Source organism: Eutrigla gurnardus, assembly GCF_963514095.1.
Source record: "Eutrigla gurnardus genome assembly, chromosome: 12".
Taxonomy (NCBI): domain Eukaryota; kingdom Metazoa; phylum Chordata; class Actinopteri; order Perciformes; family Triglidae; genus Eutrigla; species Eutrigla gurnardus.
This window is the reverse complement of record NC_139926.1, coordinates 12,679,714-12,950,298: the sequence shown is the minus strand read 5'-3', so window position 1 is coordinate 12,950,298 and position 270,585 is coordinate 12,679,714. Positions and strand designations below refer to the sequence as shown.

At 40.5% G+C, this 270,585-nt stretch overlaps 14 protein-coding genes and 1 pseudogene across 24 annotated transcripts; 8 read left to right on the top strand and 7 right to left on the bottom strand.

Annotated features, from left to right (window-relative positions):
• Positions 1-41,690: 41,690 nt before the first annotated feature.
• On the bottom strand, positions 41,691-56,914 carry sucla2 (succinate-CoA ligase ADP-forming subunit beta). The gene is made up of 11 exons (XM_084023755.1): positions 56,792-56,914; positions 53,927-54,110; positions 52,819-52,918; positions 52,121-52,283; positions 49,889-50,017; positions 48,046-48,184; positions 47,299-47,460; positions 46,458-46,600; positions 46,197-46,317; positions 44,757-44,845; positions 41,691-44,088 (listed from the first exon to the last, which is right to left on the bottom strand). Exons 1-11 carry the CDS (start codon positions 56,873-56,875, stop codon positions 44,014-44,016), a joined length of 1,389 nt encoding a protein of 462 aa, XP_083879881.1. The 5' UTR covers positions 56,876-56,914; the 3' UTR covers positions 41,691-44,013.
• A 1,156-nt stretch (positions 56,915-58,070) lies between these two features.
• med4 (mediator complex subunit 4) lies at positions 58,071-62,215 on the bottom strand. The gene is made up of 7 exons (XM_084023160.1): positions 62,075-62,215; positions 61,830-61,896; positions 60,943-61,113; positions 60,338-60,395; positions 60,159-60,245; positions 59,949-60,080; positions 58,071-59,166 (listed from the first exon to the last, which is right to left on the bottom strand). Exons 1-7 carry the CDS (start codon positions 62,149-62,151, stop codon positions 58,994-58,996), a joined length of 765 nt encoding a protein of 254 aa, XP_083879286.1. The 5' UTR covers positions 62,152-62,215; the 3' UTR covers positions 58,071-58,993.
• A 3,140-nt stretch (positions 62,216-65,355) lies between these two features.
• Positions 65,356-84,394, top strand: itm2bb (integral membrane protein 2Bb). 4 transcript variants are annotated; one of them, XM_084022636.1, is made up of 7 exons: positions 65,356-65,565; positions 79,367-79,534; positions 81,002-81,070; positions 81,256-81,405; positions 81,986-82,096; positions 82,707-82,857; positions 83,536-84,394. In XM_084022636.1, the coding sequence occupies exons 1-7, from the start codon at positions 65,482-65,484 to the stop codon at positions 83,622-83,624; spliced, it is 822 nt and encodes a 273-aa protein (XP_083878762.1). In that variant the 5' UTR covers positions 65,356-65,481; the 3' UTR covers positions 83,625-84,394. The 4 variants fall into 4 exon arrangements, with proteins under 4 accessions (XP_083878762.1, XP_083878765.1, XP_083878764.1 ...); XM_084022639.1 differs by having other exon boundaries at positions 65,357-65,565; positions 79,367-79,498; positions 81,005-81,070; XM_084022638.1 differs by having other exon boundaries at positions 65,357-65,565; positions 79,367-79,498.
• A 3,094-nt stretch (positions 84,395-87,488) lies between these two features.
• On the top strand, positions 87,489-102,947 carry LOC311021634 (serine/threonine-protein kinase Nek5). 2 transcript variants are annotated; one of them, XM_084022300.1, is made up of 24 exons: positions 87,489-87,597; positions 87,893-88,029; positions 88,273-88,369; positions 88,454-88,551; positions 88,667-88,750; positions 89,957-90,027; positions 91,033-91,119; positions 92,642-92,696; positions 93,156-93,269; positions 94,025-94,111; positions 94,226-94,313; positions 95,461-95,570; positions 95,741-95,793; positions 95,923-96,084; positions 96,974-97,052; positions 97,285-97,398; positions 97,724-97,804; positions 98,283-98,369; positions 98,712-98,792; positions 99,852-99,989; positions 100,076-100,250; positions 100,696-100,806; positions 100,918-101,023; positions 101,875-102,947. In XM_084022300.1, the coding sequence occupies exons 2-24, from the start codon at positions 87,907-87,909 to the stop codon at positions 102,173-102,175; spliced, it is 2,502 nt and encodes an 833-aa protein (XP_083878426.1). In that variant the 5' UTR covers positions 87,489-87,597; positions 87,893-87,906; the 3' UTR covers positions 102,176-102,947. The 2 variants fall into 2 exon arrangements, with proteins under 2 accessions (XP_083878426.1, XP_083878425.1); XM_084022299.1 differs by having other exon boundaries at positions 100,912-101,023.
• A 193-nt stretch (positions 102,948-103,140) lies between these two features.
• LOC311021640 (GDP-Man:Man(3)GlcNAc(2)-PP-Dol alpha-1,2-mannosyltransferase-like) lies at positions 103,141-108,085 on the bottom strand. Its single transcript, XM_084022320.1, has 6 exons — positions 107,959-108,085; positions 107,490-107,711; positions 106,587-106,789; positions 106,153-106,321; positions 105,430-106,064; positions 103,141-104,861 (listed from the first exon to the last, which is right to left on the bottom strand). Exons 1-6 carry the CDS (start codon positions 108,015-108,017, stop codon positions 104,578-104,580), a joined length of 1,572 nt encoding a protein of 523 aa, XP_083878446.1. The 5' UTR covers positions 108,018-108,085; the 3' UTR covers positions 103,141-104,577.
• Positions 108,086-111,073: 2,988 nt separating this feature from the next.
• Positions 111,074-123,820, top strand: lcp1 (lymphocyte cytosolic protein 1 (L-plastin)). Its single transcript, XM_084022315.1, has 16 exons — positions 111,074-111,224; positions 115,695-115,776; positions 116,443-116,591; positions 116,810-116,933; positions 117,100-117,232; positions 117,664-117,745; positions 117,843-118,008; positions 118,162-118,304; positions 118,609-118,704; positions 119,497-119,692; positions 120,522-120,600; positions 120,747-120,861; positions 121,387-121,520; positions 121,871-121,991; positions 123,010-123,134; positions 123,257-123,820. The coding sequence occupies exons 2-16, from the start codon at positions 115,710-115,712 to the stop codon at positions 123,387-123,389; spliced, it is 1,863 nt and encodes a 620-aa protein (XP_083878441.1). The 5' UTR covers positions 111,074-111,224; positions 115,695-115,709; the 3' UTR covers positions 123,390-123,820.
• Positions 123,821-124,617: 797 nt separating this feature from the next.
• cnot11 (CCR4-NOT transcription complex, subunit 11) lies at positions 124,618-129,757 on the bottom strand. Its single transcript, XM_084022321.1, has 7 exons — positions 128,914-129,757; positions 127,839-128,003; positions 127,338-127,490; positions 126,178-126,380; positions 125,822-126,024; positions 125,254-125,350; positions 124,618-125,154 (listed from the first exon to the last, which is right to left on the bottom strand). Exons 1-7 carry the CDS (start codon positions 129,230-129,232, stop codon positions 124,957-124,959), a joined length of 1,338 nt encoding a protein of 445 aa, XP_083878447.1. The 5' UTR covers positions 129,233-129,757; the 3' UTR covers positions 124,618-124,956.
• A 5,736-nt stretch (positions 129,758-135,493) lies between these two features.
• On the bottom strand, positions 135,494-156,689 carry LOC311021639 (abl interactor 2-like). Of its 4 annotated transcripts, XM_084022316.1 has the most exons (12): positions 156,523-156,689; positions 148,433-148,600; positions 145,728-145,904; positions 144,649-144,666; positions 143,752-143,855; positions 140,821-140,973; positions 138,863-138,987; positions 138,063-138,404; positions 136,762-136,926; positions 136,560-136,640; positions 136,072-136,254; positions 135,494-135,892 (listed from the first exon to the last, which is right to left on the bottom strand). In XM_084022316.1, the coding sequence occupies exons 1-12, from the start codon at positions 156,637-156,639 to the stop codon at positions 135,717-135,719; spliced, it is 1,809 nt and encodes a 602-aa protein (XP_083878442.1). In that variant the 5' UTR covers positions 156,640-156,689; the 3' UTR covers positions 135,494-135,716. The 4 variants fall into 4 exon arrangements, with proteins under 4 accessions (XP_083878442.1, XP_083878444.1, XP_083878443.1 ...); XM_084022318.1 differs by lacking the exon at positions 138,063-138,404; XM_084022317.1 differs by lacking the exon at positions 144,649-144,666.
• Positions 156,690-157,492: 803 nt separating this feature from the next.
• On the bottom strand, positions 157,493-165,063 carry LOC311022074 (transmembrane protein 237A-like). Of its 2 annotated transcripts, XM_084023097.1 has the most exons (11): positions 164,813-165,063; positions 161,906-161,982; positions 161,697-161,825; positions 161,109-161,214; positions 160,744-160,898; positions 159,802-159,922; positions 159,521-159,712; positions 158,814-158,887; positions 158,649-158,736; positions 158,444-158,565; positions 157,493-157,717 (listed from the first exon to the last, which is right to left on the bottom strand). In XM_084023097.1, exons 2-11 carry the CDS (start codon positions 161,973-161,975, stop codon positions 157,650-157,652), a joined length of 1,125 nt encoding a protein of 374 aa, XP_083879223.1. In that variant the 5' UTR covers positions 161,976-161,982; positions 164,813-165,063; the 3' UTR covers positions 157,493-157,649. The 2 variants fall into 2 exon arrangements, with proteins under 2 accessions (XP_083879223.1, XP_083879224.1); XM_084023098.1 differs by lacking the exons at positions 161,697-161,825; positions 161,906-161,982; positions 164,813-165,063 and adding an exon at positions 161,598-161,616 and having other exon boundaries at positions 161,109-161,205.
• Positions 165,064-166,789: 1,726 nt separating this feature from the next.
• LOC311021844 (MAGUK p55 subfamily member 4-like) lies at positions 166,790-183,092 on the bottom strand. 2 transcript variants are annotated; one of them, XM_084022685.1, is made up of 21 exons: positions 182,832-183,078; positions 180,260-180,325; positions 179,610-179,731; positions 179,443-179,520; positions 178,678-178,761; positions 178,468-178,599; positions 174,323-174,404; positions 174,125-174,210; positions 173,861-173,932; positions 172,555-172,751; positions 171,525-171,583; positions 170,805-170,822; positions 170,167-170,208; positions 170,061-170,081; positions 169,878-169,916; positions 169,358-169,525; positions 169,149-169,229; positions 168,695-168,788; positions 168,428-168,536; positions 167,279-167,413; positions 166,790-167,173 (listed from the first exon to the last, which is right to left on the bottom strand). In XM_084022685.1, exons 2-21 carry the CDS (start codon positions 180,288-180,290, stop codon positions 166,988-166,990), a joined length of 1,836 nt encoding a protein of 611 aa, XP_083878811.1. In that variant the 5' UTR covers positions 180,291-180,325; positions 182,832-183,078; the 3' UTR covers positions 166,790-166,987. The 2 variants fall into 2 exon arrangements, 1 of the variants encoding a protein (XP_083878811.1); XR_014598045.1 differs by lacking the exons at positions 166,790-167,173; positions 167,279-167,413; positions 168,428-168,536; ... (8 more) ...; positions 172,555-172,751; positions 173,861-173,932 and adding exons at positions 176,139-177,208; positions 177,654-177,957 and having other exon boundaries at positions 174,184-174,210; positions 182,832-183,092.
• Positions 183,093-195,522: 12,430 nt separating this feature from the next.
• Positions 195,523-196,444, top strand: LOC311021829 (olfactory receptor 6N2-like; the record flags this gene model as incomplete). Its single annotated transcript, XM_084022668.1, has 1 exon — positions 195,523-196,444. One exon carries the CDS (start codon positions 195,523-195,525, stop codon positions 196,438-196,440), a length of 918 nt encoding a protein of 305 aa, XP_083878794.1. The 3' UTR covers positions 196,441-196,444.
• Positions 196,445-208,743: 12,299 nt separating this feature from the next.
• LOC311021743 (olfactory receptor 6N2-like) lies at positions 208,744-209,662 on the top strand (the record flags this gene model as incomplete). Its single annotated transcript, XM_084022511.1, has 1 exon — positions 208,744-209,662. One exon carries the CDS (start codon positions 208,744-208,746, stop codon positions 209,656-209,658), a length of 915 nt encoding a protein of 304 aa, XP_083878637.1. The 3' UTR covers positions 209,659-209,662.
• A 17,167-nt stretch (positions 209,663-226,829) lies between these two features.
• On the top strand, positions 226,830-250,309 carry LOC311021729 (olfactory receptor 6N2-like; the record flags this gene model as incomplete). Its single annotated transcript, XM_084022489.1, has 2 exons — positions 226,830-227,754; positions 250,297-250,309. The coding sequence occupies one exon, from the start codon at positions 226,830-226,832 to the stop codon at positions 227,742-227,744; it is 915 nt and encodes a 304-aa protein (XP_083878615.1). The 3' UTR covers positions 227,745-227,754; positions 250,297-250,309.
• LOC311022090 (olfactory receptor 13F1-like) lies at positions 246,788-256,624 on the top strand (annotated as a pseudogene). The gene is made up of 2 exons: positions 246,788-246,969; positions 256,076-256,624. The product of its transcript is annotated as an olfactory receptor 13F1-like (transcript).
• A 5,837-nt stretch (positions 256,625-262,461) lies between these two features.
• LOC311022089 (olfactory receptor 6N2-like) lies at positions 262,462-263,397 on the top strand (the record flags this gene model as incomplete). Its single annotated transcript, XM_084023119.1, has 1 exon — positions 262,462-263,397. One exon carries the CDS (start codon positions 262,462-262,464, stop codon positions 263,395-263,397), a length of 936 nt encoding a protein of 311 aa, XP_083879245.1.
• Between the last annotated feature and the right edge of the window lie 7,188 nt (positions 263,398-270,585).

Here is a 270,585-nt window from a genome sequence, read left to right as displayed (position 1 = left end):
CCAAGCTACTGTAACTGTCATATTTGTCAACACTGCATCAAGGGTTTTGTCATACGGAGGCGGCATGGTTTCGTCTCTCAGCCCTTGCCCACTTTTTGCAGTGAATGGACTTATGCCTTCATTTTTTAAAAGAAGATGAGTCAATCAATATCTTCAAGTCTCGCAGTCAAATGAGATGAGAAGGTGGGACAGTCCATGTCCATGAAATGATGTAAGACATGTGGGGATATGGTCAATAGGAGAAGGGACATCATTTACCCATTTTGTGACAAACTCTTTGGAGAAAAGGGTAAAACAAGATTTTGTAGATTCTTCACATAAAATCATTTTTCACGGATGCTCTGCAGCACTGACCTCAGCTCCCCTCTGATTTCGCGGCTCCCTGGCACTAGTCGGGTGGCCTCTACCTCCCATCATACCTTATGGTGGATCAGCCGGGATTAGATGGGATTTCCTGCGACCTTATAACAAATTAGAGTCGGGAGAGGGAGACCCACGATGAGCCACCAGGACTCCAGACTCTTCACACGGGTGCGAGCGGTCACATAAAGATGCCAAACAGAGGAAGGAAAGGCAGTCCTGTATTTTCTGTTGAAAATATAATGGAGAAGGAATATTATTTCTGAAAACAGATGCTCATAAAATGACGTAACAGAGAGCCAACACAAATAAATCTATATTTGTATTTTGTGCAGATATATGTGAATACATGTCTGTGATTGTTGAGGTCAAACAGTTTTGTTATTTACTAGAGAGAGGATGATTATTGTCACTGACTTGATGCAGAATGAAGGTTGTAAAACCAGATTACGTTGGCAGGAAATGAACAGGAAATCAAACTGATGTTTCAACTGTAAAAGTCACACTTTTCATTTTGTTCTTCTCAGTCTACCAGTGCACAAATTTACATTTTCTTTTTCCAGGAAAAACATTTTTTACTTCATTTTTTACATTGTTGTAAGAAGTTGTTGGATTGCTGGTTTCCACATGTTTGAATATAATTTTACATGTGCTAATCCAGTTCTGCTGTATGCGACCAGAAAGAGAATCGCCTCGAGCAAGGGCAGATGCTGGATTAATGCATGAAGGTAGTCCTGAACCATGGATGTATTAACAAGGTGCACTCAGACTTGTCTCAGGGTGAAGGTCACATGATTTCTAGATGCTGTACAACCGCAAATAAAGTCAAAGCGGGTGCCACACAAGTTTGCTCATATACACAGACTGGGAAAACAGGTGACTCATTAAATTCACACAAATTAAAGGTGTCCTCTGGAGTTTTCTAATGAGCAAACTTAAGTTATGGTTACACTTAGTTTTTCTCACATAGTTTTTCTCACATATTCCTGCCTCATTTATTCTTTTCCATTTTAAGTTTTGCTTTTTTTATGCTTATGTTGTAGGCTCGTTGCTACGTTTGTTGGAGCATCACTCTTACCAGCTTGTCTTCTTTTTAAGTAAAAGTAGCAATACTACAGTGAAAAAAATACTCCTGCTTTTAAAATCTTACGAAGTAAATTGATTAAGTAAAAGTATTAAAATCAAAATATACTACCATGGTACAATGACCCATTTCAGAATCTCATATTAGTACCTTATTATAATCAGTGATAGATCAAAATGTATAATTTTAATGTTGCAGCTGGTAAAGGTGAAACTCATTTTAATCAAACTGCTATACATACTTATAGCAGTACAATTGCAATCTACAAGGAAATTGCTTTTTGGGGCACCGGATGAAGTTTACCGACTGTTAATACATCCATGGATCATATGGCTACCAGAGGTCTTACAAACCAAAGGCAACAAGAAGTAGGATAGAGATGGAAATGAATGTGGAGGAATAGTAGAATGTAATGAACAAATATAACGTTGTTTTTTTTGTCAAAATTCACTACAAATTTGTTCTCTGATGTTTCCTCTAAGTGTTTGTGGCTTTGATAAGTAGGATGTAATGAGGCGTTCCAACAACTTGTGAAAGGTTAGCAAATTGACCTAGGATTTTAAAAATCATGATGTTTGGTAAAATGTTATACTAGCAATCATATCAGTATCACAGTATCTCATTTGGAGCAGAACTTTTCACATGTACTGAGAAGGCTGCAGCTTGCTCAGGGTATTTTAAAAGATATATGATGATTGTTGCACAAAATGTCATATAGGGGGACTATTCAATTATTTGAAGAAAAAAGCCAAAGCGAGCAGCACGGAGGTTATTTATCATCACCACAGCTGTTATTTACAGCAGCAGGTAACGTGGCTCAGAGAAGGACTCGTGCAACACTGAGGCTGCTCATAAACAACTGTAATGAAGAAAGAGATATATGAACTCAGCAGGTAGCATTTTTGTAGTTGCACAGCAACATTAAGCAGCGAAGCATTTCTTCTACCTACTGAGTCAAAACCTGCATTAATATAGCAACAGAAACAACTGACCAATTTTAAATTGGACAATGTTTGTGGATTTGATAGGGAAAAAACAAGTTTTGTTATGATCTGGGTCTTACTTTCATAGTTTTATTATTATTCCTATCATTATAAAGTTGAAAGAGATCTGAATATACAATTTCTCTTCCCTTGAGTTTGGTTAAACTGGGGGTTTGTTTACAAGAGGTCAGCTGGCAAGCGTAACATTTACTATGTTAATTTTGTTCATTGAACATTGCAGGCTAGTTCCAGCACTCTGCATCTCTGATTTGTTTTCAGCTATTCAAACCTTTAAAGGTCACTAATTCACACATTGTGTCTCTGAATGAAACCCCTTTAAAAAACCCAACATTTCCTTTTTTCCACCACAGATGTATTACAAGTTTAACAGTCAAGATATAATCAGTGAGCTGGAGACGGGGTGGTGGTTGTGTTTTGTTACAAGCTTCATATTTACCAGACAGATATGAGGGTGGTATTGATCACCACATCAAACTCTCAAAAAAAAAAACACGTAAATAACTATCCCTCTTAGCAATCACTCCCACAGCAAAGTAAAACATCTATAGCTACTGATTTGTCAGGAGACAATAGACACTCTCACAGAAAACAGGGAAAAAGTAGTTTGATTGTCCAGATAGGAACATTGAATAACTGTATTTAGGGTTCTAACTTTGTGTTTTTTCTTCAATAGATCAACGTATAATAAGGATTTTGGACCAGTTTTTCCACTTTTCTAACTTCAGACTTTGCTGTCATTTGATGGCTTGTGTTCCTGCTCTTTTGGGCTCTAATGAAACTGGCTGGCCCCGAGCCCCCATGAGTCATTATCATTATTATTATTAACAAAACCATGGAAATAAAACCCAGGATTTAAAAGATAAAACCCAGAATTTCCCTTTTAATGCTAAAGATTTCAGAATCAGCCTTCTTTGCATATGTGTGAGTGCAGCTTTGGCAGGTGAAGTCCCATCTTGTTTGGCTTTGATGTGTTGCTCATCTGGTGGCTTGTGGTCCCAGTCTGGGTCTTTTAAATGGATCCGGACCCACTCAGACACGTGTAGTTCTGTTGCTGTTGCAATGACGCGAAGATCATCGACACATTTCTGCTGCCGTAACTTTGGATCCACAAACCTAACTCTGCTTTGGTTGGGTTTAGAGGTGTTTTTTTAATCTAGTGTCTATTTTGGAATTTGATGTTTGATGGTTACAGTCATGTTTCTTTTGTATGTCAACTGTATGGAACAGTTTTTTGTCTCGTTTTCAAATTAAAGTAAAAAAAAATAATGAAGATGAGATGAAGTGTTTTCGATTTGTGTAAGAGTTTTATCTATTGAAGTGGATGCACGAATACAAACAAAAGCACAAGGTTTCTTTTCTCATATTCTGTACACCAGGAGTTCCAACAACAAGTGCCCACAATGACTTGGTTAGGGTTTGGGAATCATCATGGTTTCGGATAAAATAACTACTTTGTTGAAACATGTACCTTTGTTGTCTCGTTTACAATTATATGTACGTGGTTAAGGTTAGTGAACAACGGTGGCCATTGTTAAAAGAAAGTTGTCTGTTAGGAAACAAACAGTGGCCTCCACATGTTTTGTTGCCCCATCCATCCACCCCAAACCCATTCACCCCAAACCCATTCACCCCAAACCCATCCACCCCAAACCCATCCACCCCAAACCCATTCACCCCAAACCCATTCACCCCAAACCCATCCACCCCAAACCCATCCACCCCAAACCCATTCACCCCAAACCCATCCACCCCAAACCCATTCACCCCAAACCCATTCACCCCAAACCCATCCACCCCAAACCCATCCACCCCAAACCCATTCACCCCAAACCCATTCACCCCAAACCCATTCACCCCAAACCCATTCACCCCAAACCCATCCTCCGTAGACTTTGTGTCTCCGTATGACTGACATCTGGGTCGATACGTGCCATATGGTATAGGCCAAATAAAGTCCACAAATAAGTTTGAGATCAACTGGAAGAGAAGGGACTAGTGCACACAGAAGATCGGCCAATCACATTTTTACAGAAGCAAGTTGGGAGAAGTGGACTGTTGAAAGTTATATGTTGTTGTTTAGACTTTTTCTTTCTGCTGAATCATTCGTAGCAGCCAGATGTCTGGAGGCCCGGTTCTGGTCTGCGGGCCGGGATTTGGAATCTTTGCTGTACACAACACAGTTCTCCTGTTGAGCCCCGAGATCTTTGAAGTTCCCGAACCCAAATAACTTCCAACACAGATCTCCTGAGACAACAGCTTGCTGTGTTTTGATTCACAAAATAAAGTGGGTTACTGGGAGATACCAGGCTAAGGCAGGGACTCCGCGGCTGTGTACTGCAGGAACATGGTTATTGTAAAACCTGCGTTTACATTTATTCAACATTTCCTGCATTATTTTTGAACCACTGGCATACTTTTAGTGCATTAATTATACATGACACGTACGCCTTAAGGGTTTTTTGTTTTTTTTCTCTTTTCTTTTTTTATTTCTTGGTCAGAGACAGTTTTTCCTTTACTGAAATATATAAAACAAACTTTGCTGTGGAGACTGACTTATGTGAATTGGGTTGACACATCAGGATACACTGTCATGCTATGTCAACACACATCATTGCTCCAGAATTGTATTGCTTTGGCTCCCCACACCAAGGTCCGGCTGCTCTCAAGAGATAGTTTTTTAACAACACACTTTTTTGCAGCAGCAGAGGACCAGATATCCAGATTCACATCTCATGTGTTACAGACTGCATAGCTATATGATATATGATATCCAAAAAGTGTCAAAGTATCCAAAAGGAGACGGATTGAAATCCAACAGCCAGATGTTGAAGAGGTGAAAATGCATCTCTCTCGCAGACACTGGTCATCATGAAGACTAATATAAGTTTAAATCTTGAAATATTATAGCCCACTTCAGACTCTGAAGGCTAAGTAACAGAACATCAACTACAACTACACACTTTCCTAACACCCTCGCTCCCCCTGCTCCACTGCTTTTTATAATAATAACCTACTTCTTTTTTTGCTTCATTACTTATGAATCATCTTCAGACAAAAATTAATTCAGAGCACAAGCTGGAATTTCGGGGGGAGAGAGAGAGTCTGATATCGGACTAATCTGATTCGCCTGCAGCGAGTGCCGTCCAACCATCCAGTTCGTCTTTGTGAAGAATTAGCCCCATCTGTCTTCTGCTGTTTAAAATAGCACAGAGCAAGAGCACACACACACACACACACACACACACACACACACACACACACACACACACAGCAAGTATCAGTAATTACCAGGTCAGCGTTCATCTGAGTCTGATTGAATAATACAATAAGTTGATCCATTCATGTCAGCACTCAACAAGCAACACAGACCTGTGTGTGCTCCTTTACTTCTATCATTGTGAGGAACAAATTGTGTTGAATATGATGAAAACGAAGATATTTAGCAAATCAAGGATACAAAGTGAGGACATAGAAAGTGGGGACTTTTTTGGGGACTGTGGATATTTGAAAAGTGATGATATCTGTGTGACATTTTAGGGTCTTTTTTACTAACTAAGACTATTCGGAAAGCAGATTTGTAGAAAGTGGGGATACAGAAAATTGGTTAGATTTGCGGACATTTTGAGGAAGTGAAGACATTTTGTAAAGTACAGACTTTTTGGAAAGGTGGGACATTTTTGGGAAGTGAGTGCATTTGTGTGAAGTGGGGACATTTTCAAAAGCCGGCTATTAGAAGGTGAAGAAACCATGGGGACCATGAATGTCTGTACAAAATCACACTGTCATTCCTACATGCTGCGAACAAGGATACAAAAAAACAAAATTAACTAAATAAACCTACAGAAATCAACTGAGAATGTTGTCTTGTTGCACTCTTATTAAGTTGACATGTTTCTGACAGGGGCCTCCTGTCCGCCCTCCTCTTCAGTGCTGCCTGTGCATCCTCCCTGGTGTCTAAACTAATGGCAGTGTGTGTTTGTGCTGAGAAGATTGTGAAGGCTGTGAATGTATAATCTTCTGGGTGGGTCATAATCCATCAGCCCTCTTTCTTTGTGTGAAAATCGTGGTTGAAATGTCAGTCAGCATGACTGCCCTGATTGGTGCACCTGCTGCACCACACACACACACACACACACACACACACACACACACACACACACACACACACACACACACACACACACACACTATTACCCTTTAAATACATGCTTATTTGATCTTTTTTAAGCTTCTTTCATTCAAGCTATAAATTATTCAAACAGGCGATCACTTAAATATTCTCCAATCCACTCACTCACCAAAAGAAAACAGAGATGAGGGAAATCAGCCACAGAGAAGAATCTTTAAGGGGCAAATACTCTACGTTCTCAGAAAATGTTAAGCCTTTAAAAATTAGCTAACTATTACTAACAGAGTAGACAGTAAAACTTTTGTACAACTTTTTAAGTGCTTTTAGTAAGGGTAATTAAAGGATTCCTCACAAATCCCTCTGGAGATAGGCGTAGGCAGAAGAGGGGATTAATTACAAATCAGAGGAGGGGAAGAAGGGAGAACATAAGAAGAGAGGAGAGAGAGATGAAATGAGAGTGGTTCCGAAAAAAAGACAAACTGTACCATGAAGACAAATGATGCAAAAAGTGCCAGAAAAGTAAGAGGTGGAGGGAAAAGAGGAGAGGGGGAGAGATAGTGGCTTGAAAGGGGAATAGAAGGGGTGACAGGAGGAGAGAGGAAAGAAGAAGGGAAAACAAGGGGGGAATGTAATGAAGGGAGGAGATAGATGAGATGATAGAAAAGGAAACAGGAGAAGAAGAAGAAGGCCAAGAAGGAGAGATGCGTATATGTTCCTGTATGGCATTTGTGAATGTGCATCCATGCATTCAAATGACATGTCTTATATACACACGTCTGCAATCCATACATAGGGGAGCACACTAAGCACATACTGTGTGATGGCTGTACGCGGGATGTTTTACTGAGCATTGGATGTTTTGTTTAGAGAAGCTTTTGGAAAATGTATCTTGCTATGATATCCGCGAGACCAACATTTGAGGATTTGGGTTCAGAACTGCCATGGGATTCAGCCTCTATCTGCATGGTCTATTTAACGCTTTAACACATTGCTTGTCCACTGTGTGTTGGCATTTTTATTGTTTCTCAGCAGACAAGGTTTTTGAAAAGGTGCTTCTGTAGGTGGACACATTAATTCTTGTATAGCGCCCTGGGAGAAGACCTCCTGAATTTTACATCATTCTTAACAATTTCACACCACTCAGAAAAAAAATGCAACAACATGTCTGTGAAATGATATATTCACAGTATTATTAATGAATTGTGGTTTATTTGGTAGCTTTTGTAGTGGGACTGATTTAACTAACTGCATGTACAAAGATAGAGGTGCGTTGTTTTAGATTCCCCGCTCCGCCTACGTCGGGCTTCCTGTGGGGAGGCCAAAGGTCTCCTTTCTCCTCGCCACCGGAGAATGTGACAACTGTCAGTAGTCTACTACAGGGATTTACAAGATGAATGTCTCTTCTCACCGTCTGTACAGAAATTCAGAACAAAAAACACCCTCTCTTTTTCAACGTTTTCAAGACTGTATTGTGTAACAGAAACTTTACTACTCACTGTCTCAATATTTCTCTTAAGTCAAACCAGAAAGCGGCACAGTGAACTGCTCTGACTTCTACTTACTACTTTTGTTTTCTCTTAACTGGGACATAATAATAATAATAATAATAATAATAATAATAATAATAATAATAATAATGTAAAAATTAATGAAAGAAAGGCACACTGCACACAGCTGGAACTTTTCACAAATGTAAATTCCTGTAATTTACAGTCAGGTGCTTCAAAATGTGCCTCCGAATAAAAAAAACATGCATCTTTTGTGGTGCAGTTTACAGACAGAGGAGGCTCAATTCACCTGGATGGTGACATAGTAAGCTTCCTCCTTTTTGGTTCTTCAAAGTTCATCTCAACGTGAACAATGTGCACACATTTTCTGAGCAAATTACCAATGAATCATATTGTTGCAAACTAATTAGCACAATGTGAACCTGGGGCTTTGGGGGGCCACTGAGGGTCTGGTGGCCCTGGGGTAGTTCATTAAGCCTGGTTATTAATCCCACCTTGTAAAGAGAGACATTAAAAATGCAACAAAAGCATCAATCTGCTGATTGTTTTCTGGTTAGTATTCTGTGGAAGTTTAGCAGCATGCCGATGTCAGCATTTAGCACAAAGCACTGATGTATAGCCTCACAGAGCTGCTGGCATGCCTTGATTTAGCTGACAACATCATGCATCATATTTCAGGGCTAGAAGCTTATAATAATGCAAAAGTGTTGAATGTTAAATCGTGTGGGAAGACACATGACACAGAAATGGTTCCCTTGTTTATACCTTGAAAGAGAACATTAAAATCAATTGTTTTTCAGCCGGCCTTTCCAGCTTTGTTTTAAACTAAGTATGTGTTATGGTGTTTAATTTACAGATGTCACATGCAGTGGCGGCTCCAGAGATTTTCTGTTGCAGGTGCTATGGGGATGCTCAACACTTAAGAGAAGGTGCTTTGAATTTCGGGGCATTTCATTATGGCGGTCGCATCGGACCACCCTTGGTATATATAGCTACACACACGTACACGCCCGCATGAACTATACTCATTCTGCGACTATAAGCATATATGTAAAAGTATTCAACACAAGGGCTAGATACTATTCAAACAAATAAAAAAATTACAGACATTTCTTGGGGGTGCTGGGCGGGTGCTATGGCTATTATAGGGGGAGCTACAGCACCACCTAGCTCCTCCCTGGCGCCGCCACTGGTCACATGGGAGATGTGCATACAGACTCCTGGGGGAAAGTCTTTGAAATGTCCATATGCATGTCTAAAGTCGTTACCCACCTGTCTTAAGTCACTATCCTAATGTTTGACTATTGTTAGTCTTTGGTTCTTGATTGGTTTCATCTTCTAACTTTTAGTGTGTTACGTTTACTTCCAACAGCTTGTGATTATGCTCATATGTCAAAACAAACAACTCTTCCACATCATTGACAGAAGATTAATTTAAACATCACATAAAGTTTCCACTTCAATTCTCCTTCAGGGGACAAACAAATCTGATTCACTTAACTTCAGTGAACACAGAGATGTGTTGTTACCATATCTGGAATCGTGAGTTTCGCAAAAGCATTTTAAGTTTAAATATTGACTTTGAGAAACTTGGCGTACCTTCAATGAGTCCTCAGAGGAAAAGTTTCTAAACAATATAACAAGAGCCAATATCAAACTAAACCAGAGGGCGTGTTGGCAGGAGACAATAGCACGAAATTGATCCCAACATTTGACTAATTTACTGTCTCCTGATCCTTTCCCCACCATCTTCTCCCCAAGGACAGGGATTCAGGGACGCTGCAGGTTTATCGATCAGCATCTGCCCCTGATTCTGCTCAATTTTTCACATTGTTTACACTCAACAGGAAGACAATTTTCTGGCTGGATTGAAACTGCCAGCTGTTCATCATTGTGTCGTATCGGCAGGAGTTTCTTCATCATTCATAGGGGATTGATCTGTGAAGGAATGAATTCCACTGCAAAGTTATTTTGAATGCAGCTCATCTCGATGGTATTTGCATTAATGACACCAATCCAGCACTGAAATTTGTCTGTAAATTCATCTTTTGCATGTGTGCAAAAAATAAGCAGCAGCTGACATGAACTTAGCGATGTAACTTAGACTCTCCCACCACCACCAAGTTAAAATAGGGGTTCCCCGAAGGGCAGGATTCAAACACAAACTGTGTTTTATTTTAACAGTTTTCTTTCCCCCTGATCTTTTATATTAGATTATCGCCGGTTACTTTGTGCAAATCTGTGCATGACAGTGAACTTTTAAAATGTTTATTAGTTGCTTGCATGATAAGTCAATATTATTATTTTCTAGTGTTTGAGATGCCTGTGTGCTCAAATGTTCAAATCAAAAACTGGGAAAGGCTCCTCGGTGAAATTGGCTTTTCGGGATGAAGCTCAGGGACATATTTTAAGTGTTGATTATCACATTTTCATATCAGAACATCTCTTCATGTGAGCATGCTTCCCCAGAGAGAACTCCTCTTCACACAGCTCGACTTTTATTAACCGAGCAGAGAGAACAGTGAGGCAGGACGAAGTGGGAGGAAGAGGAGGAGGAAGACAGACTGACACGCTTTAATAAAACAACTCGTCAACATGAGGAGAAAAAAGAAAGAGCTTGCTTCACTAAACTGAATCTCTCACACCCACGCTCACACACCCACTAGGAGGAAAGTTTCACTGTGTGCATGAGAACATGTTCACTTTCCTTGGGTTTATTTTAACTTCAGCTCCACCCCGCAACACAAGAACAAAGACGTTTCTCTATTCCTGTGTGCTCTACATGGAACCACAACTCTTTCTAATTGATTAGTTCTACTCCCTGCATCCTCATTCGGACCAGTGGCAAAACGTCACCCTCAATGCGTCAAATACCGCAGCTTGGGCAGTGCTTCTCTTCGTCTGAGGCAAATAATTCCAATGGAAACATATCTCCATCCTCATTACACATTCAGAGCAACGAACACAGTATTAGCGAGAGTCCACATTGTTCAACAAACATTCCCCTCTAGATGAACTGTACTCTCCTTGGTGATCCCCTGACTTTCCATCTAGTGCTATTTTCTCCGATGTCATCTCATTGTCCAACAACAGCACTGAGCCTCTTCCTCCTCCTGCTGTCTGCAGAGCCCCTGCTGTGATTTACCACCAGATTACATGAATCCAACCGTCTCTACTCCCTGTTTACCAACAATTCATAGCATTACCACACACCTGTGCCGTTTCAAGCACTCCAGATGAATAATGCCCCGTGAAATCCAGCATGCAAGCATAGTGTACTAAATATGAAAAAGTGTGAAAGATGAAGAAAGAAGGAAAGCCTAAAGGAGAAAGATGCAAATCAGAAAATCAACATGGATAAATTAACAAAAACAGAATAGACTAGAGACTTGGTTAGATGGAAAGTAACCAAGAGAGAATACAAATTAAGGAGGGAGAAAGAAAAGCAGGAAAACAAATGATAAAAAAAAACATCTGAATTTTGTTAATAGACAAGAAAAGGGACAAAACCATTCAGAGACTTCTCAAAGGAATAATCCTTTCCATCATCCACAGAGAATACATAACAGGATGAAACTGAAGAAGCCAAGAGACATATGCATGTCTTAAAGGTTCACCAGGAGTTTGAATCAGAACAAAAAGTGCATTGCTGCTGAGGAAATCCACTTAATTCTACATTTAAATGCTGGGAAATGCAACATAATGAATTAAGAGCACAAAGACCCCACATTGGTGTAGTTTAGGGAATGTTAATCACAGATGCATTTAGCACAAATCTTACCTATGTGTGACTTTGTCCAAGCTGTTTTCAGCTCATCCTGGTGCACCAAGAGAAACAACAGCAACGACTAGTTAATAACTAGGCGGAAACTTATTTTCTAAATCAATTTTGTAATCAGTTAGTGGAATATACCTATTTTTTGTATTACCCTTTGCATGAGCTTTATATAAAAAAAAACATAAGACCAGCACAGAAGGACCTGTGTGCGTGTGTGCGTGTGTGTGTGTGTGTGTGTGTGTGTGTGTGTGTGTGTGTGTGTGTGTGTGCGTGTGTGTGTGTGTGTGTGTGTGTGTGTGTGTGTGTGTGTGTGTGTGTGTGTGTGCGTGTGTGTGTGTGTGTGTGCGTACGTGTGATCTGTACCATCTATTCTGTTTGGAACCTGGAGGCTGTTTGTGTTTTCTGTAATTACTGTTAGACAGGTGACAGCACACAGGCTCAGCTGTTAAGGTAATTTCATTTTGTCAAGTATATGATGTGCTAATGAGACAGCGACACGAGAGCCTTCAGCTTTTTCACATTTCATTTGTTACACAGAGAGAGAGAGAGAGAGAGAGAGAGAGAGACAGAGAGATGGGGGGAGAGACAACAGGACTCCAATTCTCCTGGCACAACTCCACAATCTCTCCCAAGAGTCGCTGTACTTCTGAAATGGTTCCGATTCCTCAGCCGCTGTCGGTTTCCCTCCTGAATCAGCTACCTGTTTATCAGTAATCAGTCTCAAAGCTACTGTTTGTCAGGTCGTCTGTGTTGGTAAAGCTGTTGCAGCTTTGGAGCCGTTACTGTCTGCTAACTTGTTTACCTGGAGCTGACCAGTTCATGTCAGAACATAATTCTTCTACTTTTCTTCAGCCTGCAAAATCTAAATAATTGCAATGGAGACACGACAAAAGTGACATTTTTCTATGACACAATCAATCTTGCAGCAGTCACATCCCCCAACTTTCTACAGTTTTTGCACAATCAACAACATAATATAAGACAGGCTTGGCTTTCTTCTTTTCTGGGTACATCGCTATAAAAGTTAGAATTAACAATCTGAGGCCAGAGAGATAAGATATGATGCCTGTGGGGAAAACGTGGCATTTCTGGAGCCGAAGATTGCGACACAGATAAAACTTCAGCAGAACAACGACAACATGAGGAATGTTTTAAAGTAGAGATAAAATAAAAAAAGAAAGCCAGTGAAGGCGAGGACACCAGGAGATAAAACAGGATGAAGATACAGTGCCTTCATCACATTTTAGTCTTCTCTTTGCATCCAAGTTACTGCTGCGTGAAATGCATCATCATCGAAGGTTAAAGGAAATAGGCAGATCTGTGTATAGGCAAAGGTCACATGTTGTCAGTGGTGGAAGAAGGATTCAGATTTTTACTTTACTTCAGTAAAAACACGGTGAAAGTAGTAGGGCTGCGTGTGAAAGGTGGTGGGTTGAATCATCCTGCAGTGACCCCTCAGTCCTCTTGAAATTCTTCGAGGTCTGGTCGAGGGGCACTGTAAGGCTCAAGGCCGAGCCACAAGCACCCTTCATCCTAGGCTTTTCCAAGACGATCAGGATTTGGCCATGGAAAAAACGACAAGTTAACGTCCTGCACTCAAACCCTTTAAGCTAGGGGTTTTAAAAATGATCCAACTGAAAAACTCAGCCCGGTGTTGCCAACTCTTTTCCAATGAAAGAAGCTAGCAGCACAAGCTCCAAAAAGAAAGCTAAATCTAGCGGCAACGCACAGCCAGTCTCTTCAGGCCTCCCTCCAAAGCCACTGCCGCCAAATGATCATCATTACCATATGACCAACTGAAAAAACCAACATGGCTATTGTATGTGCCTACTCAGCTGTAAAGCTTTACTTTGTGTCAGAGATACTGGGTCTGGTGAAAGGGACAGGTGTATGAAGATAAAAACAATAAGAATTTAAATTATTATTGTAACGGTGAGTCGTCCACCTTTTCTTGAACAGAGTCTTTTTCACACCTCCAAGATATAAAAAGAGAAGGGTGCAACCTTCCAGGTTAATAGTACAGTACTATCACGCTCCATTTCCCTCCTGTGTTTTCTTTTTTCACCACTTCCTCACTCCAGTGTCTGTATGTTATTAAAGTCAGACCCTCTGGCGTCCAGATTTCTCTTTCAGTCGTCAGAGTGAAGCAGCTCTATGCTTAGAAAGAAAAATTAGCATCAAGGAAAATATGCGGCAAGATGAAATAAACAGCGGTGCGTTTAATGGCCTGTGCCGTTATTGTTTTAGACTCAAATGGTTTTTGACAAGCAGTGGAAATGATGAATGGAAAATAATCATAAGCAAATTAGCTTGGTGCAATGATGTCTTCACCTTGTTAAGGCCATGAGAAGTCTCCGTATGGAGAACACAATTACACTGTCAATTAACCTTTATGACCAACATCTCACCTCCAGTGACACAGGTCAGAAGTGTTTCAGCCGGCGGCCCTAAAATGACACTTTGTCACTTGCCCTTGAACACAGGTTATTGGAGAATGATTTAATTATTATTAAATGGATGCTGGCAGGTGGACACAGAGAGAAAGAGAATGTTGTACAGAGAATGTACCTCTTTAGGAATTAAAATGCCTGAGGAGTTAGAAGGCATTCGTAAAAAATTATGTTTAAGAACCTGGTTGAAATTATAACTGGACATATATTTAACATGAAAAATACAAAACCTCACTACTACGACTTCGCTTTACAGTTCTTTTCACTACTTATATTTACATTGTTCTACCATGGCATTGCTATGTTATCTTATCTCATGTCTGTGCCCTGTTGTTACACCTTATGCGTCTGTTTCATTCCCACTGAATGTGTATCATTCATTCTTTTTCCGGGTTTACACCATTTTTGATACCTTTAACTATCCATCCATCCATCCATTGTCTACCGCTTATCCTGTGTTCAGGGTCGCAGGGGGGGATTGAGCCAATCCCAGCTGTCACTGGGCGAAGGCGGGGTACACCCTGGACAGGTCGCCAGTCTATCGCAAGGCTGACATATAGAGACAAACAACCATTCACGCTCACATTCACACCTTCGGGCAAATGTAGAGTCATCAATGAACCTATCCCCATCCTGCATGTCTTTGGACTGTGGGAGGAAGCCGGAGAACCCGGAGAGAACCCACGCTTACACGGGGAGAACATGCAAACTCCACACAGAAGGAACCTGGGGCTGACCTGGGAATCGAACCTGGGACCCTCTCACTGTGCAGCCTACCTTTAACTAATATAGCCTTTAACTAATATAACTAATACTAAACCAACACCACAGGGCTAACCTTACAGCAACACAAACTATTTATCTACCCAAATCCTTCGAATCTGCTGTCTTAGATTATTAAAATCACCAACAATTATGACTTCAACAGTTTAAAGACATGCTGCTGTGGAGTTTTACTGTAATTAGCATTTGTCTCAAAGCACAATGGCAATGCCAGTATGTTTATAGGCAGCTGTAATGTTCATACCCGTTTCACATCAAAGTTAACTTGTGGTAACAAACTGCACAAGTACAGCAGGGAGTCTGTTGAAATGTCATTCACGTCATTGGAGGAGGAGTCAGCGGACTACCCACGTAAACAGGATTCATCCTCTGGGGAACATGAGTGTAGACCTAATGATGTGGCAATCCATCAAGTAGATATTGATATATTTAACTGGATGAATGAAAACATTGCCTTGCTGGCAGCACTAGAACTCAGATTCATACAGTGAGGGTTTGTGTGGCAGACTTAAACCCCTGAGCATCAGTCAGAGACGAGTGGATGCATTGTGATGTTCTGCTCTGATGACGGGGTCAGGACCGCGCAGTTTGATGGATGTGTTTACCAACTCAGCAGCGTAGTGACCTCATCAGAGTGGGTCCTCTTCAGCCAATAAGAAATCAGCTTACACACTGTTGCACAAAATGCGAGGAAATAATCTCTCCAAAGCCCAAAAGGTGTGCATTCACTCGTTCACAACTGGAAGCTTAGAGATACAAACAACCAGAGAGGAATGTTCCTCAGTGGGGGGGTTTGTTTACTCCTCAATTTAACATTGAATGGACACGGGATCCGGCTCTGTTCAGGCTCAGTCACGGTTCCATCGAGGTTTCAATTCCCACTGGAAACTTTTCAGAAGTGAAACGCCCACACTTATGATAAACTCCACATTAAAATTTAACAATGTTAATTTGACATTTAAAGGTGACAGCCGTTCTCAAAACACAGCTGCTGTCGTTAACCTCTATTTGTTTAATTTGTCTGACAATGTAGTGATCAACAGAAATAATGTAATAATGTAATAATTGTAGTAGGTTTTAAGGGGAATAAAGCAGGAGGTTTAAATGTTAAAGATTGGTCCCCACATACTGAACACCTCTGAACTCACCAGAGAACTTATTGAACCTTGTGGTGATTTCTGAAATTGTAATTAGCATTGCTTTCGATTGTTGTTCATTATTTGTCCACCTCAATTTACATACAAAACCTCTTTAAATGTAAGTTAAGGACCAAACGGCCAGTCTGTCTGTCTGTATTAGCAGTCAGCTCAGAGTCAGACAGTCAGAGAGGGTGTGACATTCAACAAAGGTCAGGAGACACAGTATGAGGACTGGTGCATCGTGTACAGTGTCGCTCACTGATGCTGAATACCACTCTTCACTCTGTATGTCAGGCATGTTTTCACTCTAGTAAAGCTGCTCCATATTCTACTCTATCATGTTCACATGTTTTCCTTGTGTATGTCACAATCAGTGCTTCAGATGCACCACCTGTTGTTGTGCATCTGTGTTTCTGATTAGCTGCAGTTTTATGATTGGGTTGATTGCTTTCCTCATATCAGCCTGGATATAATGTTGTGTCACCAGTTGCTGTTGGCTGTGCTCTTTCCAACAAAACAATCTGCTCTGAGATACCATCCGACCAATGCTGGATTCCTGAAATGAGATCCACATTTGGGAGGTAAAAAAAAAAATCCAATAATGCTAGTAGGATAGTGGTTGGTGGTAATTTTAAACGATCATGATACACATTTATAGACTCCAGGAATGAGGGGACACAACAAAGTGGCCAAAACATTTCATTTTTATTTTCAGTTTATATGCATTCTGTATATCAGATTGTGATGAAATTGGTTATTGCACTTGCACAAAAAAAAAAAACAACAACAAATAAATACAACTACTATTTAAACCTCCACTGTATTGATAATGCACAAACTGAACTACGGATAATTGATATCGCCATCCATCCATCCATCGTCTACCGCTTATCCTGTTTTCAGGGTCGCTGGGGGACTGGAGCCGATCCCAGCTGTCATTGGGCGAAGGCAGGGTACACCCTGGACAGGTCGCCAGTCTATCACAGGGCATTGCTATCACCATAAAACTGAAATGTTATGGTAATACAGTGGCAAGAAAGAATATGTGAACCTTTTGGAATTTCATTGTTTTCTGAATAAATTTGTCATAAAAGGTGATCTGATCTTCATCCAACTCAAGGGTTCACATACTTTTCCCACAAGCATTATGATGTATTTTTGGTTGTTCTCAATACATAGACATGAAAATGTCATGTTATTATTTCAGACACATTATATTTGTCATTTAGCATTTATTCAGAAAAAACATGAAATTCAAAAAGGTTCACATACTTTTTCTTGCCACTGTATATGAAAAATGAGGCATTATCTACAGACACAAATAGACAAGGTGTAGTAAAAATGAAACTGAATGAAATGAAAGTTTTTGTCCCACTAGTCTGAAGTAGACATGTTGCCCAAAAAGTAGCCCAAAATGCTGACCTGATAATGAAAGCAGTGTTTCTTACTGTGCTGCCTTTCTGTAGAGAAGCAACAAAAGCTCGGAAATAAAATGTCAGACAACCTTTAACAGTCACATTGATTAGATGGCTTAGTGACGGGTTAGATAAAAGCTAACAAGCGTTCACAGCTTGTCTTTTGCCAGATGAGTCACTTAAAATTGCTGCTGGATCCATGAACAGGTTTTTCCCTGCTGTGTGCGCCGGTATACCATTAACTTCTGAAGAAGCTCTCAAAAAAGTGAATCTTTTAACATCAAATGTCCGAGTTTGAGCTGAAAATAACACTGCGTTTGATCAGCAACTGCCATAATTACTAATTTTATCAATTTGTTAAGTTTCTCATAGTGCTCAGTGGTTCTTTATTTTAGAGATTTTTTGTGACAGTGTAGAAATATGTAAGAGACATGAAGCGTAAGAGAGATATGACATGCAACAAGCAAATTCAATGGATCTTGAAAGCTGCATATCTCAATGATCCCAGTAAGTTTTTAGTACTGTGCGTAAACCACAGGATACATTAAATGTTGATCTTTTCTCAATTTTAAAGAAAACAAAGTTTCAGAAATACGCTTCATATGAGCCTCATATCACACTTGCAGAAAACTCACACAATGGCACCTGGTTAATATTGTGAAACAATAAGTGAGGTTAAGTTATCAAAAGTTCTTGGTTACGGTTAAGGAAAAAAGATCATGGTTTGTTTAAAATAAAATAATGCAACGAATTAAAATGACAACCTTAACTACACTAATAGCGTAAATAACGATTTGTGTAACAGTAAACCGCTACATAAAGTGTAAACTCCTGTGTTAAAGCCCCACCCTATAAAATATCACGATAACTTTCATACCCATCAAAAACAGTTGCTCAGTATACTACGTCACTTGCTCCGTGTGTTGCACGCTGTACTAACAAAGGAATGCAAAAATGCCCACATTCAATGTATCCTTGGTTTGCAGGAACTTATCTTGGCAACATGTTTTCTAGCAGACTGGGCTAACAAAGTCACATGACAGCCCTCTGGCTCTGCCACAGCTTGCAGGTTTGTGTCGCGCCCTCGCTGCTGGTTGTGCTTTGTGCCTCCCATCAGGTCCTGGTAGTCGGAGATTTATCAGTGCAGTGGGTGCAGCCGTTGACTCCATCTCAACCCATTTCTCCTCTCTGCCATGCACCACATTTCCTTTTGTTTAGTTCTAGTTGCACCAAAGTTGCTCTGCAGCAAACATGAAGCATTACAAGCAAACATTTCCTGCTTCCTAAGTGGTCATTCCGTGTTCGCCTCCCCTATGTTACGTTGTTAATGTTTAACAGCTGAAAATGATTACACTCTTGGCATCTTCATTTTCGATCAGTCACTGGCAAATGTGAACATTCATGTTTACATTCACAGAGCCTGAAGGTGTGATGGTTGATGCGATTTTTCTGAGGTGTTCGTTACTTCCCACAACATCCGAAAGGGGGAAAAAAAACTTGACTAATCGGCTACGAGAACATCTCTATAGTCTCAATGAAATGACTAGTTTAATATGGAGCTCTTAAAAGGTGAACCACAGCCCACGTTTAATGCCCCTGCGTGTTTGACCTCGTGCTGCTGCAGCCGTTCTATTAATGTGATGACATTCAGTTCAGACTTGTGCCGCGTTGGAAGTTTTAAGGTCAACTTCGACAGGTTGCCTTTAGTGACTTTTACAGAAAAGTGACTGTGTCTGTGCTCTGCTGGTTTCCCGTTAAGGGCTGTCTTTTCATATAAAGTGTGAAAGAGTGAACCTCTGACATGTACTGGTATAAATGAAATCACTTGTAATTCTTGAAGTAATTTAGCGGGTTTTGCTGATGTAGCAATGATGAAATTTTTCAACAGCAGACTTGTCTGGTTACGATGGAGCCATGATGAAGGAGTTTGTCACAGTTTTAAACAACACAACAGCAGACAACTATTCACTGTTTAGAGCAATTTAGAGTAATCAATTAAACTGAACCAGGGATCAAACCCCGGTAATTCAATTGTACACACATTATAAGCAAATGTCATAATATCTATAATAATATCAAAAGTAAAAAATAGTCACTATGAAGACTGGCTCATTTCAAGCATCATCGTATTTTTTATATGATTGTTTTTTACAACTAAGAGCATTTTAATAATGTATTTCATTTTGGAGCCAGTTTTAGATACTTCACTGTACTGTAATTGTACAAAACTGCATCATATAATTTTAAGTAAATAACACAGAAATATATTAGTAAAAAGCACAATTACATCAAATATGTATTTAAGTAGTACAGTACATTCCCCTTTTTATGAAACCAACTGTATTTAGAACATTATCTTCTCTCCTTCATGCTCTGCCTCTTCTGTCGTCATCTGATTTTTTTTTCTTTTCTTCAAAAACAGATTACCTTCCTGATGACGTCACCGACGCCGAGATCTCCACGGTAACAGGCTGAAGGAGCTCCTGTGTCCTGGGGGCTTCCGTGAATACCTTGGAAACAATTACAGCTGTAACAGATCCTAATGTCATTACAGGGAAGGAAGCAACGCTCCCACACAAACACTTTGAGACAGCAAAAAGTCCGTACCGAGGACTGAACAAGGGGTTAACACTTCGCTGTCCACGGGGGACTCCTCATCTGTTGCCATGTTAACTGGACCATTTTATAATAAAATGAATGTGTTTTTAAGAACCGTCAACAGTTTGAATGTGACTCCCATATGTGCTTCCTCTGATGACTCACATGCGTCTCACCTTTATGACTCATGCTGTGTGAGTGACTCAAAGAAGGTTATATTCCTGGGGCTCTTGAATGAGAAGAGAAATTCCATTAAAATGCTTTGCTTTCCTTTAAAATTCAAATGAGAATCTTGATGACACTCTTGTGTCTGGGAGTCCAGTAAGGAGCCCATACATAGCTTAGCATAAAGACTGGAAGCAGGATGAAACCGTCCAATGTTTAAACATTCACCTCTAAGGTTGAGTTATAATGTATATTTTGATTAAAGCAACACTAAAGAGTATTTAGTGCCTTAAAATAATGTTTCCAAAATAGTTTCAGTGGTTCATCACCTCAAAACCGGGTGAACGGCACTTCAGCAATCGGTCTGCGGCCCTCTATTGGCTGTAACCGCACTATGTAACTTTGCCTCGTCGGGTAGCGGTTTTGTAGTTCTAATGAGACTACGAATTTGACCTGCTTCACGGCCGGTAGGTGGAGGCTCTGCGTGGAGATCAGTGGGAGAACACCCAGCAGGTGCGTGGAAGATACCTTGCAGCAGGTAGTTTTTAAATTGGCGTCATGGCAGAGCCTGCAAAGAAAAGGAGGAGTATAATGTCCAATGAGGCGAAGAAAAGAAAACGGGAGCATGACAAAGAAAGAGCCCGTACGAGAGTGAATATCGGACCGGCTCAAACTCGTTGGCGAGAGCTGAAGGAGGCTACAAAATGCAAGAGGGATGGTGACTCGGCTTTGTTGCTGCTGGACTTGTAAATAATACCGGTAATAACAATACAATAACAGTGTGCATCTGTGTACAATACATGGTTGATTATTTTATTGGCTCATGTTAGCTAAGGCGTTAGCTATTGTGCTAATATATATGTAATTATCGCTATGGCTCATGTTAGCTAATCCTAGCTAGCTAAAGCTACTCTACCTTGTCACTGGACATCGTTCAAATCGTTCACCGTTTCCAGAGCAGGTTATGCATACAAACAAATAACGTGCGTGCGACGGTAGGCTGCGGTAGGATAAATTATTTACCACGGCAGTAATGGACAATTCCCTTCCAACCTGTAGGGGGACTGAAGAGGAAAACTTCTTAAGTGTTGCTTTAATACTTTTGTACTTTTACTCAGTAAGTTTTACTCAGTATTTTACTGACTACTTCTCCCACCACTGATTTAATCATTGAGCAAATCATCTATTTGAGTTTATTTGAAACTGAAGTCTTCTCAGAATAAAGTTATTTTTACATTACGAAGACACGTTACAGGTAGACCATTAGGAGGCCAGTACGGACGGCGGGGTTCGTCCTTTAGTCCTGTATGAACCTGAAGAGTGTGTCATGAATGCGGCACTCTCCTGCAGTTCTGATGGCTGCTTGCTGAGACCCCTGAACACCACAGCAAACCAGCGAAACCATAACACTCTCACTGAAAAGCCCCTGCAGCCTCTTGCTACTGCGTCGGATGTGTCACGCTCACACCTCTCATTCTAATTTTACTCAGGTACGTACAAAATGAATGCAGACAGTCACACACATCACTTCGTGGTTCAGTGGATACATAAAGGATGGTGTATAAGTGTCACTGTGTTTGAGGTCAGGCTAATAGCTCTGCAAAGGGGAGGCTGTAAGTAAACAAGTGGACTGCACTCCACCACGAGCAGGAAGCATCCTTCACTGTGGACACTGACTGATGCCTTCATCACTTAGCTGTTGTTTTATATTATGATTTATGGACATTGCACCAAACAAGGTTATGCCCTTTGTTGTATTCAGTGTGACTGTCGAGTGACTGCTACCACTTTACCCCAACTGAAATATCTCCACAACTCCTGAATGGATTGACATGACATTTTGTGCAGACATTCATGTTCCCATCGGGGTGACTTGTATGAACCCAATGTATCCTAATAAAATAGTTTGCATGATATCTTATGAAAAGTTATTTGGTTATTTTTTCCTTCCACCTATGTCCAGAAACTGGAGCGATTAATGCGTCTGTACAACAATTAGGTAACAAAACTACTTAGGTTTAGGTAAGGGTCATGGCTTGAGTTAAAACTTTGTTCAAGTTAAAAAAGAGAGCAGGCAGCTGTGTTTGGGATCCAACATGAATGACATATATGTAGTATGTATGTTTGTATGTTGTAACATCCAATAGCGTGTCTGGAAAAGTGTTGTGGCTGCCAGATCCAGTTAAATGCCTCAATCCCAGTTACTGGTACAGTATTCTTAAATCAATGACTGAACTCGTGACAGATACAGATACAGACACGAGACTTCTAGTTTATATTGTTTAACATTTTGAAATGTACAACCACATTTTACTGCATAAAATACTAAAAACCACAGTCAAAATGCAATATGTCATATTCAACATCTGTCTTTTTGCAGATTAGGTTTATGTTACAGTTCCTTGTTGTGATATCTTTAGATTTTCTTTCCCTTTATTCAATGCTCAGTAAAGGTTAAAAAGAAGATGAGGAGTACAATATGACAAAAAAAACTATGAGGAAGAGGGGCACTTATATTTTAACTTAAGGCATTGTAAATTACCGTATCCTTATGGCTTTCTGATTTGTCAGTAATTTTAATGTTTCAAAGGACAGTTTAATTTTATGCTTGAGCAGGTGAATAGTGTGTTTCCTCTCAGACCATTTGCATTTATGGATATTAAACTTACCATATATATCAATTTAAGATACACTCAATATATAATATTATAAAATTATAAAATATAAGTTCTATATTGTTCAGAAAGAAGTTTGTGGGTATTCAAATTGTACAAACTTGAGAGTATGATTGAAAGATGTGCAACAAATAGAATTTAAAGAATATAAATAATCTTACAACCATTTCTTACAACAGAAAAAGGATTGTTTATGGAAACTAAAGCAGATACAGACCCTGTACTGGAGAGCTCTATTAAAGTGTTGATCCACTGTGATATAAACCAAGAAATGTAGCGAAACCATCCATGAAAGATGAGACCATAAGATGCACGATGCCTATAAATGAACACTTCAAGGTTTGAATAATGGGACAACCAAATACGAATACAAGTACATGTATGTGAGTGTCCTATTCAACATCTTCTATAGTTCTTCTCTCACTACATCTACTTACTGCTGGAAAATGGGTTTGATGTATCGGAGGAATTCAATCATGGTTTAGTGATGTATAATGTAATGTCCTGATTTACATCCACGCCGCCTTCTGAAAAATTAATCATACCAGGACACTGCTTTAAACCAACACGTTATTTTAATTAGAAATATCTCTGTAGGCTCACAGAAATAACACATTAATTCAACTTGAGATATCCATAAAATGATATGCAGGCAGAGTTCCTAATTATCTGTGTGAGTTAATGTGCTGAGATAATCCATGCTGAGACAACATGATTATTGTACAGGTGTGCCTTAGGCTGGTCACAATAAAACGCCACTCTAAAATGTGTTGTTTCAATCACTGTTCTTCTCTTTTTATTTTGGAGACAGATCAATTATTGATTATTTTTGGTGTATTTTAGGATTCTTGACAAGATCCTTATGTCTTATATTTTTTTATAGGGTGACCATTTTGCACTAAGATCACTTGGCAACAAACCTGCTTCAGATCTGAAACAGACTGAGGAGGCTATAACCTCCCTCACATTAATGCGCCATGCAAACAGAAAGTATCATCCATCGTTTCACGAGAGCTCTTTGGATGACCTCATCTCGTTATCTCCTCTTCTTCCGTCGTGGTTTAATGGCACCGGCTGGAGAACATCCGCTAAATGTGTGAGAAAATGTGAGACACTTTTGTTTTTTTGTCCGAAGCCATACAGTGTATGATGTATATCTGTAGAATTATTTAATCACATTAGGTTTGTGGAGCTTTTTGCAAGTAGAAAAATCTTTGTAGACTTAATATCACTGAAATAACACATTAATCAAACTTATATCCATAAGATGATATGCAGGCAGTGTTCCTCATTATATCATATATCCACACAGAGGAGTGAGCCAGCAGGGAAAACAAGTAAAGGTCAACACAGGGGAGGATGACCGTGGAAAGTGAGCTTAATGTCACCTAACAAGCGCTCCAGGGGATTCTGGGAGTGTGAGTTTTTTTTTTTAAACTTGCTGGTATCTGCAGCCACAGAGAGACGAATATTGTTTATGTTGCTGAAAGTGATATTATCTGAGTTCCATAGTTTTATATGGAATATTATATATATGAATATATGTTGAGCACTGACCTTTTATAACATATAGAATCTTGTAGATGTCTGACTATAAAAGAATAAAGAGGCTAAATATGTTAGTTTGAAAAGGAAGGCATCATGCAAACTGTACAGAAAGCTGTGGTGGTCGATTCTGTCATTAAGAGTCGTGGTTAAAAAAAATCCTTCTTGCCTAAATCACAACAGGGACCACCATTCATGGATGTTTATCCACATGGTGGCACCTGGACGCCCTCTTCAACTAACCTACCTCAGGAGTTGCAAGCTCCACATGTCTTGTCCCACCTTCTCAACCAGAGCCAAAACCTTCCTCCCATAAAACATCAAGCACTGACTTCCACTGGGCAGAGCCTCACGCTCCATCCGCAACCAAGTCCGTGTACTTCACCTTCTTCTTTTCATGGGCTGCCTCCAACCCTCCTTCCCACGGCACAGCAAGCTCCACCAGCAGCACTGATTTTTTGGCCGCAGCCCAAATCGCTATGTCTGGCTGTCCGCAATGTGGTGCTACAGACTTCTCATGGAAGATGGAGCTGTCTGCTCGGGGCCCCTGTGCCCCTCTCCTCCCCATGTAACAGGAGCGTGGGTGCTGGTCTCCTGCCGGTGGTATCTGCGGATTCCCCTTCCCTGTAAGCTCCCCGTCTGACTCTTGTAGAAAACAGGTAAAGGTCAGCACAGAGGAGGATAACCACAGAAAGTGAGCTGAATGTCACCTAATAAGCACCGCAGGAGTTTCTGGGAGTGTAATGTTTTGGTTAAAAGGCTTGCTGGTGCGAAACACAGAGAGAGAATTATTTTTAATATTACTGTCAGCCTGATGTGATCTCTGTTCCATAACAGGGAGAGGAGAGTGTGTTGTATGTGAATATTTATGTTCACCTGTTATAACGTAGAGGATAGTCTGATTTATATACTAATTTTAAAGTATTTCATGAAACACGTAGAGATAATAAAAGGCTCAAGGTATCAGAAATAGCTTGTCTCTGCTTCAGCTGTGCAACAAAGAGACACAGTAAGTTGACTGTTCCAAAAAAGTGTTCATGTTTTGATTCCCTTACAGGATGTCTGAACTCGACATCTGAAACACCAGCTGCCCCCCTTCAATCTGCACAGGAAGCTGGAACCTGGAATAAAATAGCAGATAGACAGAGCGCTCTTGGTTATTATCTATATTATTCTTCAATATCTCATGTCGGAGAAGAGACACGGTGCCATTACACTTGTGGTGTGACTCATTCAGTGGAGACGGAGGACAGGGAGCAAGATAAAAGCCTCGGAGCTGAGGGAGAGGCCAGACACAGAAAGTAGGAAAAACACATCATCAGGAAGATAAATGACATGAACACATATAAAGTCCATATAGTAGTTAAAATTAGGTCAACCTTTGCTCCATGACACGGATCTTCGCTTAGCTGTTAGCGTTGTCTGAAGGTTCACCTCCTGGAGATGTCTATAACTCCCGTCACAGCTGCTTTGCTTGACAAAATGGTAAATGGACCTGCATTTATATAGCGCTTTTCTAGCTAACTAGCTACTCAAGATGCTTCACTCTACATTGAGTCACTTTTACCTGTTCACACACATTCATACACTGATGGCTGAGGAGCCGCCTGCACATCAGGAGCTAACTCATACAGATTCACACACCGATGGTGCAGCATCAGGGGCCATTGGGGGTACACTTCAGCATGCAGACTAGAGGAGCCGTGATTCAAACCGCCAATCTTCTGATTGGAGGACGACTTGCTCTACCTCCGAGTCGCCCCCAAAACACACACGTCCAATTCTCCCACTTGATATGTGAGCTGCCACATATTAAATGGTTTATGAATCAGGTTTTTATGGCGTTTTATTCCAAATTTGACACATCCGTAATGCTGCAATCACGTCCCTGGGGTGCCGTGACTGTACGGAGATGACTTCCTGACGACCCGGTTATCCGAGCTGCTTCAGGGTGTAATAACTTCAGTGGAGAGCATCTGGGTGCCGTGGAGCTAATTACCTCCCCCCCAAAATGGCAAGAATATAAAATGGTCTAAGATAAATGTCTGCTGAGGAGGTGTGACAGAGAGAGACTCAGCATGGAGGAGGGAAGTAATTGCGACCACTAAGTCACCGCAGCCATGTGAGTGATGGATACTGATATAGAAAGACTATTTCTGGAAACCACCGGCTGAGTCATACTTTGAATAGATTATTTTTTTCCTTTGTCTTCTTTTTTTCTTTCTTCAAAGTAACCTGTTGGAATAAAAGAGGAGGTACATGAACAGCCTTAGACTCTGTGCAGCAGCAGTCAAAGCTGTGTGAGGCTCAAAGGGAGATTTTAATGAAACAGCATGAAGTAAACTTTTCTTCTGCGGTTCAAACGCATCACGTTTAGAGAGATACACCGACGTGGAACTTGATTTGCCTTCACCTGCAAACGTTGAATGGATGCAAAATCCAGTTGTGCTCCAGCTCCAAAAATCATGGAAACAGACAGACATTCAAATGGAAAATTAATACATGAATAAGCATAATGATAACAAAAATATTCAAAAGACAAAACACAATAAAGAACACACACACAAGGGCACACAATGGCTCTCCCACAATCCCAAACTACATACATTACATCGAGGGCCAGACAAAATAACATGATTTGTTTGTATAGTTAACACATTTTTCACACATCTGTAGCTCATTTATGACAGTAACAAATGCTTTGAGTCTACTTGAATATTAAAATCGTTTGTTTCTTCTAACTCCATAGCTCCTCTCAACCTCTGCGTGTGTTTCTTCACCCCAGGCTGCCGGTTGTTCACAGGTCACATACAGTTGGCAACATCCATCCATCCAGCTGTTTCCAGGTGTCCTGTGTGTAATTTGTTACTGCTACTTTAAAGGAATATTTGAACATGTATTTGCTTTCTTGCTGAGAAGTTAAATGTTCAGATTCTGAATATGCAGCTACATTCAGCAGCCAGTTAGCATAGCTTAGCATAAAGACTGGGGACAGGCGGGAATGCTAGCCTGGCTCCGTCCTTACTGATTAAAATGCTCCATCTCATGCTACATGTCCACTAGGATGCCTCTATGAAAGATAAAACTTGATGAAGTATCCATCGGGGTGCCCTTGGTCTTACAAAGCAGAACAAAAGGCACTTTCAATCACTCTCCCTCTTCCTGCTTAATTTATCTGACAGTTTTATGGAAGGGTTACAGGACTGACCTTGCCAGATCGCAGGTTGTGACTTTTTTTTTTTTTTTTCAGTTGTATTCAAAGACCAACATGTAAACTGGAGCTGCATGCGTGAAAGAAAACTTCAGTAAAATGTTTGAGACCACACAGATGGTTGATGGTTGGCTTTTTTTAAAACTTGGCAGCTCATATTTGTAATAAATCCAACATGACTTGAACGGGGCATTAATTGTGGTTTGAAAGTCAACGTGGTCGCTGTAGGAGGACATGTTGGTGTGAGTGACGGCTCCATCAGCAGGCGGCCTCATGTATCTATATCTAAAAAGACAGCTGCCTCTGTCAGGATGAATAACAACAACTTTGGTGATCTTCCGACCTTTCCTCTACTGCCTTCATCAGGACAAAGTTTTCAGTTTCCCAGTAAAATATCTCATATAATAGCTGACTTGGCATAAAATTTTGTGCAGACATGAGATGCTGAATCGTTGACCTGAATTGTGCTAGCTTTGGAGATCCTCTGATTTTAAATATGAACCACAACCAGGACACATTTGTAATGTGTCCAAATACCTGCAGAAGTGATTCCCATCAGACTTTATTTTTGCAAGTGTTAGTGTGCTAACACGCTACACTAATGAATGTATGTATGAATGACACTGCAAGTGTAGTCTATTGTGTAAAAAAAACATGTTCACAGATTTCTCTCTCAGGGATTCGTGAATAAGCCCAATAGCTGATTTTAGCATAATTGTGATTGTTTTAGATCTCTTTCTCTGAAAACTGCTGCCTGCTGCAGCCAAAACCATCATTTTTAGAGCAGAGAGACTGAACCAAACCAGTAAAGTTGTTGAATTTAAAAGCCAAAACCATGAGCTGTAAGTTGTTAAAACCCTCTGTAGAGCTGAGGGGAACTGCAAAGTCAGGTGATCATTTTATTATCATGACAAGCCCCTTTCACATACAGGTAGTCTTGTGATGAAGCCAATCAGGATTTAACTTGTATCAAAACAACACTTCAGGCTAAATTTAAATGTCGGAGAATTCAACATATGCTGTTAATTAAGAAACAGCTGTATATGAAATTATTGACACAAAAAATCCAGCTGCTCTATAGTGAGTTTTGACCTCTAACCTTGATTAATCTAGTCTGTCTCTACATGGCTGTTTATTTCTTATATCTGAATTTATCATATATCACTTTGGACCTTCTTTCATTCCATTATGTGTTCTTTTTAGATGATTTATTCATTTCTATGTTGCTTTAATTAATTTTTCATAAGGCTGTATAGCAGTGTCCTGACTTGTACAGATTGGCCTTATTATTATTTATATTTATTCATAGATTTCCATGAAATGTGGTTCACATTCTAATTTTAAGACAAATACGAGGCAAAAATAAGAAAAAAGATCAACAGACTGTTACTGATAATGAGCTCGCAGCAAGTTTCTAATTTAATAGAGTAACGTTCAGATCCCACACAGATCTCTGACACTCATTGTCAAATCGCCATGACGAAAGCAGAACAAGCACATCTGAGACACAAACTCACCACTCAGGTGTTTGTCGATCTACTCTCAGCCTGGACCAATCAGAGCAGAGCTGGACGCCCAATCATGCAGATCACAACCACCCAAGTGATGACTGTGCTTGATGAAGATTAATATTTCGTCCAAATGTTCTCTATTTTACTGAAATAGCTGGAAGCAGTGTGTGTGTGGTTTTTGCCTGCAGACTCTTGACAGTTACACACTGGCAGCCTCATGTATCACTGTAACGCCCACAAACGACACCACACACACTGAAGAGTACGCTACTGTTGAAACGTTTGGAATCAGCTGTTATATTGACGTTTTTCCTCTTTACTTCAATAACGACTATTGTGACAGATGGTGGAAAAAATGTAAAAAGTGTAATTCCAAATGTATTATTTACGTAATCGTTTTGACTCTGAACAAAGAGGACTTAAATGATTCAAACTTCCATTTAGTCGAGGTCCCCACAGTGTTGCATTACAGGATTAAGAATTTATTTTCCAGTCCAGAAAAGTGTGAGTGATCCTCAATCATTATTGCCTCAGCGGTGCAATTTGGCTGTAAATATTAAGTTTGTCCCTTTTTTAATTGGACCTACTGAGAGAAGAGGGTGAAGAGGTTTGAACTGGTTTGTCAGTTCATAATACGTCCAGCAGTTCCGATAGTTCTAACACTAGAATACCCTTTTATTTCTATTGTGAAGTTTGAAGAATGGCTTTGCTAAAAAAAAAGGATAGAAATGGAAAGAAATGTCAACAGAGTTACTGAATTCTACCAAATTCAAAAAGCAATGAATTATTGCTGAAGATTATTAAATCAACATAATTTTCATTTTCAGCTCAATGTTGGTGACACACATAACATAATTAGAAATCAGAACTTTCTTTTTTGCTATGCACCATCAGTTTCTATGTCCACAGGCTTCTTGTATCTTCCATTTTATGAAAGTATCAGGTATTTTCTAGCAAAATGTAATGAATTATGATGTATTTTAGATTACAAAGTCCTACAGTATGATACATAATTAACTCCACCTTTAAGCTGCAACACTGAAGTGATGAACACATGAACACATTAATCAATCAATAATTATAATCCAGTAATTTATTGAAATTAAGCATTCTGCATAATGAGTATACTTTTATGCTTTAAGTACATTTTTGCTGCTAACAGTTGTATTAGTATTAGTATTAATACATATGGCTACTTTTACTTAAATTAAACATCTGAGTACTCTTCCACCACTGTCATAGATAGGACACAAGACACCATAGTGCATGTAATATACTGTAAATTAATAAATATTTGAATATATATGAATATATACGAGTATATTATCCAACATCTCATAATATCTTTTGTTTACTGTACATTACTGTAATTTTACTCTGCACCACATAGGATTGAAAGAGATGTGACAGAGGTGGAAGAGGGCCCCTTTTCACCCTGCAGCAAGAGGAAGCCATTTGTGCAATGGTGATTGCAAACAATGCAATAAGGTTGAAAGAAATTCAAAGCGCTGTCATAGAGGATAACGATGTGTTTGGCAATATTGAATCTGTGTCAATTGCAACAATTGACAGAGTGCTTAAGCGAAATGAAATGCGCATCAAACAATTGTACAAACTGTCATTTGAACGGAATGATGAAAGAGTGAAGGAGATCCGTCACCAGTATGTACAGGTAAAACATGTCTTCTACTCTAATGTTCAGCACTGTAAACTGGTTTACTTTGTGTAGTTTCATGCAGTACACTAGCAATTCTGTATATGTATTCACAGAACATACTGTACAATATGTTTTCCATAATGCATTGTTACACAGGAAAAGTTGTTACATTTCTCTTTCTCTCTCGCTCTCTCTCAAGCGTGTACTGGAGCTGGAAGCCAGGGAACCACTGCACACTTTCATATACGTTGATGAGGCGGGTTTCAATCTGGCCAAAGGTAGAAGGCGTGGAAGAAATCGCATTGGACAGAGAGCAACCACTGATGTCCCAGGCCAACGCGGAGAGAATGTTACAATGTGTGCAGCCATCTCAGACATGGCGTCCCATATCCCCCTTCTTGGTCCATATAATACACAACATCTGCTGATTTTTTAGACACTCTTTACAGGGACATAGTCCCTGAGAATGAGAGGGGTGGAGGCCAACTCAGCTCCAATAGAGGAGTTTTTCTCGGCCTGGAGGTGGAAGGTTAATGCAATGCAAGGTGGAAAGTATCCCCTGGAGTGGCGAATCCACCCTCTGCATGACTCTGCTGTGATGTCGTCACATGCTTCATCTATGGCTGCTAGCAGGGCCATTTGCACATGTGGATGTCGGTCATAAACCTTCTACCTCCAGGCAGAGAAAAACTCCTCTATTGGATTAAGGAATGGGGGGTAGGCAGGGAGATATTCGACCAGCATCCTGTCATGTGCTGCAAACCACTGTCTGACCAGATGTGAGTGGTGAAAACAGACATTATCCCACACAACAACATACCTGCTGAGTTGGCCTCCACCCCTCTCATTCTCAGGGACTATGTCCCTGTAAAGAGTGTCTAAAAAAGTCAGCAGATGTTGTGCATTTTATGGACTGGTGAGGACGCCATTGTCTGAGATGGCTGCACACATTGTTACATTCCCTCCGCGTTGGCCTGGGACATCAGTGGTTGCTCTCTGTCCAATGTGATTTCTTCCACGCCTTCTACCTTTGGCCAGATTGAAACCCGCCGATAGCCTCTTACCTTAAGTTAAAATAGACCTAACATGCCTGGGCCAGAAGAATATTGCAGGGGATTTTGGCACATTTTTGTTGGTACTCCGTTGCAAGCCCGGCCACCAGCCACTCGCTGATGGGCCCTCCCTCTGGGCCTGGCTCCAGATGGGGGCCCTGGGCTTCCTCTGGGCTGGGTCACTCCTCTTTTTCCTCGATTATTCATGGGGTTTTTGAACCATTCTTAGTCTGGCCCCTCACCTGAGACTATTTGCTATGGGAAACCCTCCCAGGAGCACAAAGCTCCAGACAACACAGCTCTCAGGGTCATAGGGACACACAAACCTCTCCACCACGGTAAGGTGATGGTTCCCGGAGAGGAGAAAGCAGATTAGCAGAGCAGCAGAGAAGCAGAGAACAGGAGCAGGTTAGCAGAGCAGAGGAGCAGAGCAAGGCAAGGCAAGGCAAGGCAAGCTAAGGCAAGGCAAGGCAAGGCAAATGTATCTATATAGCACCATTCGTACAAGCAGCAAATCATAGTGCTTTACAGAAAAAATAAAATAAAAGAATAACATCATAGAAAAGACAACAGAATAGTCATACAATACAGGAAATAAGATTTTAAAAAAGCACATAAAGGTTTAAGATTAGGAAGTTAAGATTACCTGCATGTTGGGTTATGGGAAAGCTGCAGTAAACAAAAGTGTGTTTAGGCCTGATTTAAAAGAGCTGACAGTCTGTGCACACCTCAGGTGTTCAGGGAGCTTGATCCACAGGTGTGGAGCATAAAAACCGAACGCTGCAGAGTAAACCTAAGACCTGAGGAGTCTGGGTGCTTCAGATCGAACAAGCAGCTCAGAAATGTATTTTGGACATGCAGCAGTGGAATAGAGGAGGAGAGCAGAAGAGCAGGTGTTTTTTATGCATTTTTGGATGTGTTTTTGTATTTAGGTTTTTTGTTTGAGGGACTGATTTTGTTGGAGCATCGAATCGTTTTCTTGCTTCATGACGTGATTGTTGTGTTCAGAGCCTTGGGGTTCTTGCTGAACATGTTGGAGGTCCTGGTGTTGTGTTTCAAGATCCTTCTGATTGTGTTTAATTGCCTCTTCTGCATCACACGACAATTCCTTGACCTGAAGTTCTTGTTCCAGGTTCTGAGATGTTCTAAGTTCCTCCTGAACTTCATTGGCCTTCTGATTTTCGTGTTGCAAGTCATCACATTTTTGTCTCATGGCCTCTTTTCTATCACACAACTGTCTGTTGGCCTCCTTAAGTTGTAAAGTCAGGCCCAGATTTTGTTTGAACAGCAAATCTTTTTCTTGCTTGGTCACAAGATTCTTGTGTTCGGAGACTTTTAGTTGTCGCTGAACATTTCGGACCTCCTGGGTTTGTTTTTTCAAATCCGTCAGAGTTTTTTCCATGTCATTTGCTCCATTACGCAACTTTTCCTTTTGGTGATGGTTCCCAGAGAGGAGAAAGCAGATTAGCAGAGAACAGGAGCAGGTTAGCAGAGCAAGGCAAGGCAAGGCAAGGCAAGCTAAGGCAAGCTAAGGCAAGGCAAGCTAAGGCAAGGCAAGGCAAGGCAAACTAAGGCAAGGCAAGGCAAGGCAAATGTATTTATATAGCACCATTCGTACAAGCAGCAAATCATAGTGCTTTACAGAAAAAATAAAATAAAAGAATAACATCATAAAAAAGACAACAGAATAGTCATACAATACAGGAAATACGATTTTAAAAAAGCACATAAAGGTTTAAGATTAGGAAGTTAAGATTACCTGCATGTTGGGTTATGGGGAAAGCTGCAGTAAACAAAAGTGTTTTTAGGCCTGATTTAAAAGAGCTGACAGTCTGTGCACACCTCAGGTGTTCAGGGAACTTGATCCACAGGTGTGGAGCATAAAAACTGAACGCTGCTTCAGCCTTTTTAGTTCTGACCCTGGGTATACAGAGTAAACCTAAGACCTGAGGAGTCTGGGTGCTTCAGATCGAACAAGCAGCTCAGAAATGTATTTTGGACATGCTGCAGTGGAATAGAGGAGGAGAGCAGAGCAGAAGAGCAGGTGTTTTTTATGCATTTTTGGATGTGTTTTTGTATTTAGGTTTTTTATATATATGTTTGAGGGACTGATTTTGTTGGAGCATCGAATCGTTTTCTTGCTTCATGACGTGATTGTTGTGTTCAGAGCCTTGGGGTTCTTGCTGAACATGTTGGAGGTCCTGGTGTTGTGTTTCAAGATCCTTCTGATTGTGTTTAATTGACTCTTCTGCATCACACGACAGTTCCTTGGCCTGAAGTTCTTGTTCCAGGTTCTGAGATGTTCTAAGTTCCTCCTGAACTTCATTGACCTTCTGATTTTCGTGTTGCAAGTCATCACATTTTTGTCTCATGGCCTCTTTTCTATCACACAACTGTCTGTTGGCCTCCTTAAGTTCTAAAGTCAGGTCCAGATTTTGTTTGAACAGCAAATCTTTTTCTTGCTTGGTCACGAGATTCTTGTGTTCGGAGACTTTTAGTTGTCGCTGAACATTTCGGACCTCCTGGGTTTGTTTTTTCAAATCTGTCAGAGTTTTTTCCATGTCATTTGCTCCATTACGCAACTTTTCCTTTTCTTCCTCAAGTTCTTCATCCAGGTCCTGAATATTTTTGCACATCAACTCACACTTTTGTTCCAACTTGTGATTTTTCTTTTCAGAGTCTTTGAGCTCTTGTTGAACATTTCTGTGATTTTGCTGTTCTGTTTTGAGATCCAGCTGACTTTGTTTCAAGGTATTTTCTCTATCACACAACCTTTTGTTGACCTCGTCAAGTCTTTTTTCCAGTGCCTGATATCTTTGGACCATCAAATCGTTATTTTTCTCCCTCACGTCACAGTTGTTTTTGGATTCTTTGAGTTTTTGCTCAACATGTTCGAGCTGCTCGTGTTGCTCTGTGAGATCCTTCTTATTTTGTATAATTGTGTCTTTTGCTTCACGCAACTTTGTGTTGGCCTCCTCAAGTTTTTCTTCAAGGGACAGATGTTTTATGAACGTCAATTTGTTCTCTAGTTTCATCTTGTCATTGTTGTCTTCGGAGACTTTTAGTTTTTCCTGAACATTTTTGAGCTCCTGATGTAGCTTTTTGAAATCCTTCTCATTTTGTATCACAGTGACTTGCGTGTCAAACAACTCTTTGTCGACTTTCTCATTTTCCTCTATCAGGGCCTGTTTTTCTTTGAACATGGAGTCATTGTTTTGCTTCAGCTCTTGATTCTGGCGTTCAGCGACTTTGAGTTCTTGCTGAAGATTTTGCAAATACTGGTCTTTATTTTTGAGAGCCTTCTGATTTATTTTGATCGTCTCTTCTACATCAGCCGATTTTTTTTTGTCTTTCTCAAATCTTTCTTCCAGGGCCTGAATTTGTTGGGACGCAGATTTCTCTTTTTCCTCAAGTGCATTGTGGATCTGTATGAGGTTCTGCATTGCTTCTGCAAATGTTGTAGCACCTTTCTTGTCTGCCTGTTCCATCAGTCTTCTCTTTAGCTCCTGAACCTCGGCTTGCAAACTGTCATTTTTCTTTGTCACGTCGTTTTTCCCTGCTGTGTTGTTTTGTCTCAGCTTTTCTATCTTTTGCTGAAACATTTTTTTCTCGGTTTGTAGGTCCTTGTTCTGTTTGTGGAATTCCTCCCTTTCTTGGTAGACAGTGTTCTTTTCACTGAGCAGCAAGTGATGTGATCTCTTGAGTTTATCGACTTGTTCCCGAAACATCTCATTCTCTATTTGAAGGGACCTCTTATGCTTGCTCTTTGAATACTTGTACTTATTGTTGAGATCTTCAATCTCGTGCTCTTGGTCCACATTTTGTCTTTTGAGTTCCCTGATTTTCTCTCTGAGGCCCTCAATCTCATTACTGAGACAGCTGCTTGTGTGCGGCTCCTCTGAAGTCATGTCTATCTATCTATCTATCTATCTATCTATCTATCTATCTATCTATCTATCTATCTATCTATCTATCTATCTATCTATCTGTCTCTCTCTCTCTCTCTCTCTCTCTGTGGTTACAAGTGATTTTCGGTTGCCACTGAGTGATGGTGGATCTCTTTTATAGACTCAGGGACGTGTGATGTCACGTGTGACGCAGAATGCCTTTGAACATCAACGCTTTGATGTCATGACGTCACCAAAACTTTGATATTCCGAGAAGGGGTCACGTGACTGGCTGGACAAAAAGGTTGGTTTAGGATTCTGGAATCCGCCATCTTGTCCCAACTCTCCTGTTTGAATAGTTGATCCCACTATTTATTTTTAATTTTTATATATATATATAATATTAATATATTAATTAATATATATATTATATATATATATATATATATATATATATATATATATATATATATATATATATATATATATATATATATATATATAGAAATTAAATTAAATATAAATTAAATTAAATATTAATAAAATTAATATATTAATTCATATATATATTATATATATATATATATATATATATCTTTTAAACATTTATTCACAAATATGTTCTATTTTCTGCCAAGCGGAGCCAGCCAGTCCTGTGTACGTATGCAAATTAGCCATGTGCGCCAAACAGAAGACGTAACGTTGAGAATTCACACTAAGCAAGCGAAAGCTAAACCAGAGTGTTTCACTCACACACTTTGGGTTTACGTCCCAAAAGGTGGCCGAATTACAGGGCACTGCACAGGGAAAAACATTGGAAAGAATGCGCATAGAAAGTCGCATGTATCTCCCCATGTCAGCTGAGTGCGAACCAGGCTTTTCCGTACTAACGGACAACCAGACGTGCAACAGGTTAAGACAGCCTGTCTTCACTTCTGTTTGTGGACCTCAACGGACCTCCTCTGGAGAAATGGGACCCAGTTCCATTCGTCAGAAGCTGGATTAAAGCAGGACATCGCCTCTCGTCTTCCTGGAAACCATTTGTAATTGAAAATCAAATTTGTGTCATGTGAAATGTGATATTCTTAATATCAGTTGTCATTTCATTTCAATACACTCTTACTCTACTTCTCAACAGTTTTACTATTTGAATTAATTGTAACTGACAAGTGTATTTTTTTCTATAGAACATTCACTTACCTGTAGCCTACTGACACTCATCTGTTAGTGTTTTAACCTTAGTTTTATAAATGATTCTGGTAAATTTAAACTTAGAGTGTCATTTAGCAGTTTTAGTGTTTTTTGATGGCTTGTGAAATGTTTTCATTTAAAATGTGAGCAGCCCCGTCACTTGTTACAGGAATCTCTTTGTCCCCTTTTCTGCACTCAAATAAATCTGATACAGTTGACTCTAATTCAATAAGACACAAGCTGATGCTGGGATGTGAGACAGATGGTTTGCGATCCTATCAGCGCGGAAACATCTGCTGCTGCGTCGGGGTTCTCTCCCCACCGATCGCTGCCTGACCCTCTCACACAGAGACGGTGAGAAGATGAAACGGGTACCTAGCTCTCACATGAGATGGAGTCGTCATGGCAGCTGGTCACAGGCAGAGAGAAATACTGCAGATGTTGGAAGGACCAAACAGCTGGCCAAAGTTTTGGACATACCAGGAATCATTTTGCATAGATCCCTAAAAAACAGGGTTATTTTTGAATCGGTACATTCATTTATTCAGAATATAATTGGTGGTGGTGGATGAAGTGTTCAGGTACAATACTCCATTAAAAGTCAGGACTTGCATTGAAATAAAAAAATTAATGTAATACCAGGAAAATCTTCTTAAAGTATTAAACATTAAAGTAATCAATGCAGAAACATGTCTCCTGTTAATCGTTCTGATCTCCACCAAAAGCAGCACATTGTGCTCCATGTTGGAGCATTTATCCAGTATGTCTGCTCTCAATTAAATTCCTAAAAAGCTGAAAGTTCAGACTGCAGGGCTCAGGCTCTAATATTGGCAGAGAGTAAAGAAGTTATCTGTGTTTTTTCCACTGATGACGGCGACAGCTCTGAATAGTTTATCACTCAATTATCCCCACAAGTATGTCCATATTATTCAGCATAAACCAGCCTACCCACCTCTGTGTGGGTTTTTAATGATTAAAACGTTGCATTCTGTCCGTTGAAGATCATCATCAGTGCCTGCTTTGAGAATAACACACGAGTGAAATGGAATGTATAAAACGAAGGTAGGACACAGGATCAATTATTAGGTGAGTAGTTGTAGGAGACTTTTCTTATAAGGGATGACATCCCCATCAGTCTGGGAATACTGGGGAGTTGATTTACCTCAAAAACATATTCTAAATTAAATGAAAAAGAATTCATTGTAAATAAGTACATTCACTCAGGAAGAAAAGTTGCACTTTTCCATGTTTTGCAACTTTATACTTGTAATTCATTACATCTCAGAAGGATGTATTGTTGTTATCTTATTTGAAAACTTCTGAAAAGCTACTCTAATGACTTAATGATGATACAAATATATACTTAACAAATGATATATATTGATATAATAAGATTAGACTGAAAGTATATCCCCCTTTACCAGCATTAAAGTGAACACATTAATGCATCAATAATTGTAATCCAGTATACAATTACGGGAAATGGGCTATTCTTCATACTACTTTTACTTCTGGTAATGTATTATTTACGGTGATACATTTTTACTGTCACTTAAATAAAAGTAGGGATTGTATTACACCTGAATACAGTTTTACAAGTAAAATATCAGAATATTTGTTCCACAACTGTGTCTAGGTATTGTTTAATATTTGACATGAATGTTGGTTGTCTGAACAAAGGAAAGTGAAAATAACATAACATAACATAATACATTTACTACATAAATAATGTTTATGTACACTACATATCAACAGCCAAACCTTTCTCAGATGGAGATCTGAGGAACAACAGATGGGAGGACAGATGTGTCTTAGTGAGTAAAGCCTCTGAACACTGAATGCACAGGAGTTGTTTAAAGTGATACGACATGTGCTTGCTTTTCCCTTCAGTCAGACATGCTGTTAATCGGCTCACTGTTCTTCCCAAATCGGGTGCCCACCAGCCAGCGGATTAACATGAGAGCGAGTCGCCATCGGCTGCTGCTGAGGGAGGATGTGGGAGTCAAGATGTAATGCCTGTTGACACTTCAAAAGACAGATCAAACATCAGCGGTGGAGGGAGCATTTATACTCTTTATTTTAGTATAAGAAGTAATAATAAAGTAGTAATAAAATGTAAAACGACCATCATCCCGGGCCCTTACATGCTTACTTCAGGAAATCTGTATTTGCAGTAAAATGTATTCAAATATTCGTAGAACTGACCCAGACAAAGTGTCCTAGGCAGTATTTCAATACTGAAGCCCGACTCATACTGGATTTTGATATTTGAGAGTAAAACAGTTTTAACTATTGAGAACAAAAGTGTTTTATGTGGATACCTTGTGGTTGACAGGTCGCTACCGGCGTTGTCCGGTCTGGGTGTTGTCTGTGTTTCACATTAGAACTTTATCCCTTTCACAGTGTTTTTAGTTCATGAAAGTTGATTGTAACATTTTCGGTCAGTTAAAAATGTCTAATTCAGTGTTCTGTTGGACTAAGTTCCACCCTCACAAGGTTACAACACAGTGCCACTGTAGTCTTCAAAAGCGTTGTTCACAGACCCAAGGGTTTACGGTTGACCCTCTACCTTACTGCTGCAGTGGCTTTAGCTGCAACCTTTTTAAGATGTTAAAAAAAGGTTCATTTCTAAAAATGATTTCTGCCTCAGTAGCCTTTTCATCTCCAGAAGAACATGGCAGCAAGTATGTAGGGAAGAGAATGAGAAGTTGAGCCTTTGCGACGCAGCAGAATTAATCGTGGAATAAAAAAGGCTCAAGCACAGACTTCAAAGGAGACAGTGTGTGTGTGTGTGTGTGTGTGTGTGTTGCGTCCAACTCACACGACCACAATCAACTCCGAAGAAATCAAACCTCACCTGAAAAAATGAGAAATAAGACACCTGGAGAAGACAACGTAGACCTCCTTCAACCTGCTCTCCGGCCTCTTCACCACCTGTCTCACTACCTGTCTCACCACCGAGCGTCAAAGAAAGCAGCCTTTTCATCAAATCATTACATCAACGCTTGCTATAAGCAAAGGCTTGTAGTTAAATTCCAATTATAATCACCTGTATTTAAGCATTAGGCTTCATTCATAGTCTTAGATTATTCAAACCGAACGCTGTCCAAGGTAGAGTGTGATGTCAAAGAACACAATGATGTCACAGAACACAATGATTCCATAGATTCTAAATTTAATTTCTGTGATGAAAATGTTGAATTGGGACTAATAGTGTCCACATTCGTCCTCTCAGCTTTGAGCTCCAGGCAGCAGGTGACACTACTTGTGATGGCGTCAGAAAAAGTGGCATCCGCTCGTCCTCCCCAGATAGACCCGGTAGTCATCGGACGCTGGATCTGTTCCAGGTCCTCCAACTAGCAGGTGGGGTCTTCGCTGGGGCAGGGCTCCTTTGGGATTGTTGTAAAGTGCACCAGGATGGTGGACCAGAAGACGGTCTCCATCAAAATGATCAGGACTCTTTAGTCCTGCAGGCAAAAGCAGAGGTATGAACCAGTGCCTCTTTAGCTGCTAAATACTACACAACACCAGCTGGTCTCTAAATGTGTCTGTCTGCTGTTTGTTGGCAAGCAGCAAGTGTACAGTGGGGTTTTTACTATTGAGAGCGAGTTATGAGAGCGGTGAAAGAGAACCACAACAGTATAGTTGCATGTCAGAAACAATAGGTGAACAATAAGTTTTGTAAAACCGTGGGGCGCTGCAGATTAATCACCACACCCAACACATTGGCATTTGATGAATTGTTGAGCATTGTTTGGACTATTTTATGTGTATTTCCAGTAAACAGCATTTCAACCTGCCGGCTTCGGCTGTGCCACTCAACAACCACTCAAGTAATCAACCATACATTACATCAGGCCTCCGTGACTCAGTTCCACAGCGAGAACCTGTAATCAGAGAACGCTCCATGGTCACTGCAGGACAACAGACGGTTGGAAACATTATAATAAACAGAACAAAATAGGGTCCGTGCCCACGCTGTAGGCCATCTTATAAAACATCATTTGATTGCCAATAAAAACATTTTTAAAAAAGAGATACTGCTTTGAACAGTTGCCAGGCAACCAGCACGTTACTGGTCAAAATAGTCTGAAGCATAACTTTCGTAAAACAACAAATGTGTGGTACGTTTTCAAAACAATGCCTATGCTGTCCAAGGTTTTTGGAAATAAATAGCTCATCTAATCTTGGCAACCTTTGGCAATTAATTGGTGGCTCTGATGTCTCCACAATGTTAACTTCCTTTTGGAAGATGCATTTTGGTCTCAGAGCTTAATTTTAAAGTTGTACAACAGAGCTGCCGAGTGTATATTTGTTTATGATTCCTAATTTTCTACAATAACCCAAAGGCATTAGCCTTTTGCCGAGGACACCACCGATGCCAACTTCAGGGTTGGTCTAAAAAATGTCATCCCTCTATTGTGGTGAACCGTATTTATGATGTATTGTACGAGTCAGTGGATGGATGGATGGATGGATGGATGGATGGATGGATGCCTTCGTCAATACAAAACCTACACAGGAAATTAAAAGAAGACGGACCTCAGAAATGTTGGTGTTCTCTGTATTTATTTTTTCCTTTCTTTGTTCTACTCCTTGCCAGGAGCATAAATATCTTACAGAGAGAGAACATCAGTTTGGTTATTTACAAGATATAATAAACGACGTACAACTCATAATGTTGGAGCGCTGGAGGAGGGGGGGAAAGAAACCACTACAATCATTTTACCGTTTGTGTCAGAGGTCACAGCCTGCCCAAATGTCTGACATTAGATACAGAAAGAACTAGAATGGCTACCTCTGTGTGGCATGATGGCAGACTGAACGTACAGCGGAAGCCATTGCAGATGTCCCTGTTCAACCCTGAAGCAAGTCTTCAATAAAGGGGATACATTAGGAAAACATAAATACACAGTCAGCAGTTATTGTAACATTCCATTCCAAACATTTGTGCTGCAGTAGTTTTTTTCTACGAGACTTCAACAATGGCTGCCCCTTATATGCTGATAAAACTGCAGTCAAGACTGTTAGAAGATTTCATCTGGTTGAGGCTTCCAATGTAGAACGACTCATGAATATGGAAAGTGACTCATGAACATCAGCCTGCACTCTCAGAAATCCAGACCGCCCTGATTCACTAAAATAATAAAGCATGCTCGCTTTAGCAAGACAAGGTCAACTGACCTTTCCCAATTTTATGAGTCGCGCTCAACGTTTACAAATGATCATCGGGGAAGAAAGAGAGATGATGGTCCTTTTCCTTATTTAACAGAGCGAGACTCATAATGAACGCGGGAAATGATTTAACGTCTGCTTGACTCAACTTTTGGTTCCTCCCTCTGGGCCTTTCTCAGGGAAAGTTGAGATCCATCACAAGAACACTGAATAATTCATTTAACTAATTAAAAAAATCTGAGATGCATCACCTCGGTTCAACATGACTGCACAAGAAGCTTCACCACGGCATGAGACGGGAGCGGAAACTTCAGGACCATTTATCCGCGCTCGCCACAGGTCTCTGCATCGATCAACGCACCGAGTCCACAGGTGTCACAACTAATATTCTAGACAAATGTGACCCGTTCAAAGCCGAGGGTAAGTAGTGTGAGTCATGCTTACGTTGCAGTCTTTAAGCATCAGTGACGTCGCGCTGGGAGCTTGTTTGTACTGGTTTGTCTTTACTAAGCAAAGAATAGCACATGCAGTAAAGCAACCGTTTTAACACTTCCAAATTTAATTCCTATCTTTGCTTACCTCCAAGCAGATAGTTTTGGATTTGTTTTCAGCATAAAAACATTGAAAGTGAAGTCTACGAATCAAATTTTTCAATTAATAAACTAAAATCCATTCTCATATCTCAAAACCTTGACAAATTAATCCTAAATTATCTGCATGTGTAGATAACACTAAATGAGATACGGTTTTTGGTGAGCTACCATCAAATTGCTCCAGATGTTTGAAAAGGAGCCTGAATTAAGTAATAGATTTAAATATGAACACAATGCCTTTTGCAAGAAATGTATGCCCAGTAAAGACGGGCTGACGAACACTATGAGGTAAACAAATAACGCTGCGGATCCTGAAGAAAGTTCTGTTTCTGAAAACTTATCAAATCAATGCTGCAGTGTTGTTCTTTGTATTTGACTTGAGGCTCAGCTCAGTCATTTTAGTGCTTTCAGAATCGAAATGTGTGATGAAATATTTCAATGTTCTGCACAGAGGGAACAAATGTGTTCTTTATTCTGTTACATTCCTACGTGGGAACAACACAATGAAAAGGCACTCATGCAAAACTATGTGCGTTCATGAAAGTAATGGGGTTAAATGTTTCTCCTGATGCCTTTCCAGTCATCCTTTTGCACCCATTTGATGTAACAGCCGCTTTCTTACAACTATTCATTTTAACCGTACTGAAAACATTAAATAATATCAGTGAAAGCAGCTTCCTCACACAGGAAAAGCTTCAGCGCAAAGCAACATTTCCCAGCAAGCACTGAAGTAAACAAATGTTTTTCATCGTGTGTGAAGGAGTTTAAAGTGGAACTTTTTGTGCAACTTTGATTTTTAGTTTTGCTGAAACATGGAGGAAGACGAAGGGTTGAGAAAGGGAAGGGAGATCCCACTGCGACTAAAAAAGGGGCTGTTCTCTCTGAAAGTGAAACCTGTAGTGGTCTACCTGTCGCACACCTGTACAGAGTCATGCCATCATGCCACAGAGTGAGAAAGAGAAAACTACGTGTCTCCTCTCAGGTGCTGAGAGGCTCGTCTTGCTGTCTGTTTGCAGGGGTGGAGTGGTGAGCGGCTGTGGGTGTGACAGAGGAAGTGTTTGGGATGAGGAGGTCATGGAGGTCAAAGGTCACGGTTTCTTTTCTTAGATGGGCAGCTGGAAGGTGATGTCCACTTGAGCTTCCTTAGCCAGTGAGACGATTTCAGAAAGCTTTACAACCTGTGAGCAGAGACAGTGAGAGTCAAGTCAAGTAGAACAAATCATATTCTCCTATTAGATCAGTTCATGTTGTTCAGAAGGTCCTTGTGTGGAAGGGAACACACCTGCATGGTTTGGCGCTTATACTACAAATCATATCCACTTCAAATGACAGACACACAAAACATGGGATTTTATCAACTGTTAAGCTAGTTTGGACCAGCAGAAAACAAACAAAGGCTCAATGAGACGCCTAAAACAAACAGATGTAGTTCTTAATGCTTGTGAACAAAGACACCTGTACCAACACATGTCACCAGTTAGACGTACTGGCTCATGGTCGTATACCTCCACCAACCAGTCAAAACCGTTTACATCCATGTCTGTCCACATTGTCATCACCTCATCATTTTATCTAATAAAGACATTTTTATGAAATTGCCATAATCAGCATGTCAATTCTTGAGTTATGGTCAAAAAAGTTTTGTGAGGTCACAGAGACTTATCACCACCAAATTATAATGAATTCATCCTTGAGCAAAAGTGGAGAAATGGATGGACAACCCGAAAACATAACATCACTAGCACCAGCAGTGCGTGTGTGTGTGTGTGTGTGTGTGTGTGAATGTGTGTGTGTGTGTGTGTGTGAATGTGTGCGTGAATGTGTGTGTGTGTGTTTTTTTTTTTACCATTTTGGCGGCCTCGTCCAAGTCGTCACAGGCCAGGATTTTCAGTGGACTAGCAGCAATCAGAGCTTTGGCATCATCCACTCTGGTACCTTTATAAAAAAAAAATCAAGATTTTATCAACTGTGATTTTTGAAAACTGTATAATATCCTCGCAGAGTAAAAATAAGCAACCACATAATTTCCTAACACTTCAGTTTGACTGTGGATAGTCATGGAGGGTGATTTCCTTGTGGGCAACTTAAACGAGCCCTCTTGAAAAAAAAATTAATGTATGAAAACTGCCAGGAAAGACCAATAAAGTGTATCTGAGTATCTGTTGATGCACTCACTGTCCGAGTTTCATTCCAAACTGAGACATCAGGCAGGATGATCTAAAGACACGTTTTAAAATGGGTGGCCAACATTATAGCTCAGAAATTCAGCGGCACCAGTTAGCAGTGACACTGTGTTTGATCCCAAAATAGAAAAACAGGAATAGAAAAGCGTCACCCTGAGGAAAACCGAGAAATGTCAGCTCTGTTTAGGTTTCCAATACAAGAGTACAACCATATCTGTGTGCTGGAGAATTTCAACTTCTTGCACTGTTGATTGACTAAAGATGTGAGCCAAGGATTCACTTCTGTCTTTATAAAGTCGTATGAAGATCATGTAAAGACAAAAAGGACTAATAACCGTTCTGATCAACAGTTGCCCTCGACGATATTGAGTAAAAATGCAGGTCATGGTCATTTTTGAAAGCTTTTTGATTGGCAACATATATAAATACATAATAATAATCAGTCTTGTTGGTCGTTCGCTGCATGTTTCCAGGAGCCAGACTCTGAAGCAGGAGGCATCAAACAGACGTTCTCCCTCTGAGCTGCCAGCTGCTGCCTGTTAAACCCATCCGACTGGAGGTGGGGAGGTCTCTCAGTGGGTGTGTTTAGTTTACTGGAGTGTAAAGAGGCTAATGGCTGAGGTCGGTTGAGAACATAACAAAGTTGCAGTTTAATTGTGATTAAATCCATTTTCAGGAAATTGTCATCTCGTGGAAGCCTAACACAGACATTTGGGTTAAAAGACGCTAATTTAGAGATTGAGAGAATTTCTAGTGCTTTCACACAGCTCTAAACATGGTGACGGCTGAGTCAGCGACTTGCTGCTAATGGGGTTATCAGTGTTTAATCATCATTTGAATGTCATACGATTTCACCTTCCACTTGTATGAGGAATGACCCAATCAAGGATTTTTTCTTTTTTTGAGTTAGCCGAGACAGAAATGTAAAACTATCTTAATCAGGGCAACACTTTCTTGTTTGTTTTAGTCTTTTAAAATCAGGAGATTGTGATACTCTTTTACACAATGTTTCCATGATAGTGTGGACAAATCGTTATAGACTTACTATTCATTGAATGTGACAGATATATAAGAGCGTGTGTGTGCGTGTTTGTGGGTTCTACCTTGTAACCGCACTACAATGGGGATCTTGAGGTTCAGGTCTAATACAGCCATGATGATGCCCTGGGCAATGACGTCACACCTCATGATGCCTCCGAAGATGTTGACCAGAATGGCCTGAACCTGAGCGACACCACCACAACATTAGTAATAGCATTCACAAACGAGAAGCTATGCTATAATAAATAATGGCTCGGCGACAGACATAATGGTAACATTAGAGAAAGCATTTAACATAGGATCAGCAGCAGGGATGTTCTTACCTTCCTGTCAGAGGTGATGAGTTTGAAGGCCTCTGTCACCTGATGCGCTGTGGCTCCTCCTCCTACATCCAGGAAGTTGGCTGGCGTACCACCGTGGAGCTTGATGATGTCCATGGTAGCCATAGCCAGACCCGCTCCGTTGACTGGAAAAACAGTAAATAACAGGAACAGTAAAATATGAAACTTGAAATCCCCTGTCTGCACTACAAGCTAGTAGCAGCTGATTCTATATGTATTTGAAAGATCAAAATAACAGATGTAGAAACAGGAGAATGTGACTGAAATTTAACTCATCTTATTATTATTTTGATTGTACATTTTGGAAACGTATGCAGTTCAGTGCTTCAGAGGCTTCACACTTGTCTCTTTCCATGATCATCTTCTGTTATAAAACCCTGCAGTGTAACACCAGCTATAACTTTTGCTCATTTAACACAGCGGGACTTTAAAGATAACCAAGTGGATTTGAGTTATTTACACAAAGTTAGAGGTTGTAAAAATGTAAATGGTTCAATATGCAGGTTTAACACATTATTTTCCCAATAGTGCCAAGTCTTCGAAAAATGTTGGATATGCAGATTGAATTTTTTCCAATTATTGCAAAAATAAATTACCAAATAATATCAATTTGTGTTTTTTTTTTTTCCTTTCTATTATTTATGGGATTTCAGCTGTGTTACCGAGTGAGTAAAATGTGAGAAAAAGCCCACAAAACTGCTTTGTGTTCAGAGGGTGAAGAGAGTTTGAGGACATGACACTCACTTGAAAAAACGTATACATATTCAGCTTAAGAAAATGTTTTTGAATGAAAAAAAGCGTTGAAGAAACAAGGTGCACTGACCCAGACAGCCGATGGTTCCATCCAAGCCGATGTAGTTGAGGTCGGCCTTGGCGGCCTGCCGGTCCCGGGGGTCTTCCTGGGTCCAGTCCTGCATGTCAAACACCATTTTCTGGCGGTACTCTGCGTTGGAGTCAAAGTTGATCTTGGCGTCCATGCACATCACTGGTGACAAACGGACACGAGAGATTTTGGCATTAGCAGACAATCGACTTTTAATGATGTCAAAGACATCTGCGCGTGATGCTTTGTGCGGATCCGATTGATTTCAATTGCATAGAGAGAGATCAATAGAGGTGGAACGCATTGGCAGAAATTAAGTCTCAAAATATGCTGAATCTTCATAAGAGCAATAGCCGATGGGTTCTTAGATTGGTACATTAACACAAATTTCAGGCTAATTTCAGGTCACTGCGACGACCCTGGTTCAATTGCAGCCGGCGGCCTCACAGATATTCAGTTAATTATCATAGATGTAAAAAGTGACAAGGTGGAACCAGAACATTTAGGGCATTTCTCTTTTAAAAAAAGAATAAACTGAATATCCAGCTTGTTGCTGATTAATCCCGTCGATAATCTAATCAATTAAACATTAATTGTTCCAGCTCTCGAGTAAAAATAGTCAATTTGTTTTGGACTGTTTTCAGGTTTATTTTGTGTGTGTGTGTGTGTCTGTGTGTGTGTGTGTGTGTGTGTGTGTGTGTGTGTGTGTGTGTGTGTGTGTGTGTGTGTACGTGCGTGTGTGCGTACCGATGCCAGAGGCGTCCTCCACCATGGGGTTGATTTCAAGCATGGAGGCGTCGTACTTGATGAACAGATTGTATAATTTCATCATGTTCTCTGCCGCCTCGTCCACCAGCAGCGGTGGGAAGCCCATCTTCTGAGCTACCTGCAGTAACACAAAACATTTTATTATTAACACCAGTGTCATGTTCGCACTTTCCCAGCCAGTGAGCTTAGCATGAAGACTTGAAACAGTGGGGAAACATCTAGCCTAGCTCTGCCCACAAGGTAACAAAAAGCACCTCTAAAGCTCAGTGATTAACATGATGTATCTGATTTGTTTAATCCGTACACAAACTGGATAGTAAACACCATTCCATTAAAATGCCATCACATCAAATAAATACAGTACGGCAGACGGCTCCTGTGTGCATCATTTCTCAGTGCATTTTCATGTAATTCAGGGTGACACACAGTATCAATATTTTATATCCAAGCTTTCCAGACTAAACAAAATAATAAACTCAATGCTTCTGAAAGTGAAATGTTAACATTTGTAAAAGGATGTATGTTGTTGTTTTTTAATCCAGCTGAGCGAATAAAACTTCTGTTGAGTGCTGCCATTCATTAATGTAAATGCTACGAAGAAATGTCTGCATATGTGATGTGCCACACAATCTTAGTTGAGATTAAATACATATTAAGGTGTAACATTTCTGTGTCCTTTTGAGTTCAGAAAATTCAGGGGGGGAAAGATAAGATTAGTCATTTGTGAGCAGGTTATGTGAACTGCAATCCAGAAAAATGATTATAAACAACATTGAGGTGATATCTTTGCCCACAATAATAATTTCATACCAGCCTGGAGTTGATTTATGCATATTATCATTGAAACGTAGCATAATCATGCTGGAAATACAGTACATTTAAATAGATACCACTATGATAAAAAGGAGTTTCTGATTTAAAAGATGTCCACCTCCAATATTTAAAAAAATATTTATCAACGTCAGCTTCGTTTGCATATGTGTAAACATAGAAAACCTGCAGATTTGTTATGATTGTGGTGCAGTTTAACAAACGTGGTCTCAGTGGGCAAAAATGAAGAAAAAGGATTGAAGGAACATCAATGGACCTCCATCTACTTGGAGAGCTCCGCAATCAGCACCTCTCTTCTCTGTCAAATATATCGAGTCTCTGCTCTCACTATGACGACCAACAATATCCAGAGCCCAAAGCACAGAATTCAGAGATATGACACAAAATAAAACTCAAAGAGCAGACGGAGAGAGATGAGAAGGAAATGGACTAAGGAAAGGAGGATCAAGAGAGAGTAGAGAAACAAGTACATTTACAATCAAATTCAGAGGGAAAAAAACAAAAATGTGTAACAATAAACCCTAAAATCAGCTTCTGAAAGTCACTTGAAAAGACACCAGAAAAGACAAATGTGTATTACTTTTATTATTATTAAGTGTATATTATTTAATAGTTTTTGACTCCATTTCTACAACGGTTATATGTGCCATAAAACCAAAACTATGAGCTAATCGAGGCTAAAGGACAGTCTCACGTCACGTTTTCTGCATCTCACATGTACGTCACAACTTGTTGATTCAGACAGACTTAGTATCAAACTGAAAGTTGTCCAAATACCATGATTGATTCTGTGAAGAAAGGCTCAAGTGTTCAGACAAACCTGTCATCTTTATAAATATATAAAACACATATGAGCAAACTGCCTCTTGTGAGTTGGACATCGTCTCCCACGGACACAAACACCATTGCTTCTTTCTCTTTCGATTTTCAACCACACAGTTGGAATGTCTCCAGTGTGTTTGGAACTTGTTCCATTTAATATTAATTGTACCTTGACAGCCTGCTCCTTCTTTATGCCCTCCACAATGTCAATGGGCTCCTTCACAATGGCATCTGGATTTTCAGCAGCGACATCTTCAATGTTCACGCCGCCCTGCGAGCTGCCAATCAACACGGGGCCCTGTGGACACAAGAGAGAGTGAGTTTCTGCACTATTTCAGTTAGAATGTGGCATAAAAAGAACAAATTACAAAATACAATACCACCAAACCCAGACACACTTCCACCTATATATAAAATTTGAAACTACACAAACGTGGAAATACTACAAGTAGCCTACAGATTGGATCTCAGAGGATGTAAGTATTTCTGTGTCACCGCCCCCTGCTGCTGCCTGATAATTTCTACTTTGTAAAGCTATTTCCAATGATGAAAATGATGTCTTCAAATGCCTTCTTGTATCTGAATACACAGCGAAATATATTTAATTTACCATCAAATAACATAAAGAAACGCAGCAAATCCTTTATTTAAATCCTCTATTTAAAAAGGTACTGAACAGTAATTAAATCAATTAATCAATAATAAAAATGCCTGCCAATCAATTGACTAAATTAATCTTTCAAGTCTCTAGTAGGAGAGTGGACAAGCAACACTGGCTCAAAATAAATATAATAAATCCAAATTAGTTTTTTTTTCTCCACTCCAGTTCATTGTTAATAAGATATGAAGGATAATCTACTGTACATGCAGAAATTTACATTTCAAGACAGACGAATGCTGCATCTTGGCCCTTTACCATCACACTACTTCTGCACGTTGAGGTTGTGGATAAAAGTGAACTGAAAGTTGTGGCCGGACTGTGTACAAACCACTTCATCAGTGGTTACTAGAAGTATCCACGTCTATCTGGAGCCACATTAGATCAAACACCCCATATTTAATGAAAGGTTTGTTCCACAGACTCCCACCTGAGAAGAGTTTTAGTCTTTACTCTGTAAAATGATCATCTCTGATGACTATCATAGTTAGTTATGACATGTGAAATGTATGATAATGATCATTGGATATATATAAAATATATCTCCACTAACCTAAGAACAAAAAGGGAAACTAAACCAGTTCCTTTTTCCAGCTCCATTTTTCACCTCATTTAGTATCTATCCACTTATCTTACCACTCAGACTTTTCCTCAGCTGTACTATTGATATTTTTCCAGTTTTCTGACCAGGTAATCAATAAGTGGCTTTACAATCTTCTTTCTTCCTTTGTTTTCTTGCAGTATGTTTGGTATGGGTTTCTCCTAATTCCTTCACTTACTAGTCCTGCACCCTTAATGTTAAGCTTTGGGAGGTGGGCTGACTGAAAGCAGCAGGAAAATCCAGAGGTCAGATGGAAAATCTGGTAATGAAGAAGCACAGCGTGTGATCTGTGCCTAGTGAGAGGATTTTGTCTTGTTTAACAAGGCAATGTCAAATTTTTACTTTCTCTAAAACACTATTTCAATGTAAAATGCTGATCGCTAGAAAGAGGATGCAGGTTTCTAAATCACCTTTAAAGCCTGTCTTGTCACATTCCGCATTTAGCTCAATGAGCACACTTTGGCAGGATCCACTGGATACATACATACAAGTGCCCTGAGACCATTGCAGCCTGTGCAGTAAAACAGTGGCATCATTATCTTCAGTACTCTGCTGCCATCTATTGCTGCAATTCAGCACAACACGCAAATAATATCCAATGGATGATTGTTTAGTTTTTTTTTTTTTTTTACATACTCTCACTTATGCCTTTATTTTTTCTGCCTTGTGTATATTTGTGTCCACTAATAGAGCAACTTGAGCAACAACATTCAAACTGGGGCTTTAGGTACAGCAAAAACTACCACTTTCGTCAAAACATGAACTACTCAAGCAATTCAACACATTAATCTCCGGTTTGTATGTATAGTTAAGTCATTATTTCATTTACTCTGTAATAGAGAGCAAGAGTGCCCTACACACATAACCAAGGTTGAATTACAATTCAGGTAACTATTGCACCATGTCTCATTACTCAATATGCAACCACATGAGCAATTGCCGCATTTACATTCATTCATACAGAATATTGCAGTGAATAGAAGGTTTTCAGTGTTACTTTGAGTCTTTCTTTAACTACCTTACATTTGTTTTCACGCTCAACAATCTCTACCACCAGAAACTTGGTTCGCAAAGGTTCAACTCCACCATGAACACAATCACTATCTTAATAATTGTGTCTGTGTGCAAGTGCATTCCCTCACCTGGTAGGACCTCTCCATGGTGATGGCGAAGTAGTACTCTCTGCGTGGGTACCTGCGCTCGCAGATGAACACCTGGTTGCAGATACGACCAGCCTCCCCAGTCTGCTTGGTGTACAGCTTTCGACCAATCATCTGGGACGAAATGTCACGGGCCTCCTCTGGCCTGGAGAGTAAAGAAGTATGAAAATAATGGTTGTCAGAAGAGACACCAAGTATGCAGTCTCCTTATCACATCTCATAAGTAAAATCTAATTATATCATATAAACACAGTGACAGTGACTTTTAGAGAGCTTCTGGTAATAATGGATTGGATTTGTATGGCGCTTTTTTCAAGAGACCCAAAGCGCTCTGACAGGGTTCCAGGTTCCATTCATTCAGTCATACTGGTGGTGGTAAACTACGATAGTAGCCACAGCTGCCCTGGGGCAGACTGATGGAAGCGTGGCTGCCATTCAGCACCTCTGACCACCACCTCAAATATACAGCAGTCATACACATTCACACGAGGCAAGCTGGGGGAAGTGTCTTGCCCAAGGACACAACGACCATGACACAGTGACAAGGGCGGTGATCAAACCGCCGACCCTCCGAACATTGGCCATCCCGCCTTTCGTTTTCAGTGCAGCAGATCGTATTTGGATTATATATGTTTGTTAGCATTGGATTTGTGTTTTATAGCGGAAGCTGATTTACTTACGAGTAGACGATCCTTACTCCTCCCTTCAGTCCACCCTCGAATGTCCCCTTTCCTCTGCCACCAGCCAGCACCTGAGCTTTGACAACCAGGTCCTTTGAACCTGTCACAAATCCACACACATCAGTCCATCAATAAAACAGTCAAATTAACTGTGATAGTGACAAAATAATAATTTTTTAAATCATTTTCATTAATGCAAGACAAATCTTTAAAATGTTACAGTATTTAGATTAAGATAACCTTAATGAGAGAAAAGTGCCTTTATATTTATGAGTTGTATCTAGTTCCATTTAACCAGACAAACAAAGTCCTGATGATAGTCAGTTTGAAGCAGAAATGATGATTTATTGTTTGAAAACACTGGTTAGATGTTAGACAGTTAACTTAAAAACCACCTCAGGGAAACATCTGCCTCTTTAGTTGCTAAATGCATCCCTATGTTCATCAGCTCGTCTCTAATTGTGTCTGTCTGCCATTTGCTGCTGAGCAGATGGTGTACAGTGGTTTTATTAAACTCTTTCTCTGGAACGATGCTATGAGAGCCGTGAGAGTGAACCAGAACAGTAAGTTGCTTGCCAGACAGATAAACAATGAGGTGCAACCCACTATATCAAGCTCTGCAAAGCTGAGGACAGTTATTGGTGCTGCATCTTACTATCCTGCAATTATGCAAGCTGTTTGTCAACTGATACCACTGAAGCAGCAGGGAGCTATGTTTAGACTGAGTGTGTGTCCGACCCCATATTTCCCAGCTATTTTAAACCCCCTCACACAAAGGTCATGACATGTCAAAAAAGGCACACTCTGGGTTTACCAATAAGAACGAGAACTTGGTCTCATGTCGTAGCTACAGAATCGCGTTTGTGAAAGCCAGTCAAGTACCGGAAGTTGGCATCAAATGCCTGGTCAGATTTATTATCTTGTCTAATTTAAAAAAGTTTTTGTATGGCTGCTAGTGAAACGACCAGCTAAATAAATGATGCTTGGAGAAAAGCAAAGTGGACACATTCCTGTTGAAAATCTTCTTTGATCATCTGTCAAGATAATTCTGTCTGATGCCATTATTATTAGATTATTGGCACATCTTTCAAGGCTGAAAGCAGTTTACCGATCTGCTTGGCCACAGAGTAGGCCTCGTCAGAGGAGCTGGCCACCATGCCGGCTGGCACAGAGATACCAGCCTCCTTCAGCAGCCCGATGCTCATGTATTCATGTAGAGAGAGGTTCCTCTGCTGCTGCAGCTGCACCTGGGACACATGGCCTCCGAACAGACCCGAAGAACCACTGAGAACCTGGACCAACAGAAGGAAAATGTTCCGTCAGTCACATTCACTGAGCAGCTACTTATCAGAAATAGAACCAGAAGATTAGCTAGTGTATCTGGATTACATTCAGCATCATTTCCTGTCCATCCCTCATGTGAGGGCAATTTGAATCCTGCGCAGGAGTGGCAGACTCCATCACAAACTACATGTACTTTATAGAGAGATGATTATCGAATGTAAATTAATTAATTTCCTGTTGCATGCTGAGGAAATGCCAACCACAAATATGTCAAAACTAGGGGTGCACCAATCATATTTTTTCATTGTTGATGCCGATAAAATACCTGGGCCTCAGGTAACGACAGATACAGAGTACCGATCCAACACCAGTGTTTAATTAATAAGCTGAATGTGTGGATGTGTTTAAAGGCAACATTAACCTTGATTTGACATTGCTTTCCTAAATTTGGAAAACAAAATGTAACACATAAATACATTTACACAACTGTTAGTTATTATAAAAATAATAAATCTTTTTAATTTTAAGATTAAGTTATATAGGATATGTATATCATGTCTATAGTATTTTAAGTGAATTAAATAGATCGGCCCCACTGTCACAGATACCTGAGCCAGCTATTAGAGTCAGTATCAGCCCGATTTCCAATATTGGTGCATTCCTAATCAAAAACGTTTGCTTTCATGAAGATATTAAGAATTATAACTTTTAAAATTACAGTGAACAGAAAACAAACAAAAAAACTTTGTTTGCAGTCACCTGGAAAACACATGCAACAGTGGAAACTCTATTAAGGATATGAAACCAAGACTGCGTGTTAAACTGTTGCTCAACTAACTGCGTCAGCTGGAGGAAAATACCAAAATCGGGGAAAACTAGAAAAGTCAGTAATGCTGGTCTGAACTGACGGGGGTGATCATGGCATAAATACTGTGGCCCAGACGGCTCAACAACAATACAAATGCCACAACACAAATGCAAAGTCACAACACAAATGCAAAAGTCACGACACAAATGCAAAAGTCACAACACGAATGAAAACACTACAATGGAAGAGAGCAGTGGTCCGTCTATATTATTTGTCCGGCTTTGCGGAGGACTGTTTTTGCTGGTAGACCGGCGGACTATGTTGACTGGGAAAGTATTGGAAGAAGTTTGAAAAGTAAGTGAAATGTTGTTACTAGATAACTGATTAATGTTTCTATGCCATTGTTACAAATAAGCTATGTTGTTCAATGTGTTTGTTTATTTATATGTAGCCTACTCTGCCATCTATCGTTGGGTTATTAGGGAGCCAGCTATGCAGTGACATTCTTGTCAGGTCTAAACTGGAAAGGTGGCAGATGGGGGAATGAGGGGGTTACATTTCCTTTTTTGTTCCTCCGCTTCCGGTTGCCATCACCAGCTATAGACCCTTTTAAATTGCATTGCTAGACAACAGCTGCACTGCAAAAAGGAATATTTAAAAAGGATGAAATTATGCCTGGCTTCTTTTATAGCTACCTTGCACTGCATCTGGAAATAAACTGGGACACATTTGTAATGTTTACACATACAAATTTCAATTTGGTAAAACACAAATTGAAACAATAACACATATTATTAATAATAATAATCCAAATCCCATACATTTTGTTTTACATCCAGAACAGTGCATTCTGAACGTATTTCCCTTTCCACAGTGTTCTGTTGCAGCCTTATGCTAAAATCAATTAACAAGCAATTACCCATCAAGACAAAGCAACCACAGGGTTGTAAATATTTCCTTTCAAATTACACTTGAAATTGAGCTCAGATATGTCCCATTCCTTGTGGTCATCTTTGAAACGTTTCCACACATTGACTGGACTCTATCAGTGGTCAATTTACTTGATTGGACTTGACCAGAAAGAAGGTCTGACAGCTAACAAAAATAAGCCATGAAGTGGAAGGAGCTGAGTGCAGAGCTTAGAGACAGCCTTGTGTCGGGACACAGGTCTGGGGTAAGTGTTGTGAATACTTTCTGAATGACCTTCAGTCAACCAGAATGGCCACTTTAAGCCTCAAGTCAGATGTAACACACGTCCCCTGGGTTAGGCAGCTAAGGAGATGTTTGCGACTTGCGTGAGCGTGACAACACTTGAGTCTAACAGCAACACATTTGTGTTTTCCAGCCACTCGCTTGTACTTGATACCACCACTGCCCAGCCGCACGTCCTGTCTGTTGAGTATGTGCCTGTTATTTCTGCTGTGTGTTGACAGCCTTTCTCTGCAGTGAAGCTCTCGTTTGTGCTCACTGGGGTTGAACGGATTTGTCCAGCTAACTCTCCACAGTCAGACGCAGAGGGGCAGATGCGACGGCGCACAACTCAGCGGTTTCTCCTCCAGTGTGCGGGTGGAGGTCACCGGGCAAAAGCTCCGCGTTCACTTCGCACATTCACCTCCATATACAACGTTCAAAACACACAGATAAAACACAGATTATGTGTGCGAGCTGAGGTTTTTTGCTGGGTCACTTTACTGTGACAGCCGACCGCGCGCACGCTAGCTCCGGGCTAGTTAGCAGGGTAGCCAACTGAAGATGTGCTAATGTCAGATTTGACCCTGTCAGTTCTTGGGTAAACTGTCGTCTTTAATGAGGATACAGCGTTGTCACAGATATCTGCTCCAGAAACCGGGGACCTTGTCTTAAATACGCACACACACTCACCTTGGAAGCAGAGCTGATAGTGCTTCTGGCCCCTGAATTTCTCAGGCTAGCCGTCAAACGGCCACAGATCAGGGACGTCGCCATGTCTCCCTCTTGTGCGGACTAGTTAACGCGCATGCGTGGTGAACTGCAATGGTCCGCTTCCCCAGTGCCACCTTCAAACACCGTCGGAAATTATTTAATCCTTTCAAATTGAAGCCCAGAAAACATTAGTGGAAAATCCAGGCTAATGAACTGCTAAAGACATTTTTTCCAGAAAGTTTCCAGACAGATTTTGTATTTGTTTTTGGCAAATCAAACACATAATGTACAATAATATCTGCTGTGTGCCTCATGAGCATGTCCTCTCTGCTCTCGTCTTAATAACATCGCAACGAATTCGTTATGTCACGTTATTTCGAAATACAATAATACCATACTTCAAAAGTTAGCATGTGTTTGCTCTTCCTTCCTCCTCTTCCAAAATTCTCAATCGCGATTCGTGATACTGTGATTTTACTGTGAGTGCTTGAAAGCAGCAGTGTGGTGGCCTTGACACATTGTAAATATCGTCTTTCACCTAAATAAACACCATCGTAACTGTGTAATAAATATAATTATTGTAGTATTAATCTAAATTAACTGACTGAATTTATATATTTGTAGATGCAGAATAGGCGTTATTGTTTTTTTTATGGCTTTCAGGGCTTTTCATTAACATGTAGCCTACATTTGTGTCTTTACTCTGAATCTGAATGTTCGCAACCAATAAAGGATGAATTCTTCATCCTTCACTTCATCACAAACATTCACATTATATTTTCCATTTAAGGGGATGTGATTGAGAAAAACAAATGTAATCTCTAAAGTAACTTATGTCTAAAAAAAAAAGTCTAATTGGTAAAATAATCTATGAAAGAGCAGAAAACATTTCCCAGAAAGTCTTTTCAGCTGTTTTTAAATCATATAAGATCCACCATCTTGTTTAAAAACATATGCCAGTTGTGCACATCTCATTGAGGCCAGAGAAAGCTGGACTTAGCAATTACCAGTGTGAGTAAAAACCAAACACTTTGACCTGCAGCGCTCATTTAAATACAGTGGAATTGACAGAAGTTTTGTGAAGGGATGTGTTACATGATCTCCGACAGAAATAGGCTGCTTTTCTCATGTTATTGACATGCTGCTGTACATGTATAATGGATGTTAAGTGATCTATGTGACGCCATTAGGGTTTTCTTAACAGCCAACCAACGCAACCCCATAGCCACAGACATACACATTTTCTACTCAAAAAAGTATTTATTTACAATGCTGAGTATGTACAAGCTTATTTACACAGAGGTAAATTAACAGCATTAGTCCCTATTGTTATTTAACTTTCAACACTACATGTGGAACATACATGCTACAACTGAAAACAAACTAGTCACGCACTGATTCCAACAGGGGTCACCAAAGAGCAAGCAAAACATCTAATTTTGGGTTTGGTTTCTCATAAACCTTCAGCATTCTCTAGAAGGATATTAGTATAATTAACTGTCCCAATGTGGAAGTATAGAATAGGAGTTCATCTTTGTTGATTTTGTTTAAGTTCTTGTTATTTGTGCATCAGCCACTCTTTGTTTGAACTTAAATTCTCAAACTGGTGCAAATGCAGGCTGTTAAAAGAATAGTTAGAGTGGTATCGATGTTCTCCTGTCCATCGGCAAGAAAGTCAACATGCTTATTTCCCAAAATGTGGACCTATTCCTTAAAATTAAATTACTGAAATGGCTAAAAAACTTTGATGCACTTCTTCAGAACAATACTTGACAGTCAGATAAGAGTCACCGAAAATGAGGCTGAAGTCGTTATTAACACTTTGGTTAACGATGTGCAATAGATAATTACCACATAATGCTTCTACATAGTATGACAGTGAAGCATCTCTATTCACCTTTAAATCTCTTTCAATGAGCTTTTCAATTACTCCAGAGATGTCAGGGAAAAGTAACAGAATGGTCCTTTAAAATAACAAGTTTAATTTTGTCCTTCTGTGTGTGCCACATGCATGGCTAAGCCAAAGTTGTCCTATTTGATCAGGTGTGTTTTTGCTCAGTGGTGACCACGCACACATGCACGCACAAGCGCAACACACATCACACACACATCACACACACATCTCACACACACATCTCACACACACATACACACACACATACACACACACGTCTCTGTCTTTCAGTCAGAATCACTGCTGCTGCTGGAGGAATCAGTCGACATTGCTTCCACGTCATCTTCGTTCTCCTTGTTGTGACCCGGAGGCTCTAGGCCGAAGTCGTTGCCGTGGTGAGGAGGCAGCATGCCCACTGAGACGTCTGAAGATTGCCATGGGTAGTGAGGTGTCAAAACATCTGAGACAACAAGAGGAGAGACGGAAGTTAAAATCTGTTTACGTTGGACATTGACAACCCTGCGTAGCCTCTGTGCACTCTTGCTGCGTTGCCAGAAAACCAAAAGTGTTCTTTTTAGACTTTAAATGCAAACACTCAACAAAACAATAAATATGTCCTGGTGAATGAAAACAATAGATGCAGTAGGACTCTTTTTTTTTTTTTTACACCATATTGTTTTGGCCAAAATCAAATCCTCCACCAGAGAAAATAACAAGAAAACTGAAAAAAAAAAAAAAAAAATTATATATATATATATATATATATATATATATATATATAATTAACTGACGTAAAAGGGGAAAGAAAAAGACTCCCATGTAGGTTTGTGCCATTTACTAAAAGAGTGCAGAGTAAGTGGAGTAACATTTGCATAATTACACAGTATAAACAAACAGACATGGCCTAGCCATAAACTAGAATTTCTGCTTCATGGTTGTATGCCTCTGCCAACCAGTCATGTTGCAGTTTAAATCCATGTCCATCCAAAATGTCATTACTTCACCATGGTGTCCTATTATGACACTTGTGTGAAATTGTCCAACCTAGCATATGAAATCTTGAGTAATGGCCAAAACATGTTTTGTGAGGTCAGACCTCCGACTGTCCAAGTGAACATGTGTTACTGAGATATCGCGTTCACGAGATTGGGATGGACAGACCCTGAGAAACAATGCAGCAAGACTAGCAAAGACTATCGCCAGCGCAGAGGCATTAACACTGTAACATATGGATAGACTTACCTGGCAACCTCCCAGCAGCCAGAGCATCACCTGGCAGATGTCCATTCACGCCATTGGTGGGCAGGTTGGCCATGTGACCCAGCATCCCGCTGCGCATTTCCAGGTCAGTAGGGTATGGTCTGCGGGGATCACCTAAGACCAAGATGTGCGTTAACAGTGAAGTAAAACGAGAGAACATGAGCAGGAGGAACAGGACTCTGCAGGTCCTACCTGGTACCCAGTTGAGTGGCGCGCACACAGCATTACTGGCACTGATTCTGTGAGCATACTTGATGATTTCTTCTGAGGAGATGCTTCCTGTAAACAACAAGTCAACAAGCCATCAGACACAAAATCAGAGTCAACCAACTCAGCATTCATCAGAAGGTGTTGGACACGTGTTGGCTCACCTTTCCTGGCTTTGTCAATGGATTTGAGCTTCTCTTTCGCCTGGTAAACAGCAGTGGCCTTTAAAAAAGAAAATGGACTACATTTAGATCAACAGAAGAACCGGCAAAGATTTTAGTCAACTTGTTTAATTATTAACAATTAGACCATAATTTCTATAATTTGTCTTTAAAATTACAACATTGGCCAAATAAAACCAGTCCAACAGTATAGACCAGAGTGCATCTTAATGTTCAATAGGCCCAAGCTCAATCAATGAGTTTCTAAAAATGAATATAAGAACATATTTTGAGGGTCTTCTAGTCAGACAAACTGAAATTTGAATATGATCACTTTGAAGTCAGTCTTATCTTAAGGTTCTCTAGTCTTGAATGAAACCATATGTAAAGAAGACGGTGTAGGAAGTTCTTCTGGTCTGCTTTTTGTCAGAAATGTTGGCTTCTAAACACTATTTGCAACCAACGATGTTCATGCCACCAATAAAACACAAATTACTTATATCACGCTAGTGAGGAAAAAAGTAGCATTCTAATTGAATTAATCAGCATATCCATAATCTTATTTTATACACCAGTCTGGATGGGGGGGGACATGCTGCGCCACCCACCAGGATGTGTTCAGCCTCCTTCAGCTGTTTCTGGAGCTGCTGGATGTCACTGTCTCGCTTCTCCACCTCTTTCTCCAGCAGCTGCATCTCCTGGTGCACCTTCCCCTGCTGCTGAGCAACCTCCATCAGCTCCTGAAACTCCCTGTCCCTCTGCACCAGCAGCTCCAGGATCTGAGGGCCACACACAAACAATGTTTATAGGTTTTATATGAATGAATAATCCCAGTCTCACTGTGGCTTTGTAAAAAATACTCCCTCTGATCCCCTCCCCCTATTTAAAAGTCACCTCCAAATGAAGCTACAATAGAAGAGTTTTGATCACATAACTCATTCTGAACCAGAAATCCATTCAGTTGTTTCAACTGTGCATTTTATTATGTTTACTTGTATGTTTGTAGAGAAAGAAATACATTTAATTTATGTAACCAAACTACATTACTACTACTTTACGTACATATTTGATCAGTCTGACAGCTTTAGTTACTTTACAAATCAAACCATCAATCGATAATGGAAAAAATAATCAACAGATTAATCCATGATGAAAAGTCAATGTTTAAATAATTAGCTCCCCCTCAACCAACGAACTTATAACAGTAAAAACCTGCTTTTAAAATGAATACTTAGTAATAACAATCCCACATATCATCACAGTATTAACAGTCGCAGTTGAGGGGACCTTTTTCCTGATTATACGTACATACCTTTATTTGGTAACATACTTTTACTTAGCTCAAGTAGCATTTTCAACGGATTCTTTTGAACTTGTAGCGGAGTATGTAATAGATACATTATCTGAATACTTCCGCCACCACTGGTCATTGTTATGAATGGACCAATATATTTCAATATATAACTCACTCGGGAACCACTGTGTGTCGTGTTACCTGTGTGTCCTCGCCTGGCTGGGGCAGCTTCTGATTCCTGGACAGAGCCAACATCTCTATCAACTCCCTAAAACAAAAACACACAGCGAAGATTCAAATAACGGCTAATGTTAGCTAAGAATGCCGCTGCTGCCGCTTCACAGGCTCCGGCCGGCCTAAGAGAGGGTCAACACATGAAACAACAACACCGTTATAAACATTACAGAGGCGACACTAGGTAACGGCTGTAAGACGTTTAACTTTACCGGGATAAAACCTCCAAGTCATCCAACACAGACAGCAGCCGCTCTTTCGTTGATTTCTCTACCACCGCCGCCGCCATGATTGGCAAGTAGCTTCTGCGCAAGACCGGAAGTGACGTCGGCCCAATAGTGAAAATAGGTTCGTACAGATGAACTGCGCCTCGCCTGGAAAGAGGAGAGAATGACCATTTCACTTAACATATTCCTTTCTTTGCCCATACTATTAATGCTTAAACACACACATATGGGAGACTGTATAGAGATCAAAGATTAGATATAGATTTATCATAAACATGAAAATGTGTGTGTCTAAGGTGTCACTTTGTTGGTTACTTATAGATAGTTCATATCATTATCAGTCCGTCAGCTTTATTACAGTTTAAATCCAGTAGATACACACTCACATACATTGATATATTGTCTCCTCACATGAAGAAAATATCCCAAATATTTAGAAAATGTGGTAATTATAAGCATATTGAATCCTGTTGTCCCTTGTTGAACAGCTTGTGATCTCCTTTAGCAGAGCTAACTGTGTTTAGCCTAGCTAAACATAATTTTCCCCCAGTGGGCTCAGTTGCCCAGCTTTTGGTTCAAACTTGGTCCCAACAGTCAAAGGTCAATGAGTTTCACTTTTTATTACCGCTTTCGGTCGCTTCAAATGCAAACATATATTTTGTCTATATTCAGATATTCAGTATTATTTTTATCATACTGATGAAAGGGTATACATATAGTTTAAGGATTATAGCATCTAGTCTGTGGAAAGAATATATTTTAGAAAAAAGCATTTCTGTAAGGCCTATTTGTCTTTTTCTTTGTTTATTTACAGACACTGTTTCCTCATTTTGCTGGAATAAATAAAGAATATATACATACAAAGTACAGTCATTTTGGGTAAAGTTCATGTTATCAGATTTCACTGTGACCTTTAAATTCAGTCTTGGTTTAATCTACTGCCTACTTTATGACAGAAAAATGACTGATAAAATCACTCTGATTGAACCAATCTACAGTACAGTAATTGGTGTAATCAGAGCAAAATCACTCTGATTTAACCAATCAGTAATTGGTGTAATTAAATGACATTCTTTAGACCTGCAGCTTATCTAATGGAGAGAGGAATTAGATATGGTATAACTTTAAGACACATTTACATAATCAGGGCTTGTTCTAAGCATGCAGCTTCAATGTGTCTAAAAGTTTACATTACAGTAACTCTTGTTCAACATAATTTTGTATGCTTCTCCTGGGGGAGAATCCTAGTGATATATATATATATATATATATATATATATATATATATATATATATATATATATATATATATATATATATGGAAATAGAGTACATTTTAATTACTTTAATTACTTACTTAATTACTTCATCATACAGTAATGTAGGCTAAATAATAAAATATAATGCACAAATATACAAAGACACATGTTGGGAATCTGCTGCAGTCACATTTTTATACATTTAGTGTTAAATAGCCCATTCATAAGATTGGTCAAGATGCTTCCATTTGAGTATTTCCATTTACACTCCACTTTTTACATCTTTGAGAGAAATACTGTTGTATGTGAAAGTACGTCGTTCAAACTACCTCCACCTCAGTGACAAACGAGTAATGTGACACAGTCTATAATATTATAAAAGTCACATGAGCCATTTTTTCAACAGAACAACCAGGCCTACTTTTACTTTCGATCCTTCAAATAGACTGCTTTACTTGAACGTTGACTGATTGACTTAAACAGGCGAGATCTGGCAACCATTGCCGGTTGTCCGTTGAGTTTTGTTGATGTTCGCCTGAGCAGCTGCGTGTACGATGGGCGTGAACAGATCAAGTTCCCGATAGGTTTCCGGAATCTGAGTGTGTTTGACTTCAAAATAATAGCTCAAAAAACAAAAATAAAGGCCATAAAGAATTGTCACACATTTTCTGATTTAGGCCAACGGAATAATAACCTGTGCATAAAATACAATGCAAAACAACATTGTAGTGTAGGAGATACTTGTCTATGGATGCCTGGACTTCAGATTTGATTATATTAAATTTCATTTTTTTCTTCCATGTTCTCATCTTATTTCCAGCAAGAAGGTCAATGACCAGGTATTTATTTAATCTCCCAAATAAACAAGCTACAAGCCTGAAAACTTAATGGAGGACACCCTACCCCTCAAGCAAACTGCAAGTAAAATGTAGAAACTCCTTTAGGCCCTTCATTTCTGTTGACGTTATATATCATTTACAAGTAAACATATGTATTTCACATTCTAATTGAAATGAATTTAAAATACCAATAGTAAAACTCAAGGTTTGTCAATTTGTATTATCAGTCCATTTTACTTAAAGGGATAGTTCGGAATTTTGGACATGAGAGCTATTTTCCAACTCAGCCGGTGTGTTCGAGACATCTGGAAATGCAGCTGCTGCTGCTGAAACATAAATCCTTAAAAATGCAAGGTTGGTTTTATTTCAAACATTCTATCAACACAGATATGTACATCGACAGTCTGCCGTTACAATTGATTTGCCTCGGGTGCACTGTGGAGTTGGTATGAGTGTTTTTAATGCCATGCTAACAAGAACGATTGACTTGCGCTAGCCATAGCACAAGCGAACTCGGCAACTAGAAGAACTGAATGAAATTTCTTGAAAACGTCTCCGGACGTCTCGAACACACCGGCTGAGTTGGAAAATAGGTCTTATGTCCAAAATTCTTTTTGGGGCTTTTTGCAACGAGTCACTAAGTAAAGGGTTCATGAGATGATTAATGGCTCAAATTTGGTACAAACCTTAATAGTTATTTCTACTATATTATATAAGTTTAGAGGGGAAATGTCAATAAATTGTCATCAGCTAACAACACAAATATATTTGAAATGTAACAAGGGGCCCCAACTGGACACTGTAGTATAACATGAAAATAGTAAAGTTTAAGTACCACAAAATTGTAAATTGATAACTGTTCTTGATGGAAGAAATATTTAATTTAGAGTTCTGCATTTAAAAGTATGTGTATCAAAATATATTTAAAGTACAAAAAATAAAAGTGCTCATTGTGCAGAATGGCCCATTCATAATATGTATTATATGATTATATTATAATTATTAATACATTCATGTGTTAATGACTTTTATGTTGCAGCTACTAAATAATAATTGCGTTTTGTAGAGAAAACGTTGCCAGGTTTCAGCCTTATGCTTTTATATTGAAACCAAACCGGAAGTTGTGTTGTAGGCCTGTGCCAAACTTGACCCCGCCGTTATCACAACAGATCAGACGGACTCAATCGGGGAGAAGTGGGATTACTTTACTTGAGAGCGAATTGTCTCTGTTTTGTTTTGTCGTTCCATTTTTCATCGTATTTTCTCGTCGGGGTTTGTCAGCGCTACTTCCAGGATGGTCAAAGTGTCTTTTAGCTCCGCTTTGGCCCAGAAAGACGTGAAAAAGGACGCCGAAACTCTTATTCCCGAGGAGGACAAAGTGAGTAAAAAATGGCTAACTGAGCTAACGTTAAGTTAGCTTCCAGCTCGGGGAAGAAGACGCAGTAAATATATCAACACACAGTGGGTTTTTTTTTTAGCTAAATCTTCCATACACTTTCACTTTTTATGTAACACTCAAAACAAAGGCAACTGCAGTGTTTTATATTTGTTAAAGTATATAATGGAAACGTTACGTAATTAAGTTCGTGTTTGACTATTTCCTCGTGTGGTATTTCCTCTTTTTAGTCTTTGATCAACATTAGCATTTAAGGTTTATATTTTATATTTTTATATATATTGTTTTGTGGTAATATGAGTAAAATGCGTTGCTAGCGTGTGATTCAAACCGTTAAAGGCATGATAGGAACGTAATTATTGGAGGCATTGGAGTCAATTGCCTTTACAACACTTCAGAGAACAAGTCGGTTGTCTCTCCGTACTTTTTTGTTGAATGTTGTCATCTAGTTGCTGTATCTTCTGTGATCTCCATTACAAAGAAACCCAGTTTCAAACCTTGTATCTTGTCGCTCCTTATGAAAAGTGAGTTACTCTTACAAAATGGGAAGAAGACAATGAAATATCCATCATGCGAAACCCATGAATATTTTTCCTGTGTATTGAAAAAGGGGAGTTTGTTCTTTAAATTCGACCAAAAAGCTATCAAGCTTCTGAGTATTTAAGCCTCTGTGTGTTACAGACAAGGATGAAGCTTCTTGCCACAAGTTGCCTTAAAGCAGAAGCTAGAGAGAAATTATGAAATTGTTAAAAAAAATGACGGTATTGAATGGCTTGGAGGAACAGGAAAACACACACAATGATTTAAATTGTGATTGCAAAAAACAAAATGTGACAATTTGTAAAACAAGCATAACAGCAGTTGCGAGTCTCAACCTTTAGTGTGATGATTTTGAAATAGAAAAGTAGGTTTGAGCACACTAAAGTTCTGCAGACTAAGTGGATGAATCATAAAGCTGACTGAAAGTTTTAAACTGCTGACTGCCGAGGCATGTAATCTCTCCGGGTTTAAAGTCGAGTTAAAACATCTCCTGCGACTTCTTCAGTCTCCACCCTGTTGTGAAATAAGCTTTTTCTGTTTAAGGCTTTAGGGGTCGTTGAAAGGTAATTTATCTGCATAGTAAATATGACTCTATGGAGTTAATCTTATGTACAGTGGCTGGTGTTGTCACACGTGGTAAAAGTGTATGTGATGCAGTCCTATGTCGTCTTCCTGTGTGGTTATTGTGGCTGCAGACTTTGCATTAAAATTCTGAGTTGGTTTCAATGTGACTCACTCTTGTCTTGATAATCGGAGCTTATTGTTTTCCGTCTGAAGGGTTGAAGTGGGTGCAAACGCAGCATATTCTGTACGTATTTGTTTGGTTGGAGGGAATTTCCTTTCCTTGGGTGGTGTTGCTCCATATGCAGCGTTAAGATAATTGTAGCTCTTCTGAGTGGAGGGGGGGGGGGGGGGGTTGCTTTTAAGGTCTTAACAAGTCTGGAAAGGTTTCAAAAAGCATTAAGCTCAGATCATTTTTAGTTTCCATTTCTGTTTAGCTTGGCCCTATTCTCTCACCCTCCATTTTTTGTCATGCTCCTGTTTCTCATGCTTGTAAGAAATCCCCAGACTTTCCCCAGAGTTTTAATTTAAAAACTGAGTAAATAATTCCTTTATGTGCAGAGTGAAGATAGAAACAAGCACACACAAATTTGTGATACAGATTCCAAAACTTGTTTCCTGCTCTTTGAAAGACAATGATATTAAATATTATTTCTACCGTATGTCCCGACTCGACAACGTGAATGAACTTCATCAATCGGGCATTGCGTTATATTTATTCCTCTGTAGACAGTTAGTGTCATTAATGGGTTAAACACAGTTAAAGCAATCAGCTTTAGCCTGTCGCTGAGACATTTATAGCTATACAGAAAATAGACTAAGCTAAACATTTAGGCTAAGCATGCTTAGTTTAACTTTTTCCTGAGTACACCACGTTGGGTGTGTTCAAACAGGGATGCAGGTTTCTTCCTGTTGAACATAAAGTCCCAGTTCACTTCTGTCATGGGAAGACAGCACTTAAGTTGTGGTGGAAGAAATGCTGTGATCCTTTACTCAATAGTCATAAACAGTGTTTAAATACTCTGTTACAAGTAAAAGTCCTGCATTTCAAAGTTACGTGAATTTCATCACAGCAACTCGTTATGTACCTCAGTAGTGTGTTTGGCCCGTGTGCCTGTATGCACTCCTGACAACAGCCTTTTTAGACAGCCTTTTCGTCGCGGGAGTATTTAGCCGTTATTCTGCTCCGTTGTCAGCCTAAACGCTCGCCGAGGCGGAAAGGCGTAACAGAATATTACGCCTCTGAGACGGCAACAGAGGTAGTCACAAAGCCGCATCAGAGGCGAGACGAGTCCAAACGCTCCAAACACCCGAGTTGGAAAAGACGCGTTACCAGGGCGACACGCCGCCTGTGGATTTAATAAGCTCAAAGCGTATATCTGAAGCAGATAAAACACCGGTTGCTTGTACGAGGGGGCCGTTATACACATTGACATGTTTATGATGCTCAGCAACTTCGCTTGCGGTTGAAGAGTCACGTAAATATGTGAGATGAGCAAAACTTCACCTTTCTTAGTTGTTTTGATGCAGCGAGCTAATCAGATTTCCGACGCTCATTGAATAAGTTACACAGCCGACAGGTCCATAGACGAGACGGCGACTGCACAGTGGGACGTCTCAGTCGTTCTGCAATGCCAGGGTGCTATCGGACAGACACCACTGCAGCGTTACGCCGCGAACAAAGTTCTATCTAAACGGTTCGCGGCATTGTTTGACTAACCTTCCCGCCATTACGGTGGAACCGTCTGTGTAAAAGGGGCCAATGTCTGGGCTGCTCCTGATGAGTCGGCCAATGGTGAGGGGATCCTCTGGGGGGATCTCCTCCCACACCATGATCAGGAACTGCCTACGCACTCTGGCCACATAAGGCTGGCATTGTCCTGCACCAGGAGGAACCCAGGAACACACTGCACCTGCGTAAGGTCTAATAATCGCTCTGAGGATTTCAGACAGCAGTCAGTGTACTGTTGGCTATGACATGGAGGTCTGTCAGCCAAACCAGTCATGCTGGATGATGTTACAGGCAGCATAATGTTCACCACGGCGTCTCCAGAGTCTTTCACACCAATCACATGTGCTCAGTGTGAACCTGCTTTCATCTGTGAAGAGAAAGGGGCACCAATGGTGGGCTGTGAAACCAGGTCCCACTAGAGGACGTCAGGCCCTCGTGCCATCCTCATGGAGTCTGTTTCTGCCAGTTTGGTCAGAAACATGCACACCAGTAGCCTGCTGGAGGTGGTTTTGTAGGGCTCTGGGAGTGCTCCTCCTGTCCAGATGGTCTCCTGTTATCTCCAGGCTCCAGAGACTGTGCTGGGTGATACAGCAAACCTTCTTGTGACCTCACGTATGGAGCAACTGTATGTGACCACCACATCAAAACCGTTCCCTTGTTGGATCTGTTGTCACTTTCAATTGCACCAAAGCAGGCGAAACTGATTCTCAATCACTTGTGCTTCCTAAATGGACAGATTGATATCCCTGAAGTTTGACTGACTTGGTGTTATACTGTGATGAGTAAGTGTCCTTCATTTTTTTAGCCATTTATACTTGTGTGTGTGTGTGTGTGTGTGTGTGTGTGTCTCTGTGTGTGTATATAGCTATATTTCAGCTTGTGAAATTCCACTTCACTTGATCAATATTGTCTTGTTGATCTAATAGTGAAATAATGTGTATAATATTGTAAATATAATCCAAAGTGTAAAGTAACGTAAGTCATCAAATGAATGTAGTGGAATCAAAATTATAAGTATAAATTGGCAGAAAATAGAAATACTTCAGTAAAGTACCTTTTTAAAATTGTAGGTAAGAACAGGCATTAAAAAGCAACGTTTTTAACTTTACATGTATAACAGCAGGTCTGTTTGGGTCCACTCTTAATTAATCCAGAGCATCATTAGAGTTAATCAGCATCTTATCTGCTTTACTAAACACAGTTTGACTAAGTGCAAATGAACAATTAATCTCCTCTGTCTATTCTTCGCTCGTTTATAGATCCAGCCACTAACAAGCTCTACTCGATTAGAAACAGACATGGCTAGCCAGCTTTTGTTTTTGTCTTGCCTTTTAAATTCTTCATCTGAAAGCATTAAAAAGTCACAGAATTCTTGTCAAAATAATCACAACAAAGTCTCTCTTTGAATTACCGTGATAGGGCCTGAAGGAAAAAAACAGCCAATTTTCACATCATTTTAATTTATTAGATTAATTAAATTATTGATTGTTGCATTTGCCATTGATCAATCTTCTCTTGGCTTAATACACTAGTAAGTGAAGTTTATTTGTCAGCTAATCTTTTCAGCAGTACAAAAAAAAGTGACCTTTATTACAGTCTCTGTGCTGACTGAAGCCACCAGGCCTGGTTTTCTCTGAAAAACTCCTATAGAGAAAACACTGAAAATAAACCTCCAGACAGCTCAGCTGAATAAGGAACTCTTGAGCTTATCTTCCACCACATTAACACGTCACATGCTGCTGTCAACTCTGTGACACAGAGATCACATCAACGGCTGAGCCGAGACGTGGCGAGCCATGATCAGCAGCGCAGGAGTCCAGGTTAACGTTCAGACTGTGTTGGTACATGACAAGAAGGTGTGAGCGGTGCTCGTTTAATGGCCGGTTTTATCCGAGCTCTGTTCGCACACGAACTGCAGGTGTGTCTGGATGTAATCGTTGGCACCTATTGGGTTCTTACTGAATTTGTCTGTTAAATGCTTCGTCAGATTGTTGGTGTTATTCTTTGATCAGATATTAACTGATTTCAACGAAACAAACGTAATGAAGTTGTTGCAGCAGCAAAGAGAATGACAAAGCATGTGCACAGTGTAAATATATATACACTATACACACTATATACATATATAAGAGAAGTGAATTATAACTATAACACTATACATTAGGAGCATCAGCTAAATACAGCAAGAGACTAAAATGAAAACAGAGGTGCTACGACAGCTGAATTAATTCAATTATTTTGTAAAATAATCAACTTTCGATTTATCAAATTTGATTCACTTTCAAGCAAAATAATCTACAGAGAAATTGATAAATTTAAACAATACAGCAGATTAATCAATAAGGAAAATAATAAAGTATAGTCAAAAATATTTCAAACAAACTCCTTTACAGTGTTTGACTATTATTTTATTTCATTAAAACAAACATGCTCTCAGAACACCGGATTACTGATTGTCACAAATTGAGTTGATACATTTTTGTCATAAAGCCAGATGAGTCGACAGCATACTGTTGGAGCAGTGAAATGGTTGCAAGTTGCTGATGGTGTAAAAGTGTTGAGACGGCAGGACTATAAATGTGGTTTTGTAGGAGCAGGAATACTGGAGTCGGATATAGTCGGAGACCGTCTGCAGGGAACGCAGGAAGGAAGCTTTATTAAGACGTGCTGGCTGCTGCTGACCTCAGTGTTACTGTGCTGATAATGTGTTAGAGTGAATTATTTTTATATGTGCGGGTCGGTAGCATGGTGGACACAACTGGCACCAGATCACCGGTGGCAAGCACATAAAAGTCATCTTAAATTACTGTTGAATTTATTTAGGTGACTTTTGAGCATTAAAGTCATGAGTGTTTTTGAAATATTAAATGGTGAATGACAATAGCAACAATTTTCTTATAAGGTTACTTACTACTTACTACTTACTTTACACTTACTAATACATAGGGTTTCTGACAAAACAAGTAATTGCTGTTTTCTTATGTTTCATTGACATTGATAATCAACCATCAAATCAAGAATAATAGTGGGTTGCAGCCCTAGGTAGAAGATTATTGTCCGTTGTTTATTTTTCAGCAGTATGGCTGGGAATATAGATAAAATCTTCATCTGTAATATGTCATTTCATATCTCAATAACGGTATGTATCACACCATTATGGACTATTTCTAGTAATTCAGTTAATAAATAGTTTATATCCACATGTTTTTGTATATTCTTGTGTTCATTAAATACGTGACAAATGAAAATAATCAGATTTGAGTAATTGTGTATCACAATAATTAAATTGATGTTTGCATGCAAGTATCCCATATCATTGATGGTTGGTTGATTTATGTTGATAAGTGAACGCTTGTATGTTGACATTAATATTGCTCACATCACTCAGTCATTCACTGAGCTTATTATTGGTGGGATTGTAAACTGGCTGTAGTTGATGTAATTTCTTTGGTTGTTTACCTTGTGTTGTCTTTGTTCGCAAAGACACTTCTTATTGGCGGATCAGATTGAACATTTGTCAGCAGGTAACTCCCACCCCTCCTGTTTGTTCCTGATTTGTGATGGCAGGATGAATCCACAGTGTATCAGTGCCTTTATTTGGCTCATTGTGTGCAGATCTCATACAGACATGTGGTGAGAGTGAAGCTTTTTCAGGCCCTGAAGCAACAATGAATTCACATATTTTGGGGTCAGTCTTGAGTGTCATTGTTTTATTTATTAGGAATTCTAATAATTAGGGGTGGGAATCTCCTGGCACCTCACGATTGATTTGATTCCGATTCGTATTGATTCATACGATTCGATTTTAAACCGATTATCGATTCTAAACCGATTATCGATTTTTGATGTACAATTCCATGCGTGATTTACATTTTAAAGATATATATATATATATATATATATATATATATATATACATATGTTATGTAATCTATAATCTATATACTGCAGCCCTAACAGAGTCCAATGTGTCTCCTAGTCTCCTACTTAATATCAGTGTTTGTGCAGACTGGTTGTGACTTGTTCTTGCAGCGGTTAGCATTTGTCATTTATTTCCAACTCTGGCTCTGGGAAACTTCCTGCGTGTGAATCACATAGCTTCTGTCTGCTGCTGTACACAAAAAAATACAACCCATAGGTTTAAATTAGGTTTTTTTCCCCCCTCTTTGACTTGAGGAAGAACGGTCTTTTGACGTTAACAACACAGCTTTAGTGTTAACTTTTCAGGTACCTACACTACTATTAAACATTTTGAAATCAGCGGTGACGTTAATGTTTTTCTTCTTGCCTCCCTTAATGGCTATTTTAAGAGAGATGAAAACAGTATTATTCAGATATTTAATGATGATTCCATTTAGTTGATGCCAGTCCAGACAAGCACAAGTTACCCTAAATCATTTTTGAACCAGTGACAGTGGAAGAAGGAGCTGAATATTTAAGGAAGCAGTTTATATTCCCTGATTCAATTCAACACATTTGATGCTAAGCTTGCAGTTTCTTTAACCAATGACTGGGGATTTCCTTATTCAACCGTTCAGAGCTTTATTTGTCTCTTCCTATAATTTCAACTGTCATGTTGAACCATTGTGTAGCGTTTTGTTGTCCATGTACAAAACAACCCATTCAAAATAACATTTATTAGTAGAGAGGACTTTCTACAACAAATGAAATTCCATTCAAAAATATAGAGTAGTCCTCTCAGCCGTTTGACTGGGCCCAATCAAGCTTTTGTGGTAATGTACATGCGTAGCTACATTACCGGATTACAGCCCAAACCTCTTCCTTGGCGACTTGCTGATGCTCTCCGCCTGTGTGTCCTCTGATTGTCGTCTTAGGCATGCGGACTACTTGAAAAGGATTATGGTTTAATCAGTCAGATAGAGACTCAGCCGGAGAGACTTAGCAGCCTCCTACAGGGGCGCCGACCACTAAAAGTCAAGTAGAGAGAAGATTAACCAACCGGGCAGATGTACGACCTCCACCCACCATCCTCCACCCTCCCCCTACCCAACAGCTCAGCAACCAAGGCACCCTTCACCCAGTGGTGTAGACCTGATATGATGCAGAGAACCGGATTTGAAGCAAGTACAAGAAAATGCCACACTGATATACCAGTTAATGGTCTATCAGTCAAGCTTTGGGGGCTGACGACAAGGCTGAAGAGTTTGAGATTGATGTTATCTACATTGTGAAGAAGCAATGTTTCCCTCGGCTTTTCCTGGTCAAGGGTTGGACACAGAGTCGGGTGCGTGTCGGGTTCCTTAGTGCCTGCAGCGAGGCCGTGTGCAGCTCAGAGCAGAGGATGGAGTTTCAGTGAAACCAAACCTGTGTCCTGGACACTGATACTCACCTGTCTCCACAGAGATGGAAACACAAGCTGCTCTCAGGTGTGACGATGCTCAGGACACTGCAGGCTTATCCACTTAAGACATTTACTGGAAGACTGAGCATAGGATCGGGGAGATCACACAAAACATTTAAAATGGCATTATTCCATCAAGACGTGGGCGAATAAACGAATTTGTTCAAGTGAAGACTTGCATTGTAAAATGATGTCAATATGACAACAAAAGAATAATGTCATAGTGTGGGCGAAAGCAGAACTCAAAATGGGAGGGGGATGGTTTAAGTTAATTAATATGACAAAGAAATACAAAAATATGTACATCAAATACATATCTAAGCTGTCCCATCCAACACCCATTCACACACACAGTTAATTTGATTGGTCAGGACCCACTCGCCCCCACCAAAGTGCTACCGACTCAAGTGTCACCTGAGGGCTGGGTGGGTCCAGGAGTCACATGCCTCCTACAGTATTAACAACCCTAAAATGAGTTTTGATGAGTTTATCACTCACACACACACACACACACACACACACACACACACACACACACACACACACACACACACACACACACACACACAATGACAGTCATTGATCCCTGTTGTAGCTTGACTCTGTGATGTGAATGCAGCCTCCATCCTCAACACAACACACCCACACTGGGCATTTCTGCCACACACACACACACACACACACACACACACACACACACACACACACACACACAAAGACATTCAAAGTAGTTACATTCAAAACAGTCAGACAGACAGTCTGAGAGCAACAGAGGAAGTTAATCAGCCATTTTGTGTTTATTGAGCTACAACAAGGCTGAACTTGTAAGAATCAATTGTGAAACATAAAATACCTGGACAAATAGTACTTTCTACTAAGATAAAAGCAGAGGAATATGGAAAAAGTGACATTGGGCTCATTAATCATTTGAATTGTGGCACTTGAGTGGCAACCAGAACTCAGATTTGTTGCAGGGCTCCAGACTAACTTTTTGCATTGGTTGCACTGGTGCGCCTAACTTTTTTTTTTAGGTGCACCAGCACAAAATTTACGTGCACCCACATTTTTCATCGCGTCGCCTTTAACGCCAAAAAGTCACCTTTTTATCGCTCTCCTTTTACATAATGACACCCCTTTATGGCCTAGGTTAACTGCAGCACCATCAGCACCCAGAGGAACCGTTTTCTCCAGCCAATCTGCACACTGATGCCCAAGCGCAGTAAATGCTTGCTTTGTGGCACAATAAAAAGATCATACAGGTCACTAGCCTATAGATTGCAAATGGAAAACTGTTTATGTGATCTTAGCCTAGCCTAATTATATTTTTACTTAGGCTATTCATTTTTAATAATAATATTAGGAATAGGCTACTATACAATTTCCTATTCATGATCTCTCATGCTGTAATGTGGGCCTTCAAACACTGTGCGTGTCCATGCTCCACCCGACATGTCCAATTAACATGTTGACCGGCCTCCCTTTATGCAAAATGCAGCAGTAGACAATAACGCACTCCTTCGTAGAGACGTCTGTGTCGCCGTCAATCATGAATGACGTGTACGTGGCGTTTCCAACCTCCGCAGCCGTCTTGTTCTTTAGTGTGTCGGCATTTTTTTCATCAGAATAATTTCGTACTTAAGTTTAGTGAACGGCAACTCCTCCTTTGCAATATTGTATGCAACGTTGAATTTTATAATCATTTCAGATTCCTCAGCGGACCTGATCAATACAGCCTGACGCTGAAATGCAGCTGGATGAGGGGCCACTTTATTAACACACTTATCACGGCATGTAGTATGCTTTTTGGACATATTGCGCTTTTTCAATGTCTCGATGCGAAATGTTGTTGACTCCTCCACAAACGCACTATTACCGGCCAAATTCTGACCGCACTCCCGACAATAAATGCAGTGCATTGAGTCCCTTTCTTCATCGTACATCAGCCAGGGAAATTGCTTCAACCAGTCCTGTCTGAAGGCATATTTTTGGGCTTTTTAATTGATTAATTAATTGTCTCGGGGCGAGGCTTTCTGCCTCTCTTCATTTTCAAAGAAAATCGAAACGCTCAGCGTCGAAGCGCTCAGAGTACCTGCGCTGCTCGCTCGCATTTTCGAACTGACACAATTTACAGCAGTGAAAAGGACCACAGCCAATCAGAGGCAAGGACCCGCCCGAGCTCTGTCTCTTATTGGTTTAGACCACGATACCGTCAGGAGAACATAAAGAGATGCTGCGCTTATGATTTTTTTTTCACCCGAGCAGCGTTAGGTGCACCAGTGCGACCTACAATTTTTTTCAGTCGCACTCATAAAAATTTTGGTCGCATATGCGACCAAAATGGTCGCACTCTGGAGCCCTGTGTTGCTTAATTTACATAGTTGTGAATAGTAATGTTACAAAGATTATTTTTCTGTTCAACACATTAAGTATGTAAATATGTTGATTAATGGACTGGTAGATGGAAAGAAACCTAAATAATAGTTTGGAAGTAGTCTTTAGCTACAGCTTCATCATCTGCATTGATCAAATAACCTTGAAAATTTGTCTTCACACTCCCTGAGCGTGTACAATGTCTGACTGTACATATTGTTCCTGCTGTGTGTGTGTGTGTGTGAGAGAGAGAGAGAGTGAGTGTGTTTGTGTGTCTTGAAGTTATGAAACGTTGGTCTGAAGGCCTGTTGGGTCTTGTTGTTGGTGTAGCTTTAGGAGACTTGTTGAACTGGAAGATCACTGCATCAGAATCCAGGGCGAATGGGTGATTTGAAATTCAACAATGGGGGAATAGACCGGGTTGTCAACTCACCACAATTATTTTGTCTTTTATTGCACCAGCTGCTTGGTGAATACTGCACGTATTGCATTCAATGAGGAGGCTGTGAGTTTGCACGCAGAGTAATGGCTTTAAACCCAAGTGGCTCCAAGCAAGATCTACTGTAGTTCTGCAGGTCATTTACCAGCAGGGCTCTGAAATCTGCTCAGAGTTTGTTGGTTGTTCCCCAATCAAGGTCTAAAACTAGAGGGGACTCGATTATGTAAGTATTTCTTTGTCTTTTTATGTCGGTAATGCCACCATTTATATTTATCTCCAGTTATTGTAGTAGGTTATATTATAAACATAGTAAGATATGACAAAATCAAAGTAGGTAAGCAACAATAAATCTGTTTTCAAAGTAAAGAGTTGTACAGTTTTCTGCAGGAATGTGCAAAAAAAGGTTCATAATGTAAAGTAGGTCAGTGAAGAATATATGCAGTTATACTATTCACTCAATCATCTCATGTTGCTTCGTCACCATTGTTTTTTGAGGCAGGCAGAGTGTGTGAACTGTACAGGAAAAAGGTTATGTGTTGCTCCTCACTTTCACCACAACTCCCAGAAACATCCTGCTGCTCCCACTGTTTCTGTTTGGGACTGGTTTACATTATTCTTTGATCCCTTACTGGATTGTTTGTCACAAATTCTGCCTCGTTTCATTTTGTGTACATTTTAGTTGGCACTCATATTGAAACATTTGTTTTCTTTTAATTCAGTTTGCTTACCTTTTACTTTCGGTTCTGTTAATTCTCTCTCTCACTCTCTCTCTCTCTCTCTCTCTCTCTCTGTCTGTCTGTCTTTCACTTTCACTCTTTTTGTCACTCTCAAATCTACCCTCGGGTATAAATAGTTACCTTACCTTACCTTTGCCGTGGATTGCAAACATAACTTTTTGATTTGTGGGAAGGAATGTGAAATATGGATATAATCATTGGACACATTTAATCAAGCATGTACACATAACTTACTGTTCAACTACATTATTTCTAATATTTGCACTCTTTTGTACTTTGTACTGCAACTGCTGCACAACAAAGGAAGGAAGGAAGGAAAGAAGGAAAGAAAGCGAGAGATAAAAGTTGTTTGCTGTCGGAGATATACCAGCTGCCTGAAGGCTCACATTTCAACATGAGAACAGAAAGTCTGTAATTGAAACGGTTTGATATTCTCATCTATCTGCGTAAGATGTCAGTAAATGGAAACATCCTCTTCTCCTTTCTTTGTTACTTGCTTTCACTTCCTAATTTTTCTCTCCCTCGATGTCAAAAGGGGGTGCAAGTGATTTGAACAAACGTCCACTCAGCAGAGATGACCCGAGCTTTACAGCCTTAGGCAATGTTCTCATTCAGTGTGTCTGTCAGCCAGTCAGCCCGTCGAACACACTTCATCCAACACCGCACATGTTAGCTGCTCTGCACTTTGCTCTTCTAATGCTCTCCTCAAACATCTGTTCTTTGGTTCCTCTATTCTTTGTTTGTTCCTGTTCGCCTTATAACCTGCCAGACGGGAAAACATCGTTGCACAACATTTAGGGAGTTTTATGTTTTGCGGTCTGTAAAGTGAACGTCATAAAAGCCAATGTTTTTGAGTTGTGGACTCATGCCCCACATTTATCAAGCTAATAAAGCTGCGTTTTGCCACTAAGATGCCGTTGCTTTACTGACCAAAAGGAACATTGTGATTTTAATGTTAAACTTGTGATGACCATACCAGAATATCCACTGAGGATAGAAGTCTTCTGTAAATAATAAAATACTTCGCTACCCTTTATCATATGAGTTATTTTAACCTTTATTTCAAATTTGAGGGTTCAATTCCAGAGTCGGGTTCGGTTTCCTAACCACCATGATTCCTTGCTCTTCAGACTCCCAGTCTGAGAAAGATTTCTGTTTGTAGCAGCAGGAGACGAGTCAGGACTTGTTCAGAAAGAAGCTGGTTCGTCATCTGCCTTGGCCAAAGTCCACCGGCTGATGTTTGATGTCTGATGACGATGATAAGCACAGCTTCAGTTTGACCATTTACCCACAATCCTTGCTCTGGTGCACACACATAGCACAGTGATATGTTCTTTCAGTGTTTTCCATGACACAGATTGAAATATGATGATAAATGATTTACAGATGCAATAGAGGAAGTGATGGAGTACCTTCAGTTATGCAAGATGTAACAGAACAGCTGATGGCACTAGTGTAGCCAAGGGACCAAAGGGTCTTCATGTTGTGCTATTGGTTTATTGGCTTTATTTCTGGGACTTTTTAGGACAGACGGCATGCCGTCACAACTGGAGATGCACTGTCCAATCATTGAGGCGCTCAATAATGGAATTAAATAACACGTTGTAGATGTGGGGTGCAGTTCAGAGCTGTCAACAACATGTGGTTTGCAACTGACATGCAATTTGCATTAAAATATCTTGTGAGTGGATCTGAAATAATTTACTTGAGACGGGGTCTTAATGGTGCATTTGTCTGTGTGTGTTTGTTTTCTGAATGAAATACAGAAGAAAAACTAGCAGAGGAATGAGTGGAACTCAGCAAAATACTTTGAATAAAAGGTTGAATTTTCTGTATATTCACCCTTTCATTCAAAGTATTTTGCTTCTGACTATTATCATGAATCACTTGCTAGTTATTTCAGTTTCCATTCTTTCTACAATTTGTCATCAAATAATCATGCGGTTGAAATGCATCCTCTGTGATCTCTAAATAAATAAATGTGATGGAAACATTCAAACTTCAAGAGGTCTAATCACCCGTGTTTTTCTTTTCTCCCGCAGGATGCAGAGGCAGCTCTGCAGGTGCGTCACCAGTCTCGTGCCTGGTGCTGGTGCATGTGCCTGGGTCTCGCCCTCATGCTGTCAGGAGTGGTGGTTGGAGGAGCCTACCTGTACCGCTACTACATCCTGGAGGTGAGATACCAACTCCAACAAGAGTGGCAAAATGAGGTAAATTGAAGAATAGTCGAATATCAAAGCATCAGTAAAGGAGTTTAAAGAGAGATTAGACTCGAGGCAGGACTTCAGCAGCTTTAATATAAGCTTTATGTCGTGCCAAGTCTGTAAGGGTTGGCGTAAGTGGCCCAGGAGGAGTCACTTTGATGTCCTCTATAGACATAACATCAAAAGGTCCGGAACAAGCAAATCATGTGTACGATGAATGTTAATCACATATTGCAGGAGAGAATGTGAACTTGAAAAACTTGACCTACCTGGGCAGGTTTTAAAGAACACCAGTATGAATGATAAACAGAAAGCACCACTGTGAGACTCTTTATTATAAACACATCTACATGTATTCTGAAATCTCCAAAATAACTGTTTTAACAAGAGAATTAAAAAAGAAACCTCAGAAAGAGAAACAGACTGGTAATCAAGAACATCAAGAAACTTCCAGGAGCTACAACCTCCTCTCTACATTAAAGAACTGGAAAGAAGAGACACATAAGGGACAGACCCGAGGACTCCATTCGCATAGAGGGAGAAGACCAGAGTGAGACCACATGAACTCTGATTGGTCAGCAACTCTGACACGTTTTCAATGCTGGTAGAGATCGTTGAAAGTAAAGACAATGTTTTAAAAAAAATGGAAAAAAGACTAATGAAGAAACATAAACATTGTGATCACTGCAGCAGTGCCTTAATGGATAAAACTAACTAGAAGTGATTGTCCAGTGAGTTAAAAAGCTGGAAAATGAAGACACATAACACATCACACAGATGAAAAAAAAAAAAAAAAATTTTTTTAACTATGACCACAATGGCTTACATACAGCCAGACATATTTGCCATCCCAGCATAAATGGAATAAAATAATTTTAGCATGATTTAGTGAGCACTGCAGAAACCCTGACTTCCCAGTTCTAATATGTATCTGTACTTTTCTTATTGTACTTTCTGTACTGATTTAATCTAATTGTAGTGTTGAAATATTTTACCATGTAAAGTATTTTTGCAACTTTGATTTAAGAAATTCTTCGCATATTGCCCAATATTAGCACAGAAACTGCCTTGAATCAGAAAGTCCGCTGTAGAGAGCTCACCAGTTTTTAAAAGGCATAATAAATGTCACATGTAGTACCACAAGCAGTTTAAAGCCTTCCTTCAACACATTGACATGCATCTACTGTAGCGATACAAGCTCAAAATGGAGACATATCTCAATGGTGGTCTCTTTTTCTGTCTCGTAGGTTAATTTATCTTTATCATCAGGGGAAAATAGTTTTGCAGCCAGGGTTCACATATGAACAATATACTGAAAACATTGAAAGAGAAATCAATATGATTAAAATACAGATGAGTTCATGGAGCAGAAGGAATAGAAATTCTTCCCAGTACAAGAATGACAACGTGACAATGTGCAAATGACTTTTTTCTCATATTGCCTGTTTTTGTGTCCTCCTCTCATCCCTGCAGGAGGGCCAGGTGTTTGTGTGTGGAGTTAACTATCGTGAGGAAGACTTCATGATCCGGGAGGAAGAGAAGGTACGACTTCCAATGAGGAGTATCGCATTCAAATCATGTTTATTTTACATTTTAGTCTCCAGTTGTAAATTTAGTTTGTGTTTTTTCTTGTTTCTCAATATTATATTGTGTAAGCAATCTTGACAAATACAGCTTGTTTAAAAAAATTAGGACTGCAACAATTTGTAACACATTTCATTTTTTAGATGGAGGTCGACCTGCCAAAACACTTCCCTCTGCGCCAGCTGGAGGAGAGCATCCGGTTGCTGGAGAGGGAGCAGGTAGCGCTCATCAACATCCCCGTGCCTGAGTTCGGTGAAGGAGACCCAGCTGACATCGTCCATGACTTCCAGAGGGTGAGACTCCCCCAGCCTTTCATCACGGATCCTCTGCTGCTTCCTGTTTGAAGCACTAATGACTTGATAACAAGAAATGGCTAATTATAATTCCCATTGATTGATTGAAAATAAGGATGCCACATGTCTTGTAAATTATACTGTAATGTTAATAGAACATCATATTAAAAACAGATAGGAGGATCTGTATGAAAGATTACAGATAAAGGTTATCGTGAAGACTTCAACCGTAAAGTCACATATCAAGCATGGTATTCAAATCATGGCAGCTGTCAATACAAGTCAACACTTCCTGATGATTTTCACATTAAATTAGTACAAGCAGGCTGGAAAACGTTTAATGCGAACAATCTGCTGGAAGTGTCGACTTGCAGTGTATTAAAAAAATGACAGAAAATGTGGAGGAAATGTTGAATTTTCATAAACTGGCAAGTAGAAAAAAAAATTAGAAAAAGAAGCATTTCTCTAAAATAAGGTTAATAAAGGCTTTCACAAAAAAGGTTTATTTTTAATAGAAAGAGAAAAAATACTGCTTTGTAAGTACTACCTCTCTTGATTTGTACATTGTCTTGTGTCTCAGAGGTTGACTGCCTACCTGGATCTGAGTCTGAACAAGTGCTATGTCATCCCACTCAACACCTCCATCGTCATGCCTCCCAGAGACTTTTTGGAGCTGCTCGTCAACATCAAGGTAACCGAAACCTTCTCTTTTATGTGCAAGACTAAAATTTTACAACCTGTCCTGATAGGTAATTGCACCTGGGTGATGTTGGGACTTTGAAAATGTATAAACTCTGAAAATCATGAGCGTAATCTAGGCCTGCTCAATGTGTTAAGTGTCCTGAGATAACTTCTGTTGTCATATGACGCTATAAATCATATGTATTCAAGCATAAATAAAATTGAATTCAAGCATATTTGCCAAAATGACTAAATAACAAATTTAATAAAACAATTAAAAAAATAGAGCTGGTACCAAAGGGAGTCAGTTATAACCACCAAGCAGTTTCATTAAAACTGACCTTTAGTTTGTCATCTTGATGAATCAGAAAAGACTCTATTTACAGTAAACAAGTGATGAAGAGGGCGGAGCTGAATCTGGTCCTACAGTGAGAATGTAAAGGCCCTTTCAAACACAGCGTGACAGCAGCTCCGCTCTAAAACCCAAATTCAATGGCTTGCGCAGCATCATCACAATTTTATCTGTGTCAAGCAAAGTGTGTGTACTCTAGAGCTGGCAGGTATTAGGGGTGATTATTTACTATGCATTAATAATTATTATTTGTCCTCTGTCTGCCCAGGCCGGCACCTACCTGCCTCAGTCTTACCTGATCCATGAGGAGATGATTGTGACCGAGCGCCTGGAGCACGTCGACCAGCTCGGTTACTTCATCTACAACCTCTGCAATGGCAAAGACACCTACAAGCTGCAGCGCAGAGACAGGATTCTGGGTATGAACAGGAAGTCATTTTATTATTCATGTTTATTAAGATGACTTTTGCATTTAAACGTAATAATGTGTATCTCTGACTACATGTAGTTACTCTGGGTTAAACTGCTGCTGAATACGCTTAAGGTCACACCAGCGTTCAAACAGCCAAGTTCACTTAAATGCCTGGTTTTCACAAAGGTAGGAGACAGGAGTCAATCATGGAAATGTTATTAATATGATATATTAATAATGTAATATAAACCCTCGTTTAGCAAACCATAATGTAAAGATAACTTAGATGAAATCAGGAAACAGAAATCTGTTTCAGCCTGTTGACGATGTAAACAAATATGAAAGAATTTGGATTAATCCACGTAATAAATGGACAAGACAATGACAAGACGGGTGGCAATATGAATTTGGATGTGTTTCCATTCACCCCCAATAGTGGAGCAAACAGTCAATTAAATGGGAATACTTTTAACCTAATCATACCAGAAAACCTAGCTTTTTATGTATTTCTCCTCAAGTAAGTTCAGTATTAAAATGTAAGATTTTTAAGCGTATCCAAAATTACAAACTTCTCCCTTTTGAAACCCTAAAACTATCTGCATCTGTATTTATCTGCATGTTATGTGTGATCAGCACTTTGGTCAACTGTGTGTTGAATTTAATTTGAACTCTGTTCTTCTTACAGGTATGCAGAAGCGTGAAGTTCTGAACTGCCACAAGATTCGTCACTTCGGGAGCAATGTTGTGGTGGAAACTCTGATCTGTGAGCCTTAGAGGCTGCATTGCCTCACAACTGCTCCTAAAGTCACTGGCGTGCAGTGAGATCTGTTTTTTTTTTTACTCTCACCTGTCTTTTTTTCTTTCCTTTACTTCAGGTAGTTTGACTGAGTCAGAGGAGTGAAATGTGAAGCTGTTTGATAAAAATATTCACTGATTGTGATTTTTTTTTAAAAGGCGAAGAGTCATGTATTTTTCCACTTTTCTGTACGGGGATCTTCTTGGAATCTTTTCATAAAATAATTAAAAGTCAGCTGAGTATAAAAAACTAAATTATTATAATCAAAATAACTGCAATTATTAGCATTATCATGTATTTCAATAGACAAGGCTAAATGTAGTTATCCTTCCCTTCAGTCCAAACCTATACAATTTCAAGAGGAGGAGATTTTTGTACCACTCATCCTGGTCGTTGAAGCAGATCAGTCCAGGGAGACCTTTTTTTGTTTTTTGTATTTTGTCTGCTGAAGCTATTAATACACTGCGCCTGTTCTTTCTTAACTGGAAAAGTATCTTAAAATAAGAGTGTGAATATGTGCTCCTCTTCTTTAGCTTTAAAAATACATTTGTATGAAATAGAAACAAGAATATAAATTTACAGCAGGGAGTTTAGACACACACTTATGTTAAAATCTTTTTTTTCTCAAGGGTTGTCTGTCTTTTTTGAATGTGTAATTTTTTTTGGATAACTCTTGTACTAATTTGTGTATATAATCTCTTTAAAGATATGAACAGACCAACACAATAAACAAAATAGAGAAAACAAACCCAAGAGTCTTGTGTGTTTTTGTCGTTGTGTCCTCGTTAAGCTGCCAGTGTCCTCTGAATAAAACATTTTATGCTGCTCTTTAGACCACTTTGGTCCAGACTTAAATGTAATATATTGATGTGTTTTTAAGAAATGTGGTTTAGACATTCAAGTTCCCCTCAGGATGAATTGTAATCACTTTGATGATCTTTGACTTTTTATCCAGCAGCATCATCAGGTTTAGACTTGTCCAGTAGTTTAGCTCACAGAGCTCAATTCCTTTGACTTCACTGCCCATGATGCATTGCTTTAGGTCTTACTTTGATGTCACGTCTTCCTGGCAAGTGTTTAATGGGCAGGAAGTGGCCAACTTCAAAACATTGGGCATGTTCCAGCACAAAACCAAGAAAAACGCATCAGACAAACAGTCTGAGGAGTGATGGCTTTTTTGACAATAAAAGTATAAACGGATTAACAGTAGGGATCAGTAAATGTGGGCTTGAACTTATATTTACTGTACTTAAAGTAACAAAATCAAATATTTTCCTTTAATTAAATGGCGTTGCTATATGCACTATCCACTAGATTACATTTGCAGTATCTGGGTGTCTGTGGTGAAATTTCTGGGAAAAAATAGAAAGCTGTGCTAGTAGGAAGTGAGATCCGAAAAAACAGGGCCTTCTATTTGACTTGTATTATTTGAAATTGATGTAACGTTATACTTTTACTCCACTACATTTCTGAGAGAAACATAGTACTTTTTCTCCCCTTCATTCGTCTGATAGCTCTAGTTACTTTTCAGATGGACATTTAATGACAAGCTTTTAACCTGACAAAGTTAAAGATCAAAGCACTGGTTCTTAACCTTTTTGGCTTGTGTGTAGTCGTGTCTCTTGTTATGTTTCAGATGACTTTGAGTTGTGATCTGTGCCACCAAAGGAACATTTTCTTCTAAACTTGAACTTTCAACAGCTGTTAAAAAGAGTATTTCATTACTTCACTACAAGTGAAATCAAAGATTAGAGACATGTCTATGTATGTTTATCATTATTTCTTCTTCTCATCTCATGACCCCATAAGATTTATCTGGTGACCCTTTGGAGGGCCGGGGACCACTGGACTAAACTAGCTTACTGTGTATAAAGTAGTTTGAACCACCTTGATCAAACAGTTAAATGCTGCTCCAACATTGATGCATCAGTATTAACAATCTCATAATGACACGCAAGACCATAAAACTGTAGAATGACTACTTTTATTGTTGAGACTTCTTTACTTTGACTGGACTATTAGTACTCAGTGTTTATAGTATTATCATAAAGGAGGAATATTACTGTGTAATGTTGTAGTTGTAGTTTTTTAAATGCATGTGCTGTGTCATCATATGACAGTGTCTGCAGCCGTCACCTCAGAGGACTGACCCCGGATCAGCTGTCACAGCGGGCGCTCGGCCTGCGTGTCATTTGATCACAGTGGAAATTTGTCCTTGATTAAAGCACTAATCAGAAATACCTCGCCCAGGGGGATCATGGGAAATGAGCCAGGTGGTTAGCGGCGGTGTGTCACCTTGAAGGATCAGAGAGAATGTTGTTCAAAGAAGTTATATAACTAAAGAAGTAAGCAACCACTGTAACACAAAAACCTTTCACATCATCAACTCTTTAATAATAATAAAAACATCTTATTGAACTAAGCTGTAATTGTATCACATTTGCATATTTAAAATGCAACAATGGCAAAGCTTTACAGAAATTAGATTTGGTCAAGACAAGGCATAAAGTCATGGCTGACAGAAGGCAAGAACATGTACTGTAAGTACTGTACATAAAAACTGTTCTGAGACTTGCACTACTAAATGTGTTGCAATTAAAAGAAACAATGCTACTTCTACATTTATCTGGCCAAAACAGAATACTTTTATTAGATTCATCTTATAATTATCATTGTTAGTTTGTCATATATTATGTGGCTCAGGACCATGACTGCATGTTATGTAGCCCAAACAGGACAAACAATAATAAAACGGTGACACGCGGCATGAGTGTATGCGTATTTGATCTCTTGTGTCTTGCTGTTTGTATGTCTTTGTATACTGGTTCTGACTCTGCCTTCTGGGCCAGGTCACCCTTGTGAAAGAGATCCTCAATCTCTATCAGTTTCATCTCTGTGTGTTCAGAATATCTAGCCTAGCTTAGCACAACTGACTATGAATGTATTAATACGGTAAATGTAGAAGATGCTTACCATATATTTCCATCACTCTTTCAGATAGAGTAACATATACCATGAATAACTTCACACACACACACACACACACGTGCGCACACACACACACACACACACACACACACACACACACACGTGCGCGCGATGGCTGCCTAGCATATCATTCTGGGGTGTGATGGCTAAAATGTGACAACAGCAACATGATCTGTGACTGTGAATAAAGCACTAAACCGCTGCTGCCAAACTGAGGATTTAAATCAAGAACTTGTCTTTGCAGTCGAGGGAAGCCCCGGGTTCTGATTACAGAGGTGACAGTGGCGGACCCGGCTAAATGTGTCGGTGCCATCACTACAGTTTGTATGTATACATACAGTGTGTGTGTGTGTGTGTGTTTTTGTGTGTGTGTGTATGTGTGTTCCAATTTCCTTAAGCCCATGTTGATCAAAATTATCCCAAATATTTTCATTAAAATGACGAAACTCCCAAAACAAAACAAAGCAGACAAATGAACAAAAAACTCAAAATTGAGACCAATGTATAGGATATTTGGCATTATTGCTAGAAAGATTAATCAATCATCAAAATAGTTGCAAGTTAGTTTCCTGCAGATCCACTAATAGACAAATTGATTAATTGTTGCAGCTCTTGTAACATCAGGTTACAATCAAGTCAATTAATTCTCATTAAGTCAGTGTCAGTGGCTGTTGGATAGTTTGGGGTGCCTTGCTCATAAAAAATAATGATCATAAAAATAATCTAACTTTCTTCCTTGCATCAATATGATGATAAAAGGGGCGTCTGATCGAACTCGGAAAAGACAATTACTATGACTACAACTCCCAGCGCACCTTGTGTATCCGACTTGCGCTTGCCGTATTTACCAAACGGGTTTTTGTTGTGACTTCAAACACCTTGACGTCTGATCACTTTAAACTCGTTGCCGTCGCTTTTTGTTACACTATGTGACTTCTGAGGACCAAGACAACACTGTAGAAGGTAAGACGATATGTTAATATCTTGCCGCTATTAGGGAAAGTACTTTTTTAAACGAAACTGAACTTAGGTTAGCATGCTAACACAGAAGCTACGTTTGTAGCCCGTGTCTCCGTCTCCAGGCAACGGGCTCCTTCCGCCTGGACTTGTCTGTGCAACTAAAGTGTGTCGTTTTGTTTTTTATTTATTGTGCTTTTTTCTTACGTTTTAATAGTCGGACTTTTCTAGAAAGCAAAGTAAATCATTTGGCAAACTTTTCTCTTCACATTTCAGTGTAGAAACGTGCTTCTTGTTGCAGGTCTTCCAGGTGTTATGAACAACTATGAGGTCATCCGTCAGATTGGAGAGGGTGCATTTGGTAAAGCCTTCCTGGTTCGAGACAAATGGGAAGATGGAGAAAGACACTGTGTGGTCAAACAGATCAACCTCAGAAAGGTACAGTTTCTCACCGACAACCTGCAGCTTACTGCTGTTTTAAAGCCACAACTGAATCTGCACTGCCCTTGCTGAATAAAATAATGTTTATAATGTTAAAAAATAACACTGTGTAGAAAAACGTGAATTCAGGGGGTTTGTTAATAAAACCAGTTGTTATGCAGCTGTTTTGGGTTGATGTTTATTGACACGTGCAGTGAGTTAAAGCATTGGATGGTTGTACTAAAAGTGTTCACTGCTCAGATGTCAGCGAGGGAAAAGGAAGCGTCCAAGAAAGAAGTGACGCTGCTGTCGAAAATGAAACACCCAAACATCGTAGCCTTCTTCAGCTCATTTCAAGGTGAATGTAACTCTATACAGAACAAAATGCTCAAAATGTACAAATATATAGATAGATATTTACTGTGTGTGTGTGTGTGTGTAGAGAAGAGCAGCCTGTATATAGTGATGGAGTACTGTGACGGAGGTGATCTGATGAAGAAGATCAACATGCAAAAAGGAGTCTTCTTCACTGAAGAGCAGGTAAAGTGGACCCCGTGTTTCTGTTATTAGGAAGTCATTTAGTCTTAATACCGGTAAATAAAATAGTTGAACATAAACACACTCACAGAGTAAAACTGAGCTATGTGTTCCTCAGGTCGTGAACTGGTTTGTTCAGATCTGCCTCGGCCTCAAACACATCCACGACAGGAAGGTCCTCCACAGAGACATCAAGACTCAGGTATCTGACCCGGTTCACTGCTAAACACACTCACACTTCATTAACTTTCAAAAGCAGCTCGTTCATGTTGATAGGCATGAGTCAAGTGAGCAGAAGGCTCATGGACCCTAAGGGAATCTTTTGTCTTTATTATGGATGTTGTGACACAGATAACTTTCATGCCGATGCTGGCTTATGACTGTGAAAGCTGCCGTTAGTTTGTTTTTGTGTTATTAGACGGTGTCAAGACTATTTCTGTCTCCACAGTATTGTTTATTTGTTCGACGGAGAGGTTAGCCTGGAGGGGGGGTGTGCTTTGTGGGAGGCTCCGAGGGGAGGACGATACGAGCACAGAGGGGAGGGGTGTGTGTGGGGGGGGAATGCTTTTTTCAAACCTTTCAAATTGTAGACCATAGCTTTAAAGCTAATCTAAAATGTAAAACATATTCTGGTTTGTTTAGCACTTTTCTGTTTACTATATAATTCCATTTATGTTCCTTCATCGTTTTGATGTCTTCAGTATTACCTACAATGTAGAAAATAATAAAAATAAAGGAAAACCATTGAATAAGAAGGGGTGTCCAAACTTTTGACTGATACTGTATTATATGAAAATATTATTAACCAGTGTTTTGTATATTTTTGTATGCAATGTGCTCTTTAAAGAAAGTTTCATAATTCATATAAGAGACATTGATCTCTACTGACCACAGCTTCTGTTGGAAACGTAAACACCCATTCAGGATTTTGGATTCAAGATTTTGGCTTTAACTGAGCTTTGCAACCCACAGACTGTAGAGCATGTATTTCTAGTACAACCTGTTCATGGTGAACAACCTTATCCACAGACCATGAGTTTGAATCTTTTAATCAATGAGCATTATCATTACAGAGTTCAGAGGATTGTGAGGCTGAACTGTCCAGAGCTTTGGATTTGTTATGAACAAAGACCGTGCTGTGTGCAAACTTGACACAAATGATCACAGACTGCGTCTCTGTTCACAACTATTACTATCTTTCATCAATCATATCTGTTTACACACACACACACACACACACACATACACATACACATACACACACACACACACACACACACACACACACACACACACACACACACACACACACACACACACACACACACACACACACAATATATGCACAGTCACTGTTTCTCTACTGGAACACAGACATGCTTTCAGTCCTGCTCTCTCTCTGTTCCAGAATATCTTCCTGACCAGCGGAGGGATGAAAGCAAAGCTGGGGGACTTTGGAATCGCAAGAATGTTGAATAAGTGAGTCAGTGTCATCTTTACACACACACACACACACACACACACACACACACACACACACACACACACACACACACACACACACACACACACACACACACACACACACCCCCACTCACAGTGCAGCTGTTTATCACTGAGTACTCCATAACACATGGAAGACCTCCAAAAAAGTAATTATCATTCCACAATCTGTTGACCAGGACATGTAAACGCACATGTAGTGAAAATAATGCAGAACAACATTTATATGTATTTTTAGTGTTTCCTCTTTGATAAGATACAAGAAGCAGTGACGGGAAGTAACAAAGTACATGTACTCAAGTACAATTGTAAGGTATTTTTAACTCCATCTCACACATTATACACCTTCTCTACTATAATAGTATGAGTATTACCTCCCTTTAAATGTATCTGACACCTGTAGTTATTGGTTTACTTTTCAGTTGAGATTTAACTTAAAAAACAAACAAACAATATATCCTACATAGAGTAGGTCATGACTTCAATACGAATGGCCATGCCCCAAATGGGCATTGTACTAGAAAAGTAATATGGAAGGTCACCAGCCTTATTTTTAATGAATCATTTTTAATTAATGCTCCAGCATGCAAATATAATTCAGCCAGCAGTGTTATTTTAACCTTGTATCAATTTAGTGTTAGTTAGTGTTTGTGTCTTTTCTGTTTCAACAATACAATTTTCCAGGGCACAAACTGTAGGTTGTCTAATGAGCTATCCTAGCTGACACTTGCAAGAATCTAAATACCCCTCGTCAGTTATGCTTGTTGGAGAGTAATTCTTCTCTTCGAGCTCAGTTTCAGTTGGGTGCAGTTTAAAGTTATTTCTCCAGGAAAAGGGTTTTTAGCTCCTCACACAAAGCCTTTTAAGCCTTAATTAATAAGTATGTTATGATCGGCATGAATAGGACGGCTACATTTTTATGTGACTTTACGTATCAAACCCTGACTGAGTGTGTTGTGTTTGGGACCTATGGCTGTGCAGCACCATGGAGCTGGCAAGGACTTGTGTTGGGACACCTTACTACCTCTCCCCGGAGATCTGTGAGAGTCGACCCTACAACAACAAGACGTACGTACCGCGGAAGAACACCCACAACCTGAACCATGGTTTCTTTAACATCTCTTTCATTCTGTGATGAGCTGTCGTCGCTCGTACTTCACACAATCCAAAGTCATGTTTCTATATAATAATAAAATTTCGGCTGAACTCAGAAATCTTGGGAAGATTTATGTATTACTGAAATAATAAGAGAACCATGGTCCTTTGTTCGTTTTGGCTTGAGACTGAAATTAAAATGCAGGATAGATTCCTAGTTCATTCTAATAAAACCCTTTTTGGCTGCTAAATCTGTTCATATTTTGAGGTTTAACTGATGTGTTTGCATAACATTTCATCCATTGCTATCCTGCTACATTTGTCTCATTGCTATCCTGAAATATTTTATCCCTGGTTCAATCATGTAAAGCACTTTTACATTTATTTAAATTTGCTTTGGAAAGTGCTGTTGTGTTCTTAAAGTTTATTGAATTCTTTAATGAAGTTAGCTAGACATGCTGACAATTTCAGGTAAGGTTGTCAACCCAATGTTAAATCATTTTGACAGTTTTAAGAAGGGAAGGCTAAAACCAAACTCCTCAAATGCAGAATATCTCTGTTACTGCAGCACCATGCACTTCAACACAGCCTGCTGTACCTCGTAGGAGTGTAAGCTGTGATTGAAAAGCCCCTGTTTGTGGGAAAGATTTAGAAAATTGGGGTCAAAATGAACTCTGACTCTGTGTGCAGCAAGAACTTCTCTCTTGTTTTGTCTCTTGCTTCTCTCTGACTTCTGTTGTGGTTGACATAGGAGTGCAGTCATACTGTCATCATCTGGTCACACTGTACCGCATTCACTCAGAGGAGTCTTTCATTTCAACATATACACACCCACACGCATACTCTGTTACAGGAAACTCAGAAAAAGGCAGCGAACATTATGCAAACGGATTGTCATTCAGTTCCCTCCCTTTCTGTGTGCTCGGAAAGAACATCCCTCTGTTCTTCTTTGCTCTCTTGTTTTGATACAACAAAGGTCAAATGACTTCCCTTTTCCCACACTCACACAGACATGTTTGGATTGCTATTCTTGTGAGACCTTCATTTACATAATCCATGCATGAGCCCCTAACCTTCACCTAAATGTAGTTCTAGACTCTCAAGGGTAAAACATATCCTTGATTTTCGAAAATGTCCTCATTCTCAAGGTCTGGAACTCTAGCAGGAAGTACACGAGCACACACATGCTTGCTTCCTTGCCAAAAAAGAAACTGCCAAAGCTGACGCAGAACTCCGGAACTGAGAACCTTTCAACTACATTTCGTTTCTGTCGGTAGCTTCACTCTGATTGGAGACTTCACTGTTCTTTGTTTTGACATAATGGTTTGTTTCTGGTGTTTATGAATGTATCCCCTCACGGGGGCAGGGGATAATGTGAGGCCATGCCCCAGCATCCTGTTATAACACAAAATATCTGTTTAAGTTTCACAAGATGCAGTAAAAAAAGTCCTGATTCTGCTGGCTTGTGTGTGTGTGTGTGTGTGTGTCTCTGTAGGGATATTTGGTCTCTGGGCTGCGTCCTGTATGAACTCTGCAACCTGAGGCATCCAGTAAGCTGCACAACACCCAGCACACACACACACACAGCTGGAACCTCCATGGTTGTGCTAAAAGTGAGCTAATGCTAACTTTAATGCAAATCTTAGGCTGCGTGAGCAAAATTAGGTACCGGGCTCAACATTAAAGATTGCCCACTTGCCCGGGGCAAGTAAAATGCAACATCAGACAGTAAATCTTGCAACTTTCTTTCCCAATGTGGTAGTTGTAAAAAATAATTAAACACGTTTTTTTTTTTTTCTGGAGCTGATGATGGAAGTAGCTGTGGAATGAGCTCCCTCACTTTCTTCTCATCTCTGTTGAGCGTTGTCCATTTGCAGTAGGCAAAGGCATCCTGGATAGGTTGCCAGGCTGTCACAGGGCTGTGTTTACACCTATTTATTCACATACTTTTGTACATTGTCATCCTCTCTATTCCCAACCTTTATTTATCCACCTTTGTTGACCCACAGTTTGAGGGCACCAGTCTGCGTGAGCTGGTCAGTAAAATCTGCAGAGGGCGCTACAATCCAGTACCCAGCCACTACTCTTACGACCTTCGCCTGGTGGTCACCCAACTCTTCAAGGTCAGCCACGATTCATTTCCTGTTAGAGTTTGTGAGGATATGAGGTAAAGCAACCACAATGAAGTGCATAAACTACTGGTTCAGAACTTGTAGGTGAATCTGGACTTGAACATTGAAGACACAAATTTAAACTATTGGACTCAATTAAATCGGGACATGAACATAAGTGTCAGTGACTGTTACTTCTAACTTCTCTGTTGCTCGAACTGGCGAGTCATGACTTGTGAGTTTTTATTTATCAGACTTCTGAAACCATAAGGAGCGTTTATTTCCATTTAATGAATACAATACAAAAGACCATCCGTTAAAACCAGTATAGAAACTGTTCCTCTCCTGTCAGAAGTTGCTTGTTTACCTGAATTTTCAAAATTTTACAGATACATTCTTCCTTTAATTATCTGCTTAGTTCTCTGAGTTCAAACTACAAAACTATATATTTTATATTTGTGGAAAGTGTGAATGTCAGGAAACAGTTTGAGCAGCTGTTCAGGATATTAGTCTGAGCTGTCTGTACTGCAAGGAAGCTTCCTTTGTCCACTCTAGACACAGTTGATTGTTGTCGTTTCCAGTGGAAAAAAACATCTTTCAATTGTTTACTGAGATTTTGAACAGAGTTCAAACAACTTTCACATCTACCAAATAACAATAGGATGGGGTTCACTGCACACATTAACTGTATAAAAAAGGAAGTGTCTCATGCCATCACACATGTTTCAGTTTGTTACATGTAAAGTAATTACGACATTGTTTTTCAGGTCAACCCCCGCGACCGTCCCTCAGTCAGCTCTGTCCTCAGACGTCCCTTTCTGGAGCAGCACATCAGCAAACACCTGGACCCACAGGTAACCAATCTGATGAATCTGGTTCACTTATCATCAAACAGTCAACTCAGTGAAAGGTTTGTGTGTGTGTGTGTGTGTGTGTGTGTGTGTGTGTGTGTGTGTGTGTGTGTGCAGCTAATGCAGGAGGAGTTCAGCCACACAGTGCTGCATGGAAACAGAGCAGTGGCATCTCAGGCTCCTAAAACAAGGGCAGGAGCAGCAGGTAACAGTAACACAGACAACAACCATAACAACAGTGATTTTTTAAAGCTGGGATAGGCAGTATCGTTTTGGCTAGTTCTTGGCTCTATTTTAAGGCTTTAACATCTAGCTTGTGACGGCAGATTTTGGCCAATCACAGGTCATTAATAATATCTAAAATAAACTGCCTCCCTGGGCTTTAACTGATTTCAGGCCTCATCAGATTTGTTGAATGTGGATTTTGACGCCACCCAGTGGTCGGTAACGAGTTAAGTCTGATCCCACATTGTTGCTGCTGGTTTTGCCCCAGCTGCTCTTTCAACACCTTCTGATAAACTGCAGGGAAACATGACGCTCAAGGTCGTAGCACTTATGAGCTGAATCCTGATTGGACTGATTGTGATGGTGTCACATCTTGGCATGCACTTTATTTTGACATCCGATATCAAAGTCTTAAATCATTGAGGGAGTACCTGTTTTTAAAACTTAAAATGTGTTAATTCAAATGTTTGGGATATTTCATCCTTTAGTCAGTAATCCTTTTAATTAGAAACATTCTGAATCAGCACACCTGGAGATAACTGGACAGTTTCTAGTGACTAAAGGTGTCAGATCAATATAGTCTGGTAAAAATACAATATTTGCCTGTGAGATGTTGAAGTAGTAGAAGTATAAAGTGACATAAAATGGAATAAGTTCACTCTCTTGTACTTAAAGGTTGTATCAGCGATTCTGGTTGCCCTCACTTCCGTTGCGAGATCCAAAACAAACAGAGCCCCTCCCTCCCGTGTTTTGAAAATGATCATGGACGCGCATTTTCATGAACGTGCCACCCACCCCTTGTCTGTGATTGGTTGGAACACTGTTTATTTTGCTTTTGAGGTGTTGGTAGTACCATTTGTTTTTGTGTGCGATCTCGGAGCCTAGGCTGCCTAGAGAGACAGGGTTTTTTGACGGCCTGCTTTTGGGTCGGGCAGCTAGCGGATCGTGAGGTAAAAACAGATGAATGTGATCATTTATGTTTCGGCCCAGAATCGCTGATACAACCTTTAAGTACAGTACTTGAGTTAATTTAATTTAACACCACTGATAGGAGACAACATTCAAAGTGACACCAAATTATATAACATCTTTCCCCCCTTGCTTTGTTTTTCTAACTTGTTCTCCAGAGAAGAAACAGAAGTTCAGAGCAGCGGAGAGATCTGGGGCTGCTCTGACAAGACCTGCTAAACCAGACTGGAGAGTCCCACGCAGAGTCTACACTCCTGCCCACTACAAAGTAATAATAATACTAATAATACTACTAATAATAATAAAACAATAATAATAAAACTACACTACGAGAGTGAGAGTATTATATATTATATATTCATACAAATGTTCCCTATATTTATAACCTTCTTTCCATCTTTCTAATTCTAATGAATTAATGAATTGTAATGATTTCAGCCTCTTTATCAAAGAGCTGCAGACAGAGAAACTGCAGGGCAGCAGAACCAAAGGTGAGTTACATCGACTGTGTCTTACAACCCCCTTGCCTCCATGAATGAAAATCTTCCTCACTTAGTGATGTTGTGATTTATCAATGAGCTTCACATGTGGACTTTGACCTAAATCTATCACTGATGCAGGTTTAATGGACAGCAGCCGGTTGGCCATTATCAGCAACACCATGCTCAGCTGGACGCCTTTCAGAGGAGGAACAAGGAGGACATCCTTCCTCCTCCTCCTCCTCCTCCTCAGGAGAGAGAGAAGGAGCGATGTGAAGACCACACTGTGGAACCATACCAGCTGTGAGTGACCATAGGGCTGCAATCAACAATTATTGTCGTTATCAACTGTGGGTTATTTTCTGGGATGATCAATTATTCATATTGTGTAAAAGTAAGTGTCAGAAAATGGTAACAACCAAGGGGATGTCTTCTTTTTTTGTCCCATCAACAGTCCAAAATGCAAATATATTCTATTAACGACCACAAAACAAAACAAAAATGATGATTTATAGTTTTCTGTCGACAGACGAATCATTTCAGCTCTCCATTCACCAGATACCACCATACACCAGATACCACCATACACCAGATACCCACCACTCACCACCTGCAACTAGCAACTAACAGCTACCTGCACCACGTTTTCACATTCATTTAAATAGTTTAAATTTTGTGAAATGCACTTATTTGTTTTTATTGCCCCGAGTTAGATGAGAAGTTCGATACCACTGTCATATCTGTTTGTTAAGGAAGATAAGTTGCCCTGTCTAAAGGTAATAACATCCCCCTACCAGCATGCCTAAAGATCACTGATTAACATCCCATTTCTTGTTTGTAAAAATGAGAAGCTGTGGTTTGATGGAGGTTATTTGCTGCACTATTTCATGCCCAGGCGCAGTCACTTCCTCACTAAGCAATTGTGTTGCTATAGGACAGAGCTCACTGTTCCCTCCTGTCTTCAGTCTTAAGTCTAAGCACAGCTAACCAGCTGCTGGCTTTCGCTGCATATTTACCATACAGACATGAGAAAAGTATTGAAATGACTTCCCAAAATGTTGAAGTATTCCTTTAAGTCAACATTTTCCTTTAGCTTGTTTGTTGGAGCTGTTTTAAAGTATTGGTAATAATGGAAATACTATTATTAACAATACTAACCATGTCTGTTTCCACCCCGTCATCTGTTTGTCAGTGTGGCTGCAGCTCGTTATGAATACCTGCAGAGGAGACACGAGGCCAACCAGTACAAGCTGAGAGCAGAGAAACAGCTGGTAGGTTGAAGCTCTGCAGCTTCACAGTCTGTTCTGTCACTCACACATGCTGACTGTACAAAACATTTCTGATTTTTAGCTTAAGCACTGGATTATAGGATTTGGAAACAGTTTATTGAAAGTAGAAATTTAAAGTCACTATGTGGAGAATTCAAAACTACAACACTAAATATAATAAATTAATACAGAGCGCCACGACAACTCTAAGCGACCTTTCCCTTCTGACCGCCAGGGTCTGCGTCCGTGTACAGCTGAGAGCAACAGGAAGCCCGGTGGTCAGGAGCAGGAAGTGGGACGACCTGAACACCAATATGCACCTCAGGACAGGAAGCAGGACGGACAGCAGGTAAGGCACACAGGAGACTCACCAGTCATTAGATGGGACATCACTATAGCTCAGGAGCTGGGACTTTTTCAGAATCCTTTAATTATGTTTATTACCAAATTTCACGAAGACTGGATGAAATGTATAAGAGGGGAGATGGGTTTTTACAAAACCTTCAACATGGTAGAAAATCTGTGTGTATAAATGGGTGTTTCACAGGAATCCAGGAAAAAAGGCTTTACAGAGGTTGAAAGTACATGTACTAGGTACATTAACTCAAGTGCTTAAGTACAACTTTGAAAGTACCTGAGTATTTATATTTTTTACTGTGTTTTTGTGTGTGCAGGAGTACCTGCGTCAGCTGGATCTCATCAGACAGGAGTATCACCAGCAGAAGAGACAGATACGTCTGAGAGCTGAAATAGAGGTACACAAAACCTTTCAGCTTTGGTGAGGTCTGTCCATTTTTATGTCTGGTTTTAGAGGACAGTTTCTGCTTTCATGCAGCCTTCTCTATCCCACATTTGGGTGATCCTTGAATAATTTACAGAACTGTACATTTATGATATTATAGAGAAAAACAGATGTTGCACCCACAAACAGGTGAATTGCTAAAATATTTTTAAACTTTTGTTCATTGAAGCAAAGATTGATGAGCATTTTGTTTTTATCCTATATCTGTTTGGATTTTGTCAAATTGCATTATAGGTATGGTGAATGAGCCATTCCTGTTTGCTGAAAGCATGATGATTGTCAAGCAACCTCTGAAGCGTCCTGTTGAATGTCCATGTCTATTACAGTTTCAGTTTCACCGTGGTTAAAATGCCACAGCGGTTATATTACAGAGGAACACAGTGAATATTATTGTTTATTTATTTTTTTAATTGTATTTATGTATCTGTCAGCCTTTGCCACAGTACAAACATGGAACCTTTGTGGTGGAGAAACCCAGAGACCCAGAACCTGAGCAGCACAGAACTCCACCTGCACAGGTAAATACTGACAAGAAATCCGCTCAGTCAGGCATTGTGATCATAATGACATTGGCATTGCAATTACATAAATAGCAGCAGAGATACTCTTCACTGATGTTGTAATCATTAATCAAATAATTAGGTTAAGACTGTGGTAAAATTTATAAAAAAAATAAATAAAAAAAAGTATTTGGGCCACTGTAGGGGCAAAAAAACTGAGCCAAAGAGTGGGGCAATATTAGAGAAAAGATTTCACAAATTTACGTGTTTACAAAGTGGCAAATTTGAGAGTTTGTGAACTCATTAATATATTCCTGTCTGTCATTGCATGTCCTTCCTTTTGTCTCACTCCCGCTGCAGGACATTGAAGCAGCTATGAGGCAGATCAGAGAGGAGAGCGGAGATCAGAAGAGAGCGCTGGAGAGAGAGCACAAAGACAAGGTGGCAAAATGAAATATTCAGCTCAGACTGACGGAGCATAATTAACACAAGATCAAGATGTGTCTTTGAGCGTGGTATTACAGGTCTTGATCACAATTGTCTATCCATATTTTGAATATTTAACATAGAATAGCATAAGGTTGCTGAAGTAGGCAGCTCAGTTTTCAGTTTACTATCCACCAAAAATCATTGCAGTTGGTTTGTCAGACACTTTGTTTAGCAGCACACATGAATCTTGGATTTATCTGCACCATGGTGATGAAGATGTTATCTTTCTAAATGAGTTTCTGTTGGAGTCAGTGTGCATCATCCTTTTCTTCTGCATGATTTTTCTAATAGTCTTGAAACCAACATGTGATGTGTGTATGTTGTCGCGAAAAATCTTCAACTACTTTATTTCTAGATTCATTTTAGATACACTAACTTTCTATCAGATACACTGACAATTGTAGTCACAGATGAAAGGAAATCCAGCCAGTCTTCAATCCAAAATGATTTTTTAATAGCCAATACAGGATACAAGCATCGTGGGTTACCCCGAGGTAAAAAAACAAACGGACACTGTGTGTTATATGCTGTTGGTCCCAGGGTTTCCACGCCCCAGGTCAGGTGGTCAGTCTCCCCGCCCTTAACCTGACACTCTTTTCTGTTAAGCAGGCGCTAGGTAGAGATACCACACCTGGCAGATCTTTTTAGAGGCTTCTGTGTCAGCCTGAGTTTTTTTCCCTTTCAGTAGTCCGGCAGGGTTCTTCAAGGACATTATGAGATAACAGTGTGTTCAGCTTGCTTTAGACTTTTGCACCGAGGTGCAGGGCTTACATCACACAGCCTGACTTGGTGACCTAGATATCCTTAGGCTACAAAAAATATTAACCATTGAACCACTACATGTACCGTAATTACACTACCTTATGGATGCATAAAACAACCTTACAAACAATTGTACTGGGGGTCTGGCAGGCTGTAGGTACCTCTTCATGTTGCACTGATCTAGGGGGAAAAAAACGGTACAAAGCTGACAAGAAGATGAATTTGATTGCAGTTTGCTTGTTTTGTTAGGCATTTCTGCAGAAAGGAATCATGTTTGAGATCCGGTTGGATGAGGAAGGGAACCAAGGGTATGCAGAGAAGGAGAAAGAGGAGGGAAGAGAGGATGATGAGGAGGAGAAAGTGTGTGATGAAGGACAAAAGGAGGAGGTAAGTCACAACTCTCTTTTGTCTCTCTTTCACAGCTTATGTTCTTCAATTCCTCTCTCTCATTCTCTCCCTGACTCTCTGAACAGGAAGTGGACCTTCTGAACAAGACCCTGAGCTTCCAGGAGGGAGAGGAGTTGAAGCTCAGGGATTGGGCGGAGGTAAGAAGAGGGTGGAGCCAAAGGACTCCTCAGACTCTGCTGGACGCACTCGCCAACATGGACGTCAACTCTGTCTGCAACAGCGCTGTCGAGGCTGAACATGGTGCAATACACCTGTAATACATACGTGTGAAGAGGCCCTAAATGTTCAAATCATATATTGTAACTATGAGTTATGTAATAGTTATTGTAATTAGCTGGTAGGTATTATTTGGTTTTCTCATTTCATTTTTTTTATTTGCTTTTTCTCTGAGAGTTTGATAAACACTACTCTTATGTCTGTAATATGAAGTCACAGCCTGGAGATGGTTGCTTAGCTTACCATAGACTGGAAACAGGCAGAAACAGCACAGAGTGTCCAAAGGTAACAAAATCCACTTGAGCAACAAACTTCAGTTGTGAAGTCTGACCTTATCTCCAGGTTATTGTGTTGTAGAGCTTTAAAATCACTGAGGTGAAATTCCAGAGTAATTAAAAAAAAACGGTTGAGAAACTTGCCCGTGAAAGTGCAGCATGACCCATGTCTCCTGACCCCGTGCCCCCTACAGGTGAGGCGGCGGCAGGTCGCAGGCAGTGGGTCAACGGCCCCCCCAACACCCTGCTAAATGCTCTTTCTCAGGCAGAACTTGCATCATCAACTCTGGACTCAGTGGATACAGGTCAATGAAATAATTGATGTTACTGTTGGTGAATTATTATTAAAATGACGAGGTGTTCAGCTCAATAAGTGATCTTACAATAATCTCTATAAACTGTGTTCCCAGATTTAGAGCCAGAGAAGGACAAAGCAGAAGATGAGACTGAGGAGGAAGAGGAGGACTCTGATCTGGAGTTGGATGAAGAGCGTCTGGAGCCGAGGTCAGACGATGATGACACGTAAGTCAACACCCACATTCACTGCTCTTTGTGCCTCTTCATTTCTTTTGAGTATTATTATTGTATAACACCATAATAAGTGTTAGTGTTAATTAGAGTGAGGTTAACGACATACTGATACAACTTAGAATATGCTATCATTTTGATACACGTTTAGTCGCGTCCTTGTGATGAGTTTTAGAAGGATTCCAATTTTCCCAGTTTTCATTCAGTTATATTCTCAGAACATGAACATATTGTATCTCTCTTCAACAACGCCCAGTCCCGCTTCATTGCCTTCTCTGTGGCCACATTATATGTTCCCATGTCACGTTACATAAATATAGAAAAACATATGTCTTGGGCATTTCATAACCTAATATTACCTAATAGCACTGACTTGTTCTTTTTTCAGGAATATAATATAATGAATAGTTGTATTGATTAAAATGTGTTTGGCTTTTTAAGTAAGTTTTTTGTGTGACTGATAAATGAATAAATGTATTGTATGTAGAAACTGACTAACTTGTTTAAACTGGTTAAAGTGCACTAAGGTTAAGTGACAAAAATGACAATTTAATATATCAGAGCTCTCCTGCAAATGTACTGTACTGTCTTTACAATCTAGAAAAGAAGAGGGGAACACAACTTAGAAAAGCTGATTAAATCTTGTAAGAGCAGTAGAACTGAAGAGATTCCTGACCTATCTTATCATTACTTACATTACATTTTTTAGCACAAATTGTCCTCGCTTGAGCCAAATGTACAAATGCTTCTAACTAAAATGAGTAAAAACCCAATCTATTATGACTCTGGAGAATGCTGTCAGAGTGCTTTGCATGACATCATCTTCATTTCCTGTTTCTCAACAGAAACTTTGAGGAGTCGGAGGACGAGCTGAGAGAAGCGGTGGCAGACTCCATGAAGAATCTGTTTGTGATGGAGGATGGGAGCTCAGACGAGGCCGAGCACACAGAGGAGAGGGCAGCGGTTGACGATGGGATGGAGGAGAATGAGGTTGGAGGATTTAGTGCTGCAGAGTCTAAACCGAACCAGCAGGAATCCGAGGATTCACGTGCAGACGTCGTTTCCTCTGAGCCTGAAGAACTTGACGGTCAGTCTGAGCATTTAAATGATATCAAGACCTTAAATAAGCACCAGCTTACAACCTAAGTGCTCACAAACACATATATATATTCTATAACAGGATAATGACAAAGCTGCCTTGTTTAAATGAGTTGCAAGTACAAACTTTTGGTTACAGTCTTTGTCGTCTGTAAATGAAAGGTGGTTTTGGGAGTTTTTGAACACAAGGAGCACTACGGTACAGTTGAGTATGGATTCTGTTTTGTCTCAGTCATGCATCAACTCACAAAGAAGAACACTCATGTGTTAACAAAGGCGGGAAGAATACTGCTATCAAGAAGTCATGCATGTAAACAATGTAACGCACGTTACATTCGGTTTGGTAAAATGTTTTGAGGGAGGACATGAACTTGTTTGTTAGACACACATTGTGCTTTGGTTAGAAACTCTGACTGTAGAAAGCTTTTGTTTAGCGAGAAAACTCTGCAGAGCACCTTCGACCAGTCACTCTCACTGCCCTAGGAAAGGTCAGTATACTTGAAACAAACTAGTTCCTAAATTGAATTATCAAACCAGTTTCCTCGTTGTTGTTTTGTATTTAATAACGTCTGTTATTATTTTATATTTCTTATCATCAACAAATCCCATGACGAGACCAGAACTCACTCAGCTCCAAACCCATTGGTTCCTACTTGAAGAAGCAAATCTTTTTAAAACCACAAATATTTAATTTCTTTTCTTTTTAAAAAGGCCCAGTAATTTCCCAAAATGGCTCGTCATCACTGTAGTTTTTAATTAAACAAACAGGAGAAAATAGTCCAATTTGTTGAGAACCACTTCCAGCGGTGGATTGATGAAGGAATGAAGGAACATCATCACTGGTGTGTTTTTAATCTGTTTTGGACATCAATGATCTCTATGGCACAGAGGAAGAAGATATATCAGGGTTTATATACACACACAATACATGTTAATCCATACATTCACTGTTGGTTTTGGTCTTTTCATGGGATTTATTGTTATTCTTCATTTACGATCAGAGATAAATGGAAGGTATTAATACTAATAGCAGCTACTCGGCAGCTATAATCTTTGCATATTTCTTGTGCTGTAACTCTTGTTTCTTGGCAAAGTTGGCAGCACACAACAAGCAGTTTGTTTGATTTATTGTTTAAGTAGAATATCAGTTTCTCAGAGAATCCTCTCTACATGGACATACATACTTAAATAGTAATAATTCCTCTTTCAAAATAACAGCTTATTTAATATTTCACACATTATCATATATCTGTGCACTTGTTACAAACTGGAATGCAGGAAGTAAAAAATATACGGTAATAAAGAGATATTTGGCCCTCATCTTAACTCAAACACATCTTAAGTGCTCCTTAAATGTGCAAAGAAAGCACCAAAAGGAAAGTCTTAATTTCCCTAACTTAGTCAGGAAAATATTGCAAACCCATTTAAATCTACTTAAAATGGATCAATAATTAGATTACAGAGAAACCAATCATCATAAATTAAATATAAGCATAATCACACCAGTATTCAATTCCAAACTAGCAAACATGTATGACCATCAGAGTTGTCAACTACAAAGCTGTTTGGAATGTAACTACTTACTTTAATTAAATGCCTTAGAAGATAATTTGGGGAAATATGCTTCATAGTCAGATGAGAAGATTCATATGACTTTAATTTCAAGGTGTCCAGTACTGAGATACAAGTTGAGCTTAGCTTAGCACAAAGACTGGAAGCAGGGGGAAACTGCTAGCAAAATCAAAAGAGTTGTATCGTGTGTACTTAAACACGGAGAAATAGAAAACAGACAGTAAAGTTTAACAAGCAGTTAACCAAAATACTTTCTTGTCCAATGACAGCTAAACAACCCCAGGTGATTCCTGGACGTATTAGCATGCTAACTAACAAGATAAAACATGTAGGATGGAAGACAAAACCATTTCTTTTTTTACACAGGCTAGCATTTTCCCTCTTCTTTTAGGCTTTGTCCTACGCTAGGCTCAACCTTTCCTGGACCAAAAATCTCCCAAAATCTTTTGTAAATGTAACGTACTCCATAAAGTATTGTGATTGAAACTGAAACTTGAGCTCTCTTTTAAGCTGTTAGCCGACATCACATCAACATAATGTGACTTTTGTATCGACTTCAAAATTAGCGATTAGCCCTGTTACTGGGGAGGCTTTCAGCTGGAAGTCAAACAGTGATGATTAATGATACTGAACTCTTCATGTTTGTTGCTCCTTAAGGTTTCTGTCTGTTTGGTCAACAGTCATAAGTTTGACATGTGCAAAATAACTGGAAATGTTTTTTTGTTTTTGTTTTGTCCACTGTGTCACGCTTTGCTGACAGCGTTTGAAGTTTAGCTTGTTTTAAATGTAGATATGGCTCTCACTGTTTCACCCCATATATCTGTGTAGCAGAATTATTCTCAAATAAAGTCCTGGTCCTGGGCCTTGTCTGTTCCTCTTCATCGCTCCAGCGTATTCATCAGAGACTCCATGGCAGCGAGGAAACTAGCCTCAAACTCCTGGTCGGAGAATCGCTCCACTGAGCGCCGGCCATTGCGTCTGATCTCCAGCCTCGCCGATGGAGACAGTGCCAGGATGGCTTCCATTGCAGCAGCGTAGCTGTCCTCGCTGTCGGCCAGGAAGCCCGTCTGTCCACCTTCGTACGGCACCACGATGTCCAGCTTTGGACCTCCAGATTTATGAGCGAGGACAATGGTGCCTGCAGCCATACACTCCACCACACCTGGAGAGAGAGAGAGAGAGAGAGAGAGAGAGAGAGAGAGAGAGAGAGAGAGAGAGAGAGAGAGAGAGAGAGAGAGAGAGAGAGAGAGAGAGAGAGAGAGAGAGAGAGAGAGAGAGAGAGAGAAAAGAAAGCAATGGTCTGCACTGAAACATCTGTTTTCTTTCTTGGAACCATGCTAAACAATGTGAACATGGGTACAGCATGTTAGAACACACATACAACATGGTCATAAAGAGACCCATTCATGTTATCAAAACCATTCAATTGTGAAATAATCCAATATTTTTCCAGATCAACTACAATGTTATATTATCCCACATCTTTAAAATAAGATTACACCATTTTTCCCCTCGTGAAAGTTTTATTTTTTAATTTCCACCTTTAATTCCATAAGATGTAATTTACTATATCAGGTAATGAAAATTTCATATCACAAATGACTAGTGGTAGTCAAAGCAGATTTGACCTTCAAAGCAAATAACTGAGTAATAGAGTAGCCGTGTCATTTTTATGAATACAATGTTGTTGAAATTGTGTGTGTGAGTTTTAAGTGGCGTGTTGTCCTCACCTATACCAAAGTGTTCGTTCCACATGGTGTGCAGACCGATGGTGGCGTCCACCAGCTCTCTCTTAAGCTCCTCGAAGGGCACGTTGAGTTTGAAGTCGACGCGATCTGACACATCCAGCTCCTGACAGAGCCCCCGCAGCATCAGTACACGCTCCTCGTCCTCAAGGTTCCTGCACCCACCAATCAGCACCAGCCGCAGAGACTCCCGCCCCCCAGGACCCTCCTCTTTCCTGTTCAGCAGGTTGTGAAACGCCCGAATCTGCAGCCGGTGGTCTTTCTCCGGCCGGAACTGACCCACCGAGACGATGGAGTGGCATTTCCTGTCCTCCCCTCCTTCCACTTCATTCCCCAGCTCCCTTCCGAGCTCCTCCCAGCCCTCCTCCACCTCCTCTTCGACCTCCTCCTCCAGCGGAACGTCCAGGAAGGCTCTGACGTCGCAGGGTGGGTAAACGATGCTTGTGCGGGCCGGGGTGCGCCACAGAGACAGTATGTGTCCCAGTGTCCATGTGGAGTTCACCATGATGACATCGCTGCAGGAGCCAGCCAGGCCATACAGCAGGGCGAAGCAGCAATAGTACACCACCTTGACTGCACTCAGCACAGGGTTTCTGGAGATGAAGTCAGCATTGTTGAATCTGGAAAGGGAGGGGGGCAGAAGGTTGGTATGGTTTTATGCGTGAGAGAGTGTGTGTGAGTTTGTGTGTGTTTTGCGTGCTGTGTAACCTGGGGTTCCTCTCTCTGACCACAGACAGCATGTCGGTGCTGACAGTGGGATAGTGAACATAGCTTGCCACCTTACAGCCTCCCAGGTAGCGGAAGATGGGCAGAGTGAAGGCGTAGCCCATCGAGTCCACGTAAAGGTCAGGAACGAAGGCGGTCAACGCCTCCCAGCCTGCAACACACACACACACACACACACACACACACACACACACACACACACACACACACACACACACACACACACACACACAATATAAATATACTTGAACTCACAATCTCCATCTCTTTTTTTTTCGGGGGCCTTCATTGAGATAGGGCAGCATTTAGAGTGAAAGAGGGGAGAGAGATGGGGATAACTTATCCAGCCCCACAATCTCCATCACTGCTATAAAAAACAAATTCACTATAAGTCACATGTTCTGGCGCAGTCTTACCGAGGAACATGGATCCGCCGCTCTGTCCCAGCAGCGTGAAGTGCGGGTAACAACTGGCCTCCACCAGTGACCGGTGGCGCAGGAAGATGAAGGTGATTGGTCGAGGCAGTGTAATGTTGAAACGTTGTCGGGCTCCCTCCAGAATCTGCTCGCCGGTCACTCCCTGGTCACCCGTGTAGACCACGAAGGAGACACCAGGGTATCTGAGGAGAATCAGTTTCAGTGATACTACTCGAGCCATAGTTTATAGTAGCTTCATCTTTTTTTTTAGCTGACTGACTATATCTTAAATTTCTGTTGCAAAGAACCTAATTCCCACAGAAATCGACTCTTTAATCTTTCCTTAAATGCTATTCTCTCGATTTGTTGATGTTGCATGTGATGGTATTTATGCACTTGACAACCCCCTACTGGTATCTAACCACTAAAGCAGTGGTGTAAAAGTAAAGCCAAAAGTATGTGCACACCTGTCTATTAAAATTATGTTACGTAGGATTATTGAAAGTAAAATTTGAATCTGCTGCACTGAAAGCCTCCACTCTTCTGGTTTCAGTTTTTACACCACATGTTGAACCTGCTGCAGGGTTTGATCTAGTCTGGCTCGTGTTGGTGGATTTAGAATTCAGCAATAAATTACACTTAAAGCAACTAAAAGGAGCTTTTATTGTTGAGATGTTGGTGTTCGGACAAAAGCAGTTTCCATGCACCAGTTTTCCTTTAGAAAACCTCTCATTTTTACTGCAGCAGGTCTATCTGTCTGCACCGTGCAGTCTTGAAGTTCCTACCTTGGAGGCTGTTCCTCACAGTAACTTTAAGTACAGTACTTCCACCACCACAGGAACACATACTTTTGGCCAAACAGTGTAAAAAGGTTGTGTAGTTTGACAGCTGAATCGCGTGTACCGGTGCATGAGGGCCCTCAGGGAGCACCAAAGGACCCGCTCCCCGCCTCCGCCGGCGTTGCAGTACGGGTGGAAGAAAGCCACCGCAGGACCGACGTCCTGAGCCCGGCGGGCCTTGCGGCGGCCCTGCAGCCACATGCGGACAACCAGCAGAAGCAGCAGCAAGAAGAGGGTCAGGACCAGGCTGAGGTAGGCGCAGGGCACAACCAGGGACCACAACAACCTGAGGAGGGGGGACACGCAGGACAGTAAACGGCCTGCGGGTAGATATGACACCACCGTGGTGTAAACGACCGGACTTTACCAAATGACTCAATGTGTAGTATCACATTGAGATTAGCCATTTAGCTGCTAGTTGAGCTAAACTTAGCTGCCCGTTCGTTAAGCCCATTTATTCCTGTTTTCCGTTTTTATAACATTTCATCAGCTGAGTAAAGGAAACGGGAGACTGCTCGTGGGAAGAAGTTTACCTCATTAAATCGCAGAAACACAGAGAGAAGTGGTGATGATGATGGTCGTGTCCTGCCATTTCGACAACACAACACGACTTGACGTCACACTACCGGAAGCTGTTGTCAGATGACCGAGCTGCCTCTCTGCGATTGGCTCAGCGTTTGTTTACCTACACGTCAGCGAAACGTGACAGTAGGGGAATTCGACTTGATGTAGCCATAGTATACATATAGTTATTGGTATTGAAGCCCCAATGTGTAGGCAGGATTTGAACATTTCTGATTTTGGCATCACTTAGTGATAGTACCAGTGTCATGCTCACCTTTCCAGTTGAGGCTTGGTAGTTTGTGTTCTTGAATGGGAAGCGAGGTGTGCCCAAAAGCCAACCAGCACAGAGACTGAAGCATGGAGCGCTACACTGAGATGTTGGCAAAAAAATCCACTTGGAGTACCAAAGTCCGCCTACCGAAATGTTCCGCCATCTTGTATTTTATGAAAAACATGCGCCACAAGAGGCGGCCGCAGCACAGGTAGGCGGCTGCGACACTGCCGTGTGACCACAGGCACTCCACGACCGCACGTGAGAGATGGATGACAAAAATGTTAATGTTACACTTGTATGAATGAAACAATTGGAAAAATATGCCACAACACAGCTAAACTACTGGGACAGAACTTGATGTCGGTGATGCAAAAGAAGTTTGACAGTACAGAGAACCAAACTGTACTGACCCTTTCAACACTGCTGGATTCTAGATTCAAAATCATTGGATTCTACAATCAAGTACTGGCACAGGCATCAGTAAAATGACTGACAGCGCAATGCTCACAATTGATAAAATACACACCACCTGAAACACTTACAGAAGAACAGCCCTCATACCAGCTCAACCAGCAGCAAATGTTGAAAATCCACCATTCATAATGTTATAAATTGTTAATTAATAAAATGCAGGACAAAATAATTCATAATTCATCAATATGTATTTGTAAATAAAAAATTATATTCAGTTTTACTGGTGTGTGTATGTGTGTGTGTGTATGTGTATGTGTGTGTGTGTATAGTGTAATCATACTCACCCAGCGTACTTAGTGTTATAGTGTATTTTTCATACTGTTTTCTGCCATATTGCACTCGCACTCATCTAGTGCACCTCCCATACGTGTTCCTAAACTGTATATTTGCACATACTTGTACACACCCCACTGCAATATTCTTATTCTTATTTTTACAGTGTACATTTGCACATACTCTGCACTTTACTGCTGTTTTGCACTTCTGGATGGATGCTAACTGCATTTCGTTGTCTCTGTACTTGTACACTGCACAATGACAATAAAGTTGAATCTCATCTCATCTCATCTCATGTGTGTGTGTACGTGTACGCGTACGCACGCGCATATCAAAGAATGTTCAAAGCAAAGATTACATCCACTGCAGCCTCGCACTTCGCCAGGAGAGGTCACTGTAACTGAACTTTCGAGTAATGAACCCATTTTGGAAAAAAGTGGTTCAGTGCTCCACAAAAGCTTAATTTGCCCATCAATAGTGTCTACCGCTAGTTAATTTAAAGCCAACTACAATTAATGAAAACAAAATCTAAAAAATATATCTTACTGTATACTCTCCCTTCATTCATCAGTACCACTCCCCCGCCTCTCAGGTGAAAAGGCTAACGCTAGCGAACTAGCTTGCTACTGTAGCCTAGCTAGTAACTAAAACAAACAAAAATGGAAGCGTTCTAACGGATAGTTTACCCGGAAAATGAGGGCAACACGAGAGCAGAACCTGTCACAGATTTAGTCGGCTCATAAACAACGACCGTCAGACCTGACGTTTAACAGGTACGGTGTAGTTTTATAGTTTTTATGCAACTGGTACCTTGTAGTTGGATGTGACAGTATAGAGGAATTTACACCTGTGCAACTTCATCCATCAGCCTCTCCTGTGTGTCCTTCAACTAACTGTATGCTTTACATATCGTCTGCTTTTCTTTTTACCAGTATTTCCTTCTGACTACTTGTTTGTCTACCTCTCTTATTTATCTCCATGCCTCTAACCAGAGACAAAGACGGGGACTTAGCCCCCAGGAGAAGTATACAAAATATTTGCGCTTCCATACCACACCTAGTATTTCTCACGTGGAGAAATTACTGGGATAATTATGTTTTTATACGTATTCATTGCGAAAATAAAAGTCATCCAGCAGGGAGGGAGATTATTTGAAAAAATAAAAACAGCCGTGCAACAGTTGGATCGTGGATATTGATTGGATGAGCTCGTTTGTATACATTTTGGATGTTTGTGTTGTCTACTTTGGCTCTGAGTGGTCAAAACACCTTCCGAAAAGCAACCGCTTATCCGGTGTCAGGTCGCGGGGGCAACAGCTTTAGCAGGGGTCCCAAACTTCCCTTTCCCGGGTCACTAAATACGGCAAAAGTGCTTCTTTCTAAAGTATATTCTTTCTAAAGACTATGATGCTTTAATCCTAAAACTCTATGTATGCCCTTTCATCAGTATGAGATTAAAAAGCCAAATTATTTGGGGGGCTTGGGAACAATTTAGGGTACCTCCAGCCCTCCCGTCTCTCTACCTTTGAGATGCCTACAGTATTTCTAACTACCTCTCTATCTCTGTATCTGCCTGCTTCCTGTCTCTCTGTCCACCCATCTCCACCAGTCTGTCTCTACTTGTTCATTGGCATTTCAAACTACCTGTCTGTTGTTCTGGCTGCTTCTGTAACTTCTACATCTGACCTGTCTGTCTCTCTAAACACCTGCCTCTCTGGTTGCTTGATTTAAAAGTCACAGCAAGAACAAGCTCCCTCTCTGACAACCACACTTTTAAAAAACACTTCATGCATTAAAACATTTGACACAAGCGGTTGATCAGATTTATGAACCTTGTATCTATCACTGCCTTCTTCTGGATGTGCCAGCATTGTGAATGAAGCCCTCAACCCTGTAACATCTAAACCACCATGCTGAAATGGTAAAACACGTCTCTGACAACGCTTCCAATCCTGCCACGGTGGTCACCTTGAGTCAGAGCCAAGCGTGCATTGCCATATAAAGACAAAACGGCTTTCATTCCTGTTTCTGAAGTATTGCATGTCACTTCCTTCCTTGTAGATGTGAATAGATGCGTTGTCGCCCTGCTGGCGACTCAGCGTGCTGCCTGTCGAGCAGTGAGCAGCACAGCAGCCAGGCGGACCAACTGAGGAAGAGAGATTAGTAATCCTCCACACCCAGAGATCACCAGCCTCCTCGCCTCACCTCTCAGGTAACTAAACATCTGGCAGCCCCTGGTACACAGGTGTTTTCTGAAGGCATCACTGGGCCAAGATGAGCGACACAGCGAGTGTTTTTTTTAAAAATCTGCATGTTTGTGTGAAAGAGGCAGGGCAGATAAATACAAGAGGGGAAGACATTGACATTTTCATTACCCTAACCTCTAAAAACCAAGCAACAACTAAAAACTTGCTCACATTTTAAAACTTACACGCGCATGTTTGACAAAGAGAAAATCATTTCAAATTTGTACAATTGCAAAGATTAGAGCAGAGTGAGGCCTTCAAAGGAGGAAGAAGTTAAACCACTGCAGTGAGCTGAAAGGGAAGTTAGCGGTTAGCCTCACTTTAACGGAAAAAAAAAATCCCTCCAGAAACTCTGTCATCAGCTCTGGACTGTGAGTGTCATTTTTTTTTAATTCTTTGATTGACCAGAGGTCGTGGATTTAGTTAATGAAACGCGAGCACATGTGAGGCATGCTGACGAGGCTCAGCACATGCAAATGTTCTCTCACAGACGAAATTCACGCTGCAGAAAGACGTTTTAGTGTCTTATATTTATCTGATGGCTGTAGTTAATAGTAATGAAAACTTGCATTGCTTGCATTATTATACATTAATTAGCCATAATAAATGTAATAATATAACATTTTTCATTATGTACTTTTTGGTAATACTATTTGTATGTTAAATAAAAAATACAGTGAATCCCTGAGTTTAACTTACATACATACATACATACAAATAAATGTAAGCTGTAGTATTGCAGAGCTGTGGACTTGAGTCATGACTTTAATTAGAAGCTTTAGAACCATTTCTTGAACTGATTGATACATAAACATTGATTACTGCACAGTTAAATCGTTCATATCATTGTATGTCTGGTCAGTTGACTGGTCAGTTATAATGGATAGTTTCAGGACTAGGTTGCTCCACCGGGAATCAAACCACTAACCCTCTCTGTGTCCTGTTTTACCCACTGAGCTGCTGTACAAGTGAAGCCTTGAGAATATTTGTTTATTTACTGGTTGCACACAAAGGATGTCCCTATAAAAACAGTGACACAATCATGAAAGAAAGGTACAAAATATTAAAATAAAAAGCAGAACATTTAAAACAGCTAATAGGAAGGAAACTTAAACGCCAAAAGATCCTTAAAAAAGTAATTGAAAACAGCAGAAAAAATGAAATAATAATAAATACTTAAAAAATATATATTATAATAATAATAATTGAACAATACAAAGTGCTGAAAAGAAGCAGGAAAATATTGAAGCTTGTTGCCATGGACAACAAATATTTGGTAAAGTAAGTATGGCCAGAGAAGCTGTAGTTTTGCACCTTTAAATGTCAGGTTGAGTCATTTAACTACAATCGGCAAAAGGCAGACGAGAAGTGAAACTGTTCAGGGTCTGTTTAAGCTGCTGTGCTTCTGCAGGATGCACAGAACAGCTGCAGTATTCACTTCACTTCATTCAGACACCAGAGCTGTGAAGACAGTAAGTGGACAAAAGTCCCTAAACATTGTTACAAAAGAAGACTTAATTATTTCTAAATCTATGCACACTTTTCCTCCCTGACATTAAAGCGTAAACTGAGCTTTTCAATGTCCTCATAATTGATGCAAGAGAGCAGATGTAACCTTTAGGATTTCCTGATCAACGGGAACCAATCAGGGTGCAGGAGGGAAAGTGCATTTCAGTAGCCACACATTCTCAGATGCAAGGTGTGGATAAATCGACTATTATCTTCATGCACTAAATGAAATAATACAATTAATAATAGATATTTCAATCTGACTGATTTCAGGGAGAATGTGAAGGAAGCAGTTTCAACACGTTCTCAGCTACTGGCTGCTGTGGTTTGATCTTTCAGTGATGCACAATATTTCATGTAAGAAGTCAGAAATCAGTTTGTCAAGAACCTTCAAGTTGATTCAATCTGAAGTGTGAGCCGAAAAACAAACAGGAAGCAGTCGACTTCTGATTAAACAGTGTCCTCCGTCCGTAACCTGCTGCAAGATATCACACTTTTCTAGTTCTTCAGTGAACTGACAGGATGCAACATAAATGTGTTAGATGTAAATGCAGGAGGCGGCCAAACCGCCTGCTCCAGTCATTCAATTCAGGTAGATTTAGAGCTGCAACAATATGTCGATTGACATGAAAAATAATTGGCAACTATTTTGAATAGATTGATTGTTTGATTGTCATTTTCAAGCAAAATACCAAAAGGACCTGGTTTCAGTTTGTCCGTTGTGATGGCTTGTCATGTTTCTTGTCCTATGTGATAATTAACTGAAAGCACTTTATGAAATCATAATGTTCTTTTCTCTATGAATACATTATGAGGTGACTAACTGAATATAATCATTAGTTGCCACTCAAATTCAGTTAAATTCAGTTCAACATTTAATTAATTTTCTTTATTTTTCCTCAGCATTTACAAAATATATGTGGCAGAGCATCGCAATAAATCCAGAACAAAATAACACAATGAATGTAAGATAAATGTGTATATAAAATGAAATATGTAAGTATAAAAATATTTATTAGTCCTTAGTCCACACTCTTTTTATTTTTTAATAAAGATTTGATTACAATCTGACAGATAAATGACCCATGTCTATATAGGTATATGTTGGCCAGCAAATATTTACAGCATGGAAATATCAAATATATGTTGGAAACCACATTTCCCGCCCACACCACAAACGTATTTATAACAAACTGAAGCTGAAGTTCTATCGGACTGAAATGTTCAGGGACACCTGAACATTTCACTGTTTGTGTGGTTGTCTTGAATTTTTATTTAACTGATAGTAGATTTAAGATCCTGTTAGCATCTTATTCTGTAACCAATGGAGTTTAATTAACAGAAAAGAAAGTGACACATCTCACATCTGGAGACTCTCTTCTCTTTGGCTCACAGATCTGAAGGTATGAGGTCTTGACCCTCTTTGAACTGTGATGCAGGAAACATGATGTGTAACCTACTGGTATTTCCTAAAGCGGCTGCATAGAGTGGCTAATTTGGAAGGGGGTATAGACAAGGTCAAGACCTTTTATATGTGACAAGATCTCTTAGAAATATTATATTAGTTATATTATTATATTTTGCAATCTTTTTGATTCAAAAGCACTTTAGTTAAGTTAGGAAAAATTCTAATTTCCAAATCCAAATCTAAATTTTTTGTTTGGTTATTTTTAAACCTGACATTAGGTGGTAATCGCGTAATTTCTAAAAGACAGGGTTTCCTAATGGACCTTAAATCTACTATTTTGCCCCCATTTGAATGAGTGGAACCTCTCAGACCTCTCAGTAAACTATAATTATTACAACTAAATTCAGCCTCAGTCTTCACACAGGTTGCATGTATATGTTCTTGTTTCAAATGTCACCATCAGGTTACTTTTCTTCGAGCAGAGTAGGAAGTTGAAATAAGTCTTAAAGTTTAAAGTCAGTCTTCTTTCTGTGGTAGGCGTCCTCTTCAGTGCAACACATTCTTTCTTCACATCCTCCTTGTTCACATTCTACCCAGAAAAAGGATCTACATACACACACACACACACACACACACACACACACACACACACACACACACACACACACACACACACACACACACACACACACACACACACACACACCACGTGAGTGAATCACCACAGACTGAAATAAAATGCTGTTTGTCATGTGATCACCTACTTCTCAGAATTGCTTCACTCTTCCTCATCTGCAGCTTTTATCTTAAGACACCAAACGTTGATGTGAACAGTAACTGAACTATTGGTGCAGTAATTTAATTTAAAACACATAATGTACTATTGTCGAAACCTCAAATTACAAAATAAAGACAGAAAGTTCCCCCCGTCAGTACCTTTTAAAGGAATTAGTAGTTCATTTTGGTGCAATACTACCACAGTATTTAGTACACAAGAAAAGGTTTTAGTACCGTTTGTCCCAATACATAAATCAACTTAAATTGAGCAAGAAGGTCAAAGTCGAAGTAGTATGCATACTGCATACTGCATACAACAGTATATGATTCATAAAGGCATGTACTTACTATAAGTAAAAAGAAAAACATGTAATTTGGAATGCAGTGGACTATCTGGTTTTGCTGCTTCAATTTTCATCCTTTTAAAAAAAAACCTTTCCTTTTTTTCCTTTCTGAGTCTGACGGTGTTATACAGTAGGAGTGTGATGATTATTCCACCAGTCAAAGCACCAGATCTTATTACAAAGCACAGCAACAAACAAAGAAACTCTTCTTTGTCAGGCAGGAAGTGCAGCAGAAAGCAGGAAGTTAGAAGCTGTCAGAAATGAGAACCGTGGGCCGTTTTCATCACAGCATAGATTCCATGTTCCTCTTTTCTCTGCACACTTATGCCGAGCCCCTCAATTCTATCAGGTTCTGGCTTTTAATTTACGGATCTAATTTTTTTAATGCTCTCTGTCAGTTTCAGGTTTCCAACATGACCACCCCAACGCCAATTTCTCCGGAGGAGGAGGAGGAACTGAGAGAAGCCTTTGCCAAGATTGGTAAGTGAACGGCCAGTGGTTACTGTCATTTTTAAATTGTGCTGTTGGCTCAGTCAGCCAGGGTCTGGTGCATCAGGGACATCAAAAACATGCTTTTTGATGTCCCTTTTTCATTTTCACCTTAATATTGACCACTTTATTTTTATGACAACATTAACTACATTTGTTTTTTGCACCTTATTTATAATCTTTATTGGTCCTATTTTTAATTTTTTTTAATTTGCACTCTTGTCATACTTTGAACTGCAACAGCTGAACAGTTTCCTCGGGATATATAAAGTTATCTTATCTTAAATTCTTCAGTTGTAATGGTACTGATTTTGAAATTGTCATTTTAAGTATGAGACATTTTCTCCACTTTGCATCTATAAATCCAAACCAGTCTGTCCTCTTTAGAGTTTGATCTGACTAATAAAGGCTAAAAAAATATATATACATTTAGACATTTAAAACTATGTATTAAGTATAAAAACATCTAACTAAAAAGACATAAATCCATCTGCAGAGCTCATTCAAACTGAGGAATGAATCAGGTTAAAAGCGTGTTCTATGTTCTATATCTATAAGCGTGCATTCAGTAAAGCTCAACATACACAGGCATCCTGTATGAAAGTGGTATTAAAGTTATACTCTCTGTTTGACCTCTTGACTTCCATCTTTCTCCAGATTTGGACAACAACGGATTCATCAGCAAAAGTGAGCTCGACCAGCTTTTTAGGGCCGCTAACCTGGCGCTGCCAGGCTACAGGGTCCGTGAGATTGTCCAGGAGCTGACCAAGAGCAGCGACAAGCTCACCTTTGATCAGTTTACTCAGGTGAGAGGAGTTGAAGGTCACACACATACAGTGTCAACAGGACATGCAGTGGTCTATAGTCTGAAGAATAACTCCTCGTAATGGAAATAAATGTCATGGCTCCACTATATTTTATTTTGCATTCTCCTTTTGCACCCTGTGCATTCAAAGAGATGAACCTCTTTCCTTTTCCAAACTTTCCATGAATAGCTTAATATTCTTTATACTCGTGTGTTCAGATTGTCCACGGGCTGAAGAGCACGGAGGTGGCGAAGACCTTCAGGAAGGCGATCAATAAAAAAGAGGGAATCCGTAACGTGGCAGGAACCTCGGAGCAGTCTGGCACTCAGCACTCATACTCAGGTCTCTGATCAGTGACACACACACACACACACACACACACACACACACACACACACACACACACACACACACACACACACACACACACACACTCACGCACACAGTATAACCTTATACATATTTGTTTTGTTTCTGTTACCTGATGTGGGAAATCTTCCATCTGCAGAGGAGGAGAAAGTGGCCTTTGTGAACTGGATCAATAAAGCTCTTGAAAAGGATGCAGACTGTAAACATGTTCTGCCGATGGACCCCAACAACGACGACCTGTTCACCGCTATGGGAGATGGGATTGTTCTCTGGTACATTCTGCTTTAAAAATAGTGTCTGAGTTGTTAAAGTGAGGTTTGCCCTTTCTCGCTCTCCTGCTAAGAGTAAGATGTTCAGATTAATACCACTGTCTGTAACGTCTGAGATGGGGGAACGGCTAGTTCAATTCAACTTCCAGCACCTAATTTGTTGTTTTTAATCTTCGGTTTTTGTACATATTAGACAATCAAGATACAAGATATCAATTAGTGAGCTTGAGACATGCTGGAAGTCTTTGTGCTAGCTAAGCTAACCAGTTGATGACTGTAGCATCATAGTCATAGTGCATGAAAGTCTTATCAAACTGTTATTTTCAGCAAAAAAGCAAAGAAGTATAATTGACGAAATGATCCTTTAATGTGTGTTTTAGGTTTTTGCTTTGTGTAAATGTGTCGTAACTGTCGTAAATGTTCTTGCTTGTTAGCAAGATGATCAACCTGTCTGTCCCCGACACCATCGACGAGAGAACCATCAACAAGAAGAAGCTCACACCTTTCACCATCCAGGTGAGACGCGGCGTGTCGGTTTGAGTTCGGTCACACTGCGTACGTTTACCTGCCCTGTGTGTGTTTACATCATGCGTTATGTCGCTCGGCCCAACAGGAGAACCTGAACCTGGCCCTGAACTCGTCGTCGGCCATCGGCTGCCACGTGGTCAACATCGGAGCTGAGGACCTGAAGGAGGGCAGACAGCACCTGGTCCTGGGTCTGCTGTGGCAGGTCATCAAGATTGGGCTGTTCGCCGATATCGAGCTCAGCAAGAATGAAGGTGAGTGCGTGTGTGTCTTTATGTAATTTTGTGTCCATCCCTACTCACATAGATCAAGAGGGACACATTATTAAGCTATAGTGGCTCCGTCCAAAACAAAATCCACTTCCAAGCTCCTCGAAATCTCACTAACACATTTTATGTCATGTGCAGCTCTCATCGCTCTGCTGCGTGATGGAGAAAGTCTGGAGGATCTAATGAAACTTTCCCCCGAGGAACTTCTGCTCCGTTGGGCCAACTATCACCTGGAGGAGGCCGGCTGCAGCAAGATCAATAACTTCAGCTCCGAGATCAAGGTGACAATCTCGCAGACGCACACTCACACAGAAACATGAGGCTAAGATAGGAGCCGAGAGGAGCATGCATGCCTGGACCAGATATCATCACAATCCATCCACCAGTTGAGATATAGTCAAAACCAAAAGGTTAAAAAAAAAAAAAAAACTGGGTTAAAAAACATGCTTTACAATCAAAGTTTATTCAGATTATTATTATTAAAAATGACACCTTGGTCAATAGATTTACGGTTGATTTTTCTATTTGCTTTCAATGAGAAAAGATTGATTAAATATGTTCAAAATATGTTTGTGTATGCTCCAGGACTCCAAGGCCTACTACAACCTCCTGAACCAGGTTGCACCCAAAGGAGACGAGGATGGAATCCCCCCCATCGCCATCGACATGTCAGGACTCAGGGTGAGAGACTACGACATCATAAGGAATTATGATGAACCTTATTTCATGATATATATGAAATGAGGTTGCTAAATTTTTCCTCTAACTGTCCAAGTCTAATGAATGTTCTCATTAGTTCAGTTATAAATGGTTGACAATTTAATTTACCATAGAGACAATTCTCTGATGATAAAGAGTGATTTGGGTTATATAAAAGTGTTTTTTATTTAGAGGGACTAATTCTAAGTGTATGAATGTGAATTATGGCTGAAACTAACAATTATGATCATTATTGTAGAATATATTCTATTATTTCCTTTAGTTCTTTAGTATATAAAATGAAAAGCTATAAAGCTCAAGGTAATGCCTTTAAATTGCTTGTTTTGTACACCCAGCTGCCTAATCATTTTAAAATATAGTAATAATACATTTCTTTTTAAATAGCACTTATCAAAACATATATTTCAAAGTGGACAAACTTAAGATATTTATTTTAGTATCATGTAAACCAAAGAAAAGCATCAACACATTCACATTTGAGAACCTGGAAAACTGATTTCCACAACAACGATTATCAAAATAGTTGCAGATTGGTTAATTAATGATCGAATAATCAACTCATAATTTCAGTTCTGCTATGAGTTCACATTAAATGTATAATAGAAATATAATTTCCTAGATCACAAACCAGAGTTAACACAGGAAGAAAGGATTTTCAGCTCCAACGTAGAAATGTATAAAATTCACTTTTCCAATGAAAAAGAATAAACAACATTATTATATATAGTTTGTCGTCCTCTTCCGTCCCTGCAGGAGAAGGAGGACCTGCAGAGGGCCGAGTGCATGCTGGATCAGGCTGACCGGCTCGGATGCAGGCAGTTTGTCATGCCTACAGACGTTGTCCGCGGCAACCCCAAATTGAACTTGGCTTTTGTTGCCAATCTGTTCAACAAATACCCGGCTCTGAAGAAACCCGAGAACCAGGACATCGACTGGAGCTCCATCGAAGGTGAGTTTATGAGGGAGATGAGACTTCTCTCTCCTCATACCTTTGTTACTGTAAAACCTCTCTATTCATATACGTGTTTAAACAAGGACATTTTCATTTCCAGCAATATCTTCATGGACCTTTTCAAAGAAGTTTTAATAACAAAGAAGCAAATATGTTTTCACCAAGAATGAGGAAGAATATCAAAGACACATAATCACGTTTCCCCTTAAATGTCAGCCATATGAAAAATAGCAAAAACAAATACAAACAATAATAATTCAACTTTTGTTATTTCAAAACATTTCCCACATTGTTATATTAATGTCATACTTTCATTATAAACACACATGGAACTTTAAATCCGTCTGGGTCTCGACCCATTATATACACAACCACCATTATAAAGAAAAATCATGAAATATGACCCAATGTAAGATATTTTCTTAATGTTAAACCTTGCTTTCTTTTTCCACCTGAAACATTAACAGTAGCACAGATTTGATTTAGACTGGAGTTTAGGCTCCATTTGTTTGTGAATCCCACCCTCAGAAAAAAGAACATCAAATTGTGTTTAATGATTTGATTAATCTAGGTTTATGATTAAAATGCTATGGAATACATTTTATTTTGTATATTTTGTTGGGGGCTAAACGTATAAAGATAGGTATGTACTGTATGAATATAAATGGCGGTATAAAATAACCCTTGGACTAAATCCAAGTATTTTTGTGATACAGACGTACAGATATCTTTACGTTACACCTCTATGCGGTACTTTTATCTCTATGCAGTACTTATATACAGTATTTCTTGTTTTTTAATCAGAGCGCTGATGTTGTTCTTCCAGGTGAAACAAGGGAGGAGCGAACCTTCAGGAATTGGATGAACTCGCTGGGGGTCAACCCTCGTGTCAACCACCTCTACGTGTAAGAATACTCACTCCTGACCACTAGAGTCATCACAAACTTCCTGCCTTAAAAACATGAAGCAGACGGATCCAAACAGAGCCTTGTATACCTGATGGTGGCGCTACAGGAACAGCCATGTAAGGTAATGTGTGTGTTTGTTACAGAGACATTGATGACGCCTTGGTGATCTTCCAGTTGTATGAGAAGATTAAAGTGCCAGTGGACTGGGACAAAGTCAATAAACCTCCCTACTCTAAACTGGGCAGCAACATGAAGAAGGTACGACCGTTCACGTCGGTTATGGTCGAAAATGTTGCTTTACTAAAATACAGATGAAGAAAGAAAAATAAATTAAACACTCTTGCAAAGTAGGTATAGTGAACATTTCAACATCGAGCGCCAACCTCAGGGTGGCGCTAGATGTCCTTGCAAAATGCAAAAAGACAGCCTAGCACATCCAAACTAATTCTATACAGTAGAGGACAAACATATTGTCAAAGTATACTGTTTTAGCTGTTTGGATATACAAACATCAACAAACTTTACTTATTTTATACAGAAGGAAATTATTTTTGTTGTTATTTAGCTGTTATGGAGCGGTCTCACCTCCTGCCACTAAATTGAATTTTGTTCAGCTGAGCAGTTCCACCATCTCCTTTGTGCATTGCATTGTGGGAGAAATCAACCATTTTTAGTCTAAATCCTGTGTGAATTTCACGCACAAAACCCTGTTTGTGTAGCTCTGTCAAAATGAACACATCCAAAAACTGTAACTAAACTAAAATATGAATCTGTCTGTTCCAGTTGGAGAACTGTAACTATGCAGTGGAGTTGGGGAAGAAGGAAGCCAAATTCTCTCTGGTGGGCATCGCAGGTCAGGACCTGCACTCAGGGAATCGAACCCTCACCCTGGCTCTGCTCTGGCAGCTCATGAGGAGGTAATTACACTTTTGACTTTTAAAATTGTTATTTTCAAAGATTTAAAAAACAAACAACAACCTTTGCTCTCTGAAAGGAATAACAGAACAAAAATCAAAGAGGTTTTTTTTTAACATTGCTCTGAAAAGTTCTCTCTCAGTGAATGGAAGCTCTAGTAGCTGAATTCACAGCAGCTAAATATATCAAAGTCTTACAAGGTTTTTAAAAGCACTGTATTCAGTTCCTTCAGCTTCAAACCTTAGAAGAAGAAAGTTTTATCCGCCCTTGGTTTGATGCTTCATTTTGAGCCAGGTGTTGCTGTGGTCTCCACTTCATGTTGTAACGTGAGTGATGCTGTCTGTTCCTTCAGATACACCCTGAACATCCTGGAGGACCTGGGTGACGGTCAGAAAGTGACTGACGATACCATCGTGTCCTGGGTCAATGACACGCTCACAGAGGCTGGAAAACCCACGATCTCCAGCTTCAAGGTCACTGAAACATACATCAGCTCACAGATGATGGAGATCTGTCCATTTGCCATACTTTACTATGCCTTTTTAATTACATTAAGACATGCTATATCCTTACATTTTCATATTTTAAATTAAATTCTATACTATCACTTATTATGACACGCTATGACATTTTGTATATACTATGCTATACATTTTTTTATTACATTTTTATAAAAGTTTTTAAGACTTCACTATAACATTTAATGACATACTATACTGTGACTTTTATTATATATTTTTTGCATATGATTCTTTACTTCTACATACTTATATATACTTTGACCATTTTTATAGTTTAGTACTATTTTATCATAAAATACTTTAATATTACTTTTTCTTATAATATTAAGACATACTATACTTTGACATTAAATGACATCCTGTAGTATGACCTTTCATGGCATACTATACCATGCCATTTTATATTTTAATTAAATACTATATTATCACTTTTCATGACACGCTATGACACTATGTATAAACTATACTATGAATTTGTATACATTTTTTGACACATTATACTATGACCTTTTACAAATGTTATGACATACTTTACTATGACCTGTTTATATTTGTTTGATATCTTTTTACAATCATTTTTACAACATTCTTTATGAATTTTTTACATTTTTAATGAAATACTACACTATCACTTTTCATGACACACAATATTTGTATGGCATTTTTCAAAACTGAACATATATTTTGGACATTTACTATGACTTGACTTTTTCATTATATATTTTACTTTGACATTTTATGACATATGTTATGACCTTTTATGAAATTTACATAACACACTATTCTATTACTTTTTTTAGGATATTTTTTATAACTTCATATTCTATGATTTTTAATGACATACTATACTATGGTATTTTCATGACTGATTTATTTTATCACATTTTTAATGACTTTTCTTATGACGTACTATACTATGACACTGTGATGATAATTTTGAGATTAATGGTGTGTATGCTTGTCTGTGTAGGACGCGTCTATCAGTAGCAGTATGCCAGTTCTGCATTTGATCGATGCCATCCAGGCCGGATCAATCAGATACGATCTGCTGAAGACAGAAGACCTGGATGAAGAGGAGAAACTCAACAACGCAAAGTACTGACACATCTTTGTACTCATTATTTCATATAATTTACCTCTACTTTGTAATTTTAAAATTTTGTGGAGAGAGAGAGAGTCAGTCAGTCCTTCCTTCTCATCACTATGTGCTCTCACAGGTACGCCATCTCCATGGCCAGGAAGATCGGCACCCGGGTGTACGCGCTGCCCGAGGACCTGGTGGAGGTCAAACCGAAGATGGTTATGACGGTGTTTGCCTGCCTCATGGCACGCGGCATGAAGAGAGCCTAAAGACCACAACCATCTCAAATATTGGATATTCAAGGTTTCTAACAGGGTAAAGATAACATGTTATGGTACACATTTAAACACAGTGGTGATGTCTGAAGGCAAAGGGACATTGGAAAATGTATTTTGGTACAACCACTGCAGTCTAGTACTTGTATTCCTGTTATACATACATTAAAAAGTTGAGGCTGCAAACTTAAACAGGACTTCATGGAGTTTTATTCTACAAACATATACAAAAATAATCTGTTTTTTAAATATTGTCTTTTCCTTTAAAGTGATGCAGGTCATGAAGGATTTGTGAATGTTTCCATGCAGAGCAACAATGTTCCCCTTCAGTTTTGTTTCTGTTTATCTTACCTGCTCAGTTTTTCCCTTGATTACAAACTTATACCAAATCTGTGCAAAAAATAAATCGATTTTTGTATTAAAAACTGTTTTTGTTGTTGATGTATAAAAACTGCCCCAGTATAAGTCAATTGCAACAGTTTCAGTTGCAATTACAAGTGAGATGTCTCCCATATAATGGACTTGGCACTCGTACAGAGCCTCTCTGTGACAGGGGGAGGGGAGAGGCATTATAGTATGTCAAAAAAGGCCATTAAACATAATCTAGTAAGCCATGAAAATGTCATAGTATTATGTAAAAAAAAAAATCATAGTATAGTACAATAAAATGTAACAATGTCAAAAACCATAGTATCAAAAAAAGTAACAGTGCAGTATGATTTCATGAAGTCATAGTAGTGCCAAGTTTAAGGCCATAAGAAGTCCTAGCATAGTATAAAAATGTCATGATAAAACTTATATTAAAGTGGACAGTTTCAGTGATCTAGCTGGTATGAAAGACCGTGATCACGCCATACGCTAATGTGTTCCACTCTGATTTCAAAGACGTGGACTCTTAAGGCTCGAACTTTTGTATGAAATCACATCTTACACGGTTAGAAAATAATGCGTCAACTTTAGCAGCTGAACCAAACATACCAACTAATGTAACATTAGTCTTAACTAAGTAATGTAAAGTCCTGCAACCTGCTTGTGCAACCATGTGATGTCACTTGGGGCTTTATTCACAACACTCGCTCTTCAGTAACTCACTACAGCTGTATCAGCGGTTTTTGGGGACTTTAAACGTTGAACCGTATTCGTGATCATTGATTTGTTTACAGCAGCTCGATGAAAACATTCACACAACTGTTCAAACAGAAAAACACAAATGAAAGCACAATTCAATTAAACAGTCTGTTTAATAAGAGAAAAATTGCAAGATTTCCAAAGGAAAAAGAGCACAGGTAAAAAAATGAAATGGTGAACTGAGTTAATCCGGATTTGTAACTTCTGGAAACAAGAAAGGGGAAAATGGTGACAGGATTCAGAGGCAGAACAGGATTTTAAAGTCACTACATATTTACAATATTAACTCATTTGAGCCAGCTGCAATAGTTTCTGCTCCTGTGATGTACAAAGACATGAAGAATGTTGTCCCTTTGATATTTTTGATAAACGTGGCTTTAGTTTAATAACTCGAGCCACTTCTACTGTCTGTGCAGTGTCTCTGTGAGGGTCACTATTTGGCAGGTTTGGCCTCAGCAGGGTTTTCTCCGGTGTCCAGGGTCTTGAGGAGGCGGAACAGGCCGGCGGCTTCTCGGATGCGGCTGAACTCGATGCAGAATGCCTGGACCTCGATGAAGAGGTCCTGAACGTTAATAATCTTGTTTCGGATCAGTGACTGGAGGAAGACACAGACCAGACGGACCAGGCGGTTCTGGAAGACGAAGTGAAATGACGCTGTATAATACAATCCATTTAACACATTCACACAGTTTGTTATGTATTATTACTACGAATAAAGGTTTTACTGTACCTGCATGTACTTGTCTTTGATTTGCTCACAGGTGGAGATGCAATTGGAGATGTAGAGGTGGATGAACTCTGGAGGTAAGTCCACAGCGGTGGTCAACCTGAGGAATCGTGAGCAACAAAAAGCAGATATAAGGGAAAAAAAAAACATTTAAAAAGAAGCATGGCACCTTTAAAGAGGAACTCCAGTCGGTCTTATAACCTGGATTACACTGCAGACTGTTAATGACAACATGCAGGAAAGACTCAAGGATGTAGAGTTCCTTTGTCTCCAACTTCTAAAGATAAACTATTGTAAAGGCCTCTTGGATCAGCTGGAAAATACTTTGTCACAAAGCCAAAAACAGGGCTCTTTTTCTGAAGTATCCATGAATATTTGACTTCTTAGAGATAAGTAATTCTCACAGGACAACAACGCAACAAACATATGATGATTTTATAGATTATGATGTACAAAAATATATAAAAAGGAGTTAAAATAAGAACAACCTTAAAAATCTACAGACATATCCTATATAATCACAAAACACTGAAGTAAGAAAACCCAATAGCAGAGAGAGAAGCGGCCTCACCTGTTGACGACCTCCATGGAGTGCAGCGACATGTCCATGTTAACCAGCACAGAGAAATACTCTGTGATCTGGCTGCTCTGCATCAGCTTCAGCAGCATCTCGATGGCCACCAGCGGGTTGTTCTCCACCAGGTCAGGGAGCTTCGCTGGGGACAGACCGATGTGATAAACCAGCTTCGGGTCCTTCTCCAACTCGGCCAGCAGCTGGAGAGAGAGGAAAGTTAGTGATGAAGAAAACCTGCGGTAAATCATCTTACTCTACTCTATCGAGCCACACTGTTCATGTTACCATAACCACACTTTTTTACAAATGGAGACAAAAATGCATGTGAGCAACGCAGTGTGAGATGAACTGACCTGTGACTGCTGCTGGGCAGACAGCGGGCTCTTAAAGGCCTTGGACATGATGCGTTTGATCTCCACGCCGGTGCTGTTCTTCACACACATGGAGCGATCCCATTGGACACTGTGATCAGGCTCGGTGGGGTTCAGCCATGCCAGCTCGTCCTCGCACACGTGCAGAGGAGGCGGTGGCCGAATGAACTCGGGGCGGAAGTGACCTGAGGATGGATGGAAAAGGTTGTGAGGACGCACATTTTATGGGGCTTTAAAGGGAACAGATGATGTGTTTAATGACCACAAGTTACCATCAATCTGCAATGTTTGGAAGCAGAGAGCAGTGTTCTTTAGTCTACTTGCCATCTTGGTAATCATGGCAACATTTGTGACAGCTATGAAAGGCGTCCTCATACTCAAAATGTCAGCACCATGAGTCAGGATGTGAACAGCAATTAATTATAATCATCGGACGCCAGCACAAAAGAGTGAAAATCTATTAAGGACACTTCCAACTAGTCTATTTAAAACATTTACATCTCTGAGTCAGAGAGATTATGAAAAGTGCAACATAGCTAGAAACATTTATAATTTAAATTGAGGAGGAGGGACTCTGGGATCTTGTTTTTCTAAATTTCTCTCTTGTTCTGTAGACTGAGCACTGACACCTTCAACCACCGTTCCTGTCAAATGTGTTTGAATGTTGTGATATTTAACATGAACTCCAAATGACCCGATATTCACTTGGTTACTTTCCCAAGTAACTCATAGAGCAGAGTGAGTTCTAAGACATGAATTCAAGACAGTTTTCCACTTTGTGTGCAACCGGCTGAGTTGTGAGCACAAAGGACAAGGACAAAATACAGAAGATGGGATAGAAAACTGCACTGTCCATGAATCAAATATTTTACTTTCATACATATGTGAATAACAATACATTCACTTCAGTAACCTGACACTGTAAATTTCATGGCAACAACAATGGTGTACAAGTTTTATTGCTGCTTTGTTTGTGTTTAACAGACCTTAAGAAAGTTGCATCGCTGCAGTCTTGACTTTTCTGCCACCTAGAGCTATTGTTTTATTGTGCTGAGAAGCCCTGTAACTTTGTTCTGTTTTCTTCACAGTTCCCTCTTTTTTCAACTGTACAACAATGTTAGCATAAAAAAAACAACACTTACTCTCCAGTGGAGGGCGGGGCCCTGTGACCAGAGACTCTATGATCTGATTGGCCACAGAGCTGTCAAATCCCGAGTTCGATGAATCTGGATCAGGGTCGTTCAGGATGCTGGGGAAGCTGGCTTTACTCTGAGTGGGCAGCTCTGACTGACGCTCTGCACAACAAAGTCACAAAACATGAAAATTAAAGAAATGAAGAAATAAGGACCAGCCTAAAGGTGTGTGTTCTAACTAATATGTTGCATGTTCAAATTGTTAACTCAGTTACTTCACATTACATTAAAAATAAGTTAAAACAGATGCTTAAATAAAAAATAAAAACTTAAAGTTAATAGTGTTTGGAGCAGTAGTTTCAGTTCATCAGCTGACAGACTTCATGTATATTCAAAATCTAGACAGAAGTAAGAACTATATTTTCAGCTACACTTAAAGTTCCCGGCTTTAAACATGAGTGCTGTTGGTGTTACTTCAGTAGATAAATAGCTGTGTGGGTGTTCGCTGACCTGCTAATGCTAGCTGCAGTCCACTGATGTCTATGGACTGGGGCATGTTGCCCACATCCATGCAGGACACCTGCCTGGGTGTCTTCTTGAAAAGATCCCTGGGCGGCGCCAACATCAGCTGGGACAGGAAGAACTTCTCAGGCTGGGTGATGGGAGGCAGGAAGCCTGGAGGGATCACATGACACAGAACAGACTTATGGCTATGTATGTTGATGGAGAACATGTGCTGTTCGCTGTGTTACACAGGCAGCTTGTACATTTACTGAGTGTTTTGTGTGTTTAAACAGGAAATCTGGAAAATACTGAATCAAGTTGGAGGTATAATCAGGATTTTTTCAAAGGGCAAGTGAAGACTATTTATCTAAAACTACATCAGCTGCATAACCAATGGCTGTCCATCTACCCAACAGAGAGAGACAAAAGTCTACAGATTTTAATTCTGCTGATCACCTTGGTAGGTCTCATTACTTGTGTGCTAATAATTTTTATTGTCTCTGGTATGGCATGTGTACATTTTAAATTTGCACACTACCTTTAACTTGTTTACATTTCTGGCAATATGTACATTTAATATTTGCATCTTACTGACAATCTTTGTTTATATTTTGTTTTATTTGCACTCTTTCCTACTTTGTCCTAAACATATTCTCTTGTGATATATACAGTTGTTATCATAAGATCTTATTATATCTCCTAGCATATGGCAGTGCTGCAACAATTTCCTCCTGGTATTGTGTTGAATTCCCCTCGTGATCAATAAGTAAATATATCCATCCATCAATATGGTATTTAAAAAAAATGTAATTCCAACTTTCGTCCACAATCAAAATAGTTCGTCAGTTATCGTTCCTGGCAATTAACTAATCGATCGCTCAACCAATTGTTTCAGCTCCAAAACATTAACTTAAATTTTAGGACGAAAACTTGATGGAAAAAGTGAAAATGATACTAGCCTAGTACTTGAGTAAATGTACCACCGGTAATATTGGTGTGCAGTGGAGGATTTCCTGTCCTGCTGAAGTTAATCTGTTTTAAACACACGGGACAACGATGGCATCCTGAACAGTGGACCTACCGGAGAGCACCTTCTCCTGCTCCTCTCCCGCAGGTGCGGGGTTCAGCAGGTGTGCGAACACCGCGGCGAACGGGTTGGCGGCCAGCGGCTCGGTGCGGTACATCTCCCAGAGCAGGTACAGGGCGGTGAGCCGCTGCGGGGAGCTGGGAAGCAGGTCCGGCTGCTGCAGAAGCATGACCAACACCGAGCCCACCCTGAAGTGCTCCGCTTTCCCGAAGTAATGATGGAAGTGCGTGGAGAGGCTCTCGAAGGTGTTGGTGCATGCCTCCTCCGATATGATGCTCAGCAGGTTAGACAGCTCCTTCGGGGCGAGGGTCATGGTCTCCTCGCCGCGGTTGAGTTAGCTCAACTCTTCGGAGATCGGTGTTATAAAACTCTGTATTTTCTGTTAACGCACTTTAACCTGTCATACCTAAGATACGCTAATTCATGTTCGCAGCAGAAACCAACACAGTCTGAAAACCATCACACGTTAGCAACGAGTTAGCTTAGCCTAGCAGCGCTAATGTGACAAAAACCGGCGAAGTCATGGCACAAAGTGAAGAGTCCATCCGACGAAGGCCTCACTGACTGGTTCAGTAGCTACATAACAGTCCACGTAACACCGACGAACATCGAGCGAGCTAAATGACTACGGTCTGCTTAAGTGTTAGCAGAACTGTTAAGCGCAACTCTGCAGTTAGCCGTTTAAATTCAGATTTGACCCTTCAGGCGCGTTGGATTATGGGTAGCATAGTTTCGTGCTCCGGGTTTTCACTTCCCGCACACATCGAACAGTTGTCCTAAAAAAAACCACTCACGCTAACTCTTTACGACGATGTGAGGCATTTAGTCCTGTTTTATTGTACTATACACTAATAGGAAACCTACAAACCAACACATTTAAAAATAAATCTGACCAGAACGCTTATTTGCTAGCTCCTTTCCCCCCCAGCGGCCTTTGCGATATACTTCCGGTGTTTTGCTTGTCAAAATAAAGCAGAATCAATGGTGGAAACGAACGAGTGCCTTAGAAGAATTTAATATTATATTTTTTATATTATAGATCATGATAACACTTTTTCGCTCCCTTGGTGACATTTACAAACTAAACAGCAGTGTATAAAGTAAAAGAAATTGGTCATCCTTTACATTTTGAGGAGCCAAAATAACTGTTTGGATAGCCTACACTAATGATGCAAACTAAGGTTTTGAGTTTGTATAATTAGATCAATAAGGTGTTTTCCCTATAGTTGTTGAAGTGATAAAGTACATTTCTTAAAAATATAATAACTAATTATGCACATTTTTTATTGACATGTTATTGCCTTATCAATTATGAAGCTTGTAATATGTTTAAATAAAATAGGGACTATGCTGAAGACAATGTGACATAGTGTCCACAAACAGATGTCTAGAGCTGCCAATTAATCTGAGTTATCTTCAAATGTGATATTAAATTTATACATTTCAGTTCTACAACGTGTGAGAATGATGCAACTCAAGCAATTTCTTTAATTACACGTATCGGAGCATTTACTGAGACATTAGCTTGAGGTTTTTAACACGACATGTAATGTGAAGGCTACTTAAAAAAAAAAAAGATCTCTGTCTCGCTTCGCCACAGGTCCTGCACAGCTATATTTCCATTTTTTTCAAATATAAAATTTTGTCTCTGGGAGCTGTTTTCTTGTGAGTGGGTCCTGTTTTGTGCATGCGGGCGACCCAATACACATTCCCCCCACAGTTTCACTCTATTCCACATACAGGTAACAGTACCCAGATGTGCAGCAATTTTGTTAAGTTTCAAAATCTGACCTCCTGTGTGGTTTAGACAAAGCTTCTGTGGGCGCAAAGAAACAAAAGAGTAACACAGACATGCTGTTAAAACATTTACTTATTCCCTTTTTTCCCTTTCTTACAAAGGAGCAATGTGCTTTTAGTTAAGGTTCAGTTTGGAAAGCGTAAAGTTTCTCCAGACGTCACGTTCTATCAGGAACATATGCAGACTGAGGATTCCATTAATGACGAGATATAAATCACAGCTCATTGACGAGCTCTCAGATTAAAGCTTTCATGTTGCATTGACTTTCACATGTTGAGTTCACTTCGGTCCGGTTGAAAAGGTGGGAGAAGAAAGACTTAATTCAAAAGGCGAGTCATTCTTTCTGGTGAAACCCGTTTTTCAGTGACATTCAAAGAACTTAAAACACAAATGTCCCCCGAAATATCTCATAATTGTTTGACCTGAGCCCTTGAAGAAACAGAGAAGACAAAAGATTTTATATCTAATTCAGAATGGAGCTAGTTTTCAGCGACAAACTCTAATAATGAAGTTAGATGTTAAACATCTGCAGAGAGAAAGATAAATCAGATTCCTGGTAAAATCAGCCTGAGAGAAGCAGTTTGTAACATTTCACAAATCATCTTACTTTGCAGGCGACTTCTTTTTACAGGGAAAACAAAAAACAGAGTATGCCAAATAGGTCAGGAGAAAAATCTGCAACCTGACTGTCAAAAGTTTGATCAAGATCTCATTAATTGCTATCCGAAATGTGTGATTGCATTTACAGGGCTCTCAAGGTTGTAATAAGCCATTTTAATGTAACAACTCTTAAACTTCCATAATGCTGCAATCGGCATGGCAAATGACAACTTCTCCCAGCATCCTTTGCAGCTCCGGCATATCAACTGATGTCTAAATGACAAAAAATATCAGTTGACCAACAGAAAGCCTGGACACGATGGTCAGACTGAACAGCAACATGAATACAAAATTACAGTTACGGTTTGATTATAAAGTGTTTTAATGTTGGTGGATGGACGACCCACTTTTGTTTATATTTGAATTATGAACTCTTAACTTCTGCATCCACAGCAGTGTTGCATTATAACATTACATAAACAAAACTAACTAGAGAAGCTTTTCTAGAACAAAATGTGTGATTACTGTGTGCATTGATGCTGACTGGCATTCATTTTTAATGACCTAATAATCACAAGAATGCTGACTGACCATAATTTATTGGCTGAGATATGAATACAATATAAATCCAGAGACTTTAATGCACTACACATATTTGAATAACTCTAAATAAACAAGTAATCATAGAGAGTTGATCAATGTTTCATAAAGAGCATTATGACAGAGTATTCCCTTTTCTACTGAATATAATTGCCAGGAAATAATTATAACATCTGTCTACAGGGTTGATTCGTTTAAGGAAACAGAACTGTTATCGATAATACAAGTCACAGCAGCCATCTCCAAATAATTGTGCATCACTTGAGATATTCCAAGGATCTATAGCATTAAAACTGAATGAGATATGGAGCAAAAATAAACACGTTTTTCCAGAAATAGAAAGTAAAGGAAACTAAAACTGATAAATAATTGAATGTGATGCACTCATGGCTGCTTAGTGATTCTACTTTGTTACTGGTCTGTTGGATTCACAGTTTCTTCTGTGACCCACAACGAGAATAAAACCTTCAGCAGCATCAGGAGGAAACATATTGTACAAGACACTTTCAAACACAAATTGTCTTCAAATAAGGTGCAGCTGAGGAGATTCACTGTCCTCTCAGGGATTGGCATACTCTGGTTTTTGTGCCGCTTACATAATACTATACAAGGAAACAGGTCCATAGTCACTTTAGTCCACAAGGGAAGGTTTGGTTCATATAATGATTCTCACACACCCACACACACACACACACACACACACACCCACACACACAAACCCACACTGTACACACTCCTACACACCTGCATTCACATCACAACATCTGGATATATGGCACAAAAATATCTACCTCAATCTGAGAGTCAGTCTGGAATCCAAACACACAGGACATATTTTTAAAGGGCTATTACAACCAAACAGCACTGAACAAAAACATCACAACCTCCAGCTGATCAAACAGAGACTGTGAAGCAAGTTGGTGATAAAAATACAAAGAAAAAGAATATGAAAACATTGTAAATAAAAAAGTTATACATCAGGCATGCAGACAAACACACTGTAAACTTCAACACTGGCAACAAGTCCGTGATCTCCACCAGAGTTCAGATCCACTTCACCGCTCAAGTTCAGCTTCAGCGAAACCACAAGGAATGAAAAAAAGCTCAGAAGTCAGACTTCAATGTTTAACAAGTCAGATTCCTGGTGTAGTTAGGTATGAATAGATCAGCATTTCACTGGATGCCTAGAGGAAGATGCTAACCGATCCTATTATTTAGTAAGATCAAAATGAATACAAGCGGTACGATGTGAATGTTTGTTAAGCTACAAGATTCTTAAATTGTATGCAAGCTTTCCTTCTTTGTACTGCAGCATCTTAATATCCATATTTTGCTGCATCAGTGTAGTCTTAAAACTAAATCCATGATGTTTTAATGCTCACGTTTGATTTGTTTTCCAAACGATGTCTTTAGATTGCCAGGTTTGAGTTAAGTTCTTTAAAACATTCTAGTGAAAACCTCCACAATAAAACCCAGGTTGGGTAAAAAATAACAAAAAACCTGAATAGTCTTTTGAAGAAGGTGAATTTTGCGACAAATCTTCTCAAATCCAGAGATAATTCTTCCTCTACACTGATCAGCAGTATATTAAAAGGTAATTTCTTAATTTGCAGTAAAATGCTTCATCACCTCTACACTAACACACAGAGACTCGAGTTATAGACTTCACATCAGAGACGGGTATATGAATTGAAAACCGATCATGAAGATTTATGGCACAAATCTTCCTGAAAACTGTCTCTCACAGGATGGCGACTTCCGTTTCATTCACACACCTTCTGTGTTATCGGTCTTTCTTCTATTGCGGTTTAATTAGTGTGAAACTTTTTTGACACTTAGTGCTTCATTTTCATCTCGAGTTCTCAAAAACTCGACTTTTTTCACCTTATTGACAGATAAGATGAAGATAAGGCTCTTGAGAAAGTTAAAAGGTTGAGGGTATCTGTTAAGGCAAAGGTCAAAGGGATGTAAAATAAATAAAATAAATCCTGCTGACGTACTGATGTTGTGGTATGTAGGTGTAGCACAACAACCAGACATAAATCAGCGTCGGTATGATCTTTTACATTATTAATGGGAAAGCAGATTAAGGGGAGGTTAAGGGGAATGAAGAAGATGAAGAGAGAAGATTGGCAGCAATCCTCAAAGTAGAATAAAAGGTGAGCCACAAGTATGGAGTGATTCCTACTCTGAAACATCTGATGAAATTAAAGGTCCCAGACATTGCTTTCCAAGGGATTTATAGGGCTGGGAATATTAACAAAGCATAGTTTCTGGTACTAAATTTGATCAGACCTCAATAATCTTAACTATTCACTCAGAACTGGATTAAGTAACTGCTAACACGATAATTCCTGTCGCTGCTTCACATTAAAAGACTTGTACTGGCTTTTATTGTGAAGCAGTCACAGGAAACACAATGCATTTGTCAGTAAACCAGACAGCGATCATTTAGCCGGTCTTTAAAAGTGCTTCAGAGGAAAGAAGAGGGGGGCAAATATAAAGACAAGAGAAAGAGAATCTCTGAATTTAGTGTGTTGTGCAAAATGTTTTTTGCATAGCTTCCTCTCATTGTCTTTTTAAAATCGGGATCAAAGATAACATATGTCATATATTTCTTCTGGGTTACCACATGGTACTAAAAATAATCTCAAGTTTTCACTTGAGGGGAATGTGAATGTCTTTTGTTGTTGGTTGGTTGAGGGCAAACCTACAGAAGCTCAGAGAAGACATACAATACCTGTAATTATTTTCAATACATTGATTTCTTGTGATCACAAAGAATAGGACCTGAACATAGCAAGATTTGTTTTCCTGTGAGCATGAAATTATTATTCCACGATTGAAAAAGGTTTAAGTTGAGGTGAAAAAAAGAATAATTTCACTACTCTGAATGATGGACTTGTTTAACTTCATCTTTCCCAGGCATGCCATATATACTGGTATTAATAGAATTGTACAGGTGAGTGTTTCTGCCTGTTGCACGTCAAGAAGCTCCATGGCGTCTGCTGCAGGGTCATCAGATGGAGGCTACTGCTCTCCTTGTGAGATGGAAACGAATTCTCGTCCTTCCTCCTCAGCCAAAAACTGCCCATCTCTGCTTCGTTACCAAGATCTTTGGTAGTTTCTCCACAGTTAAAACTATGTTGCCATGAAGCTGTGGTGTTCACATGCTGATGAATCCCCAACAGCCTACTGCCAGCACAGCTCATAGGCCAGAGCACTGTGTCGGGCCGGAGAGATGTTAGTGGTGATCTATGAATGGAGGTCCATAAGTTCCAGTCCTCTTCTGGAGAAAGGAGTTTTGATAAGCGATGAACTGGAAAGTTGTTGTATATGTAAGCAATTCATGGACATTTAACCATGGGGGATGCAGATATTGATTTTTTTTATGTGTATTTTTTATGTGTATGTCGGCATCTTGAAATCATTTTTGTGATCACAAGAAACCTCTCTGATCTTCTGTAAAAGAACAGAAACGTTGGGAGTGAAACTCACACCAAATAACAACATTAAGAATGCCTGAAATGCCTCTCAGTTCTCCAACAAGACAACTTATTAATATTTGTTTGAGAAGATAATCTGAACCAGCATTAAGACCTCCTAAATGCAAGGCCAAAATATACAGTCTGAACTGATGCTCATACTCACTAATAGCTTCTGATTCTGTCCAATAAACGACCGTCACAATAAAAAAAAAATAAAACAACTTAGATTTTTGTCCGGATGCTCTGATTTGCACTATTCCGGAGAGAGAGAGACTCAACAAGCAAGGAAACAAAACCACTCTTCTTCGTCCTCAGTCGGTGTAGTGCATGATGGACTCAACATAGTTTCCAGGGAAGAGGCCGGTGGTCGCGTTCATCACACCTTCATACCAGCCGTCCTCGTTCTTCTTGATGACGTAGATGATCGCTCCTTCCTGGAACGACAACTCATCCTCCTTGTCGGCCATGTAGTCATAGATGGCCACCACTGGGGGGTGACAAATACACCATAATATTATTAACAGCATTAGAGCATTTAGATATTTTATCTTTATTTGATAGTGCTACTTGAGATATAGACAGGAAATGCAGCTAGTGAGGGGCCCAGAGTCGAACGAGTCGAACATAATATAAAGTAAATGGGAAAACAGTATGAAGTGTTCATACCTTTCTCATTGTAGCTTCTGGGGGCCCACGGTGGGTCTTCCTCAGCATACGGGTCGCTGTACTCCACAACTGCTGAGTCCTCCTCTTCATGTCCAGCCTCCAATGGCTGAGGAGTGAGCAGGGGTTCCTCAGGCCCTGATTGGCTCTCAGCATCAGGGTTAGGGGGAGGAGGGACGTCTGAGACTGAAGGTGAGAAAGTACATTATTATACATTCAAACACAAACACATGCACGCACGCACGCACGTAAGCACACACACACACACACACAGACACACACACACACACACACATACACACAATTCACACCCAAAACCTCCTCAAAAACAGATTCAATAGAGTAAAGCACTGAGGTAACTGGAGGGGTTAAGAAGAAAAAACTTGAAAAAAAAAGTTTGTAATTTTACAATGTCGGTAAATCCAGACACAGACGTACCAATATTCACATGAAAAGCAATAAAATAAAGCCTGAGCTCATTTACTACTTACTGGACTCCTGAACTCGAGCAACGAAACCCATCAGAGGAAGCTGAGGGCTGAACTGGAGGAGGGAGGGGGGCGGGGGGGAGGCTGCCAACACATACAAATCAAATAAGATGTGCAAAACAAATTTAAATGAACCCCCAACTTCAAAGAAGCCCAGTTCACCCGCCACCTGCAAAACCTCAGACAAGTGTGTTACAGTGCATACCTGGGCTTTGGTTTAAGTAGGGACCACCATTGACCTGGTTCTCTGTTATGATTGGCTGACCGGTCACAGAGGGGGGGCGGCGGTATGGCAGCGACCCCCCCACCTGTGGAGCCTGCTGTCTGGGCTGAGGCCGGTTCATACTGAAGAACTGAGGGACGATGGGGCCTGAGACGACAGAAAGGGACAAGGTTAGACCGAGTACAGATATTAGGGTCCCTGATTGGTGTGAATCCACTTCAGAACTGGTACTTAATGTGTCAACAAAAGAAAATATTTAATCGTTCAACACTTCAGACACTTGAAATTAAATACCAGCATGACTTTCAATTTTTTTTGTTTTGTATTAATGTTATTGTCTTCCAGCTTGAATGGATAAAAACAGAAAATATATATATATATAATAAAATTAAAATACTAATTTCAGCTGTCAAAGTGATAAAGCTGCCAATTATAAAGGACGTGTACATGTTCCACACAAACTGTATTGTGTACACTGTATTACTCCAATGCTAAATCAGCCTATATTTGACAATAAACCAAAAAACAATCACAAAAAAGAAGGATGCCAAGATGAGCACCCAGCTGAATGAATCAAGTTGTGACAATAAGAGCATTAAGAAACAACTTGTATGTTGTGTTTGCAGATACAAACCCAAAGCATCAACCTGAAAATTAGATGAGCAGCAGAAGAGATGTTGATACTAAAATAACAGCTGCAGCGTTTACTTGCTCCACATTTTGGATGTCTGAACTATTAAGTTGATCACCTCAAACTATTGCTCTGATATGATTTCAAAGTTATCTGGTAGAAAGTGACTCCTGAAATGAATGTGAGATTTGACATAAGATTTCTGAGCTTTAGAGATTGCCACCGTGGAACTGGATCCAAAATAAAATGTTTTGTTGATTAATCGTTCGATTGTCATTTTTAAAGTCATGAGTTTTGGACTGTTGGTCGGAGAAAACAAGACATTTGAAAACATCTTAAGCTCAGCTTTTTCCCTTTTTTTTGTCATTTCATAAACTTACAAAACAAATTGATCAATAGAGAACATAATCAGCAGAATCATTCAAAATAAACCTTAAGTTGCAGACGTAGGAATCCAACAAAAAATATCCCATCAGCAGCACACATGTAAATGACCTTCATACACACTTATTATAGCTTTCACTTTCATCTCTACAATGTAATGAAAACAACAGAGAAAACACGAATAGTACCCTTTCTTGATGACAACATGGAGAATGGAGAAAGGGAGAAAGCAGGCGATGGAGGTAGTAGTGTCACTGGAGAAACTTACCTTCAGCAGGTGATGAGGAGGAGGAACAGGAGGAGAGTGCAGGAGGAGGGGCAGGAGAAAGCAGAGGGGACAGCTCTCCAGGCAAAACAACCGATTGGACGTCGGATGTGTTGGGTGCGGGGTTAGAGGCTGGGGAAGTGCTGGCCGGTGTGCTTGATTGCGGGTTTGGTTGAGGAGGTGAGTTGGCATGTTGTGAAGGTGAGTTTGGTGGCAAGGGTGCGTTGGGCTGTGTTAAGGTTGTGGTGGAGGAAGAGGAGGAGAAGGAGGAATGAGTTAGGGAGGGGGAAGGAGAGGAGTTAGGAGCAGTGGAGGAAGAGCTAGCTGGTCCAGCAGTCGGGGAAACTTCAAGAAGGAGGAGAAGAAAGAAGGGTGGACGGAAGGAAAAGAGGGAGATAGGAGAGATAAGCAGCAAGGGAGTGAAAACCATAGCTTATCTAGAAATATCTCAAGTAGTGGTTGCTACAAGAAGATATTTAAACATCACATCCAAAAAATAGTATCAACTAAAATATATTGCTGGTAAATTGTATGACTTTTAGTCATATGTCATGTTTGGAGGAGAGAAAACAGAAAAGGACAGAAGAAAAGAGGAAAAAATGTAGCGAGGGAAAGAAATCAATGATTTCATTTTCTTTATTAAGATCTTTGATAGCCTGATTAGAACAGAGGTGTTCTGGTTTCTAATCAGAAAACATAACATGAAACTCCAACACACAAACTCACAACATACAATCCAACCAAACAGAAATAAAAAAGTTCCATGAAATGAAAGTAAAGAAATCAAAGAAGTTGTGTGTTACCTGGGAAGGTGGAGGGTGGGGAAGGCGTCGGCACTGCGATGGGAATGCCCACGCTACCGCTGCCACTGTTCTCCCTGCTGCTGCTCCGACTGCTGCTGCTGGGATGACTGCCCCCACTGCTACCACTGTGCACACACACACACGTACACACACACACACGTACACACACACACACGTAAACATTTTGAATTGTGTTTGATTATTAATGTTTAGCAATTTAAAATACAATTTTGCAAATCAAGAAAGTCTTAGTTTGGCATAAAACTGAAGTATAAGGTTGTGGAAATATGTAATTAGAAGGATTACACACCTAACAGCTGCACAAGTGATGACATCATTTAAGTCACGATGAAGCTATGATGCCTGTGTGTTTCATACGGGGATGTACTCATATGTGTAATGCATGGCACAAAAAATAATTTGTCTATTGACTATTGTCTATTTGCCATTGTCTATTTGCCATTGCCATTGAATAATAACCACAAAACATCTCAGGGATGATATGAACGTGAATTTCATGACAAGTTGACTCATTTTGAAAAAGGATGTCAAGACACACAAGCAGATAATGAAGGTAAAACTGGAGAAAAGAGGATGTTAGAGCAAAAGAAGCAGAAAGACAAACAGATCAAAATTAAGATAAAGTAAAAAAAGACAAGACAAAAGAAGAGACAGAAGTCAGCTGCCTGTAGAGAAACATCACAATAATAGAGTGATGGCTGTCAGAAGAGCCAGAGTGAGTCAAGTTAATGTCAGCGCAGAAGCAATGAAACAACGACAAGTTGCAAACACATACTCTGGTTGGCTGAAAGCACCAGATCAGCACAGAAAAAGGTGGTGATTGGATGGAAAAGATTCTAGAACTGTCTTTGCCCATCCAGCAGCCACAAGCTCACAGTTACAAAAACTGCAAAGGAGAACAAATAAAACTACAAACTGAAAATGCATCAATGAATCAATGAATGAGAATAAAATCAGTTAGTAGATGCTGTGAGGATGAAAGCAGAAAGTTAGTCCTCAGCAGTGATGCTGGCACACAGTGACTGTGACCGATGGAGATATTAATACTTGTACATTTATTAAAAGTAACAAAAAAGTCTGAAGGTGTCGGGTTTCTATGGATTCACACACTTTTCAGAGAAGCTGCTCAAACTTAAATGTAATCAATTTAATTAAATAGAAGAATAGTGAATACATGGGTGAATATGATTTTAAGCAAGATTTTGTTTTTTTATTTAGAAAAATACATTTACATTTTTGCTTTTAGTAGTACTGTACCTGAAGTGTAAAGACAAAAAGTCACACTAGCTGTTTCTAGCTGTGCCCCCAGTCTTCATGCTAAGCTAAGCTAACCGTCTCCGGCCTCTAGCTTCATGTAAATGCACAGATATGGCAGCAGTATCTAACACAATGTATTAAAGCTTATTTCCTGGTGTCAATTATTTGTGGTTGAAGTAAGCAGTTTAAATTCAGCTCTTCAAAACCCTGAAATTTAGTTTGGGGAACATGTTTTCTTGGTAAATGTCTTGCCTGTGACAAACTAACAAATCCCCAAAAATTGCTTGTCCAAGAACAAAAACATGAAATAACGCACGCAGAGAAAGAAGGATGTGTTAAGAGGATGCATCTCTTTTTTTAGCATTACTAGTATCATTCTCTTTAATACACTGTCAGTCTAGATTGTAATGAAGCTTGTTTGTGCAACGAGGTATACCTCAAGAGCACTCTTTACACATTGTTATTGACCTCATATTGCACTGAGGAGTGGCAGGAATAAAATCAGTGATCCCAAACAATTTTGAATCTGGTGTCCCAAACTAGACAAAAAGATGTGTTTTTGCAACTACAAAGAGGCAGAAATCTTAAAAAGCAATGTTATAGCAGAAGATTTGAAAAAGCATTAAGAGCAGAAGTAAAATCCTGATCTGGCAGCCCTTTTTACACGCCGGCCCGGCTACCTGTATGTTCGGGGTCGATGGTTGAGGGTGGCGGTGCGGGATGGACTGGAAAGCTGTCCAAAGGGCATATTGTTTCTGGTGGGGCTGGAGACATAATCATTGGGCACCACTGGGGGGCGCACTGGTTCCAGTGTCCTGTAGGGGGAGTTTTTCCTGTACATGTAAGGGTTAAGGACGGAGACTGGGTTAATGGAGGATTATTTCTGATGACAATGTCCCACACCAATGTCCTTTAACACTCCAGAGCCTAAAACAAAACATTGTCATTTTAATCTCATGCAAGATTTAAATATGAACTGAGGTGTTTAATCAATTTACTCATATGCAATGTTGTCAAAGTAATATTATTTTTGCAATCTGGCACATTCAAAAATTAAATTCCAAACTCTTATACAGACAACACAGCAGCTTTAAAAGACCAGACCTGAAAACCAGTTAAAAATAAGTCAATCTGTGGATCAAACAGAGTTCAACAACAATTTAATTAAAATATAATTAAACATACATGTCTGAAATCCAGTGATGGGATGGAACTACATTTACTCAACTACTGTACTAAAGTACAATTTAGAAGCACTTGTTCTTTACTAGACACTTCCAATACTTCTCTGAGAGAAATATTGTACTTCGTACTAATGTACTGAATCTATTTCAACAGCTTTAGTTACTTTGCAGATTCAAATTATAAATACAAAATAAAAAAAATTGTTAAATTGTAATGTATTACAGGTTAACTTTGCAGCATTAGCCTATTCAAAGTAATTCAAATTAGCTACACATTTACCAGCTGCACTATTAAAACCAGCTGCATCCTTTATCAGATTCCTACTTTAATAATATTTAATGAAGCAGTCATAGCATTTTATAAAGTAATTGTGGGTAAGTAACCACAGGAGGGTACTGTAGGTCTCACATGCTGTAGTACCAGCCCAGCAATCACACAGCATATTTTAGTATAAAATGTCAGCCATAATTATATTAAACATGACATGAAGTAGCAATACATTTTAAGATTCCAGAGTACATACATAAAGTATCATTATTCAGAGTTATGTGTAATTATACATTATGTCTACATAAAATACGGGTGGGGTTTATGCCTCCTTGCTGTCAGAGAAACAGGGAAATTGGTTAAGGTCATGCTTAAAGGTTAGGAATATTTTTGGGACTTATGACTCCACCAAAATCACAAACTGTAGAGAATAAGGACACATGAGCATCACCACAGAATAAAACCAAGCTGAAGACAAACAGGAGTCAGTTTGATGAAAATGTCTTCCAAAATCAACACAAATAATGTCAATTGTTGCAGGAGAAAGAAACAAGAACATGGTATAACTCTGAAATCTGATTTGATACACCTTTACTAGAGTAAAATCTACATTTTGTGTTGCGTGGAGTGTATGTAGCTTAAAATACATTTTCATGTTCTATGTGTGTGAGTGTGTGTGTGTGTGAGTGGGTGGGAGAGAAGACAGAAGGACATGAGCTGTTGATAGCATGATGCCAACACACTGCTTTGTGTTTGAGGGACTTGGCTTGTTGACCACAGATTCAGTTCCAACAAACGGAGCCACTCTTGATAAGTCTTTCCTATAAACTGAAACACTGACTGTTCTCAACAATTATATTTCCGTTTTATTCTCTTAAATCTTCACGTCATTTTGACACTTAAAGCTGCCACCTAATTAAGGTTTATTTTAGAGAAATAGCCGGTTGATCAGCAGGTTACATACAGGAAACAGGAAGGAACACACCAACAGGAGGGCCTGGATAGACCAGCTGGCTACCTGGCTTGAAACGCACACACACACACACACACACACACACACACACACACACACACACACACACACACACACACACACACACACACACAGCTATATAATAATACATTATAAGTGATTTAATATGTTTTGTAATGATTTAATGGTTAAACAAAGGAATTCTTAAAGAAATATCAATATCTTTTAGCAGCATCGTATTTTCGGTTTATAAAATTGCTCATAAAAATGGTTAGGTCCTCTCAAGTTTCTGAAATATGTTACTCAAATGTGAGATATACAATTCATTAAAAGAAAAGTTTGACAGTTTGGCTCTTAAACAAGGCTCTATTGATGACAAGACTTCAAGAAGTCACTGTGCCTGGTAAATCAATTAAATAGAGGTGCTGGTAGGTGGTGAATTTGTTACCTTTGGACAGATTGCCAGGCAAGCTGTTACCCCCTCTTTCCAGGCTTAATGCTAAGCTAAGCTAATGGGCCACTGGCTCAGAGGACAGAGAGTGAAGAAGTGTGTGAAGAAGACAGAGAGAGAGGTGAGAAAGGTGGGATGAGGGAGAAGGAAGGATGAGAGAGAAGATGAGACAGAAAGAGAAAATATTGAGATAGGAAGTAAAATGTAGATGAAGATAAGGAAGAGAAGGAAGAAGAGATACAACTGGGTGACCTAGATGTTTGAGAACACAACAAGCTTTCACAACGCATGACATTACTCCTCTTCCTCTGAGCACTGTGTTTCAGTGTGTGTGTGTGTGTGTGTGTGTGTCTGTGTGTGATGTCATCCCCCTCTGCCGGGTCTAATCTGTAATAAACTCGCCGCAGGATCCTCCGTCCTCCCACAAGAGACAACCACACACAAACTGCAGCACCCCACTTATTAATAAATACACAACACATCTGTGATTCTGTGAAGGAGGATTTCTGTGTCTGCAAAATCCTCTATTTACATTTATAATAAGACATTTAATATGAAATGCAGACGTTTTTCCACATAATCAGGACAAATAATTACACAACAGAGAATTCCAATCACTTACATTTAACCATGAAAACAGAGGAATAATGCACATGCCACAAGATGAGAGAGTGTGTGTGGGAATATATGTGTGTATAGATGTGTGTGAGCTTGTGTTGTAAGCTGGGTACATACCCTAAAATGCCCTTGCCTGCCCTCGGAGGGCTGGGCGGTTTCTGGGTGGGGGGGTTGGTCCGGGACAGTCCCCCTCCTAGTTTCATATTCTGCTGGCCGTTCACCTGTGGAAAATATATATATTTCAACGTGACCATAATGTTTTTCAAACTACCCGTTTTTAAAAAATCAGTGGCAATGCTTAAGATAAAGATAAAGATTCAGACTTAGCGAAAGACAACCAATGCTATATAGAGAGTTTACCGATGTGTACGTGTCCTCACTCGATGGTACACAATACAGAATTAAAGCAGGTCAAGTGCTTAAGCCCCTCTACAATGTGCGTTCACATGTGCATTTTACTCATCGTTTAAGCATTGAGCATACAGTTCAGCCCAGTTCAGGAATTATCAACAGGTCAGAGTCTTAAAATGAAGGGTTACAGAATCACAATGTCTTTTGGTCCCTGGGGGGAAATGGTTGACACTTACAATATTACTTATTTACTTAAATATACAGATATTTCTGTAATTTGTTCTTGTTCTTGTTATTGACAGTATACCAGTATTTAAGTGCCATAACTATAAAAGTTATAATCTGCATTTTCTTTATAGATAAAAACATCAGCTCAAGGTCAACTCACTTACCAGCTTCAGCTTTCAACTGTCTTGGTCTTTGATCATTTTGGAATGAAACTGCAGATGTTCAAATTTGATGATTCTGCACTTTTATGATTCCTTTTCCAATTTGGCTTTAAAGTTAGCTTTAAGATTTAAACACACGTCTATCTAGCAAACTTCTGCATCAATCATTCCGTTTGTTCGTCAATTCACACAAGCACCTTTACAATTGGTATTTTTCCTCCCCCACATGATCTATTGTCCTGGTATTATGTACAGGTGTGTAGTGCAACCTTACCTTAAACCTCAACAACCACTTAATGCATCAGTGAAAGCAAAGGGAAGAAGAGGAAGAACAGGGGAGAAAGGTTATCTAGAGGTTAGTGTTGTTGAAACAGCATCATGGAAACATTAAAACACAAGGCAGAAAAAACATCCCAGAAAGACAGAGATGAAACAGAGGCCGACAGAAAGAGACAGACTCGGAGGAAAATTATACCATACTGCTTTCACATGAAATTAATCTCAAGATACACTATTGCATTTTAAGGCATTTTACACTATTGCAAATGAATACTCCACATATTCTGTGAGACGAACACAGACTACAAACAGTAAGTGATGCACCAATATGGATCAGATATCAGTAACAATGGGTCCAGTCCAATCTATTCAATTAAATTCAGTTTATATGCTATATTGTATATTTACACATTATAAACTACATTTGATGCAGCAATAAACAATTTGTTACTGGATTAAAAAGTTTAACACTTGAATTGTAATTCCGTTTAGTTCTGAAGATTGTTTTCCAAGTTGCTGGTGCGCAATTTGTTATTGTAATCATAAATAACAATTTCATAAATTGTATCTATGTATTTTAATCATTTTAATTTAATTTAAATATGTATTAATATTTTATTTTACAGTTTCAGGAAAGCAATATTTAAGTGAAGCCTGATGTTGCCTTACACATAAAGAGTGATTCCAGTCACTTCCACACAGTGAGACATACAGCTTAAAAGGTAGTTTATACTATGTTAGCACTCAACATGGTGACAGCTAAGCTGGTGGCTTGCAGCTAACGTTGCTAACAGTGCAAACTACTGCCAGTGTTGACAGCAGTAACAGTGGGGCAGGCTCACATGCCCGAACATACACTTAAAGCATGCGTGGCCGGCCCGGTTATGTCAACAAAGCAAGGAGTTTAAAAGAAAAAAAAGTAAAGAACTAAAAATATTTGTTCTTGTGGTGTTCAAAACATCAACAATCCCTTCTGGTATGTAGACCCGACTGTCTGTATCTGGACACTATATGTACTATGTAACTAAACTAACTAAAGGTTTTCATCATGATTATTTGAATTATTATATCCACCTTGACTCCATGTCCAATGTCATCCAGCATGTTGTAGTCGATGGGCTTCCTGATGTAGCGCACCGGCCTCTCTGGATTGGGCGGAGCGACTATTTTATGTGAGCGGCATGTGTTCTTGTTGGTTGTTAAGATGCCAATCTCCCGCCTTGCCACCTTCTCTTTGTGAATGTCAACTGTCTGAAAAAGAAAGGATGGTTAATTTATCTGCCTGGCTTATATAAAATACACAGAGACTGTACTCAAACACAGGTTGTTGTTTTTTAACTGAATACTGACTCACTGATATCAACCACAGTCAGAGAATCACCAAAGTTGGTTGAGATATTCTAGCTTATTGTGCTATTGAAGTCAAGTTTAAGGCCAACCTTTGTTTAAAAAAATGGGCTGCAACTAACCATTCATTTCATTATTGTAAATATATTGCTTCCTACCGTTTTACATTAGCTATAAAAAAAAAAGGACAGACGTTTTAGGAGCCCAAACATGCACTGTAGTGTCATATTTCTTCAGCTGACAAACACAAAGTTCAAAAACCCTAAATGTATTCACTGTGAGAAAAGAATTTGAGTTAATCCTCGAATTTCACACAGGCTCTGGTTCCCACATGGCAGATATTTTGGATGTTGTGAATTTATGTATGAAAACCTGTTTCCAGCCTTGAGTGAAATGTTAATTATATTTTCAGTGTCATTATACAGGAATGTACTTAAAGATACAGGCCTGCAAACTCAAATAACAAAGGTGACAGTTCGTAAACAGTCAGCATCACAAGGGTTTTTTATTCAAAGTAGGACATTTCACTAAGATTTATATAAGATAGGAGTTTGTTATAATTGACAATCATTTCACATAGGAGTTCTAACATTGACCAGTTGCTAGGGACCATTAGTTTTGGTAAGAAATTAAGCATTTGAACAAAGCAGAATGAGTGCGTTTGGACGCACGTTTGTCTGTATCATCTTCATCCTACACAGCTACGTTGTTGGCTGATTTCTATGGCATGAAATACAAAATGGAATATAAAAGCTGATCTCAGTGTGATTCTTTTTAAGAGGGAGCCTCATGGCACCACACGTTCGCCTACATAACAGATGCGACTGTGTCTCACTGAACTGAAAGCTGTAATTATGACGTGTAATCACACTCCTTGCCTGACATTACAGAGAGAGAAGCATCTCATTATTGCTGAATGCATAGTGTATTCTGATTATACTACATATTCAGAGGTCTGAGGAGGAGAATGGATCCTCTGTACCACTGAAAACAACTTTATTCCTTTAAGTATTCAGCAGATCTGTAAGGGAACTGTTGTGGATTTAAATGTTTAATGAATGAAAATATAAATTTTCCTACAGTTGGATAATAGTTAAATAATGAATTTTAACACAAAATGTAATGAACAAAGTGTCAGCTTAATTTGTACAAATGATGTGAGTTTGTCTATGAATGTGTTATTGAAGTATACTAATGACAAATTGAGAGAGAACAAAGCCAAATGTGAGTTTGTCGTCAGTGTAGTGTGGTGAGATGTGTGGGTGCAGAGTGTTGTGTAAGCCTGATCAGACCACTGGTGATGCTTCACACCTACAGATACTTTTATTTGTTTTACCAGCTAACAAACATGAAGAGAGTCTTGTTTTTTCTTTGTCTTCCTAGATTTTATCCTTCAATACAGAGAAGTAAACGCTTGGCTTTCTGTAGATGTCACATGAATAAGACCCTGGTTTCCTTGAGTGGGTTATGGGTGAATGGAAATTCTGCAGAAGAGACCGGATTTCTTGGACCTGCAGGATACTATTGCCCATCTAAATGCACTCAATTCGTTGTATGTTTACTTGCAAACTAGTATGCAGGTTTTGAATCTTATCCTGGCTTTTCATCATATTATGACGTTTTCATGGAATTTTCAGATTGCAAAAGTGGCGGTGACTATTGATTTCACTGGCCATATATACAGCTGTCACAAGCAAATGTATTAAGCTGTTACTTATTAAAGAATATTGGCCAAGAAATAATGCTGCACATAACTCCTATAAAACCACATACTGGACATACACTATCTGTCAAACTCTCAAGGGCACATAATGCAGAGTGGGAAAGAAAGAATAATCATTTTGCACTCGAGCCACTTTTCACTCTGCAGTTTATTACTGCTGTATGCCTTGGGATTCTGGGCTGCTGCACTTGGCATGACGCACTGAAGGGAGCAGCGTCGCCAGAGCAGATAACATAAGTGAGACCACATGCATACATGATCACATATTGTGTGTGCTTTCATCCATGAGTTCTCTCACTATGAATAGCAGAACTACACAATGCCCATGACCATTATTCATGCATGCTGACAGACAGATTTCAGGTTTAAAAATGAAGTTTGTCGAACAATTTCACAACATTCTTCAGCATCAATGTGCCTTTAGACACCTGAGTTGATCGAGGGAATATGTGTGAAATTATTCATCTAATCTATGCAGTGTTGTTGGTGGAAGGAAATCCTGAATCTCAATTTACCATGAAAAAGAAAAACGTTTTCTTTTTTTTCTTAAGGTACATTCTTAGCTTAATATTATATATATATATATATATGTATATGATTTGTAGAGCTCTAGGATTTTCGAGAATTTGCTGTGTTGTATTCCCAAATGAGAACTTAGTAATACAAATGAACAAAACTGATGGCACAACTGAAATGTTCCCCACCAGACCTGTGAAATGTGGTTGACAGAACTTTCCATGCGGCGGAGCTGCGAGGCCTGGATGTCCAGCATCTGCAGCACATTGTTGGCCAATGTGTTGATGAGGTAGGCAACACTGGCCAGAGACTGGGTGGTGTAGCTCTTTGTCTCCTCCAGTGCTTGCTCCTTGTCCGCTGACTGCAGGGAGGATACAAGGGATGAAGAACACATGAGCAAAATCAAAATCCTACTCACATTTTTCATAAGCTTACTGTTGTATTTTAGTATTTTCACCACAACATTGGACATCAGGGTTCACGCATAATCTCCTAGGTACAGCTCAACATGACACACCATTGCAGTGCTATCTGGATCTGGTTTCCACATACAGTATCAGACACCTCTGAAATACCATGGACTAAAGGTAAAAAAAAAAAAAAAAATGGTTAATACAACACCTGCATTAAAAAGAAATTCCAGGACAAATATTTTAATTTCATGACATACCATGAATATACTCACAGAGAGGCTCCACCTCTTTAATGTCATAATGAAGATGAAAGACAGCATGATATGCATGTATAGCTAATGGATACAGATATACAATATGGGGCTGTTCATGATTATGTGTATAACTACATGTCTGAGTATTTATTTAACCTTTGTGTCGTGTTCGTTTCTCCCCCCTTACTTTAGTGTTCCCGGTCAAATTTGACCGGCCTGTTTTAACTGCCCTTACATTAACACAAAAACCACTGATCATCACCAAATTTAATTTTACTCCCCTTTAAGCTGTTAACAATGTCTCAGACTACTGGTTTACATGAATAACTGCAGTGAATATTGAAATTGTACACTTTATTCCAAAATTTGCGTGTATTGTAAAAAAAAAAAAAAAATCAAAACAGAGACCGAATTCACAAAACATCAGAACATCAGCATGAACACATCATTTTGCAATCAGGTCGGAATGCGCCTTGCAAACGTAGGCAAGGTCGGAAAGGTTGTGAAGTTCTGTCATCAAATCAGATAACTTGTGAGTGGACATGAAACTGTTGCAGGGACATAGTTGAACAGATATAGGCCTCCCAGACTCCGCATCCCACAGACTTTTTGTAGCCTCATTGTTGGACCGATATACTCCTGCTAAAATCAACAGACCCATGTAGGCTTGGAGGTCTACCTGGTTCAATGCTTTCCATGTGTCTGCAAACACACGCCTCCCCTCCAGGTTTGTCATCAGTATAATTTCCATAATGGACTCTGGTAAAAAGAGTTGGAAGCTGGACTTGATGTCATCCACATATGTTGCGTTCCGTGTTGGCCCTGGCGTCATCCTAACAATATCCTAAACTCCTGCTCTGCCTCCACTGTCCTGGGTGGATGAATACCAGACTGGAATTTCATCTCAGGTGCCTCTTCCTCACCATCTGTTGACTGGTCGGTCTCACAATGGTCTGGATCAAAATCAGGATCGATGTTGTCTTCTATTTCTGAGACATCCTCCTCTATTTCTGGTTGAACTTCAATCCCTTCTTCATCAGTTTGAAAAAAAAAAGGTCAAGAGCCTCTCTGGCAGAAAATGGTCTAATCAGGCGCCTACTCATTGTGTTCAGAGTAAAATGACAGCAATACGCAAATAAAGCTTTATATAGGTGGTCTGTGTGAAGATATGATACATTTTGTATCAAAAAGTGTGGTTCACGTAGGGGAGAGGAACATAAGCGCAGGAAAGAGGTGAGAAGAGGAGACACCTAATTATTCAGTCTGAAAGGGGTTCACGTGGGGTGTAGTGTGTTTGTGTGTGTGTGTGTGTGTGTGTGTGTGTGTGTGTGTGTGTGTGTGTGTCTGTATAGTGGCGGTGGTTGATTTGTGGTTCTATACTATCTGATGGATGAACACAAACTAGGGTCACCCATTCATTTCCTATGGCGGTCATTTTTGACCGGGAACACCACAGGTGTTACAAAGTTGATTTAACCACTCAAAATTCAACGAAAGTGGTGATCATCAATTGTATATGTTCAAATGCCTAGTGTGGAGGATATCATAAAGCCTTGAGACAATAAAATGTAAAACACAATATTTATGATTGATGAAAGTAGGAAATCGGTCAGATTTGACCCGAACACGACAGAAAGGTTAAATGTATACTGTATGTGTACATAATACAGCAGGAACAGTATAAAAAGACACGTGTGTGTGTGCGCCCGCTGATGCATGATATAAGTCAGTGCTAACTCATTCATGCCTGAGGTTGACAAGGAACACAGACACCAATGTGTGTCTCCCTCCAAATTACACACACACACACACACTGGGGGGTGGATAGGAACACCAAGACACAAGTACATACTGTACGTCCCACTATAAAATCAATGCAATGATGAAAATAGACACACACGTGGCTGAATCAGAAATAGAGGAGAAAATATTGTATCCGTCTGTGGGCACCAAGTACTCGATAGCATTTCATATAAGAGACCAGGCATTAATATGTGTATAAATGTATATTAGTCTATTAGTGGTGGGACAATATATCGGAATGTCGATAAATCACGATACTCCCTGCTGCGGTACATTATCGATACACTGGCGCCAAATATCGATATAAAAAAAAAAATGTATAACAATTTGTTTGGGGGGTGGGGGGGATTATCAGGCACTATTTACTGATGCCATGGATTAAGCCTATTACCATTTTGCCTCATCAGAGTCACTACTTAATGACTCCTCTCTTCCTTTTGCCAGTTTATGGCTATTGTGAAATAATTGCAAATAATAGAATTTAAAACTCGATACCGATACCCAGGAAAATACTCAATACCATTTTCGATACCACGGGGACAAAATTACAAAAAATTGAGAGGTAGATTTTTTTTTAAAAGATTACAAAAATACAAACAACCTCAATAACACTTTTTTAAAAAGTTGTCTGACGTAGAGAAAAAAAAAACATATCTGTAGGGTGCGTATAACAAATATTTTAAGATTCTATGATTTGGGATTTCTGTGAACATGAGTACATGAAGGTTAAACCTTGGATTCAGTTGGTGAATAAATTGTTGTTAGTCAGGTTTCTCCACAGTGTAAACAGGTCCATGCTAATGTATCCAGCTAGCCCTGTTTATTTTCTGTGCCAATGTTTAATCATTCATGGCCGAAATAGTCCCAGATACACTGACTAATCTAATGGCGTCCTGTCTGAGTTCATAACATCACCCAGAGGTGCTCGGTTAATTTAATTAAGCTCTATTCACTGTGGATTGCTAGACACATATCACCTGGTTTACTACAGACGTATGTGCCCAAATCAAACCACTTTGTTGTGATTTAACTGCAATAAATGGATAAAGATTATGCCAAAGTAACATCATAATAATGACGATTGGTAAAAAGTCGGAGTCATGGTTTGTTAAGCCTGTCCGCAAGACGATAAGCTAATTACTTTTGAAATGCGAATCGATCAGAGCTAGATTATGCTAACACTTTAGCTGCTCCGTACACACTTTAAATAATGTTGTCGTCTCGGCATAAATTATAAATAATAAATTTTTTCGGTCTCTGTATGAAATGAGTAGAGCTCTGAGAGATGCGTTTGCGATTGGTGTGAACGGTGTCAATCTGCAGCGCTGCTGGGTGAAGACGATTAGTATGTAATGAGTATGTAATCCAATTTTTAGTATTGATTATTATTGGATTATCAATTTTTTTGACAACCCTAGTATGGAGCCCTGATAAGTATTCAAATGCGGCACTTATTTATTTATGTTTTTCAATGAATAATGACTTGAATAATGACTCATGAGTTATTGGAAATGTTTGGATGACAAAGGTCTGAGACAACTTTAACTGAGAACAATATATGTCTTCAGTCTAGTCTTCCTTCCCTATTTAATCTCTCTTTCCTTTTCACTTCTCCCTCTCTTTATCACATCCTCATTACATCTGTTATTTTCTCTCTCTTTCCCATCAGCCATCTGATGTCCTATTAGCTGTGACCTAGTTGGAGGGCTGCCTCCTCTGGCCTGAGGACAGGGCATAGCACACACACACACACACACACACACACACACACACACACACACACACACACACACACACACACACACACACACATACACATTTAAAATCCAGCTCAATGTATGAGGTTCATGTACATGAGTCAGATCAGATCTACATGGAATCATATGCACGCTCCGATTCCTCTGACCTCGTTTTTAATGAAGACACATTTGGGTCTAAGAGTCAGGTTCCGGCTGTGCAAATTCTACAGGCAAATGTTATTCTACTCATTTCAGTTTGGCTAAATTATTAATACTTTTACATTACATTTAAGTTGAACTGGAAGTGAAAATGCATAAATATATATTTTTGCTGTTTGTTTAGACTGATAGTTTGTCAGATTTTTTCGGATTCAACAAGTTCCACTGCTGAACCACTTCAATCTAAAATACACACACACACACACACACACACACACACACACACACACAGCCACTGCTTTTACCTTACAAGGACAGGTCCCTCATGTGCTCCAGAAGTTGTTGAACCTTATAACTAATACAGATCTACATTGTACCAAATCATTTATTACTTAATATCCCAGCTAACCATCTAACTGAAATGAAATGCTTAAATAGAGCTACACTGCTGAGTTGTGAATTGTATACGTTAGTCTTCTTTGTTACATTCTACTCCTCTGTGTTCGACACCAGAGGAGGAAATACAGAGACCAAGTTTACACAAAAGGGCTGACCAAGACACCTAATATTTGCCATAAACCACCACCAGTATCTCATTGACTTGATTGAAGCCATGTGTGTATGTTTGTTATATGAATTTATTAAATCTGGCTGTTATCTGTAGCTTTCCCTCAAGAAAATATATAAAAACTGACAACATGATGCTCTGAACAAACTAATTGCAGTTAGACACACTGTCAACTAGTCAAGTCAATTGTATGTATATATAAATATTTGGATTAATTGATTAATTGTATAGTGCAAGACAAGGGCAAAATTACTCTTGCTAATAAATAACTGCAGGAGTGGCCAAAACCTAAAACAAACTAAGAACATTAAAAAAATGTCTTTAGCTGTGATGAAATGTGAAATCATCATGTGCTCTGCTCAAGTTTAAAACTGCCAAGCTTCTGGGAACAAACCCGTCTTTCCAAATGCTCAGCTTGTTTCGCCCCCGCAGGAGCAGTTCCTGGCACCAACGCTGAAGGTGGAGGCTGATACTCCTTCAACTGGAAAATCAATTGCCATGTTTTTACACACACACACACACACACACACACACACACACACACACACACACACACACACACACACACACACACACACACACACACACACACACACACACAGCCTCCTGCAGTGGTACCATGTGTTTTCAATGAGCAGCAGGAGGTCAAGTTGCATTACAACTACCTCTGTTGACAGCTAACTAGTACCAGCTGTAGACAACCCAGAAAGGATGGTGGGGGGGGGGGGGGGGGGGGGGGTCCTAATACAGGACACAGTGGAGGACAAGGTCCATTACATTTTTCCAACTTTTTATTGAAAGAAAATTAAGTTTTGTTTAAATGTGTGAAATAAACATGTTGTGCACATTTAAACAGCTTGATTCTCACAATTCTCACTACGTACGGATCCCAATGTGAGTCCTTTAATACAGAGTATCTACTCACAATCTGATCAAATTCATATTAACTTAAATGTTGATTAATATCACATTTAAATGCCTGTAACGCCTGATTTTAATTAGTTGATCCAAATACTGTTCCTGTTCAAGATATTAAGAGTTTTTGATGTTGACATATCATTAATAGTATAAAGATGAGCCACTGCCCGCTTTAAATAAATCTAGACAGATATAATCCAGACATGTGTCTGATAGCCCAGGAGCAGGCTACACGGTTTAACATGGGTCAACCCTGAATCCAAATATTTAGTCCATAAAACAAGATCAAAAGCTCAACCGTTGGATTATGTAACAGTACACATCATCTGCTGGCAGTGGGAATGTAGGCCATCGGGCACTGAGTTAGCCCTGTTAGGCCCTATTTGGACATCTAGTATTAGCCTAATGAACTAGAAAAATAGTATTTTTATTCACAAAGATGTGGAAAAAGGCTATTACTCACAGAAACAGAAAAGATTGTTAGGAGTTATTTCAGAACAGGAAGGAAAGGTGAGATAACGACGGGAAGTAAGAAGGTCAATTTGGCATCAGAAAGAGAGACGGGAACAAAGGAAATGAATTAAAAATGAAGATAAATGAAGGACGAAATTAAGTACAGATTATAGAAAATAAGAAAAATACGGGGGAACATCTTTTTTTCAATTATTATTATATATTGATTTTAGCTTTTAGAAAAGGCAGCCTGTCAAGCCAGCCTGTCTTGTTGATTGACTGCTAGAGAAATGTGATGAAGATCAAATCTGGCAATGAACAGGTGTGTATTTAAAGCCTACTGACAAAGAACAGTTGTCCATAACAGCTTTGCCTGCCCACACCCACACACCCACACACACACGTCTTCACTAACTGACTACAGAGATGAATGTCAGCCCAGTACACAGATAGCTATGGAAAAATTGTAAATAAGAAATAAATGTATTATTACTGGATGTTACAGCAAGAGCTGTAACAATTAGTCAATCAACAGAAAATTAATTGACAACTCTTTTGATAATCAATTATAGTTAATTAAATTCATTTTTAAGGAAAAAAGTGTGCCACTTTTTTCTTTCTAATATGATAGAAATAACAAAATAAACAACTTGACATCACCTTTGACTCAATTTTCACTTTTTTTCTGGCTTGTTTTGAACCATACATTGATTAATCCAGAAAGCGATTGGAGATAAATCAACAGTGAAATTAATCAAAGACTTGGATACTGAGGAGTTTCAGTGTATTACTATTAAGAGATGCCGTTTACCAATCTGGTGCCTTTTTGAACGCTAATGACTATCATCAACATTAAAATTGACAATGACATCACATTGTTTGTTTGTTTATTTATTTTGATCCCCATTAGCTTTCACCAGCACAACAGTTACTCTTCCTTAGTCCTGTGAAAAATGATATTAGAGCTAAAACATTTATTTGACTGAAAGATTATTTGTCTGCAGCTGTTTAAATAGTTTGTAAATTATAACAAAAAACAAATCACCCAATTCACATTGCAGATTCTTAAATGTGAGGATTTGCTGGACTCCAATAGACTAGAAGATTGATTGATTAATCTAAAACATTCAGAAAATATAATAGGTTGCAGCTCTCAACGAGACCATTTCAGTCCATTACACCATGAAACACCATGACTAGATTAATGAGAGCGTAAAACATGTTGAAGGGGTCAATAGTTAAGCAGTGTTATGATTATTGTACTGATACATCTAAATACATATATATCTTAATATACTTTAATATGTTTGGATTTCTTTGAAGGCTTGAAACACATTTAAGTAAAATAATAATTTAAATTTTTCTCCTAACACATACCTACAGTGACACTTTTGAAACCTGAATGAGAACAACTTTATGTTTATGGAGCAGATCTGGTAAAATAACTGTATCACTATATTTAGTCAAATCTTATTAGGCTATAAGCAATTATTACAACAACGCCATGATAACAGAGTATTGGTTTAACAGTTCAGTTGTGTGGTACATCCTCGCCTTTAATTTACCAATACAACTTGAGGCTAAATTGAAATTAATGTCTGCGAATGCCACACCGTGTAGTAGAAGTTTTAAGACATTTTACGAATAAACACACACGTATGACATTACAACATTAATGTTTCAGAGTTGCACCAGGTATAAAAGTTGAATTCCCATTAAATCACTGGTGTTTGGTGAAATATTAAGTATTGGCTGAGGTCCAAGCTGTTCAGCCGTATAGTCGTTAAGTGAAAAAAAAGTCAATTCGGCGTGACTTTTGTGTTTCGAATAAAGCTAACGGTCACATAACGGAGCTGCTGGGTGCTGTCATTCCATCACTCCCCTCTCCAGCTCCCCAACAGCCCACTCCCTGCTAACATTACCCCGATGTCATTTTACATGACGAACAGACATGGTGTTTACACACCAGCATGTACCTGGACATAGTTGCTTTCGCAGTACTCCGCTACTCTTTCCAGGTTGGTAAAACTGTCCAGTAAAGCTCTCCGTCCCGCAGGAATTTCCTCCTCCAGTAGCATTTGTAGCTCCGCCATCTTTGCATGGTTTTACTACTAACGGCTTCGGCGCGCGCTGACTGAATGTATTCCGTTGCCTTCAAGGAATGTGGGCAATATTGGAACTACGACAGAACTAGCAAGATAAAAATGGGAAAGTGGAACATTTCTTCGAGATCTTGGCTTTGAACGGGAAAAGAGCATGCCGATTTAAGAGAGCCTCGTTGAATTCCTCATAGAAACATCAAATTATGAGGAAAATTGTCTAACTATTACGAGATCTTCAGGTCCATCAGTTTTATGGAGCGTTCAGGTGCAGCATGTAAATGTGATACTCAATTGACAGCGTGACATTTTCAGTGGTAGAGGTAGTATTCAGATATTTTAGTAATTATATAGCCCGTTTCTAGTTTACCGACCACTCAAAGATCTGTACAACATATTTGCCATATTGATGTCACACTTAGTGTTACTAACCCTAGTATAATACCCCTATGCAGGGTCATTGAAAGGTTTTAAAGAGAAAGTCATTTTCAAAACTCTTGAAACTCTTGCCACTGGATTTCCTTAAACTGTTACATCCTGCAGTCACAAGTCCTCAATGCCAGCCTGAACATAGGTTGCATGCTTGCAGACTTTTCTCAATATGGGTGAATAAAACAAGACACCACTCTCCAGGAATGCTTTTACAAAACGTGAGGATTTAACTTCAGCTTAATTCTCATCATCAATTCTCATCATCAATTGACATCTTGGACTCATGACGTTGAGGGATTTCTGCAGCCATTTGATTTGAAATATAAAAAGGATTCTCCATTGTTGTTCCTTAGAGCAGTAGCACCATCCAGTGGTCAAATGAAAACATATCAAATTACTGAGAGCTGCTGCTGTACTGTATACTGTTTTTCTTTATTTACAAAATCCCACTTAGCAAAACAAAGTGCTACGTTTTGTACAAAAACATACTTTAAATGAACAAGGTAACTGATTTTTAGTCAGACGGACATACAAATGGAAAGACAGACAAATAGCGAGAGGTTTGCAGACTTTTAAGCAGGGATGTCCAGATTCTCGTCTCCTCTTGGGTATCCTTCCACTTCCATTGTCATCAAAAACTCTGCAAAGAAAAATAAAACCATCAAATCATCCCATTTTGGAAAACCACACACATTCACACACACAATCACACACACACACACACACACACACACACACACACACACACACACACACACACACACACACACACACACACACACACACACACACTTGTAAGCTACAATATATCACTTGCATATTTAGTCAATCACACTTGTATTATTTCTATACTTCAGTATTTATATGACCTTAACCTAACTTTAAAGTTACCTTGTGTACGACCTGAAAACATTATCTTACTTTGGTACATTCTGGTAGCATGGAGTTCTAGAAATGTGCAGCTATATTGTCTCTTAAAACCAGATGAAGCACAAAACATGAAGTCTCCTCGACTGTGTTTTTTTAATGGCGGCGACTGATGGCAATGAAGCAGTTGAACCAACGTTCATGTTAGTGACATCACAATCATCTTAAAAGAAGTAAATCATGGTGGGGTTTCCTCTGTTCATGTTACTATCTGTCTTTAGCTTTTTTTTTCAAATTGCTTTGGGATTTTTTTTAAAACAGTCTTAACTTTCTCTTGACCAATTGCCAATTGTCTTTTCACAATAAAAACTGTTAAAAATATGCTTGGAGTCAGTTTCTGCAACCAGGGGAGTGGCCAGTAGAGAGAATGCACTTTTCCGAAGGTTGCCGCCTGGTTTCACTGGAGATTAATCCTGAATGTAACGTGCAGCACATCTACCTTCTGTATAGTCGATGTCGGGTCGGGTAGAGACGACAGCCCAGGCCAAGCCCACCAACAGCGCCACCACCAGGTTCACTACAATCCATGGCCGCAGGATCTGCTCCTCTGAACCTGGAGGCCTGGAGGGGGTGAGAGTAAATACAATACATTACAATACAATACAGGACAACACAATACAGTAGAAGGCAATATAAATTCTCACCACAGAGTCTCGTTGGCTGTAGGGTAGAGGTTGATGCGATCGCTGGTCATTTGCTGACTGAGGGACAGGATCAGGGCTATGAAATATACTGAGCACAAAGAGACAAGTTGTTTTAACACATCATCATCATCATCCTCTTCTTTTTCTTTATTTTGGGTCACTTACAGAAAGAAGCCATAGCAGCCGGGTCCAGAGTGAGGAAGCCTCTCAGTGCCATGGAGGCTTTGGCCAGGTTCACCCTGCAGGTGAGACCCAACACAAAACTGTCATAGTTGCCACAAATTTGACATACTTGTACTTTACTTGAGTATTTCTATTTTATACAACTTTATGCTTCCACACCACTATGTGTTAGAGGCAAATTGTATTTTTTTTTTTTTACTGTAATACAGTTATCTGACAGCTTTCCTCACTTGTCAGGTTATATTTTTTTTACCATGTATCTGCAGTGTTGATTTTGGATGTTTGCGAAAAACATGAAGGATGAAGTGTTCCTTTATGAGGTGAGAACATTCTTAAGCTAAATAAACATTTTAAACGAGTGTCTTAGATCAGTTGGGAATTTTTTAGAGATGCGTGATTCTCGCAGGGCAGCACCTCTACAAACAGATGATGTTCTTATTGAATATGATGAATTGCTGTAGATTAAACCATTTAGTTAAAATGAGCCTTTATCTACAGCAGTAAAATGCAGCAATAATATTAATCCAAAAACATTATATATAATAATACTACACTGGCAGGGAACATTGACTTTGTTGTTACAAGCTCATATTTGTTGAGTTTTATGAGACTTGGTTTTACATAAAAAAACACAGGTGTACATCACACACGCACACACACACACACACACACACACACAGATCCCAGACCTGTCGAATGCCGACACGGTGCTGATGGCCAGCAGCAGGTACAGCAGAGACTGAGCTGGGTAGGCCAGTGGGTGATATTGCTGTAGCAGGTTGGGCAGCGTGGTCATCTGCTCCCCAGCCAACACATACACAACAATGATGTTCCACACGGCATAACCGGCCAAGAAACCATGAGAGAAGAGACCGATCACCCTGCACCCACACAAACACATACATATATACTATTAGATAACTCCTCTCTTACGAGTTGTTTGTGTGTGTATGTTTGTGTTTGTGCAGACCTGAAGCCGCTGTGGACCCTCATAGCGACGTCTCTGGTGGTCCAGATCTGTCTGGGGTCCATGTAGTCATCCATCAGCTCTGAGTGTCGGAGCTGGTCAACTCGCTCTGCCTGGAAACGCCCTGCACACACCCCGTACACACACCCCGTACACACACACACACACACACACACACACACACACAAACACACACACACATACATACACACACATAAATACACACATACGCATACACACAGCGAACACCCACATTTTTAAGAATGCCTGTTCTAAAAATGCTGAACTATTTCAACTAATAACTGTTTGAACAAACAGATTTCAATACAACTTGAATGCTTCTCAGATGCATCTACACTTCATTTTACTGCAATGAGATCAAGGGTAAAGAGTAAATCAAGGGCTTATTGGCTTAAAATTAAGTAATGTATTATTTTATGTGATGCTTACAGTTTTGCTTACACACTAAAATCAAAAGTATTACACAGTTAGCAAAACTGTTAACACAAAGAATGTTTTTTTATAAAGAAGTGCATAGTTTTTAGGAGAGTGTTGTGATTCTGTTAGTTGTGTGTAGTGTTTGAATAAACAAGCACTGTTTTCAAAATTGTGTTTAAGCAATCTAAAAAAACCTGTAAAACTGTTTATTTTGGAAAATTTGTCTGAAGTCATGGCAAACTATAAACTCATGTAGACAAAATACTACAAAAGTAAAGAAAAGTGTGATACTTAAAATGTAACAATAGTTTACAGTATATCACACGCCCTTCAGTGACTAATGGATGTTGATTTCTTCACTCCATTTTCTTATTTATAAAAATCTATTTTTATTACTTTATTTGCACCATTTTTTTGTTTTTTGTCAAAATCTTGATAATGAGTTTGTGGACAAGGGTAACTGTATTTGTGTGTGTTTTCACTACCAGCCTTGTGTTTCACACTCACTATTCCTCTCCACAAAGACTTTGCCGACGGGCTGGCTGTGTCCGTGGGGGGCGGAGAACAGGGAATGCTGGGGGATCGGAGACTGGGCATCCGTGATGATATCGTCGTCTTCGGCTCCCAGATCATTGCTGTAATGCTCTGTTGCCTTCGCCTTCCTGCCATGTGATATAAGGGGGAGGGTTTTGTCCAAGCCAACTTCCATGTGTGGGTGTTGACTGAAATAGCTAATTTCATGTTCCCCACAGAATGAATTGTGAGAACTTTGGAGATACTCAGACTTTTCATTTAGCGCCATCATTAGGTCAAATATTTAGTTGGTCCATTTGGTATATTAAATCAGTATTTTGCTGAACGCTGTTACTCACTTCTTCCTTTTCGTCTTTCTGGTTACAGCAACAGTCATTTCCTCTCCATCCATGTCTGGCTCGGCCATGTTACCGTTTGGCATGTCATCATGCTCTGCTTCCTGATCTAACCAACAAAACATGACATAAACATTAGGTTTATTATTAACACAAAGAACCACCTCTCTCATCTCTTGATGTGTGGATATTTGTTTTTACTCCGTGCCATTTGTATTGTTTTGTATTTTATAGTATGCATGTAAATGACTAGTACTCGACGCGTAACCTTGCTGCCTTCTTGGCCAGGTCACCATTGAATTAAAAAAAAATCCAAAAAGGTTTTTATCTGGTCAATACAGGTTAAATATAAATACGAATAACGGTCAAATACCTTGGTTTATGACAAAATACCTGTTATAGTAAAAAATGCTTGAGACAAACTAAACTGGTGAAGATAACAAACTTATCATGGCCTATATTACAATACAACAATACAATATACAATAAAACGTAACCCATCTTCCCCGGCTGTTCATCCAACACAAAATGAGGTTTATGCCAGGTTCTTTATTTGGTGTTAAAGGTGGCATGGATAACAGTTGGTGCTACCAATAGTGGGCGCCTTCTTCCTTTTCTTCTTCTTGTGTGGTGCTGGATCCTGTGGCTCTGGGGTCAAATGGTCTCTGCTTTCAAAGTGGCTCCTATTGGTCACTTCCTCCATCTCCATCTCCAGACCAACTGTAGAGGTACATAATAGAATACAATAATAGTATTTTATAGCATCAGTGTTGCGTGGAGCTGCAAGTGTCACCTCGTACCTTCTACTTGCTCCTCTCCATCACTGACTTCCTTCTTTGGCTTCTTCTTCTTGCTCTTGGCGGTTGGCATGGTTTCTCTGTGAGAGGAACAACCGTTCAAAATGTCATGTGAATAAATACATTATGAGGATCTTTCAGCATTTAATTTCCTTTTTCAGATTTTACTTAGGTTTTATGTTTATTTAGGTCAGTTAATTAACGTTTAACGAGGATCATGCAGAGGCTGGATGGTGATGACTATTTGAGATAATTGGATTAACCTGAGCTTTGAGGACAGCTGGTGGAACGAAGCACCACAAAGGATGTTTTGTCACTATTAACATTTGCACAGCAGTTAGTGCATTTCTCAAAACAATTAGTGCAAACTGCAAAACCTAGTGGATAACCTGCAAAAGCACGTCACTTGCTCAAAATGGATAGTTCATTCCTCAAAAGCAAGTATTCATGTCAATGAAACTGCCAGTGTCATCAACATGAGAAATCTTGACACCATCGGTTAGAACAAGATAGTCAGATGGATTTGTCATGTTTTCATTATGACAGTTTATTCTCTCAGTGTTTTCCAATGCAAAAAAAGGTCAGAACTCTGTGACGCTACCTGAAAATGCTCAAGACAGCAGTATACACTACTTGTACAGCCATTTGAAAAGGACAGTAAAGTTACACATTGCTGTAGTTAGGGGAGTAAGTGAATACAAGACACTGAATACGTACGTTTCACATTTTTACTGTATATGCTCTTTGCAATTCTACAGCATTGTGCAAAAGGAAAATCCAATACAGTCACTTATTTAGAACAAACATAAGAAACACCCTTTTGGTAGAGCTTCAGTTCACAGTGGTTCTTCCAACATTTGGTTGCACCCTCCGACCAGCCTCAGCCGTGAGGCTGTGATTGACAACATGGTCCACAACTGTAGCCCTAATTTCAGTAGGAACCTGCCGATGTATTTGGCCTCTTCTCCCTCTTCCTCTGTTTTGTAGAAATAGTACACACTATGTCCTGCTCGGTTCATATGCTTGCCAAGTGAGGGTTCATGATATTCATCCCTGATTGACTGTGAACAAGTAGCTTGTCATTGGTTACAACTAATACTTCACACACCTCCCCGTGAGTGAAAGCTGAAGTTCACCTGAGAGTAACTGTTCAATTTAGGAGACATTTCCAGGAAAAAATGATAAAGAAAGGTATACAATTTGCCTGACAGAATTTGATAACTAGTTCAACAGTTTTGCATGTAATGACTAAAGCAATGAAATGAAGACTATTAGTTTTATTGGGAACGACTTTTCAGCATCAATAAGTATAGTTCATTTTGACTGACATGACATAAGCAAATGATAATGTTATAAAACAGCAGAGAATTGTATGAAAGCAACTGATACATGTCCAAAAGCATTTGCAATTTGTTCAGAGGAAGGAGGAATTGCTACTATGATGTGCATAAATGACTAAATGTTGTGGAGGTTGAACTAATAGTATAGAATTTTCATTCTGATCTGAGAAAAGCACCAAAGCAACTGAGAAAAACTGTAACAGACCAAAGATAATCTTGTGTTTTGAACTGTGATTTGTGTGAAAATCAACCTGTTTCTAAATGTTGTAGTTTGTGTTTAATGCTATTGAGATGAGGCCAAAAGCACATTTTTAGAAGCACATCTACAGAGTGCTACTCAGCTTTTGGTAGCTGTGGGGAGCAATGTTGCTCATAACTATCCTTATGTTACGTTTCCAACAGTAAAGATGACATTCACAAAATATGAGTGCAGAGGATATTATGGACGAGGACTTTTTACAGTGTGGATTTTACAGTGTTGTGGCTGACTATTCAGGCTGCTTTCAAGAGGCCGCCTGAGGTGATTATATGGCTGGCAGGGACTCTCAAGAACCTGAGCTGCCCTGAGCAAACTGAGTAATGAATGTCATTGACTGTGTAAAAAGAGGTCAAAGTGCATTGACCATGAGCCAGTAGTTAGCTGGATTAAATTCAAGGAGTATGTTTGCACATCTGACGCAAGCGATCAAGTTATTACTTCCCCCAACACATGGCAACCTATTATCATGTGACAAGACGGTCTTCGTTTCAAAGCCACATTTGTTTCAAGTTATGTGGCAGCCATGCTAATTACGTTTAAAAAAACGGACGAGGTCAGGTGATGTTGTAATAAAATGACAAAGTCCACAGAAGTGCTGGATCATTTGAAACTGGCGGTTGTTTTTTTTTTGTTTTTTTTTTACCATGATCACAATTTTTCCTGAATTTATATTCATTATTGTAAACATACTCCCTCCAATCATGTTATCCACCACCTGCACAGTATTTCTTAACAATGCTGATCTGTGCATCCTCGCTGCTCCACCACAGACTCCACCTCCCCAACCTCACCCTGTACATGACTTTTGGTTTTCATCCAAATTACAATTTTAGATCCATAATTTGCATGTATTATACTGTTGGAGCACTTCATAAGGCCTGCCATTTCTATCACAGCATATTCTTTTGTAAATAACCACAAAGACTGAGAAGATGACTGTAATCTGTCCATAGTCACATTACATATTCATATTTATGTAACATTTCGTACTTAAGACAAATGAAAGCTCTACATTGTGCCAGCAACATCCCACTGGAGAGATAGTAAAACTAAAATCAACTTTTAATCATCCACAGTTCTTCAGTTTTACACTTTATGCTAAACAAATTTTTTCACATAAAATAACTGAATAATTATCACAGTCAATGTTCAAATCTCATTAAATTACACAAAAAATAATAGTAAGATCCTGCACAATAAAATATTGACTAATTTGCTCTTATATATATTAAAGAATATCAAACATCAAGCAAAATTAGAATGGTACAATAACTACAATTTGTATTTCAGAGAATGAGTATCAGTGCTTACCTGTGCAGCTGACTGCGTCTGTGACAACACTGCAGACAATCCGCACCTTCTGTCTGATCTTATCAAACTGAGGGAAAGCGTCTTAAGTTGAGCCTCGGTATAGAATCTCAACCTCCTTCCGTTTATTTCTCTGTCCTTTGCTGTTGGTAGTTTCAAGATGGCTGCTTCAAAATCAGTAAAAACTAAACCATAAATGGAAAATGAGGAGATAAAGCGAAGAAGAAAGCATGGTGTGTGTGTGTGTGTGTGTGTGTGTGTGTGTGTGTGTGTGTGTGTGTGTTTGGGGGGGGGTTAGAGAGGTTTTAGAGTGGCAGTTGGATCATGTGCTGAGCCGTGACAGTCTCTGCTAAGCTTTGTGGTTGGTTGACCAACTGTGATGTCACCTGTCGGCCGTGCTGCTAAGTAGCCATGGATGCTAATAATCCCTCACCCCTACCAATACGTTTCTAATAAAGTATTCAGCATGAAAAAGCATGAAAGAATGACCACTTGACAGAAATCAGAGCTCACTACAACCAAAATGACTGATTAGTCAACGAATCGACTAAGAGTGGGGAGCTCTCGCCACAATTAATCACAGTTACTAAATGATTATTTACTGAGTGAGTGACAACAGGTTTGCTGAAAAGAGAAATAGTGTTGAGGATGACTTGATACTGGTGTTGTACTGAGGGAAATGGACATTATGCTGAATGTTTGCATTTACATTTTTGCTGTTTGCTTTAACACTACACGTATACACACTGTAGTGTCTTTGTCACTTAACACGACATCTTGCCCTGAAGTGTGTATACAAGTTGGGAAGTTGAAGGATCTGCTGGTTCCAGTAAAATATATTTTTATATTTAAAGTGTCTCTCATCATAGACTCTCATGCACAATTGAATGATAACAAAGGTATATTCAACGATCAGTTTATTCAAAGTCAGTTTGATATGGTTGGTGTCTCCAAATACGATGAAACGATGAGTCTTAGTCGTTGGGGCTGTGGGAAAGAAGTTCCAACAGTTTGTTGTGTCTGAGCAGGTGTGCTGGTTCTGTCTGAGGTTATCAGGTCAAAGTTAAAACCTGCACACTACAGAAACCAGGTCAATACATCCAATCCTATTACACACACACACACACACACACACACACACACACACACACACACATTTTTCTTATGAAGTGTTGCATATTAACACATGCATGCATCAAATAATTAATCCAGTAATATAATATACATTTTTCTGAAATGAGCCATTCTGGATAAATAGTACTGTTACTTTTAGTACTTAAAGTATGTATTTCTACACTGTGGTATTACTACTTTTACTCAATTACAAGAGCTGAGTGCTTATACATGTATATTACTGTAATCTTTTTCACCTTAATGCACATCAACAATTTAATACAGCTATATTTTTGGGAGTTATTATTTCATCTTAAGGAACATATCATCATATAAACACAATATTCTCCCCCTTATCCACTCACTGTCTCATGTTATCATGCTATGTTACACTGACAGCCACTCGCTGTTGTTTATACACATGAAATGATGCAGTGAGAGGACACTAATCCTCCTGTTAAATCGGCTGAGCTACAGCTGTCCTGCAGAGAATTAACCTGACAGAGAGAGAGGGGGAGGAGGGGGAGAGAAGAAGACACACACCCATATGATTTGATCTTGATCTTTAATTAGCACAAATACTGCATGCATGTACACGTTCATTTTTATTCTACATACAAACATGTCATATGTATAATATACTTTTATTAAAGCTGCCAGTCTGTGACGATGTGAGTTGGTTGAGTCTACCCTAACTGGATGGAGCTTTAGAGCTCTGTGTCAGTAGTCAAGCAGCATCTGAAAATGAATAAATAGAAAATATAAAGGACTCTGTCAGGTGATTTGAAAAACATGCTTCTTTGATTCCTCCCCAAAAAATATTTATTTAGCTAATATCATAAATACTATGTAAGAGCTTTGTTCTCTTCATGCAATCTCTCAACTTTTCTTCTCCTCCTCTCCATCATGTTGTAACACTGTTCTTCTCTTTTGTCTTCATATCCAGGTCTTTCCTCTTTTCTGCCCAATTTTTCTTCCTTCTCCTCCCCAGTTCTTTATATTTCATTCTGTATTGCCCCATTTTATCCAACACGCCTAATCTTCGCACAGCTCGCTGCTCCTCCGTTAATCCTCCGTCTGGCTCCAGCTGACGGGTATCCACTGCGGTTCTTCCTGTGCATTCTGGATGATGGAGCAGAGCCGCATGCAGGTACCCTGGATGTCGTCATTGACCAGTATGCTGTCGAAAAACTGTTTGTACTTGGCCTCTATCAGCCGGGATGCCTCTTCTAGCTCCACAAAGTCATCCTCCTGCAGGAGAATAAACATTCTTTCACTTCCCCACCTGTTGCTGTTATAATATTTGTGTTGTTGCACATTTAGAAATCTGAGCTTTAAGGTTGTCTGGGCTCCTACCGTGAATGCTCTGTTGATGCTGCATTTGGTGATGATTTGGGCGTCTCTTCGGGTTTGCCTCAGTCTGTCTGGACTGGGAGCTTTGATGAAGATCACATAGGGCTTCAGTTTCCTCGTCCTCAGCGGCTGGATGGTCTGGCAACAAAACAAAATATCCGTGATTACAAATCCACTTTTGGGAAATTGTTTTGGGAAATTATTACTAAGACATTTTTTAAACAATAAATTATATATATGCGTTTTTTAAATTTATTTTTTTATTAAGATTAACATCCTCAAGAGGAAACGATGAGCTTGAAGCTGAGAGCCACAGATCGGAAGTCCGTCAAATCTGAAAAATGGCCTAACACACTGTTTGCTTCTTTTCTCAAGTTTTTTTAAAGTTTTTTTTATCATCGATGTCGAATACATACATGAAACACCCAACCTCAACATTTGGAGCAGTGTGTTGCTGTGAAGCCCCCATGGAGCAACTTGGGCTTCAGTGTGTTGTTCACAGACACCTTTTTCTTTTCGCTGAATTAACTAGCTCGCTGTCTACTTTAATTTTGTCTACTTGTCACAAACACTTTGAAGGTGCAATTCGTAAGATCTAGTCAGAATTTTAGTTTACACATTAAAAAAGGAACATTATCAACAAAATGTCAAAAGGTTGCAGTGTTGACATTATGTCAATGATGTCCATGAGAGGTGATAATTAATTACTGTAGGATCCCGTCTTTCCAGAGAACAAAGACGTAGAACTTCCCTGAGGAGTTGTCAATAATAAATCCATTGTCCGAGTGGGTTTTGATCAATTTGGTTATTGGATTTATTCCAAAGTGGCAAAAACAAGGAAATTAATTGCACCCTTGCTTTGTCCTCCCCAGCACCGGTAGGCTGCTTTGGGAGTAGATTGTGGGACAGCACCATTAACATCCACTTCTTGTAAACAGTCTATGGGGAAAAGCCCAGCAGCGGTGAAGGGGTTTGTGCTGGCTTGCTGCGGCTCCCAGAGCTGCCAACTGCCGACCGCTCTCCTCCAGGTGAAACTGAGGGTAATTTTCTTGTTTCTGCCACCCAGGAATCAGTCCAATAAAAAAACGATCAATATGTTAATTAAATAAGGTGACTCGTGTTTTCACCAACTGGCTTCTTGATGAAACTCACAGGTGGTTCAACATCAATGATGCACATCCGTCCTCGTTTTAGCACCTCATCAATAGCATCAGTGCTAGTCCCATACAGGTGGCCCTTATACTCCCCGTACTCCACAAACCTGAGCACAGAACAACACACACATGACAGGGGTACAAATGCAGATCAGATAACAGTAAAGCTAGAAGAGCTATACAAAATAAATACATAAATAATAATTATGAATGTCAAATAAAGTTATCATTAAAAAATGCAAAAGAGAAGAGAAGAGCAGCCCACCTGTGGTTACAGACCATGTACTCAAACAACTCTTTGTTGACAAAGTGGTACTCTCTTCCTGTCTGCTCTCCTGCTCTGATTGGACGAGTGGTGTCTGGAAGAACAGCCAATCAAAGCTAGTACATTATTATTGACATCACATGTTAATTTCAATATTTTCTTCATGTAGAACTAAAGATTATAAGGCAATAAATCCCCTTTGCACCTTATGAAACCTATTGACCTAACAAAATTAAAAAATAATTTAAATTTTGTTTTGTTCTATTTCTTGTCTTGTGTCTTAGCTTCCAGTTGCTGATTGCTGATGATAACTATCACTAAAGTAAATTAAAGTCAAAAGTCTTGGTCCTGGTTCAAACAGTCTGTTATACATTTCTCAAAGTTGGGAAGTCACACTTCCACATGTATGAGGATTGTAATTAAAACATGAAACGTTGTTGTGGAGGGCACATACGAGGTACGGGTCCCTGGAACGTTGAAGGGTTCAGTTTGATGAGTCTTTTCCTCAGTTCATTCACTCCAACTCTGGTAGCACCTGGATACAGAGAAATATACTGTACATACAGTAGATATCGAAGAGAAATTGAGAATTCAAGACGAACAAACAGTGAAGGAAAAAGTCGGAAATTAATTAAAATGATCATTTGAAGGTTCCTCACTCACCAATAAGGATGATGAGGCGGTGGTTCTCCTGTGGGGTTCGCTGGTACAAAGCCACCTCCTCATAGGGGGTGGACAGGGCACTGCTGCTGGGTGAGCAGGAGGTGCAGGACTGTCGTCTCCTCCTGTAGGACGTCCTCCTCCAGAGACGGAAACTCTGCCGGAATCCAGCTGGTGAACACAAGTTATTGTTATATGTATATTTCTCCCTAACTTTAAGACCTGTGAGTGCATAACCATAATATCAATAACGTTTTAGTCTATTTAGTTGTAGATCTTTCTTCAAAATCAATATCTTGTGACTTTTCAGATATATTCTTAAAAAATGTTTCCTCTTACATAACGTGAACAAATGTGATCCAAGATGAACAGATCATTTTTCAAATGTAATTCACTCGTTAATTGATTTATCTATGTTGTTGTTTTATTTGTCCATTAAGTGTAAAACATACAATCATGCATATCTCCTTCTTAATTACCTGTGTCGATAAAATAACAAACTAACCAATTAACAGTGTCTTACCAAGGTAGATTCCATCAGTAATATCAGAGTCAGCCTCATCTGAAGGAAGAACACATTTAAACTCACGTTACACTAAAGTACACTTAATTTAGCTAAATACTTCCCTTTTATTGAGCACACAAGTACATTGTTAACACAATCATTCTACTGTGAAATATATACAATCACTAAATAAACACCTACCAAAGTGTTTTTCTTCCAGCTCTGTGGAGAGGAGAAAAACAGAAGATGATGATTCATTTCAGGCGATAAAAACTGTATCTTGATCTTAGTGTTGGACATGTTTTACCTGTTACGCTGCGTTTGTCAACAGCCTGTGTTTGAAAGTCGTCTGGAACAGACGAAGAACGAACAAAGGTAATTCTTTATAGGTTATAGCTTGGTCATAACAAAGTCAGGCTTATATCTCAACAACAATATACAGGATGCTGTGTGATTAAGGGATATACAGAATACTAAGGTTTGCTGTAATATATTCACTTGTTCGGCATCTGAATAGGAAAGGCACCATAGCTGTTCCTTATTTTAGGTTCAAACACACACTTGGTCACTTGCACCAAGTGATTTAGAGAGAGAGAGAGATTAAGAGAGAGAGAGATTTAGAGAGAGCGCGATAGATAGATAGATAGAGAGAGAGAGAGAGAGAGAGAGAGAGAGAGAGAGAGAGAGAGAGAGAGAGAGAGAGGGAGAGGGAGATGGAGAGAGAGAGAGAGAGAGAGAGAGAGAGAGAGAGACATATAAATACTGTATCTATCAACTGGAGAAGCTGTTGAAATGCTCAGAGCCATAGAAGCTCCGTTCCTCTCCATTAACAGCTCATGGCGGTAGTTTAACACAACAATAACCATCGATAACACTACTGAAGTCACACAAACTGAACTACTGGATCAGATACTGGAATAATGAACTTTGAGCTGCCTCACCCACCATCATCATCCAGAATCACTGAGGACACACAGAAAATAAATGTTGTTAAAAGTGTTGTTGGTTGTATTTAAGTCACATTATATAAAGTCTGCATGGAGATTAACACCAGGGCCAGTACTGTACCTGCATACATTTAGTGTGGTGTTGATTTCATTGTCTCGGAGTGATTTGATATTCTCTATGTGCTGTTTGTGCTTCTATACTGCATCTTTTAATTAGTAGCTGGCAATGTAATATAACATTGTCCTGTATATCTTCATACTAATACTACCACTACTAATACTACTACCAACACCAAATGCAGATGGAACCAAAGAGCCTGGTCTTTTCTCACCCCCGTCACGCTGTAACACTTGGAAATCATGGAAATCATGAGCGTGTTCTAGTCCTGCTCCATGTTTAAAGTGGTCTGAGATAACTTTTGTTGTGATAACACTAGAATTTAATTGAACTAACTCTCTCTTATAAACAATTTCAGTAACTTTTTTAATTTGTTATCTTATTTTCTTAATATGATTACATTATAAATATTCTAATGTAATATCAGGACACTTTTGTAATGTGTGGCCAGGGATCACAGATGGAAAATAACTTTTGGCTAACTCTGCAGCATTTACTGTGATATTTATTAATATGTGCTGTTTTATAAATTCGATCCAAGTTACTGCTGCTACGCTCCGCTAACTGTTGATGATTGTGATGATAATGATGAATGCTTACAGGGTCTGATGCACGTATGAACTTGTAATGGCTGACACCACCACTGTTCCCTCTGTTTACTGCAGAGAGACAAAGAAAGATAATGGATGATACATGTGAGATGAATGCAAAAAATCGTCTTATATGGTACGAAATTAATCTTGTATCTCTTAAAATTGACATTTCATAGACTGAACGATTAATCAATGAATCTAGAAATCTAGAACAATCTATTATATAAAATATAGATAATTTCAGCCCTAACCCTATACACTTATGGCTCTTACCCTACAAAAAAGTTATAGTTTTGGAGGAAATGTATTATTTTAAAACATGTATTTTATTGTTTTTAATTAATGTATCCACAAAATGTTTCCTGACATTTTTTTTTCCACACTCATGGTAACAAAAGTTTAATTACATGCTCATGCTTCAGTGTTCTCTAACTTTCAGTTAATGTTCTCAAGTTTATAAAGTATAATGTCATATAAGATCATATTTTATAATATTAGTGTAATAGTTTATAAATCTTTTCAATCAATATCAATAATAATGTTTTAGTCTTTTTAATTTAATTAAGTAACTCAAGTTCCCAAATAAATGTTGTGATGTAAAAAGTGCAATGTTTACATCTGAAATGTTGTGGTGTAGAAGAATGTAATGAGAGTAGCATGAATGTAAATATGTAAGTAAAGTAGAAATATGTCAAAATTGTAGTCAAGTACAGCACCTGAGTTAATGTACTTAGATACTTTCCATTAATGCTGATAATGCACATATGTTTACAATTTAGTTTTCCTTTTTATTTCTTCAATATTTTAATATATGTTCATATATTTTCCGAGCGTGTTGTGTCGAGGGAGCTACAACTGCATTTCATTTCCTGCAAGTGACAACAACGCAGAAACTTGAAAATCACATTTCAGTTTGTATATATGGTGCTTGTATTAAATAGATTAAGAGATGCACAAACAGAGATGTGGCCTTTTCAGATTTGTTGGGAATGATGACACAGCTGTTAAGTTCCTATTCAGGGTGTGAAAGGTGTCACCTCTTCAGCATGTTTGCAGATGGAATCAGACCAGCACAGGACACAGAGCAGGGCAGCTTCCTGGCCTGCCACCAGTGTCCGTCAGACTGGTCCACCACCTCCAGCAGGTCTCCCCTGCCGAACGCCATCCCTGCAGCAGGACAGGGAATGAAGGAGTCCTGCAGGGGGCAGTAGTCCACCAATGCCCTCATAAACACCTGACAGACACAGACAGAGGGATTAAAGAAAATATTTTAAACATCCTCCAACAAAACCTATTTACAATTCTAGAGTGTGATGAGGACATTTAATCAAGACTGCAATCAACTGAAATTAAATTCAGTTCATTAAAACATGATCAGTCCCTCCAAAAAAAATTGTATGCAGTAGTTTGCCATTAGCCTACACTACATTTAGTACATTTAATGAAGTAATACACACAGTTGAGGCATTTGTAGTTCATTTGAGTATTTCTATTCCATGCTACTTTATACATACAGTAGATTTCAGAGGGAAATGTTGTAGATCACATAACTAACTAACTGTACTACATTAATCTGACAGCTTTAGTTGAATTAACATACAATAAAGAACAAACCAGTGGTTTCCAATCTGTACGCCTTGTGCTCCCCTATATGAGTATTTAGTCTTGGGTCTTGTCAAGTTTCAGATTTTTATGAAATGTTTGCAGTTCCATCAGAGAGACATTTCCCCTCCAAACATGATTTCATTTAAATTAATTTATGTGTAGTTTGAGGCACAAAGAGGGACATTTTTAAATATTTCACAAAGAAAATCAAAGATGAAAGAAAACTATAGAAATGGAAAACAGAATTGTGTACCAGATCTTAGTCTCCTCTCCTCTCCTCTCCTCTCCTCTCCTCTCCTCTCCTCTCCTCTTATTCATCTCACAACCCATGAGATTCATCTGGTGACCCTTTGGAGGGGCCCCTAGGTTGAAGCCCCTGAACTAAACTAGCTAACTGTATATAAAGTAGTTAAAACTAGCTCCACATTGAGCAGCTAGCAGTAGCGTGCTGCTCTAACACATGCATCAGTTTTAACAATCTCATAATGTCACATATAATCAGATCAGAACCACAAGAGGTTTTACTGCCCAACCAGTAATTTTACTGCATGAAACTAATAATATGTCTGTACTTTAACTGTGAAAAGCTTTACTGCATGAAGCTGATTTTGAATGCAGGACTTTTACCTAAATAAATGAGTTTTACATTTGTGTATTTATACTTTCAGTAAAGGCTCTGATTATTTCTTCCACCGCTGATAATCCATCATTTGAGGATGTTTGCGTGATGTTTCTTACCGACTTTTGTCTGCTGCTGTTTTGAGCTGCATCAGGAATTACTTTAAACAGAATTGTTCCCTGGGAATTGATCTGCAAATAAAACAAATCCTAGTTAATAACCCCAATCTAATCAGATGATGATCACAACCTGCAATCACCAAACCACAGAGTGTGGAGTGTGCACAAATAGTATTTGTTAAATTAAAATTAAAATCCTTAGATATGTCATCTCTGGCCTTTTTTGTGATATTTATGAATGTATTTTGCCCTCAGGTGACCTACCAGTATCTGGATGACCTGTTCTGGCTGCAGACCCACCACAGGGTTTCCGTTCACCTCCACTAACAAATCACCAGGATGAAGGAGTCCTGAGACACACACAAATTAAACCATGATATTGCGCATTTGATGATTTTAATACATTATATATCTGGTATTGCACCTTATAGTAAAAACACATTTAATACAGTTTCATCTCACCACTGCGGTCAGCCAGTCCTCCATGAATCACTCTGGCGATATAGATCTCTCCCGTCTCCTCATCTCTCCTTATCGTGGCCCCCTGCAGACAGTTAGCCCACCTTTAACAACCCTCTATGGCTACAGAAGCAGTAACGGACAACTTTTAGTATTTATCTGTATAAATAGAGGAGTGTATACATTGGTAAGGATAATGGAGGATTAGATGAAAGCAACGGAAGCTCTTAAAGTGCAAGCTGATGTATGGAAATGTGTTGGTTATCTTGGTTAGCTATTGGAATATACAAGCACAGTCAGATTTTGCTTTTATTTTAAAGTGCACGATTTAAATTCAAATAATAATAATAATAATAATAATAATAATAATAATAATAATAACAATAATAATCCATCCACCATCTACCGCTTATCCTGTATTTAGGGTCGCAGGGGGACTGGAGCCGATCCCAGCTGACATTGGGCGAAGGCGGGTTACACCCTGGACAGGACGCCAGTCTATCGCAGGGCCGACATGTATAGACAGACAACCATTCACACTCACATTCACACCTACGGGACAATTTAGAGTCATCAATTAACCTATCCCCATCCTGCATGTCTTTGGACTGTGGGAGGAAGCTGGAGAACCCGGAGAGAACCCACGCTTACATCCCAATAATAATAATAATAATAATTATTATTATATATATTATATATATATTATATTATTATTATTATTATTATGTGTGGAGTTTGCATGTTCTCCCCGTGTAAGCGTATAATAATAATAATAATAATAATAATAATAATAATTATTATTATTATTATTATTATTATTATTATTATTATTATTATTAGTAGTAGTAGTAGTATTTTATACTACTTTATTTTTCTACTGCATTACATTTGAGAGACAGATATTGTACTTTTTACTTCACTACATCATCACAAAGCTGAAAACCAGGGTATTTTTTTGACACATGAAAAGCTGACCTTTTAGATACATTGTTTTCACAGGACAGTGACACTTTCACTACTGGCAAAGATATAATAGAATGAAACCTTTATGTAACATCTTACAGCCAAACTCTATGAAGATGGTCGGATTCACAATGGAAAGTCTAGAATTGATGCAGCAGAATGAGATATCAGCTTTTTTATTTCACCCATTCTTCTTCCTTCCTTCACATTGCAGCCTTGTGCCTAAATTTGCAACAAAGCAAATAGTGGTTTGTTATGCTACTAGCACACATCTGCCTCTGAGGTTCTCTACTACTTTTAAAAACCAAAAATCAGTGGCCTTCAACTCTGCATCTTAATTATGCAGATGACATGCAAATTCACATTTCTCGGCCACGAAACAACTCCCATTTATTTGTGCATTAAACCACTCAGCGATTTCTGGGCCTGGAATTCCTTCATAGTTATGGCCGAATTAAGCTAAGACTTAGACTAAGACTAAGGCTTAGATTTACACATGGTCTGACAAGAGAAATGGCAAACAACAGAAGAGAGAGAATAGAAATGGACAATGTTTTGTTGGTTGAGAAAATAAAATTTCTTTGTACCTTTACGAATTTAGCTTTCCCTCCTTGGAGTGTTAAACCCAGAGATGAAAGAACAACTGTCTCTCAGAAGTGTATGTTGTCTGAGAATTGAATGCTTCTGGTATATGGTTAAACTTGGTTCCTTAAACTAATAGTTGGGATGTTCCTTAAACCAAATGTTGGTGTTGGTTTACACAGAAAAAGTTAGTAGAGATATTTTAGTCAGTTTCAGAGTCCATTTTCAACACCACAGCAGAAAAGGAGAGGAGATGGTTTGTTTTCGGGCTTACTTATTTTTTCTTCTTCTTCTTGGTTGTCAAGCAGCCTGTGCTGTTACAGTCTTGTTGGTCCTCCAGAGGAGCTCTAGAAACTGTTCCATTGTTGAGCCTCGCCTGTATGTTACCACCACTGCCACCTGCCCTGTGGGGGGCACCAAAGGTCACCACCGTCCTCTTGGCACCACCGTTAATTCCTTTTGGACTCAATGTATGGATGCCATCTGCACAGGAACTGACAGACGTGGATGAAGATGAGGAGGAACAAGAAGAAGAAGAGGAAGACAAGAGGTGGCGTGGGTAAGGTGTGGGAGGTTTACGGACCACTTTTGGAGACATTGACGAGACCCTAGGAGGAGGTGGGGGAGGAGTTTTTTTGGGCCTGCATGGAGGTAACATCTCAGGGTGTTTGCTGGCCACAATGAGCCCCTGGAGCTTGTCAACGACCTCCGCCAGCAGGTTGAGCGCCTGGGCATTCTCTTCCACACTGTCTGTGATCTTCTCTGTTGCCGCCACCATCTTCTGACCAAGATGGCGGACGTCCTGAGTGCCATGCTCAATACTGCTGGCCACTGTCTGGACGGTGGACCTGAGCTCCTCCATGCTACACTGCTTTGTGAGCTCAGGATGATGATGGAATTTTGGTGGTTGCTGTTCATTTTGTGTCTGTTTTGGTTGTTGCTGGCGTCCATTGTGATGAGGAGCAGTAGAGTAGTGGGTCATCGAGGGACAACTTAAAGACTCCTCTTGAAGTTTGTTATGAGATCCATTTTGACACCCATGTTGCCTGCCAGGGGTGGGGAGAGGACTAACACCCCACTGCTGAGTGGAGCGATGAGGTGCTGGACTAGAAGGTGCTGTGTGGGCTCTAAGAGGGTTCATTCCAGTACAAGAGGGGCTCCTGCCAGGTGTGGGTATGTTCCTAGAGTGCCTCCCTGCAGCCCCCCTTTTGTATAAGATGGGAGAGTTGGGAAGGCTGAGACTGTAAACTGGGACTGGAGGAGGAGGGTAGGCGTAGTCATCACTGCTCCCGTCGGTCGAGGCACCTTCTCCCTCGTTGTGATTTGTTTTTTCTGAAAATGGACCTCCATGTCGGGAAGCGTATGAAGACAAGAAAGACATCACCAACAGAAAAGTGAAATACAGATCATTGAAAGAATAGAGCAGTGCAAAAAAAAAATAAAAAAAAATAAGCTCAATGATGGTAAGATGAAAATGGCAGTTGATGACTTGGTGACAACTGACAAATGGTGAGGACAATAAGTATGTTTGTGACTTGAAAGATACACAATGTATGAACAAATTGCTGGATAAACCAAAGATGGTCTCTCCATTACAGGAATGAGCAAATGCAGAGATGGTTGAATCAATGAAGGGATAGAGTGAAGAATGAAGTTCATTTAAGTTAAGTTTATGAGCTGTTCCTCCTTTGGTGATTGGATGTTTTGAAGACGGATAGGATAACGAATGAGTAAATGAAAAAAAGGACAGATGATTGGTGATTGCATTGATTAACAGTCCTCCTCTTACCAGCGCAGGTGGCCGGACTAAAGACTGAGGGAGCTGATTGGTTGAGCCCTTTCTTCCAAAGTTCTGCAGTTTGTGGACACAAACAGCAGCTTCCTGTCGACTGGTAACGGGGGAGAAAGGGACGTGACCGCCCTCCCCTGGGGAGGGGCAAAGGCCTGGCTTCACTTTCGGTTGCTCTGAGCTCCTCCCCTGACCATGCCCTCCTCGCAGGGAGACGGTCCAAGGTGAGGCGACGGAGGCTGCTCCATCGATTACGAATCATTCCTATTCCGTCTCCTACACCTCCTCTGCGCTCTTCTGCGTTCTTGGTGAGCAAATGATAAAGGAAAGATCTCTTCACATAGCTTAAAATTAGCCATATTACTTCATATTGCTGAGTCAAAATTTGATTCTTGTTTTTGTGTTTAATAGTTTTTCAGGTGAGATAGGTGGGATAAGTTATTGTTATTACATTTTCAAATGATCAATTATTAAAATGTTATCATATAACCTTACTGTGGTACATTTAATTAAATCAGACATCCTTGGAGACGCTTTGTGTCAGACTTAGAAATGTCAGATTTTTGGTTCTCCACGCCAACACTGTAGCAGCTACGACACACAGTGATTCAAACCAATGACACTGACACCAACAGTTAAAAGCAACAATTTAACTGCACCACTTAAACCCGGATAGTCTCTTAGAAGAATTTACCACTTCTAAGATACTCAAATCACACTAAATATACTCATTGGGTCAGCATGTGTTTTACAAGCAGATGCTTATAAAACTAGAGTAAAAAAATCAATAGAAAGGAAGAAGCTCATGTCTCACCAGTGGCTGATTGTTCTTCACCAGACAAACAATCCTCATGGCCTCCTCATCCTCAGGCATCTCATCAGGCAGAGGGGGTAAAACAGGTCCATAGTCTGACTGGGCTACACTGTCGTGGGATGATAGGATGGCCTGAGAGACAGGTAACAGGTGTTACAACAGGGCACCAAATACGAGTTCTGCAAGAGCTTGTACATAATTCATACACACCTGGATATGTGGTGAGCTGAGGAGGCTATACAGCTCTCTGGCGTCAGCTGAGGGACGGTGCACCTTCCCTATTGTAGTCATGATCTTTTGGACAGACAGACAGATAAACGGTCATACAGGAATAAAGATGCCAACACTTAATATAAAGGACACAATATTAGATTTAATCTATTTTCTATTTTTCTGATACTGATTAGATTAAGAAGATGAGCTGAAACGTTGAGAGCTAGAAGTGTGATTGTTCACACAATGATGGTGGAGCCCAGGATAATCAGTTGAAGATAATAAAGCATAATGAATACATCATTAGAACAAGATTACCAGAATATCAGCTGGATGGAGGGGTGTCAAGCTTTTAATAGTTATATATTTCCCCACCCCTTTGAAAGCAGGTTAAAAGTTCAGGCCCGTTTCTGGCAGGAGAGAACTGCCATGTTGACATTGAAGCACTGGCACATGTGTGATAGAATAGGAGTAGAGATGATATCGAACTCATTTCATTAGTTCAATCAAATGGTGAAGACACGTCAGGGGAGGCAGTCACAGAGCCAAATTGGCCGCTGAACAAGCATGGTGGGACTACATGGACACAAACATAGTAGACGCCTATGATAAATGATGATCAACTAATCACTTTGAATTCCATGTATAAGTGTATCAGGAGAATCCTGTCAGCTGCATAGAGACACACAAACAGGTGGGCTTTTTTATGTGTTGTCTGTATAGTGTGTGTGTGTGTGTGTGTATGTGCATGCGTGTATAAACCTCGAGTGAAAGTCCGGAGGCAAAAGGTAGAATGGGTCTGGGTGTTGACATCTCAAACTGCAACAGGCACTCATAAATCTGGAGTGATAAAACAGGAAATGATGTCACAGCTTGAGGTGTACATGGTGCATCTGTTTTAGTACAACTTTTGCTGAGTCAGGTCGTACCTTCAGCAGAGCATGCAGCCACGGTGCACTGAGCAGCTCATGCAGAACCTGAGCACCACCAACGTTTCTGGTGGCTGCCTGGTTGATGTCCTCCACCACACTGGACAGTACCTCACTGATGCCTACACACACACACACACACACGCACACAATAAGATGCAACATACACATGCCGTAACATTTATCCCAAAACATATATAATAGCAAAACACAAACAGGGAACATTTTGCTTCACAAGGATTACTTTACTTTTAACTTTTGATACTTGAAGTACACTTTGCTGCTAATACGTACTGTATATGCCTTTACTTGGGTTTAAAAATGTTCCTCAGAGTATTATCATGGTGTATAGATAGATAGATATCATAGCAGATGTTTTAGGCTGGAAGTTTCTCCTGAGCAGAGGGTGGAAAAACAGACATGTTTGGGCCAGACGGGATTAATTGTCACTGAGGAGCTGTGACCCTGCAGAGAGGCACTAATACCAACTGAATTAAGTTTTAGATAAGATTAAATTTAAATCAAGCCCACGTCTGGATTTAGACAGGGTTAATACTCTATTCAAGTCAGAAAATCAACAATGAAGGCCATCAATGAAGGTCAGATATACAGTGTGTGTGTGTGTGTGTGTGTGTGTGCGTGTTTCTCACCATCCTCCATAGCTTGTCGCATGGTGATCATCCAGACTCACCAAAGAGGAAAAACAGTTTATTTCACTGAAAGAAAACAGGGAAAAAAACTTTTAGTGAGTCTGTAATCTGAACAATTGACATAATTTAAAACATGTTTTAGTATATCATTGTCATTAATTAACAATTTTAAAAATAACTATAACTATTGGCAGGAATAATTACAAAATATGTTACGTTCAAATCTGTTTTTGCATCCAAATCTACAATGACAAATTTTAAGAGATTGAGAGCATTAATATTGCCTCTCAATAGTTCTCAACATGCGGATGCCTGAGCCGGCGGCTTGCAGCTAACAGTATTGACAGCACTAACAGCAAACTACGGCAATATTCCTGACAGAGTTTACAGTGTTAACCTGTGGTAAACTGAAGGTTGAGCTCAATGCTTCCGTGATAAACAATTCACCTTGGGTTAACAGAAGGGCATGTGTGGAGGAGTGGGAAATGTCTCTGAAATGTTAGAATTCGGTTATAATTAAAAATCTGTTGTATGTAGGTCAAAAATGTGAGATGAAAAATGACATATTTTTTAACACATTCTTACTCCTGACTCATAAAATACTACAGCACAGCAATGCTCTGGGAACCCGTCTAGCATCAGTTTTAGAAGTTTCAGGGATGGATGCAGTGTCCTTTCAAAAGAAACTTTCGTCTTTGCAGGAAGTTAGGTTTAGGCAACAAAACCACTTAGTAAGGATTAGGAAAAGGTTGTAGTTGACACAAATTTAAACGACTCACGTGACAAATTATTGATATTTAAATAAATATTGATATTTCTATTCTGAAAAGGAGCCTCCAATTAAGCAAATCTCGTCATTTTGCGTCATCAAAGGCTGGTTTGGTTAGAGAGGGTGAGACTTCAACACTAGTTCCTCATGTGTTCAACCCACCTATAGGGGGTGGGACCCACTGAGGCTACAGACCTAATACAGATCAGTTGTGGGAAATCACTTCAGACTCGGGGCTTGAATGGAGGTGGGAGTGGCCTGCAAAGCTGTTCATTGTGGGAGTTGTTGTCTTCCATCCACATGCGCCAAAAACTCACTGTCTACCTTTTCTCGGGCACCAAATTTGAAATAGATTTTACATTTCAACAACATAATGTGACCCACTTTCAATACAGATTCTTGTTTCCACTGGTGAAATATGCCTTTAATTTAATAATAGTGATTTTGGTAGGTGTGTGTCTGAATTATTAGCCTTTTAATGTCACTCAACATTTGCTGACAAGATTTCAATCGTCATAAAACAGCTAATTGTTTGTGAAATCCCTTTGTGAGTACAGAGACGACGACAATTAAATTAATGTTTTAAATACATCTTGTACTATTTTGGTACAACCTCTTACAGCATGTTACAAAATGTGGGCTTATTTGATGTTACGTCTTCTCTTGAGCTTAATTGGCTCAGCTTCCGTTTCCACTTACGCTGCAAAAGCTTCCATTAAATAGATCTGAAAGTCATCAGAAGTCAACAGAGCACATCACGCAGCTTCCTAGAGACTGGTTTTAAAATACTTCACACTCAAACTCAGTGCTTTGGTGTATGTTTGTGGTTTTCAACAGGAAAATAAATAATTTGAATTAAAGTGGGAGAGCAAAGTTTAATCACAATGTTTAAATGTCCATATTTAACCAATTTTTGAAAAAGGTTGCAACTAATATAAAGCACTGAGAACCAACCTGTTTGCTTTAGGTATTTATTAATTTGTTGGCTGTTGAAGGACATCTAACTAGGGCTGATAACTCACATTTCAGTTTACTTTTACTGGCGGGATATTTACATGGAAAGGTTTTACACGTAAAGAAATGTCTGAAATAATGGATGTTTTAAAGGTGTAGAAGCAATTTTACAGGTGACATTTGGATACATTCAATAGAAACAAATCTGGATGTGACCTGAAATATCTAAAAAAAAAAAAAAATGGTTTTAAATCACTGCACATATGAGATCAACCACGGTATGCAAAAAAAAGCTGCTGTGGTGTTTGGCATTGTTAAAATATGGTATTTTATCTGCTATGCTTTCTGCTTGTGATTCTATGTGTCTGGTTATATAATTTCTCTTTCTCACTCATTTATAACTGATCCAAAGTGCTAGGAGTTTATAGTTGGTTTGGACGACAACATCACAGGAACACAAAATGTTATTATTGGATGAGTTGCCACAACATCTGGTAGTCATTCATGGTATCCAGGGAAGGCTTCCTTGACTTTTCATCTAGGGCCATCATCAGGTCAACATTTGAACATGTCCAATACTTTGGTTTATGACCAAATACCTCCAGAATTTGTGACATTCCCATCAGCCTCAGCTCTACTTTGTGTTAACTGCTATCTAACAAATGTTAGCAAGATGTTAAACATTATTCCTGCTAAACATTTTCATATTAGCATGCCGATGTTAGCATTAAACCTCAGAGAGCTGCTAGCATGCCTACAGACTGCAGCATCAAGAAGAGCTCTTGATCCAAGCTTAGTGCTTGACTCTCACATGCTTCCAGTCAAAACTGTAAGATAAAACCAACTCACCGCCTCTTCGTCCTCCTCTTCCTCTGGTGATGTTTTGGTGTGTGGGCTCGGATCTGAAGTGAATCAGCAGTGTGAGCGTGTTAGCAGCAGCCAGTGGTGACTGACATGGATGCAATTCTACTACCAAACCAAAACAGACACTAATCCTCGCTAACCCGACTTAATCCACTAGCCACCAACCTCACTCTCTCTCTCTCTCCCCCTCTTCTCTCTTTGCTTTCTTCTGTTATTTTCAAATATTTTTCTTTCCCTGCATGCTCTCCTGTCACTCCCTCCATCTGTCTCTCTGGTGCGCTCTACATCTCCCTTTACCTTCTCGCTCTTTCAGGGTGTAGCTCCCCCATTCCTTACTCTCTTTGTCATGCTATACTTCTACAACAGATCACAAAGCTTCTTAACTCTTTGCTGCTTTTAGCACATGCACGCATGCACGCACACACACACACACACACACACACACACACACACACACACACACACACACACACACACACACACACAGAAGGTCAGACAAGCTCAGCAGTAGCAGGCAACACAGAGGGCAACACACACAATAACAGTATCTGTGATGCATTAAATCCTGCTGCAACATCTGGCTCCTCAATAGGCCAGTCTTTATCAGTTGTTTTTGTGTGTGTGTGTTGGGGGTTATCACAGGGTAATGGTCAGTGGGTCACTTCCTCAGAGATAATCAGAAAGAGAGACAGAGAGACTGCTGTGTCCGAAATCACTCCCTACTCCCTATATAGTGCACTATATAGGGAGTTCGCCATTTTGTAGGGGTGTCCGAATGTGTAGTGAGCATTACTATTCCCTATATAGTCCACTCAAAGTTTCCCACAATGCATCGTGAAAAGTAGTGTACAGCCGATGGTCACTAGCTGAGCAAATTTTACCATCATGCATTGCGCTGAAAGACAAATCGCGAAGGGACGAGAGGAGAGAGAGCAGGAAAAAGCGGAGGAAATATGAATAATCGTACAATAATAAATGTTAATATTTATATTGCAGAGCAGAACAAGACGACACAAACGGCCAAAGTGTGATGTTTTCCTTTATTTACTTAAAAAACGCGATATATATGAATTATTTATATGAGACTTTGGGCGAGCGGCGGCCGGCCGGTGGCCGGCCGGCGCCCGGCGACAAGCGGCAGGGGCCGTCACTCAAACCAAAGCGCCGTATGACAGTCTGAAAACTATAAAGATGCGGAGATGAGGGACAGATTGTGGCGAGCGATCGCCAAGGAGTTTGGGATCGGGGACGGACTGCAGCCTGTTCAGGTCTGGTGGATCGCGGAGATGTGGGGTGCCGGTAGTGCTGCAACCTGGTCCTGAAGTCCACCTGGACCCGATCGGGATCGTTGAAAATAAAAATAGCAGTGAGGACGATGTAGTGATCGTCTCATTATTGAAAATTATTTTTTTCTCAAGAAATGAGACGGCCACGGAATCCCCTTATTGCTGGAGGACTCGTTCTCTTGGTTTTGTAAATTTCGCAACGAATATGTATTAAAAAATAATTATCCTGGTAATTTCTCTGCGTGAGACTTAAGAGCCGTTGGCGGAATCTGACACACATAATTATGCGTCAGGACAACGTCATCAACGGCGCCGAAAGAAATCCCCCGAGTAGTGTCCGAAAGTGTTTTTTCATTTTGCCTTTGAGTCCACTATATAGTGCCCTCCATAGAACTACCCTATAGGGAGTAGGGAGTAGGGAGTAGGGAATGATTTCGGACACAGGCTGTGTCCGAAATCCAAATAATTGAAATCAGGTGTTCCAATCACTTCCATGGCCACAGGTGTAGCCTATAATACAAACATTCTACAAACATTTGTGAAAGAATGGCTCAGGAGCTCTGTGAATCCCAGCGTGCAACACGTCCAGTCGTGAAATCTCCTCACTCCTAAATATTTCACAGTCAACTGTCAGTGGGATTATAACAAAGTGGAAGTGATTGGGGACGACAGCAACTCAGCCAAGAAGTGGTAGACCACGTCAAATGATGGAGCGGGGTCAGTGGATGATGAGGTGCATAGTGGGCAGAGGTTGCCAACTTTCTGCAGAGTCAATCACAACAGACCTCCAACCTTCATGTGGCCTTCAGATTAGCTCAAGAACAGTACATAGAGAGCTTCATGGAATGGGTTTCCACGGCCGAGCAGCTGCATCCAAGCCATACATCAGCAAGTGCAATGCAAAGCGTTGGATGCAGTGGTGTAAAGCACGTCACCACTGGACTCTAGAGCAGTGGAGACGTTCTCTGGAGGGACGAATCACACTTCTCCATCTGGCAATCTGATGGATGAGTCTGGGTTTGGCGGTTGCTAGGAGAACGGTACTTGTCTGACTGCATTGTGCCACGTGTAAAGTTTGGTGGAGGGGGGATTATGGTGTGGGGGTGTTTTTCAGGAGCTGGGCTTGGCCCCTTAGTTCCAGTGAAAGAAACTCTGAATGCTTCAGCATACCAAGAGATGTTGGACAATTCCATGCTCCCAACTTTGTGGGAACAGTTTGGGGATGGCCCCTTCCTGTTCCAACATGACTGTGCACCAGTGCACAAAGCGAGGTCCATAAAGACATGGATGAGAGAGTTTGGTGTGGATGAACTTGACTGGCCTGCACAGAGTCCTGACCTCAACCCGATAGAACACCTTTGGGATGAATTAGAGTGGAGACTGAGAGCCTTCCCATACAACATCAGTGTCCTCACAAATACACTTCTGGAATAACCTAAACCTTGTGGAAAGCCTTCCCAGAAGAGTTGAAGCTGTAATAGCTACAAAGGGTGGGCCGACGTTATATTAAACCCAATGGATTAAGAATGGGATCTTACTTAAGTTCATATGTGAGCCAAGGCAGGTGAGCAAATACTTTGGGCAATATAGTACATGGTGTCAGATTTTAGTCAAAAGTCAAGTAACAAGATAATAATTAATCCAAACTAAGGCACAAAATGCCACTGCAATGTTACCCGGAACACGAGTGATATGTTCCTATCACACACACACACACACACACACACACACACACACACACACACACACACACACACACACACACACACTTGCATACTGTAGTGCAGTTTTTTTAGTGTATATGTTAATTTAGCTCCCCTAAATGTCTCAGGTAGGCTTTCAGGTAATTTCGCAGCATAACACAGCGCCTTCAGGGTCATTAAAAAAGACATACGGCAAATCTGGAATGAAAAATGGCCCTGTTATTTCATCCCCGAATCCCGTTCATGAACACAATATCTAATATCAGTTAACGAGTCGTTTTCCGTTTTTACGAATAACGGGATACGAGTCGTTTTCCGTTTCTCGTTTTCCGTTTTTACGAATAACGGGATAGGAGTCATTTTCCGTTTTTCGTTCTTTTATTTTGAAGCGAAAAACATCACATCCTGCTGTGTAATGAGCTGCATTGAACACAAGAAGATCTATTGAATATTGATTTTTTATTCTATAAAAAATCCATATTTCCTTTTATTTTGGCAAAAAGTAATGCAAAAGTAATGTAAAAGTAGTGTAATGCCTTACAATTCAAAGACAGTAATATTGTAATGTAACTAATTACTTTGAAATGACAGTAACAAGTAATAAATAATGCATTACGCTTTTGAAGTAACTTGCCCTTCTGTTCATCACTGAGGTGAAGTTCAGTGTGTCCTGCGGTGAGATAGCAGTATGATAGCAGTGTTTCACAATATCGTCGCTCAGAGCTAGACACGCAGATTGCTCTGTTGTTGGTTGTACAAATCAACATAAGTGCTTATATTCTGTCCCAGCTACAGAAGAGACAGTGGTTGCTTTTCATTTTTAGTCAGTCAACTTAATGGAAACCACGCTCTTTTCCTCAACCCAACTAAGTTGTTTTGTTGCCTAACCAAACTTTCTACAAGGACAGAAGTTTATTTTGAAAGAACACCATGTGTGAAAGCTGTAGCTCTACCTGTTGACAGTGTTTGATAGGAAGCCAAACTATAATAACTTCCTGTTGTTTTCTGGACAGCTGCACACAGTAAAACTGTCTCTTTCACCCCACACATTAGTTTGCTTCATGTCTCTCCCTTTTGCAGCCACTTTCAACTTTCCTGCCTCAAAGTTTGAATATGTCTACTCAAAATGAAACAACACATGTTGTTTGTAGATGTACTCCAGAAAACACATACCCTAAGTGTTTTACAATATAATATAATACACAATACAACACAATACAAGAATGTTGTCGGGTGAAGTAAGCAGGCTGTTGAATCTAATTGCTCTCAAAGGACTAAAGACATAATGAGCTGTTGACCATCGCTGCCATAGTTATTGTGATTGTTACTTAACCTTATTTCATACACACGCAGTAAAAGTAAAGTTGCTTTGGTGTGTTTGTAATAACACAGCACGGTGGATCAGTTTGACAGTTGTTTCTGATCACAGAGCCCCCCCTGAGGCTAGCATACTGTGACCACAGGGTCATAATTAGCTGTTTGCAGACTGGCTGTAGTCAAGCCGGTCCCTGAGGTCCCTGTTGTTCACTACAGGGGAGGCAGCGCACAAATTACCTCATTACAGTATTCTTACATCAGCTGTGGATTTGCAAGATTGCATCATACTATTTGGAGGCACTCACACGGACACATTCTACATATACACTATGGGTGCAGTCAAATAGTCAAAAAATAAGGTCCTAACTCCTATTCCTAACTCCTATTCCTTGACCCCTGTGGAAAAGGTCACGGGGTTAAGGAAAGGCGATAGGAGAACTCAAAAGGATACGAGCTACGTTGTTATAACACGGCCGCTGATGATTGACAGCTGATGATCGATTGACATGCGTCTCCGCTGGAGAAACTACAATGGACTACAAAAAGCGCATCGTCCACTTCTCCCCATGTTGTTCCAATTACTATATGTGTGCATCAAATTACGGCCAACTTTAAATGTTGCTCCAAAAAGGAAGCATTGGAGCTCCTTTCCTTTGCATTTAGACAATTTGAACGGCTCTTATCATGGCGGCCACTTGTTCACTTCCGGGTCACTTCTTCAGTTAGGAACCTTCCTAAGCAAAATAGACTATTCGACAGCAGCCCGTATATATTTTATATTTTATATACTGCCTCCGAATATTGTGTTGCGTAATCTCCCAACACTAACACAAAGCGATATCCATGTGCGCTCCGGTAAAATGGCCCGATGAGGTCATGTCAATCTGTTCAAACGGGACCTCCATCAGTGGTAATGGGTGCAAAGGCGCCCTGGGTGAATGCCGGTTGGTATTCAGGGCAAGACGTACACCAGCGTTGCACGTCTACCCGAATGCCAAGCTAACAGAAACATGACATTATCCGGTTAAGTGTTTTGTCATATGCTATGTGACCAGCCGTCGGGTTAAGTGAGCCGCCTGGAAAATAATTTCCTAGTCGGAACCCATACAAACATTATCAAGACTCACACTATGCAGCCTATATTGCAAGCTTCATGAACAACATGCTTTCCACACAGCTTGGTATCACCTGGGAGACATTGGCCCATGCAGAACCCTCGGCGGTCACCTTATGTGCTGCCCATTCCATCCTTCCTCTTCCCCAGTGTATTTCTTTATGGACAAAAAGGACAAGTCTCTCAACTTCTGTATTGACTCAGAGCCTTATTGACAACATGGGGGCACTTTATTCCTCCAAATTTCTTCCATCACCTCCATGCTTGCTCAATGAAGTTTTCTGGTACTTCGTTTTCTGTCTATCTGGATGACATCACCATTTTTACAATTCTTCCAGGAGGGTTAGGATTAGACCAAGTGTTTGTTAATGCAGAGAGGTGAAAATTCTGCATCTACACAGTGTCATTCCTGGGCTTAATCTTTTCCACTGCCAGCATCCAGATGTCCTCCACCAACAGATTGAGGTGCATACTGTTAACCCCCCCTCCCCCACACACACATTTACATGAAACATAAAAAAACTGATCTCTGTGTCCTCATGAACAACACTATCTCTACAGCTCAACGGGAGTCTCTTACTCTATGCCACACGCAGTTATTTCTTCAATAGTTCAACATGAAAAAACGTTGTAGTACCTCACCTAATGTGGCATCACTTAATGTGGCATCATCGCCTTCTCTAAAAAAGGTGGCTTCGACTTCTGAGGTGTCAATGTGGCATAATCACCTTCTCACAACAAGGCGGCTTCAACTTCTGCGGCATTGTACGGAATCTAATGTCCTTGTTGAAAGTTTTAGAAGACAACCTCAGTGGTTGTTCATTCATACCATGAATTTTACATCTTTTATGTCTCCCCTATTAGAACACCAAAGACACCCATCTTCTATCCCTCACGTGACTCTATGTGTTTTATACTTTACATGTGACCATTCAGTTGAATAAACAAACATTTATTAATGGATAGAAATGTACTATGCTTTTAGTGATCAAGGGTTAGCATTAATCAGACAATTTCATTTTATTGTGTCCAATGTGCAGTAATTTCAGATAGGAAAGAGGTTTCCTGCCCACCTTTTATTTTAGGCGCCTAGAATTGTCTGAAAAAAGGTCTCCTCCAATCGACTCTGGCGGTCCTCAATGAGACGCGGCCTCAGAGTCAACCAATCCCTGTCACAGTACCAAATTAAGAACCCCCGGCACTTTTGTTGGAAGCTTAAAGTGATGGTTCGGAGTGAAATGCACCCTAGGTAATTTCCACCATGACATCCAGCCAAATACCCCCTCGGAAGCATTTTTAGCGATGGTCAGCATTGGTCAAGATAGCCGCTATCAGCCGAATGGCTTAGTACTAGCGCTATGGTACAGAGGGGATATCTCGTAAATTACCCCACTAATAATGCATGGAATGTTACCAAACTTCTGCAGTAGTACACATAGGGTCTGTACTCACAAACCAAGGCATTTGAAAGTTTGTAAGTACACCAGGAGTTTATTTAAAAAAACACTTGCCTGATAGCTACTTGAATTCAGTTTCCCCTTGGGTAATTTCTATTCATTCTTCATGAATTTTGCAGGTGAACATACACAAAAGTGTATTTCTGTCATGATCTGTGTTTTTCTTGGGTTCATTTCCTGTTTTGTTTTGTAATATTGTCCCCTGTGTGGTTCCTGTCTTGTACTTCCTGGTCCTTGTTGTTTCTGCTGTCTTGACTCCCCCACCCTCTCATGTTGATTACCTACCTGCCCTAATGTGTTTTACCTGTCCCTCGCCAGCTCCCTGCCTCCCTGTGTATATGGTCTTTGTGTTTCCACTGTCTCGCTGTCGGGTCATTGTATTGTAAATGTTGGTTGGTTTCCCTCCATTCTGCACTACCCTGCATCCGGTTTATTCGTGTTCCTGCCTCCAGCCTTCTGTGTCCTTTTTGGGTTTTTGGTTGATTGTAAGTGTTTTGGCGTTACCGTTTGTCTCCTGCCTGCTTTTGGGTCCAACCCCTCTGTTCAGTCATGACAGAATGACCCCAGCAGGGTTTTTTTTGTTTAAAGCAAGAACTCAATGTGGTTATGCTCAACCTCCAGTGCCTCCAAGCCAGGTACAAATACAGACAGCTCCACACTCTCCCTGCATCAGGAGAGCCTCTGCCGTCTCCAGTTCAGGCCTCAGCGGCGCCTCAGCCACCCCCAGTCCCAGCACTGGTGGAGCCTGATCCGTCTCCTGTCCCTGCACCAGCGGAGCCTGATCTGTCTCTAGTTCCTGCCTTGGTGGCGCCTCTGCCAGCTGCAGTCCATGCCCAGCTGCTCTGATTGAACAGTATAATCTTGAAAGTGAGTGCTATTGATGCATTCTGGTTATCTAATCAGCTTATTTTATACTGAACATTTGAATTTAGACTATATAAATTGGATGATGAGCTGAATGCAACGTATATAAGTCTTGGTGGGCATGTGGAAGTGCACAAATACAGATATATTTATTTTTTATAATGTTTACAGCATATATTCTAATAATCTTCTTTAATTTTACCATTGTGTACCTTATCTCGATACACAAAAACTTCCATGAGCCTATGTACATATTTATTTGCAGCTTTGCTACTGAACGCTCACATTTACCCAAAGTTGTTGATCGACTATTTCTCTGAAAAACATGGACACGGCCTGTCTATTTCAGTTTTTTCTATGCTACACCTCATGTGGTACAGAATTCTTACTGTTGTCAGCCATGCCTAATGACAGATATGTTTTTATATGCAAACTTCTGCATTATACAAATATCATGACAAAAAACATTTTCCTGGTTTTAGCTTGGCTTGTACCTGCTTGTCAGACTGCAGTCCCTGTAATACTGAGCGCTGATATGAAACTCAAACTTTTTCATTTATTTTTTTTGCAACAGATGTGATGGGAATTTTTCATTTAGTAGTTCATTATAGTATAATTAGTAGTTTGAATAGTTTTAACTCATACTATTCCATGTGTCATGAGGTTACCTGTATTCTGCACTTATATCATGTCGTGTGCTACATGAGTTGTAAATGCATCTTGTGACACCAGCACAGCTGGCATGGATCTATGGACACTGATGAGTGGCTTCAAACACCACATTCTGGACAAAGTTATCTGTCTACACAAACAATGGAATAAACATAATAAGGGGCTTGAAGACTGTATTATTATTAACAGAGTTTTAGCTTGTGGCAGGAAAGATTTCCTATATCTGTCCATTCGACAGCGGAGCTGGAGCAGCCTGTGGGAGATGGTGCTCCGCTGTTTGACCACTATGTGATGGAGAGGGTGCTGATCATTGTCTATGATGGATAACAGTTTATTCAGCGTTCTCCTCTCCACCACAGACTCAAAGACTCCAGCCTGAGACCAAGTACAGAGCCAGCCTTCTTGATGATTTTATCAAGTCTGTTGGTGTTGCTGGCTCTAATGCTGCTGCCCCAACACACAGCAGCAAAGAAAATGGCGCTTGAAACAACAGACTGGTAGTTTTGTTTGTGTCCATCCTGTAAGATTGCAAGCACTCTTTTGCGTATTGCCAGTGTCTAGCATAGGGCTAGGCTATGCCTTGTCACCATTGTTTCATATTTGTGACCCGCCACGGCAAAACCAGCAACAAGTCGGGTGGGACGAATTTGCGTAAAATATGAAATAAGCTTTTTATTTTCAAAATGAGTGATTTTTTTTTTTTTTGCAGAATATGCCACTCCATGTTTCAGATAACAGTATTGGTTGCTGTAAAAGTATACATTTTGTATTTGTAGTTTCAGCAAAAATCTGCCGTTGTCTCTGTCTGTACGTGTACGGCGATGCAGTTCATTTCCATACTGATCACCATTGGCCATTCACACGCTGTTGTTATTTTTTCGGCAAATCAGCTGCACCTTAGAAGCGAAACACATGGCTACTTATTCAATTCAATTCAATTCAATTTTATTTATAGTGTCAAATCACAACAGAAGTCATCTCAGGACACTTAACACATTGAGCAGGACTAGAATACGCTCAAAATTTCAAGAGTCAACACAATTTCAAAGTCCCAACAACACCCAGGGGCAAGCGTTACAGTGACAGTGGCGAGAAAAAACTGCCTTAATAGGCTTTTAGGCAGAAATCTCATGCAGCCCAGGCCCTGTGTTGGTAGTATGGTAGTAGTAGCATTCACAGTAGTGGTGGTATTAACAGAAGCAATAGTATCAACAGTAGTAGTCCATGGCAGCAGGCACAGCCACACCGAGATGGATCCATCCCAACCATGTCGCCGTAGACCAAAAAGCAAGAGTAGTTGAGCAGTCACACAGCGGGCAGGTGGAGCTACAATGTGGTGTTTCCAGCGTCAGGCCAGTTAGCAGTCTGCATCTGTCAGGACCTCAGTGGACTCTGCTGGACCAGAAAGCATAGCCAGACTCCCGGGAGTGATCCTGGGAATAGTCAAGTTAGTGACAGTAGAGATGCCGATTTTAGTCAATTACTTTAATTAAAAATACTGGCGGTAAGAGTCAAACAAGACCACAGCACCAGTGCAGTCCGGATCAGGTTCCACCACGGTCCAGGGAGACCTGCTAGGCAAGAGAGCACAGGGACTCCGGGGTAACATACACAGAGAGACCGTGAGAGAGAGAGAGAGGCTCAGTGTGTCACTATAATCCCCCAGCAGTCTAGTCCTATAGCAGCTTAACCAAGAGCTGGCTCAGGGCAAACCTGAGCCAGCCCTAGCTATAAGCGGTGTCAAAGAGAAAGGTTTTAAGCCTACTCTTAAGTGTGGGAACAGTGTCTGCCTCACGAACCAGAACCGGAAGACGGTTCCACAGAAGAGGAGCTTGATGGCTGAAAGCTCTGGCACCTGTTCTAATTTTGGAGACTTTAGGAACTACAAGTAACCCTTTATTCTGAGAGCGTAGTGCTCTAGGAGGACAGTAGGGTTTAATGAGCTCTTTAAGATATGATGGTGCCTGTCCATTAAGAGCCTTGTAAGTGAGAAGAAGGATTTTAAATTCTATTCTGGATTTTACTGGGTGCCAGTGCAGAGAAGCTAATACAGGAGAAATGTGATCCCTTCTTCTGGTTTTAGTCAGAACACGCGCTGCAGCATTCTGGACCAGCTGGAGAGATTTAAGAGATTTATTAGAGCAGCCTGATAATAAAGAATTACAATAGTCCAGCCTTGAGGTAACAAATGCATGGACGAGTTTTTCTGCATCTTTTTGAGACAGCATTGGCCTAATTTTAGTAATGTTACGCAGGTGAAAGTAGGCTGTCCTCGTGGTTTGTTTAATATGTGAGTCAAAGGACAGGTCCTGATCAAAGATAACTCCAAGATTTCTTACAGTAGCATTTGAGGCGATGGCAATCCCATCAATAGTCGCTATATCTTTAGACAGCGAGCTTCGGAGGAGTTTAGGCCCAAGTACAATAACTTCCGTTTTATCGGAGTTTAACATCAGGAAATTGCAGGTCATCCAGGATTTTATGTCATCAACACATGCCTGGAGTTTAACTAGCTGATTGGTTTCTTCAGGCTTGATCGATAGATATAACTGAGTATCATCAGCATAACAATGGAAGTTTATAGAGTGTCCTCTAATAATGTTGCCTAAAGGAAGCATATATAAGTTGAAAAGACTAGCCTCCCTGAGGACAATAGGCTAGTTGCTAAATCATTAGCAATAGCTACTTAGACGGTGCCTGCAGGCTAACAGATACCAGATATCACTGAGTGACATCTGTAGGGGGGAGGGCTTATCTGAATGAGATGCAAATGAGCACCATTGTGTTTCCTTTCTGGCCCGGTGAGGTGAGGTGAGGTGCGATTTGCAAATCTTTCAGGCCGGTTTTCTCAGTGAACAGTTTTCAGAGAAGCATACATTCAAATGGCCACAACTTCGTCAAATATTATCACTACACTACACTTTCAAAATCTGTGAATAACTCAACATGCCCAGAGGTCGACTTGTTCCTGTTTTTGCCATGGCTGGTCACATTTCATACCCGAGATTCTGAGACCTTTATCTTATCAACATGATAAATACTTTCCTTAAAACCCTGTTGGATATGACCTAATACATGTATTCTGCCCTATAGTGGATTATCATTTCACTACAGGCAGTATAAGGGCCTTTCTTTTACCTCTTCAAAATGGCCGCTGTCATTAAATCATCAAACACTTTTGGCAGGAAAATCATTGCTAATTTTCAAGAAACTCATTTGTCTAAATAAATATGTTCTGTATTGAAACATGCATAACTTAATAGTTAATTCTTCATATTACAGTAAATCATGTTAAAATGTGCGTATCAAATTTGATACTCTATATGGTGAGTTGTCATTAACATTTTTTCAAATTCATTTCAAAATTTATATTTTTTGGGGGGGGATTTTGTTAGAAGGTTTAATAAACATCTCAGTTCCAAAAAAACAACAACAGAATTGTCTGGGTATATGTCGATGGGTCAGAAGTTCTGTGTCAAATTAATTAACAAAATATTTCAGACGATTCTGAAAACGTAGACCTATTGCATACAGGCTTTAAGCAGGAAACAGCATATGTCTTGTCTTTTTTAGCTCCAAAAATGTTATGCATTAATTAATTTCACCTGGATAAGTGAGACACATAATGTAGTCATTGCACCTGGTCAAAAGTGATTACTGTTGCACTGTTGCATTTAAATACGAATAAACAGAGGATTGTGTCTGAAAATAAAATCATTCCGACTTTATGGGCATCAGTGTATATATGATGCCCATAAAGTTGGAATGATTTTATATATATATATATATATGTATAAAATATAGATAAATAGATAGATAGATACAGTACATTCCACAGATTCACAGCCACGTACATAACACCGGCTTTGTGCTAGCTCTTTGAGTGTGTTAGTAGCAGCTAGTGTGTTGTGCTGCAGGTCAATGATTGCTGCACCCATGCAAACAAAGTTTAACACCTATGGGCTCAGTCCTCCAGAGTTCCTAGAAGTTGTTCACATGATAACAACTCTTGGAAAAGTTAATGAGATCCATGGAGGTTAAAGAAATGTCATAAAACATTTAGACTGAGTCAAACAGTTCACTTTCTGTTCGTAGAAGACGAACACCTACATCAAGTGCAATTTAAGGTCAGGTATCTGTAAATGAATGAGATGATGCTCTATGTTAATGCAATCTTCATAGAGAGACCTCTGTTCTAAGCTTAATAGGTGATGCTTTTTATACAATCTGCTTATCTTTTTTATTAATGGTTTAATTTGTGCCATGGGTGTTGATCTGAATGTAACATATATAACTCTGGTTGGGTATGCGGAAATGGGCAAATACAGGTATTTTTATTTTTTTATTATGTTAACAGTATACATTATAGCAATCTGCTTTAATGTCATCATTGTATGTCTCATTTGCATACACAAGAACCTCCATGAGCCTATGTACATTTTTATTGCAGCATTGCTGATGAACGCTATTGTTTATAACACTTTTATGTACCCAAATTTGATGATTAACTTTTTATCTGAAAAACAAATCATATCATATTCAGCCTGTCTCTTTCAGTTATTTGTATATTACACTTTGAGTGCTGCAGATTTCTTGCTGTTGTCAGCCATGGCCTATGACAGATATGTCTCCATATGTAAACCTTTGCAATATCCAACTATCATGACAAAAACCACAGTGAGTATTATGCTGGTTTTAGCTTGGCTTGTTCCTGCTTGTGAGTTAGCAGTCCCAGTATTACTGAGTGCTGATGTGAAACTTTGTCATTTATCTTTGAATGCAATTTTTTGTAACAATGCTGTTTACAGTCTCCAGTGTGTGACTTCAAGAGCACGGGCTATATTTGATATATTTGCTCTAGTAAGCATGGCACTGTGCCCTCTGCTCTTCATATGTTTCACATATACCAGAATACTTCTAATATCATATAGAAGTTGTAAACAAGTCAGAAACAAAGCTTCACAGACCTGCTTACCACACCTAATGGTTTTAATCATCTTTTCCTGTTTGTGTGCATATGATACCATAATAATTCAACTCGATTCACTCGAGTTTCATTTAATAATGACTTTACAAGCATTTTTGTATTACCCTCTCTTGAATCCAATTATATACGGATTAAAAATGAAAGAAATCTCGAAACACCTGAAGAGGTTGTTGTGTCGAGCCAAAGTGATCTAATGTATTAAAATTGTTGTTACAGTAATAATGATGTTAGTCATGCTAATCCACAGTCATTCCATGTGTAATATTAATGCAGAGATGTGCATTTTTGGATCTTAAGAAGGTATTCAAAGTGAGGATTTGTTTCTATGCTGTAAAAATAATCTTTATCATGGAAGAAGGAAATAGAATCTTCAGTTTAAACAATGTAATGACTGTTCCAATATACTGCAGCTATTAAAATATATAAAGATATGTTTATGTTCATGTCATCTTAGTTAGGCAGTCATGGGCAATCTAGCTGTCTGAAGAGAGTCGCTTTGAAATGGCCTCTACCAAGGTTTCTCTCTTTTGTGTGTACATTTTGTTAAGTTTGTAATATAAGATGAAGGGATATCCAAAGGTGCATTGACCACAGAGGCCAACGTGAGAAATACACAGCACAATCCCTTTAAAGCTCTGGTCTAACATTTGAAAGATTTGTCAATTGAGCCAATTTTCCGATCCAATCCTCGCACACGCCTCGTCCCGACCCACTTCCGCATTTGAAACTACGAGCGGACAAGACGCTTGTTGCCCTTAGCAGTTCAGGTATGGAGGGAAAGCAGAGCAGCAGTAGCAAGCGGCCTCTGCTTGCCCCACCGTGTGGCTGAAAGAAAGAGAAAGTCTGTCACTGAAAAGACAGACACAAAGCGGAGATGCGATGTAAAGAGGGCTCAAACCCGAGTAAAATGGCCTCATTTATATAGCACTTTTGTCCAAAGCTCTTTACAGTGATGACTGACATTCACCCATTCATTCACACATTCACACACCGACGGCGGCGTCAACCACGCAGGGCGATAGCCAGCTCGTCAGGAGCAATTAGGGTGAGGTGTCTTGCTCAGCGACTCCAGGCACTCAGCTAGGAGGAGCCGGGAATCGAACCGGCAATCTTGCGGTTACCAGCCAACCCGCTCTACCTCCTGAGCTAAACCCCCCTCGGGTTATCATTTGAATGGTGGCGAAAGCTCCGCGAAGATGATACAGCGGAGTTTCTGTTGAAAGCAGGGCTCTCAAGTCACACACGCATTTCAACCTGATCACACGCTCATACACAGGAACAGGAGTAACATCTGAACATTTTGACCCCCATTGTTTCCACAAAAACAAGGGAGTGAAAAACAGCCTTCATTACGATAACCTTTATTTTTTATTTATTTATTTTTTATTTCAGGACAATGCACATTGATGAACATATTGAAAGTCGCCAGAGTGGGACATTCCCTTATAGTTGGTGGTATTGTATTCCATAATGCACTGCCTTTAATAGATTGCATAAAGTGCATTATGGCTGAATGAGGTTTTCCTAAAAGGAACCTCGTCCCTGTTTACTGCTCTGGTTAAGCGAGTCTGTCGATATTTAATAAACTCTTGCAGAGGGGGTGGTGCTGGGTAGTACTTTATAAAAGAAGCAGATAGAGGAGAATTTACAGAAATTATCAAAACTCAAGAGATTATATTTCTCTCAGATGTTGCAATGATGGTACAAGAGAGGTTTTTTTATCTAGAGTTTGCCTTTTTCTACAGAAGCTCTCTTGGTTTAAGGATGGTAAGCCTGACATAGACCAGCTGGTGATGCAATAGCTAAGATGAGAAAAAATCATTGCATGCAAAAACATTAGGGCAGCTGCATCTGACAAAGATCCTCTAATTTGCTTAAAATCATAAAGATTGAATTGAAATCACACCTAAGTATTTAAAATCCTTAACAACGTCCAACTCTTCTGTGCCAAAGAACACCCCAAATTGAGAAGGCACAGAAGAAGAAGTTGCTTAGACAAGTATAGACTGACAGTTTTTTTTTTTTTTTGTATTTAATACAAGACACGATTTATTGAGCATGTATAAATATGTGTGAGAGCTGTTGAGAGCACACGTGCTGCCTCCTCAGGGTTTTTTGCTTCAGTAAAAATGACATTGGCGTCTGCTGGACATCAACATGTAAACATTGTTCAGGTAGATCATTAACATATAATGAAAATAAAATGGGCCCCAGTATGGACCCCTGAGGGACTCATACTAGGCAAACCATGTAAGCAGAACTGGCCCCATCCACCACAGTGCAATGTTCTTTATGCGATAGGTATGATTGAAACCAACTTATAATTTGAACAGGATAATTAAAACGAGTCAATTTAGTTAGCAGTACCTTGTGATTGACGGTGTCAAAAGCTCTTGTTAAGTCCAGGAATACGGCACCAACACATCTGTTTTTATCTAGCTGACCTTTTATTTTTTCCATGAACATGGCCAATGCAGTCTCGGTAGAGTAGTGTGGCCGAAACCCAAAAGGTTTAAAGGTTTTGGCTATTGCCGAGGAATTCAATGATTTGTTTAGAGACCCATTTTTCAAGTATTTTAGAAAGTGATAGGTAGAATGCTGATTGGTCTCTAATTATTCATGTCGGATTTGTCCCCAGCTTTAAATACAGGAGTGATGGTGGCCAGTTTCCACGCCTTGGGGACAATGGAGTTTTTTATAGCTAAATTAACCAAGTGCATGAGTGGGGGCGCTAGAACCTCCTTATGTGATTTTAAAAAGCTAGTGCCAAAAATATCCTTGGCCTTGGAGTTGTTCAAGGCGGTTATGATCTTATTAACATGTGGTTCTGTGATGGCGTTCTAATGACGCACACAGGTAAACAACATTTTTAATAGATTTAATTTTAATGCATCAATTTGGTGAATTTTGAGAACCAAAATATGACATCAATTACTGACCAATTTCTTACAAACTGCTGGTACTAATACAAAATGTTGACATACTAAATGGGGTTGAGGAGTTTAAGCATTCAAGAAAAAATTAAAGCAAAAATAAAAAAACTAAAACACAGTGCTGAGCCTTCCAGGGTTCCCCAATTAGTTTTCACTGAGGGCCAAATTATGTCCAGGTTGCCAAGTCGAGGGCCAATCTGTCTGTTTTTTTTTTTTTATTGAACCACTTAACATTGTTTTATGTGCAAATGTTATTATTGTTGCTGCTATTATTAGAAGTATTATGATTGTAATGATTAGTACTACCAGTGGTAGTTGGTTGTAGTAGCAGATAGTAGTAGTAGTCATAACCTGTGTTGAGGGACAGATAAAAAATGTACACTTGAACGAAAATAAGTCCAATATCAACGATTTATTTATTTGAATGCCTCTGGAGAATATATTGATCAACAACAAAAAACAATAGCACTACAGCAAGTGGGGCACAAGAGGAAAACAATATTGTATAACAGTTTGTTTGCAGCGTCTTGCTTTTGTCTTGTAATTTGCAGACGGTCCCTGCGCACTCGCCCGGCGGCCGGCTGCGTATAGAGATCAATGTTCTCCGTTCAGCTCGGAGCACAGCTGATTTTTGTAAAAAAATCTGGGTTTTGGTCCTTGTAGCTCGTAGTCTATGATATTACAGTGGGAAAGAGGCATCGTTTGTGTTTGAAAACGTTTCACTTCAGATGTATTGATCCCGAATTTGTGAATATATTTCCAACTTTACCGACTCTTTATTTCACCTTATGGCAGGTTATTGCATAGTGTCACTGGGTCCGCACGGGCCGGACATTTTGCTCTTGCGGGCCGGATTTGGCCCGCGGGCCGCTAATTGGGGATGGCTGCTTTATACTATTAGTTTATTATGACTATTGTTACGCCCCTGGTCTAGGGGAACCAGAGACGTGACAAGATGAGCTCTCCCCCTGTCTTCCCACTCCCAAGAAGGCCAGTGTCACAGGTTATATAGATTACAGGTAGCATTTATTTTCAGAGGGAAACAAGGCCAACACAACAAACAAAAGAGTATAACCCCCTACCTTCCTAACACCAACAAAAATAGTAACAAAAAGACATAGGCTTACCTAACTCCTAAGTAAGAAAAACAGGAGAAAAAAGGTTAACAAAGAAACGGCTTCTCCCTCCTACTGGGCTACCACACTTACTTTCTACTTGTTTACAATAATTCAGATGAAAGCTACGGGTCTCACTAAAACAGGGTCTGACAATAGGCTACTACACATTTGACACCAGTCCTCGTTGGATGTGGGGAAACGGGTCGAGAGAGAGCGAGACTGCAGTCAGCCGGTGCTTGAAAAAGGCTCCTCTCCTGCCTCTGACCAATCCTGGGTCGGCAATCAGCCAGCTCCAGCCAATCCGTAGGTCCAACCTGCTATCACACACACACACACACACACACACACACACACACACACACACACACACACACACACACACACACACACACACACACACACACACACACACACACACACACACACACACACACACACACACAGCTTACACCTTGGGAGGAGGAGGGACAGCTCAGTATACCTAGTATACACAAAATAATGACCCAGGGTCATAACACCTCCCCACCCGAAAAATCAAACATTTATCCCCTAATAAATATTTGATTCAGTAAGCACGTGATAGAGCATCAGCCAGGACGTTGTCTAACCCCTTTTTATAACGAATTTCGATGTTGAATCCCTGCACTAATAACGACCAGCGCATCAAGCGCTGCGACGGACTGGGGGAGAGAAAACGGAGCTCACGACGCAACCCTAATCCTACTAAACTAACTCTACTAACCCTAACTCTACTAAACTAACCCTAACTCTACTAACCCTAATCCTACTAAACTAACTCTACTAACCCTAACTCTACTAAACTAACCCTAACTCTACTAACCCTAATCCTACTAAACTAACCCCACTAACCCTAACTCTACTAACCCTAATCCTACTAAACTAACTCTACTAACCCTAACTCTACTAAACTAACCCTAACTCTACTAACCCTAATCCTACTAAACTAACCCCATTGGAGATCTTACTCTTCGGTCTGTGGTGACTGGTTCCCGACGGACTGGGGAGAGAAAACACTGATGTGCGTTAATGCAAATTCATCTGCCAGCACGGCAGCATCAATGAGTGTCACAACCTTCTGCTCATTTAGGTAGATCACAATTTTATCAGGAAGCCGATTCTTAAACTCTTCCATCAACAAAAGTTCACGTAAACCCTCAAAGGTGTCAACCTTACAGGCTTGGCACCATTTATCAAATAGCGCCCCCTTCTCCCTTGCAAACTCCCCATATGTTTCGGTGGCAGTTCTTTCACATTTCCTGAATTTCTGTCTGTATGCTTCAGGTACTAACTGATACGCACGAAGCACGGTGGCTTTCATCACATCGTAATTTAAACTGTCCTCAATTGAGAGAGACGTACAGACCTCTTGGGCCTTACCCACTAATTTACACTGTAACAGCGGAGACCACACATTTTTCGGCCACTTCAACGTTGCGGCGATGCGTTCAAACGCATTGAAATATGAGTCGACTTCAGACTCTCTAAATGGTGGAACTAATGCAATGTGCCTGCTAACATCAAAGCTGTCCTGAGGCGTTTGGGAGGGTGACTGTGTGGTTGAGGGACTGGCTGCAGCAGCAGCTCCCCGCTCTATCTCAAGAGCCTTCAACCTAAGATGCATGGCCTCCACCTCCAACTCCCGATTTCGCACCTCCACCTCCCTTATGCGCAGAGTCAATTTTAACTCCTCTGCAGACATGCCAGTCTGAACCGGGAGGGCCTGGGGTGGGGCAGGAGTACCAGCCAGTACCCCTGGCTCAGCCAACACGCCACTTTCAGTCAGCTTATCAATCAGAAGCTCCATTAGCTCCTGCTTCTTGATGTTAAGTGGCACAAACACCTCAAAAGACTCTGCAACCAGAATTAACTCAGTTTTCTTACATTTTTTTAATGTCTCAACCGACGGATTTTCGGTAAACTCCTCCAACTTAAACTCCATTTCTTTGCTACCCCCACAAAAGAGAAAACTGCCACACAAACAAATAAGCAGAGACAAGGACAAGTAGGCCCACCAAAAACTCACCTAATTCACGACGATAGACGGAAAAAATCCCGGACGAGCCCCCAAATCATGTTACGCCCCTGGTCTAGGGGAACCAGAGACATGACAAGATGAGCTCTCCCCCTGTCTTCCCACTCCCAAGAAGGCCAGTGTCACAGGTTATATAGATTACAGGTAGCATTTATTTTCAGAGGGAGACAAGGCCAACACAACAAACAAAAGAGTATAACCCCCTACCTTCCTAACACAAACAAAAATAGTAACAAAAAGACATAGGCTTACCTACCTCCTAAGTAAGAAAAACAGGAGAAAAAAGGTTAACAAAGAAACGGCTTCTCCCTCCTACTGGGCTACCACACTTACTTTCTACTTGTTTACAATAATTCAGATGAAAGCTACGGGTCTCACTAAAACAGGGTCTGACAATAGGCTACTACACATTTGACACCAGTCCTCGTTGGATGTGGGGAAACGGGTCGAGAGAGAGCGAGACTGCAGTCAGCCGGTGCTTGAAAAAGGCTCCTCTCCTGCCTCTGACCAATCCTGGGTCGGCAATCAGCCAGCTCTAGCCAATCCGTAGGTCCAACCTGCTATCAATCACACCCGCCCACACACACACACACACACACACACACACACACACACACACACACACACACACACACACTCAGAGGAGACTGCTTACACCTTGGGAGGAGGAGGGACAGCTCAGTATACCTAGTATACACAAAATAATGACCCAGGGTCATAACACTATTATTATTATTAATATAAGTGGGTGACTATTCCTCAGCCTTCCTTGGTGTTTTGGTGTTGCCATACGCGCACGCACTGTCAAACTCGCGCAGCTAAGGGGGGTCGGCGGGGGGGACACCTTGCTATGGCGACGGGGGGAAAACAGAACGTTGATGAACCAAACCAGCCGCGAGGATTTCCCCTTATAATAAGCGCTGCTGCCCTCTTTATCATTAGAGCCGCTAGTTAAGTCCATTCAATGTGTGGGAAACACATCATGACTAATACCATTAATAACACTAGTACCATTAGTAAAAAAAAAAAAAAAAAAGGCTCAAAATCGCCATCGGCCCTTGCAAATGCCCGATATGCCCGATGGCCAGTCCAGCCCTGGTTCTAACGACGCACACCGGTAGAGTTTGCCGGCCAGGAGAAAGGAGGTGTTGTGCTCTCGGGCAAGCGATCCGGATGTGAACCGTGGCCTACGGCGACAGGTCAGTTATATGGCAGTCGTAATCAGCTGATCGTCATCAGCTGTGCGCTCCGGGATTTGTGGCGTGGTCACATGAGTGCGTTCTGGGCAGGGAGAGTTAGAGCAGCACGGTTATTTGGGAAGCGAGTGGGGATTTTGTATAGCCGCCCCGGAATTTGTGGCAAATTCCACTCCTGAAAAACAGTCACGAGGTTCATCCTCTTCCTTCATCAAATCTGGAAGGAGGTTTGATATTCCTTTATGGCGCTATGTCCCTTCAGCAACCAATGTTTCCGTCGCATCTCTTCATGAACCCGTTCAGGTCCAGGGTGTAGAAGCTGCTCATAAAAGCTCTTTATAAAAGGAGTTTGGAAAGGGGGTGGTCACCGTCAAGGACAATCGGATGAGAAGAAGCAGTGGCCGCCCCGTCAGATCATCCTGGCTGCGGTCGTGATCAGATCTTCCAGTCTGCTCTACTGCGAAGCATCCAGTAGAATGGATACAGATGATTCATGAGTCAGGTAACGGGTGACAGACTTCCTAAGCTCCTCCATCTCACTTTGAGGCAGAGGAATGGCTGTCAGGGGGAATGCAGGCTACTGAGCCTCAGGGGTCAGCAAGAACAGTGGCCCTCGACTCCATCTCTGAGGTTGTGCAAGTTCTTGCATGGTCTTCCCCCCGGTGACATCATCAGCAGGATTTCTCTGGCCATCCACTTATCTCCTGTTCACGTCTGAGGTAACAGAGCTAAGGTATGAGGGAACAGAGCTTACGTCTGAGGGAACAGAGCTAAGGTCTGAGGTAACAGAACTAACGCCTGAGGAAACAGAGCTAACGCCTGAGGGAACAGAGCTAAGGTTTGAGGGAACAGAGCTAAGGTCTGAGGGAACAGAGCTAAACTAAGGTCTGAGGTAACGGAGCTAAGGTCTGAGGTAACGGAGCTTAGCTCTGAGGGAACAGAACTAACGTGTGAGGAAACCGAGCTAGCTGAGGTGTCCAAATGGCTGAGGCACACAAGTTATGAGTAATGGCTAATGGCAATCTGACTATAATAAACCAAAGACAAAACATTCGGTGTCAGGTTTGGACAGAACTACAAAAATCCCAGTTGATAAAAGGTTGCGCTGGGGGTGTTCCAGTTCGGCTTTGTTAAGTTTCTCGATCTAAGAGGCCTGTTGAATCCTTATTAGGACAAATCATGCAACATAATAACATTGACCACCATTGCTATGCCGATGACACCCAAATCTATGTAGCGCTATCACCAAACGACTATCGCCTGATAGATCTTCTGTGCCAGTGCATTGAGCAAGTCAAAGACTGGATGTGCCAAAACTTCCTACAACTAAATGAGGACAAAACTGAGATAATTGTTTTTGTGGCTAAAAAAGAAAGGTTTCAAGTAATTCAACTCTCTCTGTCCCTGAAAACCTCAAATAAAGCCAGAAATCTTGGGGTTATTGTGGATTCTGATTTACATTTTGACAGTCACATCAAATCAATAAAAAAATCGGCCTACTATCACATCAAAAATGTAGCAAGACTTAGACGGCTCATGTCAGCTCAAGACTTAGAAAAACTTGTACATGCATTTATTACTAGTAGGCTAGACTACTGTAATGGTCTCCTTCCAGGTCTTCCGAAAAAAAAAAAGAAAAAAAAACTGTCAGGCAGCTACAGCTTGTTCAGAACGCTGCTGCTAGACTTCTTACAAAGACCAAAAAATGTGAGCACATTACACCAATTCTTAAATCCTTACATTGGCTCCCTGTATGTCAGAGGATTGATTTAAAAATTCTCCTGCTCACATATAAATCACTACATGGTCTAGGGCCGAAGTATATCATTGATATGCTCCCACTACATATGCCCTCAAGACCACTAAGATCTTCTGAGACCAATCTGTTAGTGATTCCCAGAGTAAACTCAAATCACGGGAGAGCATCATTTAGTCACTATGCAAATAGCCGGAATAAACTTCCTGAAGATTAAGACTTGACCGAAATCCGACCACTTTTAAAACTAGACTGAAAACTTTTATGTTCACCATAGCTTTTTGCTAAATCTTTTAATGTCTGCACTGTTTTTTTTATTATTGCAAATATGTTTTTTTCTGTCCTTGTGTTTCTGTAATGCATTTAAATGTTGCCTTTAATTTCTTTTAGTTCTTCAATTTTTAATTCACTTTATTGTATGACATGTTATGATGTGAAGTACTTTGAGTCTGCCTTGTGTATGAAATGTGCTATACAAATAAAGTTGCCTTGCCTTGCCTTATTGTCCTCCTCACGACAGCCTCCAGTGGATGCTTACAGTCTTAATTAACAGCCGATCTGGGCACCTCGTCATTGAGGCATTCTGGAGCCCGTGCTACACCCTTTATAAGGAGTTTGGAAAGGGATGTCCCCTTAGAGGAGCCCATTGGGACAGTGGTCTGGTGGTGTCCTCGCTTGTTGGGGCAAACCAGTTCCACCTGGCTGCAGCCCTTGACCAGTTGCATCCAGATTCTGGAGACCATCTTCCTCCTCTTGATGCTCCGCCATGCCAGCCTCCAACCCATAGCCTGCCATCGTCTCTCTCCTCTGTCTCGAAGGACCATGAAAACGAGTGGTAACACTCTAGGTGAGGAGCGGCATTGGGACAGTTTGGAGAGAGGCTGGGAACAGGCTAACCACGTTCAGATGGTTGGGGAGATGTAAGGAGGACACAGGCAGTTATGTGGCAGTCATAATCAGCTGATCGTCATCAGCTGTGCGTTCCGTGATTTGTGGCGTGGTCACGTGAGTGTATTCTCAGCAGGGAGAGTTGGAATAGCGCGATGACACAAGCCGGTTATTTGGGAAGCGAGTGGGGAATTTGGACAAAGGGGTTGAGGTCCACACTATTAACCCCCCCCCCCCCCCCCCACATTTACATGAAACATAACATAACTTATCTCTGTGTCCTCATGAACAACTTTATCTATACAGCTCAACTGGAGATTCTCTTCTCTACAGCTCAACAGGAGTCTCTTACTCTACACCACACGCAGTTATTTCTTCAATTGTTCAACATGAAAACACTTTGTAGTACCTCACCTAATGTGGCATCACTTAATGTAGCATCATCACCTTCTCTAAAAAAGGTGGCTTCGACTTCTGAGGTGTCACTCAATGTGGCATCATCGCCTCCTCTAAACAAGGCGGCTTTGACTTCTGCGGCATCGTACGGAATCTAGTGTCCTTGTTGAAAGTTTTAGAAGACAAACCTCGGTGGTTGTTCGTTCATACCATGAATTTTACGTCTTTTATGTTTCCCCTATTAGAACACCAAGGACACCTCACGTGAGTCTATGTGTATTATACTTTAAATGTGACCATTCTGTTGAATAAACAAACAGTTATTTATCAATAGAAATTTACCATGCTTTTAGTGATCAGAGGATAGCATTAATCAGACAATTTAATTTGATGGTGTCCAATGTGCAGAAATTTCAGATAGGAAAGAGGTTTTCTGTTCACCTTTGATTTTAAGCGCCTGGAATTGTCTGAAAAAAGGTCTCCTCCAATCGACTCCAGCAGTCCTCAATCAGACGCGGCCTCAGAGTTAACCAATCCCTTTCATGGCACCAAATTATTAACCCCCGGTTCTTTTGTTGGAAGCCCAAGGATAAACCAAAGAACTATTCAGTTCACAGATAAAGTATTTATTTAGGTTACAGGTAAAGTATGGCAGCGCTGGGCTCGGAATGGCAGAACTCCTGCAGGATCTCAGTCAGAGCGAGCACGATTTATGGGTGCTGGTCACATTTTATCTTATTGGGCTGGGACTGCCGCGTACAGAAGTTGGACTTTCATGCAACCGAGTCTTACTGGTCAGTTATCTCTGACATGAACTTACAGAAATGTATTATGAAACATGTATGGGTGTTGTCCTTGAGGCATGTATCTATTCCAGCAAACCTAACTGTCAAATCAAAGAGGGCCTTGAAGATTCAACGGGTTCCTGCTTATCAACTTAAATGTCACACTGTTCTAATGAGAACAACCAGTGATGTATATATGAGTTCAGTGAAAAATGGCAGGTAATGGCAACAGGGTGTGGAGCAGCAACCAAAAGGACAATGCCAGTAGCTCACTTACAAAATTTTAAATGGAATGAGAGAACGGCTTATCAATGGAGTGGCAGGACAAGGGAACGTAGTGAGGGACTTGGAAGGGACTTACTTTTAAAATGTTCATAATGTTTACAGCAATTCTAATAATCTTCTTTAATTTCACCATTGTGTACCTTATCTTGATACACAAAAACTTCCATGAGCCTATGTACATATTGATCAAATTTGATACTGCATATGGTGCACTGTCATTAATGTTGTCATTTGAAATTTTTTGGGGGGGATTTTGTTAGAAGGTTTAATAAACATCTCAGTTGCAAAAAGAAGAAGTTCCGTGTCAAATTAATCAACAAAATATTTCAGACAATACTGAAAATGTGGACCTATTTTATTCAGGCTTCAAGCAGGAAACACAGCATGTTTTGTCTTTTTTGGGGCAAAAAAATGTTATGCATGAATTAATTTCACCTGGGTAAGTGAGACACATAATGTAGTCATTGCACCTGGTCAAAAGTGATTACTGATGCATTTAAATAGGAATAAAAAGAGGATTGTGTCTGAAAACACACACACACACACACACACACACACATATATATATATATATATATATATATATATATATATATATATATATATATATATATATATATATATATATATATATATATATACATACAGTACATTCCACAGATTCATAGCCACGTACATAACACCTGCTTTGTGCTAGCTCTTTGAGTGTGTGTTAGTAGCAGCTAGTGTGTTGTGCTGCAGGTCAATGATTGCTGCACCCATGCAAACAAAGTTTAACACCTATGGGCTCAGTCCTCCAGAGTTCCTAGAAGTTGTTCACATGATAACAACTCTTGGAAAAGTTAATGAGATCCATGGAGGTTAAAGAAATGTCATAAAACATTTAGACTGAGTCAAACAGTTCACTTTCTGTTCGTTGAAGACGAACACCTACATCAAGTGCAATTTAAGGTCAGGTATCTGTAAATGAATGAGATGATGCTCTATGTTAATGCGATCTTCATAGAGAGACTTCTGTTCTAAGCTTAATAGGTGATGCTTTTTATACAATCTGCTTATCTTTTTTATTAATGGTTTAATTTGTGCCATGGGTGTTGATCTGAATGTAACATATATAACTCTGGTTGGGTTTGCGGAAATGGGCAAATACAGGTATTTTTATTTTTTGATTATGTTAACAGTATACATTATAGCAATCTGCTTTAATGTCACCATTGTATGTCTCATTTGCATACACAAGAACCTCCATGAGCCTATGTATATTTTTATTGCAGCATTGCTGATGAACGCTATTGTTTATAATTCTATTATGTACCCGAATTTGATGATTAACTTTTTATCTGGAAAACAAATCATATCATATTCAGCCTGTCTCTTTCAGTTATTTGTATATTACACTTTGAGTGCTGCAGATTTCTTCCTGTTGTCAGCCATGGCCTATGACAGATATGTCTCCATATGTAAACCTTTGCAATATCCAACTATCATGACAAAAACCACAGTGAGTATTATGCTGGTTTTAGCTTGGCTTGTTCCTGCTTGTGAGATAGCAGTCCCAATATTACTGAGTGCTAATGTGAAACTCTGTCATTTATCTTTGAATGCAATGTTTTGTAACAACGCTGTTTACAGTCTCCAGTGTGTGACTTCAAGAGCACGGGCTATATTTGATATATTTGCTCTAGTAAGCATGGCACTGTGCCCTCTGCTCTTCATATGTTTTACATATACCAGAATACTTCTAATATCATATAGAAGTTGTAAACAAGTCAGAAACAAAGCTTCACAGACCTGCTTACCACACCTAATTGTTTTAATCATCTTTTCTTGTTTGTGTGCATATGATACCATAATAATTCAACTCAATTCTGAGTTTAATTTAATAATGACTTTACAAGCATTTTTGTATTACCCTCTCTTGAATCCAATTATATACGGATTAAAAATGAAAGAAATCTCGAAACACCTGAAGAGGTTGTTGTGTCGAACCAAAGTGATCTGATGTATTAAAAGTGTTGTTACAGTAATAATGATGCTAGTCATGCTAATCCACAGTCATTCCATGTGTAATATTAATGCACAGATGTGCATATTTGGATCTTAAGAAGGTATTCAAAGTGAGGATTTGTTACTATGCTGTAAAAATAATCTTTATCATGGAAGAAGGAAATAGAATCTTCAGTTTAAACAATGTAATGACTGTTCCAATATACTGCAGCTATTAAAATATATAAAGATATGTATGTTCATGTCATCTTAGTTAGGCAGTCATGGGCAATCTAGCTGTCTGAAGAGAGTCGCTTTGAAACGGCCTCTACCAAGGTTTCTCTCTTTTTTCTGTGTAGATTTTGTTAAGTTTGTTTGATATAAGATGAAGGGATATCCAAGGGTACACTGACCACAGAGGCCAACGTGAGAAATACACAGCACAATCCCTTTAAGACTTACTAAGACCTGATTTTGTATTTTTGAGACGGAGGATCTTTAAGGGGGGAGATTGCAGGTCAACAGTTAAAGCCACATAGAAGTGGTATACATCATCTGAATGCTGGGGACCTGAAAATCAATTTGAGATGCAACTCATCAGTGTGTGTCTACTTTTACATCAGAAGTAAAAATTAATTAATTATAATACATTTGGAAAGTGTCAAAGGGTGTACAACATTATGACTGAAGTATACAACATTGTGATTGAAGTATATTCAAGATCTATTATGTCTCATTGCAGCAATTTTTGAATTGATTGCATTTATTACATATATTTGGTGGTAAATTAAACATTTCTCAAATGATAATGAATATTTTCAAAACACGTGTAAACCTCCAAACTACTTACTGGGCACAGGTTCACAACAGATTTTAATTTCTTATTCTTTAAACAAATGTTTTCGCACATACAGTATATGCAAATGACTGTTATCAAATGAATGATTATCTACAATTTGGACAACTACCGATATACAGTATATCTTGCTGATAAAAACTCATTATGTTGCTTCTCAGTTGAAATGTCTGCTAAATTGGTAAATTGTCAGTTAGGTGAAGTTTGAAATTAAGTAAAGAATGCAGAGTTTCTCCCATCTTACATCAACCAATCACACATTATATAAGTTAGCTGACAGTGTTTGTCAATGCAGAGAGGTGAAAATTCCGCATCCACACAGTGTCATTACGGGGCTTAATCTTTTCCACTGCCAGCATCCAGATGTCCCCCACCAAGGGGTTGAGGTCCATACTGTTAACCACATTTACATGAAACATAACAAAACTGATCTCTGTGTCCTCATGAGCAACTTTATCGCTACAGCTCAACTGGAGATTCTCTTCTATATAGTTCAACGGGAGTCTCTTACTCTACGCCACACGCAGTAATTTCTTCAATTGTTCAACATGAAAACACTTTGTAGTACCTCACCTAATGCGGCATCACTTAATGTAGAATCAGAATCAGAATCAGAATCAGGTTTATTGCCAAAGTAAGTTTTCACTTGCAAGGAATCTGTCTTGGTTGTGTATGGTGCATACACAAACATGTAATAAAAAAGAGAAAAAGTACTGGAATAGAAATTTACACTAAAAAATATATAAGAGACACTATAACATATAACATAAACAAGTATGTACAATATAACTGTTTTGAGGCAGTGCAGTTTGTGCAGGGAGTGCAAAAAAAAAAAAAAAAAAACTGGATGTGCAAGTTCACAGTATATACAATATATAAAGAGATGATGATATGTGCAATGATCAGGGATAATAATCCAGGATGTGTGTTAGTGTAACATGTAGTTACTGGGTGGGGGGTTAGAGTCTGTCAGTGGGGTTCCCGACCTTGTTGATGAGGCCCACTGCAGTCGGGAAGAAGCTGTTCTTGTGGCGAGAGGTTTTGGTCCTGTGGACTGCAGCCTCCTGCCAGAGGGGAGTGGTTCAAAAAGTTTGTGACCAGGGTGGGAGGGATCGGCCACTATCTTTCCTGCCAACCTCAGGGTCCTGGAGGTGTACAGGTCCTGGAGGGACGGCAGATTGCAGCCAATCACCTTCTCCGCAGAGCGGATGATACGCTGCAGTCTGCCCTTGTCCTTGGTGGTGGCAACAGCGTACCAGATGGTGATGGAGGAGGTGAGGATGGACTCAATGATGGCAGTGTAGAATTGCACCATCATTGTTCTTGGCAGGTTGAACTTCTTCAGCTGCCGCAGGAAGTACATCCTCTGTTGTGCTTTTTTGTGAGGGAGCTGGTGTTCAGCTCCCACTTGAGGTCCTGGGAGATGATGGAGCCCAGGAAGCGGAAGGACTCCACAGTGTTGACTGGGGAGTCAGCCAGGGTGATGGGGGCGGGTGGGGCTGCGTTCTTCCTGAAATCCACAACCATCTCCACTGTCTTCAGAGCATTTAGCTCCAGGTTGTTCTGGCTGCACCAGGTCATCAGATGTTCAATCTCCCACCTGTAGGCGGACTCATCCCCACGAGAGAGGAGTCCAATGAGGGTGGTGTCGTCCGCAAACTTCAGGAGCTTGACAGACTGATGACTGGAAGCTGGTGCAGCTGTTGGTGTATAGGGAGAAGAGCAGAGGGGAAAGAACGCAGCCTTAACGAGAACCGGTACTGATGGTCCGAGAGTCAGAGACGTGTTTCCCCAGTTTCACATGCTGCTTCCTGTCAGACAGGAAGTCTGTGATCCACCTGCAGGTGGAGTCAGGCACGTGCAGCTGGGAGAGCTTGTCCTGCAGCAGAGCCGGGATGATGGTGTTGAAGGCAGAGCTGAAGTCCACAAACAGGATCCTGGCGTAGGTTCCTGAGGAGTCCAGGTGCTGGAGGATGGAATGAAGCGCCATGTTGACTGCATCGTCTACAGATCTGTTGGCTCTGTAGGCGAACTGCAGGGGGTCCAGGAGTGGGTCAGTGAGGGTTTTGAGATGAGACAGCACAAGGCGCTCAAAGGACTTCATAACCACAGAGGTCAGAGCGACGGGTCGTAGTCATTCAGTCCTTCGATCCTTGTTTTTTTGGGGACGGGGATGATGGTGGAGGTCTTGAGGCAGGCTGGTACGTGGCATGTCTCCAGTGAGGTGTTAAAGATGTCAGTGAACAGCTATCAGCACAGTGCTTCAGGGTGGAAGGAGAGACAGAGTCTGGTCCGGCTGCTTTGCGGGGGTTCTGACTTTTAAACAGCCGTTTGACATCTCTTTCCAGGATGGTGAGGGCCGTTGTTGGGGAGCGGCGGAGACGGGGCTCTGAGGTGGGCAGTGAAGAAGAGGCTGAGGTGGGGCTGAAGGGCTGGAGCTGTTGAATGGAGTCACGGGGGATGGTGTCAGGACATTCCCATTGTCTTTTAAAGCGACAGTAGAATTCATTCAGGTCGTTTGCCAGGCGCAGGTCGTTGATGGAGTGGGGGGGCTTTTGGTTTGTAGCTGGTGATCTGTCTGAGGGGCCGTCCATACGAAGCAAAACAAACTGTTTTTCTCCGTTTTGCCTTGGCGTCGTTTCAAGAAAATCTGCGTCCAGACGAATCCACTGAAAACGACTCAGCGCGCTGTAGTACATATTCCAGGCCTATATGTGGTGCTGTTCCTGCTACAAAAATGCAGAAGAAGAGACGGAGCTTGACCGGATGTTTGCCATTGCTATGGCAACATGTGAGAGTTACGGCTAATCTCCACCCGACCACCCGATCAATAAACACCCATAAGATGACAATTTGTCCCGTATAAATAAAATCAACAATAAGCATCAACAGCTGTCACCGTAAGGACCTTGACGAGGCGTTCTCACACATTGGGATGGATTAATTAGACAAATAAATGCCTACATTCATGGGAAGTTAGCTAGCGGTTGTTTGTTAGCATCGTAATAACGTAGCATATCTGCGACCCCCTCTCTCAGCTCCGTACAGTGGCCCTGATACGCTGTCGTACAGACGAGCAGAATATCTGCTACGAGCACGTAGGCCGCCGCTGTTGTTGTTGTTAGGAGACGTCGCGGGGGAAGAAGTCAGGCTCGAGGGTCGAGGAGCGGGGCGATGACGTCAGCGTATTCGTTTTCGCAGTCTACACGAAAACGAACACGAAACGGAGGGGTGTCGTTTTTTTTCTTTTCCACCCTGAGAGCTGGTTTCAAGTGCATTTTCCGGCCACGAAAACGCCGGATCCGTATGGACGGCAGGGCGAAACGCACAAGACTTGTGCGTTTACGCACTAAAAACGTTTTCGTGTGGACAGGCCCTGAGGCCTCTCCAGACAGAAGCAGAGACGTTAGTTAATTGTTGTTGGAGTTTATCAGAGTACAGACTTTTAGCATCTCTCACCGCCTTGCTAAACCTGTACTCCCCACTCCTAAACGCCTCTTCCTTTAGCAACCTTAGCTGTCTTAGTTTGGCTGTGAACCAGGGTTTGTCGTTGTTGTAAAGAAGAGTCCGGAATCGATCCACTAAGCCATGTCTCCGTGAAGCACAAAACGGAGGATGTAGAAAAGTCTCTGTTTTTCCCCACCAGTAGTATAAATTCGTCCAGTTTGTTGCACAGTGAACGCATGTTGATAAGGAATATCCCAGGTAACGGTGTTCGAAGACCGCGTCTACGGAGACGAACAAGCGCGCCCGCTCGTTTCCCTCTCCTCCGGGTTTTCAATTCATTGGCAAAGGTGAGTGTACCTTTTACCAGAATGTCCAATAAATCCACGGAAGGAGCCAGAAAAGTAGGGATTAAATCCGCTGGAGTTGTTGCCCTGATGTTTATGAGCTCATCTCTGGTGAAAGAGCTCCAGGTACCGCTGCAGAAAACTGAATTAACAACGAAAACAAGACAAAACAATGCGCACCAACACACCGTGGCTGCCATCGGCAGCGCCATCTTGTAGCATCATCACCTTCTCTAAAAAAGGTGGCTTTGACTTCTGTGGTGGCACTCAATGTGGCATCATCACCTTCTCTAAACAAGGTGGCTTCGACTTCTGAGGTGTCACTCAATGTGGCATCATCACCTTTCCCAGGGTTGCCAACTCTCACGCTCCTGACTTTACACTCACGCTTTCACCATCAATCTCACGCTGTCACGCACATGAACGAAATGTCACGCCAAGAGGAAAAAAAATTCTCCCCGTTCATTTTCTGTTGATGTCTAGCAGCTGTAACATCTGCCTACAACGTAATCACGGCAGTATTCTCTGAGCGTTGATTTGCTGAAAACCATGCACCTGATACGTCACAGTTGCCTGAGAAATTTTTTTCAAAACATAGGTAAAGGAGGCAGAGTAGTAGCTGAACATCAGACACACCGGGCAGGAGAGAAGAGAAGGAGGACAGGGAAAGAGAGAAGCCATCGTAGCCACTAGGCTAGCTGTTGCGCTAAAGTAGCTAGCAGAGATAGCGCGGAAACAACAGCAAATTTATCGAGGCATCTCAGAGAGTGAGCGATGTGTCTGCTGAAGCAGGGATAGCGTGTGCTTAGTTTAAACTTGGCGGTAGTAAGCCGCTGAACAGGGAAACTATGTTAAATTAACAGAGTTAGGCTAGAGAGAAAAACACCGCCTGTAGCGACTATCACGGAGAAACAGGAAATGACGCAAAGCGCTTACCGTCAGAGAAGTCTCGCAAGGATTCACAAACGTCTTACTGGCTGTGTTTCGGATCGCATGCATTTGCGCCTATGCATGCACGAGACTTGAGAGGATCTCATCAAAAACACGTTGAGTTCCGACCACGTCAAGTCGGACACAGGTGCCCTTTCACAGACTTTTTTTAATTTATTTTTTATTTAACTTTATTAATAATTCTATACATAACAAAAACTATCGCGCCAGGGGAAACTTCATGGACTTTGCACAAAGAATATGGTCTACCGAGTGGGGCTGGCTTTCTTGGTCGCTGATGAATTCGAGCTGAGGAATTTGAACTCCCCTTGTTGATGGAGGCTGAGGAATTTTCTCACGTGGGAAATACCACGTGATAATTCTAATCAACTAGGGCAACGTTGAGGGGAGTGTCTTATGTCCGCACTTATTTGAGACCATCTGCACAGAAAAGCATGCGGAGGGAGGTACCCTGGAGATACCGCAAGTTTTTAAAGCCATGTGACATGTCGCAAAGGGAAGTTATCACCAGCATTTCTGACGTTTTTTTCCCAGAATGCCTGGTGTTGCGAGGCAAATGCATGCGCATGCATGATTGGAAACGCGCCTACTTATTCAGCTCCCTTGTGGGCCGCAGCGGAGGAGCTGGAGCGGAAGATAGCTACGGTTACATTTCAATGGGATAAAGACAGGGAAATGGAGGAAATCCGTAACTTTGACTGCAAATGCTATGGAAGAAGAAAAGAGAACTCTCTCCTTGGAAGACATTCATGTAGCGACAAACTTTCTCAAGAGCCTGGACCTCTTATTTCATCTGAGCCAACGAAGTCTGCAGGAATACTTTTCAGTTTTAAATGGGGTGAGTTTCCGTTAACATCCAAGTTATCTACTTTGCTTAGCTAGCTAAGCTAGCTCAGGTTTTTGGCTCGTAATGTAAGCAGAATCTGATTTAACAGTAGGAGCCAAGGGGTCTGTTGGCATTGATCGAATTGACTGTGATGCTAATGGTTAGCAACTAGCCTCCCTGAGGACAATAGGCTAGTTGCTAAATCATTAGCAATAGCTACTTAGACGGTGCCTGCAGGCTAACAGATACCAGATATCACTGAGTGACATCTGTAGGGGGGAGGGCTTATCTGAATGAGATGCAAATGAGCACCATTGTCAAGTTCTCCCCCTTCTTTGTGCAATCTCCACTTGAAGGAGTTGGACATCTACCCAGAGTTGCTGGACTTCACTCAATAACCCCACTTTTCTTTTCCTCTTATCTTCTTTTATTTTGTGATTTCAAGGTTTCAGGTAAGTAGGTACTTTGCAAGTAAGCAAGTAGTTTGCAAGCAAACAGGTAGGTAGGTGAAAAACCTTTTGAAACAATAAACAAGAAAAAGAAAAGGTTGTTTTTACAATGTTCTGAGAAATATACATTTTTAACAATTATTTCAATTTTCCTCTTAAATTAAACAAAGTACAACATAAATTCTCCCACTGTTATTATTAATGCATTTAGGGATTTCATTAAGTTAATTTCAGATTTTAAATATTTTACATTTACTTAATTTAAATAATGTCACCAAAATAATATTATATCATAATCATTTTAACTAATTTATCTGCAACATATAAGCTCGCTAAACAATCATGACATCATTAAATTATGAATGAGAATCAAACATGACACACACTGGCATTTATAAGGTTAACGACCGCACTGCCGGTTCGGCCCCGTGGCTAACACTAGCGGCTATCGCCTGCACAAACATTTAATTTCAATTGTCCTGATGGGCTTGGTGTCTTACCGGCTGCCTCTGTGGCATTTGTAGATTTGTTTGCACGGGGTTGGATGTTTTTGCGCTAAGCATTGCTTCAGTTTGCGGCTTCGCTTCACTTCCTTATTGATGTTGTGTGCCACCTCTTTTATAGTCCGTGCGGCAACTCGAACTGCCGAAAGGTTCCGTTCCTTGCAACATGAGTTTATTAATTATTTCTTTAGTTTGACCTCACACCTCCCACTCGATCTTCGCCTGGAAACGGTGTGAAGATCGACAGCTTCAAAGGCAAACTTGGTTCTCCTTTCCCTGCTGCGTTTGACTTTCTGTCTGTTCCTCTACAGGTAATAGGACAACGAGCCGCCTGACGTCCCTGTGAAGGACGGTGGCTTGGATCTTTTCCCTCCTGATTTTGGGAATTTACTTGCCTTTCAGAGCTCTCGTGACAGGGACACAGTAGCTTGGGAAAACTTTTACATTGACGTCCCTTACAACGCCTTTATCATCTGGAGTCGTGCTGATGACTCTGCCAAGCTTGAACTGCCCTCGTAGCGCATTCTGGTCACACAGCCACACAACATCTCCAATGGCAACATTTCTTTGTTCAGTATGCCATTTGCTTCAGACAAATACGTTTGGACCAGCGAGTTGGCTCCAGCTCCTCCAGAACTTGGTCACCTCCGACTGCATAGCTCTCAGTCTTTTGTACGGGTAGTTGTGAAAGTCAAAGGTTTTCAAGTCCCCACTTTGAGAGGCCCGGCCCAGTAGGAGAGTGTTGGGTGTGACATACTGAATGCAGTCCTCTTTGCTCTGTACTCTTGCGTCAATTGGACGCTCATTTGCTAGGTTGGCTGCGATGTAAAGAGTTGTCTGGAACTCACTGTAGCTTAGTGAAGCCTCATTCCCAAGATTCTGGAATGCCCTCTTTACAATTCGCACAGCAGCTTCTGCAGCACCATTCCTGTGTGGAGAATCGGCTGGATGGATTTTCCACTGCCACTCAGTTCCATTCCTTGCTGCGGTCTCTTCAAGGTTTGCTTTGTCTAGGTCCAAAACCCTGTAGAGCTCCTCCAGGACTGGTTTTGCTCCAATAAAATTGGTGCCTGGGTCCGACCACATCTTTCTTGGATGACCTCTGATTGCCGTGAACCTTTGATAAGCCATTAGGAAGCTTTCAGTTGACAGGGTGTTTGCCAGCTCGGTGTGAATGGCTCTGCTTGCCATGCAGCAAAAGACAACTCCCCAGACCTTAAGTGTCACTCTTTTCTTGACGTCATCTTTAACTTGGTAAGGGCCAAAGAGGTCAACTGATGTGAACTCAAATGGCGCAGCAGGTTCAGTCCTTTCTGGAGGCAAGTCAGCCATTATTTGTTGACACGTCTTTGCTTTTCCTTTCCTGCAGACCATGCAACCATCAACAACTTTTTGTGCGATCCTCCTCCCTTTAATGACCCATGCCTTCCTCCTCATTTTTAGGAGGGTTCCAGCTACTCCCTCATGACCTTCATTGTGGGCCTCTCGAGCTATCAGCTTGGACACCCAGGCGTCATAGGGTAAGAGGGGGATGCTAACTTGAGCTTCCTTGAAGCTTTGTACTCGGCCTCCACAGACCAGTAGCCCAGTGTCTTTGTCTTTGTGGACCACAAGCCTGTCTAACGTGGTGCCAGGGAAGGTTGTGTTTTCTTGTGCTGCAAGAAAAATGTCTCTCAGGGCATCCTCTCGTTCCCTTACAGAGATGACCCCTGTGGAGGAGATTGCCTCCCACTTTGGACTCTCCACGCCTTGACTTCCTTTGCCAAACTGTTTTGCTGCTCTCCAGATCCATGCAACTGTCTTTACCAGACGGCTCAGAGTGCTGTATCTCCTGACATCCACCAGCGTTTGGATTGCAGACCCTGCAGGTAGCCTCCTTTGCTCTGTTTGTGCCTCCTGTTTCAGTTTGTGTTCCACTTGCTGCTTCTTAGCCTGAGCTCTGGTCAGTGCAGCAGCATATGCCTTTTTTTGAAGTTTTGTGACATTCTCCCTGGCAGTGGCTGCGAGTTCTTTGGCTGATGTGATTGGCCACTCCTCCACTGGCAAGCTTAGAAACTTTGGACCTTTTTGCCACTCTGAGTCCTCATCGAGATCTTGATGGCTGGCTCCTCTTGTTATAATGTCGGCAATGTTTTGTGGGCCAGGAATCCACCACAAATCCTGGACCCTTGTGTTGCTTTGAATCTCCCCGATCCTATTTGCGAAGAATGTTTGATAGCCATAGCTTTCCCGCTGTATTGCACCAAGGATGGTCTGGCTATCAACAAAATGGTACCACCTCTGAATCTGGATTCGGCTGTGCAGTTCAAAGTACTTTTTCAGCCGTGAGGCAAACACTGCTCCACACATTTCTGCTTTGACAGCATCCCCTCCTTGATCCAAAGGAGTAAGTTTTGCTTTGGACTCCACCAGCCGGATGACCGGGCCCTGGTCTGAACTCCATCGGAGGTACATCACTGCTCCATAAGTATGCTCGCTACCGTCAGAGAATGTGATCGCCAGGGGACCATCAGTAAAGCTTGGGGGAGTCAGTGCTCTGGTGAACTTGACTTTGGCAAGTTGGCCGTACTCCTCAAAGAGCTTTATTGCATCCTCCCTGAGTGCATCTGAGAGCGCTGTATCCCATGAGTCCTTTACAGGTGCACTTCCACCCTTTGCTTCCTGGAATGCCCTACGTACCAGGATAGCTCCCTTCTGCTTGATGGGAGTTACCAGGCCGACTGGATCATACAGCCCTGACACTTGGCTCAGCAGTGCTCGCCGAGTCAGGGGGTTGGGTGTTTGGGCTGTTATCTGCTCCTGCAGAAGGTTTTGGCCGAGTCTCATCTTTTTCTTTCTCTTTGAGAAGTTTATTCCCACCATGACATGGAGTTTGTCCTCTTCTACCATGTATCCAAGGCCGAGTGCTTTATTATCCTCGTCTCGCATCTGGTTTGGTAAGACCATGGTCTTTTCCGCAGCCTTTTCCAGCCTGTCACTGCACTCTTTCCTCCCACTTTGCTCAGAATAAACCCAAGGTTTGAGCTTGAACCCGCCAGCTTTCAGAATCTGCTGCACATTCGCTGTGATGGTTTTCAGCTGGTCTAAGTCATTGTGGGACGTGAGAATGTCATCAACGTAGCTGTCTTCTTGAATAACCTGCCGTTCCTCTTTGAGGTGAGTGAAAGGCGGGAGGTTGGCAGTTTCACGCATTGCAAGCTGTGCGATGCATCCTGCTGGCTTGTCACCGATGTTTACCCTGGTGATTGCATATTCCCCCAGCTCTTCGTCCTCTGAATCACGCCAAAGGAATCTATGCAGGTGCATCTCCTTTTCTTCCAGCCAGACTGAGTTGTACATCTTCTTTATGTCCCCCAGAGCAGCATGCACTCCACCCCTGAATCTCAGGAGCACTGCACGAATCTGGTTGAGGACGTCTGGGCCTTTCATCAGTAGGTCGTTCAGGCTCACACCTCTGAACTTTTGACTACTGTTCCAAACAAGTCTCACAGGGGTTGTGACAGAGTGGGGGTTTGGAGCAATGAGGTGACTCACATACCATACTGGCCCATGCCAGTTGATCACTGTGTCTCTGGATAACTTGGTTGCAGCTTTCCGATCTATCATGTCATGGACTTGAGCAGTATAGGCGACTTTCCATTCAGGTTCTTTGGCCAGTTGCTTTTCCGTCCTGAGGAATGTGGCCTCCACAGTCCTTTTATTGTTCGGCAGGGAGTCTGGGTCCTCTACCCATGGATATCTGGTATGCCAGTGTGGTTCTTTGCTGTGGGCGTCTCCTGTGACGTAGGTGAGACCATCTTTCACCACTTGGAGTTCTCGCTCCTCGGCAAGAGTCATTTCTTTGCCACCCGGCTGACAGTTCCCACAGCGGCAGCCTCCACACTTTGGCTCACATCCTGCGCCGATGCTGTCCCATCTCCACCACTTTAAAAAGTCTTGGTTGATGGCTGAAGTGCTTGATTCACAGAGCTGGATGGTGCCTTGATTATTTGCCAGCGGACGCTCTGGGACCATGCTGGTGAGTTGTTCCTCATATCTTGCAGCCGCTGCTCTCATCGACCTTGCAAAGTGTGTCTTCGACATGTGAGCTGACACTGTGAGTTCTTCAAAGAGTTCAGGATGCGTTCCTCCCACTGTTTTCCCCAGTGGACCGTCCCACAGCACAAGGTCTCCAACAGCTCTGATCCTCTGTGGCGCTAGTTGACCTTCTTTGTGGCTAATGAGCAGACTTATTTCTTTAGGTCTCCAGAGTTCATCCAGCGGTGCATCTGGGAAGAATCTCTGGAGCTTCTTTGGTTCCACATGTTTGTGTATCTCTGCAATGCTGTCCAGTCCATAACACACCAATTGGTGGGCTCTGAGAGTGCCTTTTGGTGTTTTCACTCTGATCTTGAGGAGGTATCGTTTCGTCTCTACACGAACCTCCATGCCCCCAACTCCATGGACGACAAGTGTGACTTCTTCATTTTTGAGGTTTAGCCTGCTTGCAGTCTTGTGGGTTATGTAATTGGTGTCAGAAGCCAAATCGATTAATGTTCCAATTTTCTGCCCAGCGTTTGCTGTGACCTCGACAAGCATCATCAGTACTGGAAGCTCTTGAAGTCCGCTTTCCCCTAAAAGGCTTGGTTGGTCTTTGACAGTATTGAAAGCCCTGGATGCAGTATTGGAAAACACATTTCGGCATTGGTTTGCCAATTCAGGTGAGAGTTTCCCGAAGAAATCCTCCTGCTCCTCTGTGTACTTCCTCCTGCCTTTATCCCCTTCCGGACCAAACCTGCTCCTCTTCTGACCATCGCTGCTTTTCTTTGCCTCAGCGTTGGGGCACAGATAGAAGTGATGCTCAGGAGTATCTGCATCCTTGCAGTCCTGGTTTCTGCACAGGAATCCAGGTTTGCACTGTGAGCCATCGCCATGAACCTCCAAACATCTCTTACATGCTCCCAACCTTTTTACTGCAGCTCTCTTCTCTGCTAGTTTCAGTGCTCGGAACTGTCTGCAAAAATAGATCTTCCTCCTGTGTTTCACATCACTGCAGACCACACACCCTTCTTGGTCGTTGCTTGATTTGGTTGACTTGGTTCTGGCATATCTTGGCTCCACCTTGGTTTCTCTCTTGCTTGGCTCTTCCTCCTTCAGTTGTTCAAGCTGTTCATATATGCTCTCCTGTTCTTTGAGGAATGCCAAGAGACTGTCGAACCGATTTCTTGAAGTCACATCATTTCTCTTGTCAGCTGCATACACAAGCCATTCCTTCTTGAGTGTCTCCGGGAGTTTACTTTCAATGGACTTAGTCACAAGGGGATTTTTTATAGCACCTCCAAGGTCACTCAAATCTTGAAGTGCTTTTTCCACAGCTTGAATTAAGTCGACGATTTTCCGTGGCTGGTGACTTTTGACAGCTGGCATCTTCTGTATCTCCTCCACTATTTCTATGGCAATGGATGTTTGGTTGCCGTAGCGGTTCTCTAGCACACGGAAGATGTCATCAGATGTGTTGTAAGCCGTGAGCCGAAGGTCTCGTGTGATCTTATCCTCCAGGCTGTCTAGTAGCTGGACCTTTTTCACTTCTTTTGAGCCTGTTGGCTCTCCCTGACTCTGCAGCGCTTCCCAGTCCTTTTTCCACCTGTGAAAATCACGTTTGATGCCACCAAACTTGGGGAGGGCTGTTGGCTTTAACTTGATGGTTGGTATCCGATAATTAGATGTAGCTCCCACCTGGGCTTGTCTATCAGTATCCTCCTTTATGGTTGCTTGTATGAAGTCAGCCTTTCTGGAGACCATCAAGGGGACGTGAAGTTCGAGCCCTCTCACATGCCTCTGAAGCTCCCCCTGAGCCTCTGGTGGGGCCCACTGTTTCCATCGGCCATGCGTGTCCTTTGCTGTTCCTACCAACCCTTTCAGTTGGTCCAGCATGAATTGATACGCTTCCTGGTTAATGTTTGGTTGCACAGCAGCGACGCGTTCGCATGCTGCCTCTGCTGCTTGTAGTGCTATAGACATTTCACTACTTCCAAAATTGACCCAAAGAGTCTTCTGGAGCAACCTCTTGACCTCCTTCAGCTTCTCTTGGCACTCATTTGTAGTTTTTTCCAGGTCGGCTTTTTCCTGCTCCGTTAACATGACTTCATCCGTTTCCAGCTCTGCTTCGAGATCTGCAATAAAGCCAGCTTCCAGCTCATCATTTGCCTCCATGACGTTCTCTCCTAGTGCCTTGAGTTTGTTGAAACTGTCTCTGAGCTCTTCTTCAGACATGTCTGTATGTGACCGGGTTATACTGTTGACCAGACGGGAAAACACTCTTTTGGCTGTAGTTCTTTCAAGTTTCAATTGTTCAACTGATTTTCCAGCTTCTTGATTAGCCATGTTTACTTTTATTTTTAAGGTTCTTTAATTGTGAATTTGAAAAGTGGAGTTTCCAATGGCGCCTTCAATGTTGCTTATGGTGCTTTAATGTTGCTTTATGCTCCACTCTTTTTCCTTTCCAGGATTCCAGGTTTTTGCTCCTGCCGTTCCAGCTTTAAGCTCCTGTACTTTTTCCTGGCCAGCTTTACGGTACTGGCGGTTTTTCACTGTCAAGTTCTCCCCTTCTTTGTGCAATCTCCACTTGAAGGAGTTGGACATCTACCCAGAGTTGCTGGACTTCACTCAATAACCACACTTTTCTTTTCCTCTTATCTTCTTTTATTTTGTGATTTCAAGGTTTCAGGTAAGTAGGTACTTTGCAAGTAAGCAAGTAGTTTGCAAGCAAACAGGTAGGTAGGTGAAAAACCTTTTGAAACAGTAAACAAGAAAAAGAAAAGGTTGTTTTTACAATGTTCTGGGAAATATACATTTTTAACAATTATTTCAATTTTCCTCTTAAATTAAACAAAGTACAACATAAATTCTCCCACTGTTATTATTAATGCATTTAGGGATTTCATTAAGTTAATTTCAGATTTTAAATATTTTACATTTACTTAATTTAAATAATGTCACCAAAATAATATTATATCATAATCATTTTAACTAATTTATCTGCAACATATAAGCTCACTAAACAATCATGACATCATTAAATTATGAATGAGAATCAGGCATGACACACACTGGCATTTATAAGGTTAACGACTGCACTGCCGGTTCGGCCCCGTGGCTAACACTAGCGGCTATCGCCTGCACAAACATTTAATTTCAATTGTCCTGATGGGCTTGGTGTCTTACCGGCTGCCTCTGTGGCATTTGTAGATTTGTTTGCACGGGGTTGGATGTTTTTGCGCTAAGCATTGCTTCAGTTTGCGGCTTCGCTTCACTTCCTTATTGATGTTGTGTGCCACCTCTTTTATAGTCCGTGCGGCAACTCGGACTGCCGAAAGGTTCTGTGGCGGTACGAGGGCGTGGGACCACAAGAATTAATTTAATTAATAAAATTAATTTAAAGGGAATTTACTCAATCTATAATTTCTATAACTTAAACCGACAACGCCACCTGGGGGGTTTCACCCCAGGACCTTTAAAGTGAACTTTAATTATAAACAGTTAAACAAAAAGGACACACAGGTACGTAACTCAAAATGGCAGGAGACGTGTTTCAATAAATTATAACAATCAGTTTTATTTTCACAACCAATATTACAACTTTAAAAGTTAAGGGGCAAAAGGGGGAATAAAGGGTTCCTGCAACAATGAGGAGACACAGCCGGGAGGGGTAGGAGGGGAAGGGAATCCTTCAGTTAAAGAGCACCCCATTCACACGTGAACAACTCAAACTATAATGTGTAGAGAAAACAAACCAAAAGGTGTCACACAGCATGCAGAGGGAAACCGTCACCCAGGGACACCACCTCCACCGCTGGCTCTCAGATGCTAGGAACAGGGAACAAAAAGGGAACAATTAATAGGGGAACCACTATAAACAATAAACACAATCAGATAAACAAATAATATTATAACAGTTATCAAGCCAAACCAAAAGAAATAAAGAAAACAAACAGAAATCCTAAATCTGATGGTTCACCTGGGCCCCATCATAACCCCTGGAGTCACACACTCACATACACACTCACACTCAACACGTTTCTCTCATTCACACCCGCACGCACATGCACACACTCACACGCACACGCACATGCTCACACGGACACCAAACAACCACGAGTCCTCGTGGGGCCGCCGCTCAGCCCGTGACTGAGGACGGGGCGGAGGTAACGTTGCAGGCAGCAGGTGTCACAGTTTATAGCGAGCAGAGAACGCGCTGAGGCGCAACGTGGAGCCGCGGTGAGCTCCGCCGACAACACTTAAACAGTCACACAGTCTACAGTCGTCACCGAGTCGCGGCTCGACTCGGGGCCCGGCGAAGCAGCAGTGATCCCAGCATGAGTTTATTAATTATTTCTTTAGTTTGACCTCACAACCATTGTGTTTCCTTTCTGGCCCGGTGAGGTGAGGTGAGGTGCAATCTGCAAATCTTTCAGGCCGGTTTTCTCAGTGAACAGTTTTCAGAGAAGCATACATTCAAATGGCCACAACTTCGTCAAATATTATCACTACACTACACTTTCAAAATCTGTGAATAACTCAACACGCCCAGAGGTCGACTTGTTCCTGTTTTTGCCATGGCTGGTCACATTTCATACCCGAGATTCTGAGACCTTTATCTTATCAACATGATAAATACTTTCCTTAAAACCCTGTTGGATATGACCTAATACATGTATTCTGCCCTATAGTGGATTATCATTTCACTACAGGCAGTATAAGGGCATTTCTTTTACCTCTTCAAAATGGCCGCTGTCATTAAATCATGCATAACTTAATAGTTAATTCTTCATATTACAGTAAATCATGTTAAAATGTGCGTATCAAATTTGATACTCTATATGGTGAGTTGTCATTAACATTTTTTCAAATTCATTTCAAAATTTATATTTTTTGGGGGGGGATTTTGTTAGAAGGTTTAATAAACATCTCACTTCCAAAAAAACAACAACAGAATTTTCTGGGTATATGTCAATGGGTCAGAAGTTCTGTGTCAAATTAATTAACAAAATATTTCAGACAATTCTGAAAACGTGGACCTATTGCATACAGGCTTTAAGCAGGAAACAGCATATGTCTTGTCTTTTTTAGCTCCAAAAATTTTATGCATTAATTAATTTCACCTGGATAAGTGAGACACATAATGTAGTCATTGCACCTGGTCAAAAGTGATTACTGTTGCACTGTTGCATTTAAATACGAATAAACAGAGGATTGTGTCTGAAAACAAAATCATTCCGACTTTATGGGCATCAGTGTATATATGATGCCCATAAAGTTGGAATGATTTTGTATATATATATATATATATATATATATATATATATATATATATATATATATATATATAGATATAGTACATTCCACAGATTCACAGCCACGTACATAACACCGGCTTTGTGCTAGCTCTTTGAGTGTGTTAGTAGCAGCTAGTGTGTTGTGCTGCAGGTCAATGATTGCTGCACCCATGCAAAAAAAGTTTAACACCTATGGGCTCAGTCCTCCAGAGTTCCTAGAAGTTGTTCACATGATAACAACTCTTGGAAAAGTTAATGAGATCCATGGAGGTTAAAGAAATGTCATAAAACATTTAGACTGAGTCAAACAGTTCACTTTCTGTTCGTAGAAGACGAACACCTACATCAAGTGCAATTTAAGGTCAGGTATCTGTAAATGAATGAGATGATGCTCTATGTTAATGCGATCTTCATAGAGAGACTTCTGTTCTAAGCTCAATAGGTGATGCTTTTTATACAATCTGCTTATCTTTTTTATTAATGGTTTAATTTGTGCCATGGGTGTTGATCTGAATGTAACATATATAACTCTGGTTGGGTTTGCGGAAATGGGCAAATACAGGTATTTTTATTTTTTGATTATGTTAACAGTATACATTATAGCAATCTGCTTTAATGTCACCATTGTATGTCTCATTTGCATACACAAGAACCTCCATGAGCCTATGTACATTTTTATTGCAGCATTGCTGATGAACGCTATTGTTTATAATTCTATTATGTACCCGAATTTGATGATTAACTTTTTATCTGGAAAACAAATCATATCATATTCAGCCTGTCTCTTTCAGTTATTTGTATATTACACTTTGAGTGCTGCAGATTTCTTCCTGTTGTCAGCCATGGCCTATGACAGATATGTCTCCATATGTAAACCTTTGCAATATCCAACTATCATGACAAAAACCACAGTGAGTATTATGCTGGTTTTAGCTTGGCTTGTTCCTGCTTGTGAGATAGCAGTCCCAATATTACTGAGTGCTAATGTGAAACTCTGTCATTTATCTTTGAATGCAATGTTTTGTAACAACGCTGTTTACAGTCTCCAGTGTGTGACTTCAAGAGCACGGGCTATATTTGATATATTTGCTCTAGTAAGCATGGCACTGTGCCCTCTGCTCTTCATATGTTTTACATATACCAGAATACTTCTAATATCATATAGAAGTTGTAAACAAGTCAGAAACAAAGCTTCACAGACCTGCTTACCACACCTAATGGTTTTAATCATCTTTTCCTGTTTGTGTGCATATGATACCATAATAATTCAACTCGATTCTGAGTTTAATTTAATAATGACTTTACAAGCATTTTTGTATTACCCTCTCTTGAATCCAATTATATACGGATTAAAAATGAAAGAAATCTCGAAACACCTGAAGAGGTTGTTGTGTCGAACCAAAGTGATCTAATGTATTAAAAGTGTTGTTACAGTAATAATGATGCTAGTCATGCTAATCCACAGTCATTCCATGTGTAATATTAATGCACAGATGTGCATATTTGGATCTTAAGAAGGTATTCAAAGTGAGGATTTGTTACTATGCTGTAAAAATAATCTTTATCATGGAAGAAGGAAATAGAATCTTCAGTTTAAACAATGTAATGACTGTTCCAATATACTGCAGCTATTAAAATATATAAAGATATGTTTATGTTCATGTCATCTTAGTTAGGCAGTCATGGGCAATCTAGCTGTCTGAAGAGAGTTGCTTTGAAATGGCCTCTACCAAGGTTTCTCTCTTTTGTGTGTAGATTTTGTTAAGTTTGTTTAATATAAGATGAAGGGATATCCAAGGGTACACTGACCAGAGAGGCCAACGTGAGAAATACACAGCACAATCCCTTTAAGACTTACTAAGACCTGATTTTGTATTTTTTAGGGGGAGCCGGAGGATCTTTAAGGGGGGAGATCGCAGGTCAACAGTTAAAGCCACATAGAAGTGGTATACATCATCTGAATGCTGGGGACCTGAAAATCAATTTGAGATGCAACTCATCAGTGTGTGTCTAGTTTTACATCAGAAGTAAAAATTAATTAATTATAATACATTTGGAAAGTGTCAAAGGGTGTACAACATTATGACTGAAGTATATTCAAGATCTATTATGTCTCATTGCAGCAATTTTTGAATTGATTGCATTTATTACATATATTTGGTGGTAAATTGAACATTTCTCAAATGATAATGAATATTTTCAAAACACGTGTAAACCTCCAAACTACTTACTGGGCACAGGTTCACAACAGATTTTAATTTCTTATTCTTTACACAAATGTTTTCGCACATACAGTATATGCAAATGACAGAGTACAATTATCTACAATTTGCACAACTACCGATATACAGTATATCTTGCTGATAAAAACTCATTATGTTGCTTCTCAGTTGAAATGTCTGCTAAATTGGTAAATTGTCAGTCAGGTGAAGTTTGAAATTAAGTAAAGAATGCAGAGTTTCTCCCATCTTACATCAACCAATCACACATTATATAAGTTAGCTGACAGTGTTTGTCAATGCAGAGAGGTGAAAATTCCGCATCCACACAGTGTCATTACGGGGTTTAATCTTTTCCACTGCCAGCATCCAGATGTCCCCCACCAAGGGGTTGAGGTCCATACTGTTAACCACATTTACATGAAACATAACAAAACTGATCTCTGTGTCCTCATGAGCAACTTTATCGCTACAGCTCAACTGGAGATTCTCTTCTCTATAGTTCAACGGGAGTCTCTTACTCTACGCCACACGCAGTAATTTCTTCAATTGTTCAACATGAAAACACTTTGTAGTACCTCACCTAATGCGGCATCACTTAATGTAGAATCAGAATCAGAATCAGAATCAGGTTTATTGCCAAAGTAAGTTTTCACTTGCAAGGAATTTGTCTTGGTTGTGTATGGTGCATACACAAACATGTAATAAAAAAGAGAAAAAGTACTGGAATAGAAATTTACACTAAAAAATATATAAGAGACACTATAACATATAACATAAACAAGTATGTACAATATAACTGTTTTGAGGCAGTGGAGTTTGTGCAGGGAGTGCAAAAAAAAACAAAAAAACTGCATGTGCAAGTTCACAGTATATATACAATATATAAAGAGATGATGATATGTGCAATGATCAGGGATAATAGTCCAGGATGTGTGTTAGTGTAACATGTAGTTACTGGGTGGGGGGTTAGAGTCTGTCAGTGGGGTTCCCGACCTTGTTGATGAGGCCCACTGCAGTCGGGAAGAAGCTGTTCTTGTGGCGAGAGGTTTTGGTCCTGTGGACTGCAGCCTCCTGCCAGAGGGGAGTGGTTCAAAAAGTTTGTGACCAGGGTGGGAGGGATCGGCCACTATCTTTCCTGCCAACCTCAGGGTCCTGGAGGTGTACAGGTCCTGGAGGGACGGCAGATTGCAGCCAATCACCTTCTCCGCAGAGCGGATGATACGCTGCAGTCTGCCCTTGTCCTTGGTGGTGGCAGCAGCGTACCAGATGGTGATGGAGGAGGTGAGGATGGACTCAATGATGGCAGTGTAGAATTGCACCATCATTGTTCTTGGCAGGTTGAACTTCTTCAGCTGCCGCAGGAAGTACATCCTCTGTTGTGCTTTTTTGTGAGGGAGCTGGTGTTCAGCTCCCACTTGAGGTCCTGGGAGATGATGGAGCCCAGGAAGCGGAAGGACTCCACAGTGTTGACTGGGGAGTCAGCCAGGGTGATGGGGGCGGGTGGGGCTGCGTTCTTCCTGAAATCCACAACCATCTCCACTGTCTTCAGAGCATTTAGCTCCAGGTTGTTCTGGCTGCACCAGGTCATCAGATGTTCAATCTCCCACCTGTAGGCGGACTCATCCCCACGAGAGAGGAGTCCAATGAGGGTGGTGTCGTCCGCAAACTTCAGGAGCTTGACGGACTGATGACTGGAAGCTGGTGCAGCTGTTGGTGTATAGGGAGAAGAGCAGAGGGGAAAGAACGCAGCCTTAACGAGAACCGGTACTGATGGTCCGAGAGTCAGAGACGTGTTTCCCCAGTTTCACATGCTGCTTCCTGTCAGACAGGAAGTCTGTGATCCACCTGCAGGTGGAGTCAGGCACGTGCAGCTGGGAGAGCTTGTCCTGCAGCAGAGCCGGGATGATGGTGTTGAAGGCAGAGCTGAAGTCCACAAACAGGATCCTGGCGTAGGTTCCTGAGGAGTCCAGGTGCTGGAGGATGGAATGAAGCGCCATGTTGACTGCATCGTCTACAGATCTGTTGGCTCTGTAGGCGAACTGCAGGGGGTCCAGGAGTGGGTCAGTGAGGGTTTTGAGATGAGACAGCACAAGGCGCTCAAAGGACTTCATAACCACAGAGGTCAGAGCGACGGGTCGTAGTCATTCAGTCCTTCGATCCTTGTTTTTTTGGGGACGGGGATGATGGTGGAGGTCTTGAGGCAGGCTGGTACGTGGCATGTCTCCAGTGAGGTGTTAAAGATGTCAGTGAACAGCTATCAGCACAGTGCTTCAGGGTGGAAGGAGAGACAGAGTCTGGTCCGGCTGCTTTGCGGGGGTTCTGACTTTTAAACAGCCGTTTGACATCTCTTTCCAGGATGGTGAGGGCCGTTGTTGGGGAGGGGGGGAGACGGGGCTCTGAGGTGGGCAGTGAAGAAGAGGCTGAGGTGGGGCTGAAGGGCTGGAGCTGTTGAATGGAGTCACGGGGGATGGTGTCAGGACATTCCCATTGTCTTTCAAAGTGACAGTAGAATTCGTTCAGGTCGTTTGCCAGGCGCAGGTCGTTGATGGAGTGGGGGGGCTTTTGGTTTGTAGCTGGTGATCTGTCTGAGGGGCCGTCCATACGAAGCAAAACAAACTGTTTTTCTCCGTTTTGCCTTGGCGTCGTTTCAAGAAAATCTGCGTCCAGACGAATCCACTGAAAACGACTCAGCGCGCTGTAGTACATATTCCAGGCCTATATGTGGCGCTGTTTCTGCTACAAAAATGCAGAAGAAGAGACGGAGCTTGACCGGATGTTTGCCATTGCTATGGCAACATGCGAGAGTTACGGCTAATCTCCGCCCGACCACCCGATCAATAAACACCCATAAGATGACAATTTGTCCCGTATAAATAAAATCAACAATAAGCATCAACAGCCGTCACCCTAAGGACCTTGACGAGGCGTTCTCACACGTTGGGATGGATTAATTAGACAAATAAATGCCTACATTCATGGGATGTTAGCTAGCGGTTGTTAGTTAGCATCGTAATAAAGTAGCATATCTGTGACCCCCTCTCTCAGCTCCGTACAGTGGCCCTGATACGCCGTCGTACAGACGAGCAGAATATCTGCTACGAGCACGTAGGCCGCCGCTGTTGGTGTTGTTAGGAGACGTCGCGGGGGAAGAAGTCAGGCTCGAGGAGCGGGGCGATGACGTCAGCATATCTGTTTTCGCAGTCTACACGAAAACGAACACGAAACGGAGGGGTGTCGTTTTTTTTCTTTTCCACCCTGAGAGCTGGTTTCAAAAAAGTGCATTTTCAGGCCACGAAAACGCCGGATCCGTATGGACGGCAGGGCGAAACGCACAAGACTTGTGCGTTTACGCACTAAAAACGTTTTCGTGTGGACAGGCCCTGAGGCCTCTCCAGACAGAAGCAGAGACATTAGTTAATTGTTGTTGCAGTTTCTCAGTGTACAGACTTTTAGCATCTCTCACCGCCTTGCTAAACCTGTACTCCCCACTCCTAAACGCCTCTTCCTTTAGCAACCTTAGCTGTCTTAGTTTGGCTGTGAACCAGGGTTTGTCGTTGTTGTAAAGAAGAGTCTGCAATCGATCCACTAAGCCATGTCTCTGTGAAGCACAAAACGGAGGATGTAGAAAAGTCTCTGTTTTTCCCCACCAGTAGTATAAATTCGTCCAGTTTGTTGCACAGTGAACGCATGTTGATAAGGAATATCCCAGGTAACGGTGTTCGAAGACCGCGTCTACGGAGACGAACAAGCGCGCCCACTCGTTTCCCTCTCCTCCGGGTTTTCAAATGCATTGGCAAAGGTGAGTGCATCTTTTACCAGAATGTCCAATAAATCCACGGAAGGAGCCAGAAAAGTAGGGATTAAATCCGCTGGAGTTGTTGCCCTGATGTTTATGAGCTCATCTCTGGTGAAAGAGCTCCAGGTACCGCGGCAGAAAACTGAATTAACAACGAAAACAAGACAAAACAATGCGCACCAACACACCGTGGCTGCCATCGGCGGCGCCATCTTGTAGCATCATCACCTTCTCTAAAAAAGGTGGCTTTGACTTCTGTGGTGTCACTCAATGTGGCATCATCACCTTCTCTAAACAAGGTGGCTTCGACTTCTGAGGTGTCACTCAATGTGGCATCATCACCTTTCCCAGGGTTGCCAACTCTCACGCTCCTGGCTTTACACTCACGCTTTCACCATCAATCTCACGCTGTCACGCACATGAACGAAATGTCACGCCAAGAGGAAAAAAAATTCTCCCGTTCATTTTCTGTTAATGTCTAGCAGCTGTAACATCTGCCTACAACGTAATCACGGCAGTATTCTCTGAGCGTTGATTTGCTGAAAACCATGCACCTGATACGTCACAGTTGCCTGAGAAAAAAAGTTCAAAACATAGGTTCGGAGTCGGAGGCCGATGCGTGTTTGAAAGTTTGGATTATAACGAAGATCCTTATTATTGTCATTTCTTAACACTTGTTAGTGGGTCATACTTTGCAGAGTCGAGGTGAAGTCTGAACAGGTGAGTCTTGAGCCTTTTTCGGAATATGGCAAATGACTCTGCTGTACTGACATTGGTCGGGAGTTTGTTCCACCACTGAGGCGCCAGAACAGAGAAGAGTCTGGACTTTGCTGAGCGACATTTGTTTGATTTCAGCGATGGTGGTACCAGCCGGCCAGCTGAAGTAGAGGAGCGAAGTGCTCGCTTTGGGGCGTGTGGTTTGACCAGTGTTTGAAGGTAAATGGGTGCCGTTCCATTGATGGCCTTGGAGGCCAGTGCCATCGTCTAGAATTGGATGCGTGTACGGACTTCAGTACAGACTTCAACTAGTTGCTAACGTTATCTCATGTGCGTTATGAGGGCTAGGTAGCTGCTAATTGCTAAATAAAAGGCTCATGGTGCAAATTACGTTTTGTTAGATGAGCTTGCTGAAATATTTCAAAAGAAAAACGGATGATGGACATGGAGAGGAGAAGAATCAAGCACAGCTTCAGCAGGTAAGCTGGTCACATAATGATTTATGTTCAGTTGTTTATTAGCAAAACGAAAAATGTTACCCTAGGCTACCTCTTTATTAAAGATGGACAGTGTGCCCTCCACCTGATGCCTCACTCAAATATAAACTTGTCTTACCAATGTTAGCTAAATCAGACAATTTAGTTTTAGCGTGTCCAATGTAGAGACATTTCAGATAGGAAATAGGTTTTCTGTTCACCTTTGATTTTAAGAGCCTAGAATTGTCTAAAAAAAGGGTCTCCCCTAATCAACTCCGGCAGTCCTCAATCAGACGCGGCCTCAGAGTCAACCAATCCCTGTCACGGCACCAAATTATTAACCCCCGGTTCTTTTGTTGAAAGCTCAAGGATAAACCCAAGAACTATTCAGTTCATAGATATAGTATTTATTCAGGTCACAGGTAAAGTATGGAAGCGCTGGGCTCGAAATGGCAGAACTCCTGCAGGATCTCAGTCAGAGCGAGCACGATTTATGGGTGCTGGTCACATTTTATTTTCTTGGGCTGGGACTGCCCCATACAGAAGTCGGACTTTCATGCAACCGAGTCTTACTGGTCAGTTATCTCTGTCAGGAACTTAAAGAAATGTAATATGAATCATGTATGAGTGTTGTCCTTGAGGCGTGTATCTATTTTAGCAAACCTAACTGTCAGATCAAAGAGGGCCTTGAAGATTCAACAGGTTCCTGCTTATCAACTTAAAGTGTAAGTTTGGCGGAAATTGAAAATAAAGCTATTTTCTGAATGAAAATACATCAACTAAGCCGTGGAGGAAGTAATTTTCGCTCATCACGCAGTTCAGAGCTAGCACGGGCGGGAGCTAGAGTCCAAAATCGCAAACAGTGGGTTAGCATGGGGCCTACAGCCACACGCTTTCAAAATCGCATTTTTAAACCACTAACATTGCTCAAAACAGCGCCAAACCTCGTCAGCAGCTTGCTCTGGGTGTTTACACATAAAACGAAGCACCAACAACTCAGTTCATGAACCCGAAGTTTATAACAGAAGACAGTTAAGAACACTCACCAATTCTACCCCTGCCAGCTCCTCGCGAAGGATAGTCCGTAAGTGTCGATTACCGAACGCAATGCAAAACGAGGGAGACCACTGAAGATTTCGCCCAGAATAAATCGAGTATCCTTTACATTAGTGGCAGTTTGGCCAAATATAAGTTAATAACGGTGGGTAAAAACGTTGGGATAGTTTGTATGCACTATGACTATCTAGAGGAAGTAAAAGTCGTAACAAGGTTTCCGTAGGTGAACCTGCGGAAGGATCATTACCGGTTCGCCGACGCCTCCCCGCCCGGGGTGCGCGCCGTGCGGCCTCCAGCTGTCTCCGGATGGCGAGGGGGCGTGGTTTCTCCAAATCCCCCAGGCGCGCGCGCGCGCCGCCGGCGGTTCCCTGCGTTTCTCACCTCCTAGTCCGGGCCTCCCGATCGGACGCATCGGTCCTCGCGTCGGTCCATAGTACCCCGCCGTACCAAGCGCGCGCATCCCGCCACCCTGCTCCGAGGGATGTGCGGACAGACGCGGGTCTGCGCGCGTGGCGGGTTAACGGGTCCAACGAGGGGCGCCGTCCGGTGCCAACAGGTCCCAGGCCCAAAACCAGTCGGAGCCCAAAACCAAAGTCCGCCGGGCGCCTCCGGGTACCCAACTCGCCTCCCTCCTCCAGGAGGGTTCCAGGGGGGTTCAATGTCTCCTCCCCCGCCGGTCTGCCGACGGGATGGAGCGCCCGGGGGTTCTGTCATCCTCCTCGTCTAACCATAAAACCTGTCTGAGAAAGCCTGGCCACGACAAACAAAACACAAAACTGTGACAACTCTTAGCGGTGGATCACTCGGCTCGTGCGTCGATGAAGAACGCAGCTAGCTGCGAGAACTAATGTGAATTGCAGGACACATTGATCATCGACACTTCGAACGCACCTTGCGGCCCCGGGTTCCTCACGGGGCTACGCCTGTCTGAGGGTCGCTTTGCCATCAATCGGGGACGCTCGCGTTCTCCGCGGCTGGGGCTGTCGCAGGCGCGCTCCGGCGCCGCCTTCGTCCCCCTAAGTTCAGACTTCGGGATGCCCGGTGCGGTGCGTGGGCCCGTCTCGGGCTCATCTGCCACTCCGTTCGGCGCGCTCCCCCCTCCTTCCCTCCTTCCCCGACCTCCGGGCCGGGGATGGGCCCCCCGTCGGGCCCGCATGTGCGGGCGCGGCTGCCGGTGGACTTCCAGTCTCCGTGCTGACCGCGTTATGCGTGCGCAACCCCGACGGGACCGCTCTCGCGGGGGAAACGAGGGCAGCGTCGGCAGGGTGGCGGCGGGTTTCGTTGCGGCCCCTCCTCCTCCGCCTCGGGGTACCCGATGCCAGAGTCCGTGAGCCTCCTCTCGCCAGTATACTCGTTTTATTCTGGGCGAAATCTTCAGTGGTCTCCCTCGTTTTGCATTGCGTTCGGTAATCGACACTTACGGACTATCCTTCGCGAGGAGCTGGCAGGGGTAGAATTGGTGAGTGTTCTTAACTGTCTTCTGTTATAAACTTCGGGTTCATGAACTGAGTTGTTGGTGCTTCGTTTTATGTGTAGACACCCAGAGCAAGCTGCTGACGAGGTTTGGCGCTGTTTTGAGCAATGTTAGTGGTTTAAAAATGCGATTTTGAAAGCGTGTGGCTGTAGGCCCCATGCTAACCCACTGTTTGCGATTTTGGACTCTAGCTCCCGCCCGTGCAAGCTCTGAACTGCGTGATGAGCGAAAATTACTTCCTCCACGGCTTAGTTGATGTATTTTCATTCAGAAAATAGCTTTATTTTCAATTTCCGCCAAACTTACACTTTAAATGTCACACTGTTCTAATGAGCACAACCAGTGATTTATAGGAGTTCAGTGAAAAAGTACAAAGTGAAAGTGAACCAAGTAAAAGCCAATTCTAACAATACCTTAGACATCACAGTCCTAAACTATGACATCAACAACTGGTCGATTAGCTATAGCGCACCAAAACAACGATGAAAGTTTAACTTTTGCTCGTCTTGCATATTTACACGACTATTCAACCGCAAACGAAGTTGCTGTGCATCATATACATGTTGCTGCATACAATGGTGGCCTCGGGCAAGCAACTCACAGCTTTCTATCTTCTTCGGAGGGGAAAGCTCTCCACACAAAGTGTAAGCACAGCTAAGTAAAGGTGGCTGAGGAGTAAGGCAAGGCAAGGCAACTTTATTTGCATAGCACATTTCATACACAAGGCAGACTCAAAGTGCTTCACATCGTAACATGTCATACAATAAAGTGAAAAAAATATATATAGAAGAATTAAAAGAAAATAAAGGCAAAATTAAAATGCATTACAGAAAGACAAGGAGATTTGCAATAATAAGTCTTGTTACATTTTTGAGGTGATAGTAGCCCGATTTTGTTACTGATTTGAGGTGACTTTCGAAATGCAAATCAGAATCCATAATAACCCCAATATTTCTGGTTTTCAGGGACAGAGAGTGAAGGTGTTGAATTACTTTAAACCTATCTTTTTTAGCACCAAAAACAATTATCTCAGTTTTGTCCTCATTTGGTGGTAGGAAGTTTTGGCATTTCCAGTCTTTGACTTGCTCAATGCACTGGCACAGAAGATCTATGGGGCGATAGTCGTTTGGTGATAGCGCTACATAGATTTGGGTGTCATCGGCATAGCAATGGTGGTCAATGTTATTATTTTGCATGATTTTTCCTAGTGGGAGCATGTAGATGTTGAATAAAGTCGGCCCCAAGATTGAACTTTGGGGGACTCCACACGTTACATTGGTTGGTTCTGATACAAAGTCGCCAATGGAAACAAAATAGTTCCCATCTTGTAGAAATGACTTGAACCAGCTTAAGACTGTGCCTGAGAGCCCCACCCAGTTTTCCAACCTGTCCAAAAGTATTGAGTGGTCGACAGTGTCAAATGCAGCACTGAGGTCTAATAGCATTAATATTAAAGTTTTGCCAGAGTCTGTGTTAAGACGGATGTCATTTACAACTTTAATAAGGGCCGTCTCGGTGCTATGAAAAGGTTGAAATCCTGACTGGAAGTTATTGTGGCAGCCAGTTGAAGCCAGGAAGTGATTTAGTTGTTGGAGGACAACTTTCTCAATTATTTTACTTATGAATGGTAGATATTGAAATTGGTCTGTAGTTGTTGATAAAAGAGGCATCTAGGCTTTGTTTTTTAGAAGAGGTTTAATGACTGCAGTTTTGAAGGCCTTTGGGAAATTGCCTGATTGAATAGAGTTATTAACATTTTGCAATACGTCTATTGATAGGCAGTCAAAAACATTCTTAAAAAAGTTGGTAGGTAAAGCATCAAGGCAGGAGGTAGATGATTTTAGATTTGTCATCGTTTCCACTAGAGTTTTAGAGTCTATGGCATTAAAGGGATAGTTCAGAATTTTGGACATAAGACCAATTTTCCAAGTGAGCCGGTGTGTTTGAGACGTCTGGAGACGTTTTCAAGAAATTTCATTCAGTTCTTCTAGTTGCCGAGTTCGCTTATGCTTTGGCTAGTGCAAGTCAACCGTTCTTAGCTAGACAGGCATTAAAAACAGTCTTGGCATTAAAAACCACTCCACAGTGCACCCGAGGCAAATCCATTGTAACGGCAGACTATCGATGTACATATGTGTTGATAGAATGTTTGAAATAAAACCAACCTTGCATTTTTAAGGATTTATGTCTCAGCAGCAGCAGCGTGTCATACTTCCTAGTAGGCTATGGCCGCGGTGGAGTGATATCACCTAGCACTTATAAGTTACCGGTTCTATAATAGTTTGTTTACCTGCTGTCATTGCTACAGACGCAGAGTAGCCTGCAGTGCTAGTTTCTTCAATCTCACAGAAATGGACACTTTTGGAGAATAAAGTGAAACTTTTGAAGACTCTGATGAGGAGTTTTTTTCCACCCAAACCCAACCGTACCTGTACAAGCCTGAATATACAGAGGAAGAATTGCGCGAGAGGGATGCTCAAAGGGCAGAACGTGAACGAGCATCTGTGGAGACCGAGATAGCCCCCGCTGGAGCTGAGAACCGGGGCCGAACAAACGGAGACTGAGGTGCCAGGAAGGAATCCCCCGCAACGCGTCCGAGGGTTTACGGGTCTACGGACGGAGCAGAGGTTCGGGTTCACGGTGCGTAATGGGTTCGCGTGGCCGTGGGCTGCCCGGTGTTTGCGTGAGGTCCAAGCGCTTTTCACCCAGGTCTGAGGGCATGAGTCCCGACAATTCGTCCCGGTTCGATTTCCTATTTACGGAAAGTATTTCGGGCGGCGCGTCTTAGAGTTTTGAGTCCGACAGAGTCTGCATGTGTAGATTCGCGAGCCGCCCGCTGCCCGGTGTTGGTCTGCGGTCCAAGGGCTTTTCACCCAGGTCTGAGGGCATAAGGGCCGAGAGTTCAGCGGTGTTTTTGTGTCTATTTACCGGAGGGATTCCCCGCAACGCGTCCGAGGGTTTACAGGTCTATGGACGGAGCAGAGGTCCGGCTTTGCATAATTGTGGCTTCTTGTGGCTGTGGGCTGCCCGGTGTTTGAGTGAGCTCTGAGGGCTTTTCAGAGAGCCTTGGGGGTATAAGTGCCGACAGTTTGGCCCGGTTCAATTGCCTATTTATGGGCAGTATTTCGGGCTGCGCGTCTTAGAGTTTTGAGTCCGACGGAGCAAAGTAAAGTTCCACTGCTGCTGAGAAACTAGTTCCTCAAAAAAATGGATGATTCATGCGATGCAAGGTTAGTTTTGTTTCATTATTATTCTATCAACACACATATGTACATCGACAGTCTAGTGTTTTAATGGATTTGCCTCGGGTGCACTGTGGAGTGGGCAAGACTGTTTTTAATGCCTGTCTAGCTAAGAACCATTGACTTGCGCTAGCCATAGCATAAGCGAACTCGGCAACTAGAAGAACTGAATGAAATTTCTTGAAAACGTCTCCAGACGTCTCGAATACACCGGCTCACTTGGAAAATAGGTCTCATGTCCAAAATTCTGAACTATCCCTTTGAAGCTTGCCATCATTGCTGTGTTACTTTTGCCTTAACAGGGTGGTGATCCAACTTCTTTTGTTTGAGATATTGATGGCGCGTCTGATGCCTTCAATTTTATCAGTATAAAAGAATGCAAACTCATTGCATTTCTGCGTGGAGTTTAGCTGGTATTTGTGTTGGGGGGTTTTTCTATCAACAGTTGCAAATAGGGTTTTCGTTTTCAGTGAGCAGCGACACAGCTGGACTGCTGAGGGCATGGAGGGGGGGAGGAGGTAAGAGGGGGAAGTGACGCTGAGGGGGTGATCGCTGAGTAGGGCGGGAGTCGCTCCCGGAACTCCAAGGGGGAGGAGGGGGGAGAAAGGTTTGTTGGAGGGAGGGAGAATGACGCAGACCTGGATGAGGGCTTGGGAGGGGTGGGGGAGGTATCCACATACAGTCCTCCTTCGACATTTCTGATAATCTATGTTTTGTCTTCCTTCTTTGTTGGTTACTCTTGTCTCTTGTCCTTGGCAGTGTTGACAGGTGGATGACGCAGGTAGTAAGACATGTTGGCAATGAATAGCTTTGCTCCCAGCTTATTTAGGCAAAGTCAGTTTGTCTTAAAAAGTTGTCAATAAAATGCATTGAGCTAGCAAGAGATGCAGTTGAGAGCCATTTGTTGAGCCAAAACAGTCTCCTGAATGTCTCAGCTCCTCTCCTCGGGGGCAGAGGACCACTGATAAAAACCTCACCATTCACAGAGCTGACTGTTTCAAAGAGTTTATTGAAGTGCTCTCTCAACTCTCTTGGTTGTTGTTTTTTCAATGTCATTCAAACCAATGTGCAGAATGATATTTTTCACAGTTGGGTGTGCAGCCACAATTACCAGGATTTCTTTTTCCAAGTCAGACACCGTATCCTTCAGAAAGCAGAGTACTTTGGTGTTATTACTGCTTTTCATATCTTTTACAGAAAAGTCACCTGCTGCGTGGTGGTGGGGGTTATCCAGGCAATCAGAGGGGGATCCAAGGTCCTGCAACAGTGGAGGAAACCTGTTCTTTAGTTGAACAGTTTTTTGCTGGGGAGGTTTCTTGGTAGCTCTCCTCTTCCCAGCTGCCCGCTTCTGTGTCCTATGAGCAGTGATGCCACTAATGCGCTACTTAGTAACGCGTTACTGTAGTCGGACTACTTTTTTCAGTAACGAGTAGTCTAACGCGCTACTATTGCCAAACCAGTAGTCAGATTAAAGTTACTTATCCAAATACACGGCGCGTTACTATTTTTGTCAGTAAAAAAAAAAAAAGATTTGCTTTCTTCTTGCGTCTCAGGGGGGTGACGTATGTTAGCCAACACCTTCACGGACAGTCACGTGTAATCGGCTATACCGGCAGAAACGTAAACAATGAAGGGGGAAAGATACGCATTTTCCAGCTGGAAATACAAGCATTATTTCGACTTCATCTCAGCAAAAGATGGCAACATAAAGGTTCGTTGTACACTGTGTTAACAACAAAGTGTTGTCTACTTTCAAGAATACAAAGTCAAACTTATAAAAACATTTAGAGTCACAGCATGGCACAACCACATTAAAAGAGCAGGTCCCGCCCGGTGACAGTGAAAAGGTGCAGCGTGTGAATAAACAAGACGAGTTCTCGATTTCCCGGAGCTCCTGCCAACTCAGTCTGTGCTGAAATGCGAGCGGAGTCTCTCTTGAGAGTGTAGTGGAGAAATGTCTCGCTGCTTGCTGGCCCCGCCCCTCCCTTCATCATCACGCCGCTCATACTTGAGGACTGTGCTCATTTGTTTCATAAAACCAATCGTTGCTGCTCTAATGCTGGTTCAATATTCATAAAATGTTCATACATGATGTTACTGCCATTACAATATGCAAAAGAATTATTGAAGTTAAGTGAAGTCAAGAAAAACATGTATTTTTTATGTAAAACATAGTTTTCAAGTGCAACTTAAAATGTCAGTGGATACATTGTTGATGTTACTGTTAAAAAGTACATCAATAAAGTGAGTATTGGCAAAATCGGTAGTCGGCAGCTGTTGAATGTAACTAATAAAGTAACTTGTAATCTAACTTAGTTACTTTTAAAATCAAGTAGTCAGTAACTTGACGAAGTTACTTTTTAAAGGAGTAGTCAGTAGTCAGTAGTCAGATTACTTTTTCAAACTAACTGTGGCAACACTGCCTACGAGGCAGTGGGGTTGAGGAGGCACTGTTTCTGGATGGAGATGGTAACGCAGGCCAGCCGGTCAGATCACAGATATCGGGGCGCTGGGTCCTGCCAGTTATCCGTTCTCCCTTGTCGCAGGGAGATGGTCTACTCTTTGGCTTCGCGCCAAGTGTGCTCCAGGGAGGATTATTGCTGGTAGATTTATTACCGTGAGGGTCCTCCCGTTTCTTCATAGCTTCATTATAGTAGTTAGCTGGGTTCTAGCATGCTCCTGTCCACTGTTTTGAGTCAGTGCTGGAGTGGTGTTGTTCCCAAATAGTCCATTCACTTCTACATTCTAACCGATTCATTTTTGTTTCTAACAGTAAAATCTTCTGTAGGAGTTTGTGGTAATCTTCCGTAGAGAAGGGAGGCATCTTCTGTTAATTACCTTTAGGATTATAGCACAGGCTCAGGCTTATCTTGTTTGTTAGGCCTCCTCGCGTAGCATTGAGGAAGTCGTAAAAATATTGAAAAATGCCTGTTTTAGCTAACAGAAAATATATTTCCACTGGTTTTGTAAGTATCTAGGAGCTGCTGCTCTTTGTTTCTTATTGAGAAGCAGATAGTAGCAAAAAATAGCAGAAAATCACAGGCAGAGGTGAGAGCAAAGAGGAAAAGGGTCTGCACTGTAAGAAAGCCGGAAGCAAAAAAGTTGAGGCTCAGTTGGCTCTCCACTGGCGGTTGTTCTATTTTTTCCAGGTGATGGCAACAGGGTGTGGAGCAGCAACCGAAAGGACAATGCCAGTAGCTCACTTACAAAATTTGAAATGAAATGGGACAAGGGAACATGGCGAGGGACTTGCAAGGGACTTACTTTTAATGTTCACGCAAGAGCTTATTTTTATGCTGATCATTTTAGTTATCATGCTTGGTGCTTATGTTTTTTTTTGGCTCATTTGTGAATAAAAAATGCAACTTGAGTTCAGTTTCCCCTTGGGTAATTTCTATTCATTGTTCATGAATTTTGGAGGTGAACATAGACCAAAGTGTATTTCAAGGTCAAGTGTAGTCAGGTGAATGAGAAAGATCTTTCTATAAACGTTGAATGTTGTTGCTGTAGCGAGACTTCTTTTTTTTCCATGTTTATTCATGTATGCTAGTTATGCCATCTGCCTGTTCTAAACTTTTGACATTAATGTATTGAATGAACTCCATATATGGCCCGCCGTCCGTTCCCTGCGCGGCGCCCTGGAGGGATAGAGTGCCGTGGCAACAGCGCCGTGGCTGTCACATGCCACGGCGGTACATACACGTTATTTATTACGCTCCCCGGTTCCCTCCTCCTTACCTCTGTCCCGCGGGCACCACATACCCCCCCCCCCTCAGCTCCGACCATGTGGGAGGGGCGATCCAGCCGCTCAGGTCGTCCCACCGGGACAGGGCATCCGCGTTTCCATGGGCTGAGCCGGACCTGTGGGTGACCTTGAACGAGTACGGCTGGAGAGCCAGGAACCATCGGGTTACCCGGGCATTGGTGTCCTTGTGTCGGGCCATCCACACCAACGGAGCATGATCCGTCACCAGGGTGAACTGTCTTCCCAGGAGATAATACCTCAACTTCTCCACGGCCCACTTGATCGCCAGACATTCCCGCTCCACGGTTGAATAATTCTTCTCGCTGGGCGTCAGCTTACGGCTGATGTATGTGACGGGATGTTCCTCACCTTCTTGTACTTGGGCCAGGACGGCACCCACCCCGGTTTCTGACGCGTCGGTTTGGACCAGTAGGGGTAGGGAGAAGTCAGGGGTCACCAGCACGGGATCGGAGCAGAGGGCGTCCTTCAGTCCCTGAAACGCTTTCTCTGCCTCCGGGGTTCACCGTATCCGGTCTGGCTGTTGTTTTTTTGTATACTCCGTGAGGGGTCCTGCGAGAGAGGAGAAGTGAGGGACGAAGCCAATGAGTACCTCTACTGGCAGGTCCGGGACGAGGCCCACTGCGCCCTGGAATGTGCCCTGCGTCGTCTGCACCTCGACGTGGGCGGTGGGGTAGCGGCGGGTCTCGCCGTGAATGCAGGTCACAGCCACCGTGTCTGGAAGCGGCGGGCCAGGGGCGAATTCGGGGCGGACTAGCGTCACTGCGCTCCCGGAGTCTAGGAGGGCCGAGGCGTCGCGTCCGTTGACGCGGATGGGGTTCACGGGGTTGGGTCCGTCTGCTTGGCCCCAGCAGGCGGAGAGGAGTCCACAGGTTTTCTGGGGGTTCGGATCGGAGGAAGCCGAGGGCATCGAGACATCCTGGCGAAGGGGACACTGGCTCTGTGTGAATTGCATGATGAATGGGGAGTTGGAGCGTCCTTGTTAATTATGTCTACGACTGCAAGGTTATCTGAGTATATGTGGATGGACGGCGGGGGGCGGGGGGCGCTGGCATCCTGGTGCCAGGAGCCCCGGCTGAAACGAGTTGCTGTGGTTGTTGGAAGGCGGCGGGGTGGGGGTGGGGGGGCGCTGGCGTCTCAGTGCCAGGAGCCCCGGCTGAAACGAGTTGCTATGGTTGTTGGAAAAACGGCGGGGGGGGCGCTGGCATCCTGGTGCCAGGAGCCCCGGCTGAAACGAGTTGCTGTGGCTGTTGGAAAAAACGGCGGGGGGCGCTGGCATCCCGGTGCCAGGAGCCCCGGCTGAAACGAGTTGCTGTGGTTCTTGGAAAAACGGCGGGGGGGACGCTGGCATCCCGGAGCCAGGAGCTCCGGCTAAAACGGGCTGCTGTGGTTGTTGGAAAAGCTATGGTAGTCTTGACTGTTGAGAAGGGATGAACTAGGCGGAACACTGACGGATGAGACGGAGTTGGTTTTCTTCAAAGTCGCTTGTGTCCTGGACGTCGTTTGTGCACTGAAGTCGGGGTCTCGGGAACGGAGGTGGCGTCGGCTTCTGGTGGATTATGGTCCTGATCTCGATGGAAAGGATCGTCGGCGGACGGGGATGGAGAGACGAAATCCGTGGTGAGGTGAGTTAAGCTGCGAGGTGAGCCAAAGCTGGTGTTTGCTCATGCGAAACTTTGGTTGTGCTCGAGGCGAAGTCGCGTGCTCTCGTCTCTGGCCAAACACGAGAGTGAACGAACACGAGAGCGAGCGCAGGATACGAGAGCGAGCGCAGAATACGAGAGCGAAGCGGAGGAGAGGGTCAGGTGGCTATTTATAGAGATGCGGAAGTTGGCGCTGTTGAGGTGTGGACCTGCTCCTGAAACTCCGCCAATTAGGCTTCAATAAATGTTACATATATAAGGCTTACTGAGGAAATGAACGAATAAAGATATGATTTTTCAAATGTGCCATTAAATCCTCCATAAGCCTATGCACATTTTCAATTTGCTACTGAGCTGTATTCTTTTCAGCACTACACCAAAGCTTCTGATAGACTTTTATTTTGAGCAGAAAAACAGATGGTATCTTTTTCAGCCTGTCTTTTCTTTCTATTGTACGCTTATGGGTATAAATCTAGGATTTTGGAGATGTGCAATTCAAGGTGAGGTATCTGTGAATAAATAAGACACTCCAAAACCAAGGTCGGAGAGCAGTATAATCTTGAAAGTAAGTGCTATTGATGCATTCTGGTTATCTAATCAGCCTATTTTACATTTGAATTTAGACAATATTAATGGATGATGAGCTGAATGCAATGTATATAAGTCTTAGTGGGCATGTGGAAGTGCACAAATACAGATATGTATATATTTTTTTATGTTTACAGCATATATTCTTCTTTAATTTCACCATTGTGTACCTTATCTCGATACACAAAAACCTCCATGAGCCTATGTACATATTTATTTGCAGCTTTTCTACTGAACTCTCACATTTACCCAAAGTTGTTGATCAACTATTTATCTGAAAAACAGTAACATATTTGGCCTGTCTTTTTCAGATTTTTTAATGCTACACCTCATATGGTTCAGAATTCTTACTGTTCTCAAATGTCTTATGACAGATATGTTTCTATATGCAAACCTCTGCATTATACAACTATTACGACAAAAAACACTAAGCATTTTCCTGGTTTTAGATTGGCTTGTACCTGCTTGTCAGATTGCAGTCCCTGTAATACTGAGCGCTGATATGAAAACCGAACTTTTTCTCTTTTTTTTTGCGACAATTCAATTTACAGTCTCCAATGTGTGAGTTCAAAAGCTTGGGCTATGGTTTGATTGCCTTGCTAAATGTTGTGCTTTTCCCTTTGCTCTTCATACTGTCCGGACAAGATCTGCACACACCTGTTTACCCCACCTTATAGTTTTAATAAGCTTTTCCTGTTTGTGTGCATATGATGTCATTATAGTTTGACTGGGATCTGACTTTTAAAAAGGTAAAATTTCTTAATGACTTTACAAAGACTTTTCTATCATCTTCTCTTTAATCCAGTTATATATGGATTCAAAATGAAATAAATCTCTAAACACCTGAAGGGGTTGTTCTGTCAAGTCCACCTATATTAAAATTGATGTTACAGTAATTGTGACATTAGTGATGTTAATGTGCAGTTGTTTCTTAATGTAGAGATGTGAATAGGATATTCAGAAGAATTGTAAGTTTCCATGTTCTAAAGATCTTCACTTTCAAATGCGTAGGTTTTGTTTCAACATTCGTGGGGTCCTCCCTCAGAAGGTTTAGAGCATAAAAATAAAACAAAGTAAAATAAAATACTTCCTTTCCTACCTTCTGGTGATTGTTTTCTGCATTAATTTATGGAGGGGATGTGCAATGGTGTATTAAGGCCATTGTAGGTATAAAAAAAAATCGCAAATTTAAGGGATCTTTCCATGAAATGAATATGACAATGTGATTTATTCTTGGCAGATAAAGTGTATATCTTCTCTTTATTAATCAATCTCTTCAGACATATCACAATGAAAATGAAACCACAACCAACCTTTGCTAACTGTAGTCAGGCTTAAACAAACTTGAAATGATTAAGGCTTTGTTGAAATTATTCAGCCTTGATCAGTTGAACTGGAAACAAACATTTGAGAAGATTTCATGCATATGAAAGTCCAATATTGCTCTTTCAAATGTCACACACTCACAAATATCAAGTATGGCCTCCCTCGACACGGATCAGTGCATTGAGACGTTGTGGCATACTGTCTACAAGTTTGTTGATGTTGTCAGTGGGCAGGGCGTCCCACTCTTCTCCTCGATTAACTTTGAGGAATTTACAGTGCGCACCCTGGGATATTCCAAGGAAATCAGCAACATCGGCTTGTTTGTGTCCATCCTGTAAGATTGCAGGCACTCTTTTGCGTATTGCCAGTGTCTAGCATAGGGCTAGGCTATGCCTTGTCACCATTGTTTCATATTTGCTACCTGAGTTTCTGAGACCTCTATCTTATCAACATGATAAATACTTTACTTAAAAACCTGTTGTATATGACCTGATACATGTATTCTGCCCTATAGTGGATTATAATTCCACTACAGGCAGTGTAATTTTCTTTACCTCTTCAAAATGGCCGCTGTCATTAAATCATCCACACACTTTTGGCAGGAACATCATTGCTAATTTTCAAGAAATTGTAACTCATTTGTCTAAATAAATATGTTGTGTATTAAAACAATGCATCATTTCTCAACAGTTTATTCTTCATATTACAGGAAATCGTGTTAAAATGTTTTTATCAAATTTGATACTGCATATGGTGCATTGTCATTAAAAAAAAAAAATTATTTCAAAATTTTAATTTTTTAAAAATATATTTTTTTTTTACATACATTTCACAGATTCACGGCAACGTACATAATACCTGCTTTGTGCTAGCTCTTTGAGTGTGTGTTAGTAGCAGCTAGTGTGCTGCAGGTCAATGATTGCTGCACCCATGCAACCAAAGTTTAACACCTATGGGCTCAGTCCTCCAGAGTTCCTAGAAGTTGTTCACATGATAACAACTCTTGGAAAAGTTAATGAGATCCATGGAGGTTAAAGAAATGTCATAAAACATTTAGACTGAGTCAAACAGAAGACGAACACCTACATCAAGTGCAATTTAAGGTCAGGTATCTGTAAATGAATGAGACGATACTCTATGTTTCTGATCTGCTTATCTGTTTTTATTAATGATTTAATTTGGGCCATGGGTGTTGATCTGAATGTAACATATATAACTCTGGTTGGGTATGCGGAAATGGGCAAATACAGGTATTTTTATTTTTTGATTATGTTAATAGTATACATTATAGCAATCTGCTTTAATGTCACCATTGTATGTCTTATTTGCATACACAAGAACCTCCATGAGCCTATGTACATTTTTATTGCAGCATTGCTGATGAACGCTATTGTTTATAATTCTATTATGTACCCGAATTTGATGATTCACTTTTTATCTGAAAAACAAATAATTTCATATTCAGCCTGTCTCTTTCAGTTATTTGTATATTACACTTTGAGTGCTGCAGATTTCTTCCTGTTGTCAGCCATGGCCTATGACAGATATGTCTCCATATGTAAACCTTTGCAATATCGGTAACACTTTACTTGAAGGTACCGTCATAAGAGTGACATGACATTGTCATAAGAGTGACATGACACAGTCATAAACATGTCATAAACATTATGACAATGTCATTAAACGTTTATGACTGTTGTCATTAAGTGTCATTCGATTTGGTAATGACAAGTTGACATTATTTTGGTTGTCTTCATTATGACAACTTGACATTAATCAAGGTGACATAACCAGAATTTGTCTTTGTCATGACAACTTGACATTAAATTTGTTTGAGATGTCCTTATTATGACAACGTGACATTATTCAAAGTGACATTATTAGAAAATGTCTTTGTCATGACAACTTGACATTAAATTTGTTTGAGATGTCCTTATTATGACAACGTGACATTATTCAAAGTGACATTATTAGAAAATGTCTCTGTCACGACAACCTGACATTAACGAAATATGCATCTGTTTTTGTGTTTATGGCAAGTTGACAATGATTATTATAATTAGCTGTGCAAGGTTAAAGACCAATTCTAGCACTTGGTTATTGATGTTTGACAGAATACCAAAAACTGACTGTCATGACATTATTATGACAATGTAATGAAGAAATTATTTGACCTAAAGTAAAGTGGTAGCATTTTGATCTGTCATTAACATATCATGAAGGATAAACTGACTGTTATGACATCATTATGACAATGTAATGAAGAAATTATTTTACCTCAATTAAAGTGGTAGCATTTTGTGATCTGTCATTATCATAGCATGATGGATAAACTGACTGTCATGACATCATTATGACAATGTAATGACAAAATTCTTTGACCTAAAGTAAAGTGGTAGCATTTTGATCTGTCATTAACATATCATGAAGGATAAACTGACTGTTATGACATCACTATGACAATGTAATGAAGAAATTCTTTGACCTAAAGTAAAGTGGTAGCATTTTGATCTGTCATTAACATATCATGAAGGATAAACTGACTGTCATGACATCATTATAACAATGTTTTTATTATAACATCATTGACAATTTTATTTTCTCATGAACATCATCATTATCACGACACAAGGTCACAACATTATACTATACACGTTACAATGTGCTTAGAAACCTCTTCTGCTCAACACTCATGTCATGATTACTGACCATGAACATGTTGCATGTATTTCCCTCACCATTTTTACTCGAACTAATGGGTAAAAGCTGCTTTTGATCACCCTTACAGAATGCTTTGCTGCTCCTGACCAGTAGCTATCAACAATATCAAACTTAACTCAAAATCTAGAGGTCTAATGACTCAAATCAAACTTAACCAGCTTTTGCTGGCATACATTGTGACTTCTGGGCCTGCAATAACTGCAACATTGCTACAAAACAAGCAAACACAAATACTGGAAAAAGTTTCTTAACAAAACATGAACAACAATAAAAACTATTGACTAATTGTCTAATGACTAGGTCATTTTGTAAGTGATCGGCAGTAGTTCACCTGCCTTTTTTTTGTGCGTCAGTGTGCTCGCCATTTCTGCTGTTATGGCTTCCCTGCACCTCTCTGTGAAGATGGACATTTTGTCATGGCTATCTTTACTCAAACCCTCAAATATGTCTGGGAAAATGATGTTGACCTCAGCGATTGGGGCGGTCCTTGCAATAGTGTTCCGGTCCACCCCCAAATGCTCAAAGGCTCGCTTCATGGATCCAGTTTTTTTGAAGCTCTTGAGAGCCCTCTTGTAGCGCCGCACCACGCCATCAATGGTTGTCACTTGGAAGAGAAGATGACAAAATTTGAATTAGTTATGATTGATTTCCTTAAAGGAGACGTTTGGTGTTAGACCTAAGCCCCATTGTTCAAGCTCATCACATGTGGTCCATAGGAAAAAGAAGAAAATTTATTTGAATACTATTATTTATTTAAGCAATATCACAGGAGAGGGAGTGCTGTTGTACTGTATATCAGCACGGCTGTGATTCGGTCGTAGGCACGAGGCCGCAGGCCGAGTGCCGCAGATAATCACACCGTGCTGATATACAGTACAACAGCACGACCTCGAGTGTGATATTGCTTTTATACAACAGTGCTACGAGCACATTTTATTAGTTAACAGTAATAAGAAACAAGAGATTATGATTTGTTTGTTTAGTAATTATTTATTCGGCTCTGCCAACACAAATAGTTCCGCAACTGAAGGGAGACAAGGCTGTTGCCAGGCAACACATATTACAGTACATAAACATTCCTAGACACAAGCTCGCTACTCTGTGTCAGAGCGATAGGCTCTGCTCTGTCCAGGTCTGATGTCTGATGATGACCATTCATAGTTCAAATCAAATGTTATTTTTGGAAATATGTCCATCTTTACCGTGCAAAGTTTGCCACAATCTAAGATAGGCTATTTAACAGCTGATGTAACGTTAGCTAATAACGGTTATTAGAACGCCCGTACAGCGGAGTGATTATGTCTGTAAAAAGTCGCAGTGCTGTTATACTGTATATCAGCACTCATGGAACGTCTCTTGTCCAATCAAATTGCTCGGTTGGGACCGGTCGGAACTACCTGTTGTATAATCATATTTATTTATTTGAATACTATTCAAATAGGCAACTATTCAACGATTCGATTCGGAGAAGTCTGATTCGACTGAACCTCGTCAAATAGTCGCAAAATGTGGTTGTGGGGGGGGAAAAAAGGATTCTGAATATATAGGGGTGCTCCCTGCTGCTGCATGTTGTCGTCCTCCTGCTCACAGATGCCACCTGGTGGTTGTTTGGACACATTGCCGCTTCTCATGAAAACACAATTGATCCTCCACTAAAAAGGTGCGTGATTCTCGCGTGAACTCGGCCACAACGAAGTAGTACCTACTGTACATGCCTCATACAGTACAAGGCTTCAAAATTATTGGAAAACTATTTATTTATTCAATGATTTCTAATGTTTTTAAACTCACCAGTCATAGAGGAACACAGGTTAGGGTTGGATGGTCTTTCAGTCTTGCTGCTCCCTTCACCTCTCTTCTTGCCACGAGTTTCCATCTAGACCAGCATAAAAAAGAGGGAAAAAACACCACCACTCCATGTAAAACCAAATCAAACGGTTTAAAGCAAGCCATTTACATCTCGCAACCTCTCTTAAAATCTAGAATAGGCTATAAAATGGGATAAGTTTGCATTCTAGCTAACTGGAAGTTCTCTCTTCAGGACTGCTGAATGAGAGACGTTTTGTAACATCAGTTGATAAAACGCAGCACGGCAACATTTACTCACAACTGCACAATAAGTTACACCCCACGCAGAAATTCAGGCCCTGTCCTTACCTAGCTAATGTTAGCTAACGTTAACATAGTGAGCAATGAACTAACAAATACTGACCAAGGAAGACAGCTGCCAGAGATATACGTGTATTTACAAAAAAATAAGTTACAATATGCTTCGTTTGAATTACCTCTCTTTCGAACTTCGCTTTAGTCGTAGTAGTTCTTTTCCCTCTTGTCGTCTTCAACAAGCGTCCTGTGGAACCGTCTGGAACGTCTGCTGAGTAACGTTAGTGTTGCTGTTACCGTAAAGCAGGTAATAGACCAATACCTGCAGTGCAGTGCACTGAAGACTTAACGCATTCATGTACAACTTTAAAACAAACTATGCATCCAGATAAGAGAAGCAAAAGAGGAAATTATTCAAATGATGCATGGCTTGTTATCGTGTCACTTTCTAAAATTTCTTCAACAATTGACATTGCGACAGTATTGGTGTAATTATGGTAAATTCAAGATTGCCGCCCAATTGTAAGTGCTATTCTGTGCTGCTGTGGGTAGAGAGGAGACATCGAGGCAGTAAAGCACGATGACAAGATTATTACGAGGACTTTTAAGAAACAGTCGGCGCCCCGACACTACAGAAAACAAAAGAAAAACTGTGAAATGGATGTGTAAATGGGGACTATTGAAAAGCAATATAACCTGCGCAAGATGCAATGGCAAGATGCATCTGAAGAAATCTAGATGCAGCGATGGATTTCGCAGGTAAGATGGGCTCTATTAAAATATCATAATCAGTAACGTTACTGACTAGTCAAGGCTATAATTGGTGATAATTTTTCCTTCTTTAGGGTCTGCAATCTTCATAAAAACCACCCACTGGCAGTACGACATGGAACAATATTCTCGAAATCCCACATTCCTTTGGCAAAATGGCTCGAATTCATACACAGGTAGGCACGAAATTAACATGTGCGCTGTGACTCTGTTATCTGGTTCTGTGTTGTTAATACATGTTTTGCTAATTTCAAAGAAATGACATTCAAAAACAATCTCCCAAAGTTTCATAGTCCAGATAATTGAGGAAAGGCACGTAAATGACGATTAAAGTTGACTTACAACTTTTAACCCTCTAGAGAGGAGCACAACATTAGGCTAAATAACTTCTGAATCTGATAGAGACGAGCTGTAAACTGCATCTGAATCGTGAGATTCTCTGCTTTCCGGGGGTCTTTGAATGGTGCATTTATGACAAGGGTAGCCACGTGTAATAACGTAGTACGGGACCAGATGCTAAGCTGAGCGGTAGCAGCGATGCTAAACCGAACGTAGTAGCATGCTAACGCTTGCAGATGTTTTACAAAACATGAAATATCTTCTGAACCGTTTATGATAGAGACGAGCTGTAAACAGCATCTGAATAGTTACGTTCTGCCTTCCGAGGGTCATTGAATGGTGCCTCTACAAGGTACGTGTAATCACATGGTACGGAACAGACGCCAGATTCACGGAAGGAGACGTTCTAAATTGTTTGAACGCAAAGCAGTGAGTGGAAGACCATAATTAAAATCGTCATATCTTAAAAACTATCCAATGTATGACTTTGACTAGGGTATCATTTTAAAGCCTATTTTCTCCCCTTTCTATTGATGCCAAAATCTCAATTTTGAAATTTGGGTCACTGTGACTCATTTTGCTGGATCAGGTCATGAATTTTCAGACTACCAAGTATATTCTAAATGCTTTGCTCTTCCTGAGAGGAATAGTGTGTAGTATACTGTAACTAAAAACTTAAATATCTGCTTTAGCAATTAGGCTGCGGGCCAGAAGAGTCCGTAGTGCACCTTAATTTCCAACTAAACCAACTTTATTTTGAAATTTCAAACCATGCTGAATTTGAATGTCAAGAAAGATTGAAAATTTTGGGATGTGCTCCCTGTTTCAGCCCCATGTGTATATTACTTAATTACCTATGTATTAGTTCACAGTATGTCTTCAATATAATTTACTTTTCTTAAGGTTTGCACAAGGTTTGCGGTTGAAACAACTGGACATGATCTGTGATGGTATAGCAGCAAGCTCAAGGACATTGTCCAGAATGACCCAAAAACTGAGAGAGGTTGGTGAATGATGCAATATTGATTCAAACAAGTCACAGACCACAAGACTTACAGTACAGAATTAACACTATATTTTACTTATTCAGTGGCTGATAGCTGATACATTAAAAAAAAAGAATTACGTATAATACACATAGAACTCCATTCATAAGTACTGTACTTCAATTTAACATACTTGGAAAAGATTTTTCAATTACGTTGTAGTATATTGATTTTTTACTTCTGTCTTCACAGGTTTGCGTGGCTGCCGTCAAACGCCTCAGGAAGAGAGGGATGAGGATTGGAGGTCGCCATCGATTTGTTGCGATTGATGAAAGCAAATTTGCTCACAAACGAAAGGTGCAGTAGATAGTGTGTTTGTTCACAACCCACCCCATCCTACTTTCCTTTTCCATTTTGGTGCAAAATGATTACCATCCTAAATGAAATTACATGGGACGATACTTTCGATACAATGGACCCTAGTTTGGTAGACCAAGGCGCGCCGAGATGGGAGTGGCAGCGTAGGAGGGGGAGGTGTCACATATTAAGTAGGTTTCCACAGCTTCAGTTCAGGCCCGTTCTAATGGAATAAATAATCACAACAACCACTATTCAATGCAATGATCTTAATCAGCACATACATTATATCTATATTGATTGTCCCGTCACATCTGATGTCAGATCAAATTGCAATGTTTTGCACGACATTAGTATTTCTTAAAGGAGTATGAGGGTTACATAACCACATAGTCAAAACAACAAAGAACATTATGTCACATTGTATTTGTTTTGTTTTTTGTTTGTAGTGTCATCGTGGCCGTTGCGGCAACACTTGGAGGCGTTCTCACACCTGGGTCTTTGGGATGTTGGAAGTGGAGGAGGAATCTAGGACACCCATCCTGAAACTAGTGAGGAACCGCCGCGGGACAACCCCCCCCTTGCGCCAAATCCGAAGGCATGTCAGGAGGAATGCCAACATTGTCTCTGATGAGTGGCGCGCTTACAAGGACCGCCTTGCCCAGTATGGGTACAAACAATTTAGTGTTTGCCATAAGCAGAATTTTGTGAACCCACAAACTGGAGCCCATACCCAGCACATAGAGCGGGCATGGCAGTCATACAAACAACAAATATGGCGCCTGAGAGGTAATAGAACAAAAGAATCACTCAAAATACACCTACAGATGATTGAGTGGTATTACTGGCTGGCGATTCGACATCACGGTGGCATTTGGGGTCGACTGGTGCATGACATAAAGAAGGCACAAAAGTAATCAGTTTTGACAGATAGTCAGTCATGACAGACATGTTTCTTCCATTTTATTTTTTATTTTTCATAAATAGTTACTGTCTGTTCTTTATTGAATGTCAGTATGCATGAGCATGCATGTTATGAATGTTATGGTATTGTTTAGTTCCTGAGTGGGTGGGTGTTGGGCAGAAGAGGTCCTGTTTGTAAGCACATTATAACGTGTATGATGTCGTGACAACCAGTTCATATGTTTGAGAAAATAAAATTGTCAATGATAATGATAATAAAAACATTGTCATAATGATGTCATAACAGTCAGTTTATCCTTCATGCTATGATAATGACAGATCAAAATGCTACCACTTTACTTTAGGTCAAAGAATTTCTTCATTACATTGTCATAATGATGTCATGACAGTCAGTTTATCCTTCATGATATGTTAATGACAGATCAAAATGCTACCACTTTACTTTAGGTCAAAGAATTTCTTCATTACATTGTCATAATGATGTCATAACAGTCAGTTTATCCTTCATGATATGTTAATGACAGATCAAAATGCTACCACTTTACTTTAGGTCAAAGAATTTCTTCATTACATTGTCATAATGATGTCATGACAGTCAGTTTATCCTTCATGATATGTTAATGACAGATCAAAATGCTACCACTTTACTTTAGGTCAAAGAATTTCTTCATTACATTGTCATAATAATGTCATGACAGTCAGTTTTTGGTATTCTGTCAAACATCAATAACCAAGTGCTAGAATTGGTCTTTAACCTTGCACAGCTAATTATAATAATCATTGTCAACTTGCCATAAACACAAAAACAGATGCATATTTCGTTAATGTCAGGTTGTCGTGACAGAGACATTTTCTAGTAATGTCACTTTGAATAATGTCACGTTGTCATAATAAGGACATCTCCAACAAATTTAATGTCAAGTTGTCATGACAAAGACATTTTCTAATAATGTCACTTTGAATAATGTCACGTTGTCATAATAAGGACATCGCAAACAAATTTAATGTCAAGTTGTCATGACAAAGACAAATTCTGGTTATGTCACCTTGATTAATGTCAAGTTGTCATAATGAAGACAACCAAAATAATGTCAACTTGTCATTACCAAATCGAATGACACTTAATGACAACAGTCATAAACGTTTAATGACATTGTCATAATGTTTATGACATGTTTATGACTGTGTCATGTCACTCTTATGACTGTGTCATGTCACTCTTATGACGGTACCTTCAAGTAAAGTGTTACCGCAATATCCAACTATCATGAGAAAAACCACAGTGAGTATTATGCTGGTTTTAGCTTGGTTTGTTCCTGCTTGTGAGATAGCAGTCCCAGTATTACTGAGTGCTGATGTGAAACTCTGTCATTTAATCTTTGAATGCAATGTTTTGTAACAACGCTGTTTACAGTCTCCAGTGTGTGACTTCAAGAGCACGGCCTATATTTAATATATTTGCTCTAGTAAGCATGGCACTGTGCCCTCTGCTCTTCATATGTTTTACATATACCAGAATACTTCTAATATCCTATAGAAGTTGTAAACAAGTCAGAAACAAAGCTTCACAGACCTGCTTACCACACCTGATGGTTTTAATAATTTTTTCCTGTTTGTGTGCATATGATACCATAATAGTTCAACTCGATTCTGAGTTTCATTTAATAATGACTTTACAAGCATTTTTGTATTACCCTCTCTTGAATCCAATTATATACGGATTAAAAATGAAAGAAATCTCGAAACACCTGAAGAGGTTGTTGTGTCGAGCCAAAGTGATCTAATGTATTAAAATTGTTGTTACAGTAATAATGATGTTAGTCATGCTAATCCACAGTCATTCCATGTGCAATATTAATGCAGAGATGTGCATTTTTGGATCTTAAGATATTCAAAGTGAGGATTTGTTTCTATGCTGTAAAAATAATCTTTATCATGGAAGAAGGAAATAGAATCTTCATTTTAAACAATGTAATGACTGTTCCAATATACTACAGCTATTAAAATATATAAAGATATGTTTATGTTCATGTCATCTTAGTTCGCAGTCATGGGCAATCTAGCTGTCTGAAGGGAGTCGCTTTGAAACGGCCTCTACCAAGGTTTCTCTCTTTTGTGTGTACATTTTGTTAAGTTTGTTTAATATAAGATGAAGGGATATCCAAAGTTGCATTGACCACAGAGGCCAACGTGAGAAATACACAGCACAATCCCTTTAAGACTTACTAAGTCACGATTTTGTATATTTTAGGGGGAGACGGGGGATCTTTAGGGGGGGAGATTGCAGGTCAACAGTTAAAGCCACATAGAAGTGGTATACATCATCTGAATGTTGGGGACCTGAAAATCAATTTGAGATGCAACTAATCAGTGTGTGTCTAGTTTTACATCAGAAGTAAAAATTAATGATTTATAATATATTCGGAAAGTGTCAAAGGGCGTAGAACATTATGATTGAAGTATATATGACGGTCATTCAAGATCTATTGTCCCATTGCAGCAATTTTTGAATTGATTGCATTTATTACATATATATTTGATGCTAAATTAAAAATGTCTCAAATGATAATTATTATTTTCAAAACACATGTAAACCGGGGGGGTTTAGCTCAGGAGGTAGAGCGGGTTGGCTGGCAACAGCAAGATTGCTGGTTCGATCCCCGGCTCCTCCTAGCTGAGTGCTTGGTGTCTCTGAGGAAGACACCTCACCCTAATTGCTCCTGACGAGCTGGCTGTCGCCCTGCGTGGTTGAACTACTGGGCACAGGTTCACAACAGATTTTAATTTCTTATTCTTTAAACAAATAGCAAATGTTTTCGCACATATATACAAATGACTGAGTAAAATCATCTACAATTTGCACAATTACCGATATACAGTATATCTTGCTGATAAAAACTGATTATGTTGCTTATCAGTTGAAATGTCCACTAAATTGGTTAATTGTCTGTCAGGTGAAGTTTGAAATTAAGTAAAGCATGCAGACTTTCTCCCATCTTACATCAACCAATCACACATTATCTCAATGTAAGGTTTTCTAAAAATGTGTAAAAACATTCATAGCTGACAGGTGCTATTCATGAGTACGGCTGTTGTCAAACATATTTATAGAGCTAGACTACAACAAAATAACCACAGTTTCTGATCATGGAGTAACTGGTCAGGTAAATTATAAAGAGGGGCAACTGCCTGCTCGAGGAAGAGGAGTTAGCCATCCTGAATAAACATCTAAACATTTTGACCACCATTGTTTACACAAAAACACAACCACATTAACAAAAACACAACCACATTATCAAAATTATGACATTAACAAAAAAACACAACCAGATTAACAAAAACACAACCACATTAACAAAAACACGACAAAAGGAAAAACACAACGACATTAACAAAACACAACCACATTAACAAAAACACGACATTAACAAAAAAACACAACCAGATTAACAAAAACACAACGACAAAAAGAAAAACACAACCCCAAAGAGAAAAAACGGAAAGGGTTGGTATTTGCTATGACACATCATTGCTGATTGGACGGAACACGTCCATCTTTTTAACAGGTGGGAAGGGCTGCTTTACGCCACACGGGTCACTTACGGCTCGGACGGCCATCATTTAGCATCAGATTAAGAAAAGATGTATTGCCCTCATTGTGACAGAACGGTTACGCAGGGCTCTCAAGCATGCATTTCAACCTGTTCATACGCCAGACCTCGTATTTCTCACGCAGAGAAATTACCAGGTTCATGGTTTAACATTAGTTTTTTTTATCTGTCAAATGACAAACTTTGTTACACACAGAGACCTCGCACACTGGGTCGATGTGTTTTTTAATACATATTCGTTTTTGATTGAAATTCACAAAACGAAAATAAATGGAGTTATCAGCAGGGAGGGAGATTCTGTGATCGACTCACTTCATGAAAAAAGATAAAGAGCAGCGCAACAGTTGGATCGTGGAGATTGGTGGTCTTCTTTCTGATGTGCGGCCCTTGTAGTACTGGACCACTGACCTCCTGAAGTCCACATGGACTGAAAATGAAATGAAATTCACAAAACAAAAATAAACGGACTCATCCAGCAGTTAGCAGGGTAATTGTGTAGTTTCATTCATTCATTTTCTTCTTTCAATAATGAGACGATCACTACATCGTCGTCACTGCTGGATGACTCCGTATATTTTCAACGATCCCGATCGGGTCCAGGTGGGCTTCAGGTCCGGTTTATAGAACTACTGGGACTGCACATCTCCGTGAGCCACCTGAACAGCGGCAGCAGTACGCCCCCGATCCCAAACTGCTCTGCGATCGCTCGCCACAATCTGTCCCTCATCTCTGCATCAAAGCAGCCCCTCCACCTGTTAAAAAGACGGACATGCTCCGTCTAATCAGCATTTATGTCATAGTAAGTACATACCCTTTCTGGTAGAAGTTAAAGCTGGGGTATGTAATGTTGGAAAGCTAGCCCCCCCCTCCCGTCAGTGAGTCCGTCCAAGCTGATTCTTCCGGCATCAGCGAGACGTGACGGCTGTGCACTCGCGCTTAGGCGGGGAGGGCGGGTGCAGAACTAGACATGAAGGCATCTGATTGTTTTTTTTACTTCGGTGCTCTCTTGCTAGCTTTCCAACATTACATACCCCAGCTTTAATGTGGTTGTGTTTTTGTTAATGTCGTGTTTTTGTGAATGTCGTGTTTTTGTTAATGTTGTGATTTTCTTTTTGTGGTTGTGTCTTTGTTACAGTTTTTTTCAATTGTTTACATGCAATTTTTACATGCTTTTTTTCAAAATATAATCACAATTATCCAAACACCACACTCAATTTGCATAATTCCTAGATTGTTTGCAAAATGACACACTTCAGTCAAAACATACACACTTCAGTCAAAACATATACACATATTTGTAAAAATGCTATTAGTTTTCATTTAACCAACACAGTCCTCAATGATCAGACACTATTGCAGCCAGTTTCACACTGCTGTGATAAATAAAAAACACATTTGTAAAAAAAACGAATTTTAGGAAATAGCATGTGCTAGATTTTTGGCCAGACATTGTTATGTAAGGGATAATTTAGATGTCAAAAAAATAGTGACAAACCCACAACATTCTTCATGATTAGTTTGAGATATAGGGAGAATGTACACAAATAGGCCTACTATAAACTTATCAAGCACTGCACAACACTGATGCTGCAAACTGAATATTTCAAGTATTTATTTTATCTACCTCTTCCTCTATCTCCTTCTTCTCCTCTTCCTCTACCTGGGCCTCCTCCTCTACCTCCTTCCCCTCTTCCTCTACCGCCTTCATCTCCTCTTTGAGCTCCCCCTCTCATTCTCACTCTTCTTCTTCTAGCTCCTTCCATTTTTGTTGAAGACAGGTGAACTCACCTGCTGCCTTTTATAGCACACCTGAGTGCTGCGTTTTCAAATAAGCACACGTGTGCTTCCACACTTGGTGGATGTGATTACCTGAAGAACCCTTTCATGATGTTTTTGATGAATTGATGTATTGTAATTTTCTTATTTCACTTGATAACATTTTCCTGCTGCCTTTTATAGCACACCTGAGTGCTGCGTTTTCAAATAAGCACATGTGTGCTTCCACACTTGGTGGATGTGATTATCCAATTTGTTCATTAGTGTGGTCATTGGCAATCCGGGGCTTTGTAATGACAAGGAAGTAACCTCACAATCCTTATCTGTGTCTAAGGTGTGAAAATGTGTGTAGCGTTTTACAAATCCCTGTGTGTAATGTTTTGCAAAAAGGGTGAAGCAGACATTGTGTGTAATGTTGTGCAAATCTGTGGAGGTGTTTTGCCCCTTGGAGTAGAATTTCGCAAATTGTGTGGACATTTTTATTTTAGTGTGTAAACAATCGTAAAAAACTGTAATGTCATGTTATTGTTAATGTTGTTGTGTTTTGTTAATGTCGTGTTTTTATCATTGTGTTATTGTTAATGTTGTCGTGTTTTTCTTTTGGTGGTTGTTTTTTTGTTAATGTCATGTTTTTGTTAATGTCGTGTTTTGTTAATGTCGTTGTGATTTTTTTAATGTTGTGTTTTTGTTAATGTCATATTTTTGTTGATGTCATTGTGTTTTTCTTTTTGTCATTGTGTTTTTGTTAATGTTGTTGTGTTTTTCTTTTTGTGGTTGTGTTTTTGTTAATGTTGTGTTTTTTTTTGCCAACTGTGTGAATTCGTAAGTCGTATTAATAGTATTAGTCGTAAAATATGACTGCCCCATAATAAAGAAACGACTAGATCTGACTGATTAAATGACCGTGATAGAGAGCTGGGGGCCTGTACTACGAAGCAGGATTTAGTGAGGTAACTCAAGCGTTAAAGGAGTCATCACCAGGAAATCGCAATTTCTCTTGTTAAAACATGCATATCTGTGTTTGACCTCAGTTGAAACTTGCCTGAAAGGCTGGAGTTTGAAAGTGGCGCCGTTTTTTCGCTTCTGCTCTTTTTCCGAACAGGAATAGCACACAAGGGTGTGCATTCCTAAAGCACGAGATTTTGATTCTGCGCCTTCGGTGACGTCACCGTGGAGGCTACTTGCATAAGCCCACCCCTCTTTCACCACCCAACCCCGCCCCGTCCGCTACCTGAAATCGCCGAAGCGCCGCCATTAGAGAACAGCAAGATGTCAAGCAAGCCCCCCCGGCTCTGTCCTTCCTGCGGCGAATCAACGCGCGCCTCATTACATATTATACAATGCACATCCGGACCAGTCAAAACCTCGCGCGTAATCTCGCGTGATAAAATCGCGGTACGAAAAAGGGTCAGAACAAGCTCAATGTTTGATTAAATTTTTTTTTTTTTTTTCTAATAAGTTTTACGAATTGATCCAAAGCGATCCAAGGGGGGCTGGATACGTATAAAACCAGGTTATGACTCCTTTAACCCTGGGTTTTCCGTCCTACGTCGCAGGTTTTCTTGCCGGGGTAGATCGCCATGGTAGACGTATACTTATGGCGTGGTGTATGATAATATCGGCCTCATTCTTTCAGCTGTAATCCCGGCGGTGTAAAACGGACTTGGGAGCAAATAAAATAAATATAAAAGCATAATTCAAAGTGGTAAGTAGGCTGTACGCTGACACAGATAAGTCATGCCCTCCGATGAGAATCTGTATCTCTCATATAAAACATCGTCACTCTATTTCACTCTAGTTCTCTTAAGAGACCCGATCCACGATCCACCAAGCTTCTTTTTATGGAGGTAACCTCAAAAAACACATTTGGTGATTGAAAATTCCCCATGAATACTACAGGTGCACCAACAAACCTATTAATGCACAAATAAATACAGTTTTAATCTTATTGTGATTAGATGTTTTATTATTTGATACAGAAAATATCAGCATCCCAACAACATACATGAATTCAGATCTCTGGTGTTTAATTAAGTTGTTTACATATCTCATTAGTTGGGGACTTTGATTAGATCCATGGAGGGTCGACGTCTGATAAAACAGACCTTACAGTTTCTTTGAACCAGTGCATATCAAGATCAAGTATCGACGACGAAATAAGACAATCTGATTCAGGTTATATGAGACTTCTATGTACCTGTCATTTGTTTATTTATATTTAGTTTCAGACTGTCATTAATGGATAATAGATCAACTATGACATATATAACTTTTAGTGGGCATGTGGAATTGCAAAGCTTTAGATATCTTTATTTTGTGATCATGTTTACAGCATATATTGTGATAATTTGCAGTAATTTCACTATTGTGTGCATCATAGTGATTCACAAATCCCTCCATGAGCCTTTGTACATTTTCATTGCAGCTTTGTTAATCAACTCTGTTCTTTACTGCACTGCTATCTACCCAAAGCTTTTGATTGACTTTTTATCAGAAAAACAGATCATATCTTATTCAGCGTGTCTCTTCCAGTGGTTTTTCTATTACTCTCTAGCTGTTTCAGAATTCTTCCTGTTGTGTGTCATGGCCTATGATAGATATGTGTCCATATGTAAACCCCTGCAATATGCAACTATCATGACAAAGACAACTGTTAATATTTTTCTAATTTTAGCTTGGATTATGCCTGCTTGTCAGGTTTCAGTGGCAATGTTACTGAGTGCTTCTCAAAAACTCTGTTACTTTATTTTGAAAGGAATCATTTGCAACAGCACAGTTCAGAAACTTCACTGTGTGCCTTCAAGTATTGTGAATATATATGGCTTGCTTATTTTTGTGAGTGCTGTAATTCTCCCTGTGCTCTTCATAGTTTTTACATACACCAGGATATTACTCGTATCCTATAAAAGTAGCAGAAAAATCAGGAGTAAAGCTGCACAGACCTGTTTACCGCATCTGCTAGTTCTAATCAACTTTTCCTGTGTGAGTGCATACGATGTTCTTCTATCTCGACTGGAGACAGATTTTCCCAAAACTGTACGTTTTATAATTACTTTACAAATAACAATGTATCATCCTCTTTTTAATCCATTCATTTATGGACTAAAAATGAAAGAAATTCATAAACACCTAAAGAGGATGTTCTGTAAAACTGTCCACTGTAACCAGTCATAACTGTTGTACATTAATTGTTTTGTGTCATAATAATAGAGATGTGATGACTCATTTAGTCTTCTTTCTTCAAAAATCTTCCACTTCAAAAATGTATTGAGAGATTCACTGCTGTTTTACAGAACCCCAAATACAAACGTATAGTTTAATCAGTAATCACAATTGTATTAATTCTTTTTGTATTCATTAACTCCTTAATTTGTTTGGAATGTTCTTGAGGCATACATTTAAAATTACCCTAAAATATACACAAGATATGATAAGCCTTTATTGATTCAGATCGGAGATTTAGGTGTTTTAGCAACACCAGACAGAAATAAGTACGGATAAAGTAATACAAAAAATATCATGATACAGCTAGTAAAGTGGAGTATGGGATGAACTATAGGGTGCAATAATGCTTAGATCCAGGAGGTTGTGCAAAGTTCTGCAAATGCTGTGGCTACCTTGCATTCATCCTAGATGAAGAAACTCAAAATTTGTGGAACAGATGTGGAACTGCTGCACTAAATGATATGTGAAAATGTGCCATCGGAGGAATGGGAGTCCCTGGCACATTTGATTCAAACCATCAAATGCTGAAATGTAGCACCCTGTTATAGAGAATAGTTAAAGATCTGTGATTAATAGCAAGTTGAGAAATGGCTTCACACTAATATTTTTGCATGAAAAAAAGATTCCAAGATTTAAAAATCGGTTTGTTCCACAGATTTTTCTTTATGTCTCTATTTACAATAGAGGTGTTCCTATTTGTTCCTTTTGTTTATGGTAGACGTACTGCTACCCACGGAGCAGAGTTCACAATAGTATTAAACAGATCATCAACTGTTGCAAATATATAATTCACCATATTGTTTGGAATTGTGTTTTAGAAAGTGTTTGTTTTAACCCAAAATGAAATAAATTCTGAAAAATAAATAAAAATGGACTTTGGGCCCATAAAAGAGGTAAACTAAAACTAAACAGAACTAAACCAATGGCGTATTAATTTAACATGAACTCAATATCACTGAACAGACTAAACGGATCAAATTACTAAATGTGACTTGACTCAAATGTTTTAACATTATATAACAAATGTCATCCTTCTCTGAGTATAAATATGACATTGGACTAGTCCTCTGTATAAGCCTTCCATTGTAAGGTGATTCCTCAGGTGCCTCCTTAGCCAGAGACTCTGGCCTCCAATGTGAAGCCAAAGGGATTGCAACAAAAACTGCACTTACTTCCGTATCTTCTGACTCAAAAACAGCATGCTGAATAACCCAATGATGACAACCACCTTAGAGTGGTTCAAGAATGAGTGCTTAAACCCCAAAATGTTACACTTCTGGTTCACTCCTCCTGAAGTCAATGGGCTTATGGTTAAATGCCTGAAACATATTTCGTACGCCTTTTATGCTTCAAAAATCTTAAAAAATGGTGTTCATTTGTGAAGATTATCCACACAAACTAAACTACTGTGGTTAGAAGAATAATTAATATAGATCCCAACAACATCTCCACAGAACATCAGTGCTGCTGGGTGGATGTTGTAAAAGCATTAAGGTAAAACACAGTCAACTCTGAACTCTCAACTGGTGACAATAAGTAATAGCACATTTTTCTCCTATGTAGTTATCAACTGCTCCAAAACACAATAGCTCCCCTGTGGCTTTTTGATTGCAAAAGCTCTGATGATTTTGTCCATGTGAGTAGTCAGAGTGGATAGTAGGAAATGTAACTTTAGCATTTTAAATGGCAGGGTGTTCCATAGTGTTTCATTCATGAAGATTAAGCCAAAGGTTAGAGAACTGTCTGTAGTATTTAGGAAAAAAAAGTGTGGTTTTGATCTGCAATCTGACTAAAAAGCATGAAATATGCTTGTATTTTAGCAAGAGTGGCTTGAGGGGCTGGTACATTAGTCACAGTTGGGGTAATTGTTTGTCAAGTGATGGTATTAGTGTGTAAAACAATATAGGAAAACTGTAAATATCCCTTAGAATCTGTGCCTCCCTGCTGTCTGATGATGCAGAGGAATGCTTGTGAGATTTTTTGTAAATGTGGTTTGTTACAGGCACTTTGCTACACCGTGAGGAAGCACCAAGACCAATGTTTATCATCCCCAAAGCCTAAATGTTTAGGGTCTAAGACATATTGAAAAAAAAATGTTTACCAGATCACATACTGTTTTTTTTTTTTTTTTTTTTTTTTATGCAGTTCGGCTGAATAATGTAATACATCTCCTCAAAGATTTCATTTGATAGATTAGGTTTAATCAATAATTAATACATTTCACGTTTGGGCTTTTTGTTTTTACGGACCGTGCGTTTCTCCTTAGAGATCCATCACTGTTTCTATGGAGGTTGGAGAGCAGCGAGATGCACAAATATGCCCATCCAAGCTGTTGTGACAGCTAATGCACCAGCATTCAACTCCAAACATAATTATCACACAAGAGCCCATCACAGTGTCTGGTGTCATCATGTGCTACGCTGGAAAAGTATTTTCATCCAGCCAAATGTAAAGTCCTTTAGAGAGAGACATTTGAAATTCAAATGGCTTAAGGTAAAAGCAGGTAAATGTCAACATGACCATACAAGTTGATCACAGCATCAGGTTTTGGTATTTTACTCATATTCTTTATGTTTAAAGGTGTTTCTTTGTTTCTCTTTCCATTTTTACAAGTTATAATGTGACGTAGAGATTCCAAATGAATGAAAGATTATTCAAGTGTTAACAGATCTGTAGGTAAATCAACATTAATCAAGTAAACATGTAATTTCCTATAGATCAATAACAAGTTACATGATGTAGCGACCCTTCATGTTTTTGTTCTGATTGTGTCGTATGAAATATAGTCAGTTACAAGGTGACATTTTGATCATTTGATTAAGAAGTTGATTTAAGAGTTAAGGCCTCTCTTAGTTAGAAATTAAATATGACCTTTAATTATTGTACCCCATCTGGCATCTGTAATGCCGTCTATGCCATGCTAAAGAGGCAGTCAAGCCAAAAAAGAACAAAAAACAAAAGCCAGAGCAGACTCTCTTCAGTAAACAGCTGAATAGTACACTAAAATATGTTTCTGACAACATTTGAGATGAGAAAAGGGAAATGCAGCTACAGAATATTGATTCTTCTATTTGATCAAGGGCTGCACAGTGGTGTAGTGGGTAGCACTCTCGCCTCACAGCAAGAGGGTCCTGGGTTCGATTCCTGGGTCGGCCCATGTTCCTTCTGTGTGGAGTTTGCATGTTCTCCCTGTGTAACGCCAGGTTGTGGCTGCTTCACATTAAACGCCTCAGATGTTTTGCCACCTGATCCCATCTAATGTAAAGCAGCAGCAGTAGGAGGTGCTGTTTACATAAGCAGTAGCATATTACAGCGCTGATACAGTGCAAATACTGTGGATTGTAAGCAATGAGGCTCTTATCAGTTAGATCAAATTGCGCTGGATTACATGCTGCATGTTTTCCTGTGTAGGAAACATGAGATACATGTACTCCAAGTGAAATAATGGTGTGGCCTCTATAAGAGCAGCAGCCGCTTTGATGCAATCACATGATATGGAAAATAATATAACAGATGGAAATAATTGAAAATAATAATGTAAAAACACAAAATAGCATCCGATGAAATCACATAGAAACGGATACACATGATGCATGGAAGATAGGTACCCGGGTTTAAAGCCTATACAGAGAAAAGAGAAAAAGTTGACTTCTATCCTCATTGAGACCAGGATACAGGGTTCCGTATCCTGTTAAGCCTCCAAACAAAGCTTTAATGTGCTCAATAAGGAATCATTAGCATTGCAAAACGTGTGGATAATCGCGATTGCTCATTCTAACAGCATATTTTTGTTGAGTGACGTAATCCCTCCACACATGGAAAAGACACGCGGTATATAACAAAGCTTTGTTTATAAGTTCTGTGTGTTAACATCTGCATAAGTAAATATTTTGTTTGCACAGTTTTATTACATGTAACGCCGGGTTCACACCGGCCGCGGAAGCGCTGTGGAAAATCCCGCGCGGTCCGCTGCCCCCCTGTTCAGACCAGACGCGTGTTTCTCCGCGACGGTCCACAAGCGCTTCTGTTCAGCTGTTGTTCAGAGCTATTTTTTTAATTATGGAGTAAATAACCCCATAAAATCAATACGCCATATTTCTGTAACCAAGAAGTTTGAACACTTCTTGTATTTATCCGTTCAGAGAGAGAGAGAGAGAGAGAGAGAGAGAGAGAGAGAGAGAGAGAGAGAGAGAGAGAGAGACACACACACAGAGTGTGTAGACAGTAGTAGTGCAGATATACCGTTGAAATGCACATATTTGTTTATCTACTCTTCACATTTATTAAATGTATTGTCTCTTCCTGTTTCCCAGTGCGAGTTGAGATACACAAATATGATCGCGTTTGTCAATCGCGGTATTTTATTTTGAAAATTGCTTTTATTTTGAAAATTGACCGGATTGTCTCGTGTTTCTCTGTGTGATTTCCAGCCAGAATTGACGCGTTCGCTCGCGGAACGCGCAAAAAAGCGGTAGATGATGAATGGATGGATATTTGATCAACGCTGCCCAGTTTGATCAGAGTTCACAAGCTCCACAAGCAGTGATTGACAGCTGCATCAAAGACTCCTTGGCTCTGATTGGTTGTGTTTCTCCAGACATTGCACTAAAAAGAGACAGAAGAACCATGCACTGCTGTTAGGATGTAGTGCCATTTTGAGTAAATTGAATATATGCAGTTATTTTTTTACCAACAGTAGCTTAATGTCCTATAAGGTTAGAGCATCTTTAGCTTCTGTATGGTATGGTAATGAGACTTCTCTTTTTATTTTAACCTTTATTTTTTTCAGCAGATAATTCAAGCTTATTAACTCCTGATTTTCCTATGGTTTTATATTCTTCTGAGAGATTATCTTGAATATCATAAATTAAATCTTGAGATCATATGTTCAATTTGTACGATGGGGAATTAGGGCCACTGTGGCCACAGAGCACTTCGCTCCTCTACTTCAGCTGGCCGGCTGGTACCACCATCGCTGAAATCAAACAAATGTCGCTCAGCAAAGTCTGACTCTTCTCTGTTCCAGAACCTCAGTGGTGGAACGAACTCCCGACCAATGTCAGGACAGCAGAGTCACTTGCCATCTACAAAAGGCTCAAGACTTCGCTCTTACTTTATTGGCAAAGATATGTTGTGTTTTTTTTAATTTCTTTTGACAAATCAACTTATTGTAAGTCGCTTTGGACAAAAGTGTCTGCTAAGTGCCTGAAATGTAAATGGAACAGGGTTTTGACAGCTTTTCTTTTTCAGCATTCAAATTTTAACATTTTTACACAAGCAATGGTACACATACGCAATGTCACTGTGACAAGATAAGATAATACTGTATTAGTCCCACAGCGGGGTCATTTACAGGGTTACAGCAGGCAAGAGGCAAAACAGAATATTTATGTAACAGTAAAGATATTCAAAATAATAAATAAAGGAAACACAATTGTTTCATTGTTATTCTGTGTGGGGTTGTTGTATAACTGTGCAAGAACGGCCTCTCCTCAAAGGGAGAGAGCGATACAAATTGAGTGTCAATAAACATACAACAAAAGCATATGATATATCCTTAGCAGTGAGGAGTGTCTAGAGCATCTCTCCAATATGTCTTATCCGTCTAAAGGGACTACTTGTCAACATGACACTAAGAAAAAAGTGGGACACAGCTCACTTTCTTTCCACATAAAGGTCACAACAGAGATCATCATGTGTTCACAAAATGCATATTCATTAATAAAACCTCATACTCATAAAATATAGTTAATTATAAGAAATGTTCAATACAAAAAAACATGGTGGTTCAATCATACTTTATGAAAATCGAACATGGTCACAGCAAGTGTTGTATAATACCACAGCAAACACACATTGAGCTACAGTCAGAAAAACAACCCAAGACCCATTGATCTGTCTACAGTGCATCCAAACCACATCACACAAAAAATAGTCAGTTCAAAAATAATGACATGGTCCGATGTCATGCTGCACACAGCCTGATTCCTAACAGCCTGACACAGTACAGTTGGTTACCTGTTTGCCTGCAGCTCTCCATCTAACAGCCCAATGTAGCTGCTCCTGCTTGTTGTAAGCTACGTTGGTAATATTGAGTATCCAGCAAGAACAATATTTTAACAACTAATAAACCCAGCCTGTGTCGTCAACTCTTTTCCAAGCGAAGCAAAGCAGCTAACATTACTAAAGTTGCTAAATCTAGCAAGAAAGTCAGTAACACAAGGCCTTTTTACAAAGAATATTCAGCCAAATATTCCGCAGAAAAAAGGAGTGATTCTCCCACAACAAAAAGGCAGTGTAAAAGGGACTACTGGCAGCCCGTCCCTTCAGGCCCCCCATCCAAAGCCACTCCCTCCAAAATTATCTTTATTTTTTTACGTAAACAACAAACATGACATATTTTCAGTACGCACAGCTGTCAAGTTAGCAAGTTGGTGACCAGCAATGATTGCATTTTATTCAGGCCAAATGACATGATTGATAATTACAGTCCTGCGACAGCCACATATTCGAGATAACATTTTTATTTTTGTCATAAAAGTAGTAGAGTGAGAAAGAGAAAATATGATTAATTGATGGCTGTTGGGTTAAGTTCATTTAAACAAATAGAACAAAAATGTTTTTGAAGATTACCAACGCTACTTTAATTCACTGATCAGATACATGCAGAAATCCACTGTTGTCTTGGTTTGTGGCTGCTTCACATTAAAAGCCTCACATGTTTTGCCACCTGATCCCATCTAATGTAAAGCAGCAGCAGTAGGAGGTGCTGTTTACATAAGCAGTAGCATATTACAGCGCTGATACAGTGCAAATACTGTGGATTGTAAGCAATGAGGCTCTTATCAGTTAGATCAAATTGCGCTGGATTACATGCTGCATGTTTTCCTGTGTAGGAAACATGAGATACATGTACTCCAAGTGAAATAATGGTGTGGCCTCTATAAGAGCAGCAGCCGCTTTGATGCAATCACATGATATGGAAAATAATATAACAGATGGAAATAATTGAAAATAATAATGTAAAAACACAAAATAGCATACAATGAAATCACATAGAAACGGATACACATGATGCATGGAAGATAGGTACCCGGGTTTAAAGCCTATACAGAGAAAAGAGAAAAAGTTGAATCT

Coding starts and splice junctions, on each gene's coding strand:
- sucla2 (XM_084023755.1), bottom strand. CDS start 56,875: ATGGCGACGTCCCTGATCTGTGGCCGTTTGACGGCTAGCCTGAGAAAT. Junction 48,185..49,888: donor AGAAGGAGCAGGCTGTCAAG/GTACAATTAATA, acceptor GTGTTACTGCAG/GTAGCTCAGAAGATGGGCTT. Junction 44,846..46,196: donor CATTGTAGTGCGGTTACAAG/GTAGAACCCACA, acceptor TTTTTTATAAAG/GTACCAGAGTGGATGATGCC.
- med4 (XM_084023160.1), bottom strand. CDS start 62,151: ATGGCGGCGGCGGTGGTAGAGAAATCAACGAAAGAGCGGCTGCTGTCT. Junction 61,897..62,074: donor GACTTGGAGGTTTTATCCCG/GTAAAGTTAAAC, acceptor TTTTTGTTTTAG/GGAGTTGATAGAGATGTTGG. Junction 60,396..60,942: donor AGGAGGCTGAACACATCCTG/GTGGGTGGCGCA, acceptor TCTTTTTTAAAG/GCCACTGCTGTTTACCAGGC.
- itm2bb (XM_084022636.1), top strand. CDS start 65,482: ATGGTCAAAGTGTCTTTTAGCTCCGCTTTGGCCCAGAAAGACGTGAAA. Junction 79,535..81,001: donor AACAAGAGTGGCAAAATGAG/GTAAATTGAAGA, acceptor TCATCCCTGCAG/GAGGGCCAGGTGTTTGTGTG. Junction 82,097..82,706: donor AGCTGCTCGTCAACATCAAG/GTAACCGAAACC, acceptor CTGTCTGCCCAG/GCCGGCACCTACCTGCCTCA.
- LOC311021634 (XM_084022299.1), top strand. CDS start 87,907: ATGAACAACTATGAGGTCATCCGTCAGATTGGAGAGGGTGCATTTGGT. Junction 90,028..91,032: donor ATCGCAAGAATGTTGAATAA/GTGAGTCAGTGT, acceptor ATGGCTGTGCAG/CACCATGGAGCTGGCAAGGA. Junction 98,793..99,851: donor AGAGAGAGCACAAAGACAAG/GTGGCAAAATGA, acceptor TTGTTTTGTTAG/GCATTTCTGCAGAAAGGAAT.
- LOC311021640 (XM_084022320.1), bottom strand. CDS start 108,017: ATGGCAGGACACGACCATCATCATCACCACTTCTCTCTGTGTTTCTGC. Junction 107,712..107,958: donor TGTTTCTGCGATTTAATGAG/GTAAACTTCTTC, acceptor CCCCCTCCTCAG/GTTGTTGTGGTCCCTGGTTG. Junction 104,862..105,429: donor GAACGAACACTTTGGTATAG/GTGAGGACAACA, acceptor CTCTCTCTCCAG/GTGTGGTGGAGTGTATGGCT.
- lcp1 (XM_084022315.1), top strand. CDS start 115,710: ATGACCACCCCAACGCCAATTTCTCCGGAGGAGGAGGAGGAACTGAGA. Junction 120,601..120,746: donor CGTGTCAACCACCTCTACGT/GTAAGAATACTC, acceptor TGTTTGTTACAG/AGACATTGATGACGCCTTGG. Junction 120,862..121,386: donor TGGGCAGCAACATGAAGAAG/GTACGACCGTTC, acceptor TGTCTGTTCCAG/TTGGAGAACTGTAACTATGC.
- cnot11 (XM_084022321.1), bottom strand. CDS start 129,232: ATGACCCTCGCCCCGAAGGAGCTGTCTAACCTGCTGAGCATCATATCG. Junction 126,381..127,337: donor GCCCCGCCCTCCACTGGAGA/GTAAGTGTTGTT, acceptor ATCCATCCTCAG/GTCACTTCCGCCCCGAGTTC. Junction 126,025..126,177: donor CTGCCCAGCAGCAGTCACAG/GTCAGTTCATCT, acceptor CTCTCTCTCCAG/CTGCTGGCCGAGTTGGAGAA.
- LOC311021639 (XM_084022316.1), bottom strand. CDS start 156,639: ATGGCGGAGCTACAAATGCTACTGGAGGAGGAAATTCCTGCGGGACGG. Junction 140,974..143,751: donor GCAGGCAAGGGCATTTTAGG/GTATGTACCCAG, acceptor TTACATGTACAG/GAAAAACTCCCCCTACAGGA. Junction 136,927..138,062: donor CTCCTCATCACCTGCTGAAG/GTAAGTTTCTCC, acceptor CTGTCGTCTCAG/GCCCCATCGTCCCTCAGTTC.
- LOC311022074 (XM_084023097.1), bottom strand. CDS start 161,975: ATGCCAACCGCCAAGAGCAAGAAGAAGAAGCCAAAGAAGGAAGTCAGT. Junction 161,215..161,696: donor GAAGAAGGCGCCCACTATTG/GTAGCACCAACT, acceptor TTTGTTGGTTAG/ATCAGGAAGCAGAGCATGAT. Junction 158,566..158,648: donor ACAGCCAACGAGACTCTGTG/GTGAGAATTTAT, acceptor CACCCCCTCCAG/GCCTCCAGGTTCAGAGGAGC.
- LOC311021844 (XM_084022685.1), bottom strand. CDS start 180,290: ATGATCACCATGCGACAAGCTATGGAGGATG. Junction 170,082..170,166: donor TGACAAACGCAGCGTAACAG/GTAAAACATGTC, acceptor TCCTCTCCACAG/AGCTGGAAGAAAAACACTTT. Junction 167,174..167,278: donor GCATCAACAGAGCATTCACG/GTAGGAGCCCAG, acceptor ATTCTCCTGCAG/GAGGATGACTTTGTGGAGCT.